Source organism: Palaemon carinicauda, chromosome 32 (assembly GCF_036898095.1).
Source record: "Palaemon carinicauda isolate YSFRI2023 chromosome 32, ASM3689809v2, whole genome shotgun sequence".
NCBI lineage: Eukaryota > Metazoa > Arthropoda > Malacostraca > Decapoda > Palaemonidae > Palaemon > Palaemon carinicauda.
Window position 1 is genome coordinate 19,358,030 of NC_090756.1, and position 205,000 is coordinate 19,563,029.

Here is a 205,000-nt window from a genome sequence, read left to right on the forward strand (position 1 = left end):
TAAAGAGAAAAATAAATGAATAATTCGTGTTTTAATGATAAGGAAGTAATTCCATCTGGTTTAGAGAGAGCAAAGTGAGCCTAAGTGCGTACAAACAACTGATAGTGCAGAAGTGGTGAAGTGTAATTAAGCTGTGGAATTCTTCCCATTCTTTTGTTTTTCCAGGTTCCCATAAGCTATCCCTAGAGTTCAGGTTAATATACACATTCTCTTGTCCTCCTAGAGATGTGTGGATTCACTGTTGTAAACACAATATAAGCCTAGTTCAGACTATGGCTTCTGGATAAGTTGTGGTCAATAACAAACCTGAAGAAATGTGTTATCTAATGACATACATATGTGCTATTTATATTTATGTGTAGTACGTATGTAGAAAGATTTATAGCTATCCAATAATTCATAGATTTCCCGAACATGGTTGTTTTGTTTAAACTGCTAGACCAAAATGCTTTTTCTTACGAACCCTCCTAATGATTTGGTGATACCATAGCTCTCATTATGAGCATACCAACTTTCGTGATAAAAGAAATTAAGTAAATCTCCTCTTAAGTAAGCAACAATAGGCCTATTAGAATACAGACTATACAATGTTGAGAAGCAGCTACATAGGTCTACAAAGGGAGACAGAATAACTATTCCTCGTCAGGAGAGGGTGTGAGAAGACCTACAAATTCTACAGTATCAGTTAGAGTCAAGGTGAGCTGTTAAATAACCTGACAGTACTGGAACAAGTAAATGCAGTAATATAGGCCTATATAGACAGCTTTAAGAATTAGCCTATTCATGCCAACACTGTTGAGATGTGTGTTATTAGCACAGCAATATCGCAATCAATTATATTAAACAAATCACGAGATTCATCGTCCTATCAATTTTCTTTTAAATCTGAAAGCCTGTCTATCCACTGCTTTTGGTTTGGTCATAAACCTATAGACTACATTAGACCAAAATTTATTCTAAAAATATTTATCTACTTAATTAGTTCTACATCATGCAGTTTTCTAACAACTACAAAAAAAGCAGGTTATCTAATTAGTATGAATGGGTTAGTGTTGAATAAAAAAATGGAGAAACACTGTACTGTAGAGAAAATGCACATGGCAGTGTTTGATGCACCATATATTTCCCGTTGTGATGAAGCTATAACTTTAAAAGTAACCATTGGTGAAAATCCAGAGTAGAAATTGTTTTTAATAAATAAAAGCAACAGTTAGCATTATCAGTTGAATTAGTAGTAGCAGTTACAGTTGTGGTAGAGGAAGATTTTGAAGCAAAAGACCATATCTGTCCAAAGCGAACAGTCCCAAGTAAACAAAAGCGTCGTCGTGCGCATGCTCAGAACGATTCTTCTTCTGCCATACATTTTCTGTTATTTTAATCCGAATACTCACAGTCAGGGAAGAAGAACTTTATCTCTCGTTGGGCCGAAGCTACGGAATCAGAGCCGTGAGCAGCGTTGTGTGAATCATTGTTTGGGTCACCAAATCTGGCCCGGATGGAATTGGGCGCTTCTTGGCGGGCTTGGGACACCTTCGTGGGACCCAAGGTGCTTCGCCACTGGGTGATGGCGTCGTCTCCTGAGAAAGAAAATGTAATAGATCAGTTGATGGGATTTGCATTGTATTAGGAGGTTGTAAATACAATATTACTGTATCACTGACTAAATAAGACCAAACAACAACACCCACCAGCCAGAATGAATGCCAGGACATCTCCGGAGGACATGTACTGCACCAAGCCCTCGTAGAAGGGCTTTCCTCGGTGCTCAGCATAGAATTCTTCTGCCTCCGGACGGGACAGGCGAGTTCTCCGCCGCTGTAGGAGAGAAATGGCGATTGCTCATTTAGCTTTCGTCGAAAAGGCTTGATACATGAGGCAGATAAAGATAGATGGAACACGTAAGAAAAAAAGTAAACTTCATTGAAGTACGTAAGTAAGAGATTAGAAGAATTTAGGAATATATATAAGCATAAAATCACTCTGAAATTGCCTAACGAAAAAACTAAATCTAATTTGAAAGATTAAAATTAGAAATACACCTTAGGTACGAATACTTGGATATCCTGTTCTCAAAATACATAAACTAAACTAAATATCGTATGCGATAGTGAAAATGTTTACAGCTGCAAGATAAATATGTAATTAATTCATACACACCAACATTTTAATAATCAACAAATAGTGTAATCTTAACTTATAAGTAACCTTACAAAAATGTAAATTGTAATAACCAACCAAATAGTGTATGCTTAACTGATAAGAAACCATACTAAATTGTAAACTGTAATAACCAACCAAATAGTGTATATTTAACTTATAAGAAACCATACTAAATTGTAAACTGCAATAGCCAACCAAATAGTGTATGTTTAACTTATAAGAAACTATAGTAAAATGTAAACTTTAATAGTCAACCAAATACAGTAGTGTAATCTTAATTGATAAGAAACCTTACTAAAGTGTAAAATTTCATAATCAACCAAATAGTGTAATCTTAACTGATAAGAAACCATACTAAAAAGTAAACTGTAATAATCAACCAATTAGTGTAATCTTAACTGATAAGAAACCATACTAATATTTAAACTGTAATAATAAACCAAATAGTGTAATCTTAACTGATAAGAAACCATAGTTGTGTAAAATTTAATAATCAACCAAATAGTGTAATCTTAACTAAAAAGAAAACATACTGAAGTGTAAACTGTAATAATCAACCAAATACTGTAATCTTAACTGATAAGAAAACACACTAAAATGTAAACTGTAATAATCAACCAAAAAGTGTAATCTTAACTGATAAGAAAACATACTAAAATGTAAACTGTAATAATCAACCAATTATTGTAATCTTAACTGGTAAGAAACCATACTAAGATGTGAACTCAAATTGCTAGGGGGGAAAAGACAATCTAGAAACCTCACCTCGACTATTGTAAATCCCTCTTGCTGAATAACCTTTTCGATTTCTGATGCTCTGTCCATGGCATCTGGCTTGATCATGGCCAACGTTCTCTGGATCTTGTCTGTGGCCATTTTCATTGAAGGATTTTGCGGGTGGCACAAAAAGTAAGACTTATCTTCCGGTTCTTGGGAGAAGAAGCACCTGCGAAGCGGCGTTTGTTTACGTTTGTCCGATTATGGCCTTGGTTTCGCGTTCCAATTCACTATGGTTAAGAAATGCTTCTGATCGTCTTGTTGGTCTGTTCTATCTCAATTTTCCCAGCTGGTTTGCTTCACTTAAAGCGATCAATTATTATGTTTGTTTTGGAAAGCAGCGTTCTTGGATTAGATTAGTCAAATTTTCTTGGCTCTGTTTGACCTAGAGTTGAAACAGAAAGAAACCTGTAAAGGAATCAAAGAATGTAAGAAACTCATGTACAAACATTAAAGAAAATACTCGTATTACAGCGCTAATACTACAAATGCTCAAGATAATCATTGATTCAATTAATTCCTTAACCTTATTTCCTATTTTCTTAACCATTTCAATCCCACGCCCATAAAAAAAAAAAAATTACTCAAGTGCTAGACTCACTTATGAGGACTTTTACTCACCACAAAAAATATTCTAGATATGATTTAAATTTCCTTTCCATAGTTATATAATGTTACATATTCAATAAAATTTTACTATGCATAAATAATAAGATAAAAGATACTGGATATCACTGAACGTAAAATAAGTCCAATGGTACTCAAAGGGTTAATGTTTTGTGTACTTATGAGAAAAATTTACTTTATACTGAAGTCTAAAATTTCAATGAATGTATCATTTCCTCTTCTAAGGAATCTTTAAAAATTATTTTTACCCCAGTTTATATTTTTCACAATAAGACATTTCCCCTAAAATTCTAATATCATATAAGTGGAATATTTTGTTTCACAAACTAAATTTCGAATTAGAAGCAAAAATATTTTCAGTTTTATTCAGTTCCAGTGGTGTAGTTAAGGGATCAGAATTTGCATTTAGAAAATGGCCCCGGGCTCCATAAAAGTAATGAGTAAATTCATAATATTACCAAAAACTCGCCAGATTTAGGGGGGAGAGGGGGGCCTTTTTACTAATTCTAGCCCCCCGGCCTCCAAATCTCTAGCTACGCCCCTGCTAAGTCCAGCGCTATCTCTATTGGTTTGAGCGGGACTCGAACCCCAGTCTGGGAGATCACCAGGTAGGGACGTTTCCAATAGACCACCAAAAGGATTTTGGAATTAAAAATTTTGACGACTATCAAATCCCAGCTTACAGTACATACCTGAGGCACACTGTGTGAAATAAATCGAGTGGCGAGATATATAATCTCTTCCCATTCACTGCCATTGCTTTGGTATTTGGAATCACTAGTGATTTGTAATCTATTTTCCCTGTTGGAGCCCTTGAGCTTCTAGCATCCTGCTTTTCCAACTCGGGTTTTAGCTTAGCAAGCAATAATGATAATAATAATGAGATCAAGTTATTCCAACATATTATTATCATTATTATTATTATTAGCTAAGCTACAACCATAGTTGGAAAAGCAGGATGCCATAGGCCCAAGGTCTCCAACAGGAAAAGTAGCCCAGTGAGGAAAGGAAATAAGGAAATAGAGAGAATAGTGTGCCCGAGTGTACCTTCAAGCAAGAGAACTCTAACCCAAAACAGTGGAAGACCGTGGTACAGAGGCTATAACACTACCCATGACTAGAGAACAATGGTTTGATTTTGGAGTGTCCTTCTAGAAGAGCTGCTGACCATAGCTAAAGAGTCTCTCCTAACCCTACCAAGTGGAAAGTAGCCACTGAACAATTACAGTGCAGTACTTATCCCTTTCAGTGAATACGAGTTGTTGATAGATTTCACTGTTGTACATGACTCGACCATCCTTAAGGAGTCTAACCAATACAAGCAACCATCGCCTGGTCCTACATTTGGCAGAAATGGGTTTGGGTGTTCTATCACTTGCTTTTGCTATTCGTAAGTCATATCTTAACCTTAATAAACATATGCCATCTCTGGTGCATAAATATTTATCATATTAATTTACAGATAATAAATGTTTATCTACCATATATACTCTATATTTCTATTACAGGCACTCTGGTTGAGAATATGACTTTAAGGTTTATTTTTGGTATGTTACCCACAATAGTAGTAGTAGTAGTAGTAGTAGTAGTACCCCAATATTAACTAACAGAAGGATATTTTCTTATAAGTACATTCCCAAGGCAATACAATGGTTATTCTACTTCATTTTTATTATTTGGTAACTTTTAGAGCAAGAGTTTTTTTTTCTTTTTTTTTTCTTTTTTTTTTTCTTTTTTTTTTTGTTTAAGTCAGTAACTACGAGCTTTGTTCTTTCAGCCAAAAGGATTTAATGTTCTTATGGTAACAAAAATTACTAATATCAAGTTCAATACTATATTATTATTACTATTATTATTTTTATCATTATTATTTATATCATCATTTTTATTATTATTATTTATATTATCATAATTATTATTACTATTATTATTTTATCAAAAAAGTAATATGAAGAAACAAAACCTTTTAATTAATAAAACAAATAAAATGAGAAAAAGGCAAATAAAAAAAATTTCCATCAATTTACACAATAATCCAATATTTATTTCAACAATAAATGGCACGAAACAAACGAGTAGGTCGCACTAACTCAAATTGACACATTAAAAGAAGCTTACTGTGTCAAAAAAGGAAGATATTTGGTACTAGACACTTGTGAAAACATATTACAGAATATAGATTAATAACGATACTTGTGCCATGAAAATGAGTAGCTCGTACCAAATCATGCCTTAGAACCGAGTAGCTCGCTTCATCTTATGCCGTAGAAAAGAGTAGCTCGCACTAACTCACGGCGTAGAAATAAGTAGCTGGCACTAACTCACGCCATAGAAACGACTAGCTTCTCACACTAACTCACGGCGTAGAAATAAGTAGATAGCACTAACTCGCGGCGTCGAAATAAGTAGCTGGCACTAAATGCCAGCGTAGAAACAAGTAGCTTGCACTAACTCAAGGTGTAGAAACGAGTAGCTCTCCCTAACTCACGGCGTAAAAACAAGTAGCTTGTACTAACTCACACATTAGAAAAGATTAGCTCACACTAACTCACTCTGTAGAAACGAGTAGCTTGCACTAACTCAAGCAGTAAAAACGAGTAGCTCGCACTAACTCACACAGCAGAAAAGAGTAGCTCCCACTAACTAACGCTGTAGAAACGAGTAGCTTGCACTAACTCAAGGTGTAGAAACGAGTAGCTCACCCTAACTCACAGCGTAAAAACAAGTAGCTTATACTAACTCACACATTAGAAAAGATTAGCTCGCACTAACTCACTCTGTAGAAACGAGTAGCTTGCACTAACTCAAGGTGTAGAAACGAGTAGCTCACCCTAACTCACAGCGTAAAAACCAAGTAGCTTATACTAACTCACACATTAGAAAAGATTAGCTCGCACTAACTCACTCTGTAGAAACGAGTAGCTTGCACTAACTCACAGCATAGAAATGAGTAGCTTGCCCTAACTCACGCAGTAAAAATGAGTATCTTGCACTAGCTCAAGCAGTAAAAACAAGTAGCTCGCACTAACTCACACAGCAAAAAAGAGTAGTTCCCACTAACTGACGCTGTAAAAACGAGTAGCTTGCACTAACTCACGCAGTAGATAAGATTAGCTCGCACTAACTCACGACGTAAAAACAAGTAGCTCCCACTATCTCACTCTGTAGAAACGAGTAGCTCCCACTAACTCACCCTGTAGAAACGAGTAGCTTGCGCAAACTCACGGCATAGAAATGAGTAGCTTGCCCTAACTCACGCAGTAGAAACGAATAGCTCGCACTAACTCATGCAGTAGATAAGATTAGCTCGCACTAACTCACGGCGTATAGAAACAAGTAGTTAGCACTAACTCACGGTGTAGAAAGGAGTAGCTCACACTAACTCACAGCGTAGAAACGAGTAGCTTGTACAAACTCACACATTAGAAAAGATTAGCTCGCACTACCTCGCGGTGTAGAAACGAGTAGCTCGCACTAACTCATGCAGCAGAAACGAGTAGCTCGCACTAACTCACCCAGTAGAAACGAGTAGCTCGCACGAACTCACTCAGTAGATAAGATTAGCTCACACTTACTCACGCCGCAGAAAAAAGTAGCTCCCACTATCTCACTCTGTAGAAACGAGTAGCTTGCCTTAACTCACAGCGTAGTAATGAGTAGCTTGCCCTAACTCACGCAGTAGAAACGAGCAGCTTGCCCTAACTCATGCAGCAGAAACGAGTAGCTCGCACTAACTCACCCAGTAGAAACGAGTAGCTCGCACGAACTCACTCAGTAGATAAGATTAGCTCACACTTACTCACGCCGCAGAAAAAAGTAGCTCCCACTATCTCACTCTGTAGAAACGAGTAGCTTGCCTTAACTCACAGCGTAGTAATGAGTAGCTTGCCCTAACTCCCGCAGTAGAAACGAGCAGCTTGCCCTAACTCATGCAGCAGAAACGAGTAGCTCGCACTAACTCACCCAGTAGAAACGAGTAGCTCGCACGAACTCACTCAGTAGATAAGATTAGCTCACACTTACGCCGCAGAAAAAAGTAGCTCCCACTATCTCACTCTGTAGAAACGAGTAGCTTGCCTTAACTCACAGCGTAGTAATGAGTAGCTTGCCCTAACTCACGCAGTAGAAACGAGCAGCTTGCCCTAACTCATGCAGCAGAAACGAGTAGCTCGCACTAACTCACCCAGTAGAAACGAGTAGCTCGCACTAACTCACTCAGTAGATAAGATTAGCTCACACTTACTCACACCGCAGAAAAAAGTAGCTCCCACTATCTCACTCTGTAGAAACGAGTAGCTTGCCTTAACTCACAGCGTAGTAATGAGTAGCTTGCCCTAACTCACAGCGTAGTAATGAGTAGCTTGCCCTAACTCACAGCGCAGTAATGAGTAGCTTCCCCTAACTCAGGCAGTAGAAGTGATTAGCTTGCACTAACTCACGCAGTAAATAAGATTAGCTCACACTTCCTCATGCAGCAGAAAAGATTAGCTCGCACTAATTCACAGCATAGAAATGAATAGATTGCACTAGCTTACGCAGTGGAAAAGATTAGCTCGCACTAACTCACGGCGTAGAAACGAGTAGCTCGCACTAACTCACGGCGTATAGAAACAAGTAGTTAGCACTAACTCACGGTGTAGAAAAGAGTAGCTCAAACTAACTTAGAGGGTAGAAACGAGTAGCTTGCACTAACTCACGGCATAAAGAAACAAGTAGTTCGCACTAACTCACGGTGTAGAAAAGAGTAGCTCAAACTAACTCACGCAGTAGAAACAAGTAGCTTGCACTAACTCACGCATTAGAAAAGATTAGCTCGCACTAACTCATGGCGTAGAAAAGAGTAGCTTGCACTAGCTCATGCAGTAGAAAACATTAGTTCGCACTAACTTACGCTGTAGAAATGAGTAGCTCGTTCTAACTCACACCGTAGAAAAAAAAGTAGCTTGCACTAACTTATGCCGTGTACATGCTTAATACAATATAGGAAGTTTATAGAAAAACTTATTAAAAAGTTCTACAGAAGATGCTCATCTCAATATCCTGACCTAACTTTGAATCAGAGACTTATACAAAGTAAGGCTGGTTCTCCAATTGGGACATTTGATCATGCCTTAATTGCATTAGTAGTGAAGACTGAGCAGCCTGTCCCTAATATGCCATACTCATGTAGGATTAATACAAAATCTCAACCAGACTGGAATGGTTTTTTTGAGTGATCTTCTGAACTTGTATTGGTCACAATTATATAATAGTGTTGAGCCTGTTGTTCTCTTAAACGGGGGTCTAGTCAACATAATTGATAGGCGTATCCCTTCTTGTGTGCTTAAGTACCGGGTGAAAAACAACCCCTGGTTCAATGATGATTGTAGACGTGCCTATTTGGAGAAGCAGGAGGCCTACCATCTTTGAAAAGGCAATGTGACGGGCCGAGAGAAGGTTGTGACTCAAAGACAGGTTGAAAGCAACTGAGTGAGTTTATTATAGAACACTCTCCTTTATATACAAAAGCTCAAAGCAACAAGAAATTTCATGTTAAAAAAACAGACACTGTTACAGAGGAGAAAAACAGACATGTTTATTCTGGTTCTTTTTAGTGCGAGGGAAGAGCGAAGATACAAGCATAATATATACACAAAATGAACTATGTACGATCGTGTGACACACGGTTGGTACAGCAACATATCAGATTTGACTTGGAATAACTATACTCAGCTAAGAGATTTTGCTCAGAGAGTTTATGCTTTAATTGAAAAAGAATACAATTTAACCATAAAAGAAACCCTTTCTGGTACAACCCAGGAGCATAAGTGGTGGACTACCCATAAATCTGCAATCTTTGTTATAGAAGTAACCGTTCCTCCTTTACCTAAAGCAGATGGCTCTGTCACCCACTGTCCAAAGGAAAAGGCAACCATTTTGGCTGATATGTTTTTCCCGAGGCTAAACTAACTAATTTAGTTTTTTGGTCTCGTGAAATTAAAGTTCTCTTGATGGACCTTGGTGCTCAGGGAGCTGTGGACCCAAATGGTATTTTTCTTTTGTTTTTTATATAGACTGGATTTCTTAGTTTCAAAGTATGTTATTTTCCTCAAATTAGTAAGAGACTCCTCTTCTAGCACTTGCCGGATAATTAGTAATGTTTCTCCATTGTGTAAATACATTTGTGGTGCCTTAAGTCTAGTAGACTACCGTCCAATTTCCATAACTCTTATATTATCTAGAGTTTTTTAAACGTCTTTTGGCAAAATGTTCAAATAGGTTTGCTGGAGGTATTCATCTGTTCCCTAGTTTACAATTTGGCTTTCGTAAAGGCCTTGGAGCATGTGATGCCCCTCTTACAATCTCCAATGATATACAGGAATCCCTTGATTGTGGTCAGGAAGTTCGTATGATTGGCCTAGATTTTAGTGCTGCCTTTGACCGTGTTAATCATGAGGCCCTTATTTTCAAACTCAAACAGTTGGGAGTACGTGGGTCTTTTCTTAGCATCATTGTTGAATTTTTAATTAATACGTCGTAACGCGTTGTTCTTGACGGGCACCATAGTGAGTATAGGAATGTAATATTCTAGCCCACGTACTTCTTCCCGGACAGTACCATCCTGTTCGTAATACAAGGTATGCAGTTAATTCTAATAGTCAGGCCTTCTCCATCATAAGTCTCAAAACTACACAGTATTCTATAAGTTTTATCTCAGCTGTGATCAAGAAGTGGAAAGATCTTCCTAAGAAGTGTTTTAATTCTTTCATTCTACCTTGTTTTGAGAATTGTTCTCCTGTCTGGTCTTCAGCTGCTGATTCTCATCTTAATTTGCTGGACAGAAACTTACGGACTATTAAATTTCTTATTCCTGATCTAGATATTAATCTTTGGTACCGTCGTTCAATTAGTTCATTATGCATGTTGCATAAGATTTTTCATAACTCTGACCATCCTTTACATTCAGATCTCCCTGGACAATTCTATCCTGTTCGTAATACTAGGCAGGCAGTTAAATCTAATAGTCAGTCCTTCTGCATTATGAGGCTCAATACTTCGCAATACTCTAGAAGTTTTATTCCAGCTGTGACCAAGTTGTGGAATGATCTTCCTAATCAGGTAGTTGAATCGGTGGAACTTCTAAAGTTCAAACATGCAGCGATTGTTAATTATCTTTTCATGGTTTTTTTTTATATGAAAAAATATACTTCAATCTTGTTAATGTTCTTAAAATATTTTATTTTAATTATTCATTATTTCTCAGGCCGTTTATTTCCTTATTTCTTTTACTCACTGGGCTATTTTTCCTTGTTGAAACCCTTGGGTTTATAGCATCCTACATTCCAACTGTAGGGTTGTAGCTTAGCTAATAATAATAATAATAATAATAATAATAATAATAATAATAATAATAATAATAATAATAATAATAATAATAATAATAATAATAATAATAATAATAAGCTTTAGAAACCAATCTACTATATATTCTAAGGACACGTCTTTAAAATAAACAATTGTCGTTCAAAATTACGTAACATTTTGCCGAGAATATTGTTTTCCGTGAAGCAATATCAATTAGCTATGCAATACTACGAAGTCATTGCACACAATTTTAACCTATTTAACATTGTAAGAATTTATGACACACACACACACACACACACACACACACACACATATATATATATATATATATATATATATATATATATATATATATATATATGTATATATATATATATATATATATATATATATATATATATATATACACACACACATATATATATATATATATATATATATATATATATATATATATATATATATATATATATTATATATATATATACATATATATATATATATATATATATATATATATATATATATATATATATATATATATATATATATATATATTACAGACGTCTACATTCAAGTAGCCTACAGTTTAAAGTCTATCGTTCTGCCAACTAAAAATATAAGAATATTAAAAAAGGCAATCACTATTGAGAGAGAGAGAGAGAGAGAGAGAGAGAGAGAGAGAGAGAGAGAGAGAGAGAGAGAGAGAGAGAGAGAGACCTAATTATCAGCTCTTAAGGCTAACAAATGATAATCAAGAAACGGGAAATCTAATAAGGTAAAACAGGGTAAGATACTTCACAATTCCAGGTACGTTATCTCTTTCATGATAAATTTAAGTGTCCACTGCATGTTACTCGAACGTGATGTATAATAACACCTACACAAACCTGTATGTGACAAATGTGAAGGACATTTCTAAACATGCGTGTTAGTGTGTCAACATGTGCTTCCAGATTCACATGTGGGATAGATCTGATAAGTGCACGAAAAAAATCATCTTCCTTTTTTACACGAGGAACTCGACAGATCCAAAAGCATTTCGTCACCCATGCTTTCAAGAACAACGGTTCTTATTATAGCGAATATTTCGAAAACGAGTCGAATTAGAGGTATATAAATCATCGTAAAATGTCGATCAACTTGTCCAGCTTCTTATATATAACCGAGCATTGCTTGAAAGTGCGTAGTCTCTGATTCTAAAGACCATTTGCACTTTTTTTTTCTTTTATAACGAACGGGTATTTTGTTTTTCATCGCTCAAGACATGGAAAATCGAACGTGCAGAACGAAAGGTTCGTAACGGCACAATGTCGCTAATCTAAAAGCAGCTGAGAATCAACATACCTAAAAAAGGAATGATTGGATTGATGAATGTTGAGAAGGGATGGCACACACCCACTTTGTCCGCCCGGACCACTACTACCCCGTAAGACTTGGCCAGGCGACGATCATGGCAGTTGCCACCGCTCGCCAGTCCCTCGTCGTGAACAATTATATATCGATCTTGAGTCGGTCCGGCCTCTTTGCCTTGCAATTCTCCGTCGTGGGTCGATATATTGATAATGGTGTAAAACTAACCTTATCGTATAAGTCGTTCATACGAGGATATACCGCTGGATGAAGCCTTATCATTTTCCATTGCTTGCTTACTATAATTATCGTGACAGGCAACTGCATCTATCTCTGAGAACCGAATTTTTAGATTCGTTACCGATAAATAGAATTAAATGCAGCTTTAATGAGTTTTTCGTGTCTTATGAGTGTTTATTTCATGAAATGAATAAATTGTCGTATGAAAATGAGATTGTTTTAATAGGTTTACAGTGTAAATATAGCACAAAAATACCCAAAATAGTGTGGCAGAAAAGATGGATAAATTCTGAAAACGAACGCAGACTAGTAAAATAATTTCGTACACGGAAGCCTTCGCATGCAGCAACAAAATTCTTCGCTCCGGGATTATTTTCCTTTTTAATAATATTGCACATTTTTTGGTCATTGTTACCTAACTGTAGGACATCACACAGTCAATGCCACGTTCTTCTTCATCCCGCCAGACGAAGGAATGTCGGCCCTAACAAACCGCAAAGCTAAAGAAATAAATTAATAAAGGCTAATTACCACTACTTTCAGCCATTCGATATTGCAAAATCCGATCGAATTTCGGAAGCCTTGACGATGGTGTGGTCCTGGTGTGGTCCTTCGGGAGGGGGATGCAACGGAAAAGTCTGCTTTTTCGAAGTATCCTTAAGAACGAGTTTAGCCTAAACAGGGACGCAGCCAAACCACTTCTTCCCAGCAGTAAACATCTTGTGTTTGATTACTCGTTTCCACGGTAGCAAGGGGGAGATTTCGTGGTTGATTTTATGGTGTACTTAATAAATATATTCTAATCTTGAAATGAAGATAGCTTTTGTTAATTCCGTGAGAGGAAATTACAGACTATTAATTTTTGCTTGCAAAACTTAACTGGTTTATTAGCCTCGAAAAAATTATTCTTAAAATAACGTTAAAGAATTTATTTCACATTTACCGAAATACCACATATTTCTTCTTAATGAAATAGGTAACCTATGGTGTTGATGATAACGGAAGAGTTTGCATGCGCTTATCTTTCATTATAAAAAGCACATAGGAAGATTGGATCAAATATTGCCTCAAGATAAGATAAAAGAGGACATGATATTGGAACACATTTTCGTTAAAACAACACGTGCTCTGAAAACGCTATTCCAAGTGAGAGAACTTTTTGTAGAGTGCATACAAGGACCTTATGATTGTGTTGTAGGCCAATGCAAGCAGATATGTAGGGCACGCTTGCACACAAACACATGAACACACACACAAACACACACAAACAAACAAACAAGTGCGCATAGATGATTCCCGTGTTTATTCCTGACTTACTTTAACGTTATATCTTGATAGCCTACGAGCGTGTTGTGTGTGTGTGTGTGTGTGTGTGTGTTGTATGTGTGTGTGTGTGTGTGTGTGTGTGAGAGAGAGAGAGAGAGAGAGAGAGAGAGAGAGAGAGAGAGAGAGAGAGAGAGAGAGAGATTAATAAAAAGGCAGACACCCATGTCTGCGTGTTATAATATGAACGCTAGTCATGGCGACATCATAAGAAACCTATAACAACTCTGTAATTTGGATATCCAGTAATCATTAAATCTTACACACACGCACGAAGAGAGAGAGAGAGAGAGAGAGAGAGAGAGAGAGAGAGAGAGAGAGAGAGAGAGAGAGAGAGAGAGAGAGAGAGAGAAGAGAATTCCTCCCAATAAGAATGTTTCTTTTGGCATTATTTAGCGTCCTTCTTCGCGCTTACTAATTTGTATTGTTTATAGGCCTATGCTCTGTGCGATAAAGTACCCAGCTTCCAAGACATTTCATATATATATATATATATATATATATATATATATATATATATATATATATGTCATGGTATGACAATGAAACAATATCAAACAGATTTTGTAGATTCGAGAACAAAAGCCTCAGAAGAAAATTTGGGAGTTGAATGGCAGGACATTTTAAAATGAAGCAATAAGAGAGATACTAGCGTTAGAGAGTATAAAGGTTTAAAAAAACGCTCATGAATGGCTGAGGCAAGGGACAGTGACATTACCCTATCAAACAGGACAATGCCCTAGAGACTGATCAGCGCTCAAGCCCCCTCTCCACCCAAGCTAGGACCAAGGAGGGCCAGGCAATGGCTGCTAATGGCTCAGCAGATAGATCTATAGGCTCCCCCAAAACCTCAATCCTTAGCTCACAAGGACGGTGAGGTTGCAGCTACCAAATGAACTAACAAGTTTGAGCGGGACTCGAACCCCAGTCTGGCAATCATGAGGCAAGGATGCTACCACCAGGCCACCACAACCCTTATGGGTACTTTGAGTGGCCAGACAGTACTACATTAAATCTCTCTCTGTGGTTACGGTTCATTTTGTTTTTGCCTACACATGCACCGAATAGTTTGGCCTATTCCTTCCACATTCTCCTCTGTCCTCATACACCTGACAACACTGAAATTACCAAACAATTTTTCTTCGTTCAAGGGCTTAATTATTGCACTGTAATCGTTCAGTGGCTACTTTCTTCTCTAGTCTTGGGTAGTGCCATAGCCTCTGTACCATGGTCTTCCACTGTCTTGGGTTGGAGACCTCTTGCTTGAGAGTACATTCGGGCACACTATTCTATCCGATTTCTCTTCCTCTTCTTATTTTGGAGCTTTATAGTTTATATATGAAAGATTTATTTTAATGTTGTTATTGTTCTTAAACTTCTCTTGCAGTTTATTTCCTCATTTCCTTTCCTCACTGGGCTGTTTTCCCTGTTGGAGCCCTTGGGCTTATACCATCCTGCTTTCCCAACTAGGGTTGTTGCTTAGCAAAGAATAATAATAATAATAATAATAATAATAATAGTTCATTGCAGAACAAAGGCCTCAGACGTGGTCTTCCCCTCCCGTCTGTTTATGGTTTTTCTATACCAATCCACTCCCGCAAACTTCCTTGGTTCGTCAATCCACCGTCTTCTCTTCCTTCCCTTGCTTCGTTTGAAATATCTAGGGACCCATTCCGTTATTTTCTTGTCCATCTATTATTTTTCATTCTCATTAAATGCTCTGTACATGTCTATTTCTTTTTTTTTACATGTTAGAATATTCTCTACTTTAGTTTGACTTTGTATCCATGTTGCTCTTTTTCTGTCTATTGGTGTTATTCCCATAATCATTCCATAGCTCTCTGGGCTGTAACTAGCTTATGTTCTAATCCAAGGCTTTAGGAAGGCTCCAAGTTTCTGATGCATAAGTTAAAACTGGTAGGACCATGCATTTAAATACTTTTCTTTTTAGAGAGAGCGGGAATTTACTTTTCATAATTTTATTCTATTTACCTCAAACTCTCCATCTGTTCCTTATCCTTCTTTTAATTTCGGTCTCGTGTCCTGGGGAAACACTTACTGTCTGTCCTAGGTATGTATATTCAATTGACAATCTCTAGAGGTTCGTCCATAACTCTTATTTGGTGTCTTCTGCATTTTCATTGAACGTTATCTTAGTTTTACTCATATTCATTTTCAGTCCTACATTTTTGCTTTCTCTACTAAAATCTTCCACCATCTTAAGCAAATCCTCACATGATTCACTGAACACAACTATGTCATCTGCGAATCTTAAGTTATGAAGGTATTCCCTTTTAATATCAATCCCTACGTTTCCCAATCTAAATTTTTTAAAAACTTCTAAGCATACTGTGGATAGTTTAGGATAGATAGGGTCTCCCTGTCTAATTCCTATCTCAATGGGAATTTTCTCACTATCTTTAGGTAGCTTTAGGATTGCTGTACTTCCTGTATAGATATCTTCCAGTTTTCTAACATAAGATTCATGTTTTCTTTGTCTTTGGAAAGCTTTCATTACTGCTGAGGTGTTGACATAATCAAAAGCTTTCTCATAGTCTATAAATTCTATACATAGTGGTTTGTCATACTCTGTTGATTTTTCCATTAACTGGTTCATTACTTGGATATAGTAAGTTGTTGAATACCCACTTCTAAAGCCAGCCTGCTCTCTTGGTTGAACAAAATCTAGCTTTCTTTTTATTGGGCCTAATATAATTTTTGTAAATATTTTATATATTATGGAGAGTAAGCTTATTGGGCAATAATTTTTCAGTTCTATAATGTCTTGCCTTTTTTTACGAATTAGTATAATGATAGAATATTTCCAAGCTCTATGTATAGAGCTTTCTTGCAGACATTTTGTGTTAAGTTCAGCTAGTTTTACTACTATGAAATCTCCTTCATGTATTATTAAATCAATTGTTAGGCCATTTTCTGTTGCTTGGTGTATTTTTATTATATAGGTATACTTAGCCATTTTTTATCCCTCCATCTCTTCTGTTGATATTTAAATTTTCATCCTTTTAAGCAAACATCTGTTGGCACCCTGTTCCAAGACTTACTTTCATCAATTTGATGCTTCTCCCTTTCTTTATTGTTTACTCAATTTTGGTCTGACTATATTTACGAATGTTTTGGGTTTAGTTTTTTATTGTTTTAAATAGTTCTGCTGAATCTATTTTATCTTTTGGATTTTACCCTTCTTTTCAATCTAGAAAGATATTGGGTCCTTTGGCCAGACGGTACTATATTGGATCCTTCTCTCTGGTTACGGTTCATTTTCCCTTTGCCTACACATACATCGAATAGTCAGGCCTATTCTTTACATATCCTCCTCTGTTCTCATACACCTGACAACACTGAGATCACCAAACAATTCTTCTACACTCAAGGGGTTAATTACTGCACTGTAATTGTTCAGTGGTTACTTTCCTCTTGGTAAGGGTCGAAGAGACTCTCTAGCTATGGTAAGCAGCTGGAAATTCCAAAATCAAATCATTGTTCTCTAGTCTTGGGTAGTGCCATAGCCTCTGTATCATGGTCTCCTCTGTCTTGTTGTAGAGTTCTCTTGCTTGAAGGTACACTCGGGTACTCTATTCTATCTCATTTCTCTACCTCTTATTTTGTTACAGTTTTTATAGTTTATATATGAATTATTTATTTTAGTCTTGTTACTGTTCTTAAAGTATTTGATTTCAATTATTAATTACTTATTTTATTTCCTTGTTTCCTTTCCTCACTTAGTTATTTTCCCTGTTGGAGCCCCAGGGCTTATAGCATCCTGCTTTTCCAACTAGGGTTGTAGCTTGGCAAATAATAATAATAATAATAATAATAATAATAATAATAATAATAATAATAATAATAATAATAATAATAATAATAATAATACAATCTAGCGAAGAATATGGAATCAATTAAGTTAACACTTCAAATACTGATGGACCACTACCCAAAAAAATTAGAAAATAACATATGACGACGAATTTAATCAAATTGAATTAACTAAAGCATCAACTAAAATCGCTAAGGAAAAATGAGGTTGAAGATGGGTATACCAATTCTTAATACGAGGTCAACTTCGAATGGAAATGTTGTTGTAAAATTTGCTGATGAAAAGATCAGCGAAGAAACAGCAAACAAGATTCAAAGTTCAAACCATTGTTACGAAGACGAGGAAATTGGGAAAACTAAAACTCAAAATAATGATATGCAATGTATACAATGGTGAATATGAATTATTAAATTCTTTGATTCAAATAAATCGTTGCTTGGACCATATTCAAATATAGAACGGTTCCTTGAACTCGGTTCGAGAGACAAGAGTTTAAAGTGATGTTCGAACGTGTGAATGGGGTATTTGGTTGTCGAACACGTTCGTCGAACGGTTCGAAGGAAGTCTGTTCTCCCCTGACTTTTGTGGGCGGGGCTTCGTTGTCCACAAACCATTTGTGGCTGGCTAAACCTCTTCGAACCGTTCGACAAGCAGGTTCGACTGTGTAGGCTAAACCCCGTTTAAGTCTAGTATCCAAGAAAAGTGCATGCAGGTGGGACTACTCACTACTTGTTGAACTGTGATCCTTTAGTTCAGAAGGCTAGTCATGATAAAGTTGACAAAGTTATGTTGCGATGGGGTACTTATGACATACGTGATAGGTACTAGAGGAATACCTATACAATATATATATATATATATATATATATATATATATATATATATATATATATATATATATATATATATATATATATATATATATATATATATATACTCTGCCTGCTACCATTGTCAAAGGTATGGCAAGTTTAAGACTGATAATAAAGTGTGCGTGAAATGTTCAGAAAAAAAAAACTCCACTAAGGAATGTATTTCACAGCAGATAAAAATTTATAAATATCACTAAGTTACCAAAAAAAAAAAAAAGTGACTACAGTGAATTCAAGACATTACAAAGCTTGATTTGGAATTGAAGAGACTAATAGAAAATACTGACCATGGATACTAAGGATGTCATAAACTGTGGCAATGTAAATATACAATCTGTAGGTAATAAAACTATTAAAATTCGATAATTGATAAAAGAGAAATATTTTGACAAAATCATTAACTGAAACATGGCTAAATCTCAAGATGTTATAAAGAACTAGTTTTAAGCTTTGAATATATAGAACTTAACTTTATGCAAAAAAAAAAAAAAAAAAAAAAAAAAACACCTATTGTAGCAGTTTACAAACCTCCAAGAACAATTACTAGCATCTTCTTTAATTAAAGAATTCAATATAGGCATACTCATTGATATGATTATAATGTGAAAAAATGTATTAGTTATCTGTAAAGACTTCAATCTTTGGATGGATGACGCATCAAATCTTGATGCTTCAGCATTTAGTGAGTTATTGGAATCATATCAATTGGTAATAATGTTTACTGTGCAACTTTCGACCTAGTTTAACACTGTCTCTGTTATAAATGTAGGAGAGTAGGCCTATTGCGCTATCTCTCCAGTGAACAAACTTATTACGATTAGATTGCCTCTACAGAAACACGCAGTGGTGAAGAAAATAAACTTTAGACAAATCAAACTTCTCTCCTTGTGTATTTATTGAATAAGGTACAAAGAAAATAAATGATTCTACCAATATTCCCTGTGATCATGACAACCAAAGTGAGTCCGCTGATGGAAAAGACTATCATTGTTAAAGACCGATCTCCTTGGTTTGATGAGAGAGAGAGAGAGAGAGAGAGAGAGAGAGAGAGAGAGAGAGAGAGAGAGAGAGAGAGAGAGAGAGAGAGAGAGAGGGGGGAATTGGTTAAAAACTGAAAGTACATGAGTAGAATACAAAACTACAAAGTACCAATACCAATATAATTACAGATTGAGGGAAAAGGGTATATAAAAGAAATGGCAGGACAGGATTAGAAATGAAACTAGAAGAGAGATTACTCGAGTGCCATATGGGGATGAGACCATGGTGAGGGGTAGATGGAGATGGTTTGGGCATGCTCTTCACACTCCCTAAGAGAAATTAGTTCACAAAACTTTCAACTGGGGTCCATAAGGCACTAGAAGAATTGGAAGACCCAGGCCTACATGGCTGAGGACTATGAAAAGTATTGATTTAAAAGCTCAAGATACAGACTACTGGCGAAATATAACCGAGGCCCTTCGCGTCAATAGGCGTGGAAGGAGATGATGATGATAATAAGAGAAAGACCAGCAAAGCAGAAACAGACATAAATAAGTTACTGTATCGCCTCTTAAATTGAATATCAAGCTTTTGAATACCTAAAAGACTAAGTAGTCAGAAATTAATGTGTACAAATTGGAAACTCTTATCATATGAATCATTAAACAGAGGAGTACTTTAGGGGAGTGCACAGGGCCCAATCTTCTTCTGTATCTATGCTATTGGTCTATCAAAAGTACTACAAGGGCCTGGAGCGAAGTTCAAACTATTTGCAAAACGGTACAAAATCAAACAACTAAGATTAAATGAAAATAAAACTGAGTTTATGGGGGTTGGAAAGAAAAACAGCATAAGAAACTTGGGATATATAAAAAGAAAATAAATAGAAACATTGTTTTTTTATAACGAATTACCTAGATGAACATTATTATTATTATTATTATTATTATTAATTGCTAAACTACAACCCTAGTTGGAAAAGCAGGATGCTATAAGCTCAAAGACTCCAACCAGGAAAAAATATCCCAGTGAGGAGGAGATGATGATGATGAACAACATTAAAACAGCTCTTGCATGATTATATAAACTATAAGAGACGTATAACACCAGCCTGTTCAACATACAAATGTTTGAACTTTTTTTAAGTTCCACCAATTCAATTACTGGATTAAGATCATTCCATAGCTTGATCACAGCTGGAATAAAACATCTAGAATACTGTGCAATATTGAGCCTCATGATGGAGAAGGCATTACTGTTATAATTAAACTACTAACCATAATAATGTATTTCAGTTTCTAATAAAGATTCCTTGTCGGGTGCACAATTCTTATACATATAATTAGATAATTAGTTAAAATGTTCTTTAAAGATAACGATATAGTTATTACGCAACGTTCCCCGTGATGCACCACACAGACAGACATTCATGGAGGCTGAAGCTTGTGGTCGGAGAGTCATGACAGATGACGTCACATTTTAAAACGATTTGGAATGACGAATATTTTTAGTAATAAATATACAAAAACGTTAATTTTATTATTAGTATTGTGAATTATTTTAGTTATAACGAAAATTATATGTTTTATTTGAATTATCAATGAAAATTATGCGATTACGTAGATGTGATTAAAACCAACCAGCCAATGAAAACCAAGAATAGTAAACAACTTGGCAAATCATTGCTTCTGATTGGTTGAAAAGTTGCCAACTACTTTCAGATGAAAAGACTCACCTCCGGAGGGGTAGTAGACAACCCTACGCCATCCGCCATCATTGATGGCAGACGATCGCCGTTTCTTGTATTTCTCTGTTGTGATCCTGGCTCAAGCCGACAAGTCTGTCCTTGATTAATAACTTGTAATTAGATAAATAAGAAAATAATGAACATGGATAATAGGAGTGGAGGCATCCTCGGGTTAGTCAGACCGTCCTATGGCACTTCGGACCCCGGAATGAATGTCCCTCGTAAGTATTTTCGACCTTTCGTTACGAATAATGTAATTACGTATGCGTAACTTTGCTCTAGGGTCTGGTCTGTGGCGAAGTCATTTACCGTCATTTATTATAATTGATATATATCGCATGCTTTAACTATACTGTATATTTTGTATTTTAATAAAATCTCGTAATACGTGAGACTAGGTCTAGCTTTCCCGTAATAGGACTACGTCACCCAATGCCGCGATTAAAATGCCTGATATAGGCATAGATTTTTGTATAAATTTCCCAGTTTAATGTTCAAAGATACTTGAGATTTGTTATGGTAAGAGAAGGAATTTGGCCCCATATGACATTGTATTCTATGGGGCGAGTCGTAAAGTCCCCTTGTATAGATTTACCCAGAGTTTAACGGTAAAATTATAGAACAGTACAATAATTATTTTGTAGAACATAAGACATATCTCGTGGATTTTATGGTCTTAGGAACGATATTGATAAAGAATTCTGACGGAAATCCATAATATTTGAGTTGTGGCGGCTCGACAACAATAACTGAAAAGCTATGGGTTTGCATTAGGTATCGACGTCAGTGTCTGAAATGCTTTTAGATTCCTTATTTTGTTATTTATATCAACTTTTTAAAACTTGGGTATTTGTTTACAAGAGCAGGCTCTCCATTTACTCCAAAATTATGCGGTCCTGCTGCTCTCCCCGTCATGTACAGTAATTAGGAGGTTTTTAAAATGGGGGAAAGCTATAAATGGTGAGATATTTTGTGGCGGGGGGGAGGGGTTATAGGAAAAACTAGCTTGGTTTCCGCACTAAACGACCTGGAACTTGACATTGTCACTATAGTCAACCTAACAGAAGTTCGTGATGTCAGCGTACATTTGATATATTTATATTTTCAAAATATGTACTAAATTAAGAATGGAGTAATTACTCAAAAGTGTCGCTAATTGTTTATTGTATTTGTTATGGACACTTTGGAGTAATAACTCCATTTTTAATTTAGTATACTGTATACTGTATTTTGAATATATATATATATATATATATATATGTAAGCTGGCATCACAAACTTCTGTTAAGTTGACTATGTTGGCATTGTTAGTTCCAGGTCGTTTAGTAAGAAAACCAAGCTAGCTTTTTTATAACCCCTCCCCCCACTGGCTCAAAATATCTTGACATTTATAGCTTTCCCCCATTTAAAGAACCTCCTAATTACTGTCAAAGAAGAGGAGAGCTGCAGGAATGTATAATTTTGGAGTAAATGGAGAGCATGCTCTTGTAAACAAATACCAACTTTGTTTCCACCAGTCTTTGCAATAAAATGTTACCATGATCAAAACCCAGTAAGGAAAATTTATACGCAGTAACAATAGTGAAACTATTACAACGCTAGAGCTCATGTTTGCCAGTTCTTCCGGATGCATAGAAATAATTTTTCAATCCCATTTTCATTCCCATTTTCATTGTAGTAGTTTGTAGCCATGTCCATTGTACAAAAAAACCTAACTTAAATGGGCATTTTTATCATTATGTAGGCAAGCCAAATTCACTATTAGATTATTTATTAGACATTTATCCGTTAAGCACGTATGTAACAATATCTCATTGTTCCTATGTTCTGGCAAGTGGGAAAGGTTTCACTATGTGCGTTAGGCCCATTGGTTAGTATTTGTGGTGATATGATTATCTAATCTATCACTTGGTTCAATCTTTTTTTTCACCATAGCTCACTGCCTTCATAATTTAATTCAACATTAGCTCATTGCTCCCATGTTGTGGCAAAAGGAACTAGTTTCACTACGCTCTTTAGCCCCTTGCCCTTGTATTTATGCGGTAATAGTTAGTAACGTTTTGACTTTAATTCATTTCCAGCAGATATGTGTTCAAAATTCAATCTTTCTCAACATATGATAAAACAGAAAAACAACAAATGAATCATATTTACAGTATACTATATCATAATGCTTGAACATGCTTTAGGCCTATATTGTAATTGATTGAATAAAATCGTTGATATTCAAACTTGACAAAGTGGCGTGTTGTGACTTTGTGCCTCAGTATCTGCTCGAACATCGGAATTGGTTTCCATTTCCCATTATCAGACTAGATATATTGAACACACAGTGCTACTCTAACCTATTATCAGTAACGTGGTAAATAAAATAGCATTAATTAAAGGGTATGTTCTGATATTGTAAAGAAATAAGAAGTTGAGGCTGACATAAGTCTTTTTATAGTTTATATGACATATCTGTTTTTGACATTAATAGTTTATACAGGACATCTGTTTTGACGCTGTTACTGTTTTTAGAATGATATATTGTTAATTTATTCTCATTTATTCATTTCCTTATTTCCTATCCTCACTGGGCTATTTTTCCCTGTTGGAGCCCTTGGGCTTATAGCATCTTGCTTTTCCAACTAGGGTTGTAGCTTGGTTAGTAATAATAGTAATAAAACGTTGGTCTCTCAAACAAATAACTTACAAATAAAACGCCTATCAGTTTTTTTTCTGAGCTTTCTGGAGAGAGGTGGTTCCTGTGATAGATGTTAATAGCATGATATGCGAAGAACAGGAATTTTTTCAATATTAAACTTACCCGATAATCATGTAGCTGTCAACTCCGTTGCCCGACAGAATTCTACGGGAGGGATACGCCAGCTATCACTATACTAGAAGGGGGTGTACTCACAAGCGCCACCTGTGGCCAGGTACTACAGTACTTGTTGTTGACGCCACCTCACTTTTTCCTCTGTCGTGCTTCCGGCAAGACGTTCTTGGATACGCTTATGATTTTGGAGTATTGTTCACGGTTTGGTGAAGTATTTCTCTAAAATTTGCAGCTATTCGCTATACTAGAAACTTCTATATTAGCTTAGTTAGCTTTTGGAATTAATTTATTTATGGTGACGAAGAGAGTATGAACTCTCTTTCACCTTTAAATGGCCGACCCTTCCCTTAGACGGAAGTGTTGGTGTCTAAGAGAGTATAGACTCTCTTTCTTAATTTTGCTTAACAAAAGTTATAGATTTATTTTATATCTCTCCGCCTTTTATAGGCCTCTTCGATTAACTTCCTTTTATTATAAAATTAATTTTTATATATTCGACCTTTCCTAATGGTAGGCGGTCTTTTCTTGTACCGAAGTTAATTAACATTGAGCCCGTCATTTCGGTTTTACCTGTTAACATATTATGCTATTTTAATGTTTTTGAAAGAATTTCTTTGATAGTCTCGTACTGTTTTCAAAGTTGAACTAACGTTTTGTTTTGTCTCTGCAGTTGTTGACGTTTCAGAACGTTCAACTTGCGCTCTATCGTTACGATAGAGAGAGAATTTTCACGGTGTCACGTTGCAGTAAGAGTAACCGTGTCTAGCGTTTTGTTCATTCTTTCTTAACTTAATGGTTTTAATTCTACAAAGGAACTTTTCATTTTGGGAAATATTTTCCTTTAACAATAATATGTTTTAACGATATATATGATTGGGCTCTTCTCTCAGGTTCTAAGTCAAGAGAGAGAGAGAGAGAGATAGAGACGGAGGGAGAAAGAGGAGGATAAACGTTTCGTTCAAGCGAGTAACGTTGTTATCGTTTTTGCTCTTCTCCCTAGTCTCTTTAGGGGAAGAAGGTAAACGTTTCTAGAGTTTTTCTTGTTCTCAAGCTTTATGCGGTGAGAGATTTTAAACGTAGTTTATTTGATCTAGTGTTTAGTCTCTTTCCAGCCTCTGAATTATTTATCTTTCATTAGATTTTTCTGTTACATTGTAATTCTGTTTTCGCAATTACTAACTTTTGAGAAAAGATAGAATTGCGTGTTTCAGGTACAAACCACTTAAAGTTTCGAGTTCAGTGAAATAAGTGCAAACAGAAAATCAAAGTGATAAGTGATTAGCGCAAAGTGTGTCAGTGTTGTGCGTGAGGGTACTTCTGTGCGTGCCAGTCGTCCTCCCAGTCCGGGACCTCTTGCAAGCTCCCAAGCCCAGGGGAGAAGCAATGTCGAAGGGCAAAAGGGTTCGGCAGGCCTTGATCGGCGCACAGAAGTATCCTCGGTGGTTGCGGGCGTGTCTTAAGAGACCGTCACTCCCACCCGCAGACGATTGAGCCCTTATTTTGCTCGTCTGCAGAAGAAATTTCGGGGAGAAAACGCTGGTCTCAGGTCTCAAGACCTCTTAAACGTAAAGTCCAGACCTATGCCAGACGTACGAAGTTAGAGTTCAACAACCCGGATGCAGTCATTGGGTTAGCTCTGACTCTCCTCAGTCTCAGGTGACTGCACACCTCCTAATCGAGGTAAGGCGATGCCACAACAGACCTTATCGTCTGTTGATCCCAAGACGACTTTGCTGCAGTCCATGCAGTCGCAGCTTGGGGTCTTAATGCGTGAGTTTCAGGATGAGAAGGTTACACCTCCTCCTGCGAACGCTCCGCCTCTCCGCAGTCCAGTCTGCCAGGCGTACGAAGTTGAGGTTCCTCAGGCTACCTTACCGCGTTCTGAGTTGCCAGTTACCAGCGGTGTGCAGCAACCTCCGCCTCCTCCTGCGAGAGCTCCGCCTCACCGCAGTCCAGTCTGCCAGGCGTACGAAGTTGAGGTTCCTCAGGCTACCTTACCGCGTTCTGAGTTGCCAGTTACCAGCGTTGTGCAGCAACCTTAACCTTCCTTAAGGCAACCTCAGCAATGGGAGCAGGAGTCTTATGCCTTACTTCCTCCGCTTCCGCTTGCGGTTCCACCAGCGAGGCAACAATCTCTTGAGGTACGACAACCTCTTCCATCAATGAGGCAGCCACCTCAGCACTCGCTGCAGCTTAGGCTAGCTCCTCAGGAACCTCAACTCGCGAGACAAGAACTGCGTTCTGCGCAGCCGCTATCTCAACTCTCGCAGCTCACACCTCAGGAACCTTAACTCGTTCCTCAGGAACCTGCTACTGCGCATCCGCAACCCTTACAGCAAGCGCAACTCTTGAGGCAGCAACCTCATGCTATGAGTCAGCCACCTCAACGCATGCATCTGCCACTTTCTCCTCAACTTGAGAAATAACAAATGACAATAATAACACCTCATTACTTTCATAACTTGCATTTGTAATCATATACATGTATGCCTACACAAACATTATGATAATGGAGGTTATTTGTCTTACTTATATAAAAATATATATGTATTCCTTGCAATATATTTTTAACAATATCGCAAAATATGGCAAAAATATCTTCAAAACAAAAATGAATCATGAGTTATGAATGTAAGGTAAATATTATGTTGATATTAAAACCCCATGCAAGCATGCATGAAGCACTCTAGCACTGGTCATGGAATTTCTGAGAAATGTTAAACGCCATGCAACACGCTCTGCTTACCTTACAGCATGCTCTACATACAGCATGCTCTGCATACAGCATGCTCTGCATACAGCATGCTCTGCATACAACATGCTCTGCATACAGCATGCTCTGCATACAGCATGCTCTGCATTCAGCATGCTCTGCATACAACATGCTCTACATACAGCATGCTCTGCATACAACATGCTCTGCATACAGCATGCTCTGCATACAACATGCTCTGCTTACAGCATGCTCTGCATACAACATGCTCTACATACAGCATGCTCTGCATACAGCATGCTCTGCATACAACATGCTCTGCATACCTTACCGCATGCTTCTCAGTCATACATCTTTGGTTGTTGCCAACTCACTAGACTGTCAAGCAGTTTCATAATGTTGCCTTCTAGTCTGCTGCTTTTGCACCATTGAAACCCTCACTGAGAGAACTTAACTTTTCTCGGATATGGTCCCTGTAGATGAGAAAGTGCTTTTCTCCCTCCTTCTGATATTCCCTTGAGGACTCTGTCATTTGGAGAGGAGCCTTTAGCTGCGTAGCCTCCTATGGACTTTTATTTAAGCATAACATGCTTCCAGGGAAGGTAATGGTTCCACTTCAGTCACTAACCCCGTCTGTTACCACACCTGCTCCCATAGACCTTGAGCTGTGTTGCAAGACATACAGTCCAAGCTTAGTCCTTGTTAAAGGATTTTTTGTTTACGGAGTCAGTGTGTCACTGGGAAGACGTTCAACAACCAGCAGAAGTGACTTGTTGTGACGCAGTGCGGCAACCTCAGCAACCCGATAAGGAGTTGTCTGTACGACCCAGACAGTCTAGACAGCTTCGGGTTGTCACTGTACTTCCTCGCTTCCCCATGGTTGACAGTTCACAGACTGTGCAGCAGTACCATGATCTTGTGTCCGGCTCCGTCAGACGACTGGCTTTTAAGAGCTCCCACAAGTCGTCGCTGTCTGGAGATTCTCAGATGGACTATGGATCTGACCAAGGAACTGGGCCTCCTGGTCAATTTTGAGGAGTCTCAGCTCATCCCATCCCAGACCATTGTCTCCCTGGGTATGGATCTTCAGAGTCGAGCTTTTCGGGCTTTTCCGTCGGCCCCAAGGATCTTCCAAGCCCTAGAATGCATCCAGAGCATGCTGAGAAGGAACCGATGCTCAGTCAGGTAGTGGATGAGTCTAACAGGGACACTTTCATCGCTGGCCCTGTTCATCGTGTTAGGGAGAATCCACCTCCCCCCCTTCAGTATCATCTAGCTGCTCACTGGATAAAGGACATGACGCTAGAGACGGTCTCAGTTCCTGTTTCCGAAGAGAGGAGGTCTTCTCTCGCGTGGTGTAAGAACAGCTTTCTTCTCAAGGAAGTCTACCTTTGGCTGTTCAGAAACCCGACCGCCGTCTCCTCTCGGACACATCAGACACGGGCTGGGGTGCGACTTTGGACGGACAGGAATGATCGAGAACATGGAATCAGGAGCAAAGGACACTTCACATCAATTGCAGGAGTTGTTGGCGGTTCTTCTGGCCTTGATAAACTTCAAGTCCCTCCAGCTTAACAAAGTGGTGGAGGTGGACTCTGACAACACCACAGCCCTGGCTTACACCTTCAAGCAGGGAGGGACTCTTTCGTGAAGTTGTTCTAGATCGCAAGGGACCTCCTCATCTGGTCTAAAGATCGAAAGCTCACGCTGGTAACGAGGTTCATTCAGGGCGGTATGAATGTCATGGCAGATCACCTCAGCCGGAAGGGTCAGGTCATCCCCACAGAGTGGACCCTTCACAAGAATGTTTGCAGCAGACTTTGGGCCCTGTGGGGTCAGCCAACCATAGATCTGTTCGCTACCTCGATAACCTAGAGACTCCTATTGTATTGTTCTCCGATTCCAGACCCAGCAGCAGTTCACGTGGATGCTTTTCTGCTGGATTGGTTCCATCTCGACCTGTATGCATTCCCGCCGTTCAAGATTGTCAACAGGGTACTTCAGAAGTTCTCCTCTCGCAAAGGGACACGGCTGACGTTGGTTGGCTCCGCTCTGGCCCGCGAGAGAATGGTTCTTAGAGGTACTGCAATGGCTGGTCGACATTCCCAGGACTCTTCCTCTAGGAGTGAACCTTCTACGTCTACCTCACGTAAAGAGGGTACACCCGAACCTCCACGCTCTTCGTCTGACTGCCTTCAGACTTTCGAAAGACTCTCAAGAGCTAGGGGCTTTTCGAAGGAGGCAGCCAGAGCGATTGCCAAAGCAAGGAGAACATCCACTCTCAGAATCTATCAGTCTCAAGGGGAAGTCTTCCGTAGCTGGTACAAGACCAATGCAGTTTCCTCAACCAGTACCACTGTAACCCAGATTGCTGACTTCCTGTTATATCTAAGGAAAGTAAGATCCCTTTCAGCTCCTACAATCAAGGGTTACAGAAGTATGTTGGCAGCGGTTTTCCGCCACAGAGGCTTGGATCTTTCCACCAACAAAGATCTACAGGACCTCCCTAGGTCTTTTGAGACCTCAAAGGAACGTCGGTTGTCCACTCCAGGCTGGAATCTAGACGTGGTCCTAAGGTTCCTTATGTCATCAAGATTTGAACCTCTCCAATCAGCCTCTTTTTAGGACCTCACATTAAAAACTCTTTTCCTCGTGTGCTTGACAACTAAAAGAGTAAGTGAGATCCACGCCTTCAGCAGGATCATTGTTTTCACATCTGAAACGGCTACATGTTCCTTGCAGCTCGGTTTTTGCTAAACGAGCTTCCTTCACGTCCTTGGCCTAAGTCGTTCGAGATCCCAAGCCTGTCCAACTTGGTGGGGAATGAACTGGAGAGAGTACTTTGCCCAGTTAGAGCTCTTAGGTACTATCTAAAAAGGTCTTAACCTTTACAAGGACAATCAGAAGCCTTATAGTGTGCTATCAAGAAACCTTCTTTTCCAAGTTCTAAGAACTCAGTTTCTTACTATTCAGGCTTCTGATTAGAGAAACACATTCTCATCTGAAGGAAGAAGACCTTGCTTTGCTGAAGGTAAGGACACATGAAGTGGGAGCTGTGGCTACTTCAGTGGCCTTCAAACAGAGCCATTCTCTGCAGAGTGTTATGGATGCAACCTATTGGAGAAGCAAGTCAGTGTTCGCATCATTCTATCGCAAAGATGTCCAGTCTCTTTACGAGTACTGCTACACCCTGGGACCATTCGTAGCAACGAATGCAGTAGTAGGCGAGGGCTCAGCCACTACATTCCCATAATCCCATAACCTTTTAACCTTTCTCTTGAATACTTTTTATGGGTTGTACGGTCGGCTAAGAAGCCTTCCACATCCTTGTTGATTTGGCGGGTGGTCAATTCTTTCTTGAGAAGCGCCGAGGTTAAAGGTTGTGATGAGGTCCTTTAGTATGGGTTGCAGCCCTGTATACTTTAGCACCTTTGAGTTGATTCAGCCTTCCAAGAGGAACGCTGCGCTCAGTAAGGAAGACGATCTTATTAAAGGCAGAGTAACGGTTCAAGTCGACTTCCTTACCAGGTACTTATTATTTCATTGTTATTGTGGATAACTGATTATATGAAATACGGGATACTTAGCTATCCTTTAGTCTTGTACACTGGTTTTTCACCCACCCCCCTGGGTGTGAATCAGCTACATGATTATCGGGTAAGTTTAATATTGAAAAATGTTATTTTCATTAGTAAAATAAATTTTTGAATATACTTACCCGATAATCATGATTTAATTGACCCACCCTTCCTCCCCATAGAGAACCAGTGGACCGAGGAAAAAGTGAGGTGGCGTCAACAACAAGTACTGTAGTACCTGGCCACAGGTGGCGCTTGTGAGTACACCCCCTTCTAGTATAGTGATAGCTGGCGTATCCCTCCCGTAGAATTCTGTCGGGCAACGGAGTTGACAGCTACATGATTATCGGGTAAGTATATTCAAAAATTTATTTTACTAATGAAAATAACATTTTTATTGATATCTTTAGCTTCGTTATTAGTGGTTTTTCGACAGTAGTATGTGGGATTCCAAATATTGTAGTATTAATTCTAAAGATCTGTTCAATTACTGTATAGGAGTTGAATTGTCCAAACTAATATTGCACTGTACTACAATAAAACCAATCCAACTTGCCTCAGAATAACATTTTCAATATTAAACTTACCCGATGATCATATAGCTGTCAGCTCTGCTGCCCGACAGAAAAAACCTACGGGCGGAATACGCCAGCGATCGCTATACAGGTGGGGGTGTACATCAACAGCGCCATCTGTCAAGTAGGTACTCAAGTACTCGATGTCAACATAGAACCAATTTTCTCTCTGTCGTGCCACTGGCAAGACCTACTAAATACGCCGTCCCTAACTGGATTTGTTTTCACAACGATTTGGTGAAGTACACTATTCCAGTTTTGAGCTTTCGCTATGCAGGGGTTTTTTCTTCATTTCAAAACTTGAACTCGTTTTGGATAGATTTAATTATGGTGACGAAGAGAGTATGGACTCTCTTTCACTTTTAAATGGCCGACCCTTCCCTTAGACGGAAGTGTGTTTAGGTTTTTGGTAATTTTGCTTAACACGTTATAGATCTATTTATTTTATATCTCTCCGCCTTTATAGGCCTCTTCGATTAACTTTCCATTTATTATAAACTTATAAAAAATAAATTTTTATGTTTGTTTATATGCGACCTTTCCTAATAGTAGGCGGTCCTAACTTGGAACCGAAGTTAATTAACATTGAGCCCGTTATATCGTATTTAACCTTTAAAGAATTTATTACTTTTTTAATTTTAATGTTTTATGAAAGAATTTCTTTGATAGTCTCGTACTGTTTTCAAAGATGAACTAACGTTTAGTTTTTTAGTCTACGCAGTTGTTGACGTTCAGAACGTTCAACATGCGCTCTATCGTTACGATAGAGAGAGAGTGTATCACGGTTTCACTTTGCAGTAAGAGTAAACCGATTCTAGCGTTTCGTTCATTCTTTCTTAGCTTAAATGGTTTAAATTCTAAATTAAAGGAACTTTTTATTTGGAAAACCTTTCAGTTTTTTCCTTTAGCAAATAACATGTTTTAACGATATATAATTGGGCTCTTCTCTCAGGTGCGAAATCAAGAGAGAAGAGAGAGAGAGATAGAGACGGAGGGAGAGAGAGGAGAATAAACGTTTCGTTCAAGCGGGTAACGTTGTTCTCGTTTTTTACTCTCCTCCCTAGTCGCTGTAGGGGAAGAAGGTAAAACGTTTCTAGGGTTTTATTCTTGTTCCCAGGCTTTGTGCGGTGAGAGATTGTAAACGTAGTTATTTGATCTAGTGTTTAGTCTTTTCCAGCCACTGAATTCTTTATCTTTATTTATGTTTTTCTGTTGCATTGTAAGACTGTTTTCGCAATTACTACCTTTTAATGAAGGATAGGATTGCGTGTTTCAGGTAGAAATCAGTTTAAGTTTCGATTTCAGTGAAATAAGTGCAAAACAGAAAATCAAAAGTGATAAAGTGATATGCGCAAAGTGTTACAGTGTTGCGTCCGAGGGTTCGTCTGTTCTTGCCAGTCGTTCACCTAGTCCGGGACCTCTTACAAGCTCCCAAGCCCAGGGGAGAAGTAATGTCGAACGACTTATGGGTTCCACAGGCCTTGATCAACGAACAGACGTTTTTCCCTCCGTGGTTTCGGGCGTATCTACCCAAGATCGCCCCACCCACACAAAGACGAGAGAGCCCATTTATTCCTCGTCTGCGGAAGAGGTTTCTCGTAAGAAACCATGGACCACATCTTGCAGCTTTTTAAGTGCAAGTCGGTCCCTTCCGCGCAAGTCCAACGGCCTAGGTGTAGCCACTGGGTCAGTTCGGACTCGCTGCAGTCATCCGACGACTGCACACCTCCCAAGAGAGGCAAGGTGGTACCGCAACAGGCAGTAACTCCGTCTGTTGCCGCACCAGCTGTTTTAGACCCTCAGTCACAACGGACAGTAGCTCCGTCTGTTGCCGTTTTTGTAGACCCTAAGTGGTCTTTACTGCAGTCTATGCAGACTCAGTTAGCTGCGGTTATGCAGGAGTTTCGTGCGGAGAAGGTTGACACTGCTCCCGTTAGCCTGCAACCTGCCACGGTTGTGCGCCCAGCTCACGCTGAGGCTGCCTGCTCCCACACTCCGGCTGCGGAGAGCTCCACCTCCGATGCGCAATCGACCCTGCCAGACGCATGTTGACGTTAGCCGACGTGCGGCACCCTCCGTTAACATGCGTGAGCTACCGCATCAGCAGTGGGAAGGTGGAGTCAAGCTGCCGTGTTTTGACGCGATGCGTTAGTTTCCGCAACCCACGGCAGTCCCCACCACGCACCACCACTCCGCTTTGGTTGTTGCCTGCTCCCACACTCCGAATGCGGAGAAGGTTGACGATGCACCCGTTTGCCTACAACCTGCCACGGTTGTGCGCCCAGCATGGCTGCCTGCTCCCACACTCTTGTTGTGAGAGCTCCTCCACCCATGCGCAGTCGACCCTGCCAGACGCATGCTGACTCCCACAGACACACGGAGCACGGTGTGTCAGCCTCCGCAACCCACTGTGGTTACCGCCACTCGCCCGCAGCAGACTAGTCAGTCAGGAGTTTAGGCTTCCCCACACAGCTTTGGTTGTTGCCAGCTCACAGACTGTCAAGCAGTTACATGACGTTGCCTTCTGGTCTGCTACTAATGCACCAGTGCTGTATGTCCTCACGCCCTGTTGTGGTTGACAGTTCAGTTTTTGACAGTTCACAGACTATCAAGCAGTTACATAACGTTGCCTTCTGGTCTGCTGCTTATGCACCAGTGAGAACCTCACTGAGATAACCTAGCTTTTCTCGGACATGGTTCCTGTAGATGAGAAAGTGCTGTTCTCCCTCCTACTGATATTCCTTTGAGGACTCTGTCATTTGGAGAGGAGCCTTAAGCTGCTTAGCCTCCTATGGACTTTAATTAAAGCATAACAGGCTTCCAGGGATGGTAAATGGTTCCGCTTCAGTCGCTAACCCCGCCTGTTGCCACACCTGCTCCCATAGACCCTAATGGGCTTTGTTGCAAGACATGCAGTCCAAGCTTGTGTCCTTGATAGAGGATTTTTTACGGAGAAGAACCTTCTGGCCAACAACCTTCATACCGGTTGGTTGTGCGCCCTGTTGACGCTGAGGTAACCTACTCGCGTCCGCCAGTTGAGGTGGTTCCTCCACCTATGCGACCCAGTGTGGGTTGCCAGTCGCACGTTGACGTTAAGCGACTCTCGGAGGTGGTTGTGGACGTTCAGTGTGTCACTAGGAAGACGTTCAACAACCAGCAGAGGTGACTTGTTGTGACGCAGTGCGGCAACCTCAGCAACCCGGTAGGGGGTTGACTGCACAACCCAGACAGTCTAGACAGTTTCGGGTTGACGCTGTACTTCCTCGCGTCCCCATGGTTGACAGTTCACAGACTGTGCAGCAGTACCATGATATTGTGTCCGGCTCCGTCACGCATCCACCAGTGCGACCGGATTCAGCAAGTCAGACGTTGCCCACTCCGTTGCCGTTTCCTCATCAGTTTCGGATGAGGAACCCTCGGATGAGGACATTGCTGAACAAGACGATCAACCCCCAGCCCTGCTATCCATCCAGAAGATGCTGAAGAAGGAACGCTGCCCTGTCAGGCTGTGGATGAGTCTGGTTAGGACACTGTCATCCGTGGTTCAATTTGTGTCACTTGGAAGACTACACCTCCGTCCTCTTCTGTATCATCTAGCTTTTCACTGGAAAAGGACAAGACGCTAGAAGCGGTCTCGATCCCGGTTTCCGGAAAGATAAAGTCTGGTCTGACTTGGTGAAAGGACTTTATCAACCTTTGAAAGGGTCTTCCCCTGACTGTTCAGACTCCCAACCACGTTCTCTTCTCGGACGCATCGGACGTAGGCTGGGGTGCGACATTAGGCGGTAGGGAATGCTCGGGATTATGGAACTCGAGTCAAAGGACAATGCATTTCAACTGCAAGAAGCTACTGGCAGTACGTCTGACCTGGTAAAGCTTCAGGTCTCTCCTTCAAGGCAAAGTGGTGGAGGTGAACACGGACAACACCCTGCTTTGACGTACATCTCCAAGCAAGGAGGGACCTACTCTCTGACATGGTACGAGTTCGCAAGAGACCTCCTCACCTGTTCAACAGGTCTAGACTTTTCACTAGTAGTTCTCTTCTCGGACGCATCGGACGTAGGCTGGGGTGCGACATTAGGCGGTAGGGAATGCTCGGGATTATGGAACTCGAGTCAAAGGACAATGCATTTCAACTGCAAGAAGCTACTGGCAGTACGTCTGACCTGGTAAAGCTTCAGGTCTCTCCTTCAAGGCAAAGTGGTGGAGGTGAACACGGACAACACCCTGCTTTGACGTACATCTCCAAGCAAGGAGGGACCTACTCTCTGACATGGTACGAGTTCGCAAGAGACCTCCTCACCTGTTCAACAGGTCTAGACTTTTCACTAGTAACGAGGTTCATCCAAGGCAACTTGAATGTCATAGCAGATTGTCTCAGTAGGAAGGGACAAATAATTCCAACAGATTGGACCCTCCACAAGGATGTATGCAAGAGACTTTGGGCCACCTGGGGCCAGCCAACCATAGATCTCTTTGCAACCTCGATGACCAAGAGGCTCCCAATACTTTGCTCACCTATCCCGGACCCAGCAGTAGTTCATATAGATGCCTTTCTACTAGATTGGTCACATCTAGATCTATATGCATTCCCTCCGTTCTAGATTGTCAACAAGGTACTGCAGAAGTTCGCCTCTCACGAAGGGACAAAGTTGACGCTAGTTGCTTCCCTCTGGCCCGCGAGAGAATAACTCACCGAGGTACTTCGATGGCTAGTAGACGTTCCCAGAACACTTCCCCTAAGGGTGGACCTGCAACGTCTGCCACGCGTAAAGAAGGTACTCCAAGGCCTCCACGCTCTTCGTCTGACTGCCTTCAGACTATCGAAAGACTCTCGAGAACTAGAGGTTTTTCGAAGGAGGCAACCAGAGCGATTGCTAGAGCAAGGAGAACATCCACCCTTAGAGTCTACCAATCGAAGTGGGAAATCTTCCGAAACTGGTACAAGTCAGTATCCGTATCCTCGACCAGTACCTCTGTAACTCAAATAGCTGACTTCCTCTTATATCTGAGGAAAGAACGATCTCTTTCAGCTCCTACTTTCAAGGGTTACAGAAGCATGTTGGCATCAGTCTTCCGTCACAGAGGCTTAGATCTTTCCAACAATAAAGATCTACAGGACCTCCTTAAGTCTTTTGAGACCACGAAGGAGCGTCGTTTGGTTACACCTGGTTGGAATTTAGACGTGGTTCTAAGATTCCTTATGTCAGACAGGTTCGAACCGCTTCAATCAGCCTCCCTGAAAGATCTCACCTTTAAGACTCTTTTCCTGATATGCTTAACCACAGCTAAAAGAGTCAGTGAGATTCATGCCTTCAGCAAGAACATCGGATTCTCATCCGAAACGGCTACATGTTCTACAACTTGGTTTTCTAGCCAAACACGAGCTGCCTTCTCGGCCTTGACCAATATCGTTCGATATTCCAAACTTATCGTATGGTTGGAAATGAACTAGAAAGAGTATTATGTCCTGTAAGAGCTCTTAAGTTCTTTTTTAAAAAACCTTTACGAGGCCCGTCTGAAGCTTTATGGTGTTCAGTTAAGAATCCATCTTTGCCTATGTCAGAGAATTCTTTATCCTATTTTATCAGACTGTTAATACGAGAAGCTCATTCCCTTCTGAATGAGGAAGACCAAGCTTGGCTGAAGGTAAGGACACACGAAGTTAGAGCTGTCGCAACTTCCGTGGCCTTTAAACAAAATAGATCTCTGCAAAGTGTATTCGACGCAACCTATTGGAAAAGCAAATCAGTGTTCGCGTCTTTTATCTTAATGTCCAGTCTCTTTACGAGAACTGCTACACTCTGGGACCATTCGTAGCAACGAGTGCAGTAGTGGTGGGGGCTCCACCACTACAATTCCCTAATTCCAGAACCTTTTTAATCTTTCTCTTGAAATATTTTTGGGTTGTCCGGAAGGCTAAGAAGCCTTTCGCATCCTACTTGATTTGGCGGGTGGTCAAAGTCATTTCTTGAGAAGCGCCTAGATTAGAGGTTTTGATGAGGACCTTTAGTATGGGTTGCAACCCTTCATACTTCAGCTCCTAGGAGTCGCTCAGCATCCTATGAGGATCGCGAGGCTCAGTAAGGAAGACGTACTTAAAAAGGCAGAGTAATTGTTCAAGTCGTCTTCCTTACCAGGTACTTATTTATTTTATGCTTGTTATTTTGAATAACTGCTAAAATGAAATACGGAATACTTAGCTCATAATAATGTCAACATGTAATGCTGGTCTCTACCCACCCCCCTGGGTGTGAATCAGCTATATGATCATCGGGTAAGTTTAATATTGAAAAATGTTATTTTCATTAGTAAAATAAATTTTTGAATATACTTAACCGATGATCATAAATTAAAGGACCCTCCCTTCCTCCCCAATAGAGACCCAGTGGACAGAGGAGAAAATTGGTTCTATGTTGACAGCGAGTACTTGAGTACCTACTTGACAGATGGCGCTGTTGATGTACACCCCCACCTGTATAGCGATCGCTGGCGTATTCCGCCCGTAGGTTTTTTCTGTCGGGCAGCAGAGCTGACAGCTATATGATCATCGGGTAAGTATATTCAAAAATTTATTTTACTAATGAAAATAACATTTTTACGCTTTATGGTAGTAATAACTAAAACAAGTATAGATATAACTACTCTAGTCTTGAGTAACACTATGTGCATTGCATGCAGTTACAATGATATTTGATGACTGACGAACAAGGTGTCCTATGAATGCTTTAAGTAACAGCACTGTATTGGGCTTTGTGTAAGGTGTCCATTTTTGGTGGTGGTAATGCATGCGTAAATATTTACAGGGAATAGAGAATTGTTTTATGCTTTATTAGCAACAATGCACATAAGTTATTATTATTATTATTATTATTATTATTATTATTATTATTATTATTACTAGCCAAGCTACAACCCTAGTTGGAAAAGCAAGATGCTATAAGCCCAAGGGCTCCAATAGGGAAAAATAGCCCAGAGAGGAAAGGGAATAAGGAAATAAATAAATGATGAGAATAAATTAACAATAAATCATTCTAAAAACAGTGACAACGTCAAAACGGATATGTCCTATATAAACTGTTAACGTCAAAAACAAATAAAAAGACTCGTGTCAGCCTGGTCAACATAAAAACATTTGTTCCAACTTTGAACTTTTGAAGTTTACTGATTCAACTACCCGATTAGGAAGATACATTAATTAGTGTAGGCCATAGTTTTTTTTATTTAAAATGTTAGTGTTTTCATGTACTCTCTGGCATAACCACAAGAATATTTTATTTCTCTCTTTACCACTACCACCGAGATGTGATGTGCCAGGCTTCTTCTGACAAAATGGGTTACAGTGTGTTTAGGATAGGATTACACCATACTGTAGTTAGTTTATGGAATGTAAAGGTGCTAGTGATGTAATTTCACCAAGGGCTACATTGTTTGACTAGTGAAAACATTGTGAGGACAGTCATTATTATTACTAGCTAAGCTACAGTTTTAGTTGGAAAAGCAGAATGCTACAAGCCCTAGTGCTCCAACGGGGAAAATAGCCCAGTGTGGAAAGGAAATAAACTATATGAGAAGTAATGATAATTAATAGAAAATATCTTGAGATCTGTAACAATGTTAGAATAGATCTGTCATATACTATATAAACAATGAAGTGTCAACCTGTTGAACATAAAAACATTTACTGCAAGTTTGAACTATTGAAATTATACTGATTCAACTGCTGATTAGGAAGATGATTCCACACCTTTGTCACAGTTGGAATAAAACTTCTAGAATACTGTGTAGTGTTGAGCCTTATTGTGGAGAAGGCTAGTTAAGTAAGAGAACGAGGTTTTGGTGGATAGTAGTGGTGAGTAAATATTGGTAATAGAGTAATATTTACTTTTCAAAAGTTTGTCTTTGAAAATTAACTTAGCCAAGCCTAATTTTCTAGCTAGACCTGGAAATTTAATAGTACCCTTCATACGATACATCAGTTTAATGATGTAAGACATGAGTTATTCCTGTTTGGTGATATGGTAACTGAATGGTAAACTGTTAATGTTTTTTTTTTTAATAGAAAGTGACCTTCGTAAAAAAGCGTAACCAAAAATGGCTTGGAAAGGTAGTTAAAGTAGAAAATATGCCTTGAAATTATTTGAGATATAGTCTGATAAGCTTAGTGTTTTATTTCTAAGCAATTAAAAGATTACATGACTAACTTAACACAGTTGGGACGTACCGAAAGAACCATGAAAAATTTATTAACCCTTTTACCCCCAAAGGATGTACTGGTACGATTCACAAAACTCATCCCTTTACCCACATGGATGTACCGGTACGTCCTTGCAAAAAAACTATTTACATTTTTTTTTGCATATTTTTGATAATTTTTTGAGAAACTTCAGGCATTTTCCAAGAGAGTGAGACCAACCTGATCTCTCTATGATGAAAATTAAGGCTGTTAGAGCAATTTAAAAAATATATATTGCAAAATGTGCTTGAAAAAAATAACCCCTGGGGTTTAAGGGTTAGAAAGTTCCAAATAGCCTGGGGGTAAAAGGGTCAAAGAACAAACTTGCAATAAAATAATAAAGTGGAAGATTTGTAAACTATACCTATTACTGTACCGTATTTCACTGAGGTCTTTGGTAGTTTTACCATGGTAGGAAAGTCACATAAACTATAAAAAATTTTTGTACTGTATTCCATAAACATCAAATTTCATGGCTAACAGCTGTACACGTTTTTTCCTACCACAGCAATATGGTATTGACTTTTATCTTACAAGATTTTATTGCGTGTCTTGCATATCTTTTACTTCATGCTACTTTTCTTAGTCACTTTAATTCATCCCTGCTTCTGATTTATAGTGGGGAGAGGGAGAGTACGTATTCATATACCTAATAATAAGGTCTATAAATGAACTGTATGGAAACAGTGATACCCTATAACATATTGATGCAGATGTGATATTCATTATTTTAAATTTATTCAGAATTTAAAGGTTTCAAAAGGTTTCTCTGAAGGTGCCAGATTTGTTGTAATGTCCCTTCTAGGTGCCAGCTGCACTTGATATTTTACCCTTCTACTGCACCTCTGTTCCTGCATCTTTTCTTCTATCTTGGTGTCCAACTTAACTTTATAGTACAAGTTATTTATCTTTAGAACCTTTAAAGTTTTGAATGACCTCCCAGGCCCCAGCTTTTTGGGACATAGAGCCTAAATTCATAAATCCAGTGATTCCAATCTGTGGGACAACTCATCCTTGAAACTTCTTCCACTTTGTGAGATAGATCTTTAACCATGTAATCTGAATTCTAAATGAAACCTATTGATATCAGTACACAAAGCAAGCATAATAAAGCTTTATTCTTGCCCCCTAAAAAGTAGTAAGAATTGAATTGTTCCGACAGGAATACAAAGCCTTCGCTCTTTATTGTGGATATAGGTTTTAGTGTAAGCTGGCAGGTAGCCTTAAAACTTTGAGTTGTCAATAACCATTCTGGTTGTTTCCATTGGTAGGGGGGAAGGTCCCCCCTGCTCACTTATACCTTCCTCACTGTGATCTTTCTGTGTTTGGAGACAAACGTCTCCTTGCGCATTCACTGGCTATGCCAAATAAACTTCTCTTTAGATTTTTTCCTATTAATGCTTGCACCTCGGGGTTAGTTAAGGTGAACATGTTTAGCCAGTTGCTTGCCTTTACCAACTTGGAGTTGGACTTCTCAGAAGTTTTACAATCGGAAATCGTCGAGAGGGAAATCTGTTCTGTCTGTGTTTGCTGACACATCGGGGAACACACATGAGCAACTTGCGTCCTAGCTAGTGCTGTTGGTTCAACGTTCCAGTCTCGCTTATTGGAAGCAGTTGCTTTACAACCGATCGCCTGACATGGTCACCGATCTCTGGGAGGTTCACACCCTCTGCCATTCTGAAGTGCATGTTAGTCTTTCACTGAGAGATATACTTCCGTTTTTCTCCCTCTGAGCTCCTGGCCTTATGGGGTTTTCGCCAGACACAGTCACTAGCACGACCTGCTGTCCTAGCTTAGTAGTTTATCCAGGCTGCTCGGAAATATTCTCACATTTCAACAAGTGATCTGGCTCTTCAAAGTTGCTTGGAGAACCTGGCGTCAAAGGTGAAAGCTAGCTTTACACCTGAGTTTGCTTACGCAAGCAATCCTTCATCTCCTTGCGATGCGATTCAAGCTCTAGCGAGCCTAGATCGCGGCGCCAAGAGTGGAAGTTTTTCTTTTCACTTGAGGTTTTGCTTAATAAAAGGAATATCACAACCCCTTGCAATCCAAGCTCGCCCTGTGATTCTAGCTCTTAACAAGCTAGGATCGCAGCCCCCTCAAGGAAGCTTCCTTTCACCCGAGTTTTGCTTAAAGCAAGTGATCTCATACTCCTCACAATATGATTCAAGCTGAAGCAAGCTGGGACCACGGCGCCAAAGGTGAAAGCTGCTTTTCACAGAGGTTTTCTTGAAGCAATTGATTTCTCAATGCCTCGCTACCCAGGCTCGCATGAGAAATAAGCTCTCACTGACCCTGGATCATGGTGCCTCCTAGTGATGGGATTCAGGTTCTTGTGGGCCTGGATGCTTAATGCAAGCGATCTCTCAATACCTTGTGATGTTATTCGAGCTGTAGCTAGCCTAGATCCCGGTGTCAAGGGTGAAAGGTAGCCTTTCACCGGGGGGTTGTTTGACACAAACTACCTTCTTACTCCTCACGACCTGAACTTGCATGCGATTCAGGGTCATGGCACCATTTGGCTTCGGAGCCTTAGAGTTCAAGGTCGTTTTCTTACAAGAAATTTGTGTTGTTGTGGTAGCTAATTGTATGCTTTTGTGCTCATCAAGCGTTCATACATCTTAAGAAAATATTTATGGAAACAAATTACTTCGAGAGCCAGAGAGTTTGCCGCAAGGCAAGAGGTAGAGTTTTCAGAGGATTTGACATTTTCCTATTAGTTTCTTTCTCGTAAGATTGCAGTGAAAATCCCTGGATATTTTGTAAAGGTTCCGAAATTTTTTGGACAGCTTGCCTCGGTGATTCAGAGTTTAGTTGTGTGGAGGAAATGCAAATTGCTTTAGATTTGTAACTTTTCTTTTCATGAATACACAATTACGATCGTGCATTCGACTGTTGGGAGAAAGCAACAAGAATTGTTGCGTAATTTTGTAAGACACTATCTTTCCCAGAGTTCAGAAACATTAGAACAAACGTAATGCATTCACGGAGCATTACGCACAAGTTGAAATCTAACCCCCTTGGGATCATGTTCCTCTTGGTTTCTTCACTGGGATTCAGTTTTCTTGAAAGCTTTATGCATAGAGTTTTCTTTTGAATGATCTGTTGTTAGTACACAAAAGTTATTTGCCTCTGAAGTGCTGTAGCTGTTAGCTGATGGCGATCAAACTAAACAAAACAGGACTGTTTTCTTTTGTTTAAGCATGTAGACTTTAAAGACAGTTTAGTTGGAGGTTCTGAGATTAATCCTACCATTGTGTTCTCTTCCATTGGAGAAATAGGGTTAACCATCCCTTCATTCAGAACGAAGAAGCTACAATAGTTGAATGCTGTTGTTTTTCTTGTTAAACAATCCTTGATTACGAATTTTTTAGTGCTTGCCACAATTGCTCTAGGAGATCAATGTTAAATCGACACCCCGAGACAAGCACTAGCAGAAAGTTTACATGCAACAGATATTACAATCATCTTTGATATATTTTCCAACTGTGCTTTTCGCTAATCCATTGAGCTATTTCTCACTATTTTAGTAGCTCCGTCAATAATTCGCTCTCAATATAGCTACACTAGGTGGACTGATAAGGGTTCGCACATTTTTAAGAGTGGCACAACATAGCAAAGTTTTGCAAGTCTATTGCCCATGGAAGTGACACATTCAAAACCTAGAAATGGGTTAGTTAGTGGGTGAAAAGTAACCAAATCCTAAAATAGACCTGAGTAGGTGCTCAGGTTATTACTCTTATTATTGTTATAGGTAATTGTAATGCATTTACTTCCCAAATGCTGTAACAAGCAGAGCATATTCCATTCAAGGATCTGCAAGGCAGTGCTCACGAGAATGCTTCCCCATCACGACCTCCTCAAAACGAGTGTGTTCTCTGAACTTGCTCAATGCAAGGGTGGGCACCTTTATCTTCACCCCTCTGAACGCCAACCCTTGGAAGACACCAGCTCATGCTCGCAGCCCAGCTATTCGTGTCATTTTTGAGCTCTGTCTCATAAGGTAGAGTGCTGGACACAATAAGTGCACCTGCGGCAAGTCTTGCTCACAATCACGCACCAGTGACAAATCTCGATCATTAGACTTTTTCACTTATTATTATTATTATTACTACTACTACTACTAGCTAAACGGAGACCCTAGTTGAAAAGCAGGATGCTATAAGCCCAGTTTCTCCAACAGGGAAAACAGCTCAGTGAGGAAAGGAAACTAGAAAAAAATTTTTTAAGAAGAGTAACATTAAAATGAATATCTCCTATATAAACTATAAAAACTTTAACAAAACAAGAGGAAGAGAAATAACAGAATAGTGTGCCCGAGTGTACCCTCAAGCAAGAGAACTCTAACCCAAGACAGTGGAAGATCATGGTACAAAGGTTATGGCACTACCCAAGACTAGAGAACTGTGGTTTGATTTCGGAGTGTCCTTCTCCTAGAAGAGCTGCTTACCATAGTCATAAGAGTCCCTTCTACCCTTACCAAGAGGAAAGTGGCCACTGAACAATTACAGCGCAGTAGTTAACCCCTTGAGAGAAGAAAAATAGTTTGGTAATCTCAGTGTTGTCAGGTGTATGAGGACACAAGAGAATATGTAAATAATATACCAGACTATTCAGTGTATGTGTAGGAAAAGGGAAAATGAACCGCATCCAGAGAGAAGGATCCAATGTAGTACTGTCTGGCCAATTAAGGGACCTCATTACTCGCTAGCAGTAGTATCTCAATGGGTGGCTGGTGCCCTGGCCAACCTACTACCTTTAACACTACTTACCTGAACGTCAAGTTCCTGGTGTATTGTTCTCCAGTTCCAGAGTCAGCAGCAGTGATGGAAGAGGACTTCCAACACTTTTGCTCCTTTCCTCCTTTTTGTCAAAGAATTTTCTGAATGACCAAACCTGGACTGTCCTTATACTGTATGTTTACCTTTGAATTTTACAAAAAACAATTTTATGCACCTTTGGTAAATTTTGGAACAAGTGATTACCTCTTTGCAGATACTTCCTCCCTCCTAATAACACTCCTATTCAAGTGATTCGGAAGTTTGTATCAAAATAATTTATATTTTTTAAATATTTAACTTAGCCGGTGAATATATAGCTGCAACTCTGTTGCTCGACAGACAAAAAACTGTACAAAAAAACTCGCCAGCGATCGCTATACAGGTTGCGGGTGTGCCCATCAGCGCCAACTGTCGGCCAGATACCAAACTCCATGTAAACAAAGACTCAATTTTCTCTGTCGACGTGTCGAGAAGACGTACTTTACTCGCTGTTGAAACCTGGAGTTTTTCCCATCATCTTTGGTGAAGTACTATATTCTGGTTTGAGCTTTCGCAGTGCAGGTGTTTTATCTTCATCTTAAATCTTGAACTCGTTTTGGATAGATTTAATTTTTGGTGACAAAGAGAGTATGGACTTTCTTTGACTTTTAAATGGCCGACCCTTCCCTTAGACGGAAGTGTGTTTAAGTTATCTTATCACGTTATAAATTAATTATAGATTTTCCTCTTCGATTAACTTTCCATTTATAATAAACATAAAAAATAAATTTTAATGTTTTGTTTATATGCGACCTTTCCTGAGAGTAGGCGGTCCTAACTTGGAAACCGAAGTTAATCAACGTTGAGCCCTTTAAATCGTAAATAGCTTTTAAAGAGCTAAGGATTTAAAACTTTTTAAATGAAATATTTTATGAAAGAATTTCTTTGAATAGTCTTCGTACTGTTTTCAAAGATGAACTAACGTTTAGTTTATTTATGCTACGCAGTTTGCGCTCTATCGTTACGATAGAGAGAGAGTGTATCACGGTTTCACTTTGCAGAAAGAGTAAATCGATTCTGACGTTTTGTTCATTCTTCTTTCAAAGTTTAAATGTTTTAAATTCTATTTTAAAGGAACTTTTTAATTGAAAAACCTTTCAGTTTTTTCCTTTGGTCAAATAACATGTTTTTTTGACGAAACGTAATTGGGCTCTTCTCTTAGGTGCGAAATCAAGAGAGAAAGAGAGAGAGAGATAGAGACGGAGGGAGAGAGAGGAGAGAAAACGTTCCGTTCAAGCGGGTAACGTTGTTCTCGAGTTACTCTCGTCCCTAGTCTCTGTACGGGGAGAAAGGATAAAACGTTTTTAGTTTTATTCTCGTCCCCAGGCAATGTACGGTGAGAGATTGAAAACGTAGTTTTGAATGAACTAGTGTTTATTCTCTTCCCCAACCACTGAAATTTTTTATCTTAAAAGATGTTTACTGTTTTTTTGCTGGTATTAATGTGCTTGCATTATACGCCTGATTTCGCATTTACTACCTTTTGATGAGGGTAGCATTGCGTGCTTCAGGTAGAAATCAGTAAAAGTTTCGATTTCAGTGAAATAAGTGCAAAACAGAAAATCGTAGTGATAAAGTGATATTGCGCAAAGTGTTACAGTGTTGCGTCCGAGGGTTCGTCTGTTCGTGCCTGTCGTTCACCTAGTCCGGGACCTCTTGCAAGCTCCCAAGCCAGGGGAGAAGTAATGTCGTACGACTTATGGGTTCGAGAGGCCTTGATCAGCGAACAGACGTTTTCCCTCTATGGTATCGGGTGTATCTTACCAAGATCTCCCCTACCATAAGGCGAGAGACTTTTTTCTCCTCGTCATCCGAAGGCTTTTCGCATAAGAAACCTGTAACAAGGTTTCGAGACCCTTAAGCGAAAGTCAGTCCTTTCAGGACAGGTCCAGCGTCCTGGTTGCAGCCATTAGGACAGCTCTGACCCTTTGCAGTCATCGGAAAACTGCTCGCCGCCTAACAAAAGCGTAACACAGACTCCGAGAGTCTTTTTTGTTGGCAAAGTGTTGCGGTCACAGACGTTACCCTCGTCTCTTACCGCAACCATTTCAGTTGATCCTTAATGGGTTGTACGGCAAGACATGCAGAATATGCTTGCCTCCCTTATGGAAGACTATTCTGCCGATTAGTCCGTTGAGTCTAGCCGTTTATCTCATCGATATCCTGGCTTTCAGCCAACCTAACGTTCCTTTGTGCATCCTGTTGACGTTGGCGTAGCTAAGTCACGTCAGTCAGGTTGTTTAGAACCACACTCGATGCGGTCTCGTGTGGATTTTCAGCCACATTTGGACGTTAGGCCACTTGCTGATGCTCCTGTTGACGTTCAGGACGTTCGCTAACAATCGGAGTTGACTTGTTTTGACGCTGTGCGTCAACCTCCGCATTCTAGAGTTGTTTTGACTGCTCAGTCTAGGCAGTCAAAGCAGTCTCGAGTGGACGCTGTGCGTCCTCACGCACCTGTTGTTGTTGACAGTTCAGTTGTTGACAGTTCACAGACTGTCAAGCAGTTACATGACGTTGCGTCCTGGTCCGCTACTAATGCACCAGTGTGTGTGGACTCTGCTTGTAAAGCATTGCCACCATGGTAGGTCTCTCCCTTGCTTGAGACTCGGCTTTTATCGGACAAGGTTCCTTTAGATGAGGAAGTTGCTGTTCCCCCTCCTACTGATATTCCCTTGAGGACTCTGTCAGACGGAGAGGAGCCTAAAGCTGCTTAGCCCTCTATGGACTTTAATTAAATCATGCTGATTTTTAAGGATCTTTGTCCGGATCTTTTTGTAACTGCTGCTCCTCGTTCGCCTAAACGTCAGAGCTTACACTAGGCCTAGCTACTTCGAAGCCGTTGTTTATAAGCTAGTGCTCTCTCGCTCTCCTAGAGAGCTTTACGTCTGCTAGGCGACTGGTTTATCACCAGGAGGAGTTTGGGGGATACAGCCTTTGCTTTCCCTTCTTTTAAACTGGCTTATAGAGCGAGAGTCTGATATGACACGAGAGAAGTTCTCGGCTTGGGAGTTCCTGCCTCTGCCCAGATAGACTTCTCAAATTTCGTAGACTCTCCCTGGCGCCTGGCCAGGAGACGCTCCAAGTTTTTTACAGGTCAACTTCACAGCTGTTTTCGAGCCTTTGAAGTTTTGCTGTACAATTATGTCATGCATAAACAAGGCTTTCAGGGATGGAAAGCGGTACCGCCTCAGTCGCTAACCCCGTCTGTTGCCGCACCTGCTCCGGTAGACCCTAAATGGGCTTTGCTGCAAGACATGCAGTCCAAGCTTGCGTCCTTGATAGAGGACTTTAATGCGGAGAAGGTTGCTGCCGAACCATCTGGCCAACAACCTTCCAACCGGTCGGTTGTGCGTCCTGTTGACGCTGAGGTAACCTTCTCGCGTCTACCAGTTGAGGTGGTCCCTCCACCGATGCGACCCAGTGTGGGTCGCCAGCCACACGTTGACGTTAAGCGACGCTCGGAGGTGGTTGTTGACGTTCAGGACGTTCAACAACCATCAGAGGTGACTTGTTTTGACGCGGTGCGTCAACCTCAGCAACCCGGTATGGTGTTGACTGCACAACCCAGACGGTCTAGACAGTCTCGGGTGGACGCTGTGCTTCCTCGCGCACCCATGGTTGTTGACAGTTCACAGACTGTGCAGCAATTCCATGACGTTGCGTCCGGCTCCGTCACGCATGCACCAGTGCGACCGGACTCAGCGAGCCAGACGTTGCCCACTCCGTTGCCGTTTCCTCATCAGTTTTCGGATGAGGAACTATCTGATGAGGACGTTGCTGAACAACAAGACGATCAGCCCCCAGAATAGATCAAGCCCTGCTATCCATCCAGAAGATGCTGAAGAAGGAACGCTGCTCAGTCAGGCTGTGGATGAGTCTGGTGGGGACGCTGTCATCCCTGGAACAGTTTGTATCACTAGGAAGACTACACCTCCGTCCTCTTCAATACCATCTGGCTTTTCACTGGAAAAAGGACAAGACGCTAGAAGCGGTCTCGATCCCGATTTCCGGAAAGATAAAGTCTTGTCTGACTTGGTGGAAGGACAATATCAACCTAAGAGAAGGGTCTTCCCCTGGCTGTTCAGACTCCCCACCACGTTCTCTTCTCGGACGCATCGGACTTGGGCTGGGGCGCGACACTGGACGGTCGGGAATGCTCAGGTCTGTGGAACTCTAGTCAGAGGAGCATGCATATCAACTGCAAGGAGCTGTTGGCAGTTCATCTGGCCTTGAAAAGCTTCGAGTATCTCCTTCGAGGCAAAGTGGTGGAAGTAAACTCGGACAACACCACGGCCTTGGCGTACATCTCCAAACAAGGAGGTACCCACTCACTGACGTTGTACGAGATCGCAAGGGACCTGCTCATCTGGTCAAAAGGTCAAGACATCTCCCTAGTAACGAGGTTCATCCAAGGCCACTTGAACGTCATAGCAGATTGTCTCAGTCGGAAAGGGCAAGTAATTCCAACCGAATGGACCCTCCACAAGGATGTGTGCAAGAGACTTTGGGCCACTTGGGGTAAACCATCCATAGATCTCTTTGCAACCTCGCTGACCAAGAGGCTTCCAATCTATTGCTCTCCAGTCCCGGACCCAGCAGCAATACATATAGATGCTTTCCTCCTAGATTGGTCACATCTGGATCTCTACGCATTCCCACCGTTCAAGATTGTCAACAAGGTACTGTACTGCAGAAGTTCGCCTCTCACGAAGGGACAAGGTTGACGTTAGTTGCTCCCCTCTGGCCCGCGAGAGAATGGTTCACCGAGATACTTCGATGGTTAGTAGACGTTTCCAGAAGTCTTCCTCTAAGGGTAGACCTTCTACGTCAGCCACACGTAAAGAAGGTACTCCAAAGCCTCCACGCTCTTCGTCTGACTGCCCTCAGACTATCGAAAGACTCTCGAGAGCTAGAGGCTTTTCGAAGGAGGCAGCCAGTGCGATTGCTAGAGCAAGGAGAGCGTCTTCCATTAGAGTCTACCAATCGAAGTGGGAAGTCTTCCGAGACTGGTGCAAGTCAGTTTCTGTATCCTCGACCAGTACCTCTGTAGCTCAAATAGCTGATTTTCTCTTATACCTGAGAAAAGGACGATCCCTTTCAGCTCCCACTATCAAGGGCTACAGAAGCATGTTGGCATCGGTCTTCCGGCATAGAGGCTTAGATCTTTCCAACATAAAGATCTGCAAGACCTCCTTAAGTCTTTTGAGACCACCAAGGAGCGTCGTTTGGCTACCCCTGGATGGAATTTAGACTGGTACTAAGATTCCTCATGTCAGACAGGTTGGAGCCGTTACAATCAGCCTCCCTGAAAGATCTCACTCTTAAGACTCTTTTCCTGGTATGCTTAGCCTCGGCTAAAAGAGTCAGTGAGATTCATGCCTTCAGCAAGAACATCGGATTTTCGTCGAAAAAGCCACTTGTTCGCTGCAACTTGGTTTTCTAGCCAAAAATGAGCTGCCTTCTCGGCCTTGGCCTAAATCTTTCGATATTCCCAGCTTATCGGAGATAGTAGGCAATGAACTAGAAAGAGTCTTATGCCCTGTTAGAGCTCTTAAGTTCTATTTAAAGCGTACTAAACCTTTACGAGGCCAATCTGAAGCTTTAAGGTGTTCAGTTAAGAAACCATCCTTGCCTATGTCAAAGAATGCTTGGTCAGACTTTATCAGATTGTTAATACGAGAAGCTCATTCACATCTGAGTGAGGAAGACCGAACTTTGCTTAAGGTGAAGACGCACGAAGAGAGCTGTAACAACTTCCGTGGCCTTTAAGCAATATATATCTCTGCAAAGTATAATGGACGCAACCTATTGGAGAAGCAAGTCAGTGTTCGCGTCATTTTACTTGAAAGATGTCCAGTCTCTTTACGAGAACTGCTACACACTGGGACCATTCGTAGCAGCGAGTGCAGTAGTGGGTAAGGGCTCAACCACTACAATTCCCTAATTCCATATCCTTTTAATCTGTCTCTTGAAATGTTTTTTTATGGGTTGTCCGGAAAGTTAAGAAGCCTTTCGCATCCTGGTTGATTTGGCGGGTGGTCAAAGTCATTTCTTGAGAGCGCCCAGATTAGGGGTTTGATGAGGTCCTGTTGTATGGGTTGCAGCCCTTGATACTTCAGCTCCTAGGGGTCTGTCAGCATCCTAAGAGGATCGCGAGGCTCTGTAAGGAAGACGTACTTATAAGGCAGAGTAATCGTCTAAGTCGACTTCCTTACCAGGTACCTATTTATTTTGTTTTTGTTATTTTGATAACTTCTAAAATGAAATAAAAACTCTTAGCTCATAAGATGTAAACATATTTAACTGGTCTCTACCCACCACCCTGGGTGTGAATCAGCTATATATTCACCGGCTAAGTTAAATATTTAAAAATTATATTTTAATTATAAAATAAATTTTTGAATATACTTACCCGGTGAATATAAATTAAACGACCTTCCCTTCCTCCCCAATAGAGACGCAGTGGGATGAGGAGAAAATTGAGTCTTTGTTTACATGGAGTTTGGTATCTGGCCGACAGTTGGCGCTGATGGGCACACCCGCAACCTGTATAGCGATCGCTGGCGAGTTTTTTTGTACAGTTTTTTGTCTGTCGAGCAACAGAGTTGCAGCTATATATTCACCGGGTAAGTATATTCAAAAATTTATTTTATAATTAAAATATCATTTTTCATAGCTACATATATAAACCTGAGTTATTTCAGCTAAAGTCCTGCCTCAACTGGCCAACAAGTCTTGACTAGGATAGAATTATGCTTGCGACCAAACCCTTTTTCTCTATATAGTCTGATCATAGAAAACTGAACTAGGAGCGACCCATTTAAATTTGTAGTCTACACTAAGTTGATACTAACTGTTAGAATCCAAAAGTAATTCTTATTTTTCTTTAAAGATGTGAGAAATTTAAAGCCCCACTTGATCATTATCATAATTTTATTGTACAGTACTATCAGTAAAACTGTCAATAGTTAATGTTTGAATTGTAAAAGTATATACTGTACAGTACTGTGTATATGTAATGGTAAATCAAATCCTTTTTTTTGAGGAGTGCATATTGTTAGAATGTTTTACCACTTAAGCATGTATGCCCTCATGTTTACATTTTCTATTGGATCTGCAATAGCTCAGTGTGGGGAAGGACGAATACCGGCTGCACTCAAGCGCGTTTATGGTCTAGTGGGAATGATAAAAGGGAGTGTGTGAGGGACGATGCAAATAAGGTTTATAGGTGAATTAAAGTCTTAGTGTATCTTCAATATTTTTATTTTTACAAAAATCTTTTTCTCGTGATATGATCCATGTTGAGTGGCTCTTGCAAAGAATTTATATGGCTACCTTCCTCTTCGTACGGTAATTAAAATTTTCATTGTCATAATGGGTCGGCTTGTATCTTAAGGTTAAATACAGTACTTTGCAGGGTAAAGTTCAGGGAAATTAAACCAATGCACAGTATAATATATTATTAGCATCGTTAAAACTAAAGATTTTTCCTCTAGGTATTTTTGAGTTACTGTATGTATGACAAAAACTTTTAAAGTAAGTTCATAGAAAGAATAAGTTGTAACCAAATTAAGAGTTTTGGTTTTTTGTATTAACTTGGGATGCATATGTTAACTTTAGGATGCATATTAATATATTTTTTTTTATACAATCTGTTCAACATTGGATACCTATTAAGTTTTTGAGTTGGATATTTCAACTTGGTTTTGTATATTTTAATATTTTATTTTAATGTTGAATTGTTTTTTCAGTAACCTCCAGTCCTGGAATGTCACAACTCTCTCCATACCTAAACTTTGATCCAGCGTACCTACAAACTAGTCAACCGGAGTTCATATCCTTAGAAGGAGCATCACAGAAACGAGGAAGATTTGAATTAGGATTTTCACAAATTGGAGGTGAAGTATGAACGAGTTTGGTAAATGATCTTGATTTATGATGATAATGTCTTTATGATCCCTAGGGTTAAGGAAAATTACTGCTGAAATCCCATACTTAAGTACAGTATATTAACCCTTTTACCCCCAAAGGACGTACTGGTACGTTTCACAAAAGCCATCCCTTTACCCCCATGGACGTACCGGTACGTCCTTGCAAAAAAATGCTATAAAATTTTTTTTTTTCATATTTTTGATAATTTTTTGAGAAAATTCAGGCATTTTCCACGAGAATGAGACCAACCTGACCTCTCTATGACAAAAATTAAGGCTGTTAGAGCAATTTAAAAAATATATACTGCAAAATGTGCTGAGAAAAAAATAACACCCCGGGGGTTAAGGGTTGGAAATTTCCAAATTGCCCTGGGGGTAAAAGGGTTAAAGTAATCTCTACCAATCTCTAACAAAACAACTTTGAAGCCCAGTATTTGTTTGTTCCTACGTAAATACGAACTCGAGTTGTTACTTGTAGTGGTTTACTCCATTGTTGCGTTTCCAAGACTCAAATTTTAATGAATAGTGGAATTCTGGTAACATTGTGTGGTTGCCAGCTATGTCTCCCTCTCAGGGAGGAAGTAGCTGGCCCAGCAGCTCTTGCCTTACTTTACTTTTTTTTTTTTTTTTTTTTTTTTTTTTTTTTTTTTTTTTTTCCCCCCCCCCCCCCCCCCACCGTGCTAACCACACGTTCCTGCTCAGACTACTATTCCACACTTTAGGCTTGTGCTTTGTATTTTTTTTTTCTCTTTCAGATATTGTGAATATAAGTGCTTTGCAATTATGTATGAAAGCCTTGAATATAGCCTTAAGTGCTTTGCAATAATGTATAAGAGCCTGGCCTGGCCCTGAAGGTTGTCCTTCTGGCTCCTTTGCGAGTAGTGTAGAGGTAGACCCGCATTCCCTAGTTCCTAGCTGATGTCATAAGAGATGCCTTTTCTTGTAAGTTTTGTATGGAGTGGTTGCGCTTCCAATGGGACAGGTACAGTTGTCAAAGGAAGGAGACTAGGTGGAATCATTCTCTCTGCCTCCTCTGCTGAGATAGAGAAGTAGGAATCTTCTCTTTCTAGTCATCCTTCGTTATCAGAATTCCCTGTAGCTGAGGTAACGAGGGATGGTGGCAGTCTTTTTCAGGGGTCATTGTGTGGATATGTTCTTGCCTGTAGCTAAATGGCATGGATTGTAACCATCTTAATGTGAATCTGTTGGGTTTGGCAACAATCCTGTCAGAACAAGATCATTTACAGGTACAGGTAATTGAGGGTTATGATAATCCCAATAGCCTAACGTATAGCCCCACGAGCAGACTATACTTGAGAGAACCTTTTTATTTTCTCAGAAATTAGAAATCAGAGATTTCTCTTTCCGTTAAGGGGATATCACTGATGAAAACCTCAAAAATGTGGGCTAATGTTACACTAACACAAGCAAAGCACCAAAGATTAAAAGTTTGGTATACAGTACTCCTTCATGGACAGAGGCAATATTGCTGGAGGAAGCTTGTTATAGTGTTCCTCAGGGTGACCTCACAGTGACTTGAGACATATTTGTTCTGACACTAAATACAAACACTTTCGCTCTTTATTAGGGAATACATACAAACCCTTTTTGCTTTCGGCAAAGCTGGAAGACTAGCCATAAGACTTAGAAGTATAACTACCCCACTGCCAGTTAGCAGGGGTGTCTCACCACTTGTTTTTGGCTCTGTGGAGAGAGTACGTTCATCTCTCCACTGCCAAAGCTTTTTTAACTGACCTTTGACTATTTGGTTCTTATGGTTTTTGTTTTTTTACAGGCGAGTTTTGCTTCTTCAAAGACGGTGTAGTGCCGGGGTTTTTTCCTCGGGCAGAGAAAACTTTTCTGACAATCTCTTCCTCGTTGACGCCGGAAAACGCTCAGGCTAGAGGACTCCACCCCTTCCCCTGGTGCAGCGGCTCCGTGTGGATCCACCTTCACAGTCTTGAAGTAGATGTTGCTCGCTGCCTGTGAGTCAGACGGAGGGAAGGGTGCTTGTGGCTGACCCAGAGCTTTAGTTCAGTCTTGCTCCTCTTCGCTGACGACGACGCACTCCCTTGTTCTGCTATGACAGCCGGCGAAGGGAGTGCTAAGACTGAAGCATGTTCCTGTACCTCTTGGGAGACACCTTTCCCGTTTGCGGGTAGGGTTTTCTCCAGAGAGATTTTCTTCAACGCTGATGATGCCGCACTTCCTCGTTCTGCGATGGTAGCTCGTGGAGGGAGTGCAAAGTCTGAAGCATGTTCCTGCACCTCTTGGGGAACATCTTTCCTGTTCATGGGTTAGGTTTTCTCCCGAGTGGTTTTCTTCAGTACTACCGATGTCGCTTTCCATTGTTTAGCTAATGCAGCCGGCGTAAAGAGTGCTTAAGTCGGAAGCACCTCTTTGCAGGTCACTTTCCCGTTCCCAGGTTAGGTTTTCTCCTAAGTGTTAATCTTCAGCGCTGATGACGACGCACTCCCTAGTACTGTACTGTGATGGCAGCCAGCAGAGGGAATGCCAAGTCCGAAGCATGTTACTGTTCCTGTGGAAGTTGCTGCTCCTGCCCCGTCACTGCCTGTCCCTAGCTACTGCTATGTTTTTATTGTTTCAGATTTGGACATCCTTCTAAAGTTTGCAACAATAAAAAAAATGTGTAGCACTTGTTCCGAGCCCTACCATGGAGAATATATACTTGAAGCATTCAAGAACTACTATGACGCAGATCCTACAAGCTGGTTTGTGGAAGCATCAAACAACCTTCGCTGCTCACTACCTGCAAGATGGGACCCACAAGAATATGGAGATGTTCTCCTTTGGCCCAGTGCTGGCTATCTCCATATTCCTGTGGTGGCTGCACAAGTGGGTTAAACACCTTGGGCTCCTTGATGGACCAGTAGCTGATGGTAGAGGGCAGAAGTTACCCCAGATTAAGTCTGGGATGAATGTTAAGAGTGACTGGCTCTTTCTTTTTTTCATCTTCACTTTCTTGGGGAACAGCACTCGCAATACTCTGCAAGCTGGCGCCCTGTGTCCCTGTATCTGCAGGTAAAACAATTTCCCCTGTGTAACCTGGCAAGGTGGGTTTAAGTAACGTCTATGGTTAGTTCAAAGATTCCTACGTTTCTGAGAATTCTTACCTAGACTAGTTACATTGCTAGTATCACACAATGTTCAGACTGCTAAAGCATGCTAACTGCTATTGCATGTAGGGTTTAGCGAGGTGTCTGTTATTTCCCTTATTCGTGTGTAGCACGGAAGGGGAAAATCCCGGGTCAAAAGCCAGCCAGTTGGCTAGGACTTCTTCCACTAATATTACAGGTGAGTCTTCTCTAATAGGGAGCGAAAAGGTCTGTATTTATTGTCGGAACAAATGACAAATTTAAAGTAATTTATATTTTTCTAATGATACAAAACTTGATTGTGTGTGTATGTGTGAGAGAGAGCAGGGTAGTTGGTACTACCCCATACCCAAACGGCTGTGGGATAGTTATACCTTGCGAAAAGTCTTGTGGCCAATCTTCCAGCTTAGCCAAAAGTATATTTCTTTATAAAGAGCTCAAGGTTTATATCATTAGAAAAAATACAAATTACTTTAAATTTCATTTTATCACTAATAGGAGTAAAGAGAAAGTAATCTCCTGGGGGGGGGGGGGGATGATAGTCTATCCCAGAAAGGCGACAGTTTTTTTTTCAGGGAATTCGAAAGGTATGACAATTGTATCATTGACCAGAAGTGATATTGAGAATCCAAACTGGACATCAAGAATGGTCATATAAGCATAGTGAGAGCACGCGCATCTGTTGCTGTGTCTTGAGGTCCACTAAACACAGCGCTCTTTCTCTTACAGGTAGAGAAAAGTCTTTGCTCAACACAAAATGGAGCAAAGTTAGACAAGTGTGCGCTCGCCTTGAGCACTCTTCCCCCATCAGATACACCAGCTGAACATGAATGAAAGTCATTATACTGGCATCAGAAAACAATCCCCTCATACAAAGAAGAGCTTGGACCCTAGCCCCAATATTATACGGCATCATGATTTAGAGAATCAAGATGGAAAATCCCAGAAACATCTCTATTCTTCACAGTTTTTAAGTTCTGATTCTGAGGTAGAGACAAAAACCTTCCCTTCTTTCCTCATCATTTTACGAGCATGAAGTAACAGGTTGCGAGATGTCAGGTTTTGGATAACCATCCTCTGTTCCCTCATCACATACCACCCCAAAGGTAATAACGAAATTGGAAGGATATTCCAGAGAAAATAAAGGATTTGAGAGCTTTCCAAAAACATGAGCTTAGTGTGTCAGGGATGGAACAGATACTGCCTTACCAGTTAGGATCACAGATAATTGTAATGGCAGCATATGTGATCACCCCTACTGGAGGTACTGACAACAGGTTCAGGGGAAGCTTCCCAATTTCTTGAAATGAGCCTGGTAAGGCAGTTAGATGGGTTTGGTGAACCTCCACAAGTGCAGGCTACAGGCAGGCACTGTACTTTTGATGGGTTTTTTTCCAGAGCTGCAGAATACAAGACACAAGTCTGATGTCCCTCTCTTGAGCCGGGCTGAAGGCACACTAGACTTGTTGAATAAAACAAGTTTCAGGTATGTAGAATTCCTCAAGATCAAGTAAATAAACCAAATTTCCTTCTCCAGCCTTGTCAAAGCAAAGGAAGTTTTATGGTTATACAGGAGCACACGAAATCCCCCTTCCAGTTGATCCAGATGTAGCCAATCTAACAGGCACATCTAGCGACAGGCTGCCTCATTTGTCTTTGTTCTTTGCTAAGAGTTACAGAACGTGAAGGTAGCAGGCATGTCCGCCTTTCAGGCCTGCTCCTTGTTTGACCATAGGGGAGGAGTAATGTCTGTCTTGTAATTTCAGAGAATTTCCTTCCGGGGAAATATTTATTGATAGAAAAAGGCCTTAAAAATCACACACAAAGGTGGCAGTTATTTCGGGCAAATTCCTGGACCAGGGAAGTATAGTACTATGTTCAAAGTTATGAATCATTTTTTTATGAGCTGTCTCCCTACTCTTGAGAGAGATCTGATTACTCCATTATTATGTACCTAAAATAGACTCCTATGAATGACAAGGGTTTGTATTTGTGTGGAGTTACTTGTTATTTTCCACCTCATCCACCCCACAAGTCCTGACCATAAGCAAAGTGTGTAAGAGCTGCTGGGCCAGTTTCTTCCTCCTGGTGTGGGTGAGGTAGCTGGCAACCACACTGGTATCAGATTCCCACTAATCCCTTAAAATATTGGTCTTGGAAAAGCAGCAATGAAGTAAGCCCTATAAATGACAAGGATTTGAATAGTGAGGAAAACAAATTTTAATAATTTTGTAGTGACATGGTTATGATGAAAGAGTATAAAGTTTTGGAGACAATAACTAAATATGAATAAAGTGTAAAATTTGCCCAGAAAGCACGCCAATGATAATATAGTGTTAGCATTGTTTAACTTGTGTGCCATTTGGTATATATAGTATTCATGCTTCTGCATTTGAAGGAGCAGCTCATCACTGCTTAGTAAATAACCCTGATATGTGATGATTATATCCTTATGGTCCCCATTTTTCAGGAAAATTACCCTATACTTTATCAATCTATAAAAAAAATTTTGAAACCAGATTTCTCAAAACCTACAATTTTCATAAATTCTCCTATTTTCAATAATGATTTTTTTTTATTCATACAAACATGAAAAGATAGGAAATTGTATACCCTACAATCAGTACTTAAATATTCTAAAGAAATGGGTAATTTCTGTATGAAAAATGGCTGCCATTGCAAGTGATGCTTACACATTGATAAAATGATTCATATCAATGAAGAAAAAGGGATATGAAACTTAACCATGTAGAATTATTTGGAATATAAAATTTTCTTTCCAAAGGGTTTTAAATGAAATATGTTGAAATAAAAAATCAGGAGTTTTAAGTATTTCAATGGGCTATGCTCCCTTTAATCTAGCTTAATGCCTCAATCACCTCCCCTCGTTAAACAATTCCATGAGTGGCTCCAGTTTGCGCTGGAATAATGTCCCTATTGAAGGACTCGGGTTGTATAGCTAGGAAAAATATAATTGACTTTAAAAAAAAAGAAAAAAAAATATTTCCCTTCCAGGCTAGCAGTACTTAAAAAGAAAATGGTTGTCTCTCTTTTATATTTAGTTAGACAATTTTCTTCAAAGAATAAATTTTTCTCCCGTGCAGGTATGTGTTTAATCGGAGCCGGTTTAGGTGGTGCTCAAGGTTTATATAGAGGTATTCAAGAAACTGCTGCAGCTGGACATGCTGGGAAGATTAGACGTACTCAGTAAGTAAAAGACTTCACTACTACTTTATGTACCTCTCATGAGCCCAGGACCTAATATTTTTGCTGTAGTGTATTTTATTACAGTACTGCACTTAAATCTTTTGACCATGTAATTACTTTTTCTAAAGACTTTTGGAATCAATCTTCCTTTCCTCTTTGTTGTCAAGACATTTTAAAATGCTTTGTACAACACAAATGCTTACATAACTTTAAAAACCTTTATGCCATACTTCCATTATAGTACAGTAATGCATTGTATGTCCACTTCAGTAATTAAAGTTCAGAATACAAATTTCAAATGTTACCTTATGGTAATGTGTGTATTTAGTAGTGTGAAATTGTTCCTCTCATAGTAATCTATTATATATACGATTTCTTAACGATTTTTGAAACTAATTGCAATTGTACTTAAGCTACTGAACTAACTTTATTAAAGCAGTGTTCCCATTTTTTAATCTGCTTTTTGGATGCACAGCACCCAATCTAGTGAATTAAATTCATCACACAGCCAAACTATCTTGAATACCAGTATTTTTTAGTTTCACAAGTATTGTTTTGAGCCAGCAAATATACTGCATAACTTGAAATATTAAATATGCAAACTTGCAAGAAATCTCTTTACGTCTAAAATTTTTATAGTTTTACTGCAACACCATTTGTTGTCATTTTGGGTGCAAAGAAGGCTCTTGGAATACCTTGGGAAATGTTTATAACAAGTCATTGTAACTTTAAAATCTCTAGTTGCAAAAAGGTAAACAAGATTTTAATATCTTAAGTTTTTGACCAATTCTTTTTAAAATCTCTAGTTGCAAAAAGGTAAACAAGATTTTAATATCTTAAGTTTTTGACCAATTCTTTTGCCAAATGTTACAGATTGATCAATTACATTATGAAACGAGGCTCTGCATCTGCTAATATGCTGGGTGTTGTCGCCTTCATGTATTCTGGATTAGGGTGCTTGCTTTACTATGCCCGCGGAAGTCACGAAGATGATTTTAACACAATTGGCGCTGGGACATTGACGGGACTGCTCTACAAGTCAACGGCCGGTCTAAGGAAGTGTGCCGTGGGTGGTGTGGTCGGCCTCGCTTTGTCAGCTGCCTTTGTGGCATTTTCTTCAAGAGACAAGTTGAAGGAGCAGTATGGCTCTAGATATAATTACTAAAATTATTTAAACCGATTTTTGAAATTGAACTCGTGCCTAAGAATGTTCAGAAAACTTTAAAATATAACCACTGTTTTGTTTAAATCACTTTATAATTAATGGTAGCTTAAAGTATAATGGAATTCTTTAGAGACTTTAACAACATATATACCTAGAAAAGATGAATGTGCAAAGCCTGTTGAAAAAAAATCATTCCTTAAGGCTTGGAAAAACTTTCAACCCCCTAGCTAGTTCTAGAAGGTACAATTGAGAATTGAGACCAATACTTCGAAACTTTTGAAGTTTATATATACTGTATATATATAAAAGTTTATATACATATGGTTATTTTACAGAATAGTTTAGTGAAATTTTAATGAGCAGCAAGTTTTATCCTTGTGTTGCAAAGTGCACTCTTATATCTAACTAGTTGCTCTTCATGGATAAGTTAACGATGCTTTCATGATTTCACAACAGCTATTCTCGTAGGAAATTCCATCTTATTTATGAGAGGTGTGGGAGCTTGTAAACCCTGTTTTGTTATTTTTCAAGGACAGTATCCCAAAAGATTAGTTGTACAAACAAATTGATAATAGTATATTTTATTAAGTTGACGTACATGTTGTAAATATCTTAGCCAGGATTTTTTACAAATTGATAAAGTAAAAAAAATAGTAAATTGCCTAAATATTTTCTTAACCTCCTGTATTTGCTCCTAGTACAAGTTGAAAGCAATACAGTACTTTGCACCGGTTGTCCAAACATGTATTATTCTCGACTACTGAACAAGAGGGATAGATGGTTATGGATTAATATGCAAAATGGACGAAAAGAAAGGGGTTGTTGCCTAATACTGAGTTTGTAGCTATAAAACATTTTTATTAGTTTGGTTATTTATGGGCAAAAACCCAAAGTTACATTTTTTAAATAATAAGCCCATTATATTTTCAAATAAGGACCTTGTTTCTAGCAAAATTTATCTTGATCAAGAGTTTGTTTAAACGTCCAGTAATTGCTGAAGAGTTTGGTATTAGGCCACACTTTACCTTTGTTTCAGTCTTTGAAATGATACTGCTTTTTTTTCTGACTTCCTTTTGCTACAGAACTTGCTAGGAATGCTTGGTTAACTTGGAAGCCTATATTACCCAATACTGGAGCTAGGGAAGTCATTCGGATTCATCAAGTGATTGAATTTATAATTGGAAGGACATGCACAAACATACACCGGGATTTGCGATTTGGAGGAGCTTTTGTAGAATGCTGCTTTATGAATGAACTGTCTAGACAACGCTAAGGAATATGTAATGAATTGTTTATTCTTTTTAAATTGTTCGTACATATACAAAACATCGTCATTTTAATAGGAGTATGATTACACACAGCTGGAATGTCTTAAAACTTTTAATGAGGTGGTCTTAGTTACTGGTGGGTGGAGTCAAAGCTCCCACTATTGAAATTGGGTATACCGAGACTTCGGGCTACCTCATGTGACTCAACTTCTGCTTTTTTCTTTCAGAAATTAAGATTTTGGTTACAGTATACAGATACTTCTTGCTGCCTTGGGTGAATCAGCCTTTTGCTTTTTACTTTCAGAAATTATTAACTGTACAGCCAGATAGTTGTGCTTGAGGGAAAGAGGAAGAAGACACGAATAACCAGTGGTTTCCTGGATAAACTGTAATTATGATTTTTCTGTGCATTATCCACATTGTCCTTGTTCCTGCTGTAGACTTGCAATGATGACAACGTGAACTTGGGGTATTTAGCATTCCTTAGATATCACTAATGCATTATCAGGTGGTGGTGGTTGTGCTGTGCTATCCCAGAGTGCTCAAGGTAAGGCAAGTGCCTTTCTGGCCCCCCAAGGTGCACTAATTCCATATTGTCTGGTAATATTGACTGCTCTGTCTGAAAGCCTTCTCCCCTGTGTAGTCACTGGCTTGCACAACTCTATAGAAGGTGAACTTATAGATGGGGCAGAGGAGGAGTAAATTTTGATTATTCAAATGCTACTATGAAGATGAGGAAGGAGTAAATTTGTTAGATTCTTAAAATGTTGCTACTTTATCTCAGTCGAGACAAACTAGGCACTGCAATCGCTCTCTGAATCACTTCTTACGTGTGCAAGGGACAATGCAATACCAAGGGGGGGGGGGGGTACAGATACTGATGCTTCAGATACCTGTACTCACTCATACCAAACCCAGCATTGTCAGAGAAGATAAAGGGCCCCACCTTTCTTACCCTTTTCCTGGATGATCGACGCATTCTCCCTCTCACAGGAGAGAAGGGAGTGTGTGTGTGTCAAAAACTATCCCACACTTGGAAGAATTATTGGGACGTGTTGCTCCTGCTACCTGGATATTGGTGAGACACCTTAAGATCTCTCACTATAAGGCTAAAATACCTAAGATAGAGAAGTTCACTTAGGATGGAAAATGAACCTACAATAAATCTTCTCATATCTATGGGTGAAGGGTTAAGTGTTCTCAATCCAAGCACCAAGATCTTTCAACATGCTAAGATCCTTCCATGCATCAACATCATCTCAAGAGTTAAGATCTTTGACTTTAGACCTTCCAGCACCGACAGATGCTATAATGCACACTCGTGATCAGCGGAAAAGCTCCTTTCCAGTGATGACATTTATTCCTGCAGGTGGCGCACGCTCTGCTGCGCTCATCAGAGGATAAAACCTTGTGCTTAATCCGCCTCTAAAGTCACAAACGCTTCAGACAGTTCTGTCTCTGAAGTGAAGTCTAATCATCTATTTGTCATTCTTTAGTTTTCTTCAGGGTATCGCTCGGATTTCAGGCTAGTTCCAGTTAATGGATACTCTCGAAAAGGAAGATTTTACCAAGGTACATAAACGTGTTGTAAGGGACCAAAATCAAGACCTCGTTGATCTAGTGGTACCCAATTTTAATTAGGTATCGGCAGAAGCGGAGAAACCAGAAATGTATTAGTTCATCAGGGTCCATTAACTGGCACTTCAGTGTCCCGGAAATGTCTGATCATTAAAGATCTTGCCTCCTACATGGTCGCTCTCCACACAAAGAGGACGCATCATGACCTCATTGATCAACAGCAAAAGCCGAGAGCCAGGGACCCATCAGGAGACTAGAGCGGAGCCTGCTGCCCTTGAAGTTGCCTCCAAGTGAACTTTTATCAACCACTGATCAGATGCAGTTGCCTTCATAGGATTTGGTAATTCTCGAGTCCCAGAATTAGTCCGAAGACTTCCTTTCTGTTGCGAAGGTTATGGTCACCTTGGTGCATCACGTCTGTGAACAATTGGGCCATGAAGTGGAGAGAGAATGTCACTTTCTGCTTTGCTAGGTAGGTGGAGCAAAAGGAATTGCTATACCCTGAGTGCTAGAGATACTGGTCCTCTTCCCGCAGATTGACATGGTCGTTAACAAGTTGGTGGCAAGACTGGCAATCCAGCAACGATGGTAAAGGAAGTGGACGCAGCGACATGAGACGAGAGCTGAATTACGGAAGTTCAAAACTAATATACCCCGGCTTTCACAACTCTTCTTCCCTTCCACACCGTTGGTGTTCCAAACCTAACCCCCAAAAATACAGAAAGCTCTGCCCCTAGTGGCTGAGCTCAAAATGATAGGAAGAGGAAAACTCAACTGAAGTTGTACAAGACAGTTTTCCGGGCTTCTACAGTAAATTTTTCCTGGTGGGGAAGTCAAACAGCAGCTGGAAACTGGTCCTCAGTCTCTTCCCTGTGATCAATTTCGTTCTGCAGATACCATTCAAGATGACAAGCACCATACTGTCCATTATGCTTTCTGAACCTGAAGGCTACCTATCCAATAGTCCTACACGAAGTACCTCCACTTCTTTGTCTGGGAAGTATTAGACCAGTTCAAAGTCCCAGGCCGTGTTCACATTGCATACTGCTCCCTAATTTTCATGCTAATCTTAGAACTCTTCTCTATTTTGGGGACACATGATTGGGCTTCACCTATCGAGTTATCTTTATGATTGGCTGATCTTGTCCTCCAGGAGGCAGTTGTGCCAGGATAGAGGTACAGACTCCTTTCTTTATGCCACAATTTGGAGATTATGATCAATTAGGAAAAGTCCAGTCTAAGGCTCAAGCAGAGGATGGCATATTGGGGGATGTAGATAGAACAAGCAGCAGAGAGTGAGTTACCAAAGGATGAATGTATCAACAGACTGGTGCACATTCAAAACCTTCAGAGTCTACGGTGACACTTCTGTGATTAGAGAAGCTTGTCTGACATAGTTATCTCTGAGCAATTGCTCCAGTAAGTTCTGAAGCATCAATGGTAAGAAGTAATTGATCTCTACCAAAATGTACTCGACGATCTTTCTTGGTGGGCTGAATGACGTGCAGTACACCTCAAAGGGTGATCTCCACTTGACTCTAAGGACGGGTGGGAACACCCGATTACTTTGACTGCTTCGGAGATATGGTCCCAGTAAAAAAAAAAAGCACCTTGCATACCACCCTGTTAAAAATGCAAGAGCCAGAGTTTTCAACAAATTTTAAAATAACTGAATGCCACCAGTGTACAAATGAGGGTGAAGGTTTGGAGATCTTTTTGATAAGTATCATAGTTGATATCTATTCAAAATAAACTTCTACATCTCACTATTCTGCTCCATCTTGGTGTCACACTGCCCAATGTCATGACTGGCATCTCCAAACTCTCAGAAGCTGGAGGGGACTGCAGACTAATGTGTCCCCTCCCTCCCTCTACTGTTCTGTCATTCCCGAATTGAGCAGGTGGAGCACAAAAAGGTGACTTACTGCCATTCTTAATGGAAGCAGCAACCAATCAGAGATCCTCTTTGGATATAATAAGCAGCTGCATCTTCCTTCAAGGCCAATTTCATGCTGTGACATTTGCTGAAGGTCTTGCTGCAGCCACCTTCAAAGGAATCTGCACAATGGAAGAGCAAATTATGGTTCGTCATTTGCCATCCTCTCCTACTTTTAGCGGATATGAAAAGATGTAGCCTCCAGTCACTGGACAGAAACCAACTTGCTATAATTTGCTAACCTCTCATGTGATGAAGTAAGTGACTGCAACTGGCCATTTCAGGAAAGCTGGTCATCGAACTAATACCTTGAATGTCTCCGCAGGCAAACCCACCGTCAAAACAGAAACTACAGGATCTTAAGACAAGGCTCTCTCCCTTAGAATGCAAAATATTTTGTTCAAAGATTGCAGAGTTGGAACTCACTTGAACGGCCCGTTCCATAATGAATTTGAAGGTCTGACAAATTCCATCGTCCAAGGATAGGCAATTGGTTTCATCCATGTCAACTCCATCAAGATCTTTAGAACCATGACGAAAAGCGAAACTTAAATACCATGGATCTCGCTATCTTAGAAGTCTCTGTAGCCTCTAAGTTCATTGCACTCAATGTGTGGAAGGATATCTAAAAACCAACACTGCCTCAGGGTTTTTCCACCAATGCTGGTACCAGAACAAAGTTGGGTATCATAGTGTTGAAAACTTTACTCCTCCTACCATACACGGGAGGAGGAATCACCAATCACCTCTGGTGAAAAGTATTTTCCTCGTAGAGCAAGCAAGAAACGGACAGAGAATAGAATCAGGAGTGTACCTGGAAGAGAAAGAGAAGGGTGTCTGATCAACAATGCTTCCCCTTTGGAAATTTTAGTACCTTTAGCACTCGTTCCTCAAGAAACCGAAGAGACAAACAGCAGTTTAGTTCGTGGTGCACCAAGTACAGTATCGCATACACATACCAATCAGGAGATGTAAAACCTTGTTGATCACATATACTAAATTGGACATGATGTGTGTTACAGTGCCAAGGAGGAGTCTATGGTTGTCACTCTGTTCTTGCACAGTCATGGGAACTTAGCGACACGTGGACTAACAATGGGAGAAGAACAGTTTACAGGTTGTATTGTTCCCCAACAGGAACATCTATAGTGACCCAAGCATCAAGACAACAGTCTTGATGTGACTGATCACACAGATATCGAGGATTATATTTCCAATCAAACTTACTGAAGGTGTGGGAATACCTTGTTACTTATAAAAGGGAAGAGACTAATCCTTGGTGCCATTAAAGCGGGAATGCTCTTCTTCCTGACAGACCCAGTGCACATGCTGAGATAACTTTCTAATTTGTCTTTCTTTTGGTACTGCACTCTCTCCTTAGCATAAAATGAGACACATTTCAAGCTTGATGAGACTTTCCGATTAGTTGAAGGTACAGGAGAAGAGGGGGGGGGGGGGGGGGAAACTCGTCTGGTCACCCAAATCAACTATGTGTATGCACAGTATGGTATAAGACAAGAGGTTAGTCCTTGGTGCCTCACCAGGCCTCTTAAAAGTGGAACATTAGCCTTTCGAGACTCCTTAGACTATTTTCTAAACTTCTTTGTTGATTTCTTCATCTTGGAACAACGTACTGTATTAGGATCAGAAGAATATTTGGGTTTGAGATTTTCGAGACCCACGAATTTGTTTCCAAAGGAAGCCGACTCAAAATAAGGTGATGATTACACCTGCAGTTATTATGCCTTTACAAGCAAAGAAAAGTCAGAGGGGCAGCCAAAACCATTTGTCGATGATCAAGTTCCAGTGATCATAAATAAGGGATGACTTGGAATAGTCATGTAGCCCCCTAAGCAGGGGTTGCACCTAAACCTGGCATACTTCTTGCTAGTGTTTGAACCATGCATTTCAACTTGATTTTATCCAGGATTTTTAGATGAATCCAGACAGACCCACATGCTGCATACTTAAACCATTTATTCTAGAAAGAGAAAGAAAAAAGTTGAAAAACAACCATTCCAACTAAGCTGTAGTCTTACACTCCTATTTAAAAACAACCATTCCAACTAAGCTGTAGTCTTACACTCCTATTTAAGGACAGTTTGCATTCATGTAAGAACATTGAAAATTATATGCAATCTGCATATTTACATTTCTTTTTATTTGATGTTTTTGCATAAAAATATCATTGAATAGTGAATGACCTAAATGAGAGGTTCAAATATAAATTAGTTTCAACCCTAACAAAATTTGAGACATTTATCTTGAATCATAATCGTAAATGCTAACATCCCTTTCAATATTAATCATAATTGTCGACAGTAACATCTTCTTCAATGTTGCTTGGAGAAGTCTCTACATCATCATCCATGAAATCTCTGAAAATTTGAGTTTTAATATTATAAATCACATTGTATATAACATTTCAATCTATAAATTAAAGGACTTGAAAAATTTTTCCATACAAACTCATAAATTTTTATAAAGTTCCTGCGAAAAAGAATTCCTGTTACACAAATTTTTATACATGTTTACAGTTGTATTTTTTATAGTCATTAAATCTTTTACATTACTTTTTTAGGTCATTGCCAATGTATTTGCAGGATAAAGTTTGCACATAAATGGTCAATTATACAATCTCTCAAATGAGTTCCTGAAAATCACTTGCATAGATGGAACCAAAAATAACCAGGTGAAACATCAAGGAAATAGGCAACACAGTCAATTCATTTTTAACAAGCAAAGAAGAAATTCCCTTTTACAGGACAGACAATTCAATGACACGCCATGACACACTTCAGCAAAAATACCTTCAACACCTTCCTTTCTTCATGAAACCGTACAGCAAGTTCGAATGAACTACTTCAAGTTGAAGATGTAACGTTCCATGAAATTTGTGCCTGCTCAAGAAATGAAAGTGTGATTATTTAATTAATCATTAAAGACAAAGTAATAGTGTAGAGAAGTATGAAAGATATAGAGAGAAAAAGTGGAAGTAAAACGCAAGGTAAATGAGGCAAAGGGGAGCTGACCTGAGGTGGGGTAAGGGATTGGGTCATTCATATGAAGAGAATAAGAAAAAGTTTTGGAAAGAAGTGAAGAGAGTAAGGAAGGCTGGTTCAAGAATTGAAGAGAGAGTGAAAGATGGAAATGGAAGGTTGTTAAAAGGAGAGGAGGCACGGAAACGGTGGGCGGAATATTTTGAAAGTTTACTGAATGTTGAGGATAACAGGGAGGCAGATGTAATTGCTGTTGCAGGTGTTGAGGTGCCAGTGATGGGAGATGAGAATGAGAGAGAGATTACAAGAGAGGAAGTGAGGGGAGCACTAGATGAAACGAGAGTAGGAAAAGCATCTGGTATGGATGGTGTGAGAGCCGAGATGTTGAAGGAAGGGGGTGTGACTGTACTTGAATGGTTGGTGAGATTGTTTAATATGTGTTTTTTGTTGTCAATGGTACCAGTAGATTGGGTTTGTGCGTGTATTGTACCACTATATAAGGGTAAGGGAGATGTGCATGAGTATTGTATTTCAAGGGGTATTAGTTTGTTGAGTGTAGTTGGAAAAGTGTATGGTAGAGGGCTGATTAATAGGATTAAGGATAAAACAGAGAATGAAATCTTATTAGTACAGGGTGGTTTTAGAAGAGGTAGGGGTTGTATGAATCAGATTTTTACAGTTAGGCAGATATGCGAGAGATATTTAGCAAAAGGTAAGGAGGTGAATGTTGCGTTTATGGATCTGGAGAAAGTGTATGATAGTTGATAGGGAAGCAATGTGGAATGTGATGAGGTTATATGGAGTTGGTGGAAGGTTGTTGCAAGCAGTGAAAAGTTTCTACAAAGGTAGTACAGCACGTGTTAGGATAGGAAATGAAGTGAGCGATTGGTTTCCGGTGAGAGTGGGGCTGAGACAGGGATATGTGATGTCGCCGTGGTTGTTTAATTTGTATGTTGATGGAGTGGTGAGAGAGGTGAATGCTCAAGTGCTTGGACAAGGATTGAAACTGGTAGACGAGAATGACCATGAATGGGAGGTAAATCAGTTGTTTGCGGATGATACTGTACTGGTTGTAGACGAGGAAGAGAAGCTTGGCCGATTGACAGAATTTGGAAGGGTGTGTGAGAGAAGGAAGTTGAGAGTTAATATGGGTAAGAGTAAGGTTATGAGATGTACGGGAAGGGAAGGTGGTGCGAGGTTGAATGTCATTTGAATGGAAAGTTACTTGAGGAGGTGGATCAGTTCAAGTACTTGGGGTCTGTTGTTGCAGCAAATGGTGGAGTGGAAGCAGATGTACTTCAGAGTGAATGAAGGATGCAAAATGTTGGGGGCAGTTAAGGGAGTAGTAAAAAATAGAGGGTTGGGTATGAATGTAAAGAGAGTTCTGTATGAGAAAGTGATTGTACCAACTGTGATGTATGGATCGTTGTTGTGGGGAATGAAAGTGACGGAGAGACAGAAATTCAATGTGTTTGAGATGAAGAGTCTAAAGAGTATGGCTGGTGCATCTCGAGTAGATAGTGTTAGGAACGAATTAGTGAGGGTGAGAATGGGTGTAAGAAATGAGTTAGCAGCTAGAGTGGATATGAATGTGTTGAGGTGGTTTGGCCATGTTGAGAGAATGGAAAATGGCTGTCTGCTAAAGGTGATGAATGCAAAAGTTGATGGGAGAAGTACAAGAGGAAGGCCAAGGTTTGGGTGGATGGATGGAGTGAAGAAAGCTTTGGGTGATAGGAGAATAGATGTGAGAGGGCAAGAGAGCGTGCTAGAAATAGGAATGAATGACGAGCGATTGTGGCGCAGTTCTGGTAGGCCCTGCTGCTTCCTCCGGTGCCTTGGATGACCGCGGAGGTAGCAGCAGTAGGGGATTCAGTGTTATGAAGCTTCATCTGTGGTGGATAACAGGGGAGGGTGGGCTGTGGCACCCTAGCAGTACCAGTTTAACTCGGTTGAGTCCCTTGTCAGGCTGGGAGGAACGTAGAGAGGAGAGGTCCCCTTTTTTGTTTCATTTGTTTGATGTCGGCTACTCTACAAAATTGGGGGAAGTCCCTAGTTATATGTATGTATGATTAAAGACAGCAGTAACCATTCTGTTAGTTGTATATTCCTGGTCTCCAATCACTCCTTTTCCATATGACACCAAACATAACTGTTTTCCCTACTTTGAAAATAGACTGTTCTCATCAATTAGTTATTAATTATTAACGAATGATGGCAACATTGTGTTCTGTCTCTTCCCTTTCATTTGACACCAAACAAAGACTATTTCTGTTAACTTTGAAAATAAATTTTTCTTCAATTAAATTGTTAATTACTTATCAATAATCATCAGAATCATTCAGTCAAGTGCACCACTGTAATCACCTGTCACTCCTTAACACTAAACATGGCTATTCTCTGTGAAATAAGAGTTGATTGATTGATAATTAATTACTAATCAACAAAAGATATTAAAATCACGCCCTGAGCTTCGATGCAGGTATTCCAATAGTATCCGCATACCAAGTTTCAGATTGACCGAGTAATTAAGGGTACAAAAATTATTAATTACATAAATTAATAGTCTGACACAAAATTTCACGCTGCTCTGATGCTTATTAACAGTTGTCAAAATTTAATTGTTTTTCACTAATTAATTACTAATGAGCGAGATGGAATTTTGGAGAAGAAAAAAAAAAACGCTGAGAGGATCAGTAGACACTGGCCCTTAAAATATACCTATTAAGTTTTAAGACTATTAGTGCAAATAACGGAGAAGTAGGCAAAAATAATAGTGAGTACACACCAAGAACAAGAAAAACATGAATAGCGACTTAATGGCAAGGCCTTGAGCTTATAAAACTCTAATATTAGGTATAAACAAAAACCAAGAGTTTCTACACAAAAGCAGGATATCGGGACAGAATTCTACATCATTGAATTTAAATAACACATTTCTTCAACACTTATGAAAGTTGAAATTTAAACATGGAACCCTGCTTCTGCAGATAAAATTCACATGTTGGCCAGGATCTATTCGCTAATTAAGTTAATACATTCCATTGAGGTTGTATGCATCTGCTAATGAAGCTTGAAACACAGTAGGCAAAGACTGAAGTTGAGCTCCTTTGCCAAACGTATATAGTTTCCAGAGGGTTAAAGAATTGGTCTTCCAATACAGGATTGACAAGTTAGATACTAAATCATAATCGGGTTTATGAAGTGTTTAGATTACTTGCTTGCAGACCTTTGAGCACTGTCATTAAAAAGTTTGAGTAACTTTGATCTTTGCAAGCCTCTTTTTTTCCTCACCCAGAAGCATGAACTGATGATTAAAACTCTTGTAAAAGGACATTTATTTTGGCTAGCTAAAATAACCACATTTTCCTTTGGCAAGGGCCATAAGAGCAATCAATCCTTCGACTAACCAGTGACCTATGCACCTTCTCCTGAGTTACTAGACTTATCAATCAAGTTCTTTGCAGCAGAAGGAGAGTGCACCTGAACTAGTATTACTCAGCACAAAGCTGGTAGACAGTTCTACCAGTACAGTCTGGTGGAAGGCAGTGTCAATTCCTGAATCATTGTTTTGGTTTTAATTAGATCTATGGGTTTTTAAGGGGGTTATCGGAAAGGTCTATAAACTACTGCCAATATCCATTCCTCATATATTAAATCTTTAGGTTAAACTAAAGTCTCAAGGCCAAAGTCAACATGTCTCATTGAACCTAGAAATTATATGGAATTTAAAGGGTTGAGGGGGGGGGGTGAGAAAGACCAATCCTTTCAGCCTATGTCAGCACTCCTTAGTATGAAATCTAAAGATGTTCCATAGAACAAGGCTGCATAGTTTTATTTGATAATTTTACAAGTACTGCTTTCACAGTACTGCCTATCAAGACTAGTGTAGAAGAATGACATTTTCACATGCCTTTCTACTAAGATTGACTAATAATTAAGATCTGTTATGGAAGCAAATTATTCAAGTAAGTCTGCTTCAGTTTAAGAACAACTTCACAAATTTTCATGAGCGTCATGCCACTAGCTGGAAGGATACTACACGTCATGGACAAAGGTCTGGTTTTATCTGGATAATGGCTTATACTGAGAGAAATGAGTTTCATACCTCTATAGATCCCTACATTTGCCTGTTTGCCTACTAAACAGTTTATCCCGGTTCCTAGCACAACTAATTTTCCAAATTTCCCTAGTCATCAAAAGAATAAAATCTTTACTAGACCTGCTGGTACCATCCGAACACGTGCCTGCATACCTACTCTGGCTATCCCCTTTTGAGAGAAATGGTCCTCTGCCCAGCCCAATCAATGGTCAATTTAGGGATAACTATAGAGGGTTTATAAAATTTTCCTATCCAGCAAAATAATCCAATCTTTCTTCACCATTTTTGAAGGTATTATAGTGTCAACTCGAGTCTGTCGAGTAACAAGCCTCCTTAGAAACCTTATTCTACATGTCAGGTTGAAAAAAATGGACTGAAGTTATCATTCACCTATGAATTACGTTGACTTAAATTTTCAATTATTAGACATGGCTCATTTAAATGTAAAAGATAACTCAAACTGCTATTCCAATTTTCTCGAGATCTAAAGGTAAGCTCAATCCTAATTGCCAACAAAACTGGCACCTGATTGCACATCTCATTTGAAGGGGCAACCTTGCTTCTTTTGACACCAGAAGAACTGGTGAATACCAAGTAAAGGCTATTATCCAAATCTGTATTATCATATTTAAAACATGCTTAGCCTGATTCAGAAGCACAGTCACAGGCATTTAAGCTATGGCAAACAGTAGGGGGAAACGAGAGTTCATCTAATACATCTGGTCAGCACTGAAATTGCCAACAAATAAAAGAAGCCTCTCTGAAATCCTCCTGTTATCCAAGAAATGATAGTAAGAGGACTGTCAAAAATAGAAGTCAAATGTTGCTGTAACATTATTAGACTAAAAGGATGACAAACTTATATCTAACCTCATGGAATGAAGAAAGCTCTTTCTATGATTATGGTCATTTAAAAAAAAATCCAGGAAGAACATACCATACTCTATGATTGGTGTAATAGCCAATTTTGTTATTCAACTTCCATAGAATGCAGTACTTGAATCCTCAATAACATTTTCAATGAAGTAACATCACTTGAGGAGATGATACTACTGTATCAGTTTTCCTTGCCTTGAACCCTTTATGGTGGATCAGTAATTCTTTTCACAATAAATCCGTGAACAAGGTGAAGCAAGACTTTCAACATTTAGTTAATGCTGCTACCTTTCTTTCTGGTACTTTGCTCTTAAAGCAATTAACTACCGAAAAGGCTGGAAGAGCAGACAAGTTGATTTTTTCTATACCAACCAAAGTACCTGTACCATAAAAATTTTAAAATCTGCTTTGATTGTTTGTACAGTATAGTTTTGAAATTAAAACATTAAACATATTTTATTACTTGAACTAAATAGAAATTTGCTTCCAGGTCACAAAGCATACAAACTAGCTTATCACCAGTTTCATTTATACCATTATATATACAGTACTACACTCTCTCTACATAGCTTCTATTAGTCTTAGATGTACTGCAGAACTTTTAAAAGTGTTAAGTAATTGATGAGTTTGCAAATAATATTCTCTAGTTTTAAGCAAGAGGAAAACTCCAAACACAAAAGAAATACAAAGAAAAACTTAATTACACAAGTTCAAACCAAAAAAGGAAGATTAAAACTATTTATGAATTCTCCAAAAGAAAAAGAAATATGCTATGCATCCTTCAAATACCTGATGTTCAAAGATTCTATTGAAGATTCTATTCAAGCTGCTAATCCTATTAAAATTTGAAAATGCAGCTTTAGCACTGTAACAAGGTCAAATTCCATATATCCAGTGAAAGGAAGGAGTAAAAAAAAAAAACTGGACAGACTTTTCACAAGCGAGTACAGTAATAAGATTTGGGAAATACCAATACCCTCAGTTTAAAATATCAATATTTGAGCATTACTTGTTCTATAACAATTTGTTTGAAGTGATAAATGATACTGCTGAAAAATCAAATCATGATACCGAGTTGAGTAAAATGTCTCAAACATGAGCCTGGGTTAAAGTGCCAAACTTTTTGGTTAGGGGCAGGCACTCAAATGGTTGATATGACTACTGTAGGGATAAAGAGAAAAAGAAAACTGAGCCCTTGAATATCTCGTCAAAATGAGCAACAAGGTAACACCACACGATACCCTCATGAAACTAAAGTCAACAAAGATGAAAAATTAAATACCAATAGAAAAATTAAGAGATTCCTCACTGGATTCAGCGATCCATTGAAGATAATTTACTAAGAGAAGGAAGTTGAGAGTTAATGTGGGTAAGAGTAAGGTTATGAGATGTACGAGAAGGGAAGGTGGTGCAAGGTTGAATGTCATGTTGAATGGAGAGTTACTTGAGGAGGTGGATCAGTTTAAGTACTTGGGGTCTGTTGTTGCAGCAAATGGTGGAGTGGAAGCAGATGTACGTCAGAGAGTGAATGAAGGTTGCAAAGTGTTGGGGGCAGTTAAGGCAGCAGTAAAAAATAGAGGGTTGGGCATGAATGTAAAGAGAGTTCTATATGAGAAAGTGGTTGTACCAACTGTGATGTATGGATCTGAGTTGTGGGGAATGAAAGTGATGGAGAGACAGAAATTGAATGTGTTTGAGATGAAGTGTCTAAGGAGTATGGCTGCTGTATCTCGAGTAGATAGGGTTAGGAACGAAGTGGTGAGAGTGAGAACGGGTGTAAGGAATGAGTTAGCAGCTAGAGTGGATATGAATGTGTTTGGCCATGTTGAGAGAATGGAAAATGGCTGTCTGCTAAAGAAGGTGATGAATGCAAGAGTTGATGGGAGAAGTACAAGAGGAAGGCCAAGGTTTGGGTGGATGGATGGAGTGAAGGAAGCTCTGGGTGATAGGAGAATAGATGTGAGAGAGGCAATTGAGCGTGCTAGAAATAGGAATGAATGGCGAGCGATTGTGGCGCAGTTCCAGTAGGCCCTGCTGCTTCCTCCGATGCCTTAGATGACCGCGGAGGTAGCAGCAGTAGGGGATTCAGCATTATGAAGCTTCATCTGTGGTGGATAACAGGGGAGGGTGGTCTGTGGCACCCTAGCAGTACCAGCTGAACTCGATTGAGTCCCTTGTTAGGCTGGGAGGAACGTAGAGAGTAGAGGTCCCCTTTTTGTTTTTGTTTCATTTGTTGATGTCGGCTACCCCCCAAAATTGGGGGAAGTGCCTTGGTATATGTATGTATGAATCTAAAAAAGAATTGCATGATGCTTACCCTTCCATAATGTTGTCTGAAAAGAGCTGATTTGGCAGCGTCAAAGACACGGTAGTGGTGAAATCGTTCATGGGTTGCCGAGCTGCAAGACGCCTCTCTACCTCCTCTCGACTCAGCTGTCCATCATTGTGTGATCCTCCTCCGAGACCACCGACCTGCCGACGTGCAGACAGCTGCAAAAGTGAAGGGAAAGTTAGAAAAAGGACATACTTGGTCAAACCACAAAAAAAGCTGAGCAAACAGTTCTAATTAAAAAAGAAAATAATACAATTTGAAAAGTTAACAGTGATGAAAACCAATACAGTTCTAAAACAGAATGGGCACTCGTCAGACAGCATACCTTCGCCTACATCATGTTGTATATCACAAGATAAGCAATTGAATTACATAAATTTTGGCACTAGTTCCATGCAAATCAGATAAAAATTGACCACAAAATAGAAAAAATAGATTTTTTTTATATTTTCGCAACCTTGACGTTTGGTCCAATCACTCCATAAATCTAATCAAATTGTTCTTCGATCATGGCCAATCATCTCTCAACATTTCACGAGATTTGGTAAAACAGTTTTTGAGTTATGCGAATCACAAACACAGACATACAAACAAATAAATACCTATCAAAATATTTTGGTGACCTTTAGCTTGACCTTTTGTCCAATCATTAACACTTTTACCCCCAAAGGACGTACTGGTACGTTTCACAAAAGCCATCCCTTTACCCCCATGGACGTACCGGTACGTCCTTGCAAAAAAATGCTATAAAAATTATTTTTTTCATATTTTTGATAATTTTTTTTAGAAAATTCAGGCATTTTCCAAGAGAATGAGACCAACCTGACCTCTCTGAAAAAAATTAAGGCTGTTAGAGCAATTTAAAAAAAATATACACCAAAATGTGCTGGGAAAAAAATAACCCCCTGGGGGTTAAGGGATGGAAATTTCCAAATAGCCTGGGGGTAAAAGGGTTAACAAATTCTAATCAAATTGTCCTTGAACCATGGCCAGTCACTTCTGCAAATTTCATGAGATTCGGTAAAATAATTTTATAATTTTTGAGTTATGGGAATCACAAACACACAAACAGGCATACAAACAAATAAATACACGCCTATCAAAACATTACTTTTGCAATAAAATTGCCGAAGGTAATGACATGGGAGATACTCTATTATAACTTTGCCTAACCTTAAAAAAAATAAATACCAGTATAAATATTTGGAGCACATTCTAGTTAAACACTTAAAAACAGTAGAACTTCTTATAGCATCAAAAGAATATGGATGCTGATGCTATTAAAAGTTGCTGTGCCTGATTGGTAACGTCTCTGCCTGGTATTTGCGAGTCCGCGGTTCGAGTCCTGCTCAGACTCGTTAGTGCCATTAGTGTCTGCAACCTTACCATCCTTGTGAGCTAAGGTTGAGGGGTTTGGGGGAGCCTATAGGTCTATCTGCTGAGTCATCAGCAGCCACTGCCTGGGCCTCCCTGGTCCTAGCTTGGGTGGAGAGGAGGCTTGGGCGCTGATCATATAATATATGGTCAGTCTCTAGGGCATTGTCCTGATTGCTAGGACAATGTCACTGTCCCATGCCTCTGCCATTCATGAGCGACCTTTAAAACCTTTAAAGGGGTGCAGGCACTAAAGGTACTTAAATAGTTCACTGTTGAAAAAGTGTATGGAAGATTGACAAGCAAGAATTTTTGGTAATGACTTAATTCCTAATTGGATGAAACTATCACCAATAACTGATGATAATCTAAAGAACTTTGCCAATATCTTGACTGGGGAATAGTATTTCTATACCATACTGGAAGAGCTAAAAGATCTGAAATGTAGTATACAAAAAAAAATTATCCACACTCATGGGAAGTCTTCAAATAACACATAGTAACCTGGCAATAGATCCTTGAAATGTGCTAAAAAGAGGTAGACCCATATTTACTGAAAACATCTAACATGCAGGTAACTTGAAAACCTTTGAATGAGAGAAAAATGTCTAGTAACATTACCAAAGAGAACTAAAACTAATTTGAAAAAAATCTGTCTGTGATGTTATAAACAGGATTCAATCTGTCCAAGAACAGAACTTAGAAGTACAAAATGAGAACTATATTTCCGGATGGTGAAAAAAAGAACTTTCTATTTTTCCTAATGTGAAAAGTCTAAGGTATATTCATAGACAAAGAGTGGAAGTTACATAGAATCATTTCAGTATCGTCCGAATGGCACACAAATGTCACCAAGTGGATCAGGATGACTAACTCCATAGTCACACATAGGCTTATACGATTTGAGGACACATTCATTGTCACAGCTAAAATTTAGCTCATTATGATGTAATAACAATGAAATAACACCAAACTTGCCATCACATCACAAGATTATAGCACATTAATAACCGATGCGGTTACCTCACATCAACCATTATTTGTTGACCAGTTAAGGCGACCATTGCTGTCATGGCGCCCTCACATCACATGACATCATGAAGTGTTGTAGGAGCTGTGCCACTGGTCGCTATATGGTGGTGATTGTCACCACATTTTTGGCTGCATGACAACAGTCGTTTCAGTGACGTGGTACCGAGTGACAAAAATATGTCTCGGTAATACAACCAGGTAACTGTCGTCAAGCGAAAAATGGCACTTCAGCAGAGAGGAAAGCAAGCATAGCTATGACTACACCATATCATAAGAATTAATCCTAACAATTTGCTCTTTAACATTCTCGCTTTGAAAAACACTTACTACCCAGACCAAGTTAACAGATATCTCTGAACTTAATTTTTTTTTATGATGATGCATATAAGAAAATATCAAGTAATAATAAAAAGAAGAATATACGAGTAATATGTAACACTAAAAGAAGAATAAACAATTCTACAATAAAAGAGAAGAGGTTCTGTAAAACTGAGATTGATTGATTGATTTAAAGTTTTCAGGCATCCTGACATCTAAGGTCATTGACGCCGAGTAAAACCAAGAAAGCTAACAATGTACGTAGCTGTAAATGACACAGAGATAATACCGCTAGAGAGTTAATGGATCTTTTGACTGAGCAGATAATACTACATTGGATCCCTTCCTCTGGTTACGGCTAATTTTTACTTTTCCTGCACATACGCCGAATAGTCTGGCAAATTCTTTACACAATCTCCTCTGTCCTCATACACCTGACAAACTAAGATTACCAAACAATTCTTCTTTGCTCAAGGGTTAACTACTGAAATGCAGTGGATCAGTGGCTACTTTCCTCTTGGTAAGGGTAGAAGAGACTCTTTAGCTATGGTAAGCAGCTCTTATAGGGAAAGGATACTCCAAAATCAAACCATTGTTAATCATGAGGCCCTTGTTTTCAAACTGAAACAGTTGGGAGTGGGTGGGTCGTTTCTTAGCATTATTATTGATTTTTTAAGTAATAGATCTCAAAGAGTTGTTGTTGATGGGCACCATAGTGATTATAGGAATGTGATATCTGGTGTTCCACAGGGTAGTGTTCTTGGCCCATTACTTTTCATACTATATACACATGACATGTGGTTTGGCCTAGAAAACAAGCTTGTTGCATATGCAGATGATGCTACTCTCTTTGCATCAATTCCATCCCCTGAATGTAGATCTAGGGTTGGTGAATCCCTTAATAGAGATTTAGCTAGAATTAGTGCATGGTGCAAATTATGGGGTATGAAGTTGAATCCTAACAAAACTCAAAGTATGATTGTAAGTAGGTCAAGGACGGTGGTTCCTCAACATCTGGATCTCAGTATTGATAATGTTTCTTTAAATATGTATGATTCTTTCAAAATTTTAGGTGTGATTCTCGACAGTAAATTTACTTTTGAGAAACATATAAGGTCTGTGTCTTCTTCAATTTCACAAAAAATAGGCTTATTGAGAAAGTCTTTCAAGATTTTCGGTGATCAATCTATTCTGAAGAAGTGTTTTAATTCTTTCATTCTACCTTGTTTTGAGTATTGTTCTCCTGTCTGGTCTTCAGCTGCTGATTCTCATCTTAATTTGTTGGACAGAAACTTACGGTCTATTAGATTTCTTATTCCTGATCTAGATATTAATCTCTGGCACCGTCGTTCAATTAGTTCATTATGTATGTTGCATAAGATTTTTCACAACTCTGACCATCCTTTACATTCAGATCTCCCTGGACAATTCTATCCTGTTCGTAATACTAGGCAGGCAGTTAATTCTAATAGCCAGGCCTTCTCCATCACGAGGCTCAATACTACGCAGTACTCTAGAAGTTTTATTCCAGCTGTGACCAAGTTGTGGAATGATCTTCCTAGTCGGGTGGTTGAATCAGTAGAACTTCAAAAGTTCAAAGTTGGAGCAAATGCTTTTTTGTTGACCAGGCAGACATAGTCTTTTTATAGTTTATTTATGACATATTTGTTTTTGATGTTGTTGATAGTTTATTATATGACATGTCTGTTTTGACGTTGTTTCTTATTTTAGAATGATTTATTGTTAATTTGTTCTCTTCATTTATTTATTTCCTTATTTCCTTTCCTCACTGAGCTATTTTTCCCTGTTGGAGCCCCTGGGCTTATAGCATCTTGCTTTTCCAACTAGGGTTGTAGCTTGGATAGTAATAATAATAATAATAATAATAGTCTTGGGTAGTGCCATAACCTCTGTATAATGGTCTGCCACTAAGTTGGGTCAGAGTTCTCTTGCTTGAGGGTACACCCAGGAGCCCTATTCTATCTTGTTTCTCTTCCTTTTGTTTTTTAAGATTTCATATTTATATAAGAAAAATCTAATTTACTGTTAGTTCTTAAAATTTATTTTGATTGTTATTACTTCTCTTGTAGTTTGTTTCTGCTATTTTTCATTTTGGCTAAAACCAGCTTTTCCTACTAGGGTTGTAGCTTACCTTGTAATAGTAGTAATAATAATAATAATAATAATAATAATAATAATATAAAGAAAAATGAGTGATGTAAGGTCAACAACGAATATGTTGGTTCAACAGATTTCCTTCTCAAAAATTAGGCAACATAAGATTAATGGGAATGAAGTGAACAAATTCCATTAAATTATGACATTATCTTGTGAAATGATTTCACTGCTAAAAGTTAGCAGCTTCATTACACAAATGAAACCCAAAATGCATTTTTGAGATTCAACCAGAACACAGAACATACATGTAAGCATTAGAGTACTATCATTGAGGCAAAGCTCAACATACAAACTACAATAGCAGAATGACATGTGGTACACTTACGGCTGCTAGTGCTCCCGCAGAAAGGTTGGCACCGCTGAGTTTGGGTAACAAAGTTGCAGACGATACGTTTGTGGCTATGCTCGATGTTGGCTGAACATCACTTCCAATGACTCCAGATCCCAAAGTAATATGAGGAGACGAAGTCTGTAAGAGAATGGCTCTTTTAAGCATAGTCTAAAAAAACTTTAAAATAGAAAACAGTACTGTACTCGTGAAGATTATTATGAACACAGTACTAAAGTTTTACCCAATTTAGGACACAAAAAAAATTAAGTCAAGTACCTATAAAATTTTACAAATAATCTCCAATAAAAGTATCGAGACAAAGAATGTTGTGAATTCTTTTCTTGTTAAAGATCAAGAGCATATAACCATTATCATTATGATGTAACTTAGAGAGAGAGAGAGATATCCAAGTATTTTCATGATATTAGAAATTACCGAATTAACCAGCATGTCAAAAAGATCATGATAAAATGTTAGGAATAATATGGCATCATAGAAACTCATGGTAACCAATTCTGCCTATAATTTGAGTCTTTAGGCTAAGATATACAGTAACTCCATTACATATGAGTGAACTTCCGAGATCACATGACCTGTATATAGTTCATCATCCCAGAGTTTCACTTTACACTGGTACAAAATTCAAAAGTAATACCGCAAGTAAAAAATGCCAATACGAAATATGGTCACTTCATCACTGAACAATGTATTTTTAACACCTGATAATTATAAAATCAACTGCCAGCAAGGGATCATTAAAATTACCATCATCCTTAGAGGAAATTATTCTACTATAACTACCAAAACATGCCCTGCAAGGTACTTTGTAGACATAACTAAAATTCTTTGCAAACAACCTTTAGAACATTCTACCTTTAATTATGATTCTTCCCCTTTCCTTCTCAAGTTAACTGTCAAACTCCCTTAGCTTTACCGGGTTCCTATTTCCAGTTCTCATACAAGCCCAAATACTACAAGAAAGCACAAGGAGTCTTGTAACGAGTGTCTCGCTAAACTTCTTTATATCGAATAAATCTAAATGACAAAATCCATGGTTTCATGAAACTTTATTGGCTTGATAAACATTTGCTTAGCTATATGAAGTCTCAGGATCTAAGTTTTTATATTGAATACCAAACTAGAAAGTGTAAAGCATTCTAAATGACCTTATCCAGCTCAGGCTAATAAAAAAAACCAAAAATGGAGGGAGGAAAAAAGAAAGGGAGGGGGGCATTTTACTAGAGAATCAAAGAATTGCTCAAAATGACTGTAAAATTGCATTAAGGAAGACTAGAGCCTTCTTAAAGGTGGTCAGAAAAGGGGAAAAAATGCTCAGAAAATAAAGTGAATTTAAGAATCTGTGGCAATATAATACAGTACTGCCATATAAAAATTATGGAACTGTTTACACATAACTCCATCTTCCACACTTTTATTTATGTCACCCATCATGCTCTGGGAGGAACATAGAGAGGAGACGTAACCTTTCTTGTTTCATTTGTTTGATGTCGGCTACCCCCCAAAATTGGGGGAAGTGCCTTGGTATATGTATGTATCATGCTCTGTCATACAGCTCCAAAAAATGTACAATGTTAAGAATAGAGAATTAAGTTCTTCAAATTGGGGATCAACCAAAAGGTTAGCACTTTGTTTTGCAGGATTCACAAAATCTAAATTTTGCATCATCACTAATATCTATTGCAATTCCTTTCTATGGATCCCAGATAAAATTTAAGACTAAAACATTAGTCAGATCACATTTTACATATTCTAGTCCAGAAAACTGCAAAAACATTTATGATAATGCTTCACTGGTCTTGTACATGTACAAATTCTCTAGGTAAACTCTCACCTGCTTGCTGCTACTATGCTTGCTAGATTTACTACTACTACTGCTGCTGTTATTACTAGATTTCTTCTTTTTTGACGGGGGTTTACTGCTCGACCCATGTGTGCTAACGGAACTCGATACCGATCCCTCCATGCTCAAACGTTTCCTGCAACTTCAAAACTTCAAATTATTACCGACCATTTAGACAACTACACTTAAAAAGCAACACACTACAAAGGATACAAGTCATAAAATAATAGATAATTACACCTACATCACTAATCTTATGACAGTGTTCAAATTCAATAACACTTTCAAAAGCTGTACAATACATGTACAGTACTGGACACCAAAGGAGAGGTACCCCATGGTATGGACAATACAGTATAAAAAATTACATCTACATTACTAATCCTATGACTTTGTACAAATTGACAACACGTTTTCAAATGCTGTACACTGAAGGAGTGCTACATGTTATGGACTAATAGTTTTTTAAATATATGTTTTGAACCTTCTCCTTTTAACTTTTCTTCCAGTCTCTAAGTCACCTCCTAATTTTCAATCCAAATGCAAATTTAAAACTGCTCAAGTGTCAGGAGAGAGCAAATATTATTACAATAAGTTGAACAATGAAATATCAGAGATAAAATTACTGTACCCAACCTATTTCTCAAGTGTCACTCACCTTTTTGCATCAATCTTTCCTTCCATCTCTGTATCTGACTCCTCCGTTTGTTCAGAATCGGACGACGAATCCGGCCCTCTGTGATACTGCAGAAGACGATCCAGGAGGAAGGACTTATCCCTGCGTACCCGCAAGAGTGACCTCTGCGCTTTTCGCAGTTCTTCTTGAAAACACTCATTTTCCTGAAATGTTTTTACATAATGAAATATCTACAAATAGATTGTTTAGGTAAATATTTTGCTTAAATATGACAAATTCGTAGATAATTTGTATTTTTCCTAACTCTACAAACCTTAGCTATTTAATAGAGGTATCACTTTCGGCGTAGCTGAAATGACGAGCCATTAATTTTTAACAAGGGTTTACTACCCACACCGCTAGTTAGCGGAGGTAGGGGAGGGTAGCTTGCTACCCCCCGCCCCTCACACACCTGTGCTCGAGCTCACTTTGCTTGGAGGTAGGACTTCAAGTGGGGATAGGGCTGGCAGGCAAGTTTGATTAAATAGCTAAGGTTTGTATAGTTAGGAAAAATACAAATTATCTACGAATTTGTCATTTGTTCCATAACTGGAATACAAACCATGCTATTTAATAGGGGTGACTCACCCATTAGGAAGGGTGGACTACCCAGCCAGTCTGGCTTTTGGCTTTGCCCGGGGGCTCGTTATTTGACTTTGTAAGCACCCAAGAAATAAGGAATCCCTGCACCTCGCTAGAACCTTGCTACGCAAGGACTGCGGCCTACGCAAGCTGTGTGAAGGTATGAAGAAGTGTGACTCGTCCTAGAAAGTTGTTCTGAAGTTCTTTAGATGGAAACTTGTAGACTAGGACTTTCCCAATACCACCTCGTCAGGGTATGGGGATGTAACAGTATTAATCTTAATGATACGAACACAAGGGAGCATGGTTTACCTGCAATGGTTTGAGGTCAACTATGCAGAGAACCCAGGATACTGCTTTCCCCAAGAGAGGGGATGATGAAGAGAAGAATAGGGGCCAGTCAAACCTTTCCATTCATGCAGACTAAAACCGGGTAACAATGCCCTCAACCTTCTGCTACCTGTCCAATAAGGAGCTTGAGGTTTTAAACCAGCTGTTGTGCAGCCACCACAGGGCCGATAGCGAACGTATTGAGTTTCCTGTGGGTCACGTCTTGCAGGTAGTGGGATATGAATGTTGTTTGACGTTTCCACACCCCAGCTTGAAGAAGCTGCGTTACTGAAAAATTTCTTTTGAAGGCCAGGGACGTAGCTATGCCCCTGACATCATGTGCTCTTGGGCGACGTGACGGAGGAGGGTCTGGATTCAAGGCCATGTCAATGACCCTACGAATCCATGCATAAATGGTGTTCTTGGTGACCCTCCTCTTAGTCCTTCCTATGCTGACGAATAGTGCTAGCACATGAGGACGGGCTGCAGCTGTTCTTTTGAGGTACAGCCTCAAGCTCCTTACTGGGCATAGTAAGAGATGGTCTGGGTCATCTGTTACAGTATGGAGACTAGAAATCCGGAAGGAGTCGAATCGAGGATCCGCCACTCCAGGATTCTGAGTCTTAGCAATAAACTTAGGGACGAAGCTGAACGTTACCTCCCCCCATCCCCTTGAATGGGCGATGTCATACGAGAGACCATGAAGTTCGCCGACTCGCTTGGCCGAGGTCAAAGCTAGCAGGAATACGTCTTCCAGGTTAGGTGGCGATCTGATGCCTGGCGTAATGGTTCATAGGGAGGTCTCTTAAGAGACCTGAGAACTCGAACCACGTTCCATGGGGGAGGTCTCACTTCCGACTGAGGGCAGGTAAGTTCATAACTACGTATGAGTAGAGAAAAAGTTCTCGCGATGAGGAAATGTCCACTCCTTTGAGCCTGAAGGCTACACTTAAGGCTGAGCGATAGCCTTTCACTGCCGAGACTGAAAGGCGCATTTCTTCACACAAATACACGAGGAACTCCGCTATTGTTGGAATAGTGGCATCGAGTGGAGAGATACCATTTCCATGACACCAACCACCGAAGACTTTCCACTTTGCCTGGTAGACTGCTGCCGAAGACTTTCCACTTTGCCTGGTAGACTGCTGCCGAAGACTTTCGCAGGTGTCCAGACATCCTGACAGCAACTTGTTGCGAAAATCCTCTCTCAGAGAGGAGATGCTGGATAGTCTCCAGGCGTGAAGTCATAGTGAACCTAGGGTTTTGTGGAAGATGTTGGCATGTGGTTGTTTGAGTAGATTGTGTCGTGGAGGGAGTTCTCTTGGTAGCTCCGCTAGGAGTTGCAGAAGGTCCGGGAACCATTCTGCGTGATGCCATAGCAGAGCTATGAGGGTCATTGAAAGATTGACTGATGTTCTGGTCTTGTTGAGTACCCTCCTCATCGGACAGAACGGGGGAAAGGCGTAAACGTCAATGTTGTCCCATCGTTGTAGGAAAGCATCTTGCCAGAGAGCCTTGGGGTCTGGGACTGGGGAACAGTACAGCGGGAGCCTGTAGTTCAGGGCCGTTGTGAAGAGGTCCACAGTCGGAGAACCCTACAAAGTCAGGACTTTGTTGGCTACTAGATGATCCAAAGACCACTCGGTACTCACTATCTGAGATGCTCTGCTCAGGTTGTCGGTGAGCACATTCCTTTTGCCTGGAATGAAGCGTGCCGATAGTGGTATCGAGTGGATTTTGGCCCATCTCAATATCTCAACTGCTAGATGGGATAGTTGCTGCGAAAAAGTACCTCCTTGTTTGTTGATGTAGGCCACTACTGTGGTGTTGTCGCTCATCACCACCACAGAGTGACTTGCCAGGTACTGTTGGAACTGTTGAAGGGCCAGAAAGACGGCCTTCATCTCTAGGAGATTTATATGGAGGTACTTTTCTGACTCTGACCACAGGCCTGAGGTCATGTGGTGCAGTACATGGGTCCCCCACCCTTTTTTTGAAGTGTCCGAAAACAGCATCAAATCCGGGGGAGGACGAGAAGGTCCACTCCTTATCGTAGGTTCTCGTCTGCCACCCACCACTGGAGATCCGTCGGTTCCGCAGGTCCCATGGGGATCTGGATGTCCGGGGTGTTGTACGCTTGATTTCACCGGGACTCGAGTCACCACTGGAGGGAACTCATCCTGAGGCGACCGTTGGGAACTAGACGGGCCAGCGATGAAAGGTGACCGAGGAGACGTAACCACGATTGGGCTGGAAGTTTTTCTCATCTGAGAAAAGGGCTTGCGACCCTACTAAGCCTTGCTATCCTGTCGTCTGATGGGAAGGCTTTGTGGAGATTGGTGTCTATAATCATGCCTAGGTATACCAGTCTTTGAGAGGGAAGCAGTGAGGACTTCTCAAGATTTACCATGATCCCCAGATATTGGCAAAGTCTCAGAAGTTTGTCTCGGTGTTGAAGAAGGGATGACACCCAGTCTGCTAGGATTAACCAGTCATCCAGATAACGGAGGAGACAGATGCCAATCCTGTGTGCCCAAGATGATACTAGGGTGAACACTATGGTTAAGACTTGTGGTGCTGTGGAGAGACCGAAGCACAGCACCTTGAACTGGTACTTTCTGTTGTCTAGGCTGAATCTTAAGTACTTCCTTGAAGACGGATGGACTGGGATCTGGAAGTACGCGTCCTTTAGGTCCAGTGTGCACATGAAGTCTTGGGGTCTTATTGCTAGTCTGACCGTGTCCGCCGTCTCCATGCTGAACGGAGTTTGTTTGACAAACTTGTTCAGAGCTGAGAGGTCGATGACTGGTCTCCAGCCTCCAGACGCCTTCTTTAAAAGACAGAGTCGACTGAAGAACCTTGGAGATTCGTCGACGACCTCTTGGAGAGTGCCCTTCTTCAACAGGGTCTGGACTTCTGCCCGAAGGGCTTGCCCCTTGCCGATCCCATGGCAAGGGAGCTCAATGACACTGGATTCATCGTCAGGGGAGGTAGAGATGTTATGAACAGGACGCGATATCCTAGACTGATCACGGAGATTATCCAGGAATCGGCCCCGAGTTGCTTCCACCTGTTTGAGCAACTTTGTAGGCATCCCCCCACTAGTGGACATGCAGGGGGACTGCCTATCCTAGCATTTGTGGCCTCGGCTGCTCCCTCTAGGATTCTTGCCTCCACTGGAGGACTTTTTGCCTTTGCTTTCTTTGACAGGAAAGGGCTTAGACACCAAGGTCTTCGCTGCTGTCGTCGTTCTAGCGGTCTTGACTGGACGGGACTGCTGTGGTGCTGGAGGCTTATAGGGCTTGGATGTTAAAGCCCTATGAAGAAGGGAGTCTTGATGTGACTTCCTCCACCTCTCAGCAGCATGTTCCACATCCTTAGGCTCGAACAAGATGGATCCCTCTAGAGAGGAATGTCTGAGCCTATTGATCTCGGGGGTAGGGACCTTCTGATGGAATCTCTCAGCTACTGCATCCCGACGTTTCAGAATGGTATTTGCCCACAAGTTCGAGACTTGGTGGGCAAGAAACTCGATCGAGCGAGTACCTGAGAGAAGAAAGGTCTTCATAACTTTCCTTGTACGTTCTTTGGAGAAATCCTCATAACATATCAGAATACCTAAGGTCCCCAACCAGATATCTAGCCATGAAGTGGCTTGCATAGCACACTTCGCAACTTTCTCCTGATTAAGGATCTCGGCCGCCGAGAATGAGACCTGCCGGTTGGAGTGTCTCTCAAGAGAGACTCCCTTGGTAAGCTCTTCCAGCGAGTGGTGAAGAGGAAGAGCTAAACAAGGATCCTCAAGGATCTCGAAGTACCTTCTCTGCTGTACGGGAGGAGGTGGGAGGAGCTTGTTGGTGGCACTGGAACGGTTGGAGGAGGGCATCTCGGAGAGCTGTAGAGAGATCTTGTCCCTGGTACTCTTAACCACTTGAGACCAAGGCAGTGCTGCACTGGTCTTAGAGGGTTTCCGAGTACCAAAGACTCGGTCCAAGACTGTGTCCTTGCCCTCTCGAGGAGGGATCTCTGGGTTGGAAAACCCGTTGAGAGCCCTCATTAGTCAGAACTTGCCAAAACGCATGTTCTGACTCTTGCTGGTCTCCTTCTGATGTAGGACTTGCAGCGAAGTCTCCTTCTGTCCCCAAAGGCTCTTCTTGGGGAGAGTCGCGGATGTTCTCTGACTGGCTAGCTGGCTCCATCCTAGTCCTAGTAGAGGACTTTGGCAATGTTTTGGAGTCCTTAGATTCCTCCCTACGAAGGATGTAGGACTCCAACATTGACGAGGATGGCATGTTTCTTTCAATCCCCAACTCAGAAGACATCTCGGCGCGGGGAGAGGTTTCCCTTATTGGTGCGATGGGAGAAAGTCTCTCCTCGCGTGATTCCCCTGGGAACGGGAAATCTTCGTCCGAAAGGGAAGGAGAGACAGCCTGGAGGAAAGAAGGAACCTGCCTCGAAGGTCTGCGTGGAGTCAGTTTTTCCCTTGGAGAAGTTACCGCGTCTGGAACTCCTCTTTTTCTCTTCAAAGGGGTAGAAGCAGCCATGGATCTGTGCCCTAATTCAGAGAAGACAGGCTTGAAAGCCTGTGTTACGGCTCTGATCAGTGCACTGAACCAGGGCTGTTGGCTGACAGACGTGATGTCAGATATACCCCTTGAAGGGAAAGGAATTGAAGGATCCCTGGGAAGAGTCCTCATCATTGGTGGGTTCGCCTGAAATGGTTTTGAGATCCTGGACCCTTCTAGATGTTTCCCTTCTCCCACAATGCGCGGTGGTATGCGCTTGCGGGGAGGGGAATGAGGCAATGGCGACCTTGCCATGCGTAGTTCAGCAGTCTCGCGCGCGGGAGGATATTGACGCTCCCGAGAGGGAGAGTAATGGTGCTCGCGTGAGGGAGAATACCAGGATGCACTTGCGGGGAGGGGAATGAGGTGATGGCGACCTTGCCGTGCGTAGTTCAGCAGTCTCGCACGCAGGAGGATATTGACGCTCCCGTGAGGGAGAGTAATGGTGCTCGCGCGAGGGAGAGTAATGGTGCTCGCGCGAGGGAGAGTAATGGTGCTCGCGCGAGGGAGAGTAATGGTGCTCGCGCGAGGGAGAGTAATGGTGCTCGCGCGAGGGAGAGTAATGGTGCTCGCGCGAGGGAGAGTAATGGTGCTCGCGCGAGGGAGAGTAATGGTGCTCGCGCGAGGGAGAGTAATGGTGCTCGCGCGAGGGAGAGTAATGGTGCTCGCGCAAGGGAGAATACCGGGACTCGCGCGCGGGAGACTGCTGGCGCGGACGCGCAGGACCAAGGCGTTGAGTGTGCGGGCGAGAGTTCGCGCGTGCCTGTACTAGTCGTAGGGCGCGCACAGGAGAAAGATCCCTAGCGCGCGGGCGCGCAGTTGAAGCCTGAGGCTCGTGGGCGCGAATCCATAGGAGAGAATAGGCGATCGCGCGAGTATCCTCGCGGATGCGTGCGGGAGAAAGCCGGCGCGATACCGGGCGCGAAGGCGAGCACTGGCGCGATGGTATTAGCTGGCGCGTGGGAGAAGTCAGTTTAGATGACTTCCCAGCAGCGCCCAGATCAGTAGATCGTTGGTGCGCAGGAGAGTTAACTGCTGGGCGTGAGCACTGGCGCGTAGGAAAGCGCTGGCACTCAGGAGGTGAGAATTGGCGCGCAGCTGGGCGTGAGCGCGTAGGCTTAGGCAAGTCCTGGCGCGCAGGAGAACACGGGCCTGTATGTGCGTGAGGGCGTGCATAGCGCGTGATGGAGTTGTGCTCCTGTTGGGACATATGTGCGATATGGCGCATACGCCATTGATGCCCTGTGTAAGGGTTTATTGATGGGGCCTGACGAGCTACTAGAGAGCGTTCGTCAGGTTTCGTTGGCGCACAGCGCGTATCTGGGTGGCGCGCCATAGCGTGCTCAGATGAAGCCTTGTAAGGTTTAGGCAAGAAGGGCGACGGCAGGTCGGCAGGTCTGTCGGGTGGAAGGTCGACATGTCCTTTAAAAGGACGACCTTCCACCGAAGTAGATCGCGAACGATCTGCAGAAAGGTCCAGGACTAATGCAGGAACAGTGATCGGTGATTGTTCTCGAGGCTCCTCTGCGGGGGACTGCATCGAAGATGTTGAACCAAGGAAGCGCCTCCTCACCGCAGGTGAAGGAAGGTCTTTCTGGCGAAGAGAAAGGCGAGCCTTGCGACGAATACGCCCTCTGGGGGCCGTAGGGTCAGCAAGCTGACCTGCTGTCCTCCGAAGAGGAGACTCTGTAAGTGAACTCCCCCGAGAGAAAGAAACACTAGCAGGAGAGACTGACGTTGGACTTATTTCCTCCCTCGTAGGCTGAACAGAGACGGGAGAAACTAAGCAGTCAGCTACCGCAGGGTTTGAAGAGGCAGAGGTGATGGGTGATACCGCATTGGATACCTCTGACACCACAACGTCGACAAGAGACAGAGGATCAACCTCTGTTGGTGACGGCGATTGCTTGACAGCGACACCCTTTCGGATGTAGTTAAGCAAAACCTCCATGGAGGACGAATCCATAAACCCAAGGAGGACCAAAGCTGAAAAATGACAAATTCGGAGATAATTTGTATTTTTCCTAACTATACAAACCTTAGCTATTTAAAGTGGGTAATTACTTTCAGCGTAGCTGAAAGGATAAGCCATTAGAATTTTAACGAGGGTTTACTACCCCACCGCTAGTTAGCGGGGGATAGGGAGGGTAGTTTGCTACCCTCCCCCCTCACACACCTGTGTGGTAAGCTCACTTTGCCTAGAGGTAGGACTTCATGGGAGACAGGGCTGGCGGGCAAGTTTGATTAAATAGCTAAGGTTTGTATAGTAAGGAAAAATACAAATTATCTCCGAATTTGTCATTTGTTCCGTAACTGGAATACAAACCACGCTATTTAAAGTGGGTGACTTAACCCTTAGGAGGGGTGGAATAAGTCCCAGCCATACTGGCTTTTGGCTTTGCCCGGGGACTCATTATCCGAGTGTGTCAGCACTCAACAATAAAGAGTCCCTGCACCTAGGTCGCACCTTGCTACGCAAGGGCTGCGGCCTACGTAAGCTGTGTGTGAAGGATAAAGTGTGACTCGTCCTAGGAAGTTGACCTGAAGTTCTTTAGATGGAAACTTTAGGCTAGGACTCTCCCAATACCACATCGTCAGGGTATGGGGACGCGACAATATCAACTTAATACTAGGAACACAAGGGAACATGGCTTACCTGCAGTAGTTTGAGGTCAGCTGTGCAGAGAACTCAGGATGCTGCTTTCCCCAAAAGAGGGAGGATAAGAAAAGAATAAGGGCCAGACATACCTTTCCTTTCATGCAGACTAAAACCGGGTAACAATGCCCTCAACCCTCTGCTACTTGTCCATTAAGGAGCCTGAGGTTTAAACCAGCTGTTGTGCAGCCACCACAGGGCCGATAGAGAAGGTATCGAGCCTCTTGTGGGTCACGTCTTGCAGGTAGTGGGCTGTGAAGGTCGTTTGACGCTTCCATACCCCTGCTAGTAGAACCTGCGTCACTGAGAAGTTCTTCTTGAAGGCCAGGGACGTAGCTACTCCTCTGACATCATGAGCTCTAGGACGACGTGATGGAGGAGGATCAGGATTCAGGGACAGATAGATTGCCTTTCGAATCCATGCTGAGATGGTGTTCTTGGTAACCCTCCTCTTCGATCTCCCAATGCTAACAAACAATGCCTGCACTTGGGGACGAACTGCAGCTGTTCTTTTCAGATATAGCCTCAGACTATCTACTGGGCACAGTAGGAGATGGTCTGGGTCATCTGTTATGGAACGAAGACTCGAAATTCGGAAGGAGTCGAACCGAGGCTTCGGCACTCCCGGATTCTGAGTCTTAGCAATAAACTCAGGGACGAAGTTGAACGTTACCTCCCCCCACCCCATCCCCTCGAATGGGCAATGTCATACGAGAGACCATGAAGTTCGCTAACTCGCTTGGCTGACGCCAAAGCTAGTAGGAACACCGTCTTCCAAGTAAGGTGGCGATCTGAAGCCTGGCGTAATGGTTCATAGGGAGGTTTCTTAAGAGACCTGAGAACTCGTACCACGTTCCATGGAGGAGGTCTCACTTCCGACTGAGGGCAGATAAGTTCATAACTACGTATGAGAAAGGAAAGTTCCAGCGAAGAAGAAATGTCCACTCCTTTGAGCCTAAAGGCTAGACTTAAGGCTAAGCGATAGCCTTTCACTGCCGAGACTGAAAGGCGCATTTCTTCACGCAAATACACGAAGAACTCCGCTATTGGTGGAATAGTGGCATCGAGTGGAGAGATACCCCTTCCACGACACCAACTACAGAAAACTCTCCACTTTGCCTGGTAGACCCCTGCGGATGACTTTCGCAGGTGTCCAGACATACATTCCGCAACTTGTTGCGAAAATCCTCTCTCTGCGAGGAGATGCTGGATAGTCTCCAGGCGTGAAGCCGAAGCGAAGCTACGGCTTTGTGAAAGATGTTAGCATGTGGTTGTTTGAGTAGCTCGTGTCGCGGAGGGAGTTCTCCCGGAGGCTCCGTAAGGAGTTGCAGAAGGTCCGGGAACCATTCCACGAGATGTCACAGCGGAGCTATGAGAGTCATCGAGAGGTTGACCGATAGTCTGGTCTTGTTGAGTACCCTCCTCATCAGACAGAACGGGGGAAAGGCGTATACGTCGATGTTGTCCCACTGTTGTTGGAAAGCATCTTGCCAGAGCGCCTTGGGGTCCGGGACTGGGGAGCTGTACAGCGGCAGTTTGAAGTTCAACGCTGTCGCGAACAGATCCACAGTCGGGGAACCCCACAAAGTCAGGACTTTGTTGGCTACTTGACGATCCAAAGACCACTCGGTACTCACTATCCGAGACACTCTGCTCAGACTGTCGGCGAGCACATTCCTTTTGCCCGGAATGAAGCGAGCCAAAAGTGGAATCGAGTGGACTTCGGTCCATCTCAGTATCTCTACTGCAAGATGGGATAGCTGTTCTGAAAAGGTACCTCCCTGCTTGTTGATGTAAGCCACTACTGTGGTGTTGTCGCTCATCACCACCACAAAGTGACCCGCCAGGTGCTGCTGGAACTGTTGAAGGGCCAGAAAAACGGCCTTCATTTCTAGCAGATTTATATGGAGGCACTTTTCTGATTCTGACCACAGGCCTGAGGTCCTGTGGTTCAGAACGTGGGCCCCCCACCCTTTCTTTGAGGCGTCAGAAAACAGCATCAAATTCGGGGGGAGGACGAGAAGATCCACTCCTCTTCGTAGGTTTTCGTCTACCACCCACCACTGAAGGTCCGTCCATTCTGCGAGACCCATAGGAATCAAGACGTCCGGGGAATTGTGTCCTTGACTACACCGGGACTTGAGTTGCCATTGCAGGGATCTCATTCTGAGACGACCATTGGGAACTAGACGGACCAAGGATGAGAGATGGCCGAGGAGACGTAACCACGATTGGGCTGGGAGTTCATCTCGTCTGAGGAAAGGACTTGCGACCTTCCTCAGCCTTGCTATCCTGTTGTCTGATGGGAAGGCTTTGTGGAGATTGGTGTCCAATATCATGCCTAGATATACCAGTCTTTGGGTAGGAAGCAGAGAAGATTTCTCGAGATTTACCATGATCCCTAGATCTTGGCAAATCCCCAGAAGTTTGTCTCGGTGTCGAAGAAGGGTTGACTCCGAGTCTGCTAGGATCAGCCAGTCGTCCAGATAACGGAGGAGACGGATGCCAATCCTGTGTGCCCACAAAGATATCAGGGTGAACACTCTGGTGAAAACCTGAGGTGCTGTGGAGAGACTGAAACACAGCACCTTGAACTGGTAGATCTTGTTGTCTAGGCTAAATTTTAGGTACTTCCTTGAAGACGGATGGATTGGGATCTGGAAGTACGCGTCCTTCAGATCCAGTGTGCACATGAAGTCTCGCGGTCTCACTGCGAGTCTGACCGTGTCTGCCGTCTCCATGCTGAACGGGGTCTGCTTGACAAACCTGTTCAGAGCTGAGAGGTCGATGACTGGTCTCCAGCCTCCAGACGCCTTCTTTACAAGAAAGAGTCGACTGTAAAAGCCTGGGGACCCGTCGACGATCTCTTGGAGAGTGTCCTTCTTCAACATGGTCTTGACTTCTGCCCAAAGGGCTTGCCCTCTTGCTGATCCCATGGCAAGAGAGCTCAACGACACTGGATTCGCTGTCAGGGGAGGTAGAGATGTTATAAACGGGACGCGATATCCTTGGCTGATCACGGAGATCGTCCAGGAATCGGCCCCGAGTTGCTGCCACCTGTCAGCGCAACTTTGAAGGCATCCCCCCACTGGTGGATGTGCGGAGGGACTGCCAATCCTAGCGTTTGCGGCCTCGGCCACTCCCCCTAGGATTTTTGCCTCCCCTGGAGGACTTCTTGCCTTTCCTGTCCTCGACGGGAAAGGGCTGTTTGGACACCGTTGCCTTTGCTGCTACTGCCGGCGTTGTCGTCTTTGCAGGGCGAGGTTGTTGAGGTGCTGGAGGCTTATAGGGCTTTGATGTTAAAGCCCTCTGGAGGAGGGAGTCCTGGTTGGACTTCCTCCACCTCTCAGCCACCTGCTCTACATCTTTCAGCTCAAACAGACTACCGTACTCCCCAAAAGGGAGGAATGTCTGAGCTTACTGACCTCGGTGTTGGGGACCTTCGAGTTGAATCTTTCAGACACCGTATCTCGGCGTTTCACGATAGTATTAGCCCACAAGTTCGAGACTTAGTGGGCCAGAAACTCAATGGTACGAATGCCTGAAAGAAGGAAGGTCTCCAAGGCCTTCCTGGTACATGTACTCTCCTTAGACAAGTCTTTGGATCATATCAGGATGCCAAGAGACCCTAGCCAGATATCCAGCCACGAAGTGGCCTGCATGGCACACTTTGCTACCTTCTCCTGGCAGAGGATCTCCGAGGCCGAGAACGACACTGGAGAGTCTCTCGAGAGGGACTCCCCTGGAGAGCTCTTCCACCGAGTGGTGGAGGGGAAGAGCTAAACATGACTCCTCCATGATCTCGAAGTACCTCCTCTGGTGGACATGAGGAGGTGGGAGGAGTTTGTTTCCGGCACTGGAACGGCTGGAGGCTAGCTCGGAGAGCTGGCTCTCGACCTTATCTCTGGCACTCTTGACCCCCTGGGACCAAGGCAAAGCCGCGCTGGCTTTAGGGGGCTTCTGGGTACCAAAGACTCGGTCCAGAACCGTGTCCTTGCCCTCTCGAGGAGGAATCTCTGGATCCGAGAATCCGTTAAGGTTCCTCATCAGAGGAGGATGAGGATGACCTGACTGCGCATTGTACTGCAGGATCTCGTGTGGGAACGCACTGTGGATCACGCGATAGGCCATTGCCTAGCTTGGGGGCGGGCGATAGCGCGTGGGCGATGGCGCGGGCGGGCGAGCGATGGCGAATGGGCGAGGGTGGACGTTGGCGCGTGGGAGAGGGCGCGCGTTGGCGCGTGGGCGAAAGATGGCGCGCAGGAGAAGGAGCTCGTGGGCGCGCAAGCGACAGGGCGCGTTGGCCCGCAGTTGCGCGTTCTGGAGACCTCAGATTAAGTGCAACCACAGGATCCTGGAGGGCCCGTAAGGGCGAAGCCGTTGGGCGCGCGCGTGCAGGGGAAATATCCCTAGCGCGTGGGCGCGCAGGAGGGCGCTCATCGGGAACCGTAGTTCTGGCAGTGGGCGCGTGGGCGCGCAATGGAGACTGCGGGCGATGGCGCGTAGTCGAGGGATGGCAAGCAGGCGAGATCCGGTGGCGCGTCGGCGATCGGTGGTGTGGAGGAGAGCGCTGGCGAGCAGTGGAGGATGAAGACTTCCCTCTGGAGCCCTGATCTGAAGATCGAGGGCGAGCAGGCGAGCGATGGCGAGCAGGCAAGCGTTGGTGAGCAGGAGAGCGCTGGCGCACAGGAGATCGCTGACGATCAGGAGAGCGCTGACGAGCAGGAGACCGAAGGCGTCCATGGTGTGCATCAGGCTGAGGGCGCGCAGAGGTCCGCTGACGAGCAGGAGATCGTGGGCGCGTAGTCTCTGGAACTGCCGGGCGAGCAGGAGATCGTGGGCGCGTAGTCTCTGGAACTGCCGGGCGAGCAGGAGATCGTGGGCGCGTAGTCTCTGGAACTGCCGGGCGAGCAGGAGATCGTGGGCGCGTAGTCTCTGGAACTGCCGGGCGAGCAGGAGATCGTGGGCGCGTAGTCTCTGGAACTGCCGGGCGAGCAGGAGATCGTGGGCGCATAGTCTCTGGAACTGCCGGGCGAGCAGGAGATCGTGGGCGTGCAGGAGAGCGCTGGCGAGTCGATACTGCAACAGTAGCGCGCTGGCGCGCAGGCGAACGTTGGCGCACAGGGGAAACCTGGCGCTTAAGGGACTTACACACAACGTGTGAAAGCCCCTTTTGCCCCGAAGGGACCGGTGCCCGTTGGAAAACAGGATGGGTGGGCGCCCACAGCGCATCTGCAGCCAGGAAGGGTGAGGGCAGGTCAGCAGGTCTGGCAGGAGAAGGAGATCGCGAACGATCTGCGGAGAGGTCCAGGTCCAAAGAAGTAGCAGGAACGGTAGCTGAAGGATGAGGTTCCTCTGCGGGGGACTGCGAGGATGAAGATCCCAAGAGGCGCCTCCTAACACCCTTGTGAGAAGAAGGAAGACCTCGGCGACGAAGAGGAGGGCGAGCCTTACATCTTATACGTCCTCTGGGAGCAGCAGGCAAACCATCGGCAGTCCTCCAAAGTCTCTTGTCAGTGAACTCCCCCGGGGGGGAGAATCACCCGCAGGAGAGACTGTTGGACTTAATTCCTCCCTCGAAGGATGTTCGGAGGGGGGAGCTAAGCCTTCAGCTACAACAGGAGCAGGGGTTTGATAACTCTCATTGGAAGCCTCTGCCACAACAGCCTCGACAGTAGACAGAGGGTCAACCTCTGCTACCGCCGGTGACTGTTTGACAGCTGCTCCCAACCTGATCATGTCAAACAGGGCTTCCTTGGAGGGCGAGCCCTGAAGCCCCAAGGAAGCCCAAAGCTACAAAAGATCATCATTATTTACATCAACAGAAGGAGAAATAATTAAATCCTCCCCCGGGGGAGGAGGAGGAGCTGCCTCACTATGGGAGGCAACTCCCTCTCCCAAACCCTGAGATCGGTCAACAACAGTACGGCCTACGCTACCACTTGACGGCCTCTTGCGAGAAGCCGACCGAGTGGGAGCTTCGGAGGAGGTTTGGGCCAAGGAAGAGGAGCCCTTAGGATTTTCCTTCTTCAAAGAAACCTTTGAAGGAGAAATATCCCGTTTGGACTTCTACTTCCGGCGCCGGGAAAACCTCTCCCACTGGGAGGTAGACCACTCCCTATATTCAATACATACGTTACCACTATCACACCGTTGACCCCTACAATAAGGGCATAAGGTGTGTGGATCAGTGTCTAATGATGACATGAAGGTCCACAAGGGCGTTCAGGTAACCCAGGGCACTTCCGCATTGTAGAGGCCAACTTTACAACACTCTTAGAAAAGAAAAAGCAAAAAGCATAGATTAAATGGCTGTCGTGTAGGCGAGGGTGATAGTGGACACGTCTGACTAGCACCCGAGCCGATAGCAAAGTGAGCTTACCACACAGGTGTGTGAGGGGGGAGGGTAGCAAATACCCTCCCTACCCCCCGCTAACTAGCGGTGGGATAGTAAACCCTCGTTAAAATTCTAATGGCTCGTCCTTTCAGCTACGCCGAAAGTAATTACCCACTTTAAATAGCTAAGGTTTGTATTCCAGTTACGGAATAAAGGGAGGTTAGTGACATATCCTCCCCCGGGGGGAGAGGTGGAGCTGCTTCGCTAGGGGAAGCAACATCATCTCTCAAGCCCCGAGGTTGGTATACAGTACATCGATCTACGCTACCACTCGACGGTCTCTAGAAAGAGACCGACCTAGTGGGAGCTTCAGAGGAGGTTTGGGCAACGGAAGGAGAGGCCTTGGGTTTTTCTCCTTTCAAAGAAACCTTCAAAAGAGAAATATCCTGTTTGGACTTCTTCCGTCGTCGCGAAAACCTCTCCCACTGGGAGGTAGACCACTCCCTACACGTGTTGTTGCTATCACACCGTTGGCCCCTACAAGATGGACAAAGGGCGTGAGGATCGGTCTCAACCGCCAACATGAATGTTCCACAGGGGCTGTCGGGAAACCCAGGGCAGGTGCGCATAATCGCAGAGGCCAACTTCACAAACAGAACTAGAAAAATAAAGACAAAAGCATTAAATGGCTGCCAAATGACGGCGAAGATGAAAGCGGACACGTCCGACTACCATCCGAGCTGAGAGCAAAGTGAGCTCAAGCACAGGTGTGAGAGGGGGGGAGGGGGTAGCAAGCTACCCTCCCCTACCCCCGCTAACTAGCGGTGTGGGTAGTAGACCCTCGTTAAAAATTAATGGCTCATCATTTCAGCTACGCCAAAAGTAAAACCTCTATTAAATAACGTGGTTTGTATTCCAGTTACGGAACAAACTACAAATTTTAAACAATTTGTATTTTCCCAAGCTATGCAAACCTGACTCATTTAATGGGGTTACTTCTGGTTTTACTTTTGACAGGCAGACAATAAAAAAAAGAAATTAGTAGATTTCTGCATTGCTGGGTAGCTGCTGCACATGATGGGTTATGCTTGTCTCAAGCATTTACTAACAACACTCTTCTGGTTGAATAGTTGTGGGGTGGCTGAGGCGGGATCTTTGGTAGATGACTAAGATTTGTATAGCAAGGAAAAATACAAATTACATAAAATTTGCGGTTTATTCCTACGCAGATACAAACTTCAGACTCATTTAATGGGGAGTCTTCCCTAGGTGGGAGGAAGTTTCCGTGAGGTAGGAGGCCTGCCCTTTATTCAGAAGGTACAATTACTTTAGTAATAACAAGAGATCAAAGTGAATTATTTGTGAACTGTGTGGCTAGCTTGAACTAGGCAGGGCCTTCTGTTCATTTCCAAAGAGCTTTACCAGTGTGAAGTGATATGTACATCAAGTGGCTAGTTATATTAATATATGCAATATATCAGCCAACCCAACACAAAGAATTCTTATCTGCATTTGTGAGATTTTACGTGAGGGCTTCAAGCTCGATCAAAACCCCCCATTCATCTTTATGCTCATAAATACCCTTATAATGCAGAGAATAACTGATGCCTGAGATAGAAGCAGTTACTTTTCCCATGTGAGCTTAGTTTAGACAATATGTTGTGCAGCCACAATTGGTCCTACGGAGAGGGTGTCGAAGGACCTGTGTGTTCAATCTCGAAGGTAATGGTTTGTAAAAGTAGTTTGTGTCTTCCAGATTCCTGCTTTTAGGACGAGCTCCCAAGTGGTTTTTATAGAATGCTAAGGTTACAGCAAGCCCAAGTATATCACGTTTGGCGATACTTACCGTGAGGACTCATAGGCTCTCATGATAACTTCCCTTAACCAAAAAGATATGGTGTTTCTTGAAACTTTCTTTTTGGAGTGACCAGTACTTACAAAGAGATTTGAGATTCTGGGCCTAAGATACTGTACTGTGTCCTTTTTAAATATTTACGTACTTCTTTTACAGGACATAGTAACATGTCATCTGGGTCACCAGTTACCTCTTTGAGATAAAATTGTGAAAGAGTCAAATCTATCATTATTAACTGGATTTTAGGTTTTAGCTACAAATGCAGGAAGAAAGGACAGATAACTGTAGTTCTCTGGCATGTGACACAAGGCAAGATATACCATGCAGTTCACTCATTCTTTTGGCTGAAGCTAAGGCAAAGAGGAAGAGTGTCTTCAGGGTAAGATCTCTGTCTAAGACTTTATGGATAGCTCGATAGGACTTTCTTCAAGACCCTTAGTAACTCAGTCATATCCCAAGAGGGGGGTTTTAGTTCTCAAGGAGGGCAAGACTGCTCGAAACTCCTCATCAAAACTGAGAGTTCCCAAGAATCTGAGAGGCTCAGTCCTTTCAGTTTGAATAATTGGCTCAAGGCTGAGCGGTAGCCTATCACCGCAGTGACTGAAAAGGCCTCCCTGTTCCTTAGGAACACTAGAAAGACTGCCATCAGGAGAATAGTGGCCCTAAGTGCAGCAATATTCCTCCTCCAACATAAATCACAAAAGATTTTCTACTCTGCCTGGTACACTGTGGTGGGAGACTTTCGGAAGAGACACTGGATACTGTAGTCTCCAGCCGTGAAGGGATAGGCGATGTACTGCGTTGTGGAACTTTCTTATGTTAAGGTTGGCATAGCAGGTATGGCCATTCTTGTTAGGTGAAGTAGGTCACTACCGTGGAGTTATTGCACATCAATACCATGGAGTGCTCTGTCAGAGTCTTTGCGAAGTGGAGTAACGCTAGCTGTACCGCTTTCATTTCCAGGAAGTTTATGAGGAAGCTCTTAACTACTTCTGACCATAGGCCCGAGATCTGGAATCCCTAACTCCTTGCACAAATCCAGCAGTAGGTCTCTTATGTTTCAGCAAGAGAGCTCGAGACTGCCAAGAGAAGCCAGTCGTCTAGGTATCTCATGAGCCAGATGCAGCACAGGCTGAGACAAGGACAAAGACTTTGGTGAAGACCTGGGGGATGTAGATAGGCTAAAGCACAGCACCCTGAACTGAAACAGCTTGACTTGAAAGGAAACCTTAGGTACTTCCTTGAGGCAGGATGGATAGGGACCTGAAAGTAAGCATCTTTCAGGTCTATGGCCAGAAGTTAGTTGTTCTTCCTGATGGCCTGGAGAATGGAGGATGGAGTCTCCATCTTGAACTTTGATTGCAAAATGGGGAGGTTCAAGAGGGAAAGGTCTATGATGGGTCTCCAACCTCCAGTCAGCTTCTCTACTAGGAATAGATTGCTGAAGAAGCCTGGAGAGTCGTCAAAGACTTCCTCTACTGCTTCTTTGCTTAGCAACCTGTAGACTTCCTCTGCCAAGAGAAGGTCTTTTGATGACCCTTTCATATAATATGGTTGGATCAGACTCCTGGTCAGAGGAGGAGGGCAGTCTACAAAGGAGATCTGATACCCTGAACGGAGAACTTCTTCTGTCCAAGGGTCGGCCCTCAAGTCCTGCCACCTTTGCCAAGTACATTGTAGACTTCCTCCCACCAGAAGTAAGCTACAGGACAAGCTCTCCATAGTGTGAACTTCTACTGCAATGGCCTCTTCGACTGGAGGGATAACCTCTCTGACAAAAATTACGTCTAGGATTCTGCTTCACAGGATGCTGTCCACCTGTGGAAGGGAGACAGTGCCTCTGTGAGGGGGTTGCCTTCCAGGATGCTGTCCATCTGTGTGAGAGACAAGGTGCCTCTGTTGGGGGGGGGGGGTTAAAAGTAGAGTTCTTAACACGTGGCTCTGTCCCAGTCACTATAACTTATCTATACACTTCGTCACATCCAAGGACTGAATGAGAGAAGGAGAGTTGATAAAATGAGAGTTGCTAAGAACTGTGGAATCTCCAAGGAACTGCTGTCTAGAGCATTTTGTTAGGAAATCATCGCGCCACCTCTTCAGAACAAAATTTTCCCATAGGAAAACGTTCTGGTGGAGTAGGAACTCTATTCTATGGCTTTAGCGCCTGATCTTGAAAGTTCCCTTTACTGCTCCCGTACGGACTCAGCTATAAGGTTCCTTGAAACTGCATAGCAACTGTGCCCCAGACCAGTGGTCTATTCACGAGGTGGTCTGAATGGTTGCCAAGGCAGCTACCTCCATAGTGGCCAGCTCCGGACCTAAAATCGTGGCTGGTAAGTTTGGTAGCCTTTCTGCTGGGCACAATTGTTATGGGTGACTTAAATGCTAGAGTGGGTGCTGGAGAGGTAGAAGGTGTCATTGGGAAATATGGCATACCAGGTGAAAATGAGAGTGGTGAGAGACTGGTAGATATGTGTGTTGAACAAGAGATGGTAATAAGTGCTAGCTTTTTTAAAAAGAAAGATAAAAATAAGTATACATGGGTAAGAGTGGCAAATGGAAGAGTAGTAGAAAGGGCATTAATGGATTATGTGTTGATAACGAAAAGAATGTTTGGAAGATTGAAAGACGTGCACGTGTTTAGGGGTATGGCTAACGGTATGTCTGATCATTTTTTGGTGGAAGGAAAATTAGTTGTAGCAAAAGAGTGGGGGAATAGAGTAGGTGGATGTAAAAGGGAGCTAGTGAGGGTTGAAGAGCTAATAAAACCGGGGGTAAAAAGTAAATATCAGGAAAGGTTGAAAATGGCATATGACGAGGTGAGAGTAAGAGAAACTGGTAATTTAGAGGAGGAGTGGAAGTTAGCAAAAGAAAATTTTGTTGGGATTGCAAGTGATGTATGTGGCAAGAAGGTTGTTGGAGGCAGCATGAGGAAGGGCAGTGAATGGTGGAATGAAGGAGTGAAGGTAAAAGTGGAAGAGAAAAAGAGGGCTTTTGAAGAATGGCTGCAGAGTAATAGTATAGAGAAGTATGAAAAATATAGAGAGCAAAAGGTGGAAGTAAAGCGCAAGGTACGTGAGGCAAAGAGGGCAGCTGACCTGAGGTGGGGTCAGGGACTGGGTCAGTCATATGAAGAGAATAAGAAGAAGTTTTGGAAAGAAGTGAAGAGAGTAAGGAAGGCCGGCGCAAGAATTGAAGAAACAGTGAAAGATGGAAATGGAAGGTTGTTAAAAGGAGAGGAGGCAAGGAAAAGGTGGGCGGAATATTTTGAAAGTTTGCTGAATGTTGAGGATGATAGGGAGGCAGATATAATTGCGGTTCCAGGTGTTGAGGTGCCAGTGATGGGAGATGAGAATGAGAGAGAGATTACAATAGAGGAAGTGAGGAGAGCACTAGATGAAACGAGAGTAGGAAAAGCATCGGGTATGGATGGTGTGAAAGCTGAGATGTTGAAGGAAGGGGGTGTGACTGTACTTGAATGGTTGGTGAGATTGTTTAATGTGTGTTTTGTGTTGTCAATGGTACCAGTAGATTGGGTCTGTGCTTGTATTGTACCACTATATAAGGGTAAGGGAGATGTGCATGAGTGTTTTAATTCAAGAGGTATTAGTTTGTTGAGTGTAGTTGGAAAAGTGTATGGTAGAATACTGATTAATAGGATTAAGGATAAAACAGAGAATGCAATCTTGGAAGTACAGGGTGGTTTTAGAAGAGGTAGGGGTTGTATGAATCAGATTTTTACAGTTAGGCAGATATGCGAGAAATATTTAGCAAAAGGTAAGGAGGTGTATGTTGCGTTTATGGATCTGGAGAAAGCATATGATAGAGTTGATAGGGAAGCAATGTGGAATGTGATGAGGTTATATGGAGTTGGTGGAAGGTTGTTGCAAGCAGTGAAAAGTTTCTACACAGGTAGTAAAGCATGTGTTAGAATAGGAAATGAGGTGAGCGATTGGTTTCCGGTGAGAGTGGGGCTGAGACAGGGATGTGTGATGTCGCCGTGGTTGTTTAACTTGTATGTTGATGGAGTGGTGAGAGAGGTGAATGCCAGAGTGCTTGGACGAGGATTAAAACTGGTAGGCGAGAATGATCATGAATGGGAGGTAAATCAGTTGTTGTTTGCGGATGATACTGTACTGGTAGCTGACACAGAAGAGAAGCTTGACCGACTAGTGACAGAATTTGGAAGGGTGTGTGAGAGAAGGAAGTTGAGAGTTAATGTGGGTAAGAGTAAGGTTATGAGATGTACGAGAAGGGAAGGTGGTGCAAGGTTGAATGTCATGTTGAATGGAGAGTTACTTGAGGAGGTGGAGCAGTTTAAGTACTTGGGGTCTGTTGTTGCAGCAAATGGTGGAGTGGAAGCAGATGTACGTCAGAGAGTGAATGAAGGTTGCAAAGTGTTGGGGGCAGTTAAGGGAGTAGTAAAAAATAGAGGATTGGGCATGAATGTAAAGAGAGTTCTATATGAGAAAGTGATTGTACCAACTGTGATGTATGGATCGGAGTTGTGGGGAATGAAAGTGATGGAGAGACAGAAATTGAATGTGTTTGAGATGAAGTGTCTGAGGAGTATGGCTGGTGTATCTCGAGTAGATAGGGTTAGGAACGAAGTGGTGAGAGTGAAAACGGGTGTAAGAAATGAGTTAGCGGCTAGAGTGGATATGAATGTGTTGAGGTGGTTTGGCCATGTGGAGAGAATGGAAAATGGCTGTCTGCTAAAGAAGGTGATGAATGCAAGAGTTGATGGGAGAAGTACAAGAGGAAGGCCAAGGTTTGGGTGGATGGATGGTGTGAAGAAAGCTCTGGGTGATAGGAGGATAGATGTGAGAGAGGCAAGAGAGCGTGCTAGAAATAGGAATGAATGGCGAGCGATTGTGACGCAGTTCCGGTAGGCCCTGCTGCTTCCTCCGGTGCCTTAGATGACCGCGGAGGTAGCAGCAGTAGGGGACTCAGCAGTATGAAGCTTCATCTGTGGTGGAAATGTGGGAGGTTGGGCTGTGGCACCCTAGCAGTACCAGCTGAACTCGGCTGGGTCCCTGGTTAGGCTGGAGGAACGTAGAGAGTAGAGGTCCCCTTTTTGTTTTGTTTCTTGTTGTTGTCGGCTACCCCCCAAAATTGGGGGAAGTGCCTTTGGTATATGTATGTATGTACAATGATGGCATGCGGCAGACGCAAGCGATTGGTAGTGAACCGTATTTGCGGCAATAACACTGAGGTTTTGTCTTGGCGAGAGCGCATGGGGCATTGGACGAGTTCGTTTTAGTTTTTATGGAGTCTTAATGAATGCCTGTAGTTGTGTAAATCTCCTCAGAGATGAGAGCTTTCCATGAAGAAGTGTAGTCTCTTATGTAAGGGTTTCTTGGCCCAAAACGCAAAGAACACAAACCCTAGGCAGGTTCGTATAGGCTAGCCAGCAAACTGCTGGCAAGGAGAACATTGCATCTTACCTGTAAGGCTAGACACAGGTGATGTAAGTGTGCGCTACTGAAGTAGCGCTCACTTGTGGTTACAGTAAGGTGAAGCTGAATACGCTACCGGAGTGGCACACGCTAGTGCTGGTGAGTAGGGTCTCGCAAACTCGCCATGGGTACCAAGGTGAACAACCTGGGTTGCGCGTAGACCTTCGTCAGGCAGAAGAGCTCACCCACCAACCTCGCTAGAGCTCAGTGGATGGGTGTGCAACACTGCACATAACTTCTCTGCAAAATCAAGGTCCTTGCGAAGTACTCACGCTCATCCTACCCACCAAAAGGGGGTCACGAGTAACCTTATGTCATCCTCTCAGAAGGGAACAAAAAAGGCTGTGCTGTACTTGAAGGCCAGCCGTTTCTCCCTTGTGTGATTGAGACATGAGGCATAGGTCACGAAAGGCTTGGCCTCACAAGACTCCATGAGCTCTGTTGTGGCCCAAGAGGTACAATGTAGTTAATACCGGTAACTCTAAAGAGTTATAACTTCCTAGTAGTTTATCCCTCCTAAGAGGTTGAAACCATGAGGCGCAGGTCCTGAAGGGCTTGGCGTAACAAAGCTAGCCACAAAAGGCATGATGTATGAATGGCCACAAAAAGTTACAGCCTACGAGTAGTTTCTCCCTCAAAAGAGGTGGAAACCATGAGGCACAAAGCTCTAGAGCTTTGTTGTACCCAATGACACGATGTGGCAATAACCCAAAAGAGTTAAGGCCTACGAGACTTGTCAATGGGAGAGGAGGCAGCCGCAAGTGGCTGGCAGTCGTCATCATCTGCAGCAAAGACCCCAGAGGGAAGTTGAAACGAGACTTGTTTATACCGAGGGTACAGCGGCAATGAGTAGGAACTACAAGCAGTTGCCTAACTCATTCGTCGCCAAGCTCCATAAAGCAAGAGCAGGGCATGGACAAATCCAATTCCAGCCAGAGGAATCCCTTGAAGGGAGAAACCATACAGGTGAAGGCAGTCTCTACCGCAGATGGGAAAGCAACCAACAGGGAAGATTGCTGGACAGTTGCTGGTGGAGGGACTCTCCCTTGGAAGGGAAAGTTGCTCAATACCGGGTGGAGGTTAACTCTCCCTAGGAAGGGAAAATTATCCAACACCTGCAAGCCAACCTGCGAACCTCCGGGCAGCACTCTCTGCTTCCTGTCAACGCGCTGAGCTCAAATTGAAGGTCAACATTGAGTGTTGCCTATGAAACGTAGCACAAGGTCACGTCTGGGTCAAACCCGAAGGGATTACGACGTCACTCCGAGGAGTTCTTGTCAGCAACTGCTCACACCCGGCCACTGAAGCAGAGCAAATGTGAAGCGAGCAGAAGCCGAGGCCAAAGACCTCTTGCCAACTTGCCTTGTACGGGGAACCAATGAGCCTCAAGGAAAGCCGCTCTGGAAGAAAAATTGATTTTTATGATAAAACAAAGTTTTATGAATACTTACCTGGCAGTTATATATACAGTGGAACCTCTACACACAAACGTATCTACATCCGAATTTTCCAACATCCGAAGTAAAATTCGAGCAATTTTTCGACTCTACACCCGAATTTTATTACGACACACGAAGTAAGCAATTTTCGTCGTACTGGTTGTATCCGAATTTTTCGTCATGCGAAGTACAATTCGAACACGTTCCTACTCTACACCCGAAGTAAACAATACCCGTGCACGTAGATGGTACAGTACTCATAACGCCGGATGTATTTTTATTTCCGCCGATAGAAGGCAGCATTTCTACCTCGGAGGGACCCTCAATTAGCGTGGCTTGGGACATTCCTCTGTTCTCGTCGGCTTCGTGTGGTTGTGCCCTGTGCGTTCTGCTATTAACTGTGTTTTAATCGTGAATTTTTACGTTCATACTTTTACGGTATTTTACGTAAATCATGGGTCCTAAAAGGCTTAGTTTCGCAAGTGGTAGTGGTAGTGGTGAGAAAAAGAATAAGGAAATGCTTTCTTTAGAAGTAAAGCAAGGAATTATTGAAAAACATGAGCGTGGCGTCCGTGTGAGTGAACATGTGTTAGGTTCGGAGCAAATAAAAGAGGTGTTAGGAAAATATCAAGACGTGGTCGACTTCATCGACAAATACCATCTAAAGAAATTGCAGGTTTGTCGTGTAGTTGCGCAGTTTGATGATGTTTCCCTAACTTACTTTCGAAACATTCTGAAAAGCTGTACCAAGCAACTTTCTATCGATAGCTTCTTTAAAAAAACTACGAAGCGAACTTGTGATGAAGAGGAAGGAAGTGGTTCAAAGAAAACGGCAAAGAGTGAAGCGAAAGAAAGTGAAACAAAGAAAACGGCAAAGAGTGAAGCGAAAGAAAGTGAAACAAAGAAAACGGCAAAGATTGAAGAGAAAAAAATTCAATCAATTTTAAGTGTAGGGTGAAAATGATTAAAATTAATCATCAAAAAGAAAATGTGAAAAAAAAATATAAAATAGAAAAATAAAAAAAATAAATAAGCTAAGTTAGGTTAAAGTTCACTTAGTGTAAGTTAGAATAAGTTACGGTAGTGTACGTTTATCGTAGTCAACCTCTTTACCTCCTCACTGCCCGTCCGTCTCCTCTCTGCGTAGCAAGACCAACACCTGCGCTGGACTTTCTAAGGTAAAGTGACGCTAAAAACCCGTTTCTTATTTATTATTTCTTGATAATTATTCTTTTTTACATGTCTATTATCTAATTTAGAGTGCATATTGTCATGTGTAATTATGTGTAGTAATTTATTAAGGAGTTATCATAGGTTTTTGGGCTCAACCACGGATTAATCCTATTTCAATGTATTCTTATGGGAAAATTCGTTTCTACATCCGAACATTTTCTACATCCGAAGTCGGTTGTAGAACGGATTAAATTCGTATGTAGAGGTACCACTGTATACTGTATAGCTAATTATCTCTAACTTCGGCAGAATTTTTCTAAATGCGGCAACCGCCTTGTGGTGGTTGCGTGGTTAGGTGGTACACCCGTAACAGGGTGGTACGAGGAATCATTCCCGTGTACTGAACTTCAGTTCACCTATGCCCGACCTGTCTCCTGAGGGGAGGTGGGTGGGCCTTCGAATATGTATATAACTGCTAGGTAAGTACAGTATTCATAAAACTTGTTTTATCATAAAAACTCCATTTTTTTTAATAGAACTTACCTGCCAGTTATATATATATAGCTCATTAACACACTTGGAGGAGGGTGATAGACAGTAAACATCGTTGGGGAAACAACCAAAAAAGTTATAGGATAAAAAACACCTTGATTCCTCACCTGCTAAGGTAGCTGACTTCAAGCCTCTCGAGTCGCTTTCCCTTAGGAGTGTTAGCCATGATGTGACCTGCAGTGCTGAAAACACTCAATCGAGTCTGTCAACGGGGTGAGACCAACAATCTGACTAGACTTCAGGACTACCTATTGCCCAAATATTAAAAACTGCAACCTTACCAAAACCAACCACCTAACCTTTGCAAAGTAGATATCAATTATCTAACTAGACTGAGGTGACTGTACACAAGTCGACGTCCTCAGTCAACCATTAAAAACACCAACCCACACATAGGTATACAAAACTAAGGTTGAGGGGAGGTAGTAACTCCTTTGCCTAATACAGAAGCCGTACCTACGTATCGGCCCAAGGTATAGCATTTCTCATAATCCACTCTCACCTCTCTGAGGTAATGAGAGGCGAACACAGAGTTGCTCCTCCAGAACGCCGCAATGGCTCTCACTTCGTGAGCCTGCACTTTTAAAAAGCCGAAGTATTCCTCCTCACACAAGAGATGCGCTTCTCTTATAACTTCCCTCAGGAAAAAAGACAAAGCGTTCTTAGAAAGGGGCTTCTGAGGATCTTTCACTGAACACCACAAGGAGCTAGAAGAGCCTCTCACATTTTTAGTGTGAGACAAGTCGGCCTTGAGGGCTCGTACTGGACAAAGGAGCCTCTCTTGCTCTTTACCCACTAGGTTAGTCAAGTTAAGAACCTCAAAGGTCCTTGGCCAGGGGTTTGAAGGGTTTTTGTTCTTGGCAAGGAAATCTATTTTTAAGGCACAAACTGCCCCATTCACATTGAAGCCTACCTGCTTTTCAATTGCATGGACTTCACTGACTCTCTTAGCTGTTGCTAAGGCCAAAAGGAAGAGGGTTTTCTTCGTAACCTCCCTAAGAGGAGCTTGTGAGATGGGCTCAAATCTCTTGGTGCACAGAAATTTAAGAACCACATCAGGGTTCCAAGAAGGGGGCTTTAACCGGAACTGTTTGGTTGTCTCAAAAGACTTCACGAGGTCATGTAAGTCCTTATCGTGAGACAAGTCCAAGCCTCTATGCCGACAGACTGAAGCGAGCATACTTTTGTACCCTTTGATTGTGGACACAGCCAGCTTAGCGTCCTGCCAGAGGTACAACAAAAAATCAGCAATCTGGCTCACAGAGGTAGTGGATGAGGAAACCTTGTGCTTCCTACACCAAGCTCTAAAAGTCTCCCACTTGGACTGGTTGACCCTCAGAGAGGAGACTCTCCTTGCTCTGGCGATAGCTTTTGCAGCTTGCGCTGAAAATCCTTTCGATCTGACGAGCTTCTCGATAGTCTGAAGGCAGTCAGATTGAGAGCGAGGGGGTTTTGATGATACCTCTCGAAGTGGGGTTGTCTGAGCAGCTTTGGACTTGAAGGAAGGCTTCTTGGGAAGTCCATCAACATGTCCACCACCTCCGTGAACCATTCCTTCGTCGGCCAGAAAAGAGCTACCAGGATCATTCGCCCCGAATCGAAGAGAGCGAATTTCCTGACTACCAGATTGATGATCTTGAACAGGGGGAAGGCATATGTGTCCATCCCCGTCCAATCCATCAAAAAAGCGTCCACTGCTATTGCCTCCTTGTCCGGAACCAGAGAGCAATAGTTGGGGATCCTCTTGGTCAAGTTGGAGGCGAAAAGGTCGATTAGGGGTCTCCCCCATAGCCTCCAGAGACTCTGACAGACCTGTTGGTTGAGGGTCCATTCTGTGGGAAGGACCTACCCTTTCCTGCTGAGCATATCCGCCCTCACATTCCTCTGTCCCTGTACAAACCTCGTCAGCAGATCTACCTCGTTCTCCTTCGCCCAAAGGAGGAGCTCCCTTGCTGTTTCGAACAGAGACAGAGAGTGAGTCCCCCCTTGCTTTCTGATGTACGCAAGAGCTGTGGTGTTGTCTGAGTTGACCTCCACAATCTTCCCAGACACAGAGTCTTTGAAGGCCTTTAGCCCCAGAAAAATGGCCATCAGCTCCTTGTTGTTGATATGCCATTCCAACTGATTTCCTTCCCAAGAGCCTGAGACCTCCTTGCTTCCTAGTGTTGCCCCCCAACCTGACTCCGATGCGTCTGAAAACAACACTAGGTCTGGGTTCTTCTTGTGTAAGGAGATCCCTTCCCCCAAAAAGGCTGGATCCAGCCACCACTTCAGAAGATTCTTGACTTCTGCTGGAATGGGGAAGGAAAAGGAGTCTTCCTGCGTCTTTCTGTTCCACGTTTTTGAAAGAAAGTGCTGTAGCGGCCATAGATGGAGTCTCCCCAGTGAGACAAACTGCTCGAGGGAGGAGAGAGTTCCAAGCAAACTCATCCACTCCTTCGCTGAGCACCTCTTCTTGTCCAGGAAACTTCGGACCTTTTCGAGACACTTGGTCTGTCTTTCCTGCGAGGGAAAAGCCCGAAAAAGAACTGAATTCAGAACTATCCCCAAATAGAGAATAGTCTGATTCAGCTTGATCTGAGACTTCTCCCTGTTGATGACCAGGCCTAGATCTTAAGCCATCATAAAAGTCTTTTGTAAATCCTCCAGACATTTCTCCTTTGATCGTGAACGAATCAGCCAATCGTCCAGATAGAAGGATATCCTTATTCCCTTTTGATGCAGCCATCCTGACACATTCGCCATTATCCTGGTGAAGACTTGAAGAGCCGAGCTGAGATTGAAGCAAAGAGCTCTGAAATTGGAAGCACTTGCCCTGCATTACAAATCTCAGGTACTTCCTTGAAGTCGGATGGATGGGGACGTGGAAATACGCGTCCTGCAAATCGAGGGACACCATCCAGTCCCCTGGACGTACTGATGCCAGCACAGACTGAGTCGTTTCCATGGAGAACTTCGTTTTCTGCACAAAGACGTTCAGAGAACTGACATCCAGGACGGGTCTCCATCCGCCCGAGTCTTGGGCACTAGAAACAGGTGATTGTAAAAGCCTGGGGAGGATAGATCCCGAACCGGTTCTATCGCTCCCTTGTCCAGCATTTGGTCGACTAGGTCTAGAAGGGCCTTCTGTTTCCCCAGATCTGTGTACTGGGCTACTAAGGCCAGAGGAGCATCTGCGAGAGGAGGTTTCTTCAGAAAGGGGATCTTGTATCCTTCCTTGATGACTGAGAGGGACCAGGTGTCCGCCCCTCTCCTCTTCCAAGACTGCCAAAAACCTGACAGTCTTGCGCCCACTGTCTGGAGGAGACGAACTTCATTTTCTGGAGCGAGCTCTGAACGAACCTCTGTTTGATCTTGGTCCTGACTCTTGCCTTCACACTCTAAAATCTGGTCTTGAGGTAGTCCTGCCCCGAAAGGGCTGCTGGAATTTCTTTTCCTCCCGTTTCGAAGAAGGAGTGGTTGCCAAGGGCTTACGAGCTGAACGAGATAAAAGGTCTTGGGTGGCTTTTTGGGCCAGCGAAAGCGTAATGTCTCTCCCAAGGGTCTCGGGAAAAAGATGTTGAGACGGGGGCGTAAAGAAGCTCAGACTTCTGTGCAATGGTAACAGACCTTGAAGTAAAAGAGCAAAGCAGGGCCCTCTTCTTTAGGATTCCAGCTGAGAACAGCGAGGCCAACTCATTCGCCCCATCTCTGAGGGCCTTGTCCATACAGGATATACTACTGGTTAGGTCTCGAGTTCCTTCCATCAGGTCAGTCTTCCTTGCCAGAGTCCCTAGCGACCAGTCTAGAAAACTAAAAACCTCAAAGGCTCTAAAAATACCATTGAGGAGATGATCCAGCTCCGACATCGACCACATGACCTTGGCTGAGTTGAGAGCATGCCTTCTAGCTGAGTCCACTATGCCAGAGAAGTCACCCTTGGAGGAGGAAGGAACTCCCAGACCCAAAGGTTCCCCAGTTTCATACCACATACCAGCTTTTGAAGGAAGACGAGCTGGTGGAAAAGAGAAGGAAGTCTTCACTGCTTATCTTCGTTCCTTCATCCAGTCATCAATCTTCGCAAGAGCTTTCTTCGCGGAAATCGACAGCTTCATCTTGATGAAAGCCGATTGTTTCTTGGCCTTCTTTCTGTTAAATTGGGATTGAGGAGATTGCGGGGCAGCAGGTTGGAATTCCTCTTCAAAAAGTTCAAGAAGGGAGCGAGAGAGAACTTTGTAATCTCCGGCAGCGTCAGCAGGTTTATCATCGTCATCAGAGACCTCCTCGAGGTCCTGATCCACATCAGCAACCTCCTTCGAACGAGAAGAAGGCTCCTTAGAATCAGACAACAGCAAATCAAAGGAATCGTACTGCAAAAGAAGGCTTGCGTCTTGGCGCCGAGCGCTAGAAGAGTCCTTGGCACGAGAGGCAGTATCGTCCTGAGGAAGCAGGCTGGTATCGTCCTGGCGCCTAGAGCGAGAGGCAGAGTCGTCCTGGCGTCGAGAACGAGAGGCGGTATCGTCCTGGTGTCGTGAGCGAGAGGCGGTATCATCCTGGCATTGTGAACGAGAAGAGGAATCGTCCTGGCATTGTGAACGAGAGGAGGAATCGTCCTGGCGTCGTGAACGAGAGGAGGAATCGCCCTGGCGTCGTGAACGAGCAGCGGTATAGTCTTGGCGTCGTGAACGAGAGGCGGTATCGTTCTGGCGTCATGAAAGAGAGGCGGTATCGTCCTGGTGTCGAGAATGAGAGGCAGTATCGTCCTAGCATCGAGAGCGAGGGGCAGTATCGTCCTGGCATCGAGAACGAGAGGTAGTATCGTCCTGTTATCGAGAAAAAGTATCGTCCCGGTATCGAGAAGAAGTATCGCCTTGCGTAAGCACACCGTCATAGTCCTGGAGCCGAGAGAGAGAGGAGGTATCGTCCTGGCGCCGAGCAGTAGAGGAAGCAGAACGGTGTCGTGTCTTCGACGAAGAGAGAAAGGTTTCCTTAGGAGAAGAACTCCGTTCCCTCTTAGAAGTTGACTTCTTAATAAGCAAAGAGTCGTCTTTACGTCTATCAGACTGGGCGTGAGGGCGGCTAAATGCTTGCACTAACGTAAAAAGTTTTTCCTGCATGACAAACATAAAGGATTTAGCAACTTCTGCTGGGTCTTGCGGTCCCGAAGGAGAGGGCTGACGAAAAACACTCGTAGAAGGGGGAGGTTCGGCTGTAATATCCTGATTTGCAGGCTTAGGCTTCATCCTTTTCACAGGCACGGAGTCGAAATCGTCCTCCGACGGACCAGGTTCATAGCTGCTAGAACCGGGAGAGAAAGAACGAGACAGTTTGTCGCGGTTCCATCTCCTGTTCGTAAGTCTTGACGCTTCAAACTTCCATTTACGTCTAGGAGAATTCGGAGAAGAAATTAACACATCCGACACGTCTTTTCCATGACGGTCAAGAACAGCCTGAGAATCGGCAACAGGACTGTCTGAGGCGACGGCTGACCGAGGGTACGTACCTCTCACCCCCTTTCGGTTGTCGACGTACCTTCTCCCTTGGTCCTGGGAGCTTGGTAGATGTCTAGGCCTAGGGTAATGACAGGTTCGGTCAGTCGCCACCTCCACTGCACTTTCACAAGCACTTTCACTATTCTTACCTTTAAAGGCCGCAAGTTGTTCTTTAATGGCCTTCAACTCGGCAGCCATCCTAGCGTACCGAGGGTCATCCGCAGATACGGATCCTGTAGAAGGGGCAGGAGTTACTAACTCAAGGGAAGAATAAACTTCCAAAGAGGAATTAATTATAGGTTCAAAGGATAAATCTACACTAAGTTCGTCTTCCTTTCCACTAACAGACTTAGATTTAGACCTAGAAGCTCTCCTAACTCTATCGAGCTCTAGTTTATGCATATAGCGCTTCATAATCAACCAATCCTTTTCATCCAAACCCTTACATTCCCCGCACCTATTATTAAGGGCATATTCAAAACCCCTACAATCCAAACACACGGTGTGAGGGTCTACCGCCATTTTCGGTAGTCTCACCTTACATTCTTCATTCGCACAGACACGGAATTGAATTTTATCACTCATAATGATAACAGCAAAAAAGCAAAGAAATAACAAAATCACGATTGCCAAAACCCCAAATCAGTGTACTTCACCAAAATGCAGACTGGTACAGTAAAAACAGGGAAAGCGAAGAAAAATGTTATTTTCCTTAGTAAAATTAATTTTTTTATATACTTACCCGATGATCATGTAGCTGTCAACTCTGTTGCCCGACAGAAATCTAAGGTTGGGATACGCCAGCGATCGCTATACAGGTGGGGGTGTACACAACAGCGCCATCTGTGAGCAGGTACTCAAGTACTTATTGTCAACAAGAACTCAATTTTCTCCTCGGTCCACTGGTTCTCTATGGGGAGGAAGGGAGGGTCCTTAAATTCATGATCATCGGGTAAGTATATTCAAAAATTTATTTTACTAAGGAAAATAACATTTTTCAATATTAATCTTACCCGATGATCATGTAGCTGATTCACACCCAGGGTGGTGGGTGGAGACCAGCATACATGTTAACATTAGAAGCTAAGTATCCCGTATCTTATTTTAGCAGTTATTCAAAATAACAAACATAAAATAAATAAGTACCTGGTAAGGAAGTCGACTTGAACCATTACTCTGCCTTTTTAAGTACGTCTTCCTTACTGAGCCTAGCGATCCTCTTAGGATGCTGAGCGACTCCTACCTAGGTGCCGAAGTATGAAGGGCTGCAACCCATACTAAAGGACCTCATCACAACCTCTAATCTAGGCGCTTCTCAAGAAAGAATTTGACCACCCGCCAAATCAACCAGGATGCGGAAGGCTTCTTAGCCTTCCGGACAACCCAGAAATATTTCAAGAGAAAGATTAAAAAGGTTCTGGAATTAGGGAATTGTAGTGGTGGAGCCCCCACCACTACTGCACTCGTTGCTACGAATGGTCCCAGAGTGTAGCAGTTCTCGTAAAGAGACTGGACATTCTTAAGATAAAAGACGCGAACACTGATTAGCTTTTCCAAAAGGTTGCGTCGAAAATATTTTGCAGAGATCTATTTTGTTTAAAGGTCACGGAAGTTGTGACAGCTCTAACTTCGTGTGTCCTTACCTTCAGCCAAGCTTGGTCTTCCTCATTCAGAAGGGAATGAGCTTCTCGTATTAACAGTCTGAAAATAATAGGATAAAGAATTCTCTGACATAGGCAAAGATGAATTCTTAACTGAACACCATAAAGCTTCAGACGGGCCTCGTAAAGGTTATTAAAATAGAACTTAAGAGCTCTTACAGGACATAATACTCTTTCTAGTTCATTTCCAACCATACGATAAGTTTGGAATAACGAACGATATTGGTCAAGGCCGAGAAGGCAGCTCGTGTTTGGCTAGAAAACCTAGATGTAGAACATGTAGCCGTTTCGGATGAAAATCCGATGTTCTTGCTGAAGGCATGAATCTCACTGACTCTTTTAGCTGTGGTTAAGCATATCAGGAAAAGAGTCTTAAAGGTGAGATCTTTCAGGGAGGCTGATTGAAGTGGTTCGAACCTGTCTAACATAAGGAATCTTAGAACCACGTCTAAATTCCAACCAGGTGTAACCAAACGACGCTCCTTCGTGGTCTCAAAAGACTTAAGGAGGTCCTGTAGATCTTTATTGTTGGAAAGATCTAAGCCTCTGTGACGGAAGACTGATGCCAACATGTTTCTGTAACCCTTGAAAGTGGGAGCTGAAAGAGATCGCTCTTTCCTCAGATATAAGAGGAAGTCAGCTATTTGAGTTACAGAGGTACTGGTCGAGGATACGGATACTGACTTGCACCAGTTTAGGAAGATTTCCCACTTCGATTGGTAGACTCTAAGGGTGGATGTTCTCCTTGCTCTAACAATCGCTCTGGTTGCCTCTTTCGAAAAACCTCTAGTTCTCGAGAGTCTTTCGATACTCTGAAGGCAGTGAGACGAAGAGCGTGGAGGCCTTGGAGTACCTTCTTACGCGTGGCAGACGTAGCAGGTCCACCCTTAGGGGAAGAGTTCTGGGAACGTCTACTAGCCATCGAAGTACCTCGGTAAGTTATTCTCTCGCGGGCCAGAGGGAAGCAACTAGTGTCAACTTTGTCCCATCGTGAGAGGCGAACTTCTGCAGTACCTTGTTGACAATCTAGAACGGAGGGAATGCATATAGATCTAGATGAGACTAATCTAGTAGAAAGGCATCTAAAAGAACCACTGCTGGGTCCGGGATAGGTGAGCAAAGTATTGAGAGCCTCTTGGACATCGAGGTTGCGAAGAGATCTATGGTTGGCTGGCCCCAGGTGACCCAAAGTCTCTTGCATACATCTCTGTGGAGGGTCCAATATGTTGGAATTATTGTCCCTTCCTACTGAGACAATCTGCTAAGACATTCAAGTTGCCTTGGAAGAAACTTGTTACTAGTGAAAAGTCTAGACCTGTTGAACAGGAGAGGAGGTCACTAGCGAACTCGCACCATGTCAGAGAGTAGGTCCCTCCTTGCTAGGAGATGAACATCAAAGCAGGGAGTTGTCCGTGTTGACCTCCACTACTTTGTCTTGAAGGAGAGACCTGAAGCTTTTCCAGGTCAGACGTACTGCCAGAAGCTTCTTGCAGTTAAAATGCATTGTCCTTTGACTCGAGTTCCATAATCCCGAGCATTCCCTACCGCCTAAGGTCGCACCCCAGCCTACGTCCGATGCGTCTGAGAAGAGAACGTGGTTGGGAGTCTGAACAGTCAGGGGAAGACCCTATAAAAGGTTGATAAAGTCCTTTCATCAGGTTAGACCAGACTTATCTTCCGGAAACCGGGATCGAGACCGCTTCTAGCGTCTTGTCCTTTTCCAGTGAAGAGCTAGATGAAACCGAAGAGGACGGAGGTGTAGTCCTCCAAGTGACACCAATTGAACCACGGATGACAGTGTCCTAACCAGACTCATCCACAGCCTGACAGGGCCGTATTCCTTCTTCAGCATCTTCTGGATGGATAACAGGGCTGGGGGTTGATCGTCTTGTTCAGCCATGTCCTCATCAGAGGGTTCCTCATCCGAAACTGATGAGGAAACGGCAACGGAGTGGGCAACGTCTGACTCGCTGAATCCGGTCGCACTGGTGGATGCGTGACGGAGCCGGACACAAGATCATGGTACTGCTGCACAGTCTGTGAACTGTCAACCATGGGGATGCGAGGAAGAACAGCGACAACCCGAAACTGTCTAGACTGTCTGGGTAGTGCAGACAACCCCTTATCGGGTTGCTGAGGTTGCCGCACTGCGTCACAACAAGTCACCTCTGCTGGTTGTTGAACGTCTTCCCAGTGACACACTGAACGTCCACAACCACCTCCGAGAGTAGCTAAACGTCAACGTGCGACTGGCAACCCACACTGGGTCGCACCGGTGGAGGAACCATCTCAACTGGCGGACGTGAGTAGGATACCTCAGCGTCAACAGGGCGTACAACCAACCGGTAGGAAGGTCGTTGGCAAGAAGGTTCTTCTCCGTAAAAAATCCTCTATCAAGGACTAAGCTTGGACTGCATGTCTTGCAACAAAGCCCAAGGTCTATGGGAGCAGGTGTGGCAACAGACGGGGTTAGCGACTGAAGCGGAACCATTTACCCTCCCTGGAAGCATGTTATGCTTTAATTAAAGTCCATAGGAGGCTAAGCAGCTTAAGGCTCCTCTCCAAATGACAGAGTCCTCAAGGGAATATCAGAAGGAGGGAGAACAGCACTTTCTCATCTACAGGAACCATGTCCGAGAAAAGCTAGGTTATCTCAGTGAGGGTTTCACTGGTGCAAAAGCAGCAGACCAGAAGGCAACGTTATGAAACTGCTTGACAGTCTGTGAACTGTCAAAAACAGAACTGTCAACCACAACAGGAGCGTGAGGACATACAGCACTGGTGTATTAGTAGCAGACCAGAAGGCAACGTCATGTACAGTGAACCCTCGTTTATCGCAGTAGATAGGTTCCAGACGCGGGCGCGATAGGTGAAAATCCGCGAAGTAGTGACATCATATTTACCTATTTATTTAACATGTATATTCGGAATTTTAAAACCTTCCCTTGTACGTAGTACTGTTAACAAACCACCCTTTAATGTACAGAACACTTAATGCATGTACTACAGCACCCTAAACTAAAACAGGCACAAATATTAAAGGCGATTTTATATCATGCGTTTCCTAAACACCTAAAAAGCACGATAAAAAATGGCAACCAATGTTTTGTTTACGTTCATCTCTGATCATAATGAAGAAACAAACTCATTTAGTGTACACATATATGTATAGGTTAGTTTTTGCATCGATTATATTGATTATACAGTACTGTATGTTGATTTTTTTATTACCAATGTTTTAGTTTACGTATTTTTCTTAGGACTTCCAAATGAAATCTTTTTCTTTATGACGCCGCCTGAAACGACGGCGTGTACGCTCAGTAAACAACCACGCTCAGAACAAACAAGGCATTTAACGCGCATGATGATAGTGATAAATAATGATACAGTACATACAGTATTTACAGTAAAAGCATTTACAAAATATGTTACCTTACAAATATAAATTATACAGTACTTGTACGTAGCAAAGCAGGAAAACAATTTGAGAGAGAGAGAGAGAGAGAGAGAGAGAGAGAGAGAGAGAGAGAGAGAGAGAGAGAGAGAGAGAATGTTTTACGTACGTAAATGTAAATTTTAAACAAAAAAAAATATGATAGGTTACAACATGTAGACTTTTAAAACCTTCCCTTTAACTTAATGAATACAGTACGTACATTACTAAACTATAAAACAGGTTAAAGTAAAAAATAAAGATTGTTACTGTACTCACCACGAAAGAAGTTGAAGAAAAACTTGAATGGTGATGGCGATGAATTTGCTGCACAGTAGAAATGATGATGATGAAGCTGATGATGTGTTCTACTGTGCAGTCAATGATAGTATTTTACGTCTCTTCAGACGGAGGTGTCTTTTCCTGGGACACCTCTTCAACTTCTTCCTGGGAAACTTCTTCAATTTCTTCCGAAGGCGTACTAGCAGGAGGAACTGGCTCTTTTTTGCGAGGCTGGAAGAACATTGTGATCGGAAGTTGTTGCCGCTGCTTCTTTTTTCGATCCAAGAGCATCCTGTAGGGAGTCATGATGTCATCGACCTTATTTGAGAATTGCATCAAGCGAACCATATCCTCGTCCCACTCTTGTAACATTTCTTTCGCCTCCTTCATATGGTTGCAGAACTTGGCAAGCCGTTCTAATGTTAAGCCCGTTTCTTCGACATTTTCTTGGGTCTCTTCCTGGGTACCCTCACTCTCTTCCTCACTTGCCGATTTCGTCAGGTCTTCGAGGTCTGCGTCAGTTAGGGGCTGGGAATGGCAGTCCAACAACTCGTCGACGTCTTCAGTCGTCATGTCGCCAAACCCGTCACCTCCAATTATGGCAGCCAACTGCACAGATTTCCGTATTGCAGAGTGTTGGATTTCCGACGGAGTAAATCCCTTGTCGTCGTAAACAATATCGGGCCACAGCTTCTTCCAGCTCGCATTCACGGTTGCAGGTTTCATCTCTTGAAGTGCCTTTTGAATATTCTGCAGGCACGTGGCTATGGTGTACTGCCGCCAGTACGCCTTCAAGTTGAAATCTTCATCCTCGTCATCTTGGGCAGCATCCACACACGCAACGAGGTCCGCCAAGGTATTCTTCGTGTAGAGGGCCTTGAACGCCCTGATAACCCCCTGGTCCATCGGTTGAATTAATGACGTGGTGTTGGGTGGCAGGAACTCAACCTGAACGCCCTCACGCGACAGGTCAGTTGCGTGTCCACCAGCGTTATCCATAAGGAGAAGGATCTTGAATGGCAAGCCCTTCTCTAAGAGATATTCATGGACTTGCGGGATGAAACACTGGTGGAACCAGTTGGAGGTCAGCATCTTCGTAATCCATGCTTTTTGATTATGCATCCAGTACACGGGAAGGAGATTCTTATTTTTATTTTTCAAAGCGCGAGGATTTTTCGACTTATAAATAAGCCCCGGCTTTAACAAAAATCCAGCAGCATTGCCACACATCACGAGGGTAACGCGATCCTTGAATGCCTTAAAGCCAGAGGCTTTGGCTTCCTCTTTGAACAGGAAAGTTCGCGACGGCATTCTCTTCCAAAACAAGCCGGTTTCATCCATATTAAACACTTGTTCCGGCTTGTATCCACCTTCAGCGATAATGTTCTTGAAAGTCTGGTTCACGTAAGTTTCAGCAGCGGCAGTGTCAGCGGAAGCAGACTCCCCATGCAGGGAAACGCTTTTCAGGGCGAAGCGTTTCTGAAACTTCGCGAACCATCCTTTGCTTGCGGAAAAACGTTTCTGAGGCTGGGAATCAGTGGATGTCCCTGGTTGAGGATCATCTGCATCATCATCATCTTCAGCATGGTTGCCGTCGTCGTCTTTAGGTTCCTTTGCAGCAAAATTCTCATATAAGCTCAAAGCCTTTGTTTGGATGGTGTTCGTATCCAACGCTATGTTCTTCTTCCGGCAGTCGGCAATCCACACAGCTAAAGCACCTTCCATGCGTACGATCGTTTTATTACGCGTTGTAACGACTCGCTTCGCTGATCTGCTAAAGGTGATTGCAGCAGTCTTTCTAATGTTCGCCTCGTCCTTTTTGATATAGCGAACGGTGGATTCGTTGATGCCAAAATGGCGGCCGGCGGCCGCGTAACTTCTACCATCTTTTAACATGTCGAGAAGCGTAACCTTCTCAGCTATCGTCATCATCCTTCGGTGGCGTTTAGGCTCACTACCAGCCTTACTAGAAGCAGAACGCTTGGGAGGCATTGTACAGTAGGATTTAACAGAAAGTTCAACAAAAAGTTCAACTTAAAACAGTCGCACACAGCACAGATTAAACTTCACAAACTTAAGAACGTCTACTCAGCAATACGCGGAAAGAGAAAGTGAACGATCCAGCCCCGCGAGAACTTTGATGCTGCGGGTAGAAGATGCGGGCAAAACACCAATCACAGGCTAGATAACAAAACTTGAGTTTTGATTCGTCATCTATCAGCGCTTGAACCAATCACAACCCGTCTTACAGTACTATGATGCGTTGGTTACTCATAGAAGATGCCCCGCGCATAATGAACGTACGTAGATTAAGTACAATACCGTAATAATAATAAATAATGATAATAATATTGTACAGTAATAATAATAATAATAATGATAATAATAATAACAATAATAATTTTATTAACAACAACAACAATAATAATAATAACAATAATAATAATACACACTTTACGTACGCTATTTTACGCCTCTCTCTCTCTCTCTCTCTCTCTCTCTCTCTCACTCTCTCTCTCTCTCTCTCTCTCTCGTACGCTTACAGTATTCGAAATGTGATTTTTGCAACAAAGAATATTATTGGATGCAGTACTGTACTACGTACGTATACATACAAAAGATTCATGGAAAAGAAGCACATCCATTACAGTACACACCATTCTAATATGGTATGACTGCATCTGATTTGCGTTTCATGTTCGATTTAATTTTACTACGTACTGAATTATCGTATGATCACATTCTCTTTTCGTGTTTTATTTCTTTCTGTGCTGAATTATATATCATATGTAATGCAATGAACAATCAGTAAGAGCAGATATTACTAATTACAGTATTAATGGAATTACAGGTAACAAAATATCGTATTTGGTTGTCTTCAGATTTCGCGGTATTTTCGAATTTTCCGGAAAAACCGCGATATGTATATATATATGGGTTATGGGAAAACCCCGCGAAGTGGTGAATCCGCGATTGTCGAACCGCGAAGTAGCGAGGGTTCACTGTAACTGTTTGACAGTCTGTGAGTTGGCAACAACCAAAGTTGTGTGGGGAAGCCTCAACTCCTGACTGACTAGTTTGCTGCGGGCGAGTGGCGGTAACCACAGTGTGTTGCGGAGGCTGACACACCGTGTCAAAACACGGCAGCTTGTGGTAGCTCACGCACGGCAACGGAGTGCTCCGTGTGTCTGTGGGCGTCATCATACATCTGGCAGGGTTGACTGTGCATGGGTGGAGGAGCTCTCACAACAAGAGTGTGGGAGCAGGAAGCCATGCCGGGCGCACAACCGTGGTAGGTGTAGGCCCACGGGTGCATCGTCAACCTTCTCCGCAGTCGGAGTGTGGGAGCTGGCAACAACAAAAGCGGAGTGTTGGTGCGTGGGAGGGACTGCCGTGGGTAGCGGAGCATGCCGTATGGGATGCGGAGCATGCCGCATGGGTTGCGGAGCATGCCGCATTGTGTCAAAACACGGCAGCTCTACAGCACCTTCCCACTGCTGATGCGGTAGCTCACGCATGTCAATGGAGGGTGCAGCATGAACATGCGTCTGGCAGGGACGACTGCGCATCGGAGGTGGAGCTCTCACAGGTGGAGTGTGGGAGCAGGCAGCCGCAGTATCTGCTGAGCGCACAACCGTGGAAGGTTGTAGGTTAACAGGTGCATTGTCAACCTTCCAGCACGATACTCCTGCATGAAGGAGCAAGCTGAGACTGTATAGTCTGCAGCATGGACCACTAGGGTCTATGAAAGACGGCAACAAACGGAGCTACTGTCCGTTGTGACTGAGGGTCTAAAACAGCTGGTGCGGCAACAGACGGAGTTACTGCCTGTTGCGGTACCACCTTGCCTCTCTTGGGAGGTGTGCAGTCGTCGGATGACTGGAGCGAGTCCGAACTGACCCAGTGGCTACACCTAGGCCGTTGGACTTGCGCGGAAGGGACCGACTTGCACTTAAAAGCTGCAAGATTTGGTCCATGGTTTCTGCGAGAAACCTCTTCCGCAGACGAGGAATAAATGGGCTCTCTCGTCTTTGTGTGGGTGGGGTGATCACGTCGGCAACGTGTGTAGATACACCCGAAACCACGGAGGGAAACGTCTGTTCGTCGATCAAGACCTGTGGAACCCATAAGTCGTTCGACATTACTTCTCCCCTGGGCTTGGGAGCTTGTAAGAGGTATCGGACTAGGTAAACAACTGGCACGAACAGACGAACCCTCGAACGCAACACTGTAACACTTTGCGCATATCACTTTATCACTTTTGATTTTCTGTTTGCACTTATTTCACTGAACTCGAAACTTTAAGTGATTTGTACCTGAAACACGCAATCCTATCCTTCATTAAAAGGTAGTAATTGCGAAAACAGTTTACAATGTAACAGAAAAACATAATGAAAGATAAAGAATTCAGTGGCTGGAAAAGAGACTAAACACTAGATCAAATAAACTACGTTTAAAATCTCTCACCGCATAAAGCCTGGGAACAAGAATAAAACTCTAGAAACGTTTTACCTTCTTCCCCTATAGCGACTAGGGAGAAGAGTAAAAAACAAGAACAACGTTACCCGCTTGAACGAAACGTTTATTCTCCTCTCTCTCCCTCCATCTCTATCTCTCTCTATCTCTCTCTTGACTTAGAACCTGAGAGATGAGCCCAATTATATATCGTTAAAACATATTATTTGTTAAAGGAAAAAAACTGAAAGGTTTCCCAAATAAAAAGTTCCTTTATTAAAATTAAAACCATTTAAGCTAAGAAAGAATGAACGAAACGCTAGAATCGGTTTACTCTTACTGCAACGTGAAACCGTGAAATACTCTCTCTCTATCGTAACGATAGAGCGCATGTTGAACGTTCTGAACGTCAACAACTGCGGAGACTAAACTAAACGTTAGTTCATCTTTGAAAACAGTACGAGACTATCAAAGAAATTCTTTCAAAAACGTTAAAATTAAAATAGCATAAATTCTTAAAAGGAAATACGATATGACGGGCTCAATGTTAATAAACTTCGGTTCCAAGTAAGGACCGCCTACTATTAGGAAAGGTCGCATATAAACAAACATAAAAATAATTTTTATAAGTTTATAATAAATGGAAAGTTAATCGAAGAGGCCTATAAATGGCGGAGAGATATAAAATAAATCTATAACTTTGTTAAGCAAAATTACCAAAAACCTAAACACACTTCCGTCTAAGGGAAGGGTCGGTCATTAAAAGTGAAAGAGAGTCTATACTCTCTTCGTCACCAACACTTCCGTCTAAGGGAAGGGTCGGCCATTTAAAAGTGAAAGAGAGTCCATACTCTCTTCGTCACCATAATTAAATCTATCCAAAACGAGTCCAAGTTTTGAAATGAAGATAAAACCCCTGCATAGCGAAAGCTCTAAACTGGAATAGTGTACTTCACCAAAAAGTTGTGAAAACAAATCCAGTTAGGGACGGCGTATTAGTAGGTCTTGCCGGTGGCACGACAGAGGAAAAATTGAGTTCTTGTTGACAAGAAGTACTTGAGTACCTGCTCACAGATGGCGCTGTTGTGTACACCCCCACCTGTATAGCGATCGCTGGCGTATCCCGACCTTAGATTTCTGTCGGGCAACAGAGTTGACAGCTACATGATCATCGGGTAAGATTAATATTGAAAAACTCTTAATGACGGACCAACGTGTTAGCGATCCGCCCGGCAGAGATGAACTGAAGTTCAGTACACGGGAATGATTCCTCGTACCAACCTGTTACGGGTGTACCACCTAACCACGCAACCACCACAAGGCGGTTGCCGCGATTAGAAAAATTCTTCCGAAGTTAAGAGATAATTAGCTATATATATATAACTGCCAGGTAAGTTCTATTCATAAAAAGCAGTTTTTATTCAGCATTAGGCCAGTTGCTTTTAATCGTAAACCCGTTAAAAGGTTTGGCAGGAGAGAAAGACTACATCTCGACTTTACCAAGTCGAAATAAAAGGCGACTGTTAGTCACTAGTGTTGGTGTGATGGTGTAACCAGGGGCTAACCTACCCCGATCCTCCCCCATAACTAGCATGGGTAGTTACACCCTAATAAAAAGCTTTATCGGCTAGTTTCAGCTTTATCGAAATATATACACCATGGTAAAGAGCAGGTGGTTTGTATTTTTGCGCCGGAACAAGTGTGAATTAATCGAATACAGTACAGTAATGTAACCATGACATCCTAAAAGTGCATCCATAACCAAAGTTTCTGTGAAAATTACAGTAATACTCAGTGCTGTACAGTATACAATTAAGAAGTCAAGAAATCAAAGATCATCTATAAAATGATAAATTGACTTTCATATAAAGGTTTAGCTAAGCAAACAATGACATTACATAAAGGAATTGTGCTAAATTTAGGCCAAAATATACGCATAATACCATAGCACGAAATTACATAAATGATCACATAGCACAATCATGTACTATACCATTCATCAAAAGAATATCTCAATCCTCAGACATTGCAATGCCATTCACGATCAAGAAAGGAGAACAATTATAACAGCAAGAATGATTGTATCAGAACTAGGATACAAAATTGCAATCTTCAAAATAAAACTCCAAATTCATGAGTTACATTTCCCTACTGTCCTATGGATATTTTGTAAGCAAAAATGTCAATATTGCAATTGTAAGTCGAATTGTTTGCAAGTAAAATTTAGTTAAATTTTGACCTAGGGTAGGCGTAAACTGAATCCCATGCTTATGATTTTAAGCTACAAAAGTCAACAAATAATCTGGTTTCATATGGAATCAATATCAGGTTATTACTAATGTTATTTGGCTTACTCTATTAAATAATATAATATCTTTTTATTACAATATTTATTTATCTTATCTTTATTATTTTTAGTTGGATTTGTGTTTGTATCCCATAATTAAGCAGTTGAAATGAAAATAAATCTATGTAAATTACTACAAAACTTCACGACTAAAAAAAAAATCATACACAGACAACGAATCTGTCTGAAACGACTTAGAGGGACCGTGTGACACGCGTTAAGAAGTACAAATAAAACACCTACGTATATTAACAGCTTCAGTTTCCTTTTCAGTGTTTTATACTTTGCCTTGTAATCATCCGGGCCATCTGTTTGAACTGGCATCATTAATGATGTGGTTTATCAACCTGAAAAATAAGCCTAATATTAGTAAATAGAAACGATCTTATACTGAATTTCACCCTTATTTTAAGTAGCTTTATGGTACCTTATTTAGATATTTAGCAGATGCTTAAATGGCCTAAAGACAAGTAATGAATGAAAAATGTTATTTTTATTATAAAATAAATTTTTGAATATACTTACCCGGTGATTATATAAGCTGCAGCTCTGCTGCCCGACAGAAAAACTCTACGTTCAAAATCCGCCAGCGATCGCTATGCAGGTAGGGGGTGTACTTCAACAGCGCCATCTGCCGTGCAGGTACTCAGTACTCAATGTAAACACAGAACTCAATTTTCTCCTCGGTCCACTGGGTCTCTATTGGGGAGGAAGGGAGGGTCCTTTAATATATAATCACCGGGTAAGTATATTCAAAAATTTATTTTATAATAAAAATAAAATTTTTCAATATTAAACTTAGCCGGTGATTATATAAGCTGATTCACACCCAGGGGGGTGGGTAGAGACCAGCATTAATTGTTTACATTATTATGAGCTAAGGATTTTGTATTTCATTTTAGCAGTTATTCAAAATAACAAACATAAAATAAATAAGTACCTGGTAAGGAAGTCGACTTGAACAATTAATCTGCCTTTTTTAAGTACGTCTTCCTTACTGAGCCTCGCGATCCTCTTGGGATGCTGAGCGACTCCTAGGAGCTGGAGTATCAAGGGTTGCAACCCATACTACAGGACCTCATCAAAACCTCTAATCTAGGCACTTCTCAAGAAAAGAATTTGACCACCCGCCAAATCAACCAGGATGCGAAAGGCTTCTTAGCCTTCCGGGCAACCCAAAAAACAACAATAAAAAAACATTTCAAGAGAAAGATTAAAAAAGGTTATGGAATTAGGGGAATGTAGTGGTTGAGCCCTCACCCACTACTGCACTCGCTGCTACGAATGGTCCCAGGGTGTAGCAGTTCTCGTAAAGAGACTGGACATCTTTAAGATAAAAAGACGCGAACACTGACTTGCTTCTCCAATAGGTTGCGTCCATTATACTCTGCAGAGATCTATTTTGTTTAAAGGCCACTGAAGTTGCGACAGCTCTAACTTCATGTGTCCTTACCTTCAGCAAAGCATGGTCTTCCTCATTCAGATGGAAATGAGCTTCTCGTATCAACAGTCTGATATAATAGGAAACTGCATTCTTTGACATAGGCAAAGAAGGTTTCTTAATAGCACACCATAAAGCTTCTGACTGTCCTCGTAAAGGTTTAGTTCGTCTTAAATAGAACTTAAGAGCTCTAACAGGGCATAAGACTCTTTCTAGTTCATTTCCAACCAAATTTGAAAGGCTTGGAATATCGAACGATTTCGGCCAAGGACGAGAAGGTAGCTCGTTTTTGGCTAGAAAACCAAGCTGTAAAGAACATGTAGCCGTCTCAGATGAAAATCCGATGTTCCTGCTGAAGGCGTGAATCTCACCGACTCTTTTAGCTGTTGCTAAGCAAACGAGGAAAAGAGTCTTTAAAGTGAGATCTTTAAAGGAGGCTGATTGTAGTGGCTCGAACCTTTCTGACATAAGGAATCTTAGTACCACGTCTAAATTCCAACCCGGTGTAGCCAAACGACGCTCCTTCGAGGTCTCAAAAGACTTAAGGAGGTCCTGTAGATCTTTGTTGTTAGAAAGATCTAAGCCTCTGTGACGGAAGACTGCTGCCAACATGCTTCTTTAACCTTTGATAGTGGGAGCTGAAAGAGATCTTTCCTTCCTCAGGTATAATAGGAAGTCAGCTATTTGGGTTACAGAGGTACTGGTCGAGGATACTGATACCGACTTGCACCAGTTTCGGAAGACTTCCCACTTCGACTGGTAGACTCTAAGAGTGGATGTCCTCCTTGCTCTAGCAATCGCCCTGGCTGCCTCCTTCGAAAAGCCTCTAGCTCTAGTGAGTCTTTCGATAGTCTGAAGGCAGTCAGACGAAGAGCGTGGAGGCTTGGGTGTACCTTCTTTACGTGTGGCTGACGTAGAAGGTCCACTCTTAAAGGAAGAGTTCTGGGAACGTCCACCAGCCATTGAAGTACCTCGGTGAACCATTCTCTCGCGGGCCAGAGGGGAGCAACTAACGTCAACCTTGTCCCTTCGTGAGAGGCGAACTTCTGCAGTACCTTGTTGACAATCTTGAACGGGGGGAATGCATAAAGGTCTAGATGGGACCAATCCAGTAGAAAGGCATCTATATGAACTGCTGCTGGGTCCGGGATTGGTGAGCAATATATTGGGAGCCTCTTGGTCATCGAGGTTGCAAAGAGATCTATGGTAGGTTGGCCCCATGTGGCCCATAGTCTCTTGCACACATCCTTGTGTAGGTCCATTCTGTTGGAATGATTTGACCCTTCCGACTGAGGCAATCCGCCATGACATTCATGTTGCCTTGAATGAACCTCGTTACTAGAGAAAGGTTTAGATCTCTTGACCAGGTGAGGAGGTCCCTTGCGATCTCGTACAACATCATAGAATGGGTCCCTCCTTGCTTGGAGATGTACGCCAAGGCCGTGGTGTTGTCTGAGTTCACCTCCACCACTTTGCCTTGCAGGAGGGACTTGAAGCTTTTCAAGGCCAGATGAACTGCCAGTAGCTCCTTGCAGTTGATATGTAACGTTCTTTGATTCGAGTTCCAAGTTCCCGAGCATTCCCGACCGTCTAATGTCGCACCCCAGCCCGTGTCCGATGCGTCCGAGAAGAGAACGTGGTTGGGGGTCTGAACAGCCAGGGGCAGACCCTCTCTGAGGTTGATGTTGTCCTTCCACCAAGTCAGTGATGACTTCATCTTCTCGGAAATGGGGATCGAGACCGCTTCTAGCGTCTTGTCCTTTTTCCAGTAAACAGCTAGGTGAAATTGAAGGGGACGGAGGTGTAGTCTCCCTAACGAAATGAACTGTTCCAGGGATGAAAGCGTCCCTATCAGACTCATCCACTGTCTGACTGAACATCGTTCCTTCTTTAGCATGTTCTGGATGCATCCTTGGGCTTGACTTGTTCTGGGGGCCGACGGAAAAGCCCGAAAAGCTTGACTGTGAATCTCCATCCCTAAGTACACTATAGTTTGGGATGGGACCAGTTGGGACTTTTCCATATTGACCAGGAGACCCAATTCCTTGGTCAGATCTAGAGTCCACTTTAGATTCTCCAGACAGCGACGACTGGAAGAAGCTCTTAGAAGCCAGTCGTCCAAATAGAGGGAGGCTCTGATATCCGCTAAATGCAGGAATTTGGCAATATTCCTCATCAGCCTCGTAAATACAAGAGGAGCTGTGCTTAGGCCAAAGCACAGGGCTTGAAATTGGTAGACAACCTTTTCGTAAACGAATCTCAGCAAAGGTTGGGATTCTGGGTGGATGGGGACGTGAAAGTAAGCGTCCCTTAGGTCTAAGGAGACCATCCAGTCTTCCTTCCTGACCGCTGCTAGAACGGACTTTGTGGTCTCCATGGCGAACGTCTGCTTTGTGACAAAGACATTCAGCGCACTGACGTCTAGCACCGGCCTCCACCCTCCTGTCTTCTTTACCACTAAGAAGAGACGGTTGTAGAAGCCCGGGGATTGATGGTCCCGGACTTTGACTACCGCTCCCTTTTCTAGTAAGAGAGACACCTCCTGCTTCAAAGCTAGTCTCTTGTCTTCCTCTCTGTACCTGGGAGAGAGATCGATGGGAGACGTTGCTAGAGGGGGTTTGCGTACAAACGGGATCTTGTACCCTTCTCTGAGCAACTTCACAGATTGTGCATCTGCGCCCCTTTTCTCCCAGGTCTGCCAGAAGTTCTTGAGTCTGGCTCCCACTGCTGTCTGAAGAAGGTGGCAGTCAGACTCTGCCCTTAAAGGACTTGGTACCTTTCTTCTTCCCACGTCTCCCTTCGGCACGAGCACCTCCTCTGCTGGAGGCTCTGCCACGAAAGGGCGGAATGAATCTGGACGCTGGAGTGTCCATCCTGGGTCTAGACAAGGTAGGCAAAGGGGTGGCTTTGCGGGCAGAGGACGCAACCAGGTCATGAGTGTCTTTTTGAATCAAGGAGGCAGCAATCTCCTTTATCAACTCCTCTGGGAAAAGGCACTTTGAGAGAGGAGCAAACAGAAGTTCCGATCTCTGACACGGTGTTACTCCAGCTGACAGGAAAGAGCAAAGGTTTTCCCGTTTCTTGAGGACCCCGGAAACGAACGAAGCCGCAAGCTCACTGGAACCGTCACGTATGGCCTTGTCCATACAGGACATAATGAGCAAGGAAGCTTCCTTGTCAGAAGGGGAGATCTTCCTGCTCAAAGCTCCCAGACACCAGTCCAAAAAGTTAAAGACCTCGAAGGCTCTAAACACTCCTTTCAACAGATGGTCTAAGTCTGAAGGAGACCATCAAATCTTAGAGCGTCTCATGGCCAGCCTGCGGGGAGAGTCTACCAGACTTGAGAAGTCGCCCTGGGCAGAGGCAGGAACTCCCAAGCCGAGAACTTCTCCCGTGGCATACCAGACGCTCGATCTGGAAGAGAGTCTCGCAGGGGGAAACGTAAATGCTGTCTTCCCAAGGTTCTTTTTGGACTGCATCCAATCTCCTAACACTCGTAAAGCTCTCTTGGACGAGCGGGCGAGGACGAGTTTCGTGAAGGCAGGCGCTGATGACTGCGTGCCTAAAGCGAACTCTGACGGAGGAGAGCGTGGAGCCGCAGGCACAAACTGATCAGGAAACATCTCCTTGAACAAAGCAAGAACTTTTCTAAAGTCCAAGGAGGGTTGCGTGGTCTTGGGTTCGTCGATGTCCGTATGCGGGTCGTCAATGTGTGCAGCGTCGTCATCATCTGAAAGCTGAGGAGGAAGCGGCAAAGGAGTAGCAATCGGCTGGTCAGCTGAGTCCGGCAGCACGGGTGCACGCGTGACTGAACCGGACGCAACGTCATGGAACTGTTGCCCAGTCTGTGAACTGGCAACAACCATGGCAGCGCGGGGGCGCAAAGCGTCTACTCCAGACTGTCTAGTCTGCTGTGGGTGAGTAGAGGTAACCACACTGGGTTGCGGAGGTTGACGCACCGCGTCAAAACAAAACAACTTAGGTTGTTGTTGTACCTCGCGAACGTCAACGGAGGGTTCCGTGCGTCGCTGAACGTCAACATGCGGCTGGCAGGGTACACTGGAACGCATGGGTGGCGGGACTCTCACAGATGGAGTGCGGGAGAAGGTAGCCTCAGCGTCCACCGGACGCACAACCGTGGTTGGTTGTAGGCTAGAGGTTGGTGCAGCGTCAACCTTCTCCGCACGAAAGTCCTGCATCAATGACGATAACTGTGACTGCATGGTCTGCAGCAAAGACCATTTAGGGTCTACAGGAGCAGGTGCGGCAACAGACGGAGTTACTGCCTGATGCGGTACCGCTTTGCCTCTCTTAGGAGGTGAGCAGTCGTCGGAAGACTGCAGCGAGTCCGAACTGACCCAGTGGCTACAACTGGGCCGTTGGACTTGCGCGGAAGGGACCGACTTGCGCTTAAGAGGCCGCGAGACCTTGGTCCATGGATTCTTATGAGAAACCTCTTCCGCAGACGAGGAATAAATGGGCTCTCTCGTCTTCGTGTGGGTGGGGCGATCTTGGGTAGATACGCCCGAAACCACGGAGGGAACGTCTGTTCGCTGATTAAAGCCTCTCGAACCCTTTGGTCGTACGACATTGCTTCTCCCCTGGGCTTGGGAGCATGCAAGAGGTCCCGGACTGGGAGGACGACAGGCATGAACAGACGAACCCTCAAGCGCAACACTATCCACAACACTACCACTCACTTTATCACTACCCACTGCACTCTTACACTTCAGCTCCTTGACGTCTGCCATGAGCTGGTTACGGTCACTAGCCAAAGACTCGACTCTCTCACCCAGAGCCTGAATGGCACGCATCATATCTGCCATCGAAGGTTGTTGAGTGCTAGAAGGGGGATCAGGAGCAACCACTACAGGGGAAGGAATAGGTTGTGGGGCATGAGGAGAGGAAATATCAACGGAGCGAGATGAACTTCTCCTGACTCTATCTCTCTCTAGCCTACGTGAATATTTCTGGAATTCGAGAAAATCGAATTCCGAAAGCCCAACGCATTCCTCACATCGATCTTCCAATTGACAGGTTTTATCCCGACAATTGGAACAAACGGTGTGCGGATCGATAGAGGCCTTCGGAAGACGCCTTGAACAGTCCCTAGCACTACACTTTCTGTATTTAGGGACTTGAGAAGGGTCAGCCATCTTGAATTAGTCAAAGGGGAATTCAAAAAACTATCCAAGTCGTCAACAAATAATCCGATATCAACAAAAGAATGCAAGGATTTATTGAAGATAACGTCTGCAAAGCGAAAGCTCAAAACTAGAAATGTGTACTTCACCAAAATATGTGAAAACCAATCCAGTAAGCAACAGCGAATTTAGTAGGTCTTGCCGGTGGCACGACAGAGAGAAAATTGAGTTTTGTGTTTACATTGAGTACTGAGTACCTGCACGGCAGATGGCGCTGTTGAAGTACACCCCCTACCTGCATAGCGATCGCTGGCGGATTTTGAACGTAGAGTTTTTCTGTCGGGCAGCAGAGCTGCAGCTTATATAATCACCGGCTAAGTTTAATATTGAAAACTCCAAATAATGGTCTTATTCATTTACAGTTGGATACAAAAACTCCTGGGACACTTTGCTCCACGGGAATACACCCTGTCAAACCCTTACTGCACGGCTAGTAACCAAATAACTATAGGGAGAGATGACGTAAGTAGTGGGTGGGGCTACACTCAGAAACTCTCAGCGCAGTTAGGGTGTGAAAGGTTGCACTTCCTCAGAATGAGGTGTGCCAGGAATTCCTGTGTCCCACTGTATAGTACACTTGAAATTACACTCATTTCCTTGTGACATACTGTACCATTTTATCCCTGATTCTGAGTATGGTCATATTACAAAGTTGCCACAAGGTTACTTATTACAAGAAAATATACAGAGGCATTTTTCTTGACATATTTGCACCCTTTAACACATGAAATGCAACACTTACACAAACTTACCAGTCCCTAACATTGCTGTTTGTTAATTCAAGCAGAATGGCTTGTCCAACAATAAAGAACCATAGAAATGATATTTTAAAATGATCCATGAGTGATTTTAAAGGCTAAAGGTGTCTGGTTTCAGTTCCAGTTTCATCAATGGATGATATACCCATTTCCATAGGTGTTATGCTACTAAGCAAGCTCATTGTACTCACAGAAAAGTGCAAAGACATTAATCAAAGTCTAGTGCTGCTGAGTGCTTGACGTCCCAGGGACTCCTCCCTTATGAGGAGGGGATCTCATAGTGTATCTTAGTAGAAAGCTCTTCCTTCCAGAGTACAAAGAACTGGAACTAGCACAAAAACAAGGAAATACTCTGAAGGTTGAAAGGTAGGCCAATCAGCAAGCAACTGGACTCTCCTTCAGAGACAGAAATTCCTCTAGCTCTTGCACTCTCAGAGCCTGACAAAGTTCAGTGCATGTACTTTAGCCTCTGAAAAGCAAATAGGAGAGCATGGTACAGAGCAGCACACACACCTGTAATCAGCCTTGCCGCTGATTACAAGAATGCAATAGGGCATCTCTGTGCCCACCTTTAGAGCGCCGAGAGCAATCCTGGAAGATCACCTGTTCCTGTTCCCTATCATGCAAGCTCATGGCAAGATCTCCTTCTGCAGGCTGGTGGCAGATGAACTGGTAATATCACAAGAACATGAGACGGCTGATTTAGTTTATGCAAGCGTGAGCACATGGGGACTGATAGCGACACAACCGGATCATGGATCATATTCACTATTTCGTAGGGGAATTTCTCGTCACGTACTATACAAGCAAGGAGACCGGCCATTGGTTCCTCTTCCCCCGTGTGTTTCCTCTCTCTCTCCAATTGCCCAAATGAAGAAGGGGGAAAAAAGGCAACACCCTTAATCTCGAGCATAGGTAGCTTGAGCACCTGTGCTGGGTAGCAAGCCAGCTTCCCGGGCTAGGTTGGATCTCGGTACCACACTGTCTCTCTTACGCGTATGTCGAGAGACTGGTAGGAGTATCACAAGACTCCAGCGGGACAGCTTCCGAGACTGGGGAGATTTTTTCTTCAGGGCAGAGGGAGCAGAGCAGACACGGTCCGGAAGCCGAGGGTTTGGTCAAAGATGAGGAAGAACTACAGGAAGAAGGAGTGCGTACACTTGTCCCTCTAACCAGACTTCAAAGTTGAGGTCTTGGGGATTGGAAATGATGAACCTGTGGCAAGAGAGATTGCAGAAATTTCCCCAATACTATAAAAGAAGATATGTCAAGCCAATTTTCAGTACATTCTTAATACAGTAACGGTGTACACCTTATCTGGATTTTGGACATTAATATAACTTATCTACAAAAGTGTACATTTTCAACAAATCTAACCTTCATTTCTACTAGAAATAAGCAGCTGCAGAGGTACCAAACCCTTTGAGAAAAACAAGAATAGAATATTGCAGCAGTGGGAATTCAGAATTTTTGGGTAAGAGAAAATCTCAAGTAAAATATGAGGATGCAACCTAAACTAACCTAGGTCACCCCTTTTCCAAAACAAAACTTAGGCTATATCACTTTGAAAACCTTAATTATACCATTTTTGTACTTAGATTAGGTCTATTACCCTTACACACAATTTAAAGGAAGTTTCAGGTGGGGATTTGTTTGTTAATTGTTGACCAGGTCATTCCCAACCAAATACAAGGCTCCATGTACTGAGCTACCTTGCATTTATAAGATATTGTACATAAATTCATTTACACAATCTTGTTTTTTTCCTATTGACTCTTCCATATAATAATAATAATAATAATAATAATAATAATGTCGCATAGAAAATATAATTATACTTAATTTTACCATAATAAAGGAACCCAGCAATGGTAAGCAATGTTGTGTAGAGAATATTCAATGCTTCCAAATGCAAAATATTGGAAGACAAATGGTAATTATTAAAAAACAATATTCCTAATGATGAAATTAAAGTGTTCCTGGTATATTTACAGTGAACCCTCGTTTATCGCGGTAGATAGGTTCCAGACGCGGGCGCGATAGGTGAAAATCCGCGAAGTATTGACACCATATTTACCTATTTATTTAACATGTATATTCGGACTTTTAAAACCTTCCCTTGTACGTAGTACTGTTAACAAACTACCCTTTAATGTACAGAACACTTAATGCATGTACTACAGTACCCTAAACTAAAACAGGCACAAATATTAAAGGCGATTTTATATCATGCGTTTCCTAAACACCTAAAAAGCACGATAAAAAATGGCAACCAATGTTTTGTTTACGTTTATCTCTGATCATAATGAAGAAACAAACTCATTTAGTGTACTGTACACATATATGTATAGGTTAGTTTTTGCATCGATTATATTGATGTACAGTATACAGTATGTTGATTTTGTTATTACCAATGTTTTACTTAATTTTCCTTAGGACTTCCAAATGAAATGTTTTTCTTTATGACGCCACCTGAAACGACGGCGTCATAAAGTACGCTCAGTAAACAACCACGCTCAGAACAAAGAAGGCATTTAACGCGCATGATGAAAGTGATAAATAATGATATTTACAGTAAAAGCATTTACAAAATATGTTATTACAAATATTATTTACCGTATCTATATAAAATCATACAGTACATACTGTACGTAGCAAAGCAGGAAAACAATTTACGAGAGAGAGAGAGAGAGAGAGAGAGAGAGAGAGAGAGAGAGAGAGAGAGAGAGAGAGAGAGAGAGAGAGAGAGATTGTTTTACGTACGTAAATGTAAATTTTAAACAAAAAAAATATGATAGGCTTTTAAAACCTTCCCTTTAACTTAATGCATACAGTACTAAACTATAAAACAGACACAAATATTACAGTAAAATGTTTAAGTAAAAAATAAAGATTGTTACTGTACTCACCACGAAAGAAGTTCAAGAAAAACTTGAATGATGATGGCGATGAATTTGCTGCACAGTAGAAATGATGATGATGAAGCTGATGATGTCTTCTACTGTGCAGCCAATAATAGTATTTTACGTCTCTTCAGACGGAGGTGTCTTTTCCTGGGACACCTCTTCAACTTCTTCCTGAGACACTTCTTCAATTTCTTCCGAGGGCATTGTGATCGGAAGTTGCTGCCGCTGCTTCTTTTTTCGCAAGAGCATCCTGTAGGGAGCCATTTGTTCATCGATCTTGGTGCAGAATTGTAGAGAACGAACCATATCCTCGTCCCACTCTTGCGACATTTCTTTCACCTCATTCGCAAGCTTGCAGAGCTTGGCAAGCCGTTCTATAGTTAAGACCGTTTCTTCGACATTTTCTTGGATCTCTTCCTGTGTTTCACTGTCTTCACTGCCCGATTTCGTCAGGTCTTCGAGGTCTGCGGCCGCGTAACTTCTACCGTCTTTTAACATAGTATCGAGAAGCGTCACCTTCTCAGCAATCATCATTTTTCGGTGCTGTTTAGGCTCACTACCAGCCTTAGTAGAAGCAGAAGGCTTGGGAGGCATTGTACAGTAGGGTTTAACAGAAAGTTCAACTTAAAACAGTCGCACACAGCACAGATTCAACTTCACAAACTTAAGAACGTCTACTCAGCAATACGCGGAAAGAGAAAGTGAACGATGCAGACCCGCGAGAACTGTGATGCTGGAAGTTGAAGATGCGGGCAAAACACCAATCACAGGCTAGATAACAAAACTTGAGTTTTGATTCGTCATCTATCAGCGCTTGAACCAATCACAACCCGTCTTATACAGTACTATGGTGCGTTGGTTACTCATAGAAGATGTCCCGCGCACACTGAACGTACGTAGATTAAGTACAATACCGTAATAATAATAAATAATGATAATAATACTGTACAGTAATAATAATAATAATAATGATTAATAATAATAACAATAATAATTTTATTAACAACAACAACAATAATAATAATAATAACAATAATAATAAAAATTTACGTACGTACGCTATTTTACGCCTCTCTCTCTCTCTCTCTCTCTCTCTCTCTCTCTCTCTCTCTCTCTCTCTCTCTCTCTCGTACGCTTACAGTACTTATTCGAAATGTGATTTTTGCAACAAAGAATATTATTGGATGCAGTACTGTACTACGTACGTATACATACAAAAGATTCATGGAAAAGAAGCACATCCATTACAGTACACACCATTCTAATATGGTATGACTGCATCTGATTTGCGTTTCATGTTCGATTTAATTTTACTACGTACTGAATTATCGTATGATCACATTCTCTTTTCGTGTTTTATTTCTTTCTGTGCTGAATTATATATCATATGTAATGCAATGAACAATCAGTAAGAGCAGATATTACTAATTACAGTATTAATGGAATTACAGGTAACAAAATATCGTATTTGGTTATCTTCAGATTTCGCGATATTTTCGAATTTTCCGGAAAATCCGCGATATGTATATATATATGGGTTATGGGAAAACCCCGCGAAGTGGTGAATCCGCGATTGTCGAACCGCGAAGTAGCGAGGGTTCACTGTATAGGTACTTTGAAATGTTCTGAAGCATATAATTGGAGGAATCCATATTTCTAAAATTTCAGAGATCTTGAAATTCCAAGAGTTATAACTGAAAATCCACATTTTAAATGGGAATTAATACAAGAACACCTCTAACCTAAGGTTCTGTACCCAAACTAACCTAGAAGTTGTAAAATCCCTTCTACCTACTTACTTAGGGGAATCAACACATGAACACCTCTAACCTAAGGTTCCGTGCATAACCTAAACTAGGAATTGTAAAATTACTTCTACCTATTTACTTAGTAACGGTCTTGGCTACCCGACTTAGGCTACCAAGTTCTTTGCTTGCACTAAAGGCCCTTCCACATGAGATGCAAATACAGGGCGGGCACCCTAATTTGGCTGTAATTCTTTCGCTTTGAAGCAATGTTACCCGATCAGACAGTAGGCACAGGCAGGTGAATGTATGACTTCACCCAAACACCAGGCAGAGGCCAGTCAAGAGTTGTGTCAGACAATAGTCAGGTGCCCATCCAGTGCCTCAATAATAGGCCGGGGCCCTTGATTGTTTGCCCGTGGTTTCCTAATCTATGACGTCTTCACAATTCATCGTCTACCATACTTACAAATTGGTAACTGTCTGTCCGCCATGCATTTGCCCCTCATGTGGATGGGCCCTAAGACTAAGCCTCAACAGTATTTGCTTCTTAACTGGATTAAATCATGGTATAGTAACACTAAATAATGTGTCTTAAATAGTAAATATAGCTTCATACCATATTTCAGACAAAGATAAAACAAAATTTTCCCCATAAACAAAACTGATTTGACAAATAATAAGAAAGTTGGAGCTTTATGTATCAGCAGCCAGTTCCTCTCAGGTGCGTGGAAAATGGACTGCAACTAGCCTAAACTTCCCCACCTAACCTAACTTAAAAGCCATATCCTTTAGTCGGCCATCATCATACATACAGATGACCGCTGTCACAAACACAACTGGAAAGTTTACATTTGTTCCAACTAACTATATATATGGGGATGTGTGTAGGATGGCGGCCAACTGCATGTATGATAGCGGCCGCCTTATTTTCAACTTTATCGGAAACTTGTATAGAATATTAACTGTTCAGAATGTTATAAATATCCAGGGTAAGTACTTACTATACCGATATACAAAGATTTTGAAAACCATCTAATTCGACGTGAAATTTATAAGTCGAACGAGCTCTGTACCTTGCCACGCAGTTTCTCGCTCCCATAGTTCCTAGAATTCCCTATAGATGACGTTCTGATCGAATCAACAGCGCCATAGCGGCGGAATTCTGAATTATTAATCGGCCGCGGCAATTTGAAACGACCCAATGGGACCCCACTTGACCTGGGGATTAACGGGGATTAACTTTTTCACCCAATCATAACTCATTTTTTCTAAAATTCAAATACGGAAACGGGAGCACCCATCAAGGGTCGGAAATGCTCATTCTTTACCAACGTGGCGCGATGGCAACTAACCAGTGTGTAGATACTTGTGAATCTTTTTTCAATTCAGTCAATCCTAGTATGTTGAGGATTATGAACTTTACAACAAGTGCTGAGTTTTCAAAATATTTATATAAAATGGGACTTTTAGGCCACTTTTCCGGCATTTGTGCAAAATGTCATATCGGTGAAATGCGCTACAAGTATGATGGAAAATCGGCGAATAGTGGAAAAGCTAAGTTTTTTTGGCGTTGTTCATATAGTTATTGCCGAAAGAAGATCGCCCCTAACCACGGTAGCTTTTTTTCACGATCAAAGCTACCGTACGAAGATGTGTTCGTTATATTAGCAAGTTTTATTTATGGTTTTTCTCAGAACCAGATTCTCCCTATGTACAAAAAGTTTGCCTCTCACACACTAGTTGATTGGTACAACTTCTGTCGCGACGTGTGTGCGGACATCTTAGTGATGGACAGTAAAAAAATTGGCGGACCAGGACATATTGTCGAGATAGACGAGAGTAAATTCGGAAAAAGAAAATATAACGTTGGCAGCAAGGTCGATGGCAAATGGGTGTTCGGCGGGATTGACCGGGAAACACGTGAGACTTTTTTCAGGGTTGTCGAGGATCGTTCGGAAAAGACATTGCTCCCGATATTATTAGAGTGCGTCCATCCCGAAACTACAATAATTTCGGACTGTTGGAAGGCCTATAATAATATCAAGGATCAATTTCTTCAACACAAAACTGTTAATCATAGCATTAACTTTGTGAGTCCAAAAGATCCCAGTGTGCACACCAATACAATCGAATCACAGTGGCGAGTACTAAAAAGATCTGTTCTACCGAAATTCGGTACTCAGAAACATTTATACGAAAGCTACTTTGCGATGTATATAATTCAAAAACGTTATTTGATCGGTAAGGGGTGTAGACTGAAGGCATTCCTGGAATTAGTTAAACGTGTTTATCCGCTCAATACCCACGATTCTGATTCCGAAAGTCCTGGTCCGTCCCAACACCCGTCCCCTCCACAAAAAAAGGTGTCCCATCACCGTACATCTCCTAAAAGTGCCCCTCCAACGTGCCCTCCCCAAAAGAAGAAGAAGTTGTCTCTCGGCAGAAAGCCAATACCAGTTGAAGACTCGGACTTCAGTGACTTTGAATAAGTGTGGGGCGCCGTTGTAGAGGTTACGAATAAACCCGCAAGCTGAACAGGAAATAATGTAAGTACAACCCTCTCCGTTTCTGGTTTGTGTGATCGCGGCCACATGTATGCATGATGTCGGCCGATTAAGAATAGGCAAGTGTAAGGGGGGTCGCAGGGGGGCGGTAGCCCCCCCGTTTAGGTGTTTAAGAATAATTATACGGCTATGTACGGGGGGTCGCAGGGGGGCGTTAGCCCCCCCGTTAAGGAGAGACACGAGTTGTAGGTAAGGTTAGGTGGGCACATTCAGGTTAGGCAGTGTTCTATTCTAGAGTTTTGGCAGAACATTCTGTTGTAGAACAACGGCCACGTCTTACGAAGGGTTAGAAAACGGGAAGAAATTCCCGTTTTCTATGTCCGCGGGAGGACCTGGCCGCTGATCTACAAAGGCTCCTATATATGTATACTAAATTATCTTCGTGTTAAAATTTAGGTTACCTTCCACCGATAGCCTAGACTACGACTCACACTAGTTGCTCAACTTTCCTAATTAACTATAGCCTCGGGAGCTCCCCAAATAAAAAGATACGAGTAAATTAATATTATATTTAACATAATGTGAAGATTCGGATTAAAACGTGATTATATTCACCATAATCAAAGTACCTTTCGATTGCGTAACCTCAGGATTACACCGGAAGCCTTGACCAACCCGGTTAGATTACCGGATCGTTATGTGTTTAGACCTAAATTATTAACTATTCCGGTTTTATATCAACACTACCGGTAAAATCTTACTCTATTTCTCTTGTAGACAATGAGATAATGCTAATTATATAGCAATGATTACCTTTGTTATTGTTTCGTCAATCTCTGCTTCAACTACAATAACAAACATGAGAGTTTTTATCAAAAAGTAAACAAGTGATTGTTCCCTCTGTAACTTTCAATTTTAATATACTAAATAATATTCATAAATCCTGTAAAAATATTTTTTATGCATTTAATAATCAATAATTTGAATTTATAAAGTTAATAATTAATGAAACTGATAATTAATTTTAATTCTATACTAATTTATGCCAAACTTTACAAAAATATTTGTAACGAACAGTTCCAAGCTCTCTAGAACAAAAGACGAACAGTAAAAACTGGTCGGCATTATTTACGTAGTGGCATCTTCATCTAGAAGTAATCAAATGGCAAATTTAATTGTTATCCTTATAATAAATAATTTCCTTGTGTATAAATAAATATGTTACAGCTTATTAAACCACGGAAAGGTGGAGTCCACAAACATTCTATACTATATTTTGTCAATATCGATCTGCCTTTCATCATTAGTCTGACGGACTCAGTATTATTGTATAAATAGGCCTACTGTAGCCATTATTACAATACCCATAATTTACATAACTACTAGTTACAAGTAATGCAGTTATTCTATTGTATTATATTCAAGAAAGCATAACATACCAGACGTTGACCTAGCAATATTCAGATATACGATTATTGGCCCAATTAATAATTCAGATCAAAGTAACAGAGGATTAATTTTTAACAGTAATTATTGAACAAATATCCATCCTGCTATATCCTAATAAATCAATAAAAAATTGCCAATAGACTGGCTGGAAGATAACCAACTTAGCTACCCTTACCTATGTAAATGTTTTAATGGAAGGTAAGATTAAAAGTTATAGGCTTTGATATTTACAGCGTAAATAGCAATGTAATTGATGTTGTTTCTAATATCTAGGGGTACGGTGAAAATATTACTTCCTTAAGGGACTACCATTCTTCTGCGACATTTTTCCCCTTTTGATAATTACTATTTTTGGTTCAAGATGTAGTCCTTGTCACCTCTAGGCCTACTAATCACGGATCATTTCAGATTGTAGATATAGAATTCAAAATTAAATGTCCACATGAAGTAAATTTTCCTTGGTTACATTATTAAAACACAAAAAAGGGTTATGCTTTCAGGGTAATTCGTTTCCCATCGTAATAAATCATTAGGCCTAGTCAGTGCAGAAGTAATTGGAGCTTTTTATTATACTACGTGGGAAAAAATATCGGAGCATGTCTTACTTTTGAAAGAAATGAAGAGGCAGTAAAGATTCTTATAAATTTTCATAATTTTGTAAGATTTTCATAGCGTTCACATTCTAACAGAGTAATTATAATTATCCATAATTCTAAAAAGAAATTTGATTCAAAACGAATGTGATTACCCGAAGAACTAAAATGTATATAAGCTACAGATCCAGACTCTATGCTAATAAATAACAGACTGAAATTGCAAGCTTAAACAATGTGGTGTAGTAACAGGACATTTTAACTGCTGAACTACGTGGTCGGTCATATTACAGTGTTGCTAGTTTAGAGGAATCAGATTCTGAGATCAAAAAACGGATTTTGAGCGAAGCGAAAAATCTATTTTTGGGTGAGATAGCCATGGCGTCCTGATGGAAGGTTCCTTTTTGGTAGCTTCCTTGGGTATATAACTACTAAGATATTCCCAGAGAATTTAACCACAGGTTATCACAGAATTCTAACTTCTGGAGCGAGTATCCTAAAGGTTTCCCATTTAAGACATCGTATATCAACAGGGGACGCATGTATTAACGCGCCACATAGCTATCTACACCCTAAACAGAGTTAACACTTCGGTGTGTAGGGGCGGAGAATAGCTGGGAGCCGTTCCACAGCTAATCTCGTTCGTGGCTACTTTTGGTACTCGAGACGTAAACAAACGGGCGCCATTGCTAAATGACGTCACGTCCGTCCTCATCCTGAAGCCAGTTGCTTGCCGATCACCATGATACAGCAGAGCAGGGTGGGACCTAAAAACTGGACGAAGTAGCAGGGAGGGTCCATCAGGACGCCATGGCTATCTCACCCAAAAATAGATTTTTCGCTTCGCTCAAAATCCGTTTTTTGGGCTCAAGCCATGGCGTCCTGATGGAAGAATACCAGAGAATCAATGTATCGTGGTAGATTTTTCCCCTATTGGGTAAGTGCCAAAGGCTTTGAACAAGGTAGCATAGAAATCTTAATAAAAGAACCGTAGGGAAGAACCTTCCTGCCCCCCTTGGCAGTGAAGTTCCCACGGGCCATGCCGAGATCAAAGTGGTTATCGAAGGGCTATTCACCTTGCTAGAAGAACCTGAAGAACTTGGAGACGAGACTGAATGGTTGGCATTCGTATCGGAACATTCTCGAAGGCAGACAAGTGGTGGTTGGACACTGTATGTAGAGAAGGATAGTTTCGACTCTAGGGTATGAAGAGTAAGTATTCGTATTGGAATATTACATTGCAAAGGTGAATATATAATAAGGGTTAGGACCTTAGTATCTCCATGAACCATAAGGAAGGGGATAATAAAACTATGACAGGCATGTATTTCATAGTATAAGTAGGAGCGGATTGAGACGCACAAGTAATAAAATAGGAATTTTATTTCACAATTGCAGAAAATTAAATGAATTGCAGCAATAAGTAAAGTTAATTTACAGTAAATTATAATGTACATAGTAGAGGATTGTCTATTCATATCTGTTGTACATGTTATAATTATTATATGATCCTATTTCATTCATGTGCATTATAGGATCCTATTTCATTTATGTGTATTGTGTCGTCTATACATTATGTGCATTATAGGATCCTATTTCATTTATGTGTATTGCGTCATCTATACATTGGCGCTCATTTGTGAGAATGTAAGCAAACAGTGTTTCAGTTTGGCAGCTCATTTACTCGCTGCGTATATGGTACAGTATTATTGTCTATAGACTTTAGCTAAACTTTATTATCTATTATATGCTAGCAGCAAATGGTTCATTAGCTAGCTGTGTATACTGTGAATTTACTAACTGACCCATATATGCTATTAGGTGTCAGTGTAATTTCATATTGAATTTATTTTGACTGCCGATGCAAATGCCATTTTATTTCTCATCATGCTATCTTTCATTGCAGATATTATCATTGTCATGTGATGCCTTCCAAGTGATAATAAACATTTCATGAACAAAAAGTGAATCTTATTTATGATAATATCAGTGATCTTGCTACATTACAATGCCTGCTGTACAATGCCCCATCGACAATTGCAATTATGTGACCCCCGACCTGTCTGACGCCATTGTTGCTGCCCTACTGACCGCCCATTGCATAAACCACACAGCTGCTGCTCGACCAGGTGCTGCAGTGCAACATGCACAAGTGGAAAAGGTTAAGAGGCCTACCATCACTGCCGCAGGAACCACTGAGGAATGGTCATATTTTTTAATAAGGTGGGATGAATATGTAAATGCCACAGCCATTAACGGGCAAGAAGCTGTTGTTCAGCTGCTAGAGTGTTGTGAAGATCAATTGCGTAAAGATGTGACTAGAGCTGCTGGAGGCAGCCTCCTCGCAAAACCTATTGCCGAAGTCATTGCTGCCATTCGAGCCCTAGCCGTACGTGAAGAAAATGTAATGGTGGCACGGGTCACACTCCATAATATGAGGCAAGACAGAGACGAACCCATCCGAGCATTTGGAGCCAGATTAAGGGGGCAAGCTGGTATATGTAAATTCCTCCTAGATTGCCCTTCCTGCGATAGTGAAGTGAATTATACCGAGCCAATTATTCAGGATATCCTTATCAGAGGCATTGAAGACCAGGAGATACAACTTGACCTGTTGGGTAACACAAATCAAAACATGACACTAGAAGAAGTTTTTAGATTTGTAGAAAGAAAAGAAGCCGGTAAACGCTCAGCGTCTTTATTCACGGAATCCCCAAGCACCGATGCCTCAAGTTCGTACAAAAAATTTAACCGAACCAGGATTGTGAAACATGACTTAAATAAACCTGCTTCTGATGTGAGTTGCTCTTATTGTGGTAAAACAGGGCATGGCAGAAAGGCCCCTGCAAGTCTCAGAAAATCAGAATGCCCTGCATTTGATAAAACATGCCTTTCTTGCAATAAATTACACCATTTTGCTTCAGTTTGCAGGAAGAAATCGCCTCAGGCAAGTGGAATACAATCACATGCTGCAATCCAACCTGAAGATAATGCTGTGTTTAATGAACTTTGTTCTGTCACCACATATCATAACAACTCATCCATTACACTTGATCACCATCAGTATGACGCTATGTCAAAATCATGGATTAAAAGGCCCTCTGGGCCCCAACCATTCATTAACCTCAAAATATCCACTTCCTCAGAAGACTATTCCCACTTCGGCTTCAAACTTCACGCCCCACCGAAAGCAGCAGTGGCTCGAGTAATGGCAGACACAGGCTGTCAGAGTTGTCTGGCAGGTATCCATGCTCTGAATAAACTTCACATCAAGCATTCTGATCTGATTCCAGTTAATATCTCCATGAAAGCTGCCAACAGTAAAGGCATAAATATTCTAGGAGCCGTTATTCTTCGCTTTACAGGTACCAACAACAGGGGTAAATTGGTTGAAACCAGACAAATCACCTATGTCACCGACAACTCTGACAAGATTTATTTGAGCAAAGAGGGCTGCATCGCCTTAGGTATAATCTCTTCTACCTTCCCCTGCATTGGCGAAGCGACACAGGAAACATCATCGACTAATATTCAGACAGAGGAATGCTCGTGCCCCCAGAGACAACTCCCCCCACCACCACCCCAAAAGTTACCATTCGCTGCAACGGAGGCTAATAGAGAGAAGTTGCAGAAGTTCCTCCTAGAGCACTACGCATCCAGCACTTTTAATACATGTGAACACCAAAAGCTACCCATGATGTCAGGACCCCCGTTAAAATTAATGATTGATCCACATGCTGAACCAGTAGCGGTACATACCCCTATACCCGTTCCCCTTCACTGGCAGGATGAGGTAAAACAAGGACTGGACCAGGATGTGAACCTAGGAGTCCTCGAACGGGTGCCCATAGGCGAGCCTGTCACATGGATGAGCCGTATGGTAGTTTGCGCCAAGAAGAATGGTAAACCACGTCGCACAGTAGATCTGCAAGCCCTCAACCTCCATGCCACTCGCGAAACACACCACACACCATCCCCTTTCCATCAAGCTCGTGCAGTGCCAGCAGGTAAACGTAAAACCGTCTTAGATGCCTGGAATGGATACCACAGCGTACCGCTACGGCCCGAAGACCGTCACCTAACAACATTCATCACACCATGGGGCCGCTACAGGTATTGCACGGCCCCACAAGGATACATAGCTTCTGGTGACGGCTATTCCAGAAGATACGACGAACTGGTCGGTCATATCCCGAACAAAACCAAGTGCATCGATGACACGTTGCTCTGGGCAGACAACATAGAGGAGAGTTTCTTCCAGACAGTACAATGGTTAGATATTTGTGGTCATAATGGTATCATTTTGAATCCTGACAAGTTTGTTTTTTCAGCTAACACTGTCCAGTTTGCGGGGTTTGAAATCACACCAGATTGCGTCCGGCCATGTGAGAAATATTTGTCTGCAATACGCGATTTCCCCACACCAAAAAACATAACCGACGTGCGCTCCTGGTTTGGCCTCATCAATCAAGTCTCTTATGCCTTCTCTATGACCAAACGCATGACCCCGTTTCGTAACTTTTTGCGCCCTGGCAACCCTTTCTGTTGGGACAGACACATGGACACCCTTTTTGAGGAATCTAAAGATCACATAATCGACGAAATCAAGAGGGGCGTTCAGATCTACGATAAAGAAAAACCAACATGCCTTGCTACCGACTGGTCCAAATCAGGCATTGGGTTCTGGCTCACCCAAAAATACTGCCTGTGCACACCAACCCGGCCATTTTGCTGCAAATCGGGCTGGAAAACCACCTTAATTGGGAGTAGATTCACACACCCAGCAGAGTCTCGTTATGCACCCATTGAAGGAGAGGCCTTGGCTGTAGTGGAAGCCCTTAACAAAACCAGATTCTTCGTCCTTGGATGCCCTAGCTTGTTCATCGCAGTGGACCACAAGCCCCTACTTAAAATCTTTGGTGATCGATCTTTTGAAGACATCTCCAACGCTCGCCTTCGAAACTTGAAAGAAAAGACACTACGATACCGCTTCAAAATGGTCCATGTTCCTGGCACAAAACACAAAGCAGCCGACACGCTCTCACGACATCCCACAGGCAATGGTCCTCCAATGAAACTACGTTTGCAGGACGACATCGCATCCATGCACTCCTGCAGTGATGAAATAAAGGATGATATCGACTCTGCCCTGCAGTGTGCACACGTTACATCCCTGCAAACCCTCGGCTCAGTGACGTGGGACAAAGTTCAAACTGCAACTAACAGCTGCCCGGACTTTCAACATCTGATCTCACTGATTGAAAATGGCATCCCCGAGGCTAAGAATGACGTACCACCGCATCTCCACGAATACCATAAGTTCCGCCACGAATTGTATACTGTAGATGGTGTAGTCATCTACAAAGACAGAATTGTGATCCCCCCCACCCTTCGTAAACAAGTACTCCAAGCCCTTCATGCGGCTCACCAGGGAATCACCTCGATGACAGCACGAGCAGATTCGTCTGTATTTTGGCCCGGCATCTCTAAAGATCTCCAAGACACACGTATGAACTGTTATCACTGTAACCGCATTGCACCTTCCCAACCCGCCCTTCCCCCACATCCACAAAACCCTCCTGCCTATCCATTTCAGCATATTTGTGCCGATTTTTTCCACTACAAAGGACAACAGTACCTCGTTGTAGTGGACAGGTATTCAAATTGGCCTGTCATCGAACGCGCAGCAGATGGTGCCACTGGGCTTATCAACAGTCTACGGAGGATATTCGCAACATATGGAATCGCTGATGAGCTTTCTTCTGATGGTGGCCCAGAGTTCTCTGCAAAAATCACTCAAGATTTCCTTCAGGCTTGGGGGGTCGACCATCGTCTTTCCTCAACCTATTTTCCCCATTCTAATTGTAGGGCAGAGGTTGGCGTTAAAATAGCGAAAAGACTCCTCACCGACAACACTGGGCCCACAGGAGACCTGAACATCGACGCCTTTCAGCGCGCTGTCCTTCAATACCGGAATACCCCTGACAAAGAAACCAAAGTTTCTCCAGCTATGTGTATCTTCGGAAGGCCCATTAAGGATTTCATCCCCATCTTGCCAGGAAAATACAACCCCCATCCCACTTGGAGAAGCACCCTCGCACAACGCGAGGAAGCACTCCGGAATCGCCATATGAGAATGGCCGAGTACTGGACCGAGCACACTAAGCGGCCCCCGCCATTGAGAGTTGGCGACAACGTCCGCATCCAAAATCAGACAGGCCCGAACCCATTAAAATGGGACAAAACAGGCGTTGTGTCCGAAGTGCATCAATTCGATCAGTACATTGTCAGGGTCGATGGCTCTGGAAGGGCTACTCTTCGCAACAGACAATTTCTGAGGAAATACATCCCTGCTATTCCAAGACGACCACGATTAACCATTGGATACCCAATTCCCCAGCACGAGAAATCACGTCAACGCCCATCATCGCCACCAGAACCTGATACAGAACCGCACTCTACTGATCGACTGGAAGTGCCATACCCTGCGCCTACATCTCCCACAGATGCCACACCACCCCCATCACCACGTCCTCAATCTCCCATAACACCTGTTCACCACCCACAGGCACCTGACGCAGCACTACATGATGCACACCCTGATGCCTCTCCTGATAATTTCTTTCAAGCTCCCCCAAGTGCCCTTCCGGATCGTCCTCAGAGGCTGCGCAAGAAGCCTGCCTACTTGACTGACTATGATTGTAATACGTATTGATTCGTTTTTGCAGACCAATACTTTTCCACCCTTTATTTATCTTAATGATATTATATTTTTCATTCAGCTATGCTCCATAGCCACATAGCTAATATGCTTTTATAAAGTAGTTTTCATATATTGCTCTAACATGTTCAGTTTTGTTTTTGAGTTTTCTTATTAGTACCCCAAAAAAAACTTGGGAGGAGGTAGAGGATTGTCTATTCATATCTGTTGTACATGTTATAATTATTATATGATCCTATTTCATTCATGTGCATTATAGGATCCTATTTCATTTATGTGTATTGTGTCGTCTATACATTATGTGCATTATAGGATCCTATTTCATTTATGTGTATTGCGTCATCTATACATTGGCGCTCATTTGTGAGAATGTAAGCAAACAGTGTTTCAGTTTGGCAGCTCATTTACTCGCTGCGTATATGGTACAGTATTATTGTCTATAGACTTTAGCTAAACTTTATTATCTATTATATGCTAGCAGCAAATGGTTCATTAGCTAGCTGTGTATACTGTGAATTTACTAACTGACCCATATATGCTATTAGGTGTCAGTGTAATTTCATATTGAATTTATTTTGACTGCCGATGCAAATGCCATTTTATTTCTCATCATGCTATCTTTCATTGCAGATATTATCATTGTCATGTGATGCCTTCCAAGTGATAATAAACATTTCATGAACAAAAAGTGAATCTTATTTACATAGTAATAAAGACTTGCTCTTGAATCTGAAAGGGAATTTCAAATTTATTAGTAAGCACTCGTTCTCGAGGAACGTCAGTCTTTAATTAAAACACATCGCGGCACTGTGTGACGACTATGACATTTCACCTGGGATAAGAACAGTTATAAGAAAGCACTAAGTGTTTTCGACATCACTACGTATCGCTCGAGGGTCAACATAGGCACCCGAAGAGTTAGAGTCCCAAGTAACTCGCTGTTCTATGCAGAGTTAGGTACAGGTTTCATAACACTACCTGCGACTACCACAAAATGTTTGACTTCGTGCACTTGTTTCGCATAATGTTTGAAGAAAACACGCGAGGACTTCCAGCCTGTGAAGCTTTTCAGGCTTTCGAAGTCCATACTCTGAAAGAAATTCAGAGACGATGCAACTTTTCTAGGATCGTGACCGGCGGGTGTACTGTCAGGATCCGCTCTGCGAATGAAGTAGGTGATTTTCGCTCTTAGTTGTTTCAGTGACAGGTCGCTGCCCGATGTTTCTCCTTTGAAGAGTTGGCCTCCACCAAAGTTCGAAGTTCTGCGAAGATAGACCTTGAGGCTCTCTACTGGGCATAGAGAGGCATCTTCCTTCAGGGGGCATATTCTCCAGGGGCCCCATCTTTTGGTGGGTAATTCGTTTTTGGCGAGAAACGTCGGATCCGGGGAGAGGGCAATGTCTCCTGAATCAGTAAACAGGATGTGACCCTCTTCTCTTGATAATGCCACTATTTCGCTGACTCGGGCTCCTGAAGCAAGAGCAAAGAGAAATATAACTTTCTGAGTCAGATCCTTGAGAGGGCATGAATCATTATCCAAGTTGGAGGCGAATTGGAGCACCTTGTCCAATGACCAGGAGATCGGTTTCGGTGGGGGTGCTGGGCGTAGACGAGTGCATGCTTTCGGCAGTTTATTGAAGATGTCGCTGGACAGATCAATTTGGAAGGCATACAACAGTGGTCTAGTCAAGGCTGATTTGTAAGTAGAGATCGTATTGGCTGCTAATCCCTGTCCATGAAGGTGAATGAAGAAGGACATGCAGAAATCAATGGTGATTTCCTTAGGATTTTTTGCCTTGACGAATGAGACCCATTTTCTCCAAGATGATTCGTATTGCCGTCTTGTGGATTCGGTCTTGTATTCTTCGAGGAAGTCTAGACTTTTCTTCGAGATCCCAAACCTCTTCTTTGCGGCTAGGGAGAGAAAATCATGATATGAAGGTCCTTGATTTTCGATGATGAAGCGAAGACAGTCGACTTCTGTACTTGTTGGGAGAGAACTGGGCCTGGGAGAGGGATCAGCGTGGGCTGCAGCTCCAGGACCAGGGGGTACCAGTTGCTCCGGGGCCACTTGGGAGCCACTAGGGCCGCTGTCCCTTTGAAGGTTCTCAGCTTGGAGAGGACTTTCAGCAGAAGGTTGGTGGGAGGGAACAGGTAGATCTTGGACCATCTGTTCCAGTCCAGTGACATGGCGTCCACTGCTTCTGCCTTGGGGTCCTCGTACGGGGCCACATACCGAGGAAGTTGATTGTTGTCGCTCGTTGCAAAGAGATCGATCTGAAGTTCTGGGACTTGGTGAGAGATGAAGGAGAATGATCTTGCGTCTAGAGACCATTCCGACTCTATCGGGCTTGTCCGAGATAGAGCGTCCGCCGTCACGTTGCGGAATCCTTGTAGGTGAACTACAGACAGGTGCCATTTCTTCTTCTCTGCCAGACGGAAGATTGTCAGAAGCACCTGATTTATCTGGGGCGATCTTGAGCCTTGGCGATTGAGACATCGAACTACCACCGAGTTGTCTAGGGTTAGACGAATATGGATCGAGGGAGGCGGGGAGAGTTTCTTCAGAGTTAGAAGGACCGCCATGGCCTCCAAGATGTTGATGTGAAACGTCTTGAATAGGGGAGACCATGTGCCTTGAGCCTGTTTTTGGTGGGAGTGACCTCCCCAACCCTCCAGCGAAGCGTCCGTGTGGATGTTGAGTGATGGAGGTGGGTGTTGAAGAGGAATGGACCTTTTCAGGGCCTTTGCTTCCGACCACGGCTTGAGGAGAAGTCGAAGTCTGTTTGGGAGCCGTCTCTTGAGGTCTCTTCGAGCGATGGATGCAGAACGTCTCCAGACTCCCGCGGCATCCTTTAGCTGTGCACGAAGCACCGGGTTTGTCACTGAGGCGAACTGTAGAGAGCCTAGAACTCGTTCCTGCTGGCGTCTTGAGATCCGCTTGGATTTCAGTAGTCGCTTGACAGACCCTGCTATTTCCTTCCTTTTCTTCTGGGGGATGGAAAGGCGGTGTGACTGAAGGTTCCATTGGATTCCTAACCATTGGAACTTCTGAGCTGGAGAGAGGCGAGATTTCTTCACGTTTATCTTGAATCCCAGGTGTTCTAGGTACTGGGTGACTTTGCTGCAGGATTTTAAACAATCCTCGGGCGATGGAGCCCAGACTAGCCAATCGTCGAGGTAGGCCGTCACCTGGACGTCTCGGAGGCGGAGCTGTTGTACTATGGCGTCCGCCAGCTTTGTGAAGATCCGAGGGGCCACATTGAGGTCGAAGGGCATGGCCCTGAAGGCGTAGCTTTTCCTTTGGAGTCGAAATCCTAGGTAGGAGGAAGCGTGATGGTTCATTGGAACGTGCCAGTAGGCATCCGCCAGGTCTATGGAGACCGTGTAAGAACCTCGAGGTAGAAGGGTCCTTATCTGTTGAAGAGTCAGCATCTTGAACTTGTCGTTCGCTATGAACTTGTTGAGGGGGGATAAGTCCAGAATGACTCTGAGTTTGTCGGAGTCTTTCTTGGGGACGCAAAACAGTCTCCCTTGGAACCTGGTGGACTTTACCCTCCTTATCACCTTCTTGTTCAAGAGATCTAGGACATATTCTTCCAGAAGGGGGGTTGATTGTTGGAAGAATTGCTGGAAGGTTGGGGGTGGTTGAGTCCAACTCCAGCCTAGACCCTTCTTGACTATGCTGTGCGCCCAGGGATCGAAGGTCCAACGATCCTGGAATTGGCGGAGTCTTCCTCCCACCGGAAGCACTTCATTGCTTCTGGTGTCCCGAGGGTTTACTGCCTCGGACGCTAGCTCCCCTTCCTCCTCTGCCTCTGGAGGGACGGCGAGATGCATCTCTGCCTGCACCTCTGTTTGAGCCTCTACCTTTGGGACGAAAGGTAGTCGTCTGTTGCTCGAAAGCAGGGGTGAAAACCGGCGACTGTGACAAGACCGGTTGGGTGACCAGCTGAAAGGTCTGCTGTGGCTGAGCTGCCACTTGGGGAGTAGCGGGTCCCGGAAACTGCCGTCTCTGTTGACGTTGCTGGGGTTTCTGCTTGGAGGATTTCCTCTTAGGTTGAGGTCCGTCGTCCTGGGAGGCTTTCCTCTTCTTTGACATGCCCCACTTCTGGAGAAGGTTCCTGTTCTCCATGGCTGCCTTGTCGGTGATCTCTTTCACGAGGTCAGAGGGAAAGAGGTGCTTACCCCAGATGTTGGAGGAAATCAGCCTCCGGGGTTCGTGTTTCACAGTGGCACCTGAGAACACGAATTCTCGACAGGCTCTCCGAGCCTTCATGAAGTGATACAAATCCTTCACCAGGGTTGCCATGTGGGATTTGGCGAGTACCATGTAGTGGTCTGGGACTCTGGTGTCACAAGCCATGATATCAAGTTGTACCTGGTGGGACATGGATGCTGCAAGCCTCTCCTTCGTATCTTGTTCCCGACGAAGGAGGTGGTCGTTGAGTTTCGGGAGGTCTTCGTTAAACTGACGTCCGGCTACGTCAGGATCTAGCTTTCCCACCACGAATGTATGCTGGATATCCTTCCAGTGTCGAGCATCGGGGGGAGTTACTATGGAGAAGGGTCTGCACTCCTCCAGTGCAGGGCAGGGTTTTCCTTTTTCCACAGCCTTGTGGCACGCAGCGAAGGCCTTTTCCATGAAGGGAAGGACTGCATCGTCGGGTGCGACGTAAGTAGGGTGCTTCTTGCTCAGGGCCAGAAGCTTAAGAACAGCAGTAAAACCCCTACTTTTAAATGCGGTGGCTAGCATAGCCTGGGCCTTCGAGAGATCGAACACTATCTCCTCCTTGGGTTCGGTCTCTTCTTTAGAGGCAGGTTCAGAACGAAGCCGGACGTAACAGTCCGGGTAAGCTTCAAAGTTCGGGAAGAACTCCACATCTTCCAGGGGGACCGTGCCGATCTTATCGCTGATAAAGATCCTGCCGGTCGCGATAACCATATGCTCGGCATACCTCCAGGGGTTGGCATGTGAGCATGCAGGGAGATCCTTAACCGAGATCTTCTTCGGTTCTTTGGACCCCTTCATGGACCTGATGAACTCGTGAGTTTCTTTAAGCCTGTCGTCCATAATGGCTTTGATCATCCGGAACATCTCTTGGGCGGATGGAATGGGTTCCGGGGTAGCGGAGGTAGACGGGAGAGACACTTCCGTCGGTGTAGGAGTAGGGGCGGTGATGGAAGGCGGAGCGACCTCCTGCTCCGACTCGGTGTATTCCACCTGGACCTCTTCATCTTCCGCACCTTGGGCCATAAGGGTCTTCTCCGTGCAATCCGAAATATCCGACATATGTTCGTCGTTCTCGGAATCCAGGTGGCACTCGTGCATGGACTGGGCCATGACTACGTCTGGTTCCACCGTGATCTGGACAGTGGGGATCAGTTCTTTGGGCACCACAGAATCGGGGGAGGCCTTTGGGAACAGAAGGGACCTCATTTCTTCAGTGGCCAGGTATGGTCCAGTGGCGTTCTTCTGGAAGCCACGCACCCACTTGCGTAGCTTATCCCGAGAAGTGTCCCTGACCTCCGCTGAGGGAGGATTATGAAAGGCATCGACTAGGCGATCCTGGCAGACCATAGAGTTCTGCGGGTCCCAGAACTTCAAATCCCCTTTCTTGTTGGCACATACGGCGTGTAGGACCCACGCCCCGTGGGTCCTACACGCCGTATGCCCATAGAAGTGCGGGCGTTTCACGGCGCAGAAGTCGTGATCACATTTCATCTGCTCCTCCTGTAAAAGAAAGAGAATATGAGTATGGGGGGGGGGGGGTCATAAGAATGACTCTTAAACTAAAGTTAATATTAATCATTAATTTTAACTTGATAAAGGGTGTGATGCACAGAGGAAGGGCTGAGATAGGATAGGTACATACTCCGTGCATCCCGCCCGGCTGGTTACCGTAACCTTCATCCGTGGACAATCCGAAGTGACCGAAGGCACAGGATAGAATTCAATATAGAAAGTCCGTAGGGCAGATAGAATTCTATTGGGAATTGTCAAGGATATAAGGTTGGGACTGAGGCCACTCAGTTCCAGAATAGGGGACTAAAAGATCCCATAGGGTAACGGTTTCCGGCAACCAGCCGTGCTAAGATACACACAGCATGCTGGAAATCTGTGATATGCAAGAAGACAGCATGATTACCAATAGAACGGTAATAAGATACCGATTCATTTACGTAAACAAGTCATCTGGTTGCAGTGTAGGGCTATCAATATCAGATGATAGCTAGTAGAAGGGGGTGCAAGTCGCCTTGACGCTTCCGGAAGGTTCCGGCAGACCGCCGGCACGCCGGAGGCCGCTCCAGCAGAGTTTCTGGCATTAGGACAGACAATACAGAAGTCAAGAGTAATACCAGGGTGGCGGCCGCCGGCACAGCGGCGGCACGCCGGCGGAGGAAGCGGCGGCTCCGAGCCGGAGGTTGCCGGCTTGGTGACAGGAACAAGGATGGTTATAGCAGAACCGGACTGCCGGCGGCGGATGCCGGCACTCCGGGGGCTGGCCGGCGGACGGACGACCAAGCTATGAGGAAGGAGGGAGAGCCATCGGCTGGAAGCCGGCGGCAGGCGGCAGTCCCCTGGCACACGGAGGACTGGCGGCCGAGAGGTTAAGGGATGAGTCACCAAGGTAGGAGGTGGGTATCACCGACAGTGGAGGCGGCAAGGGACCGGCACCCGGATAGTGAAAGAGACAGAAGGAGGGATGTAGGGGTCCGGCCACGGACCCCCAGACATCCCACCTGAGTGGGTGTACCCATGATAGAGGCTGACCCTATCACCCAGAGGCAGGGGCCGCAGAGGACCGGGAGCTAAGGTAGCCCAAGGGAGGGCTAGGGGACACCCGAGATCGGGGGAGGGAAACCCCTGCATACAGAATGCATCCAGTGGCTAACCCCATAGGACACTATGAAGGGTATATGTACCAGAGCGGACTGCACACAGAAGCTCAAGGTAGCCCTATCACTCCACCCTAAGGAGGAGTTGTAGGACAGGGGACAGATGGGTATAGACTAACCTAAGTATAGGCTAGGCCATACAAGAGATAGGTGGGGAGGGGAGAAGAGAAGGGTCTTCCGTGGAGGGGGTTCTGTACCAGAGCGGCCACTGAGGAAGGGAGGACACTCCCTAGCCTAAGGTAAGGCAGTTTGACTGAAAACGGTGCATGGGTATCGTTTCAGCAAGGAACAGAACTAACCCCTCCGAAACCTAACCTAGAGCAGGGATGTACGTCCTGAACTAGGAAGGATGGAAGACGTATCGCTATTGCAGGAAAGGTCGGAGACCTGGCCCCAGCAATAGAGGAAGGACTAGCCGTTCCTCACTCTCGGACGCAACCCTAAGGGGGGATCATTCCCTTAGGGAGGACAGAGAGGCGATAATATACTCTGATATGAGCTTGATCCCCTTACGTGGTAGGGGGAGCAAGGCTACACAGAGGGGATGCCCTAAGGCAGGGGATGAAGGAAGCATATAGGGGTCCTACTTGTAGGTTAGGTTAGAAAGACACACTATCTAACCTGTCCCCTATATGGTCCCTGAAGGCAAAAACACTTGCATCACAGTCAAAAGTATTGTAAAATAATGCCACTATCTTCATAAGTTAGCCTAGGATCACTGAAAAATATCATGCATGAACACTGATATAGGCGTTCTGGCCTGGGGGCTATAGTAGCCAACTGGTATGGGGTCAATCGATGACCGATAAAAAAACGTCAAAACACGATATAAAAAGTTCCTAGCTATGAAGACTAAATAAACTAATAGTATCGATTAGTTAATAAGGCCGGAAAACGTTGTTGAGGCTAACTAAATAAGGCATGCAGAACAACAACGACGCCATAAAATGGCGGGTCCGGTTGAGGCACAGCTCTGCCATAAAACATCAATTATCTCGAAAAGTAAAATTTACTTTACGGTCAGAGCTTAATTAAACAATACTGGAACCTTGTACTCAACTTTCCAGAAGAAGGCGAGGCCGAAGGTAGCGACATGACGAAGATGCAGAGAGATAAAAAGAGCGTAGGGAAAATCCGTCCAAGATAGGCGAGCTACTAGCAGAAGGATGAGGACGGACGTGACGTCATTTAGCAATGGCGCCCGTTTGTTTACGTCTCGAGTACCAAAAGTAGCCACGAACGAGATTAGCTGTGGAACGGCTCCCAGCTATTCTCCGCCCCTACACACCGAAGTGTTAACTCTGTTTAGGGTGTAGATAGCTATGTGGCGTGTTAATACATGCGTCCCCTGTTGATATACGATGTCTTAAATGGGAAACCTTTAGGATACTCGCTCCAGAAGTTAGAATTCTGTGATAACCTGTGGTTAAATTCTCTGGGAATATCTTAGTAGTTATATACCCAAGGAAGCTACCAAAAAGGAACCTTCCATCAGGACACCATGGCTTGAGCCCAAAAATTGCCAGTTTCAACTTTTAAAATTATCAGAGGTAATATCTTGTGCTTGTGAAATTGGATCGGAGTTTCCTTGTGTGATTATTGTGCGTTTGCAATAAATTTTATTTGATATTTGGATTATGCTATAAAAGATTTATATGCTGAAAAGGCTTTTGAAATGTGTATGGCATATCGACAATAAGATTGTTCAAGTTACCTACTTTAAGGGATGTTTACCTGGTCCTATTACACATGGAAACCATGTGCCACTAACAAAAAAAAAAAGGAAGATAAATTAGATAGAAAAGTGTGCCAGAGTGTACCCTCAAGCAAGAGAACTCTACCCCAAGACAGTGGACTGTGGAATACCATGGTGCAGAGGCTATGGCACTATCTAAGACTAGAGAACAAATGGTTTGATTTTGGAGTGTCCTTCTAGAAGAGTTGCTTACCATAGCTAAAGAAAATCTTCTACCCTTACCAAGAGGAAAGTACCCACTGAACAATTACAGTGCAGTAGTGAAAAATAATTGTAAAGCATTTTAAGTGTTGTCAAGTGTATGAGCACAGAGGAGTCTGTAAAGAATAGGCCAGACTGTTCAGTGTATGTGTAGGCAAAAGGAAAGTGAACCACAACTAGAGAGAAAAATCCAATGTAGTACTGTCTGACCAGTCAAAGGACCCCATAACTCTCTAGCGGTAGTATCTCAACGGGTGGCTGGTGCCCTGGCCAACCCACTACCTGCAACACCCAAAACCTATCCTTACCATTCCTGTTTCTAAAATTTTCTTTTAATTCTCTCTCTGTGTGTAGATTGCCTTACCTTGCGTTGGGAGCCCGTAAGAAGTTCTATCATACTAAACCTTGATTTCATAACTAATACTGCTTCCTTAGTGTTAAGTTCTGTAATCTCTTCTGCCATTACTATTCACAAACCTCAGTTTGGTCATCTCTGCTTCCCTGTCTTCTATTTTTCTTTTAATTTCATTTGACATTTAACTTTTTGTTTATTTTTTTTAATTCTTACTTTTTATACTTCCTTACTTCAATTTTGACATATATATATATATATATATATATATATATATATATATATATATATATATATATATATATATATGTAATAGTTAATATTACAGGTTTAAAACACATGACGTAATATGTCATTTTGGATGAAGATGCTAGCCGTGGGACTTGCTGTAGTCATTCAAATCATAAACAGGACGCACAATGCAGCCTCAACAATGTAACATTTTTCTTAAACGTCAACACCAATGCATCAGCGTGTGAAAGTTTGTGACGTCACCGGATGTAGGTGTCTTCCGAGATTATGACAAAACTGCTATATAAACTAAGCATACGATATCTGTGATATCGATAATTTAGTCAGTTCATATCTATACTTCACCAGAATTGGTCATCTGACCAACCCAGCTCCCTCCAGTGATGGAGATGTTTAACTCTGTTGTTTTTAACAAATAAATACTTTTAAAGCTAATAAGATGTACTTCGTTATCCAGCTATACACATCTTAAACAACACATACTCAATGTGTGCTTATAAAAGTAGCACACTAATAAATGGTGGCACCGGTTAAACTCTAAGAATTAGAGAAAGATCTTCAAGTAACTATGAAATTAAACTCTAAGAATTAGAGAAAGATCTTCAAGACTTCAAAATAAAAGCTGTAAAACCAGAGAAAGATCTTCAAGAACTCAACATTATCTACATGAATCTACAATTTTGACTAAGTAATATAGTCCATCGAAATAGTTAACATTAATGAATGTTATGAATACAAACAGATGAACTGGATCTTCAATCATCATCCTAGGAAACCCAAGGACTGGCGTTCAACGTTTGCAAAACATACCCAGGAAGCACTACATTCAACAAGAAACTCGAACGATACATCGCTAACAAAACATCAAGAGAGAGAGAGAGAGGATGTGTCGACATCACACAGACCCATATATAAGCTAAGTACAAATTTTTGAATTCATTCCAGTTTGGGCAGTGAAGTGTAGTTATCACGAGTCGTTAGTCGATTATTACTGGGGTGAGTGAATTGCTAATCTTTTGTTTCCGTTCATTAAAGGAAACTGTGTTCAACTCCGAATTCTCATCTAGAATTTTTCTCTCTTTGTGCTAATTCCTTTTTCTTTCAGAAATTCTCGGGAAATGTTTTGGGATTAGTAACATTGTTTGGGGAATTTTGTTATACATATGCGTTTACGCAGTGGACGTCTGCACTCATATAGATATTTTGATAGAATTGCAAGGGGTCGAAGAGATAGGAAAAGAAATACAGCAGTCATGACTCCCCCTGTGAGCCCTACCCCTGGACCTAGTGGTGTAGGCCAGACTAATCCTCCTCCAATTGTGACGCTTGTAAATGCCAGGTCAGCAATCCTTCCTTTTCAGGGTCGGGTCAACGGGTTCTTGCCACAAAATGTGGAGTCATGGATTTCATCCGTCGATGCCCATTTAAATGCCAAACAAATCGTAGACCCTTTTGTACAATTTCAAGAAGCTAAAAGTTTTATAGATTTTTCTAAGGGGGATGCGAGTGCGTATTTAAGAGGTGTTTCATTTCAAGAAGCAGTTACCTGGGATGATTTCAAAGTTAGGTTACGCGCGGTCTATGGGGGTGAGGAAGCCTTGGATGTAGTATTAACGTTAAGAAATACACTTAATCAAGCCACTATGAATCGGCTTAATGTTATTGAGAGAGCAGCTCTCATAGCTGATAGGCTTAATGAATATCAGGACATTTTAGGTCATTCCACTTGGGTTACTAGCGATAACATCTCCGTGAAAGATTTTTTACGATTAATGTATTTAACTTGCATGACACTTATGTTGCCTGAAGCTTTAGTGCGGTGTTTTGATAAGAAGTTAACGCCTGCAAGTACGGAATTGGATGTCTATAAACAGATAAAGAAACACATGTCCAAGTGTCCAGATCTCGATCCCGTGTTAACTCAAGTTTTTGCAAAGAATGAAACAAAGCCACAAACAGTGAACGTAGTTAGCAGTCAAGTAGCGGGAATGACGTGTTATAATTGCAAACGTCAAGGTCACTTAAGCGCGGACTGCAGAACGAAATTCTGCTCGATTCACAACAGTGCAACACATTCATATAGCCAATGTTACTCGCGTAAGACACAACAGAATCCCAGAAATACACAGTCAATTCCACAGTCAGTTCCATATGGAAATAAAAAGAAAAATCCTCATTTTAACAATAAGAAGAAACAACCAAATGTCAATACAGTTCAGAGTCCAAAACAAACAAACACTTCTTCGAATATCGCTGAGCCTGGGTCGTCAAACCAGACCTCGCAAGGTCAGACTAATTTTCAGAATGTGCAGAGCAAAGCAAATACCACATAGTTAACTCTAGAGGGGAAGAGAGTGATGTTGGGTCAAGGTCATTCATGTCAACATCAATAGTATTGAATAATCAATTTAATGTTTTATCAGATAATTGTGAGACAATAGATTTTTCCTATGAAATACATGGCCGAATTAAGTAAAACAGTGCATGCTCCCGTAGATTTGCAACGAATTCATACAATAATAAGCCAAAATGAGTTACGGCCAACCTTATATGCTGTAAATTTAGAACACAAATCCTTTACGTTATTTTTTGACTCTGGTAGTCCACGTAATATCATGGATTTGAAGACACATCATTTGTTGTTTTCGAACTTTCCGATTGAAAAATCCAGAATTAGACTTTCGGGTATAGGAAATAATGAATTAAATGTCGTAGGCATAACTCATGTTCAGTTCAAAGTCGGTAAACGCACGTTTGCCGATACATTTGTTGTTGTAAAAAACATTAATATATATCCAACTGTAATTATAGGATACCCATCTATGGGAAATCAAAACATTATTTTAGCCCCTGCCAAGCACGGCGTGTATATCAAAGGGAAATTCTATAAGTCTTCTAATACCTTAAAATCAGTTTTGGATAAAAAGGAGACGACAAATGTAACCGTAACGTACGTTGAAGAACCAATAACTTGTCTCACTAATAAAGAAATAATATACGCGACCCAGCAGAATTCTCGTTCACCCGTAATATCATCTTGCACGCAATCTATCAAACCAAACGTACCTTCGAATTTAATAGTGCAAATAAAGAAAACATTACCGGGATCTGAAATATTAATCCTTTCCGATACTTTGAAAACTAACGGATTGTCTGTCACACAAGCTATTTATACAGTAGGCTCACATCAACAATGTAATATTGAAGTCTGTAATCATTTAAATAACACTTTGGTAATTCACAAAAATCAACATATCTTGGATGTAGAAGTTTATAAACATCGTATTCTTACCGTTGCTAAAATCAATCACTCTCAAGCAGTTGCGGATGAATCCCTTTTGCGATCTATTAAAAATAAAATCAATAAAGACATTCAAGACGAAGAAATTCAGCAGAAAATTTTTGAACTTTTAACTAAATATCATGATGTTTTTTCCACTACGGATGGATCCTTAGGAAAAACAGATGTGATCGAGCATCAAATAAGGTTAAAGGACAAGCAGAAAATTATCCATGTACCCTCGTACAGACTCCCTATGAAATTCCAGAATGAAATAAATGATGAAGTAGGTAAAATGCTAGAAGGAGTCATTAGGAAATCAAACAGCCCTTATAATTTTCCTTTAATAGTTGTACCGAAAAAAGATCGAACATGGCGTATCTGCGTCGACTTTCGTCGTCTAAACGAGGAAACGATCCCTGATCGATTCCCAGTGCCATGTACTGACGATATTTTGTCTTTGTTAGGTCAGAATAAATATTTTACCAGTTTGGACTTACTTAAAGGCTTTCACCAGATATCATTAGAAGAAGATAGTATCCCATACACAGCCTTCAGTACAGCCAGGGGATATTATGAATTTTTACGGATGCCTTTTGGTTTACGTTGTGCTCCTATAACATTTAAAAGAATGATTAACATAGTGTTTGGAGACTTGTTAGGGGATATATTGCTTGCCTATATGGATGATCTTGTAATCTTTTCCAACACCTTAGAAGAACATCTACGTAAGTTAGAACTAGTACTACAGAGATTAAGACAACATAACTTAAGGGTAAAGATTAGTAAGTGTGAATTTTTCAAAACAGAATGAATATATTTGGGTTTCATGGTGTCAAGCCAAGGTCTTAAAGTAGTCCATGATAAGATGTCGGCTATACGTAATTTTCCCATACCTACTAATGTCAAGGGAATACAGCAATTTCTGGGTTGTAGTGGATATTACAGGCGTTTTATACGCAACTATTCAATAATAACCGCTCCTTTAACTGATCTTACGAAAAAGGGCGTAGATTTCATATGGTCTGAGCAACATCAACAGGCGTTTAATACTTTGAAAGATGAACTGTGTAGTTCTCCTATCTTAAAATTTCCTGACTTCGGTAAGGAATTCTTCATTGCAACAGACGCCTCAGACTTAGGAGTAGGAGGGGTATTGCTTCAGCAATATGATAAACAATTTTTCCCGATAGCTTTCTATTCTCGAAAATTGAGAACTTCCGAAAGTAAGTATGCAGTAATAGACAAGGAAGGGCTAGCTATTGTTAATTCACTAGTGCATTTTAAGTTCATAATTTACGGTTATCCCGTTAAGGTTCTTACTGACCATAAACCACTAACAGAGTTCTTTAAAGGCTTCAACCACAGCCCTAAACGAACTCGGTGGCATTTGATCATTCAAGATTTTGGCGCAAGAATCGGGTATTTACCTGGGAAAGCAAATATCATTGCGGATGCATTATCACGCAACCCCGTGTCATCTTGTACGGAGCCTTTAGCTGAATTAATAGATATATCAACATCCATGCCTATTGTAAAAACAATATCTGAACAAGAAGATTTAGGCTGGAGCGCTGAATTGTTACAGACTGAGCAAAGAAAAGATCAGAAAATAGAAACAATTATAAATGCTTTGAAAGGCAATCATAAGGAAAAGGAATATATAAAGTATAAGCAGCAGAATTATATAATCAAAGATAATATTTTGTGTAGGACTGTGACAAGGAAAACCCGCAATACACCACATGTAACTAACGACCAGGTAGTAGTACCAATCTCACTTATTTCCACTGTCCTGAATTGGTTGCATTCAAATCCATTACATGGACACCCGGGGTTCTCATTAATGTCACAGAAAGCCAAATCATTGTTTTATTGGCATACGATGCTTACAGATATAAAAAGACACATAGCTAATTGTCGCACATGTCAGGAAAACAAAGGGCATACGAAAACACCTGTCAGCCTAGGAGCTTATCCTGTGCCCAATCAACCCTTTGAAAGAATACAATTAGATTTGTTAACAGGATTTTACGAGTCAGACAGAGGAAATAAGCACCTCTTAGTAATTATAGATGCTTTAACTCGATATACAGAACTAATAGCGCTTAAAACTAAAACTGCGATTGAATGCGATAGGAAGTTTTACGAGTGTTACATTTGTAAACATGGAATTCCACACATGATAATCTCAGACTCGGGTGGTGAATTTAATAATCACTTTCATACCTCATTGTGTGAATTCCTCAGAATAAAGAAAATAAATACCATGATATATCACCCAGAGTCGAATGGGCTAGTGTAAAGAGCAAATAGGAAGATATTAAATATATTAAGAGTAACACTAGGGGGATCAGACCCCAACTGGGATATTGCAATACCGGCGGCACTGAGTACTCTGAATCATTCATATCATATATCAATTAAAATGTCACCGCATGAAGCATTGTATGGTACCCCAGTTAGAACGCCTTTCCATGTATTAACGCCTGCAACTAATCTATCAAATCCTTTAAAAGAATGTATAAATGCAAGTATAAGTCGTTATGATATCCTTCGAAAGAATTTAGAAGAATCACAAATCATAATGAAAAGGAATCATGATAAAACAGCGAAACCAACTAAAACATATACCGTGGGTGATAACGTATATATTCAAATCAATGTACGAAAAGGGCTCAATTATAAACTAACATCTAAGTTTGAAGGCCCATTTAACATTTTGGAAACATTAACGGCCAATAGGTTTAGAGTTCAAAACGTATCCCAACCCACGGATGAGAGAAGAGTACCATTGGCTCACATAAGAAATTAAAAAGAAAAGAGAGGAAAAGAAGTGAGGGAAAATTTTTTTTTATTTTATGTGATTAAAAGTTTTCTTTTTAATACAGGAGTAATTACATATATTTTTCTTGTTACAGGTTTCCAAGATGAATTTTTTGTTGTTGGGAGTGATATTGTTCGCTCAGACATTTTTCTCGTGTGGGATGAGCTCTAAAACTAAAAGTATAAATTTTAAATATGGCACTATAGTTGAAAGACAAGAAGACGTTTTTATTACATCAACCAACGTAGTTGTAGAAGTGAATATGCAAGCAATTTTTCTTCAAGAGAATGATGTCACTAGCTTAAGAACCGCCATTTCAAGGTTTTCTGCCTCATTGGATGAGTTGCATAGAAGACATTTTCATTTGACTACAGAGAGTTTGCTTGGATCAACATTAAAAGTTGCAGAGATGCTATCTGATGACTTGAAAAATAAGACTTACGCAACAGGATCTTTGGCTTATGACCTTTTGATGTGGACTGTAGGACACGAACATAAAGAAAGACGAAATCCGTTTATTTATGCTGCATTAAACATCTTTGGGTCTGTTGCAAGTTTAGGTTTAGGAATTTCCAATCGTCTTAAAATTAGTAATCAAAATAAGAAAATTGAGTTCTTGACTCATGAAGATGAATTGATTATGTCAGAACTAAGGAATCAGTTAGCTTCAATCAATAAAATTATGGATTTAGTAAATGAACATTCAAATAATATCATTCAGATTATGGAAGTACAGGATTTGTTGGCAACATTAACGTATTATGATTCAAAGATAGATCACATACATAACAGAATTGCACATTTCATTGAGAAATCCAAGGATTATGTAGAAGCTATCACGTTAGCAACTAAAGGTGTACTGTCGCCCCATTTGTTGCCTATAAATTACTTAAAGTTAATTCTGGAGAACGGAAGGGATAAACTAGGCTATGTTCCTTTGTTAGACGAACATAGGTTAGAATTTTATTACAGCCTAATTACAGTAAACGTTGATAATAACAAGATTATGATTACAATTCCCTTTGATTCTTCTGATGCCTGGCAATCTTACAGGATATCACCATTTCCGACTTTCATGACGAATCACTCAAATCCAGTAATATCCAGTTTGACAGGACACGTATTGATTTCCCCAGACAAGGAAACATATACGGTCATTAAAGACTTAAATCAATTAACTCACTGTTCAGACGCAATGGATAGAAAAATATGTACAGCTGACTCATTTGAATTCCATAAAAACTTAATGTATTCATGCGAGTTAGGTATAGTGCTAGACGGTGCTCTCTCCCATACAAGTGAAAATTGTCTGGATAAGCTTTATCCCTTTGACAATAATGAGTTCAATTGCAGACTGAACAATGGCTCGTGGATACGATACGACAAGGACGGCTTCAATGTATCATGCCCTGACGGATCCACGTCCTTCACCCACATCTTCGTCGCAGCAGATGGTTGTGTCGGGACTTCCCCTAATTCCATGGTGACTGGTCTACGGACACTCATCAGAGAACGAGCCTACTTCGCGAACTTCACGTGGACCTCTACAATGCCAGCACTCCCTCTCCCGTATAACAGACAGGTTGCAAAGCGGTTGATGAAGCTTACCGAAAGGGACCACCTGTCACCGACTTATAAGGAAATCCTTCACCCCATACTACTAGCAGGTCTGGTTCTCACGGTGGTGATATTTATCGCCGTGAACATCCTTGTTTGGCGTAGGTTACGGCACAGCAGGCCGCTACAACGAAATGTTTCGCCTTGTCCAGACAATACTCCTTATTTAATTCAGTTTAAAGCCGTTTGAAGTGGCCACCTCATTTGCTAAAGGAGTAAATTGTTGGAAATAGAGTTTGTAAGAAAAGCTGTTAGTATGCTAGTAATATGTAATTGAAGAAATTATCTACATTGCATTGTTAAAAATACATTTAAAACAACATTTAAAAAAAATATAAATCATTTTTTCTCTCGGCATCTAATAAAAATATATAAGCCGGAATGTTAAAAAGAGAAAAAAAAAATATATAACAGAATCTATGGGCATCTAATAAAATATATCAGCCCTATATATATATATATATATATATATATATATATATACATATATATATATATATATATATATATATATATGTACGAAACCGTGGTACGTGTACGTACCAGGAATTCGTGTTTGTGCACTAAAAAATTGAATTTTTACCAAGGTAACAAATATTTTTATTAGTTACCGTATTATGTTAATCTATGTTTCTGACAAAAGGTAACAATTATTCTTTAACAAGTTACCGAATCATATGTAAGTCAGTAGTTTTTTTTTGGTACCATATAATCATTTGCTAGCAATGTACCATATATATGATCTTTATTTTATCATGCATTTTTTTTCTTTGCTTTGGTAATATCTTTTTCATATGCATTATTGTTATTATTTTTTAATGTGCCTATTTGGACATTCGTCCTCGTTTGATTATGGCTAAAGTTAAACAAAGAATAATACATATGTCCAGTCACACCTAGTAAACATGTTTTGGGTTGTTGTTAAATTTTTGTGAAAAAATTGAGATAGCTGGCCGAGCTTATGTAATAGTTGATATTACATGTTTAAAACACATGACATAATATGTCATTTTGGATGAAGATGCTAGCCGTGGGACTTGCTGTAGTCATTCAAATCATAAACAGGACGCACAATGCAGCCTCAACAATGTAACATTTTTCTTAAACGTCAACACCAATGCATCAGCGTGTGAAAGTTTGTGACGTCACCGGATGCAGGTGTCTTCCGAGATTGTGACAAAACTGCTATATAAACTAAGCATACGATATCTGTGATATCGATAATTTAGTCAGTTCATATCTATACTTCACCAGAATTGGTCATCTGACCAACCCAGCTCCCTCCAGTGATGGAGATGTTTAACTCTGTTGTTTTTAACAAATAAATACTTTTAAAGCTAATAAGATGTACTTCGTTATCCAGCTATACACATCTTAAACAACACATACTCAATGTGTGCTTATAAAAGTAGCACACTAATATATATATATATATATATATATATATATATATATATATATATATATATATATATATATTTGCATATGTCTATAATACTTCACCAACATTCCCCACATGGTTCCCTTATTTGGTCTTCCACTCCCTCCTTAACCAGTCGTTTGTCATCTGATGTTATGGAAAAGCAAGACCTTTTTATACTCTATACTATTTTCAACTGGCGATATGCCTGTTTCTGCTATCAACCCCTAATAAGGTGTGGTAGCAAGCTGTTCGAACATTGCTTCATAATTTTGTACTGTATACCCTCTAACTCTTTCATTTCTTTTATTACACCCATAGCCTCTGTATCATGGTCTTCCACTGTCTTGGGTTAGAGTTCTCTTGCTTGAGGGTACACTCGGGCACACTGTTCTATCTAGTTTCTCTTCCTCTTGTTTTGTTAAAGTTTTTATAGTTTATATAGGATATATTTATTTTGATGTTACTTTTCTTAAAATATTCTATTTTTCCTTATTTCCTTTCCTCACTGGGCTATTTTCCCTGTTGGGGCCCTTAGGCTTATAGCATCCTGCTTTTCCAACTAGGGTTGTAGCTTAGCATTTAATAATAATAATTTCTTAATATTTGCTATCATTGTAGGTACTACTACTGTCTCATAGATTGTTATTAGTTTCTTCTTCTTCTTCTCATCATTATTGTTGTTGTTATTATTTGCTAAGCTACAACCCTAGTTGGAAAAGCAGCATGCTATAAGCTTAAGGGCGCCAACAGGGAAAACAGCACAGTGAGTAAAGGAAATAAACTACGAGAGACGTAATTAACAATTAAAATAAAATATTTTAAGAATAGTAACCATATTAAAATGAATTTTTCATACATGAACTATAAAAACTTAAAACAAAAACAAAGAGGAAGAGAAACAAGACGGAAGAGCATACCCTCAAGCAAGAGAACTCTACCCCGAGACGCTATCCGATGTCTAGTAGCTTGGTCAGGGCACCATACACCTGTTGAGATACTACCGCTAAAGTTATTGGGTCCTATGACTGGCCAGACAGTACTACATTAGATCTCTCTCTCTCTCTCTCTCTCTCTCTCTCTCTCTCTCGCTACGCCTACTTTTCCCTTTGCCTACATCTAATAATCTGGCTTATTCTTTCCTCACTTTCCTCTGCCCTCACTGAGATTACCAAACATTTCTTCTTCTCTCAAGGGGTTAACTACTGCACTGTAATTGTTCAGTGGCTACTTTCCTCTTGGCAAGGGTAGAAGAGAGAGACTAGCTATGGTAAGCATGTCTTCTAGAAGGAGGATATTCCAAAATCAAACCTTTGTTCTCTAGTCTTGGGTAGTGTCATAGCCTCTGTACCATGGTCTTGGGTTAGATTTCTCTTGCTTGAGGGTACACTATTCTCTCTGATTTCTCTTTCCTTTTAAAAGTTTTTATTGTTTATATATGAAAGATATATTTTAATGTTACTCTTCTCAAAATATTCTATCTTAAGTGCTCATTACTTCTCTTGTAGTTTATTTATTTTTTGGTTTCATTTCCTCACTGAGCTATTTTCCCTGTTGGAGCCTTTGGGCTTATAGTATCCTGCTTCTCCAACTAGGGATGTAGCTAATAATAATAACCTGCAGGAATTAACACATTTATACATGGTTAGCAATTTTACTCTTTGAATTCCTATACTTAAGGAACTCATCTTGTTGGTATGTGGGTAATCCAGCGATTGTTACTTTATAAACTTTATCAAAATTATAACTCTTTAAAGGATCATTACAGAATGTACCTAAAATTTACCCCTTGTAATGATCAAATTTGTTAGAAAAGGATAATGTTAGACTTAGATTTATGATGTGGTAGCCTATTGGAAACATGCCAGCCACCTGTTGAGATACTACTGCTAGAGAATTATGGGGTCCTTTGATCGGCCAGACAATACTACGTCAGATATTTCTCTCTGGTTACGGTTCACTTTCCCTTTGCCTACACATTCACCGAATAGTCTAGCTCATTCTTTACAGATTCTCCTCTGTCCTCATACACCTGACAACTCTGAGATTACCAAATAATTCCTCTTCACCCAAGGGGTTAACTACTACAATGTAATTGTTCAGTGGCCACATTCCTCTTGGTAAGGGTAGAAGAGACTCTTCAGCTATAGTAAGCAGCTCTTCTAGGAGGACACACCAAAATCAAACCATTGTTCTCTAGTCTTGGGTAGTGCCATAGCCTCTGTACTATGGTCTTCCACTGTCTTGGGTTAGAGTTCTCTTGCTTGAGGGTACACTCGTGCACACTATTCTATCTAATTTCTCTTCCTCTTGTTTTGTTAAAGCTCTTATAGTTTATATAGGAAATATTTATCTTAATGTTGTTACTGTTCTTAATGTATTTAATTTTTCCTTGTTTCCTTTCCTCACTGGGCTATTTTTCCTGTTGGGAACCCTGGGGTTGTAGGGTTGTAGCTTAGCAAGTAGTAGTAGTAGTAATAATAATGATAATGAAAATAAAATAATGATAATGATAATCCCTGCCTGGAGACTTGCCGGACTGGGGTTCGAGTCTCACATAAGGTCAATTGTTTTATAGTTTCTTGTGGTGTCTGCAACCTCACCGTGCTTATGAGCAAAGGATAGGGGAGGGGGTCACTTAAAGGTCTACCTGCTGAATCATCAGCAGCTATTGCCTAGCCCTTCCTGGTCCTAGCTTGGGTGCGGATCAAAAATTTTCTTCGACTCCCCTCTCTTATTCATTCCGTTCATCATTATCAGCTTTAATTGCTTGTCCTTTTTTTATCTCTTGCTCTTTAACCATTTAATATTTTTTTCTTATTTACTTATATAATCACTTACCTATTATCGACTTAACCATAGATTAGGACCAAACAATTTCACGAATTGGTAAGCTATGATGAAATGCCCAGCCGTCGGACTCCAGCTACGCAGATATTAAAGACAACATATTGCAACAGGAACTGTTTGCATTACGGTCATCTGTGCCACTGGGCGTATTTGTCAAGCATTTTTCCACAAGTTCTGACAAAGCAGCTACGCTTTATCATCATGAGTAATACAACGCTGTTTACAAGTTCGAATTATTTTCCTTTTTTTTTATGGCTTTTGTTTTACCTCCATGAAAGGTTTAAACAGCTTCGCGTGTTATTGTATCCTAATTTCAAAGGGTTTCGTCATCCGACTCCGTTTCATAAACGTTTTTGAAGTTTGTATTTTTTGTATTTTGATATGATCACGTTTGTATTTTTGGGGGGTTTGTCCTGTGTGATGTTTCAATTGTGCAGCATTCGCCATAATATGTCACTTTTATACTTTGGGAACTGTGAATCGTGATGACGCTGTGGAATTGAATGTTCGTGATACTACAGACGTCTAGCGGTTGGCGGTCGCTTATAAACAAAGTTCAAATGGGGTAGTAAAATTTAGATTTGTAACTGTAAGGCCGGCAAACTGCTTAAATTACCAATAGAATAGAATAGGCCGTGAAACAGTTAATCATGTGTTAAGTTAGAAAGAGATGTATTTAAAGCAATTTAATTCTTGCAGATTTCATATGAATCAACTACAGGGCCTTACAAGATCTGTTTACGATAATACTATCACTTGTAACAAAAACTGAAGACATTTTTGGAAATTTTGTGATATTTCATATTCAATATTTTGATTTGTTTTCCACCCAATTTAAATAAAAAAATTAGTGTGTTTTTCTTGATCCTTCCCAAGCCTCCTGTTAATTCAAATGTCCTATTTCCTGATGCTATCAAACATGGCATATTCCGTGTTAATTGTTAAATCCACATTATCCAAACACTTAGAAAACAAGTATTCTGTTTGTTCTTGAAAGTCTTAATATCTTCAGTCTTTTTGGATGTCTAGTGGGCAGAATATTTTAGAGCTATAGAACCTTCAGTTGAAATACACCTTGGCTACATTAACTCATTTAAATGTATTAACTAATTCATCTTAGGGGTCAAGTAGGCCTAATCACCGCCAGCTTAGCGTAGGAATTAGTGTCTACAGAGCAGCTGACGCTGGGGACTCAAGGTGTTATTAGTCAATACAGATACTGTATTGGCTCTGGGTATTATGATATTGTGTTGTAACGTCTCATCAGCCACCAAAGGCACTTACTTTTTAGTGTTTTACATTATACCACTGTTCCAAATTCATTTCTACCAACTGTGAAGTTAACCACCCACAAATTTGAATTCATATTTCAAAGTTGACATAAATGCAATTTTAATTGGCATTTGAGACCTCTACAAATTAAATCAATTGCAAATTCTGTCTCGTGCAAGAACTATTGCGTGACATAGATAACTCAACGGACTTTACTGCATTAATGCAAATAGCCTATATAATTTATCAATACTGCTAAAGACGGTCTTTAATATGCAAATGGAATGACGTACACCCTTACCGTACATGTATCAAACCAGCTTTCATACTGTAACAGCAGAAGACAGTCAAAACTTCACAAAATCCTTAAGACAACTAGATGATTTTTTTCACTGCCACAGCGTCTCAAACAAGGATCGCAAAATCAAGCATTTTGTAAACATTGGGACCCGATTGTTCGTTGTCCTTTGAAAGCATATTCGGAATTTTTGAAAATATTTCTGTAACGAATAAACCCACATCATAGTAATATATATATATATATATATATATATATATATATATAATATACACAGTATGTTTTATTATAATTTTCTCAAATTAGTTCTCAAGACAGGGAGTGGCACCAGAGATTGCAAACAATAGTCACTGGTAAATTCAACTTTTAAAAGTAGATTTATGGGTAAACTAGTAGTACCATAAAAGTTCCATTAGAAGCTTACTATCCCCAGATAGAACACTCATCAGCATCTCTTTAAACCCTCTACAATTAATACATTATTTCTATCAGTCATAGAGGCACTTTAGGACTTCCTTTCTCTCACACTTTCCTCGTGTATTCTTTCTATAATCTTTCATTACCCATTCTTACTACATGACCAGACCTCATAGGACCAAGCTATTCTTTACCGCGCGGTAACATTTTCACCTATTCTGCTCATTTGTACCGTCTACATTCTTAGCACACAGCCTTTATTCTTTATCCATGGAATACATTACTATTACCATTATAATCTCGGGTCTTAACCCTACAGTTAAATATAACCATTAGTTAACACCCATTACCAATGCAGCAAGCGTTAGCCACAAGAACTTGACTGTGTATTGTTTCACACTTCAAGCCTTTAAATGATACTCAATGGAGTGTAACTTCTTACAAAAGTAAAGCATTTTGTCTTTACTTGCATTGAAGCTCTACATCACACAGATACAGTATCTCAAGTATTTGAAGTCGCACCAGGTCAAATGTCAATTCTTTTCCATGTGAAAGGTGGCAGTAGTGTTATGTCAACAATAACCTCTTGTACTCTTCATGTTTTTATGAGCTAAAACAACTGTAAGACTGCATAATGGAACTTTATACATTCTTAAAGTTATACTATACCATTTGGTAAATACTTTATAAATAAAATGGTACCAACTTGCAGTGGCTTTCTACCGACTCTGTTAACGTGATGAGTGCAAATTTCTTCATCCTTTGTCTTGGAGAGGTTCTCCACAAATTGTTGTAACCTCTTGATATGCTTAGTGGTCCTCTGTTTAGATTCTTCATATTAAAAAGAAATGGAGTATGCGGTTGCTACAAGCAACTTCTCGCGCGATTCAGGTGAAATAAATGAACACTTCATTCCAAGGAAGTTTTTATTAAGGTCAGTAAATGGTATCAGATATGAGTATCCTAAGTAACTTAATAATATTTGGAAAGAACAGTAAAGGACTGATATGCACTAGAGTATTAATGACACTTTGATATATCAAAAAAGAAATCTCTCCCAAAATAACCTCCTCCTGTGTTGGTATAAAATATCTGATGACAATTTCATAAGAAAGGGAGTTTTGTTTCAAGTACACAGAAGAAACTCAAATCTTCCGCACATAATATCCACGGAGGGAAACCGTTGTCGAATGGTCTGGGTCGCGTCAAGCGTGAGAATGTTTGACACGACACCTTTACGAATTAGTTGTTTCGTTGCTGAAAATAAATCCTAAAGAGATTCGAGGTTGTCCTTAATGTAAACAGCACCTCCAACTGAGAACCAAAACGGAATCGGTTTAACGAAGTTTTTAATCCGTGCGATGTACATTACTGTCCTTTCTAGAACCTGGATAGACATGCTGTTATTCATAGAAAAAAAGGCGGTTTCTGAGGCATGGGGGTTCTATTATAAAAAGAAAGAACAAAGGAAGAGGCAGAGGGAGAGAGGAAGAAGAGGGAAAAGATGAGCATTGTACAGTAGACTGATTATGTACACTGTGCACAATGGAAATGTTCAGGTGGATCCTGACTGTGTGAGGTGGGAGAGGTGTAGGGTTGGTGTGTACTTCATACCCAAGATCATGGAATATCTATAAAAATGGACACACATTAGGGCTGAGGCAAACACGCTGCTGGAATGATGGTAAACGAGAGAGAGTGAGAGATAGATTTGATGTTTTGTAGATATGGTTACACAAAATAGGAAATGGCCAGGGTGCGTGGACTGCATTGTGCTTCATATTTACGGTACAGATGTTTGCCTTTGGTGTATAATCTTAAACATTGTCATCTATTAGCATGCATAAGTGGCATTAAAAATCTTGTTTCACAATGACCATCCTCTGGAAGTTGAGGTCTGTGTAATTTTCCAATTCCAACTAGAAACTTGTTTGATGTTTAGTTTTGGTTTCGTTGTACTTTTATCATCTGAGGTTGATATGTTGTTGATTATCGACTCCTGGCTTAGTAAAAACATGTTCTACTTATGATACGAAGGGAAGAAAGTCACTTGTTTATTTCCTGTTTGATCTTTTCATACATTGATTTGAGAGAGCATATACTTTTGTACTGTATTTTAAATGGACTTGCTAACAACTTTCTTACATACGAAGACAAAGTCCCCATATCTGTACCAAACGTTTGGTTTCTTTCCAAGAATTTAGTTCTTTATCCGAGACAAATTCTTTCCTTGTGGAAGAGTGGTGTGTGTGTATGCCTCAACACTGATGATTGTAATCCAATCCCCCTACGGGATCATGTACCTTTTCAGGGACATGCTTGTGACTGTAGTGTATGGAAAAGCTATCCAGTGTGCAATTCATTTCATGGCCTCAAGATATGTCAAAATTATAACAGGCAGAATTGAACTGATGGCCAGTGAATAATCATCCACGAGAATTCTTAACTTTCGCATGATAGTTCGTTCGAGTGATCTAGAACTATAGAACAATACCATGTCAGCAATGAGAGAGAGAGAGAGAGAGAGAGAGAGAGAGAGAGAGAGAGAGAGAGAGATGCACAGGAAAAAATTGTGTGGTGTAAGTATAATGCACAAGCGTTGGATCTTAACGATAAGAATGTTCTAAACAGGACGTTAAGTCCTTGAATATTTTGGATTTTGCATTTTCCAGTGACACTGCTGCTCTGAGGTCACAATAGTTCTATCGCCTCTGTCCAAGGGAAAAGGTCGTGTTACTCAGCAGGTGAGAATCATAGTCACATGCTGGAGGATTTTGATTTTAATGTGAATTTTGGTAAAAGCAAAGAGGGCACAGACTTACCAGTACCATAAAAAACTGTAAATTCAAAATGCATATGTATCGCTTCATTGTAATAAGGTTAAGCTAATAGCTACTTGGGCTTAAGAGGACAAATTTACAGGAATTGCTAAGTACGTCCTGAAGTCTGTGCAGGCTGCTGGCCTTTCACAGCTTTTGATGCAATAATGTAACTGCATAAACATATCATGTCTTTCTCTGCGGATTCATATTGAAGATATATATGTACAGTATATACTCCATGTGAAAAACACATATGTACTGTATATGTGCATAGACATATGTATGCACTAAAAAGACATTACATACAAATAATCATGTGTGTATGTGTAGAATACTGATAGTTACATGCACATACACATATCATTTATATAAATAACTGGATTGAGTCTTTCAGGTGTCTTTTATGTACATATGTATCACACATATACATAAATACATATGAGAATACAACCATGATAATAATGGCTAAAGAATACCATTGGCATAAATCATTATCCGTGATTGTTTTGATCTCTGAAGAAAATCACATCAGAGTCCTTCCACGCAACATGTTGCAGTGGAATCACCAATAACACAAGCACCATTAAATTTGGATTTCATCCATTGGTGTTAATATATAATAAATACATGAGTAATTGCATATATACACTTTGGTACTTCTAGATACCTCCTGTACAGTGGTATCCGAGATTCTGGAAAACAACCTTGATCGATGGACAAGTCATTGGCTCTTAATATTAGGAAGTGTTAAAAATTTGAAAAGTAACTAACATGGTTTAACAACAGATAACCATAATCCTCTTCGAATATCGATGATGATAAAATCCTATCCTAACAAGGTTAAGGAACCGTCAACTCCTGAACAACTTTATAACGGGCCAACGGGTCAACACAAAAGGGGTCGCGACTGTATATATATATTTATGTCTATATACATAACAAAGAATGTTAACAGATAATGATGGCGGACAGGAATATTCAAAGAGCAGTATTGAGAAAGCATGTTGCAATCCATAAATATTAATTTATGGAAATAGAATTTCAGTTATTTAACTAATTTTAAATCTAATTCTTTAAGTTCATCACAAACGGATGAGAAGAAAACACTGTGAGCTCTTTGTTAATTACGCTTATTACTGCTACAAAATCAGTTTATGATGAGAAAAAATCTACTTACTTGATAACTACTAAATACACCTTCAAATGTCTTCCCAATTCAACTACATTTACAATGCAGTGTCAATACTACTCTTTTCACCTCTTTCTTATTGCATGGAAGTTCCTATCATTGGTGCTTTGCCAAATAGAAACTTATTCGTAATCTACATTAGACACACTATTTAACATGGCAAATTTGATGCTAGAATGGCACACAACTAAACAATGAATGATAGAAAATTACAGCTATACGATTACAACCTCCTAAAAAACTCAGGACGACCCCCGCATAATGTTAACCGCTATTGCCATTTATGTGCTACTACTAAAGTGATCAGTGAGGTGCCCAGCAAACAGCCTTAAGAACAGCTTCCTTTCTATGTTGTCGCCAACATAATTTAAATCCTTGTCTGACCAGTAAAATATCCCCTCCCCCCAATTAGCGAAGATTTTAACCCTTTACAAGACCAATAAATCTTGAATATAATACATTACTCTTGAAAGTTTGAGGGTTGATTAGTACATGAAAATTGTCTATAAGTCATGTGTTACTTTATCCTTATTACAATAGAAACACAGACCATTTCAAGGAGGTGCTACCTCCACGGATAAACTGACATAAACTCGTAGTCCAATCTGGATATGAGTAACTGTGGAACACTCATGGGCCAACCAGGCTACAAGTGACTTTAAAATGACTGTAGACTGTGAAACACTGATAATGTTCCTGGTTGAAGGTGACTGCAAAAACACTCGCAGGCCAGCCTGGCTACGAGTGAATGTTATAGGCTTGGGTGTATGACAATACACATTTACTGGGCACTTCACTTTTTCTGTTCTATAAGAACAAAGATTATACCATTATCATACAATATCAGATATAAATATGATTCTTATCACAAACTTTGTAAAGCACATACTTTTATCTGGTGACGAACAACTGCATCACCAACAAATTGACAAAAAGGGAAGAGGTATGCAACCATGGTGGCTAAATACCCAGCTTAAAATTAACAGCAAAATTATTACTTCCTTTGACAAAGGAATATTGATAAAACATGAAAATAAGGAGACACAATAGGAACTAAAGTAACATACCAAAACAATACAATGACATCCTGTAACATACGGGACAAAGTTGCAATTCATAAATGGCTTATGCCATCTTATATATAGATATATATTTTTTTTGTATTTTTAAATTATATAATAATGAGGCAAATGAGGAAACTGAGTAAGAAAACACAAAAGAGTCCTCTATTGAAAGCATTAATCTTCTGTTGCTATTTATCATCTTTTTTTTTTTTGTAAAACATAGACAAGAAATCTAACATACAATGGCCATTTGTTTGTAGGTCAAAAAGAATTTTAAAATGATTATTTTTTTTTATTTTGAGTCTATAAATATCATCTGCTTATGAGAGTCAAGGAAAGGAATTATTGTCCTATTTCTTATATCAAGGGTCTTTTGATCTGTAAATCAAGTTTACCCTAAGTTACGAGAGTACGGACTATTGCCAGGAAGCTGATAAAGGAAGAAACATGAATTCTTGACGAACTTTCGGAATGGGTTGGTGACTCCACATAAAAGGGGGTACAACTGTATGTATATATGAGTCACATAGAAAAATATTCGTCAGCGGATTGGAATAATGAGAAGCAGAGAAGAGACAGAATTCCAGATGAGAGATAATGTAAGTATAGATTGCCATTTAAATGAAAGGGTGAACAAACTTCTTTGAGACAGATGAGAGTTTTGTCATCTTGTGGGTGAGATAGTTATCTATACTGAGTGTAACAGAATACAACAAGAACTAGTCACCCGTCTATGAACGGAGATGGAAAATTAGTACGAGTTACAGAAGAAAGATAAACCAAGGGGTAGGCCATGTTATTGTTGAGACAATTAAGGGCCTTCAAGTTTTAAGCTTAGAGTACTTATTAAGAGACTGAGTAAAAAGAACTGAGTTTGAATCTGTAATAACATTGGGCTTCGTTTGATCTCTAACCATGGATCAGTTATAAAGACCTACAAACAAAAAGAGAGACACAGCAGATGATTAATGCCGTTACAATAGAAGGATTTTGTGTTTGTGAGAGAACCGCTAAAAATCAGTCGAAGTAAGAAACTCAACAACACCCTATAAAGAAGAACTGGACCGTTTTCTTTGAAACAGACCTATGCAACGTAAAAGAAAACGGGACGTGAAGCACTTCATTCTCTTAATCAATCATTCGTTAGTTAAAAAAAAGCTGTTAACTGTTATTGAAGCTTTGCCGATAAGAAGACAACTCTTGTCAAATGAAAGCAAGATTTGACCTAAAGAAAAAACAAACATACAATTCTGGAAGCTATGCTTATCTAATTCTTCAACAGCTTTAGATGAAACAAACTTGAGACAGGTGAGCCTTACACCCGTCAAGGATGATCGTTTTATGCATGTTAATGTAACCTCTTAAATACTAATAAACTATGAGACCTACTTCTGCTTATGGAACAATAATAATGATAATAATCATAATAATAATAATAATTACTCAAAATCACTGAGAATCTAGGGTTGATCTATATTCTTTGAATTCAATCATTTACATCAAAACGCTAGACATTGTTTTGTTTGACTTCTTGAATATGATGAAACCATGCGGATAGCATAATCAAATTATAGTACCTCTACGCTACCCATTAAGTAATTCTTAAGTTTAGTGGCATGCTATTTTTCATTAATAAGTTTGGCTTAATTCATTACAAAGGGTTAGTAAAATTGACAATATTCGCGACCTAGGTATTGCGTGGAGATTCGCCTCTCACCACCCAGCGCTTGTATTGATTTTCAGAAGATATATTTTGAAATTTTTTTGAATGTTTTTGGTACATTTCTACTTGTACATCACTACTAATCAAACCATGACTACATTGAAGCACTGGAAAAATGTTAACTAGGTCCAAGGCAGTTTAGTTACGGGAACACTAGCGATAAGTTGTCCAAAATGGAGAGGCACAGATGAATAAACAAGGCCTACAAGGAGTCCAACGGGAACAATCGTCAGCCGTTTGGACGTCTCTTGTGCATCAAAAGCAATGTTCCTGTAGCTAAGTCTTCCCACTACAGGGCATTTCCAGGAATCAACTGAAAAAGTAAATTTTTCTTTCTAAACTTTTTGATGCCAAGAGTACTTGCTCTTTACGGATATACGGTATGCACACTTCTCGTGAGATTGGCAGGGATTTAAAAGCAGTAAATGATGCTAAACTACTGCCAACCAATGCTAGGTTAGTCTAAGACAAGAAGTCCTGACCATTTCGGACAATGCCATTGACAGTTCCCATATCACAATGTTGAAAGTAGAAGGCTTCCCGCCATTTTTGGATTCCTTGTGGCGTCACAAAATGATGTCGCCATCTTAATAACTATTGTTGTCTTAAAAGATGAAATTGAGGATATGCTTCACACACCAAAACAAAACAAATAAAATCTTGCTTTTTTGATATCAAGAATGATCACCATTAACTTTTAACAGTTGTTTGAAAACAACACTGTCTTGAGTATATTACCAGTATAGTATGAGTATTGTTACTTCTCTAGCTGACTGTGAATGAAGCTAATTTTTTTTAAAAGCTATTATAATTTTTTCTAGGTTATCAATCTCTATTTATAATGTATAATTTTAGCAACTTGTAACATCCAGGTAACTGGATAATGATAATTTTACAACTACTCATTTGTTATAACAACAACAACAATAAAAAGGCATTTTGATTGGCTCTAATAATATTACATTTGATGATTTTCGATCGTTATCTCTAAGTGAGAATTATTTTCCACAGACCACAGTTTCTAGGTCTAGCTGTGAAGATAAAATGTAAACCAATCTGGAGTTTTAAGACACAACTAGCTTCATCTTCTTGTTCTGAACAGAAGGATTCTGTTGTATATAAATATATGCTTCTTTCTTCTTCATCTCTTGCATTATAAATGCTGATTTTTGTCTTCTTTATTTCTTCTTCTTCTTCTTCTTCTTCTTGTATTCTGGATTCTGACTTCACGCCGCAGGGGTTGCTGCAATTCTTACATGATGACGCAGAAGGGAGTTTTAGCTGGTTCCTGTAGAGACGGTTGGAAAAAGAGAAAAAAAGGGGTCATAGTAAGGCTGTTAGCATAAGTCTTTCGACACCTACCTCAGACTACATTTAAAAGCGAGATTGAAAGGACAGAGAGGCAAATATCTTACAAGACAGATGGAAGGAGGAGAACTTTTATGGAGTTCGGAATTTTTCATGGCCAAAGCGGAGAGAGGCGCTGGAAAGACAAGCTCAAAAGTAAGAAGAGGAAGAGAAGGATGATGAAATAGAAGAAGAAGAAGAAGCCGCTGCCACAGCATCTCATGCCTCTGGGTTGTTTATCATGGTTAGCATGCTTAAAGAAAATTATAATGGTTTGGCTAAGAAAGAACTTCAAAAGTATAAAAATAAAAATTCTAGTTAAAAAAGGCCGTGCTACATCTACTGCATTCACCTTCATATACATCGTCTGATTCATACTTCTACGGAAAAGCGTAGGGTAAAAAAACTGGACACAAAGAGAAATGGAGCTTTATCGAGGTCTTATAATGGTTGGGTAACTTTTTAGGTCATTCATACCTATGGCCAATGGCTTTCTCTAGAGAGGCAATGGAGTTTGTCAAGGCTAAATTTCATGGCATCACAATTGATCTCTTGTTGGGATAATTGTTATGTCTGCACAGGACCTTGTCACGGAGATGTTCATGTATGACAATCAAATGTAGGAATGCTCTCCGTAGCAATTTGTTTTTCCCCCATATGTATCTAACACAGAACATGCACATATTCTGGTTAAAATTAGTACTCATAAATAAAAGTGACAATATACCCATTGTACCTAGAAAAAAAAAAAACACAGCTAATTTCCTTTGTTTTAGATGTCAATAAGGAGCTTGCTCATTGGGTTTCAAAATCTGAACATGAAAATAATCAATGGATAAACAAAGAAAAACAACACCAGTTTTTGACGCTACAATTTACAATATGTTTCTGAAACCCCTTAAACGATACTCTCTCTATCTCTGGCTTTTCAAATATTTACGTGTGGGGCAAATAAGCATGGTTTTGACTCCATCAGATCAGAAATGCAGTTGTTAGCGCAGCAGACTGATCTCCGATTAAACTACGACTACAAATGACTGAGTGTTGACTATTCAAGGACTAAATTTTTGGCCTGCATGTTTAAAAAAAAATTGTAATGTCAGGTTACTCTTTCTACAAATGTTTACTGTATTGCTTTAACATTTTCTAAATAACTTAATACGCATTTTAAAAAGGACTGTGCAATAATTTAATATTCTTTCTTAATAAATTATGAGAAAAAGCTATAGCAAATCATCTTTTTTCCGACTAGTAAAAGAAAGAACAAGTGGATATGTGTGTGAATAATGAGGGTTCTCTGTATATATATATATATATATATATATATATATATATATATATATATATATATATATATATATATATATATATATATGCAGAATAACTATATCCCATATATAATTAAAATTTATGTTAAAATTGATGCCATAAATACTTTGGATGTCTGAAATGACCTTTTTGGCACTTTATTTTTACCAGGACACCTTGGTTATAAGTGTGAGTTCTTGCCCCTTTTAGAAAAAGACATTGAACACTGTAGTGCTTGAAAATGTGATTCCTTTGAATGATAAAAAAAGAAGCATTGATAAAGAAAATAATAAATGTGAATCCAATGTATCAAACTCTTGAAAGAACAAAATTGAAATGCACCATAAGAGGTAGGTTATACTGAATAAATTCATTGGAAAAAGTATGGAAATAACAAGAAAAAAATTTGTTGGTACCTTCTTCTCCCGTTCACGCCCTTTCACTCTCCCTTTGGCACATAGAATCATTAATTCTCTCACACACTTACACACTACCTCCTCACTCTCTTCCTCGACGCCTATCCCCTGCGCCGCAAGCTCCTGTCATCTTTGCGCAAGAGTTGATATCATGGGTGGGCGCACGGGCTTGTTGTCGAGAATGCGCTCCAGTTCGCTCATGTGTTCGGGTTTCAGCTTTGGGACAACCTGGACAATTAGAGAAAAAAAACCTGTTGATATATTTGATTGGCCCTGATAGTTGGCAGAACGAGACAGAATCACCGGGCATGACCCTTCAGGCTAGTGCTCCAGAATCTGGAAGGGCCTGCGTGACGTGACGCTAAGGGTTCCAGTACCCAGTCTGGCTTTTTGCAAAGCTTTAAATTCACTTACATCATCTACCAAGCGTTGGAATAACCTCTACTTACATCTTCTACCAAGCGCTGGACTGACCTCTACTGCTATGACATAAGCTATCTGATGAAGAATGCCACTGTGATCAAAATTACACTGCGCTTTGGTGCAAAGCAATCTACATGGGACTTTGGGAAGCTCCTGTAATTTATGAAAACTTACAGCCTACAGGAAGTACAGAGTAAGAGCTCTGATTTTTTCATATGTTTTTGAGAAAAGCTTTCAGTGAGCTAATGATCATAAAATTTTGAAAAGATAGGTGCAAACTACAGATTGTCATGCATGATTAGAAATGAAGAAGCCCAGAAGTGTCATACAGAGTTATGCGTGCTCTGCAAAATGGGCTGTATACATACAATAGCATAAGCAAAGTTATAGAATGATAAGTGCTGAAGATGGTTTAATCCTATGATCAAAAAGTCCTGTGGGTTCTCTACAGAGCTTTTCATAACATGGAATGGCCTATGAGATGGTGATGGGAACTATAAAATGCCCTAAAAGCTGAAAGTCATATCTTGCATGGCTAGCGCAGTTAAGATAAGACTTACATACCTATAAAATTAGAACAAAACTTTGAAATTCCGTAAAGTGGAAGCACAAATTAGCTCCTGCTTAAAAAAATAACGTGTTAAGATGGTGAGGATTTGGATTTAAAACAACACTGATATGTATCATCATGTTCTGTGAGGGCAACTGTTGCACAGAAGTTGAAATTTAAAATGAGATAACATTTAAAATTGCCTAAAGAATCAAGCATACATTCACTGCACCTGGACGCCACCTATCAGCCCTCACCCATAACCACACACTTTAGAAGAAATCCAGTTCTTGCCCATCCCTGCACTGAATGGGGAATATGAGTCGACCTGGTGCAGATCAATTATTGGATCCTCAGGGTTTTGCTTAATGCAACTTTATAATATAGTGTGATTTTTTTTACAAACTCTAAAATTATGTAGCAGTCTTATTTCTTTGGACTCTATACTCTAGAAATGAATTTGATATATGTTTACATAGGCTAGAGAATGTTAGTCAATGTTTTTTGGAACTTAGAGCACCAACATCATTATGTTTGTCATAAAACCAAAGGCCTATGAGTTTGAAAACCGCCCTTAAAATTATCTAAACAGTAAAGTTGAAAGCAAAGATTTATGAAAACAAAGAATCCCCTGAAAATGTTACAACATCAGGGTGGAGCCTCGATGAATTTCGAGTCGTTGTAGACTGATACCCTTCTCTTTTACCACCAAAATTCTTACAAAAACTCTCCTAATACTAACTTCTCCTAAAAACTAACTGTATACAAACTGTAAACAAATATCAGGTATTATCTGTACTAACCCTGGCTTGTATTACTATACTTATATACAAGCAATAGTTTTAACATTCTCTGAAAACTTATATACTAAATCGAGATTGACATATATAAGGTAACAGTACTTCATTCAAGGTACGGACAATGCACATAGAAGCTTATCATATTCAGTCTTCATGATGATCAATGAAGGATTACCATACTCTGAACATTTCCCTCTTGTTAAATGGCTATAAAACATCATGTTCATAACATTAGGTTTCAGGGCTTTACGATATCGTAAGTGATTAGTTATCTTTCTGAGACGTTCTTAGAGCTTCACTGACTTTTATGCTTATACAGTTTGAGCCAATTGACAGTTGTACTGCCGAGAACCTAACAGAGCAAGAGATGGTCTTTGTTTAACCTTCCTATTTCTGTAAAAACCGAAATGATTCCCTGAAAAACTGAATATGCTTCCTTTTTATTCCTATAACACAACTTGAGGAGAAAATGGTACATTAAAGAATTCAGCAAAAAGTTTACTACACATTAAAAAAACAAAAGTATGCATGAAATTTACAAAGGGACTTGAAAGTTTGCTTCACAATGAGCACACAAGAAAAAAAACGAAACAATACCAGATATGTCTGGCCTTTTACAAATGTTTAGAAGAATTTTCTGTTCTGTTAGTAAAAACATATTTTGAGAATAAAAATAATTCATAATGTTAAGACATGAAGATACCCCACAAACTATACATTTGAATATACTGAAAATATTATATAATTTTGAGTATTTCTGTCAACATCTTGTTTGCTTTGCCAGGAAATGGCACAATAAATCCATAAGTTTATGTATGACACTTTTTAATTCCCTATGTATATTGTAGATGAATGATTCAGCCTAAGAGTTCTGTTTGGTTTGTACCTACCATTTTCATTTGATTTCTACATCAAGGAAGAAAGTCCATGCAATACGTAAGTTTGGATGCAAAAGGCCTTAAGATGGACAGAGCTCCTATTCTGTACTTGTACCTACGAGAGATCCGCTACACTGATAACTCTGCTAGAAACTATGTGAAGCACACCAAAATAGCTTATTTCCTTATGACCAGGATGCAAAAAGTATGGCATCTTTCTAACGAATGAGAGCGGCTATCGAAATCTCTATGTATGAAATGGTTCAACTTTGCACTACAACAAAATACACTCATCACTGATCTAACATGCAATTACGTGAACGTTTTTGAAGTGCCTTTTCCTTACTTCCATGAATACCAGAACCAATCAGTAGGGTTGAAATCACTTAGCAGCGGTAACATTTCGACAAAAGAATAAGAGTGATGAACCTTTCAAGGTTTTGAGATAAGTAGTAACTTTGTCACTGTGACAAGATATGTATATATACTGTAGTATCAAGAACAATTTTACTTACGATTGCTACTATGACAGGTACAGTATTAGCATGCTTAAGAAGACAAGAACTTATGAAGCCAAATGAATTATAAAATTCTTACACCAAGATGTTTTAAGCTTATTTTCTTATACACGAATCACTACTGTATTGATAAAATTCATAACTATAGTGGTAATCTGATTCTTTACCCACTCACATCAAGACAGATCTTTAAGAATTGCAACTAAAATCCTTTAATAAAAGATTTCAATCTAAGTGGGTCAAGTGCAGGCAGTCCTGTGTTGAAGTTTGCATCTAAATTACTGATTCCAATGAAACTGAAGAAAACCGTTCAGACAGAGTTGAAAGTGCTCGCTAGTGCGGTAAGTGTGGAATTGATTCCTTCTAAATTCAAGCTTCATCCCACTCCTGCCTGCACACACCAAATTGCTATCTGCAGGAAGTACCCTCAGAGTTGTTGCGTTGTTGAATGACATGTAAATTTTTATGATCTCAAGAACAAGTACAAAAATTAAGAAATGTTCTAGGTTAGGATATGAAAAAGTTTGTGATGAATATCATAGAAACGTTTTCTGAAATTCTTATTCACTTTAATAATGTAACTATTAGTTTGATTTAAAGATACGTATTACTGTGCAAACGTTAAATCTATTATTTAAGATGAGCATTGTTAGTTAAATGACTATAATAAGTTTATTAAGGATGGTATTATTACTAACATAGCTAACTGAAGCAAATAAAAATTAGGTAACAAATATTGAATAAAAAAAAACAATCGATTAAAACTTCAATGAAAAAGTAGAAAAACTGAAAGGAGTGAGGAAAGAATTTGCTGCTGACCTGAAGTGAATTGATGTTTTCCAGCAACTGGTCGACTGTGGCAGCACCAACCAGGACACAGTGTAAGTTGTCGTTCTTCATACTCCATGCGACGGAGAGCTGTGTCAGGGTGCATCCAAGTCTCTCCGCCAACTGAGCCAGCTCCCGAAGGCGAGTCTGTTGCTTACGGCCTTCATCGGTGCCTGCCTTGTCCTTTAGCCACGTGTAGCCCTAGGGATAGGAAGATGTAAAATGAACACTCAAGAAGAATGTAAATAACAGGCAATGTTTCATGGCATTATTTTACCCCTGGCGTTGACGTAGAGCGGGCCATATCATAGCGGGTTCATGAGATTGGAAAGGCATAGAATATTTCTAATACAACAGCTTAGAATAAGGTTTTGAACAGCTTTACAACGAACAACTACTAAAGTGTTTCAAGGTGATTTTGAATTATATTTGGTGAGCTAAAATAAAACACCACAAATGGTTTCTACAAAAAGCTCTAAAGTGTTTTTGTGAAGAATACAGTTGGATGGAGTTCTGGCTGGCAAAATTGCTTTGACTTGTGGTGCTATTGCTAAATATTGTCAAGTTTTGCTATTTAAATTCTCAGATACAATACAATACTAGGAAAAACAAGTAAGTAATACTTGGTGTATTTAATGGCATTACTAATACAAATACTAAGCCGGTGAGAATGATAATTAACACTGGAGTATCATATATAACCCACAGGAAACAAGACATGGCCAGAATTCTATCATAAATTATGTTGCGTCTGAAAATTTATAGAGTGAGGATGTTCACACCTCAGGATGGTCTTGTTGGCTAGGAAATTTTGGGGAAATAAGGATAAAAAAGGAGAATTGCTAGGCTGCATGTAATAAATTTCATGACCAAAAATATGAATATAAGTAGAAAGCAGTAAAAAATAAAGCAAAAATATTCTCAACTCAACAACCATTTCATGATGAAGTAAATGGTGCTCCCATCGGTGGATCCGGTCACATGGTTCCTGGGTCTGTATTACTTTGCGTCTTACATAAATAAATACAGTTTCAGTAAAGAAGTAGGTTTTGATACAGTTATAGTAGGAGTGGAAGGGTTACAGTATTTTCCTATAGAATAATCTTAAGAGTCTACGGAGATGCAAGGATTACTCTTAAGACATCTGCCGTGGACACGACGTCATCACACTGATGTTAGGAAAGCAAATGAGAAAATCTTAGATTGTTTAATGGAGGGTAGAACAGCATTAAGCTGTGAAAACGAAATAAAAAGTTAAATAATGTTAATTTTTTAATCAGACACAGGATAATCAGTTTATATTAGTAACTATGAAAATGTAAATCAATATATTAACTTGTATCTAACAAGGTGGAAGAAAAATACAATTTGTGGGATAAAAATATAGATGAAATATCAGATAGTCAGATATGAGTGGGATTATGTTAAATGTGTAAGACAATGTTAAAAGGTTGTTAAAAACTGACTGGGAATACTACACTAACAAGGTTGATACTATTACATTGGTAGAACATCACTGATTGGACAAAACCTACAGAAAGGTAAAACAAGGAATGCTAGATTGAGATGGGTTATATTTCAATACTGTACAATACTGGTATAAACCAGAAGTGATTGGGACTTTAAATACATTGAGTAATTGAAAGTTAATGGATGAGAAATTAAAAACAGAAATGTTTGAGTCAAACATGGAATATCATGGAAAATCAGTATGGCTAACTTAGGAGGTATGTAATCTCTAACAGTCGCAATCTAACAAGTTAAAACTCTGGATGGCATTACATCTCTGGTCCCTGACAGAAAAAATTGTAAGTAAATTGTGCTCTCTATACACCCCGCAATCATTTACATAAAAAAATATACATAGGCATTCGTACATATGCAAACATACAGTAATTGGATCTCACAAGCTAACCTACTCAAGTTTTGAACTTAATATGGATGAGTAGAGTAATTCATATTCAGAGCATAATCCATTCTGTACCAACCGTGTGCCACACAATTGTACATAATTCCTTTTGTATATATTATGCTTGTATCTTCGCTCTTCCCTCGCACTGAAAAGAACCAGAATAAACATGTCTGCGTGTCGCCTATGTAACATTGTCATTTTCTCGAACATGTAATTTCCTGTTGCCTTGAGGTTTTTTATATAAAGGAGAGTGTTCCATAATAAATTAACTCCGTTGCTTTCACACTGCCTTTGAGTTCACAACCTTTCTCTCGGCACCGTCACAATTCAATCTTCCTCCTAGTTTGACCTAGTACATCTGAAGGCACGAAACTACACTTTTCAAAAAGGTTATTTTCTTCAGTAGTAAATGACAAAAAGCATGATTATTGCATACATGGAATTATAGGGATCCGTAGTCAAGAATGGAAATAATCAGTGACTAGAGTCAAAGAGGTTTTCTAATTGTGATGACCTTGATGAAAATAGATAAGGATGTTGATGGGTTATCATCTGGTTTAGTTTACAGATGCTGCTCTGAACCATCATGGTCAGGGAGAGGCTGTGCAAGATAAACAACCGTGTAACTGGCTGGATTTTCATTTGTATAACTGAATCCCAATCTACCACTGCAGTATGTAAGTACTGACTGGCATAAAATGCACTCATCAACTACTAGTAGTATAGTTACGAACAGCCTTAATAAAAAGTGTCAAACAGACATTTACCTTATAGTAGCTGCACCATGAGTGGATATTTTCAGTGACTGCCTTGCACGATTTAGATATATATCTCTACATTTGAATATTGGTAGGTCAAGATCTGCAACATTTGAGGTAAGAATGGATACAGCAAGTTCTCCAAACTGTCTCTTTCAGATCGAGCTATCACTCACGATTATTTTACATGTATCTAAGAGTTAACACCTACAAACACTGCCTCGTTCAATATGCTAGTTGTTTTCATAAGTGTAACTAGTAGTTTAAGCATCATTCAAAGGTAGTTGATTGTAAGAAAAATAAATAAACAATGGAGCGGGAAAAGTGAGGAGCATGATCCCCTGATTTATGTACTTAATGAAATTCATGCAATTTAGATTTGTTGGAGAGTAAACAGGAAAAAAAAACCACAATACAATTATCGACTTTGCATTGGAAATGTAATAGAGTTTGAAATGACCAGAATGGGGTTTGATCATAAGCAAGCAAGAAAACTCCTCTTGAAGGATGGAATGTCATAAGTGATTGAAAAAAGAAATTAAGTGGTCAGTTTCATGATGTGTATCTGCAGAATACTCATTTCCATTGATGTGTACACTACATCATCAATGAGAGGTTTGTATTATCAAAATACATTTATTCTGTTCACGGCTCACATTACTGCTCAACTCTCAATTGCTTGTGACTTTCGAGTGAGTACATCGACGTAAACAAACTCTTGTACAAAAATACGAAATAACAAATGAGCATCACTCAAAAGACTGGATCCTACTGTAATACAAAAGTAAGAAGAATCACATCCTTTCTTTTAGACAATTAATAAATGATTAAATCCTTCCTAACATTCGCTACTGCACTTATAAATCATGCTGAAATATGTTCTATCAATGGTTTACTGTGCAACATTACTCTTGATACACGCATATGGTATTACAGTACAAATATATAACATCCATGAAGTACATAGAGGAAGCAGTGGCCTGACATGGGATGCCAGGCTGCCACAAGATTACTAAACAATGGATGAAAATACCTATACAGAATTTCCAGAGGATTACTACTAAGAAATACAAATGATTTCATCAAACGTTTATACATATGAGTAGCCTCTGTATTCGAATATTTAGCCTGAAGATGGGCCCTACAAAACAAAGAAATAAGTACATAAAACCAATGAACATACAGTGAAAGAGAAAGGAGAGGTAAGTCAATCTGATTTGTTCAGAAAAATCATCTAAGAACTTGACTAAGTTTTGGATCTATGAATCTGGACCATATGGCCAGGCACTGGAACCCTGGAGGTCATTCAGTGCCCAGATGCAACTAATGGAAAACCCCAAGTGGCAATATGAAGTATTAAATGAGGTTAAAGAGCAAGACAAAGTTTTTTTATGGATGCTGAATGTAAATTTCCGAAATGAAAACAATATCTATAGGAAGAGTTACTGGAGGTCTAGTTTGAGGCTGGAAATCAAAGGACCAAAACGGTGAACACTCCAATGGAAACAAATAAATTTCTGGCCATGTTTTGACAAACAACCTGCTATAAAGTTCTGGCAACAGTCACAGCAGGTCGGGCCAGAGCAGTGAAGTTTGGGAAATAAAGAAAGTTTCCAACAACTTCCGAAAAGGTTTCCACTAATGGATGTCCGGAGAGACGCTGAAGGGCGCCGCTGAATTTTGTTCATCTCAGGAAGAAGAACATTTTCCACTCATGCTGTTGTTATAGATTTTCTACTCTTGTTATTGCCGTTGTTGTTCTTGTGAAGGTTGATTTTCATCATATTTTCTTATGTAATTTTGTCTTTTGTTCTTATCGAGAGAAATTTTCCAAGGCAAGTGTGTTCTGAGAGTAGAAATGCAAAGTACCGAACCTTTGGACATGACATACCATCACAAACCTTCGATCAAGAAGCTTTTATTCTGTATATTTTAATTATAGTAATGTTGGAATGTGAGGAGGCTGAACCTGGGCTAAGCAAACAGAAAGTCTAAACTAGGAGTTGAATACTAGTGCTGCAACAATATATATATATATATATATATATATATGATAAATTTTGCACATTTTTACGTGCTTTTCATATTCAAATAAGCCATATATATTTTTGATACATTAATGTCTGGATTCTCTTAACGACCTCGGGTTCGATTCCCGGCCGGAGCCAAGCTCTTGTCTTTGTGTGATTTCGCCTGGGGCTCTGATCCCGAGGTCGTTAAGAGAATCCAGACATTAATGTATCAAAAATATATATGGCTTATTTGAATATATATATATATATATATATATATATATATATATATATATATATATATATATATATATATATACATATACAATAAATGTATTCAGCCGTAACTACTTCACTGAAGGACAAAGGCCTCAGATTGCCCTTCCACTCATCTTATGGTCTTTCTATGCCAGTCCACACCCGCAAACATTCTTATTTCGTCAATCCATCGTCTTCTCTTCCTTTCCCTGCTTCTTTTGCAATCTACAGGGACACATTCTGGTATTCTTAATATCCACATATCATCTGCCATTCTCATTATATGTTCTATCTGTGTCCATTCCTTTTCCTTACATGTTAGAATATGCTCTACTTTAGTTTGCTCTCGTATCCACGTTGCTCTTTTCCTGTCTCTTGGTGTTATTCCCATCAATATTCTTTCCATAGCTTTTGTTTTATTTAAGGACTGACTCAGTAATGCCACAGAACCCAGATAATCTGGGTACCAGCGGAATGCGAATAAAGGGCCGGAAGTCTAATTATGAATAATGCATAGTGCAGAGGCGTATAGTATAGACCTCGCGGGGACATCCCAGCTGCTAATGGGAGTACGGCACTCACATTATGTAGATGTTAATGATGATGATGATAGAGATGATGTTATTTTGGCTACAGCTAATGATAATGATTACAGTATTGAGAATGAGTAAGTTTTAAAGTTGGATTGATATGACGAATAATAATAATGATAACATAATAACTATAATAATGATCATTGTACTTTTATCCATTGAAGGAAATAAGATTATAATAATTAGGATAACATATTAAGAATAATAATAACTGTACTTTAATCCAAAGAAAAAAATAAGAGGGTTTTTAGTTAATTGTTGAAAGATGAAAAACGTAAAAGCTACTGGGTTTACGAAAAACGGCCACATGGCCTAGGGCTGGGTTCCGGGAGGCCATTCCTCGCACAGGAACAACTGGCGAGGGGGGGGGGGGGCGACCTAGAAGTTGCATCATATAGTTAAATGCAAGACAAACCCTAGGAATTGAGAACGGAGGCTTAGCAAAAGGCTAATAAGGAAATGTGAGGAAGCATACAGGCTAAAACAAAGACGTACTGGTATGTAATAATATATACATACATACATACATACATACATACATACATACATACACACACACATATATACATATATATATATATATATATATATATATATATATATACAGTCACTCTCTTAATCTCACGCACAATCCCAGCCAACTTCTTTCTTATCATAGTTTCCACAGAGCACCGTAAACACTAATTTGTCTATTTATAAATCTTCACCTGTTCTTAACTTTCTACTAGGTCAGAATATTACAGAAAAATGGAAAAGTGATAAGGGAAAGGAGACAAATCAAATTGTAATAGGCGTAATAACTTAGATAAAAATTATAAACAGACAGAGGGTAATGAAGGTGATAACTAACATTTTGGTAAAGTATATACAGAAGTTGAAATATTTGTTAAATGTCTTTAAATATCGTTACAAGTTTGAGATAGAGTGGGGGAGGGGGAGAAGTGATATAAAGGGTTTGCTGAAATAAGATATTCAAGAAATACATTGTTAGTCTACATAGAGTTTTCCTGTAACCTGTAGAAAATTAGACAATAATTATTTTCCTTATGAAACACAAGAGCATTTCTCTACTGATAGTAACCCAATCTGAATTTTATAGAGATCATTTATGACTATAATTTTTTCATTTCTAACACGTGAGATTTCCACGTATACATAGGGCCCAGATTTTCTGAGCATTGTATACTGATTGAGGCATTCATACTTATGTAAACAATAAAAAGTCACCTCTATCAAGAAAAAATCTAATACATGATTTATTTATATAGATGGCACACATCTGCTCTCCTTATCTGTCAAATAAAAGTATATTTTGAATGCTTATCTTTTAACTATACTGTACCTCTCTTTCTTGGCTGTTTTGTCAACCAAAAAATTGTATCTCTTCCAAATATCTCTCTCCTTCTTTCTCTACCTCACTCTGAATTTCTTCTCTAACCAAGTCTTATTGCTACAAAAAACATGCTTATACTAACCCACAGGAAACTATCCGCATGGCCTCAATACTTTATGGGGGCTTTTGAGGAGGGGGGGGGGGGGGTTAACCTGAGATGATGTTGGGTATGGGGGGTGGAGGGGGGGAAGAAGAATCCTTCAGGTGACCCTTGAGGCATAGCCCTCAGAGGACTTGAAGAAGAATTACCTTCCTCTGAGGCACATGCCTTTTCTCATTTATGTTACATACAAGAACTCTACCAGAGGTCAAGGGATATTTTCGTATTTTGTTTTGTTATTGGCTTTGCAAGTTTTCCTTGACAGATGACTGTACAAAAAGACTATCAGCTAAATTTGATTAATTTATGCATGTTACCGTTTTAAATGGCTGGCAACAATAACTTTTTTTGTAGTTGGTCAGAATGTAGGGTGGGTACTAAATGGAATGCAGCAACCATTTCTACAGAATTTTGTATTATTATAACTAAAAGGAAAGATACAAGTTGGCATATCTGAGTGTTGCGATAAACGAGCAACTCTGCGTCATCCTAAATTTCTCTTAGTTTGCAGAGGTCAATCCTATTAGTTAGATGAAGGTTGGGGGGGGGGGGAATAAATTTGGTTCTACGAGAACAATGGGCCAAATTGCGACTTTACGAGAACCAGGGGTCAAATTGTGACAACTTTACAAGGACAAGGGATCAAATTGGGACAACTTTATGAGAACAGGGGGTCAAATTGCGACAAATTTACGAGAACAAGGGGACAAATTGTGACAACTTTACAAGAACAAGGGGTCAAATTGTGACAAATTTATAAGAACAAAGGGTCAAATTATGACAACTTTACAAGAAGGGGTCAAATTGTGACTTTACGAGGACAAAGCGGTCAAACTGCAACAACTTTACGAGAACAAAGGGTCAAATTATAACTTTATGAGCGACAGGGGTAAAATTAGGACAAATTTACGAGGACAAGGGGTCAGCATGTGACAACTTTACGAGAACACAGGGTCAAATTGCTTCCAATTTATGAAAACAAGGAGTCAAATTGCAACAACTTTATGAGGAGAAGTCAAATTGTGACTTTATGAGGACAAGGGGGGCGGTCAAATTGCGAATTCACGAGAGCAAGTAGTCAAATTGCAACAATATTATGAGGACAAGGGGTCAAATTACAACAACTTTATGAGAGCAAGGGGTGAAATTGCTACAACTTTACGAAGACATGGGGTCAAATTGTTACAAATTTACGAGAACAAGGGGTCAAATTGCAACAATTTTACAAGGACAAGGAGTCAAATTGCAATAACTTTACGAGTGGAAGGGGTCAATTTGTGACAACTTTAAGCGGACAAGGAATCAAATGGTGATAATTTAACGAGAGCATTGGGGTGAAATTGTGACTTTACTAGGACAAGGGATCAAATTCCAACAACTTTACGAGGATATGGGGTCAAACTGTGACAACTTTACGAGGACGTGGGCAAATTGCGATAAATTTATCAGAACAAGGGGTCAAACTGCAACACCTATACGAGAACAAGGGGTAAAATTGTGACTTTACAAGGATAAGGAGTCAAATTACAACAACTTTACGAGGACAAGGGGTGAAATTGCAACATATTTACGAGATTAAGGGGTCACCTTATGACAACATAACGAGGACAAGGGGGTTAGATAGCGTCAACTTAACGAGAGCAAGGGGTAAAATTACGACAACTTTACGAGGTCAAGAGGTCAAATTGCGACAACTTTATGAGAACAAGGGGTCAAATGGCAAGTTTACGAGGACAAGGGGTGAAACTGCGACAACTTTACGAGGACAAGGGGTCAAAATGTGGCAACTTTTCGTGGACAAGGAGTCAAATTGCGATAACTTTACAAGAGAACAGGGCTAAATTGCGACTTTACAAGGACAAGGAGTCAAATTGCAATAGTTGAATAGTGTGATTGAAATATTTAGTCACGAACCACTTACAAATGTTTGATATAAAATGGGCATTTGAAATGGTACTTGACAGATTATACAACAACACTCATTGCAACAATTTGATAAACAAGTTTTACTATGGTATATTCAACTGATGAACCAGACTCCTTATTTATGTCTCTGAATTATGAAAAATAAAATGAATGGGTAAGTAATTTTTTTCCTATTACTTTGTCAAAGATGGCAGCCTTAATGTAACACATTGGATGACTATGCCAAAGGAAAACTTCAACTTTCAACTTTATTCATATACAAGGAATAACAGACAACTTGTATCTGTGTTGATTTTTTGGGGAAACAGAAAACTTTCTTCAATCGCCTGTTACGATTTATTGATATGGAGTTTGAGATGACAAACTGGGATGGTTAAATAAAGACCAATCTAAAATCCTCATTGACACAATAGGTAGAATATATTGATTTCTGGCTGCTGATAAACCTCTATATGCCTTTTTGTATCCAGTCATGTGTCAAGACAATATGTCTTAGGTATTCCAGCTTTGGGGATCCTAATTTTAGCCTGAGATTCCAATAAAGGGAGATGTAAAAAGTAACGAACATAGAGAAAACATCGAAAGACATTATGCCTTCAATTTATAATTTCATTTTGGGGAGTAAAGACATTTAAGTTATATACAATGAGGAGTTAATTGAGGAGGGAATTGGTCTTGAAGATCTAGATTTTAACTGGGATTTAAATGAGAGCTGGTTAAAGTATTTAACATCAACAGACTTAAAGAAATAAATGTTAATAAGGTTGTCATCGCCTCCATAAGAGTTAAGGCGGGAAAAAATATCCGCCATCTATTTTTTTTGATTTGGCGGGAAACCGAGCTGACCCCTCACGGCTAGAAAGCGAACTAGGGATGCCTCCCAAAATGCGCTCCCCAGCCGTGGGCCCTGGGACCTGAACCTACCTGATCCTTGATGTTCCCCGAAGATAGAGTCTCGTCTTCGTTCCAACTTATGGAGGAGGTGTACTTTTTCTGCAGGAAGAGAATTAAAAAAGGGAAGTTGCGGTAGCATGCTCTAGCAGATCATCTACTCCCCCGACATCCAAATCTTTTTTGGAGTTTTTTTTTTCTTTTTTGTCTCTCTCGTGGGGGAGGAGGAGGAGGAGGAGGAGGAGGAGGAGGAGGAGGAGGAGGAGGAGGAGGAGGGAGTGGGTACAAAGGAACAAAGGGAGGGAGAAAGAGGAGAGTTGGAAGGTGTGAAAATAGGAGGATAAAAGGAATTGAAGCAAGGGGGTAAAATAAGCAATAGGGATGAGACAAACCCTTCACAAGAGAGAGAGAGAGAGAGAGAGAGAGAGAGAGAGAGACCAGACTAGATTGGGGATAGGTGGGAAACACAATTGTCTTAGGTAGAGAAGAAAAGGAGGCTTTTGAAAAGATACTAAGGTAAAGGGGTGGGGGTGGGGGTTGTTTCAAAGGATATCATAAGGAGGGGGAGAGGGAGAGGTAGGGAGGGGAATTCAGGATAATGGACTAAGAATAAAGGACTGAGAGGAGGGGGGGGGGGAGGGGGGAGAAGGGAAAAGTCCCTCCTTTACAATAAGGTTTGTATCTTTTGTGTGGTCTCATTTTTTTTTCCTTTTTTTTTTTTTTACTTTTTTGTAAGTTTTTCTTTAGGGCGGAAAATTAAGACAGGAATATAAAAGCAAGGCTGCTTATATGCTGTGGGTCTACATTCTTTCATTTATGTATGTATGTATGTATGTATGTATGTATATATATATATATATATATATATATACAGTATATATATATATATATATATATATATATATATATATACTGTATATACATACATATGAATATATACACTATATATTTACATATATATACAAATATATGTATATATATATATATATATATATATATATATATATATATATATATATTTCTAAGTTTTACTTAGCAGTTTCTGTACAAAATGTAAAATAAAAAAATAGCAGCGTAATAATGATGATAATAGAACAATAATATCGAGTCCCGTTCATTAAGGGCCGTAATAATAATAATAATAATAATAATAATAATAATAATAATAATAATAACAATAATGATAACAACTTATAATAAAGTAAATATTTATAACCTTAATATAAAGGAATCTGATGTTTATATACAATAAATTTCACTTGATTGAATAACAAAAATCTATTATGAGGAAATGAGAATTATTGATAATAAATATCTAAATGAAACAGTATTGGAAAAAAATAGAAAATCAACACCAATTGGGATAAATGATTCAAAAAAGTCTTAATTATTTTTTTTTTTCATATATAGAATAATTGATATTTTATTTTTATTTAATATTATTCTTCATTCTCTGGACTGAAATGTTTCATTTAGAAATAATTAAATTATTTAAATTTCCAGAATAAATTGTTTATCAGTAAATTATCTATATTTAAATATTGAATAAATTAAGTCTGACTTATCTTTTCTTTTATGACAATCCCTACAAATGGCTTCAAAATGTTTTGAGGAAACAGATGTTGATTTAAAAGAAAAAAAAATATTGAAAACGGTAATATTTTCTATATCAAAACGCTATGCCTATAAAAGGTTAAAGGTTACTTAGGCCTATTCAAATTCCATTTTTATGAAATGGTTCATCTGTTGCAATAAGCCTACTTGAGTTAAGATATAATATACGGGGACTGATATACATAGAGTTAAAAATACATATTTTATGGTCTGTTCATTCTTTCATCCCTAGCTTTGATTTTAGGCAAATAATAATAAATTAATTAATCTTTATATTTTCAATTAAGTATAATATCCGTAAATGAATAATTGACAATATAAAAATACTTTATTTTTTTTTTCGAAAATGAATGTTGATCTGCACATATGAGGAACACTTAACATTCAAGTCTATAGGTAACATATCTATGTATGTTTGTGTTCTTACGTGTTTATAAATGTATATATACTTATGTATATATAAAGCAGACACATATAATACATGCGCAAACACAAGTGTATATATATATACATATGTACAAACACGTTTACATATTGCTCTCAAAATTGAAATTGAAATTTGACATAAAATTTTAGTAATTAGAAAAAAAAAATCTTAAAATGATATGCGATGATTTTTATTTTTTCTAATTCTAAATTTTTGTCCGAAAACTTTTTTTTTTTTTTTACGAAATTAAACTTTAAATTTTCTATTCTAATTTTTCGAAATTTTAACTCTAGGGAAAAAGTTTATTTTTATTTTTCCCAATTTAAATCAGGAGTTTTTTTTTTTTTCTCCAAATTTTAACTAGGGGGAATTTTTTTTAGGAGTCGTATCATGTAAATTTTCTAATTAAGTTTTTCAAATATTTCTTGTATTTGTGGTTTAAATTTTCCTCAGCACATTCCATGTTTTCCTTTTTTTTTTCAAAATAATTTCACTAACCATTTCTATATCTCGTTTTCTTATAAATTTTGGCGTTTATATAAAATATCGGTTTTATTTCACATTGACATGTAGCTCAACTATGTTTTGCATATACACATACAAACACACATATAAAATTACACACGTGTGTGCGTATGATATATGTGTGTATATATATATATACATATACATATATATATATATATATATATATATATATATATATATATATATATATATATATAATGTGTGTATGTGTATCTGCGTATGTAAGAGTATACTGTGCGTGTGTATATATATATATATATATATATATATATATATATATATATATATATATACATACATATATATATGTATATATATATATATATATATATATATATATACATATATATGTATATATATATATACATATATATATGTATATATATATATATATATGTATATATATATATATATATATATATATATATATATATATATATATATATATATATATACACGCACATCAACCAACACATATACACATGTGTGTGTACGTGTGTGCATAGCAGTAAGATACATCTTTGAAGTCTTTATCATAGCAAGTCAATCATCCTGCATTTTTTGGATGTGTTGACCTTATAGGTATCAGTTGACCATAGTCAATGCGACACCATTTTCCCTATTTCGTTGAATCCTTTTTATTTATTTCAATAAATATACACATTCTGTTCTAGTTTTAGTGAGGAGATTTATCTCCAGTGGGTAAAAATAATGGCTATAATATCAATAAGCGATAATGATAAAAATAATATTTATATGAATGGACATAGGCAAATATTGATAACTTATGATTATAAAATCTTTCATTATTAAATTGAAAATGAAAAATCATCGGGATTATTCAAACATTTTCGTAATTTCATCACTTTCCGACAATACATTCTCTTTTTCACCTTCAATTATTGCTATCAGATTAATTCTTTTCTCAGATCTCTTCGTTCGCTTTCCAGAGGATTTAAATTTTTTTTTTAATCTTTCAGTTTCTTCATCTAAATTTTTCTTTTTTTTCTATAAGAAATCTATTTTGTTCTTAATTCTACCTTTCATAAATTTATTGTTTTTCTTTTATTTCGTTATTTCTTCTCAAATAATTAAAATTTTCTTTATTAGAAAATTATTCCATCGTTGACAAATACTTTCAAATCCGTCGTTATCCAATAATTTTTTCATAATTTAAAAAATTTAAAATTTATGAAAATAAATAGTTTAGTCTTATTCCTCCTATTTCTTTAGTTCATCTTCCCAAAGATTATCATTTTCATCAATATAAATTGAGTTTCCTAAAATATCAATCAACCTATTTATAAAATACATTTATATTTTATTTATTCTTATTTATCCTCTTAAGAGTTAATCCATATTTCCATAGAAAAAACCTATTGTTGAATATATTTCTATCAGATGTTTTAGAAAATCTTTTGTTTAATATATATGTCAGATTATTTTTAGAAAAATCTGTCGTTGAATATATATCTATCGGATTTTTTTTATATAATATAATCATATCCAATAAATATTCTATCTTTCCATAAATAAAACCTTTCAAACGCATTTTTAGTGTCATAAATTACATACAAAAATCTGTCCTAATTATTACGTAATCTTCCGTCTTGCAACACACACAAGTGACCAAAAAGATATATATATATATATATATATATATATATATATATATATATATATGTATATATATATATATATATATATATATATATATATATATATATATATATATACATATATACGTATATATATACATACATATATATATATATATATATATATATATATATATATATATATATATATATATATATATATATACACGTCGCATGCAACATCTACTTATTATCTTCCGCTTGCATGCTAATTAAGTGCTTTTTAATTTACTTGTTAACCTAAGATTTAGTGACGCAATGACATATAACAATTAAAAAAAAAAGGTAACAAAGACAGAAAATACACAGAAAAAAAGCTACAATTTACTCCAGAGAAGAGAACTAAGTTGTATCTACCATTGCAACAAGAGAGTGATTGTGCAAGGACATTGTACTTGTTTTGGATCTACGAGCAAAGACACTAATTGTTGGCAATTGGGAATAGAGATGATTGTATTTGTTGGAGCTACAGATAACTGTATTGCGATGGGATTTTTGGGTACTGTATTTGTTCAAAGGGAAATTGGCTACATGAAGAGACAGTTCTTTAGCAAAGATTTGTCGATCCTGTATTTTCAGAAAGATAAACACTGTAGTTATGTAAGCCAACTGGAGATACTAATTGCACGGCTTAAGCAAAGTAATGCATTACTGTATTGCGATGTGGTATGGGTATTGTATTTGTTAAAGGTGAATTGACTAAATAAAGAGAGTTTTTTCGAGGTTTGGGTACTGTATTTGTTTAAAGGTAAATTGGCTAAATGAGAAGACAGTCTCATTATCAGAGATTTGTCGATCCTGTATTTTCAGAAAGATAAACACTGTAGTTATGTAAGCAAACTGGAGATACTAATTGTACTGGTTAAAAAAAGATAGTGTAACGTACTTAGTCCCTAAAATAACTGTCTTTGTTGAGAAGAAAGTTCGAACATAAGTTAAAAGGCTGTATTTGTCAAATCAAGATTTTAAAGTAATCTACTTGTTAATTTTGCAAAAACTAACTTTTTGTTAAGTTTGCAAAAAGTAACTTTTTGTTAAGTTTGCAAAGTGACTTTATTTGTCCAAGCTAAAAGTCTGGAATCTGATTAAAACTGAGTTTGTTTGAGAAAAAAATATTTTTCAGTGTTATTGCAAAAATTCGACAAAAATATATTTGTTGACAAGTTGAATTTTGTCGAAATTAAGATAAACAATATTTCCGTTTTCGAGTATAAAACTATCAAGAGTGTTGTTTAGTAATAAATAAAGTAATAAATAAAATACTTTGGTACTAATTTAGTAAGGAAAATTTTTTAATAAACCTTTGGTAAAATTTTGATAAGAAAATATGTCAAAATAGCTTATTTGTCTATTTTCAAGGCTACATACTATACAAATTTACCTAACAAATTGATTTAGCTTTATTAGAAATGAGAGAGAGAGAGAGAGAGAGAGAGAGAGAGAGAGAGAGAGAGAGAGAGAGAGAGAGAGAGAGAGAGAGAGAGAGAGTTAAAATCCTAAAATTCAAATTCATGTCTTCAATTTTAATCTAATCCTGATATGAAATAAATGAAAACTGAGAGAGAGAGAGAGAGAGAGAGAGAGAGAGAGAGAGAGAGAGAGAGAGAGAGAGAGAGAGATTAAATACCTACACTATAAATTTATAAGTCCTCAGTTTTCAAAACTAGTTCTAAATCACTAAAGAAAATATAAACTGCAAGAAACTAACGCTAAATTTAATGTCACGAATAAGAAAATACAATAGCTGGCATATAAAATATATTTTAAATATCAAATGTAGCCTAAACTGATTAAAACTGAACACTATACCATGAAAAAAATTCTTAAAACGTGTAAAAACATCCTCAAATTCAAAGTTTGCAAAGTTGAAAGGAAAAATTATGTTTGATATCTGTAGAGTCCTTATTCATGAGAGTAAGTTAAGTGCTTCTAAAAGTGTTTGCGAGTTCCAATAATGCACACAGACAGACACAGAGACATCTAGTGAGAGAAGCTTTAAATATTGAAAAGGGAATACATTTTTTTAGTTCTAAGTGAATACATTAAAACGACAAACTTGAGAGAGAGAGAGAGAGAGAGAGAGAGAGAGAGAGAGAGAGAGAGAGAGAGAGGAGAGAGAGAGAGAGAGAGATTAACATATTTTCTCAATGATTATGAATAGAGAAAGATTTGCTTAGCCATTTATGATGTAAATAACATAATTTAGGTTGATTACGGAGAGGAGAGAGAGAGAGAGAGAGAGAGAGAGGAGAGAGAGAGAGAGAGAGAGAGAGAGAGAGAGAGGAGAGAGAGATATTTACCAATAACAAAAGAGAGATAGATTGACTAAGCAATTTTTGTAAAAAGTAGCAAAATTTACCAGAGAGAGAGAGAGAGAGAGAGAGAGAGAGAGAGAGAGAGAGGAGAGAGAGAGAGAGAGAGAGAGGAGAGAGAGAGAGAGAATTTTGACTAAAGCAATACACACTTCGCATTTATTATAAAAATTATAAGTCTATTCTTAAAAATGGTACGTGACTTAATTATTTGAATTCAGGAGGAAAATACGTGTATGAAACGCAACATAAAACTCTACGGGAATGAAAACGAAAACTTCAACAATGAAATTAGATCATTAATTGGCATATTCTAATTTAGATTAATCATTATTTTAGGTGTCGATAAAATAAATAAAAAAGACAACAACAACAATAATAATAGTGAGATATATGGGTAAAAGAAAGTATTATTAAAATTAACCAAATTCTTATCAAGTTGAAGAGAAAATAAATACTTTATACTGGAAAAAAATGAAAAGGCAAAATAATATTGAAGCCCTTTGAGCTTTGGAATATATATAAATATATATATATATAATATATATATATATATATATATATATATATATATATATATATATATATATATATCATTGCTAATAATTTAAGTAATTTTTCAAAGCAAAAAAAAAATTAATTAAAAAAAATATATGTTAATCTCTTACCATTAAGCCTTGTATTCTTTATTTTTTTCGTTATGTTTTTCTACCCATCTAGTACGAAAATTTACCTAAGTCCCTGATTGGTTACTCTCGTTGGGGGTGGGGGGGGAGGGTTGGGGGAAGAGCTAGGTGTCACGTTACCTATTTGGGTGATTTCGGGGGGTGGTGGGGGGGGGGGAAATTTTCCTGGGCTATTCAAGTGCACCGAACTTCCACACACACAGCAAAAAGAAGAAATAAAAATGAAAAACATGCACATATATTCACCCCATTTTGATGCCCTTTGAAGACTCTATATTTCCGCATTGCCCCGAGTGATCAACATAAGCCGATAGACGTGTCTGAAACGTGTCTAGGTGCTGGGTCATGCAACAGCAGTGACAGATTCGTTAGATGTGAGTTTGGGCTCTTTATTTCCTCTAATTGAGAGACTTGTGTGCTACTATCTCCCGTTTGTTGTGCGGTCCAATGAATTGCCAGCAAGCTTTCATGCAGTGAGTGTGATATTAATGGAGACGTATTTGGAACTAGTTGCGACATGTAACCGACATCTCGCCAACTAGTTACATGTTCGGGACATGTTGTTGGCGACGTGTCTGGAGCATGGTGGCGACCTGTCTGGGGCATGGTGGCGACATGTCAGGGGCATGGTGGCAATGTGTCGCGAACAAGTTGGCCATATACTGGGTACATGTTGGAGAAATGTCGGAAACAAGTTGGCGTCATGTATGGGAAATGTTGGCATTATGTCGGGTACATGTCGATGATATGTCGAGAACAAGTTGACTTCATATCAGGGAAATGTTGACAACAATGTCGGGAACAAGTTAGCGACACGTCAAGTACATGTTGGCAACATGTCGGGAACAAGTTAGCGACACGTCAAAGACATGTTTGCAACATGTCGGGAACAAGTTAGCGACACGTCAAGACATGTTTGCAACATGTCGGGAACAAGTTAGCGATATGTCAGGTACAGGTAGGCGACATGTTGGGAACAAATTGGCAACCTGTATGGGACATGGCAAACAAGTCGGGGTACTTGTTGATGATGTGTCGAGAATAAGTTGGCAAAATTTCGGGGACATGCTGGAATCATGTCGAGAACAAGTTAGCGATATGTCAGGTACATGTTAGAGACATGTCGGAAGAAGTTGCAACATGTATGGGGACATGTTGGCATTATATCGGGTATATGTTAATAACATGTCGCAACAAGTTGGCGACAAGTCAGGGACATATTGGGTACAAGTTGGCGACATGTCAGGAACAAGTCAGGGGCATGTCAGGTACAAGTTGGCGACATATCGGGAACAAGTCAGGGACATGTTCGGTACAAGTTGGCGACATGTCGGGAACAAGTCAGGGACATATCAGGTACATGTTTGCGACATATCGGGAACAAGTGGGGGACATGTTGGGAACATGTTGGGTGACATGTCGAGAACAAGTCAGGGATATGTCAGGTACATGTTGGCGACATATCGGGAACAAGTCGGGGACATGGGTACAAAGTTGGCGACATGTCGGGAACAAGTCCGGGACATGTCAGGTACATGTTGCCGACCTGTTGCGAACAAATCGGGGACATGTTGGAAACATGTTGGCGAAATGTCGTGAACAAGTCAGGGACATGTCAGGTACATGTTGGCGACATATCGGGAACATGTTGGGTCTATGTTGGCGACATGTCTGGGTTGGAGGAACCGCGGCCTATGATTGCTGGCTGAGCTTTGGTGCCGTTCCCCATACGACAGTTTTCTGATATAAAGTTGGCCTTACCTTAATCACTTTTGAATGAAGAAATCTAGATTTTGTCAATCTTTTTATATATCTGAATTAAATGTTAAGAATAAAAAGGAGAGCATTTCTCTATACTGTATGCAAAATTATTTTTATTGATAAATTCATACCCTTGTTGTATTGAAATTTCCTGTCGAAGGCTCCACGCGACTTTAAAATTCAAGTTGTCATGTCAAGTTGTACCATTAAGTCAATGAAATAATTATTCAACCACTACCCAAAGAAGTATGACCTTAATTCCTGAATATACCACAAATGGTGAATTTCCATTATCCATAGATAATATACATGAAATTTAATTCAACTATCTTGAATCATCTTTAAAATATTAACAGTTTAATTATATATGCAAGTCATTCTTTTCAATATGATGTTCTGTGATTCATGTTAAAAATCCGTATATACTGTGTGTGTATGTATGTATATATATATTTATATTATATATATATATATATATATTATATATATATATATATATATATATTATATACATATATATATAATATACATATATATATTATATATATACTATACATATATATATATATATATATATATATATAACATATATATATGCATATATATATATATATATATATATATATATATATATATATATATATATATTCACAT

The 205,000-nt window shown here is 40.8% G+C and overlaps 4 protein-coding genes and 1 long non-coding RNA gene across 9 annotated transcripts in view; 2 read left to right on the top strand and 3 right to left on the bottom strand.

Moving 5' to 3' along the window:
* LOC137625293 (nucleoside diphosphate kinase homolog 5-like) overlaps positions 1 to 13,235 on the bottom strand; it is a 21,868-nt gene extending 8,633 nt beyond the window's left edge. The window contains exons 1-4 of one of the 2 annotated variants that reach the window (XM_068356108.1): positions 13,036 to 13,235; positions 2,926 to 3,345; positions 1,689 to 1,815; positions 1,392 to 1,577 (exon numbers count right to left, since the gene is read on the bottom strand). In XM_068356108.1, coding sequence (XP_068212209.1) covers positions 1,392 to 1,577; positions 1,689 to 1,815; positions 2,926 to 3,042 — 430 coding nt within the window. In that variant the 5' untranslated portion in view covers positions 3,043 to 3,345; positions 13,036 to 13,235. Of the gene's footprint in view, positions 1 to 1,391; positions 1,578 to 1,688; positions 1,816 to 2,925; positions 3,346 to 12,258; positions 12,501 to 13,035 lie in introns of those variants that run through there. The other variant, XM_068356107.1, reaches the window with a different exon arrangement.
* An 8,036-nt stretch (positions 13,236 to 21,271) lies between these two features.
* LOC137625301 (mitochondrial import inner membrane translocase subunit Tim23-like) lies at positions 21,272 to 60,091 on the top strand. The gene is made up of 4 exons (XM_068356131.1): positions 21,272 to 21,483; positions 51,763 to 51,909; positions 58,163 to 58,265; positions 59,139 to 60,091. Exons 1-4 carry the CDS (start codon positions 21,399 to 21,401, stop codon positions 59,428 to 59,430), a joined length of 627 nt encoding a protein of 208 aa, XP_068212232.1. The 5' UTR covers positions 21,272 to 21,398; the 3' UTR covers positions 59,431 to 60,091.
* Positions 60,092 to 66,352: 6,261 nt separating this feature from the next.
* LOC137625300 (INO80 complex subunit E-like) lies at positions 66,353 to 171,262 on the bottom strand. Of its 4 annotated transcripts, none has more exons than XM_068356129.1 (7): positions 171,243 to 171,262; positions 125,129 to 125,232; positions 82,271 to 82,452; positions 81,604 to 81,754; positions 79,746 to 79,889; positions 74,504 to 74,676; positions 66,353 to 66,590 (listed from the first exon to the last, which is right to left on the bottom strand). In XM_068356129.1, the coding sequence occupies exons 2-7, from the start codon at positions 125,210 to 125,212 to the stop codon at positions 66,515 to 66,517; spliced, it is 810 nt and encodes a 269-aa protein (XP_068212230.1). In that variant the 5' UTR covers positions 125,213 to 125,232; positions 171,243 to 171,262; the 3' UTR covers positions 66,353 to 66,514. The 4 variants fall into 4 exon arrangements, with proteins under 4 accessions (XP_068212230.1, XP_068212231.1, XP_068212228.1 ...); XM_068356130.1 differs by lacking the exon at positions 171,243 to 171,262 and adding an exon at positions 140,260 to 140,344 and having other exon boundaries at positions 81,604 to 81,748; XM_068356127.1 differs by lacking the exon at positions 171,243 to 171,262 and adding an exon at positions 140,260 to 140,344.
* LOC137625294 (uncharacterized) lies at positions 142,952 to 148,880 on the top strand. Its single transcript, XM_068356109.1, has 2 exons — positions 142,952 to 143,186; positions 143,395 to 148,880. The coding sequence occupies exon 2, from the start codon at positions 143,497 to 143,499 to the stop codon at positions 148,201 to 148,203; it is 4,707 nt and encodes a 1,568-aa protein (XP_068212210.1). The 5' UTR covers positions 142,952 to 143,186; positions 143,395 to 143,496; the 3' UTR covers positions 148,204 to 148,880.
* Positions 171,263 to 172,559: 1,297 nt separating the features above from the next.
* On the bottom strand, positions 172,560 to 195,481 carry LOC137625295 (uncharacterized). Its single transcript, XR_011040830.1, has 4 exons — positions 195,394 to 195,481; positions 185,509 to 185,718; positions 181,592 to 181,748; positions 172,560 to 179,737 (listed from the first exon to the last, which is right to left on the bottom strand). It is a non-coding gene; the product is annotated as an uncharacterized lncRNA (long non-coding RNA).
* Between the last annotated feature and the right edge of the window lie 9,519 nt (positions 195,482 to 205,000).

What these genes read in the sequence shown, in the direction of transcription:
- LOC137625301 (XM_068356131.1), top strand. Translation starts at nt 21,399, where the DNA reads ATGAACATGGATAATAGGAGTGGAGGCATCCTCGGGTTAGTCAGACCG. An exon ending in CCCCGGAATGAATGTCCCTC is followed by an intron (nt 21,484 to 51,762) that starts GTAAGTATTTTC and finishes TTGTTTTTTCAG; the next exon opens with TAACCTCCAGTCCTGGAATG. An exon ending in AGGATTTTCACAAATTGGAG is followed by an intron (nt 51,910 to 58,162) that starts GTGAAGTATGAA and finishes TCTCCCGTGCAG; the next exon opens with GTATGTGTTTAATCGGAGCC.
- LOC137625300 (XM_068356129.1), bottom strand. Translation starts at nt 125,212, where the DNA reads ATGATGCCAGTTCAAACAGATGGCCCGGATGATTACAAGGCAAAGTAT. An exon ending in GGAAAGATTGATGCAAAAAG is followed by an intron (nt 81,755 to 82,270) that starts GTGAGTGACACT and finishes GAAGTTTTGAAG; the next exon opens with TTGCAGGAAACGTTTGAGCA. An exon ending in TCAGACAACATTATGGAAGG is followed by an intron (nt 66,591 to 74,503) that starts GTAAGCATCATG and finishes TCAAATTTTCAG; the next exon opens with AGATTTCATGGATGATGATG.
- LOC137625294 (XM_068356109.1), top strand. Translation starts at nt 143,497, where the DNA reads ATGCCTGCTGTACAATGCCCCATCGACAATTGCAATTATGTGACCCCC.